This window comes from Thunnus maccoyii, chromosome 11 (assembly GCF_910596095.1).
Source record: "Thunnus maccoyii chromosome 11, fThuMac1.1, whole genome shotgun sequence".
NCBI classification, from domain to species: domain Eukaryota; kingdom Metazoa; phylum Chordata; class Actinopteri; order Scombriformes; family Scombridae; genus Thunnus; species Thunnus maccoyii.
In genome coordinates, this window is record NC_056543.1 from 18,682,525 (window position 1) to 18,914,847 (window position 232,323).

Consider the following 232,323-nt stretch of genomic DNA (forward strand, 5'->3'; position numbering starts at 1 on the left):
TTTTACCCCCTAGTGGTTTAGAGGAGGAATACAAGCTGAGCTGCTTTTAATGCACATTATGGAAAATGTGTTTTGAGTGTTTCAATGCTGATTGCTGTAATAGAGTAAAAACACCCACAAATAACTGGAAGCATCTTAAGCAAGTTTTTTTGTTTTTTTTTTCTTTGAGAGAGATACAAGTGACTTCATTTACAGCTAAACATTATGAATTGTATTGCAGCAGAGCAAAAACCAGTGTTCCTCCTACGTTCTTGTATGTGCAGATATTCATATGTGCGGATGTCAAGCACGGCTGTTACGGTGGGATATGTTGTTGTGTTGTTGTGGAGTGGGTGCACCACTGGGCCTGTCTGTTCTGGTGTGCTGGTTTCCTGCTGCTCAGCATTTCCCAGGGCCTCAGGGGGACACAGAGGGGTGCATCTGACTGGGCCATGCAAAGCTGAGCTAGTCACTCCTATCGTCCCACAACAGATACATCCCTTTAGCATCCTTCTGTCTCTTCATTGTCAGCCCACTCCTCAGCATGTCAGCAGCAGACATTTCGACGAGCCTGATGTTTGTCTCCCCCGTTAACAGCATCAGATCCGGAGACTGCAGAGCAGGTGCACATGTTGCCACAAGGGCAAAATGGACATTTCTGCACTCTCCTTTCTCAGCAAAGCTCTGTGCTGACATAACAATTTACCACCCACTAGCACATACTATGTTTGGATCACTCTTTAACATTTACAAGACCATGCAGTGATTTATTGGTGCTGTGATAATTCTCTGTTCAAGGATGCAAGGTATGCTCAACATGTAAAAGATTGAGAATAACAATGCTAACATACTACATTTGTAGAATTGGCTTTTTTTAACATTCATGCATGTGCACACACAACAAACAAGATATAAAGTTTGTTTTAAGCAAATTCTATATAAAAGTAGATGAATTCAAGCAAAAATGTCATCTGATATATCTGAATGATGTGAAGACTTCTTAGTAGTTCAAAGTGTTTCCAAGGATTTTACTAAACATTAAACAAATCAGATTCTCCAGCCCATCCAGGTGAAATCATTGTGTCATATTTAAGGATATGTGATATGATATGATTTATTTATGGATTGCTGACATTGACATTAACAACAGCAGCACAATAAACTGTCTAAACAGTAGGGGAAGGATAAAGAACTATTTAAAATGGCATATAAACATTAAAAGTAAAGAAGTTAGAAATTAAGGAAACAACATTCAAAACCTAAATATATTATATACATTACTATACATTAGTACATATACATGATTTGTGCATTGTGTAAATAGCTGGTCAAATATATGTGTGCAGATAGTGAGTCTAGTCAAGCAACTTATTGAGGAAGTATTGTGAGTCATACGAAATTTGGATAGGTAGACAAAATATACAGTACATACATAAATATACAGATTTATGTTTATATTATGTATACTACATACACTGAAGATATCTATCCTAACATCAGTATGAAGAATACCAAACATGTAATTTAGTTTATTTTCAAGGCAAAAGCAAAAACAGTAATAAATACATGGATGAAAAAGAAATATCATGAAAGAGGCTTTTGCGTAATTACATTCAGGCTCATATGAGCAGCCTGTGGTGACTGTCTTCTCTCTGTGCTCTGTGCAAAGCAGCACATTGTTTGTGATGAGCATGAATTCTGCCCTCTGCCCTCTCCGGTGGCCTCTGCCCCCCCTGAAAGTTCACAGGAGGGTCAGAGAGTCCTTGTGCCTTCACAGACACTGTGTTGATGGAAACTCCAACCCCCGCCCCTTCTCTCTCTCCACCCCCCCTTTAAGTATGTCTGTCTGTCTCAGTCAGACACAAATACACACACAAACCAAACAAACAAAACCTCGTCATGAGGTTCAGAAAATATTTCACGTCATTTGTTTATTTCAGGAAATATTAAGTCAAAACATGAAAAACACATACTTAGCCTGTATTCTAACAGCTTAAATTAATTAAAACAAAGGATCCGATGAAGTGATTTATATTACAAACTGTCACATGAAGAGATAACATTTAAAAATGAGGTCTGTTGTGGGTGTACACGGTGATCAACGTGTCTGCCTATAGTGAGTGTCACGGTGAGGCTTTCAGGACCTCAGCTGGCGGGGCAGATTCATGCATTTTACGATGCTCTGTGGCTTCAGGCACGACCAATGGCAATGAGGTTGATGCTCATCACATGAGATATCACATGCTGCTAGGCAGAACATCTACCATGTCCTGTATGTAAGATATGCTGCTGTAACATGGAGATCATTTTCATTTGGGGGAGCCATTAATACTGAAGATCTCACAGTCCCACTGATTTCAGTATGTAAATTATCTCATGCGAGCCCAGAACATGGCAGAGTGCTCTGGGTTTGCTGCGATAGTTTGTTTAGGGATCAGATTAGGCCCCGTGTCATTTCATGGTGGAGATGATAATAATGGCTGCAACTGCCGGGATGACTGTTGACATCATTACTCATGTGTCCTGCCACACGCATCAATCTTCACATGTTGTACAGACGCTCCTGAGGTGAATGAATTTTTCACTTTGGAGTTCAGAGCGGGGTCACACAGACACATAGCCTCACATATGAGAGGAGCACAGCAGGTAAACCAAAGGACTTCTACCACTCATTTTTCTTTTCTTTCTCGTTTTTCTCTACAGTATCACATTACTTGGCTTTGTTTAATTCTTCCACTCGGCAGACTGATATCATTACTGTACATGTTTTTGAGGAACGCTTCAGATCCAAAATGTATGATGTATGATGCTATCAAGTTCAATGACGTGCTAGGCAGCAGATGTAGCATATTTAAGGGTAATATGCGTAAAAATTGTTAGCTGGCTTGAAGTTTTGGTACACTTCAACACAACATTTTACACAAAGATGCTCATGATTGCATGGCTATATCTTTCATAAGAGCACAGAGGTGCATCGTTAACCATGGTGGTATTAGTAGTAATACAATCTGTAACCCTGCAGCATTAATACCATCCTCTACCCATCACTGGGCTTTACAAGATAAGCAGACGTAATCCCCCACTGACAGATCAGGCCTCCACATAGCAGCAGATCAGTTTGTAAGATCTTTTCTTTCCCTTTGGGATCTCAAGAATCTGTGAGGACAATACAGATGTAGATGTGATGGTCTATCATGTTTTAACAGAGGTGTATTCCACTGACAGGTACAGTAAAGGTGTAAGAAAGGCAGGATTTACCCTCCTAAACTGTGTGCTGTCATCTTTACAAAGTATGTTCAGGGGGTGTGAAAGGGATCATTAGTTGTGAAGCAGCGGAAGCAGCCACGTTGTCAGCTACCTGCTATTTACTTCCCCTCATTACTGTACGCTGGCTGGCGCTGGTGGGAGTGTCAACATCATTAACATGACTGTCATTAGTCCTGTCCCACACTGCATGGAGAAGTTAGTCCTGGGGAGAAAAATGAAGCGTCTTTCACCACCCTGCACCTCTCTGCTGCTGCAGCTAGTGCGCTGTTGAACACCTCTGTTCAGCTGGACTTGATAGAGAATATTCTGCCTGAGAAGAAGGAACAGGAGCTCTGTACTGTGAATTGAAATAGCTCACTGAGAGATGCATCGACAACACAGCCTACAGGTTAGAAAAATGTAGAATTTAGAATAACATAAAGAGACATAATTATACAGTACAATACAATGTAACTGGAGAGATGAGTGTGATACACTTTGCTGAGTAGAATATTGAATACATGAAATGATAGCACCAATATTTTCTTTATATTCACAGTTGCTGCAAATGTGCAACTGTAAAAAACAAAAAAATATCCTCATTTTTCCCAAAGTTGGCGAGAATGACAGTAAAATTTGCTGATTTAGGAGCTGGAACTCATGCATAGACTATTATCATATGAATGAATATGATACATTTATCTTTAATCACTAATTCTGCCAACATTTTTTAAAAACTGGATCTCTGTTGTTGTATTTACCCGCCGCAGCATCTCAGTTTTGAATTGTCACCTACAGCAGGATTAAAACAAACAGGCTCTCTCACACCTTGTCATCTGTCTGACTTGGCTGGATGTTATTGTAGCCAACTTCAAGGCCTCAGCAGCAGCTGCAATCACTTATAGCAGTCTGCCTCAGTGCGCAGCCCCTCCGTGCCCCCAACTAGTTTCCCATCAGCCTTGAGGGGGTTAGAGCTCCTCACACTCAGTTTCAACCCTCCTGCTCTCTATCTTGCCTCGCTGAGACCTCCTCGACCTCTGCAGAGGTGACTGGAGAAGTCGAACAACCGAGAGCAAAGCAGTGCAGAACATGTCCTCATGCAAACTGATTCTGAGTGGATCCACATACTATGTTTCCACATGCCTTTTGTATGGGGCTCGAGTTCAGAGTGGGCCGGGCTTTCAGAGGCACAGTGCTGTCCAATGGCAGCGCCGGGATCGTTGTGTGGCTCATCTGATTTACGATACATCATTAAGTCAGCGCATTCCTTTTCCCTGTCGCCCAGGTGGCTGTGGGGCCTGAGGCCCAGACTCACAGGAGCAGAGCCGGGCTCACTGTGAAGCACAGCACAAGCAAGGGGAGCAGCACATAACCCAGCGACTGCAGACCAGTGAATCCAGCCACTACAGCCATGCCACATCCTCCACGACAGGAAGCACTTAATACATCTCAGCACCCTCTGTGTCTATGAAGGATACATGTTGTTTTATTTATAGGTCCGCAATTCTGTTTTCATTCAGTTTCAACTGTGCAATGTCTGAGACCAAGATTAAGAACTAAAAAGCAAGAGGGTGCACTGACCTATGGCCTGTGCAACAGCAGGATCTGTAACAAACAGCAGTGATATATAGATTTAAATAAACAGAGATTATTCCTGCCTGAAAATGGTGAAGGTCTCATTGAGGAAAATGCATTGGCTTGTCCCTGTAACAAAAAATCATTTCATTGAGGATTTATGAATTATATATTACATGTTATAATTACTAATTTACACCCTAGTGAATGAATGATCTGCCAAATATACTTTCTTCATCTCCAATATCTCAGCAGTCACAAAAACCAAGGGTGGCGGGAGTCATGAGAGATTTTTGGAGCTGCTTTGCCCTCTAGTGGTAAGGCTCTGTGTCAGAGTCCACACAGACCGGAAACCCCCGCCTCCAGTACAGCAAGCACCAGGCAGCCAGTGCGTGAGCCTCCAGTTAAATTCTTTGAACATGTAATAAGATGACTTGTCAATCTGCACAGGATTTCACCTCATCAGCTTTGTAATTTTCAGCAGACTGACAGTAAAAGAAATTAGCTGTTAGAGATCAACACTTTGTGAAACTTTACAAGCAGACTTTAATATTTACAAGGCTACTAAAAACCCTGGCAGTGCCTTGCAGCTCTGACCTATGCATTAGTGACATAGTGCGGTTTATGTTGAGGAAAGAGGCAGCTTACAGACACTGAGATGTACAACTTGTTTTATCAGTTTTATGGTTTGTTATATATAGTAACTTCAGTCTGTAAGTGAAGAAGAAACTCAGCGCCAGGCTGTCTGACATCAACTAAATCTTGATCACACAACTCCTATTTGGTGGTGAGATGTTTTTCACACAGCATGTGTTTAATTTAATTTCACAGGTTTTTTTCTGTGTTTGTGTGCGTAAGAGAGAGAGACATTTTATTCACTATCAACTATGAGTTCATTCAGGAGGGAAAAACGTTGTGGTTGTTCCAGCTCTTGGCTGCAGCACTGGGAAATAGAAACAGTGTGGTGATGAGGTACTTCCTGCGTGTATGTGTGTATGTGTATGTGTGTGTGGAGCCCCACAGAAATTGTCGTTGGTGTTGGTGAAAAGCTCCTCGGCCCCCTTGCTGACTGTGGTAACGCGAGACAGACGGTGTGCCATTTGCTGGGCCTGACTCAGATGTCTTGACCTGGCCAACTGGACAGGCCTGACTTTCAGCTCTGGCTTATCTCTCTGGCACAGCATTGGTCACTTCACACCCTGCCCCTTCATCAGCAACATTTGCATGGGATCACTGAGACTGAGGCAGTTAAGTCTGCAGTATTTTGTAATGATGTGGGTGGAATATAAACCTTTGGCACAGTGGACAGTAACTAATTACATTTACTCACGAAATGTGCTTAAGTATAATTCTGAGGTACTTAATGTTGTGCTTTTTACTCCACATTTACCAGTGACCTGCTAATGCTGTGTACATGTTTTTGCAAAGTAATAATATTTGAAACAATATAATACATAATAATATAACACTGACAGTGACCAGTACTTTTGTTTTTGATACTTACAGTACTTTTTCTGCTCTTACTTCAGTGAAACTGTGGATGTGGGACTTTCACTTAAATACTTCTTCCTCCATTGCTTACGCAGCAACATCAGTCTTCACAAGCAAAACACATTTTTGCAGCAGAAGATTGGTCTATTCTTAACTGAATTTAATTCATAATATAAATAATAATTGATGCTCTATTGCCAAATTGATGTAATATAACATTACATAAAATTAATTATGCCCTTAATGCCATGTATACGCACATGAGCCACAGACTATCAATCCACTTTACAAGTATGCAGTGAGTAATCACTAAAACTTCAAGCCAGAAAAAGTACCTTAAAATACAGGTAGCACCTACACACAAGCACTAGCCTGTTTGCTGACACAGTATACTACACCCATCACACAAAATAAATGTTCCGCCCAATAGGAAAGCCATTTTGCAATGCATCACTTTAAGTGAGTGGACCTCTGTGCCGCAACCAGTGTCTCTTAACCTTTCTTTAATTTGTCTTGTCTTGTTATGAGCTCTCAAGAACAACACCGTCCTTTCACTGCCAGGTTGTGAGTGCTCAGCCTGCACAGAGCTGGACCACATCAGTTCAGTTTTTTTCAGTTCAGTTTTATTTATATAGCGCCAAATCAAAACAGAAGTTATCTCGGGGCACTTTTCACATAGAGCAGGTCTAGAATGTACTCTTTAATTTACAGAGACCCGACTTTCCCCCATGAGCAAGCACTTGGCGACAGCGGCAAGGAAAAACTCCTCTTTAATCAGGTTCTGGCTCAATGCTGAGAGGATGGAAATGTGAGTTGAAGTTGGATTTTGTTATCTTGCTCCCTGCTAGAGCCGATGCAGCTGTTTCCCCTCCCCTTTTGGTCTTTGAAGACGCACAGAAACACTGCATCATAACATGAATCCGACCCTCCGGCCGGTGCAGTGCTTCCTGTTGTCAGAGCGCCATCATTAGTGCGTTCAAATGAGAGGTTAATAAAGAATAAGTTATTGCAACTTTCACTGCACGCTTGATTTACTGCCACCACCTTTCTGCAACACACCAACAGCAAACACTTCATTTCAACAGAGAGCTGATAAGGGCATGTTATCTCAGTGTGAAGGAGGCGGTGACCTCCCCTCTTGCTTGTAAAAGGTTAGACGATACAGCAAGAAAATATTCGCAGCATTCTCCGGCATTACCATCCTCTGTGAGCCAAGTGTAACAATTAATAGCTTGTTTACTGTAGTGATAAAGCGTGAAAAGTGGAAATATCACAGAGAGAGCTGGGTGGTTATAATCGAGCCGGTGCTTAGAGCAGGATCACATTGCATGCTTTGGTTTCATTTCAGCATTAAAAAAAAACAAGTTCTGCATCTCAGGAGGGCAGCTTTCCACTTGTATAAGGCATCATCACTCTTATTCAACAACCTGACACATATTTTGGTGGGATTGTCACCACAAGAAGGAAGTTGTAAACCAGAGAGGCTCCCTGTACAGGAAGTCTCCTTTCATTGTGGATAATGTCACCTTGAAAACACGGAGGTCCGCAGTAGACCCAACACATAGCTTACAATAAAACAGGGAACAGTATGTACCAAGGATACTCTGTTTCTACCTATATGAGCCAGAAAACAACATGCAATTACCTGTTTATAATCAGAGAAACCGATCAAAAAGTTAAAGTAAAAAAAAAAAATCTCAATCCACCTAGTCTGGAATGGTTGCAAGCAACATGTTTCACATTGGCAAGTTTAATTTTTAGGACTTGTTTATGTTGTGTTTATTCCCTCTCATTCCCTGGACATTTTGGTAACTCCAACCCTTCATTAAGCCTTATTACGCACACCACTCACTCAACATCTGGCTTGGGGCTCCCAGAATGGCTCATTTGTCGTGCTTTTTATTGCAGTCATATAGTTGGCGCTGTAAATGCCTGTGTGGCTGTGTATTGTTTTCTGTTGTGGAGAACACACAGTATTCTCTCCAGCGACGTGAAGCGAAGATCCCCTGCAAGCTATTCAACAAGTTATGCTTGAGGGTTTATCTACAGGTTTTTTTGGGGGGTAGAAAAGCTTTTTAAACAACAGCAGGGTGACATTTTAAGAATTATAGCTTTATCAGAAAATGCAATCAGCAGTGATAGTATTTAGACTTGAGTGGAAGTGGGTTGTTCAATTTAATCCCTGGCCTGTGATTGGGTGAGTGTCAGTTGAGTAAGGGGCATGTAGTGGAGGGATTGGCAGCTCTATAACTCCCTCAGACAGGTTTGTCATCTGTGTCAATGACCCACCAGGGAGCCGGCCCTAATATCAAACCCAGTGCTGATGGATGACCACAGTTCCAGCTGTTAAGGCACTGTCACAAAAAGGTTCCTCCATAGCCTGTCACCCAGTGCGTGTGTGTGAGTGTGTGTGTGTATTTGTGAAAGTGTGTATTGTAAGTGGGATGCACAGCCATGGTCAGCCTTGGTTTTCTTAATCCGTGACCGCTGGTGAAGAGAGCTGTTGCTATCACTTTTGTCTGGCACCAAAATAGGTACATTCCAGTCAATGTTTACAAAATATTCAGTGATTAAATTTCATACTGTGAACCCTCTCTTAAAACATCTTGACAGAGCAATACTTGCGACACCTTCCTAGTGTTTTCAAGTATCTATCTTTCGTGACAGGTAGAATAGTCTGCCAGACTCGGATGACAAAACTGGAAACTCCAGCAGGGATTGTTGCATCTAATTAGGTATAATCTGTATTACTAATTAGTTCAATTTAGATAATTATGGCTGCATTCATATTTTTGTCCTAAGTGTGAGATTTGGACTGAAGCAGAGTTTGCAGCAGAAAAATCAGTACATGTGACATGAGACTTGAATTTTATTCTCAAACAGGTTTACTGAAGTACACTGTCAGAAAAATAGAACAATATATTTATTATTAATTGTTCTAGCGTAAAATTGAGCCACATTTTTAATCACATCAGTATTTGTGACATATACAGGGGATTTCAATTTGATTGTAAAGCCCAAATAAAGGCATTAATACCTCACACAGAGGGATGTAAGGTTTGAATAACTACTGAAGGTGAGACAGATTTAAGTTGAAACCCATCATGACAGCGTTACAAACCACATGTCAAGTGTTACCCACATTGGCACCACTCTCCACGCTGCCTCATTGTTTCATTGTTCTGCCTCGCTTTTTTCAGCAAATGTGGTTCATAGTGGCTCTAGTGTAAACTACAGTACATCGCAGGAAGGAAGAGGGACCTGGTGGTGGGGGGTTGGGAGCAGGATCCCAGACCATAAAACCTGGCAGCCGCCCTCCTGCATTGTTCACCACCACCATTCCAGCCCAGCTTCACTGTTTTCTCCCTGTGCTCTGTGTATCCTGTCCTTTTAGTGGCAGTAAATGTTGTTGCCGTTCATCAGACAAACATGAATCCTGACCAGGCTGCTCTTCTGCCTTTGTTCTTTTCACGAAGACTCTTGATGGCAGGAAGAAGGTTGAGCTAAAAAGCAAATTTAAAAAAAAAAAAAAGGTGATAAAGTTTGACACAGGCCTCATGTGGGTCCAATCAGACATGTATCAGGTTGCATGCAGCATGCATTACACTGCTGAAACAGTACAATAAATACATAAATACAGTTCCAGCCTTTCAGCTGTATGTTAACACATCCAAATCTCTTCTTATAGCACCACCCTGTGGCTGCACTGAGCTGCCTCCTCTACATCATTGAACGCATTTACTGCTGCAGTGTCATATCAGCAGAAAGAGGTGTTCAAAGTGTGGACATCAAAAAATACACTTCACAACTGACATATTTCAATGTATATTTTAATTCCCCTAAGACTGATGAAGATGCAATTATTTTTTTAAGCGCACATTATAAAATATGATCTCATGATGACTATTCTTTTGCAAATTCAGACTCACAGCAAACCACAAAGTGTGTCCATTAAAATGTTCATTTTTGACTTTCTATCATAAATGATTTCTCAATTCTTATGCGTGCCATGAAACATTCAACATGACCTCAGCAGAAGTGAACAACTTTTGTGGAATGCAGATGCCTCTCTCTCAGTCTATTTATGTGATTTAAGGCTGTCAAGAGAAGCCAAGCAGCAGAAGCCCAGACAGGAGGCTGGACATGACAATGAAGCTGAGCTCTGCAGAAACTGCTCCCCCTGCTGGCGGGGGCACAGAGGGATCTGAAAAACACTGAAAGGGGATGTGGTCTATCAAACTGTGCACCTCGTTCTTTACTTTCATTCAAGTGTTCTTCTGTCTTGTGGCTAGATGGTATAGACAAAATATAATCAAGAATACTTGAAACAAACAAGCATGCACAAGCACAAATATCTTGGCATGCAAGAAATAAATAAAAAGGATGTCAGATACTGGAGATAAAGTGCTTTTTATGAAATGTTTTCATCAAAATTTTTTATTTTTAGGTGTTGGTCATTTGTTTTATTCTCAAACACAATCTCAGTATCACATATGATTTCTCTACTTTCCCACAAGTTCACATGTTTACTCTCAGCTCATCTGATAACCACGCAACCACTTGTTCTCTCATCAATCCCTCTGCTTGTCTCCCTCCTCTTGGCGGCACCAGAACTGTAAACACAAGGCAGAAAACGCCTCTGTGATCCCAGCTGCAAATAGAAGCTGGAGACACGGGACATTTTCTTTTTTAAAACTGCTGTATACTCCGCACTAAATGCAGCCTTTCTCTGAGATCAGAAGGACTGATGAAGCCTGTCATAATCATTTCTATGCTACATTAACAGAAGTAACACTGCAGTTTGCCTTGGCTCGGGCGAGTGTTGCTGCATGCCCTCAAGAATCTGAAACCTCTACTCCCGCTGAAGTGAAGGGTCAATGTCTGTCTGAGTTTAAGAAGTTTCCCGTCAGGAGCACTTAGAGTTGCTTTTTTAATACTCTCTATATTTTTGTTTAGTAGAAAAAAGCAAATATTCATGCCAGATTCATAGTGATATGAATCAGATATATTTTTTTACCATAAAATCCAGTATTCACATACTAGATATGCAAAATCCTGCAAGCATATAAAATGTGAGGATGTTTATTGGTGTCTATGTTTTGTTGATTTGTTATTTCAGGATGTCTACATTTCAGAGTCTTTTATTTGTGGTTTTGGATTACAGATTCAAGAGCTCATGAGAAACGCCCCCCAGTTTCAAGGCACATGGTCTGTATTTTCAAAATCAATTTCTGTCTCACAGTTGGGTTGCAGTGCCACTGAAGTCATCAGGGTCACGCACCTCCCTCTATAGTCGTTTGCCAGCAGCTTCCAGCTGAAAAATGGAGCTTTCGGGACTGGAGGGGTATATGAACAGAGATAGCTTGACACAACCATTTGTTTGGCTCAGGTGAATACAGCCAGACAGCAACAGAGTCCCTGCTCTGCAGCAGGGCTTGCACTATGGCCAGATCCTACTGGACACTCATTCCTCAAAGATGCTCCGAAGCTCAGCTCAGACACACTGCTACTGTACTGTACTGTATGTAAAAAGACACAGATGGTCTTTCTCTATTTACTGTATGTACATTTACATGATGAGTCAAGAGTTTAGCTGAGAATGCTTGTAAGGAGCATTTCATATAGATAATATACAGTATGAAGTGTACAAATAAATATTGATGCGAAATACATGCATCATCTGTATGATTTAGTGACACTATGATAGGAGGTTTTGTTAGAGGATATATTTAATTTCTCAAATCCAAATAATCCCTGTTAACATCCACTACGACAAATGTGTAAAAAAGGAATATTCGCTCAATAAATCAAAGACTTGTTTCTTCAAGTGGTACTGCAGGTGTCCAGTGGAAGAAGTATTCAGATCCTTTACTTAACAGTGACAATACAACAATGTAAAATACTCCATTACTGTGTAAATGAATGTCCTGCATCCAGAATCTAAATAAACCAATTTGGGTCAAGTGATTCAGTATCAACACAATCCTGGTTTGACTTCATCCAGTACTCATGGAGGTTAGAAACCACATAAGACAAGGAGTTATTTTGACCCTGTTTATATGACTGTTGGGTTGTTTACCCAAAATAAAATATGTTGCGGTTGCAAACTGTTATAATGTACTCCAGCTCTTTTCTAAATTTACATTTCACTATTTGTTACTGATTGTTAATAATGGAGTAAGTGTGTCTTTTGCAGTTTTGAATGTCATGTGCACATCGTTTCGTACAACCAACAATAAAACTGTGACAGTTTTAAGGTAGAACTTGAGCTTATTGTATCTAGCTCTGCAACACTGGTTAAAAAAATATATTTAAATTTGGGTAAATAACCCAACCCATTGGTACAGATTAAAGTTAATCCAGTGCTGTGTTGGTGCTATATTGACCTAAACTGGGTCCATTTTTAACACAGTGATTTTTAAATGTGTTGGATTATTTTAACCACTTCATATAACGACGGGTTGGTTTAATCTGTAACACTGCATCATATTTAATAAACTGGCCAAATTTTGTACATAGATTTGTATCTGCACAGCAACTATAGCCGTCAAATAAATGAACAAATGAAATGAAGTACAGTATTTCCCTCTGAAATGCAGAGAAGTATGAAGTGGCAGAAAATGTTAATACTCAATTGAATTACCTCAAAATTAGACTCAAGTAAATTTGTTAATTTGCTAGTTAATTACCACCACTGCAAAAATCTGTCTTATTATACTGGAACACAATACAACCCATAAAAGCCATCAGCACATGCAGACACACCAATACAGAAACAAAGACTTTCACCTTTAACCTCAGTATACTAAAAAATATTTACTGCATTGAGTATAAATCAGTGAATTTTAGAAACAAGAATGGCCACAATAATGATAATAATCAATAGTAAGTAATAACTCTAAATCTGTGACGGTGATGTTATTCTGCTCTTTGCTGTCTGCGTCCTGAACCGTCACATAAAGAGTTTTCTAACTCTTGTGTTGACTGTCACAACTTCTCAGACTGCTGTAATATTCATGGCTGCATACTGGTATGAACAGAAACTGCCTGGCTCCCGAGTGTAATGAATTTGAATCTGTAGCTGATTCAGTATTAGTCTGGGTTACTGCTCAGCACCCGCAGGAAATGAATTGCCCTTTATTTAACATTACAAATTACAGGTGACCCACAGTGAGGAGAGCTGTGAGTTTGAGAGGTGCGACAAATAGATTTAGAGGGGGGGGGTGATCGTTCCCTCTTAGATTCCTGTTGTGCAAAATTCAAGAGATTAAATGACAGAGGATATTAGGAAATAATTTGTGATACACACGGTGATAAACATAATGCAGTTAGGAGGCAATGAATATGTCTGTTTTCGTCACAGTTAAATCAAATTACATATTAGATTGCATTACATTGATTTGTTGTATTGCAAATTGTCATCTTGACGTGCTAGCAGAAGGCTAATGAGGATATGAGGTTAGCATTGCTGCAGGGGTTGATTTGTTTGAGGTTACAATGTGCTGGTGTAAGTGCTTCAGGTCTGGACCGAGCAACACCCTCATTAGACATCCTGGACTCTGCGGTAAGGATTAAATCCTCACTTTTCAGTCAGTATCGTCTTTTGCCAACGCGGGTGCCTGCAAGTAATACCTAACCTAAATGCTGTGAAGTGAAATCTTGTTGTCAGCATGGTCATGCCGCAGTTTTGTTCACTCAGTGATTATTCAGCCAGAGCTAAACCACATCAGTGGCATGTTAAGATCATATTGCCTCAGAGATAAATCAATCAGTCCCCTCGTGGACGTATGGAGGCAAATGTGTTCAAACCACGCTTTACACCATTTCAGGCTGCCTCTCCAGCCAGTGACTTGGCCTGTTGAGTAATGAAGTGTTGGAGTTCAGTAATGAGACTGTTTACAGGGCGTGCTTGTTTCACATGAATCAAGCCCAGTGTGTGGTTAGATAAATACCAGCTTGGCCCTGCACGAAGCCAGTCAAACCTTCTCCTCTGCTCAGGAAATGGCAGCCAAATTCCTGTGGAATGAATGAAGAGGAAATCTGCGAGTGGCAGCCTACCACGAGATCTCTCTGAGAGGAGCGGGTGGAAAAGCCGTGGCCCTTCCTCTGGTGTGGACCCGGGCCAGGGCTCACTAGGTGAGACTGATGGAATAATAATACACATCCTGAGTGTTCTTTTCATTAGCAGCACGGTTTCATGTTTTTCATCATCCTGCTGAGAGAAATGGAGAGACCCTTATTTCTGAGCTGGACAAATTACCCTTTCCCCTCTGGGAGATACAGCTGCATTCAATATTGTACGTGCATGTGTGTGTGTGTGTGTGTGTGTGTTTCTGTGTCAGTGTGTTTCAGGTGGGGGTCGCGGCTGGATACAGGGATTTCCTGTGGAAATAATAATTAACCACAACATGCACACAGGGCCGGCGATAAACGCTTTGGCCCTCTCACTAAATATTGTCTTTACAAGCAGCCAGGTACCTGGATTCATCTCGTTTCCGACATGAGATTTAGATGTGAAGCAAACTTCCATTAGGATATAGGGAGAATTATTTTAAAGCCATGACCTCAATCTGTCAGTTGTGTAAACCTATCAGTCCAGGCTGTTTGAACTGAAGTGACAGCATGACCGTCCATATTTAGAACACATTATCGGTGATTCATATTAGCCCTTAACCAAAGCAATCCCTCCATTAACTCCACCTGCAAACACCTCATATCCCAGGTGACCTATTTTCTCAATTACCAATGCCATTACTCTGCACTTCCCTTCCACACCAGCCATCACCAGACGTCCAGATTAGAGGAGATTTCATAGAAACTCCTCTGACGGCTACATTAGTGTACATTTTTCTGCACTCTTATTACAGAGCCCGGAGAGGAAGAGTTACAGTGCCTCTCAAATTAAACGGGCTTGAGTGATAAATCTCTCGCGCTAATGCACACGCTTAAGAGTTTTTGACTGTAAATAAAGTCATGGGAGACATGCTGTACTTACTACACGGGGAAAGCCTCGAGGAAATGGCTTTCCCTTGAAAGAACATATGGGTGTGTATGTCTGCGGCCAATCAGAACGCAAGTTGAAAATACCTTCTTTTTTTTTTCTCCAGGAGCCCTCACCAAGGCCTCGCTGTTGTTTTTGTCCTTTTGAGCGTTTTGTAATGTAACACAACATTTGACCAATTATGACCTTACCATACTTGACTCATCACCCCTTTCATATGTCGTTTACTTTGATTTTTCCCTTAAAAATAAACAAGAAACAATCATATTTTCTCACAATAAAACAGGTAAAGCAGCCGCCCCATGAATATTTGTCAGATAGCCAGGATGACAGTTAATTCCGGGTCAATATATGGCTTTTCATCATGATCATCAAAGCGTCATCCATCTCTCTGTGCAAACACTGGTGACACCTTAATTGCCTTTGATAATACATTCATCCTGTCAAAACGAGGTGATAATCAAGTCGTTTCCACAGCAGCCATCGATGTCTGCGCTAAATCAGTGTTCATCTAAAAAGACACCTCTGAGGATCATCAGTGCACAGTTTGTCCTCATTGTTTGTTGGTGTAATATGTTTACATTGTGTGTAGCTCTCAAACTATATATCATATATACTGTGTATGGATCAACTATATGTCATTTAACACAACATATTGAACACATGCTGCTGCTTGTGTAAGTATTCAACACTAGATTTCCTGGTACTTAAGCTCAAAGATCTGCTGGCTGGCGATGTATTGACTATTTAGATTAGCTCTCACTCGAGTGGAAACCACCTTCATGCAGACCATCAAGTGCTAATTGGTTTGGAATGGAGCAAAGGTATCAAGGAACAGATTCCAGATGACACACCAGTGATGGAGACATCTTTTAAGTGAATGTAGCAGTTTGGCTCCGGCATACCGCATCATGCTTCATCTGCTCGGGACGTCTGATTACGCAAGCAGTGACTGCCAGCTGAAGCACAGGGTTTCCTCTGTAGTGTGCTCTTTCCTTTAATGAAGTGCACTGCTGCAGTTGCAGCTCCGCTCTTGGCTCTGTGTTTAAGTTATCTGCCTGTACTGTATGTGAGAAAGTATCAGAGGCGGCAAACGTCCCAATGGGATGCAGTACAGATGGAGCAATTAAAGGCAAGCCACAACAATCGTCTTTTCTGAGCCAGACATATTGGGGAATGAGCAGGAACAATGCATCCCGTTTAGAATATTTTACTGGAGTTCACAGAAAACAATCTAACTAGCCACTGGAGAGTGGAAAATGTGAGGCTGCATTAAAATAGCCCGCAAGTCTGTGTTGTTTTGGGATTTTCATGCTTTGCTGTTAAGTGCATCATGAAACTGACACCTTTATATGCAGCATGTGTCCACAAATCTGTTGACCGTGTTAAAACAAGTCATAGAATTTCATAGATTAAACTTTTTGCCCCTCAGAGGTTTCCAATACAACAAAAGCCAAAATCCTGGTTAATGAGAGGATTTATGCTCTGCACGCAACAATGGGGGGACATTCTGGTTCCCATGTCTATCGCAGACCACCTCGAAGAGCAGTCTGCACTGCCACATCACCCTCTAATAGGTCGTCTCCTCAGCTCAGGGAGAGGATAATAGCGGGGAGGGAGTTGTTAGAAATTGTATTTTCTCTCTCATCATGTGGTCTTCCTCTGGAGGTGTCGGGACACTGAGATGAGGTTGATGATATCAGGTTATAATTAATACAGAAATCACATTTCAGCCACTTTGCATCATCTCTGATTTGATTATTTGTGTGTTGATTAACATCACATAGCACCATCTTCTCTACATGAAATGTTTTAAATTGGTTATCACCCATTGAAAATAGATTCTTTCAGTTTGGTCAGGATTCAGTCTTATGTCTTTTCTAAATCATCCTTGCAAGAGTTGTCTGGTAAAAGACTTTTATAAATTATATTTTCTTGCAAATTTTTATTTATGACTTTGTTTTTGTCATAAACACACTCTCTGCCTGATAATAGCTATCACGTCCTCAATAGTGCCTCAGTAGTTACCTTTCTGATGTGTTGGGCTCGAGGCGCGTTGCTGCAGCAGGAACACAGATGGCTCACACAACAGACACTCAGCACATCATTCCATTATGGCAATTAAAAGAAGGAGACCTGGTGTGCAGAAATGGAGAGTAACCTGCTTGGCTATACAGTATGGCTGAGGGCCATTTGGTCAGCAAGTCCTCATCAAGGACTCCAAATTATAACTGAACTACCCAAGCACTCTCTCCTGTTCTGGGACTATAGTTTGATAAGCAGTGAAATTCATGCATGTGAGCATTTCACACATACTGGAGTAGTTCGCGTGCTCTTATGCACCCCATTCCCCTCATACCAATTGCTCTATGTCAGTGAATGCTGCACGCAGTTCCTGATTAAATTATAGAGACTGTTAACTGTTTCCTGTATGCATACCATCAGCAGCGGAGGAATGCACTGCACTTCAGTTGAGGTATTTGCACTTCACTTGAGTATTTTCGTTAAATGTTATTTATTACTTCTACTTTACTACATTTCAGAGGGAAATATTGTACTGTGCTCCATTTAATTTACATATTTAGTTACTCTATAGACAAATTTTACATACAAAATCTAAAATCATCTTATAAATAAAATATGATGCATTTTGTTATAGATAAAATAGTATATTAAGTAGTTGCAATAGACCTTTCCCACAGGACAATTTACCACATGTCACAGCAGGAAAAGAAGAGGTGTAAATACGAAAATGAAAGATGGCTGAATTCCATGTAGCTGCTTTGGTTTCCTGGTATTATAAATGCAGGCTCACTATCACACTGTCATGGTTTAGTGGGATACTTGAATAGAACAGAGCCATTGTTAATGTTATTAGTTACACCTGTGTTTTTCCTTCAATAATAATCAAATAATGTAATATAATAGTACCTCTGACAAGTGTTGTCCTGCTTCATAAACAGTATTTTTACTTTCAATACTTTAAGTAGGCTACATTTTGCTGATAATACTCATGTGCTTTTTTTTTCTTTAACATGCATTAACAGATTTTTTTGGTCAATTGGAGGCCGCAGTAACAAGTTGTTAACACAATAGTGACATATTATCAACTTTTAGCAAACATCTTTATAGGTCTACCTCCAGCAGGTACAAAGTAACATACAAGTATTCATTTGTGTCGAACTGATGAATATACAGTAAGTCCTATATTCAGTATTTCACTTCTTTTCTCAATTCAAAACCACTGCTCACCAGACCAGATCTCAGAGCTGTTTTGTTCTAGTTACCCTTCCGGTAAATACCACCTTCCACTACTTTGCACCTAATAAATGGGATGAATTACAAAGGACTTTGAAACTTAGATGTCTCATCCCAATGGCCAATTTTAAACTTTTAACTTTGAGTTTATTTAGTGATGTCTGTGATTGTTTCTGATGTGTCTATTGCAAAAGAGACCTTGATCTCAAATAGATTACTTGATAAAAAAAAAAAGCATATATATTCACTGTCTTTTTAGGTCTGTTTTGGTCTCCACTAACTCCTGAGGGAAATATATATATATATATATATATATATATACAATATCTATATATCTATAGCCCCTTTAGCTGCTAAATGTTCCACTATGTTCACCAGCTAATAGACAACTTTGGTGCTGGTAGGTGGCTTACTACACATTGTCATCTGACCCATTGTTAATATAAAAATATTGATTAAAGCAACTTCAAGAAGAAGGCGACATACCTCCTATCTCTTTTTGCTAGTGTTTATTGTGACAATGTATTTGTTTGTGCAGCATAATAATCAATCTGCATGATAACAAGCGAAAGACAATCAATGCTTCTCAGCTCTGGTTCAAACTGTAATGAGCAGCAGATGATAAAAAAGCCCATTTAAGATGCAGACAAAGAGCATATCTAAAAAGTTTGGGACAGTGACTCCTAGTTGCAACAGATATACAATCTGAGCTGCAATAAAGATATAGATCACGGTTTGACAGATGATTATGATGATTCTGATATTTCTCGCAGAAAATTCTACTTTTTCATTTCCTGGTAAATTGTCTCAGCTCCAGTCCTGTCCTGGTGGGCTTCCCTCTCGGTCCCGTCTTCGCTCTGTGAGTTTATTAAAGCTAACATTTGTCAGCAGGAAGATGGTTGATATGTAAAATGCAGAGCCGCTCACACCTCACACTTTAGTAATTCTGGCTGTTGGAGAAATGAGATATGAGGAATGCTCTGCTACGACACAACAGATAAGAGACATGAGTAATGTTCAGAAGATTTGGACGTTATTACTCTTTATTATATATCTTTTATTTGTACCTGAGTTGTTTTATTTTTTTAAAGAATGGTGTCACTGGAGAGAACACTGCACTCTGATATCAATTATTAAAGTGTTATTCATTAACCATTTGAGGGAAATCCTAAATGAGAAATTTATGTTAATAATATAAGATGAAGCTTTGTTTTCTCATGAAATATGCATTGACAATGCCTAAATATACTTGATAATGTATCCACATATGCATCTACTCTATTTTGGTCATAGAAATGCAATAATTTCAAAATTTAAATGAAAAGAGGGGCTTACTGGGTGTTTACTGCAGCGCTCACTGGAGTGTGAATTAATTTGCAGCATTCAGCTACAATATTAATGAACATTTATTTATCACAAATCTGCACCATTCACACTTTTGCTGTCTGCCACACAATGTAAATGCCACCAAAATGTCAATATATTCTTTATGTCACACGATTCCACAGAAATTAAATTAATCTAACATCTTCATGCACATGATGAGATGAATTCCACAGTAGTTCTTATTTCTAGATGTCAAAACCTATTATTTTCTAACGCTTTACTTGTTTAATATATAATGCAAATTTAAAATGTTCAGGCTTTAAAATGTTTCAGTGTGAAGTTGACGAGATCAGAGCATGTTATAGGTGGAGGAGTATAAAACTGCATCGTATACTAACATATGACAACATTGCAACCACATATAACATAATGTTAGTTTATTGTGGTATTAATCCTAGTGAATTATTATATATTGTGGAGTTTATCTTTTTCCCACTACTGATTTTCTTGTCAGACTAGATCTGTGATACAATAAGGTACAAAACAGTGTAGTTCACAAGCAAGGCCATTTCTCTAAATATAATTTCTGCGGGCAAGTTGAAGCGAAAGGACCATGCTGTGTGAGGAAATTGTTCTGCTAAGTGACTCTTCCCCTCACATTGCCAAGCAGCATCTCTCCATATAAATGGCCGTCCAGGCTATTTGTCAGGAACACACATCAATCTTGATGCGTATTGCCACAGAGCCAGGAGGCGAGCCGGCGTAGGTTGCTGTTACCAGTCAGAATTGTGTTGAGCTTGTCTCCTCGGGCCATTCTCGCTCTGTATGGTAGAGGCACCGAGCTGTAGCCAGCGTTCTGAAGACTGGTCACTTTCATTAGAGAAGTCATTAAAGGAATTACAGGAGCCCAGCCATAGATTTTTCTTGGATTATTGTGCTTGGTTTTAGTTCAACATATAACAACATATAAATGCAGCAGCAGTTGTTGCAAAAATGTGGGTGTTTGTTTGAGAAAAGAAGAGACAGAAAGCAATTCTTCTAATATGTGTGGATGTGTAATTATTCTTTTGCTACTGCTCTTCTTTGCATGACACGCTGATTTCCTTGTGGTCTCCCTAATTAAACAAAAAAGAAATCTGAGGTCAGAATGCTAATACCAGTGAGGAGAAGAAAGGCTGAGCAAGATTGCAATCAGTCTCCACTTAACCAGTTTCTTTTGCCTTCAGAACAGACTGATTTTGTGAAAGCAAACATTGATGAGGGTGCTTTTATTTCAGTCTGACAGTCATTCACTCCGTTCCACATTATCCTAAAGATCAGGAAGCTGTGCAGACACTTGAGGTAAACTGACAATGCTGTGACATTTTTCCTACAGCCTTCTTAATCAGTAAGCAGAGATTTCATCCAAAAACAGCCGTGCATTAAAACAATGTGGGGGCATGTTGTTTAGGCACCGGTGAGACAATGAAATACATTCCAGGAAGTGCAGCAAAGGTCTAACAGACACCAAAACACTGTACAACTGTTTTGTAATACTCACAGACAGGATTTTACAACTTTGGGAAGTTATCATGATGGCAACGATTGTATCTTTTGTCATGATATCGCAAGGTAGAAGTAATCCACCAGGAGTGTGCACTTGTATGTATGTGCACCTTGTATGTATGCAGCACCTTGCCGATTTGACATCACAGCAGCAAAATTTAGCCAGGTTCAAGTTTTCCAGGTTTTTGCCAGACAACCCAACATTGTTTTGATGTGTTGACACTCAGTGTAGCGTTTCTTCACACAGGGCTCAAGTCAGTCTGATATTCTGCACTTTTGTTATTGTCAATAAATCCCATGAAAATACCAAAATAAACAAGAAATTGCTCCGATTAGCAAGTGCTGTCTGTGTAGCCAAAGCCTCATTTGTCACAGACCGCCATTGTTGTCCAACAACTACTAAAAACAGTGAGTGACTCTGTTACACTGAGTGACATGTTCCATCATTATGATGAACAGGGGCACTGTAGTTTATTTTGAGTCAATCCCACATACAGTGTGCACAGTTCTGCTGGAGTAAATACTCACTAGAGCACTAAATGTGTATTAACCCGCAGCTGAAAATAGTCCCCAACAAATGCGCTATATACTCCAGGCACATTTGTGCGAAGCTACAGTGCCCAGCTGTTTAAGGAAATGACCTTTTTCTTTTCATAAAGGACATTTTATATTTGTGGCTCACTTTTAAAGATTTATGTCCTCAGTAGGAAACAATGGGCTACAGGGCAGGGAAGTTAGAAAGTATTGAGAGGCAGACTCATGTGTTGTTGGTTTTGATCTTTTTATGGGAGAACAAATATATAGAATGACACTTATCTTATCCTTTAAGATTACAGTTCATTTTTAGGGGTAGGTGATACCACAAAATTTAGTTTTGATATAACAATACTGATACCGATACCAATAATGATGCAGATACTAATACTTCTTCTTATTAAATGCTACCAATATATTATCATGTCGAGGACAGCCATGTGTCAGGATTTATAAGTTGCATCATTAATAGACTATTTCTTAATGCACTTTCATCATCACCAAATGATTTTCCAAACATTAAGCATTTATCTTTACTTTTCTCTAATTACTAAATCACATGTGGGCTAAAACACAGGACAGTTTTTTATGGTAAATAACAACAATGTTTATTGTGCAAATTCTCTGAAATAACAATCAATCACTACATGCATGAACACACAAGCAGCAGAGAAGCAAAGAATGCATGCACTGAGGGGAGCGTTTATATGCCCAGAGTGTAATCTGATGTGATATTAATACACAGATATCCTGAAAAGCATTACCACAGCTTGTAGTGTTGACACCACTGTAGATGAAGTGAGTTTATTTTCATTTTAGTTTTGAACATCAAATGCCTACTCTGGCATCATTTTTTATGTCTGCCAGCATTATTTGTACAAGTCTGCAGGTCTAAACAGCTTGCATACACTAAGTGAAATGGAATAAGATAATATGGAGATTTATTGTTTATATAGACAATTAGGAGATGGACAGACTTGTTGTTGAGGGTCAGAAAACAAATTATTTCACTTTGCCTTTTGAGAGAGATCATCTGAAGTTTTGTTTTTTCCAAAGAGAATGTGATAAAATGTATTAAGTTTCTCTGCAACTACTCCTCTCCACTGAGATGAGTCACCAGACACATGTTTTTGAGGAATACCTCCAACATACCTACCAACAAAGAACTTCATGGGTGAGTATAAGAATTGATTCTTAATTAATTAATTAATTAATCTTAATCCTCGAGAATTGACAGATGTACGATGTAAAATGAGAGTAAAAATGTCTCACTTTAGCCCAGACTCACTTTCTATTAGTAAACTGATCCACCCTCAAAAAGCTGTAATATATACTGAGAAATTCCTTCATGTTTTGAGTCATGCTTTAACAATTGGAGTGATACCAAAATGCCATTTGAAATATAGTTTACATATTGAATTTTCCTATTTTGGCTCTTCAGTTTTAATAAGGACTTTTGAAATGAAGAAACATTTCAAACATCTTTTTTCAGTGTTTCCAAGCTTTTGTTGTCTGATAATAATCAGTTATCATAAAAGTGACATATCTATATGTGGATTTCTGCCGGGTTTCCCCCTACACTCATTTTTCATGCTTATATTGTCATGACCTGGAAGAGTGTGTATTCAGGGGGATGTTTCTGATCTCGTGTCCTGAGCTGTGGAATAATGTAAGAGCACTGGTGTGTTGCTGCCTCGGCTGGGGGAGCGTGTTGCCATAAAATATTAATGACTTGGAAGCCCAGCCACATGACAAGATGAATGTAATTGGCCCTCGCAGCTCTATCTGTGCATGTTAATGAGATGGGATGGTATTTAAATCAGTCGCGCCCCAGACACTGTGGCAGTCTAGAAAACCACAAACAAAGACGCAGCGAGAGAGAGAGCACGGATGCAGTGAGAAAGATACAGAAAATGTCAGTTATAATTCAGCTTTGAGGAGCCTCTGCAAGAATCCCTTTCTGTTATTACCTTTTTTTTTTTTTTGGTTTGGTGCCTTTGAATGACGTTTGATTGAATTAATGGAAACTGATGCTGTGGTAAATTTGTTTTTCAGAAGATTTGGAGGGCTAATAGTCAGGCGATGCAGAGAATTGAGAGAAGCTGTGGGCAAAAGCCAGATATAAAGCTGAAGTAAAGGTGTGCACCTGCATAGCACCTGTCCTGCCAAGATGCTGGGGTCAAGCCCCGCCTGTCACCAGTCATCTGGAACAAAGCTGTAGTCTCTAAAACAAAATGTGACCACCTCAGGAGAAAACACGGAGCTGAGGTAACTGCAAACAACAGCTTGAGTCTGTTCTCCCAAGGGGCCAGACTCAGGGAAAAGTAGCAGGTAGCAATAATATAACCTAAATCTTAAAGGGAACGAAGGCCAGCTTGTGTTCAGCTGTGAAGCCTGGTGTAAGTGTGTACAAGAGACTGTGTGTGTGTGTGTGTGTGTTTAAAGCCCCTCAGATTTCTGGAGAACTGAATGAATTAAAAAGAAATGTCAGCAGATGGGATACTGTGTCATTTTACTTTCATTATTCTGACAGCTTTTACCTTTCATGTGACAGCGCTGTGGTCATCCTCACTGGCACCTCATAAAACCGCAGTCATGTCCCTCCGCTGCGGTCATGTGACACTAGCTGGATGAAGGTGTGATGCATCAAAGCCCTGGTGTCGAGGACAAAAATCTTGGCATGCTGTGTTTGTATCTGTGTGTGTGTGTGTATGTGTGTGTGTGTGTGTGTTTTTGTGCAGACTGGGAGAGACCTGACGCCTAAGGGTGGGGGAAGTGTAGGCAGGAGGACAGATGGTCTCCCTCATGGTGGCTGAAATAAAAGAGGGAATTAGAGGACTCCAAGGTGTACACTCTGACGGCAATTACAGCAAATAGATTGGAAGTGGACCTCCAGGCACCCAGGGAGGCTGCTCCACGGGGGAGAGCTCCACCTCACCGCATCTGGTTTGTACACCCCCAAACAAGTCGAGAGAAAACCACACACCCTGCCTGCCTGCTTTAGTTAGCTCAGACAAACCTTACTGACCATTAGCATACTATTGTATATCAGAGTTAAGTGTCAGAACATAAAAGAAACTGAAAATAAACTTCATGTGCGCTGTAGACTTTGAAATGGATTTCTATATTACCATTTTTCTTGGTTTGGGTATGTGGCTGAAGGATTTGCAAAACCAATTTCAGACATCCCTGGGAGCTGTTTTGGTTAGTTATTCTGCTGCCTGCAGGAGTTTGAAAACAGTCAATTATTTTTGTCTTGCTTGCTTCCGCCCATTGATTCTCAAACGATTTTCACTGCCCCTCCAAGTAAGGATATGCAGCAATTGAATTAAATAAGCCAACCCAATCAATATAAAATACGTAACACATCCGTGGTTCTCTTTCATAGCCCGTGGAAACTGAGAATTCATTGCAGATGAAAATGCGAACAAACTGAAAGATACTTTTATAGATCTATGAAAGCTGTTATGAAGTTTATTGATAGCCATCAAATATTTTGAATATAAAATATTTAATGCATTACTTCTGGCAATATTTGTGCTCAGAATCTCAAGCAGAATTTGGGTTGCAGTCTGCTTTTCCGAAGGCATTTAGAACAGTAGGGATCAGCAGATTCCATTAGCCTTGCCCCGTGGCTGAATGAGTGAAATACCATTTAGAGAATAAGCGTCTCTAACCCCAAAACCTTGTGTTCCCATCAATGCATAAATGATAGAGATGCAGTCTAATGAAACAAAAGGCTCCCTGCCAAAGTCGGCCATAAAAATAACATTTGGGTGAGAGAAACCTTAAGCTTATCCATTAACCTCAGAAAAGTGTCTTTACTGTTACTCCCACACGGTACGCTCTGCAGTGCCAACGCCACTGAAATCCACACAAGGCAAACAGTAATAAAAACTTAAGTGATTCAGCTGCATCACTTTATACTTCGGTGACTCATTTTTGCAATTCAAGCTGACGATCCAGTGGTCAAACTGGTACCATAAACAGCTAAAATCAACATTCAAAGTATTATTTTTTATGGAAAATCTCATGGTGATTATAAATTTCATGGACAGCTGACAGACATTATAACAAATGTGCATCATCACAAATGCTTTGACAGTGTCTTCCTTGTTCTAGCACAGAGTGAGGTTGTGCACCATTATCTTTTTTGTGTATTCCCGCCAAGATTTACACAGCAGGGCTTAAGACAAAATGAGAAATCAGGTCGGTATTGTATACAATGTAAATAAGGGCGACTTTTGCCCTATGAGTTATGGCCTCCAGAACTGGCTGCTTTCCCTTGTTGCATAAATTCATGAACAGTAAATCACTGGCTTCTGAAAAAGCTAAAACCAAAAGGAAAAAGAGACCAATCCATAAAAGATAATTAGGCAGCGAACATATATGTAACCAATCAAAATATTTATCTGAGTTTGGTTATTTTTACCCACATTAAAAGTATGTGCAGAGGGAAAAATCTCACCACAACAAATACAAAATCCTTGCTTGCAAAAAAACCAAACGTTTTCATTGATACTTAATGTGCATGGAAATGAATAGAAGCACATATTTAACAGGTGACGCATGTAAAGATAACTGTTTTGAGCTCAGTGCTCTTCTTCAGGCAGCGCTGAATGTAAGAGGACCCTAGAAATGAGAGTGAAGAAGGAGGAAAAAAATGAAAAATGTGAGCTTACTGGAAGTGAAAAGAATCTATTTGCAGACTAAAACACCAGAGAAAACTGATACAAATACAATGAGCTTTGTATTGAATCATCAGGACCATATGAGAGAAAACACAGAGCAAGATAGTAACAGAGACTCACAAAAAGCATGAATGATCATATTACTTTGGGGGGCATTGTACTCAGAACCTGGCTGTAAGTTTGACCCTCTTCATGGCCCAGATTTTTAATTCTGTGACCAGGAGTCTGAGCTCCCTCCAGGAAATGTTCAGCAAGTTAAAAATCCCTCCTGTTGACGGTGCTCTTGTGTTCAGTAATGCAGGTAAGAGGAACCAGTGGCTTACTCACATGTAATTTAGGACAAGTATGGGGCACATAAATTCGGCATGTGGCGGGTAGTCTCAGCAACAAGTCTCAGTGTTAGGTAAAATGGTGTTTGAGGATGACAGTGGGCCTCTTTCTGAAAACATTTTATCTGTCCCAGTTGAGATCATGTCAACTTATTTCTCTCCTTTTCTCTTTCTTCACAGGGCCCCTCCTTTCACCTTCAGTGCACCCTGAGGAAAATACCGCAGATCCGTATGTTGGATGCATGTGTGCTTATGGCAACACTCTTAATGTGCCTCTAAACCATCAGTATAAATGTTCACTTTTTAATGCAAAGAGCCAATAGTTTTTACTTTAGAAGACTATACTGACAAATAAAATGGTTGCAAATTTGAGTAATCCTGGGACTATTTGCAGCTTCTTAACATGCAGAGAAGGAAAACATCTGAACTTCACTATGACTCCTGTGTTTGTGTTGGAATGGGAAGTCTGAGAATTATAGCAGGAAAGTCTGCTGAACCCTGCTTACAACATATGTAGTCATAAATCACGGACAGTATTTCTCCAAACACATGCGAATTTGATCTGTGTGGAAATAAAATTAAAATTCAGTACAATGAAAACATACAAAACTGCAAAATCAGGAAACCATTGACTGAATGCACTTTTGCAATTCTATATTGTCATTTTTTTGTTTTTGTAGACACTGCATGAGTCAAAAGTATTGAAAAATAAACGTAACCCAACCATGCAAATGGAAAATAGTGATTCACCAATAGCTCTGATTTTCTAAAGAGAGAACTGAGAGCTATTAATATGAATATGAATTAAGGTTTGTAACAAAAGAATATCAGTGCAAGTAAATTCAACACTGATGTTAAACCTACAGTTAAAGGACTTAGTCTAATTAGTTTATCGTATGTGCATCACTCCACTCTGTCAGAATACTCGTTGTGTTGTTGTTGTTCGTGTTTTCATGTGTTCACATTTCACCTTTTTTCCTCTCCTAGAGGTTTTTCTATTTTTTTTTTGGGTGTGCAGGTCGACTCGGATCCCACTGCCGCTGCGGACAAGCAGCAGCTGCAGGAAACTTCCCGCCTGGCACAGCAAACCTGTTCTGGTAATTAACATTCTGAAACAAAAACATGCTTTTTGCGATGACCCAAACAACCTCATCTATTTCATTTTCATGCTGTTTCATAAACGAAATGAAACTTCGTTTATGAAACAGCTTTGTCCCAGCTCCAGCCAATTCCAACATGTTGAGCTGAATGGTACTATTTCAGTTTTATTAAGCTCAAAAAGGCAAAGCAAAGGATTTCATGCCTACACTATACAGTATAGACTGGAGGCAACTATTGCTATATCATACCATGTGATTAAGGAACAAACAAACACAAAATACAACAAACTAATAACTAAATGTAGCTCCAATGTCCATACATTTGCACTTATGTTAGATGTAATCATCATAAAACATTTAATCAAATGAAAATAAATCTTATCAGATATTTGAAGTCTTTAAAGTACTATTCAATATCCTCTGTGAATGATTTTAATAGAGTGAGTCATATTTCAGGTGGCCTGCTTTTCAGATTGTATCACTGCTCAACATTTGTCACCTGTCAAATTATTTTCCCCCTGCATGTCATGTTCATTTGTCAAAACAGCGTTGTTCAAAGTCGCCTACTGCTTCACGTCCAACTAAATCAGATTTGAGGAGGGATTTTTATTTGGATGTCATATTTATGGTAATGTTAGGATAATAAAATTGTGCAGATTTCTAAATGCCATTTATCTGAGTCGTAATGTATTTAAGCAAATATCAGGACTAATGACTGGACCATAAAGTGAGAATGAGCAGTTGAATTTTTCAGAGGGAACATATTTCATCGGTCCCTACAATACATACGGTAATTTTGCAGAAACAGCTGCTGCAGAAATCATCCTTTGCTACATATGAATCACTCACCAGAAAGAAACAATTGCAGTCCTGTTCAATATGAAGGCAAATGCAAAAAAAAAAAAAAAAAAACTCATTACATTTAAAACTATTTTACCTGACCATTTAACCTCTTCACATTAATGAGAGCTGGACTTGGCCGGAGTCCAGACCACCAGAGGCAGGGCTGTTCCCAAGGTAGATACTTACTGCTGCCTCTTACCAGGTTTTTAACACGATAATATTTCTGCAGTGTCTGATCAATGCCAGAGAAAACCATTTCTTATCATTCTTTCAGCTACTTAGAGGCACATCTGAATTACATTGGTGTATCCGATGCACATTTATTCTTCCCTCCTGACAGTTTTATGGAACTCATTATCCGCTTTGTGGCCATGGCTGTGAATGGAGAACCTGTGGGGGTTTTATGTGTAGCCAGTAGCTCCTCCACTGACCACATTTAATGTCCTCTCAGAAACAAAAAGACTGGCGGGTCAGGGGAAGGGGCGGGGGGGAGTATCCATACCCCTCTGACAACAGCAGCAAGCTCTGGTCACACACAGAGTGCCAGTGTTGGATCTGTTGATGTGAGGGTGAGGGAGCAGACCGAGAGCCAGACCGGAGTTTTATTTACCTCAGGTGCAACGGCTCATTATAATGGTGTTAATGAGGAGCAGATGTAGCTGAGTGAAGGAGGAGGGGCGCGGGCGGCCAGAGGAGCGAGGTGTGGCCTGTCCAGGGCAAGCCTACATGGAGGTCCTGTCCTGGGATTCCCAAATCCCCCTCTCTCTGCAACCAATGCACACGTTCTTCATGTGTTAATATCGACTCAGCAAGTGCTATTAGCAAACACAGAAATCTGCTCACCACAGTGATTTAGTGAACCCCTCTCAACCTTGGCTTAGCTGAAAGGTTATTGAGATATTACTGGAGTCATCAATGATTTAGACCTGTGAGGAAGCTTCTTGTTTAAGTTATTTCAATGAGGTCTTTTGGGCTTTTGTGGTAAAAGCTGGTTAGTCTTTACACACAGGAGAAGTCTGGTGGTATATATTTTTTGTTGTTGTCAGCAAATCCCAAGAAAAGACCAAACCAACAATAAATGTATCCTACTAAGTGTTGCCTGTGTATCCAAAGCCAGGTATAGCTTGTTTCTCTGTGTCAAAGAGCTCTGTTGTTGTCCAAAAAAACACATCAATGAGCCACACCAATAAGGCCTCCAAATTAAAGGACCAGTGTGTAGGATTTAGTGACATCTAGTGGTGAGGTTGCAGATTGCAACTAACTGAATACCCCTCCCCTTTCAAGTGTGTAGGAGAACCTACGGTGGCTGTGAATTTTGCAAAAAACGCAAAAGGCCCTCTCTAGAGCCAGTGTTTGGTTTGCCTGTTCTGGGCTACTGTAGAAACATGGTGGTGCAACATGGCGGCCTCTGTAGAAGAGGACCCACTCCCTATGTAGATATAAAGGGCTCATTCTAAGGTTACAAAAACACAACAATTCTTATTTTCAGGTGATTATACATTAATTAAAAGATATGTATTATATTCCATTTCTGCTAAGTCTGTTCTGCTAGATGCCACTAAATTCTACACACTGCACTTAAAAGGTGAAATCAGTCGTTGGTCCATGCACTCCAGAATCTGATCTGACACCCAAAGCTGTTACAAATCACTTTTGAAGGATAAATAAGTTATGATGTGACAACAATATAGTAAAAGTCTGGTTAGGTTTAGGCACAAAAACAACGTGGTTAGGTTTAGGGAAAGATCATAGTCCAGGTTAAAATAAGTACTTTGTTAAGGTTTGGGAAACATTGTAATTTTAGTTAAAATTTCTCCTTCCTTAAAGTTAGTTCATCATCATGCAATAATAACCACATGGTTAAGGTTAGGGGACGATTATGGTCATGGTCTTTAAAAAAGTGTTGACTTGTGGTTGGAAATGAGAAATGAACAGTGATCTCTTGTGTTAAAGACCAATGTTTTGTTGACTCATCCTTAGACCCCGTCCTCTTTGTTATGTGGACTTTGCTGCTATATAATAATGTCACCTTATCTCCTCTTATGCTCCCCTCATAATTCTACTATGGCCGCTAGGGAGCCTCTGTCACTTGAACATAAACATATGTTGTTTTGCACACTTGCATTAACAACTGATCCTGTTGTCTTTCTTAGGAGGACAGTCTCAGCCACACTGTTGCACTGGGTGACATGTTTTGTTTTTTATTTTATTTAGTAGAGCAGTGGTTCCCCACAGCCCATTCCAACCCCTTCATCAACACCTACATTTATACTCCAAATGTGTTCATTTGAATTAATTTCAAACTGGATGTTACTTAACTATTGATCATATAAAAGTGGATATAATAGTGGATGCTACAATATTCTCATACAATTGAACTGTCAATGTTTATTTCAGTTTTGTCAAGTTTGTATTCGTACTACAACCACATGAGGAGGCAAAAGCTGGACGTTCCAACCATTTATCCATTACTTTTAGTGATCTATTTTAACAGTTTATCCATTACTTTTAGTGATCAATTTTTACAGTTTATCCATTACTTTTAGTGATCAATTTTAACAGTTTATCCAGTACTTTTAGTGATCTATTTTAACAGTTTATCCATTACTTTTAGCGAACTATTTCATTTCCTCTGCTCACTTGCTATGTATGTATGTAGTTTTCACGCACTCTTAATTGAAATAACACCTAAATTAATTTTTATAGCTGACTTAATATGTGGATGTATTTTTTAATCAAATCATTAATTAAATTTTTTTCAAATTAGTTGAGCTACTCTACAATCTCTACACGTACTCCCTGGCAAAAGCAGAAGTTCCCCATGGGGTACAAGTACCTCTGGCTGGGAATCACTGTACCAGAGCACCAAATGTGTATTAATCCGCAGATGAAAATAATCCCCAACTAATGAACTATTCACTCATGATTGATTAATATCTGTTACATCTGCTGCCACAGTGCCCCACTGTTTTAGGAAATTATTTAGCCTTATTTTTTTTTAATATTATTACTATTACTATACAGTACCTGTCTTTAAATATTTCCATCTTCAGCAAGAACCAATAAGCTTGAGTGCCACAGACAGAGTGGGGAAGTTGAAAAGTATTGCAAGACAGTTGGTTTTGGTCTTTAAATAAATCTTTGGTCCTTTAGACAAATCTTTTGCATATTTATTTAAATGTTTGGCCTGTGTATCACCTAATACCTACAATTATATTAAATTGGTTAAAAGATATAAGGGAAGGACAGCAACCTGCAATACTTAAAGAATAAAAAAAACAATATTTCTACAGATGACAACAACTTTAATATAGAGAGAAATTCCAAAACTTATTTTTCAGCACCTAAAAGTATAAATTATTGATATTATGAAGGCTGTTTAGCTGTCTCCCGCCTCCCCTGAATCCCTCAGCAGAGAGAAAAGCCTCTTTTCACTGCTGACAATGGGATGGCTTCAGCTTTGAGTTTGCCATTGTAACTTCTTCACTGACTGATCCCTGGCAGTAATGATCTCCATGAGACCTCTGTGCGTGCCAATGGTGGGCCATAACCGTCTTTATTCACCATGAAACCTCCACTGGGAGCATCTCCCGGTCCCCAGGACAACAATGCTGGCAGCCAAGCCCACAGCCGGCCGGCCCGTCTTTTACGTTTTTATGGGCTTGGCCTTCCTCCTGCTATTGAGGCAAATGTAGGCCATCAAACAAAACAATTTATGACCCAGTCTAAATTTGACCTTGGGCCTCCTGAAATGCCATAGCTCACAAAAAATGTAGAAATCTACAAATGAAAACATGTATATGTGTGAAGACAAACTTTTTCAGTGTAATTGGCATTACATGACGCCTTTTCAGTCAGACTTGTTCCGAGTTGCTGCACATGATGGGTCCTGCTCCACACGCTCATATCTGATGGGGAGTTTTAGGATCAAAGCCTCCACATTAGAGCTAAAAGCGCTGTCCTTCATGCCTGAAGCAGGGAGTGACTGTATTTTTACTACCTGACCTCAAATTTTTCCCTGCTATTAGTGCTTTTTTTGTTGTTGTTTTTTTGTCACTGACGCAACACAGTGACCCGGTTGACTTTTGCCTTCTGGTTTGTGAGCAGAGCTGCAGGGAATTCCTTATTTACTGCAGGGGTGTGCCTTGCCTTGTCTTCATTCAGCAGCACATGTTAGATTTCTGTCTCTCGCCCCACTTCAAAGCTTCAGTTGTTTATAGCTCATCCTTTCTAGAAAGTGGAAAACCCCAAGTTGCAGATTTTTCAGATTTTATGTTCTCTTTACCACTTTCCAATTGTTTGGTTTGGTTTAAAACGCACACGTAAGATACTTTTCCAAATACTCACAAAAAAGAAAGACACAAAATCAAACTAACACAAAATGTGGACATGAAACTAAAACACAAAATGAAACAAAACAACAAACAGCATATGGCACAAACTCTTATGCATGAAATTGAGGAAAGACACTCTGTAAAAACACTGAAACTTAAAGTAACTTGACCTGCCCCAAATCACGAACACAACAAAGACTGCTGTGCCTCTGCAACACTACAGACTTGAGTGAAAGCTACATTTAAATATAGTATTAATCTTTACAATATATATGTATTTTTTGTTTAATTTAATGCCTAAACATCCAGTCATTTGGTTAAATAATATTTTGCATGCTTGTAAATCTGCAGCCACGTAAATTAGAGTATATTATTGCGAGGAAACATCCCCTTTCCTCTGAATATGTGTACACATGTTTGCTGGAGTCTTGCATTTGATGTAGAGAGTGACCAAGAAGCATGAATGATACAAGATGAAAGAAGGGCTCTCCATCTCTGTATGCTATATGGATTCTTCTCACGCATTTCCCTCTGAGACAAGGGGTTCAGTAATCTGTATCCTTTAGTGAGAGAACCCCATGGAGATGCATTAAAGAGATAAATTGGTATCATCCCCAGTGTGACAGACTCCTCATCTGTCTCTGCTCGCCTCCATTGATCACAATTTATTTTATTTGTGTTGTTTCATTATTAGGCGGAAGAAAAGCATTGCATTAATAAAGCCCTGATTATAAAGTTAAACAGATATGCTATACTGTTACACAGGAAGCTGGGGGTTAAAGTACGAGGCTCTGGCACGCCTGCCCTTGTATCTCCTTACACAATAAACTGAGATCACAGGCGGCACTGATCATTCACTGTGGATCTAATTCATTTCTTAACGATTATCAGGCTCTCCTGGACTGGACACACTTCTCTAAATAGATCATTAAAATCTTGCATTTCCCAGTAGTCTCGTCATATCCGTTTGACAAAGCACTGAGATGAACTCTGTGCCAGTAATTTCATTGATACACCTTCACAAGAAAGCCTTGCTCAGGCTTGTTGTTGTTGTTTTTATGCATTTGTTTGTTCAAGATAACTCAATAGACAATCATATGATGTATATGGTCATAGTGACTGTGCATTTTGTGCTTTTTTTTCATCAATTTAGAGGCAGAAAAGTTCTTTAATGTCAACATATATCGATATCTCAAATTATAATTATTATAAACTTACTGTTATCTTGTGACTGACTGCCAGGTTCAGTTAAAGTTAATACAATTTACTTTAACTTCTAGCAAAGTGAGTTGAGCAAGCAATTGAACAACTGTGTATATTTCTGTTAACATTTCATATAAATTAATGTTTAAATGATTTGAAATAGCATTATATGCGATACCTGACTCAGATGTCAATCAGATTCGAAAGCTCTAAACTGTGTTATTTTTTTTATTCCAAATCCAATAATCTCAGTTTGGTACAATGTGTGTTAAGATCAGCTGAATGTTTTTTTCAGAGAGGTGAAAACCTTAGTTTAGTGATATTGTGGTATATTCTCTGTGATATGCTTTATTCAATATGTGTCTATCCTCCTTTGAGTCAGGAAAAAAAAAAAAGTAATATCTCAAAAATACTATGTCATAGATTGGTTGTGACAAACTTTTATGTAAGGGACATGTAATCTAAAAGAAACAAGTTATGTAGATCACAATGTAAAAAAATGCAAGCAAAAGAGAAGATTATATTTCCATGTAAGAGACTGTGGGGTTGTAAAGTTTTCTTACAACTATTAAAAGCAGTTACAGACAGAAAGTGTTTACTGAATATTAAGTTACATTAAATCATTCTGTTGATCCCGACATATTATATATAGGTGAGGTTTCACTGCTCTACCACAAAGCACATTATTTTGCTTTTTGTTAATCTATCTGTTGTGTTTAGTGCTACTATGTGAATCACTACTCTTACTAGAGGACTGTGAAGCAACCACATGATTCAAACAAAATATGTAATGATATATTTCTCCCTAAAATGAGATGTCAGGTTCGCCAAGTTGTGCCAAGACTCCCCAAATGAAATCTAACAGTATTTTGTTAACTGTATCATTGGATCATTGCTTTGATAAATAGGTTGATGAATATTTTTGAACAATAACAAAGCATGTATTCGTTAACAATCTTGCAAAATTACTACAGTTAAAATAACTGCAATAAAGGTTTTCTTTTCTTGGTTGTCTTCTGTTAATTCCTGGCTCTGGTCGGAACGAGGAGGCGGCCAGCAACAACACTGTGGTGAAGGGTTGGGCCTTGTGCTGTGTGCCCCAACTGTATGTCATGAGGTGATGTGGTAATGTGCTGACAGCGCGATATTTCAACACCATTTTAGAGTGACCTGACTTAATATTTTTCCTTACGGGTCCCTGCGATTCACCACAAACACACTCAAACACACAGCGGCCTGGATTTGCACTTATTTCTACTCAGTTTGAGGGCTGAACTGGGATCACGGACCAGGTTGCAGGTAACTTTGACTTTGAAACAACTTGATCTGAAATCCTCTCAACTGTCTGTGTTAAAGCTCCTCAGTGAATGTTTGTAAGTTTTTTAATAAAATAAACACGGAGACAAATGTAGATCAGCATTCTCACTCTGACATACTTGGAATCTTGTTCTGACAACTTTTGACAATTTATTGAGCCAAATTCCTCTTTGTCAATTTTTCATTACACAACATGGAAAATCTTACTGGTTTATTGGCTTTAGATGCCCTGTTTCATAAATGCTTACAGTGTGAATTTGTAGTGAAGAGCTTATATGGAAAAGTTTCAGGGTGAAAAGACATTAATGCTGTGCTGCACAGGTCTAATGGTCCCCACTATGAAAATAACCCTGATTGGAAGTCATTTATATTCCTTTTAACTGCACATCACAAAAGTTATGAAAAGCCTTCATACCTTCTCAAGTTACGTCAAACAAGACAAGGTCAAAATCTTGTATATGGCTGGACTGTGTATGAAACGCTAGAGGGCTATGAATTTCACCGAGGCAACTGATGAAGTTACACTCAGTCACTCAGTCAGTCAGTCAGTCAGAGGCAGACTTTCATGTTTATAGGGCTGGCCCTGCTGTTGCGGTCCAGCCAAAAAAGTAAATAGGCCTCATTTGAACCAAATAAAAAAGCTTGTGAAATAATGGTAACATGCCCAGTGAGATTTTGCCCCTCCTGTGAATGTGTGGCAGCCTCGGTTTGACAGAACTGGAATGGGGCGCTCTGGATGCCCACATGTCATGTGCTACACACTCTCCTACAGCAGGAGCTCCTGTTAAGGTTATTTTTACTCGTTTCCACCTGGAGGTGTTACAGACTTGCTCTGGCGTGCACATTCTTTTCCCTGAGCACAATCAGGTGTGAAAGCAAGTGATCTTCGTTCACTGCAATTAAGATTCTGCCTTCATCTTCTCCTGGTACACAATTACTGCTCTGCTGCTGTTTGCTCTAATTGCTCTTTCTGCAGGGATTGGTGGGAAGCCAGTGATTGTGATGGGTAGGGGATTATCTCCTTTCCTCTACTCTGGCCCCTTAAAAAAAATCATTTGTAAACTCCCCGGTGTAATTACTGAGCCTCATGATTAATTGTCTATTGAAATTAGTGCGGGTCTAGCTTTCATTTTTACTGCAACGAATATTAATTAATGTTAACTCTGAACCGCTTTCCTTTTTTCACCCTTTTCTAAAGCATATCTTTTGAATATTCATTGTGGTCTTGAGAAATGGGCACCAGCCAGTTCCTTGAGTCAGATTGACACTCAGCTATCACGAAAAATATACATATCTGGAATTAAAAGATGTGTTTTAGGCCATAAATAATATTTACAGGAGGTCGACAGGTGAAGAAAGCAAGATCCTATTTAAATCACGTCTCATCTGTTAGTCGAGACGTGTCAGGCAATATGCAAAGCAGTGTCTCAGCTTTTGTTTTCCTTTGGAGAGGGAATAATAGTCACATTTAATTCAGTTTGTATTTATTTAACCCTTGTGGAAAATGACAAGTTGAATAAGTGCCATGTAATCACATTCAGCATATTGTCATACCATAATGTATAGAACACAATGTCACCTTGAATAAAGCATCCACCAGAAGAATACATTTGGGTAATAATATGGAAATTTACACTAAGGTCTGAATCAGATTAACATTAGAATATCTTCATATTCTATCAAGTAGAAAACGTTTTCATTGGCTTGGACCCCAACATGGAGCCCAACATCCACAAACTCCCAGTTTACACTTGTAAAATGCATTTATATGTATATTTAACACCAATCAGCATATGCACATTGACATTTATGGTCAAATGCAGGTTAGTATCATATGATGTTTGATTGCATAATTGGGGAGCACTAAACTGATTCTTGAACATATGTTTTCTCTCAATGTCACACATTTGAAAGGAAATTAAATGTATGTATAAATATAATTTATACAGCACTTTTCAAAAACAAAGTTATAAAGTTTACAGTAAAATGAGGAATGAAAAAGTAAATGAAAAACATATAATAAAATAATTAAAAAATATAGATAAAATTGTGATTATGGTGATTCTGAAAGCTCTGACATATAAACTCCTTAAATTATTCAATATATGTTTTGTTTTTTGTTTTCTATCAAGAGAAACACAAAGTTCAATTGTTAGAAAACTATTTGAAAATTACAAAAAATCTGTGAAAAAAAACAAACAAAAAAAAACAGGATTGATAAACTATCAAGCATCATATTTTGAGGGATCACAAATTGCTCTGCCTTCCTTAAACAAAAGCTTTTTTTCAATGTAAATGTGCAAACTGCATTCTTTGTGTTCTTATTGGACAAGGTTAGGGATATGACTAATGTATTCAAAGCCTGATATAGCTTATTCCTCATAGCTCCATTGTCTTCCAAAAACTATTAAAAACATGTCAGTGAGCCACACCGATGCATTAGGAGACATATTCCTTCATTACAATGAATATGGGCACTGCAGTTTATTTCAAATCAATACATCACACTATGTTCTGGAGCTGCAAATACTCACTAGAACAGCAAATGTGTATTAATCCGCAGTTGAAAATAGTCCCTGACAAACATACAATTTACTCCTGTTTGAGTAATGTTTGTTAAAAACCACAATGCCCGAGCTGTTTTGTAAAATAACTTAGCCTTTTTTTAAAAATTAAACTATATATCTGTGACCCATTTTTGAAGATTTACATCTCCAGTTGTAATGAATAGGTGTAGGGTGACACAGACATATAGGGAAGTCAGAGAGTACAGAAAGAACACATTGCTGGACTTGGTCTTTTTGTTGGATTTGTTTTCAGTAAGAAAAATTGAGAATAACCAGTTCAATCCTTGAATTAGACTGATTAAATAAACATTTAAAAGCATTTTACCACTTTAAAACACATAAAACATAACATTAAACCTTTAGTCTTTTTTTCTATTCACTCACTCTCTCCTGTTACAGTCCCTGTGCCCTCTTTGTCTCTGTGTGTGCACTAAGAAATCCAGTTGACCTTCATCTTGCCTTACTCAATCCACATTCAGATAAAGGGATCATACCTGGCAGATCAAACTAATGTCTTCACCCCTCAGCGTCTCTGAACGGCCACTGAATAAAATCACAGCTGCTGCGAAATGGCTGTGACATAACTTGATCCACGTGGTGACGGCGCACACCACCGCTTGTACCCTGTAATATATCAGTGCCAGGAAACAGTGGACGTGGAGACACACTGATTGAATCAGGGGCCATGGAGGCTCTGGGGAGAGTTCATCTATACCAAACCAGCAGGCTCCTTCCATCTCAGACAGCAAACACACAAGAATCCCTCTAACTGTATCTGCTGTAACAATGTTTCAGGACTTTGAGGTCATTCATTCAACTTCTACCTGACTAAGCACACAAAAGAGAAAGTACAACAATATTTTAAAGTCATCAAATGTTGCATTGAATGCAAAACCAAACCCCAGCAAACCTGTAATTCATGGTGAAACGACAGAACAACCAATTAGGTTTAAGTGTTTTCTGTAACTACCTCGTGTCCAAAATTTGTGGCCATAATTTTAAATGAACCCTATAAAAGTTGTTTTGATAATCACAGGCTTGGCTTAAAGCAGTACAAACATTACTGCTCATCTCATTGGTTTGAAATACAAATTTGATTTAGAAGATAGGAGCCTACAATTTATTTCCTGTGAGCATAAACAATAAAGTATTTATGGCCATCACTCTGCGCTTCTTTTATTATGTCTTTATGAGTCACCAACTGTCTTACATCCCACTGTAATGAGACATCTTATGTTTCTTCGAGGATAAATGACCAATACCTTTGACAAATGACTGTAAAATTGCTTTTAAGAGAGAGATAATAGAAATCAGATTTTCACATATGATAGGTTATGTTATGGGGTTTGGCATTTTAAATAGGAAGATTACAATATTATCCAATAATAGTGTATCATTTGAACATTGACAAAGGTATTTTATTTTGGATTTAGGTGCCCATTTGTCAACGAAACTGCTTTAAATCTTTGTTTTATCTTTAAAAGTCAATAATAGTTTGGTCAGTTCGCATCAGTATGTCAGTATTCTCTATACCGTCATATTGATGGTATCTTATGTCTTTTTTCCCCACAAAATGCAATGAACACAAGAATGCATATGAATGCAAATTATGCATATCACATCGTTCCTTTGTTAGGATCAGTTAATATGGCTACGGTTATCCTGAATGCAGGACAAGGTTTCATATCTATAAAGTTAAATTACTATAAAGGTAATAACTTTTTTTCTGTAATGACCATATTTGCATGTTTATACAGTGAGAGAAGAGGTGAAAATGTTATTCTTGAGATAACATAAGTGGGTGAAGTATTTGTGGTAATAATAACAATCAGGAGTCATTTTTAGTGGTAAATGTTTCTTTGCTCGCAAAAAGACTACTGGACTTAGACAAATTGAATATTTGGGATGAAGTGAGAAATAACACGACTCAACAATGTTTTTACTGGATCGATCACTTCTTGTATTTTTGATGTATGATTTATGAACAGACAGGAATGAGTGAGTTATTGCCGTGTTTGTGTGGAGAACTGTCCTGACAGCAACTTAAAGAAATGAAATATGCCACTGGATGCTGCATATATCACGTCTTATATCATTTGTAGCCAATCAAACGCATGCATGAATTACTGCTACAGTATACTCAGTTCATTTGACTTGTTGGATTTGCTATATACAAAAACAGCAACAAAAACAGGAGAAAAGTCAGTGTGCTTGTTGAACAAATCTCCACAGTCTAAACCCTGATGGCATTATTATTGCACTGAACCTGCGAGGAAGCCAAAACTAGTAACCACACAGTCAAAAACTATGAACTAAAAACATTGTGATTTGTGGAACTACTCTCCAAGAGCTGGCATAATGATGTTTTAAATAATAGCTCGTCATTCTCTTTGTTTTGATTTTGAGTGATAGCACAAAGCTGTTACATTTGTTGTAGAATTTCTGTTTTATTTTATTGGCCAATTGGAGATTTCATGCTATGTGCAGTAAAATGCATTTTTCTGAAAATATAATAAGTTATTAAACTGCTCACTAATATGCTAATTCAGTCAATTAAACTGTCTTGGGTTCTGCAGGAATAATAAAGCAAACTGATTTAAAAGTGCTCTACTTACTGCTGATATTACTGCTGATAGTGACTGTACATCAGTCATGTTTCTGTGCTTGTGTCTTCTGGCACAGAACAAGGACAAGAGACTTATTTTCCTCACTAGTGTTCGAGTTTACCCCTCCCAAAAAGAAAGCCAGGCCCATCCTATCTCCTGCACCGCTGTGACCCCGATCCTCTCCGGAGTTGCACTGCTCCAAAGTAGCCTGTGTTGCCATAGTTACCTCCTCCTGGCTACTTTGTAAGGTCACCCGCTATGGTGAGCCCTTCCCTCAGAGAACAGGCATAACTAATGTCCTGCAGGTTCAGGTTTGATGTAAATAGTCTCAGTTGACAGCCTACTGTACAAATACTCAATTACGTTTGCTTAAAGGAAATGATTTGTTGTAACAGCGAGCACTCAACTTGTGTGACATCAGCGTTGCCTGGGCAACGACAGCTGATTGCACAGGCTGGGATTAGGTATTGATCAGAGGAGGGGGCCCGGCGCCAGTGGGGGACTGGAAGCGATCCGCCACTACGATTTACAGAGGATGGGGGTGGGGGTGAACCTGCACACTTCGCCCCAGCTCAGAGAGCTGAAAAGCCCTCAGGAACCAATTTACACACCGCTACAGTGCAATATCTGCAGCAGTCAATAATGGAAATCTGATGCCCCCTCTGCCATCTATGTGACCGCTCCTCTCCCTCTCGTTAGAGCACCTTGAAAGTTCTAGGCCAATCCATAGACACAATAGATTTCCAATGGTGTAGGGATATTTTGACTTTGGTATTCTCCGTGTAATTACACCTCTAAGTAAGGTTGCAGCCTTAAAACAGGATCTGAGCCTTTGTTTAATTCAATCATCATCTCATCACATTCATCCATCTCCTTACATTATTTTAAACTCTTTCAGTATTTTAGTGTCAAGCAGTGTTTATCGCTCCTGCTGACATATGTATGATTTAAAATGCTCCTAAAATAGCATCTTCGCTTAATGAATTAAGAGCCTTCAGTGTATGTCAGTATCAGTCTTACATCACTGCATACTTTTACTTTACAGACTTTATGTCCGTGCTTGCACTGGGCAGGTTTGAAATAAAGGCGATTAGAGAATCAGCTTTGGCTTGCAGGCACTGCTTTGGAAATAATGACAAGGCGGAGTTGTTAAGTAATGAAAAAAAGAGTAGTGATGTCACATTTAGAGTCTTGCTTGAGCTGTAAATTTTCAATAATTTCTAAGCATATTTTTGACACATTAGCATCACATTTATTTTCATAATGGAAGTACTGGCTGCGAGGTAAGTTCAATTCAATTCAGACTTTTTGTTGAAATAGTGGGTACTAGGTGTGAAATCATGAGTAGTCAGAATGTATGGCTGAGGTACGGTTTGTGTGGTGTTCTTCTCATATTCATGCGGGTTTCCTCTGTGGTTTCCTCTAACAGAAGAAGACATGTATGTTAGGTATTGGGAGGCAAGGCACTGACCTCAAACTCAAAACAGACAAGCACTGCATGGAGGCAGCTTTGTTATCATGTCTATAGGATAGATGATGTGTGAAACTAGAACTTTTGTAAAGGACATCAAACATCTACAGTATCTGTCAGGCAAACTTTCCTCCCATAAGGGATATATTTGTAACCACAAAAATCTGTCACACACACAATGAATCGCAAACACACTATTGAGAACTTGATTGTGGTTTAACAAAATGTTTCTTTTAGCTGAGCTGATGCTGAGTCCAGCTGTTGGACTGTTGCCTGTTCCTACTGCCGGTGCTTTATGCAAACCAGTATATGAATCTTTGCTGGATGTAGTCACTGAAAGGTAATGCACCACTGCCTTCGTGGAGCCAATCACATACTTGACAGGAAAAACTCCCTCTCCTGGCAGTGTTCTGTAGTGCAATCCACAGTGTGAAGTAACACCCCCTGACATCTGAGGATGTTTAACCCTGCAGGGCTCATTGTAGCCAAATTTCCTCCATCTTCATAGTGAGACGTCTGTGCTACAAAAGATGGAGCTGTCTCCTGTACATTGCACAGACCTGGGAGATGTCAGCCACTTGTCTCATCACAGGAATCATTCATAGAATACATTTGCCATAATGTGATATATGCATATTAAAGTAAAGCCTCAAAGGCAACAGACGCTGCCTCTTTAATAGAATCCAGCTATCATCCACAGTAAATTCCAAGACCTCGATGTAATGGAAAAACTGCCTGTCTGATCTTCCCAAAGCTCTCGTGTAGAATCTGCGAGGCTGCTGGCTTGCTGCCGTTGTCGGGTTATGAACTGGGCTGCGGTCACAGAGGTGTTATGGGTCCCTCTCTGATATCAGGCTGATGTCACCAAATACACATGTTGCTGTAAAATGATGGCACCATCATCAGCAAAGCACTGACAGCTTCATAAAGTTTGATTTAATCAGACAGGGGAAACTGAACCATTATATGACATAATCTACAACTTTGTGATGATATATCTCAAAGGTGATGAACGATGACTGATTAGAATTCATCCCTTTGTGTGAAATCCTTGAGAATCTAATCTAGAAAGCAGCATGAAACAAAGAATCTTTATAACATAACCACCTGCTGGTGTGTACGTGTGTGAGTCTGCCTGCCTGCAGGTATCTATTAATTTTCTTTTGTTTTGTGTAGTATTATTACACATTGGCTGGCGCTGCAAGTTTAATATGTTGTGCATCTTTTTTTTGTCTCATTCCTTATAGTGGGTTCAATGTCATCTCTTTGTTGTCTCAAAATGCAATCAATGAAGGTCTTCCTACCCCATCCACTGAAAGTCAAACCCAACCTATCTGGGGCCACTCTGAGCTGTTCTGTCAAATCTAAGAATCAAGCCCATATTTCTTGGAGTCATGTTGTGCTAGTCCTCACTCCAGTTTGTGTGTGCTCTCACACCTAATATACAAAGGATCTATTGAAATATGCATGAGGCCCATGATGCCTGCACTAAAAATACACTCAAATAGGGAATACATTGACAGCTCTGTTATTGAGCTCTCCTTGAGCTTCCTCTGTCACAGCAGCCAGGGATCGCTCTCAAGACTCATGTATTATCAAAAGCACGCAACACCCCTCTCTCTCTGACACACACACACACGCACAATCTATCTTTGCCCTCACTCTCTCAGTATCACTTTTTTTTGTTCTATCACTCTCTTTTTCTATTTGCCTGGCAGTCACATGTAAATGCACACTCAAAAGCGAGTTCAAAAACTGTTTTTCTTCAAATTCCACTCTTCAAAATCATAAGCCAGGTGCACCAGCTGTTTTTTAAGTTAATACTAAGCTTAAAACATGGAGATTTACACACCACTAACTTAAAAAGGGTTGCACCACACAAACTAGTTCTTACATAGAGATTAGTTGTTACTAGATGTTTACACATACTAACTGACAGCTGTTCAGCTAACTGAACCAGCTGAAAAACTAATATTAGCTTGCCAATATGATCTGTTTAGACTGAGGAGTAAAAGAGGAAATAAGGAATATGGTCGACATATCTGACTGGATACATGATCGATCATAATGATGTAAACTTTTGTGAATTCAACAAAAATAACACAATACATCTGAAATTAGAAAATATTAAGCCAATAACGTTAGCCTAAATGACCAAATAAGGTCCCACCCTGTCTCCAAGGAATTCAAGTTATATACTACAAAATTATTTTCCCATTTACATTGCATTAAAAAACATAATCATATAATATCACATAATAATATGTTTACAGGCAACATTTTGAGCTACATTTATATACCAAACTCAAGTTGGAGGGAGTTGGTTGGGTTGGACACGCAGCGTACTAAATGCAGAACATTGCCACGTTGCATCTTGGCTCTCGTGTGTGGTTCAGTTTAGACAACGTTATCATTTTGGTTGGGGTTAGTGAAAGATCATGGTTTTGGTTAAAGGTTCATGAACACGTTGTGCTTCAAGTTACTGCAGACTCATGCAAAAATCATCCCTCTCAATCATCACTTATAGACCACTAGAAGTGTGTGGGTGTATTTATCTACAGACACCCTGCCCTCTGCCTGTATTTTCTTATTTTCTTGTCATTTTGCTGTGTTCGGGACATTTCTTGGCGTCAACCTTTGGGCAGTGGGTGTGTAGCCCCGAGCCAATAACAGCACGCAGGTTGTGAGGTCGAGACTCTATGAAAACTTAGTGACCAGGTCACATCGCTGTGTTTTTTTATGTACTTCAGTGTTTCCCCTAAATGCTTTTGCCACTGTTGAAATGGGATGTTTGCTTCTCCTTCTCTCTCCTCTGCTCTCTGTGTCTGTTTGAGTGAGAGCAGGGCTGAGCTACACACACAGAGAGCAGAGAGGCCACAGCGGACAGAACGAAGCTCTGCATTCACACTAAATCCAGCAATGAGGTGTGTGGAGCTGTGTGCATGGTTATTTGTGCTTTAGAACGTAAGCGCTGTGAAACAATCAGAAAATAACGTTCTATTTCTCTGATTCACCGCTTTGCTCTCGCTCCCTCTCTTCATTAACGCCCACCGCTCGCCCATCGCTGCTCTCTCTCTCTCACTCTGGTGTTGTTGAGCCGGGGAGGAGGGGCCAACTTTGAATGTTGTGTTTACCAACAGCGACCGACAAATCCTACATAGTATGCCTTTAACCAAGACCACGATCTTTGCCTAACTTTAACCTAGTGCTGCTTGTGCCTCAATATAACCATAAAAAAGTTCAATAATGCTGTAGTCAGCTGATATTGAGCTGCAAGATCAGATCAGAGGGAAAAAAAGAGAAGAAATACATTGTCACTGAACATTTTACTCCTATGTAACATAATTCGGGCGGCATGACTTTTCCCTCAAAACATATATGCTGTTGCAGTTGAGTAGGCTATAAACGTAATTCCCAGGAGACAGGGTTGTAAAATCAATTAGGTTAGCTTAATTGACTATTTCCCTCTCACTCTAAACTACATGGATACTACTAACTAACACATATATTTTTCCATGTAGCATTTAAACAAAACAGATTCATATCTACATTTACAAGTACTGTCTGGTTCAATACTGTAGCTATATCTCTTGACTGCCTAAAACTGTTATTTTTTTAAGTTAAACTACAGCTCATGGTGCTACAGTGATTTTGACAGATGTTTCCATGGCAACTGATTAACAAATTACTAAAGCCTTTAGTAGCTAAGCCATGTTTTAATTTATAATGGTGCAGTCCACTTTGATAAATCACTAGTTTGAAAACAGGTAGTACCAAGAACTTAGGACAGACTATAAATACAACCTTGGCAATGGATTTACGAATAGCTGGTGCAACTCAATCCTGAGGCTTTCTGACTCTCTGAAACACACCCCAAAGGCACCAAATGTAAAGAGCAGTTAAACCAACCATCTTCAAAGTAATTTCAACAATTATTCCTTTAATACAGTCAAGGCCTCTTTTTTACGACCATAGATGATCAAGAGGGCAGAGTTTTATGCCACATTAGCTGCTGTCTACCATAAAGAACGATGGAGGGGATAGAAACTGGCCACCAACATACATGAGAAGAGCCTTTTTATTTGACATAATATGACATAAAAGCAAGTTTCATGTCCCACAAACCCCTTTGTGTTATCAGTTCTGTTAAAACATTCTGTGAAAACATATATAATCACTGTAAAGATAAGATTTACTAGTCCTTAGGGAAATTGATGTGCAACAGTTGCAAGATATAGTATGAGGTAGAGAAAGAAAAAAAACTAAACTGTACTGTTATCTTGTCCACTTTGACAGAAGTGGCTGTGCTTTACAGTTTGGGCTAACGGGACAAACTGTTAGGCACCAGTACCAGCTACACCTCTGTAATTGGGCAGATTTTAGAGAGGTGCTATGAAATACACCCCTGCAACTTTAATAAGTTCCAGAGTCCAGGGCTCCAGGTTGCTGCTCCCAAGGTGCTGGTCTGAGTTAGCTAACATTTATCACATAAACATCTAACACCACTCCTGCTAAAGCAGACAAATGCTTTCCTGCTCTGCAATCCCTTCTGTAGCCATCAGAATCAGGGCAACAAACCCAGCTTTAATAGTTATCTATGGAGTCCCTCTCATGCAATGAACATCCACATTTATTTCTCTGCTTTCTCCCGATGAGGGTAAGTGGATCAATTAGTGAAGACTACAAGTTCAGCATCTTTACACGTAGTATCAATTGTTAAGTTGAGCAACAGCAGGTCCCCAGATTATCTCAGATCTGTACCTCCCCTCTCCCATCCCTCCTTCTCTCCCTCCTCCAGATCCAAAGCTAGCCTCATTACAAATGATCCTCTGATACACACAACCTTGGCACACACCTTCGTGCTAATGGCCCACAGATTGATTTTTAATTAGTAACACTTTTGGATGGTTGCCAACTCAAATGGACTTTTATGAAAAACTAATCACCTTTTAGCTTTAAGTGTTAAAAGGTGTAAGTGGATGGTTTGAAGCTGTAGCACTGTTCAGATATTCACAATAAAAACTATCAAAACCTAATGAGCTAACAAGCTTATGAAGTATATTGGTGGCATGATTTCTTCAAGGAGAACCAGCATTTATCACTACAGAGAGCCCAAAAATGACCTCAACAGTTCTTAAAGTTCTGTGCAGAGAAGACGGCAGTGGAGCAGCCAATACGATGAAAAGTGGGTCAGGTCAGATATTGTCTCAGGGTTGCTGAAAATTTTGGGCCAATGAAATGTCAGTCCACATTAAACAAGCAGGTCAGATGAGACCAAAACTGTGTGCCCAGTGAGTTCATCTGGCATGAGTTCATTATCAAAGTGTACCCAGCTTTGATAAACTGGGCCAGTATTTATGATGGTAAAAAGAGACATGAACAACATCTGAAACATTTTAGACCCAGATGTGTGCTCTCTGATCACCGGGTCAAGTCCATGAAGTCTGTTGCAGAGGAATATCCATCCGTCATGATCCTGTAAAATTTGTATCATCTTTTCAGCATTCATTTTCAGCATAATTATTCTGGTGTTTACATATTATTATTCTTTATCACTTTTATCATTTTATTAATATGATTACTTCTGCAAATTCCACTTAATATTTTTTCAACTAAATTCACTTCATGTTCTTACAGTAAATCTTTGGAATCTGCACTATTTTTACAAAATGGGATTATCAATAGACAGTCCACCAATGTGTTGTGACACAACTTCCTCTCTGAGCCACATTCTTCAGATAGATACATATATAGATATAGATATAGATATATATAGATATAGGTATAGGTATAGGTATAGATATTAGAAGAATCCCTCCTCTATTGTTCCTCTTGAGGTTTCTCCCTTTTTTTTGCCATTGGATGTTTTTTATGCAGTTTTTCCTTATCTGAATCGAGGGTCTAAGGATACAGGGTGTCATATGTTGTACAGATTGTAAATCACATAATAATCACATTTTCAATTTGTGGGCTATATTTGGCATGTCAATGTATTGCATCTTTTCCTCAGCATAAATTCAGCTGTGAAAGTATATGTTGTCATTAAAAACTTGTTCGTTTGAATAATTAGAGGCACAACAGACACATTTCCTACAGCTCATGTTTTGCTGTTTTTGGCAAGAAATGGCAAACATTCTGTCGGATGTGAATGTATAAAAGATGTGGAGATGAAAAGGACCAGCCTGATTTCAAGGCACGCATGTTTGAAGCATGTTCTATACAGTAACAGAAAGGACTTTGTCAGGACATGGGCAACACATGTCTGCTTTTGTAACTCTGCAGGGAAATAATCTGCAACATCTTAAAAAGCTATAATGATAATACATTATCGGTTTTAGATTTAATTATTTTTTTAATCAAATCTGTCAGTGTATACGACAACTGAGTCCACTGAGTTTCCTGCGTAAAACGCCCAGTTTTCACTGCATATGGCATGGCATGCATGCACATATGTTTGCGTTGTGTGTTTTATTTGCCTGTGTTTGTGTTTACCTTGCTCTGGGGAGTGTTCACATTTTCCTGGGTGTTCAGGGCTATCACACATTCCCTGCAGCTCACACACACACACACACACGCACACTAAAACATCTGACCTAACAATCCACTCAACAGTAATTTATCGGTGCGATCCATCATTATCATGTTTTATTATGGCCACCATTGGAGATATAATTCACAAATAGGCACACACTGTAGAGATGACAGTGAGGGAGAGGGATGTCCTTTACCTTCGTCCTCTGCCAGTAGCCTTCAGGAGTCTCTGCGGCCCTGTGTGCAAGAGACCCAACCCTTGAATGGGCAGGGAAGCAGGGGGATCTGGGGAGCGGGAGCCTGCCCTGTTAGCCCGCTGCATTGTGGGCCAGCAGGACTCCCATTAAGTGCCAGACAGAGAGAGAGAGAGAGAGAAAGAGAGAGAACAGCAGAGCGGTGTTTGTGCCATGTCACATGACCACTTTTGTATTCGGTAGCCATAACTCACTGCCTGTGCGCGGGGATTGATCCCAGGCTGGACACTCCCTGGAGGAGCCCTGGCACTCAGTGGAGTTTGATCCCTCAGATTAATGCAATAGGGATTCCTGGTCCACTCCTTTGTCTCTAGCCAAACACTTAATGTCCCCTGAATTTGTATCCAGCAAAGGTTGAGTCCCATGTTTATTTGGGTAATGAATTGCTATAATTAATGCACCTATTGATTCCCCCTCAGTGTCTCCTACAAAGGCCAGTCCGATTTCTAATTTAAAGGGAGTGGGAGTGTTAGCAAGAGGATGAGGAAAGGGAAGGAGAGCCCAGTATAGGCAAAACAATTGCACTATGTGCTCGCAAAATGAGAATGTAATTGTTCAATGAATCACATTTGAATACATTCAATTAAATCTTTCAAGTTGAGGGCGTTTGGTCTGTGTCTGTGTGTGTGCTGTTATATCATTTCGGCTTCCCCCCTGGTGTTGTAATAAATATGTAAATCCTTGGAGGGCATCTGAGAGGCGATGAGGACGTCTGCCAAGTGGCATCTCTGAGCTCTGGTGTCACGCTAATAACCACAATGCAATTTTCTCCCACAAACAGGCGAGAGTACATTAGCATATAATCCCCTGGAATTATGACTGTAATAATCTCCATCACTGCGCACTCTCAGAGGAATTCTGGATGTGCACTTACAAAACTGTGACTGAATGTGGAGGAATCTTTTGGAGCAAAGCAACCCTTCAAGGACAGGAGCAAATGTAATCCAGTAATCGCACTATGATAAAAAAAAAAAAATCTAATATTTGTTTCAATCAGGATCATGTGTGTGTGTGGTATGTGTCTCCTCTTTGATCCGAGACCCTTGCAGGGCTTCTTTAAATGCTGTTTATGTCCTTCCCCTTGCCGTGAGGCTGTGTGGCTGTGCCCTGTGTAAACACCTGGTCACCACAGAACAATGAACAGCCAGCTGCTCCATCTATTATTGTTTGTTGAGGTTCACCTCAAGAATTGCATTTGCCCCCCTGTGAGTAATTACAAGAAAATGAGCCTTTGACCTTTGATGTATATAGGGGGAAAAAAGTTAAGTGTAATATTGTCAATATGTGTGTATTGATCACACCTGTAATTACTACTAAATACCTTGACGGTGCAGAGGTGGGTGGCTTTACTGTGTGAAGGATGAAGCACAGACAACAGATAGCATTACACTAATCATGAGATAGTCCATTAGACTTCTTCTTGCTTACCATTAAGTGTAATATTTGAATTGGTTTGATATTCAAGGGGTGCACCAGTTGTGTGAGTAACAACAATGTAACAGAGCTGGTTATTCAACTCATTAATAATACACTTTAACTAAATCATAGCCAGCAGTTCAGTCTATTGCTCAGTTTTCACCATTCTAACAACAATGATGATGAATAATGATTCATTCTATCCTCCTGGATTTTCTAAGAACCTATGGCATGCCTTATTAAAGACAAAATAGGTAGAAGACTAATTAAGCACACCAAATAGGAATGACGACATGCCCGACTGCCAGACCCAAGTAAGGACTTGAAAAATGGCTCCTCTGCAATTTCAATTAATCAGTTGTATTTTGCTTAATTTTGTTTGACGTTGGCAGAGGAAACGTCCTCTGGGAGTATCTGTCCTTTGACCACTAATGCTTTAGTAATTCTTCCATCAGTAGGACCCATGATTGAAACAATCAAGTGTGTGTGTGTGTCTCTCTCTATATATGTGTGCTTATGTGTGTGCGCACGCATTCATTTGGGCCACTGTTCCCTACATGTATGACTGTATTTTACTCTACATACAGTGAATATATGCACCTGCACATATATCATTCATTCATCTTTCATTCATTCTTTCATTTATGGCACTTTTTTCGCCCTCTGTAGACGAGTATGCAGGTTGATTGCAAAGCCCACACAACTAAGAGTGGAACCTGATTAACCTTACAGTGACTCCAGAAGCATGTGACCACTGTTGCTTCCCCTCCTCTCCAACCCGTAGCCCAGGAAGGAGATGTTGAACTTAACCTCTGCTACAGTGATGAATTAACAATAGAACAATTCAATGCCCTAGTAATTACCAAACACTTTGGACACAGCAACATTTTTCAGCTCCGCCACACAGGTTTGTCGGTATTGGTGGCTTTCACCTGGAATCCTGGGGCTCTTTGCTCTTCCTAACTTTGTTTTCTCTGACGCAGATTAGATCTGCCACCCCATTACAGATTCATTTTCCTAATTTTTCATGTCTGCGCCGCGCCCCATCTGCACAGGGCTGATAATTGTGGGGACCAGCCCTGGTGATTAACATCAGCAGAATTAATTACGCCCGCCATTAAGGCTCCAGGTTGCACACAATGATCAAGAGAAATTAACTTTCTCCCAGGCCCCTAAATCATCTCACCTTCAAGTGGAGTGATGGCAAAGAGACAGGCCCGGAGTCCCGGACCCCGCTCGGCACCTTCTTAACCAAACATGAGGTGCGCATCCCGCACCCGCACTGCTTCCCACCAAGGAGATTACAGCAGTGGCTGATGGGTATCAATTACGCTACCTTATGTGGTGGGATGAGCGAGAGGTGTCCAGGGTCTGGTGACTAATGGACCTGGGCTGGAGCCACCCTGCAGCTGGAGACCAGGGAGCTGACTGTTTCTCTGACCAGGGAGCACCAGCCAGATGCTGAGGGGCTCAGTTCACCTGCCTGACACACACAGGTATATATCTGTTCACCACATTTGACTGTGAACTCTGGAGTAGGGTGGCCATGTGATTGTACATGTAGGTTAGCCAAAAACTGCAGGATAAAGACTTAATCATGCAGTCAGACTGCTGGAGTATAATTATCTGTTTGGTTTCCTGTCAGGTATCAAAGTTAATCTCAAGAAAACTGGAAGACAATATAAGAACACAAAAGAATGCCATGTTTTATACCTTTTTAAGATGTTATGATTTGGTTGTTTTATAGCTTATACAGTACGTGAGCATCCAGAGATGAGTGTGACTCCTCCGAGAGAGAGAGTGATGTGTTTGTAAGCTATGCTAATGAAGGCCCCATGCCCCCGCAGCAGGGAGAACAGTGGTAATGTCAGGAGAAGATAAGCAAATTACGTCTGTATCATATTGACTTGTCAAGGTTAAGCAGTGTGAGCAGGGGGAGGAGTAAGAGGCGAAAACTCTCCATCCTTCTCACTCCCTCTTTCCTTGACTACAGAAAGAGATACATGAGCGGCAGGAGAAAGAGGGTGAACAAGTGAGCAAGAAGAGACAGAGAGGTGGCTTTTGCTTTGAAGCAAACCGTGCTTCAACCTCAAAAACACAGAGTCCTGTTGAGATAGCAATCACACAGAGCGGACAACAGACACACGTTTGTACGGGGAGGGTTTGGCTCTCTGCTCTCGTTTAGACTGATTTGATTTAGCTCCACATGATCTAATTAAGCTCAGACCCAAACCTCTTTGGAGTTTCAGCAGCCATATTGTGAAAGTCAGGCTTTGAGAAATGGCCATGAGCAATTAAACCTGTGTATGTGTGTTTTTATGAACACACATCACTGTGATAGAATAATGACTGTCAATGGATATATGGTAATAAAAACTGACATTCGTTATGCATAAGGGGCCATATAAATTTTAATGACAGCAAATGCAATGTGTAGTAAAAATAATAACCAAAACAGTAACAATAATGGTTTTGCCAAGTGAACTTGTGCAAAAAAAAGTGAAAAACACAGTGAAAAAAATCCACCACCACTGCCTGAGGTTTATCCCATGGTGATTGTCACAGTGCTTCCCTTTTCCTCTAATTAGCTTTAGCAGTTTTGCTTGAATTCAGCGTATAATCCCCTGGATGAAGTGCAGTCAGCATCTTTCCTTTTCCTAAAAGCACGAGAGGTGCAGTATCATCAACTCTATCTTCACTCCAACACTGCCTCTGGATGATTTAATAAGGTTAAAAGACTAGTCAGCAATTACCCCCCGCTCAGCGGAGTAAAACTCTGAAACACAATAGCATTACAGCTGTAGACAAATGCCAGACTCCACATCCACAAAGAAAGTGGCTATCTCTGCCTTTTTTTTACGATCTGGGAGAATGGAGTTTCTTTAGTTACAAATATACGGACGGTTCTGTTAACAAGCTATCTCACTTTAGATTTTCTGAGTGTGTTTGTGTATCTATCCCAGAGCCTTGTAATGGTCAGGCTGAGACAGTCCAGAGAGTGTCATAGAGTGACATTTATTGCCTTTTCTGTGGGGAAACAGGTAAGCAGAGCACACCATCTACAAAGTAGTCCCCTTTGACACCAGCACTCTACAAATCAGCGCTGAAGGGCAGGCCAGAACGGGGGCACTGACACAGAGGTCCTTTAGAGTTCCAGCGTGACCCAGGAATGTAGGCAGCTGGGGCAGAACAACCAGACGTCTGGGATTTGTCTGGCACCATACCTGATTTTCACTAACCCCAATATGAGACAAACTCCCTTCAACTCAAAAGGGGGGAAGTGTTTGGTCAGTGCCTGTCATAACTCCATACTAGCTTTCCAAGTGATAAAAGTTTCTAACTCCTCTCCACTGCAACAAGTTTGAAAACTGCTCGTGGGGGGTACCAGCTCTATTGAAATTAGTCCTCCTAGTTGCACTTATTAGATAATACTTCCTGTATTAGTGGGGCAGCAGTGATAGCAGGCAGATTTACAGCTCTCTGCGGCAGGCAGCTTGCTGTAACTAGGGCCGTGTTAACTCTGCTCATTAAACAGAGGATGTCATCACTCCACGCCACCGCTGCATGTTATATGTCACACATATCCTCCATAGGCCAGCCTCTGTCCACCTCCGTCCACAACATCCTCTAAATCTGTCATTGCCACCTGGACCAGGGTCCCGCATTTGAGTACACCACCCCTTTGCAGCTTCACACATGCATGTGGTGGTCACATGTGGAGGAAGATACACAGGTGTTTGTGTGTGTGTGTGTGTGTGTGTGTGTGTGTGTGTGTGTGTGTGTGCGTGTGCGTGTGCGTGTGTGTGTGTGTGTGTGTGTGTGTGTGTGTGTGTGGCAAACATAGAGCATTACACACCCGCTACACCCCCTCCGCTCATTGTGTGTATGTGTGGACGGATGTGTGGGACAGCGGTCGCTCCATCCACATGGGGTGAGGTGTAGGCGCGACGCTCATTACAGACCCAACTCTGTACGCAGGCCAGATAAGCAGAACAGGACAAGATAAGGAAGCGCTGCTGGCTACAGCAAAGTGCATCCAGATATTCTGATGCCTCCACCAGATCTAGTCTCTGTCTAAACATTTGCTTAGTTGTTCACCCATGAAAGCACTATTTTAATAAACTTTTCCCATCTGCTGCATGTTAATCAGCGTAGGGGAAAAACTACTTGAAGGCTGCTTTTTGCTGTAAGAATAAAAAAGATACAGAAAAATCTACTTAAGACATTTTTGAGAGGCCGGTTACTTTCCATATCAACACTTATATCACAGAGATGTATTATTATGCTCCGTTTTATCAGTAATGTCAGTGAAGAATATTTCTACTGTAGAAAATACAGTCAATTCCTTATATGCATTAGTTAAATACACACCAAAGTAATATTGAGAAGGAGCACTCTACAATTTTTTGGTCTCCACGCTATCAATATTTGCTTAAGAAGAGAGAAAGGAGGAAAATGGAAATGGACTTTCAACTTCATGCTTAAGGCTCCCTCCAAAGTTGTGTCTTAGCATTGCATGTGATTTATTTTTTTAAAGCCTGCACATGCCTTCACATGAATCGCAATTTGCATCAAACCTCAAATATTTTCTGAAATAAAAAGGGTCAAATATATAGAAATTACAGCTACTTATATTTGCATTTAATTTGTTTAAAACGCTCAAATTAAATCTGTGTGAAGATTATTTCAGCAAATACAGGTATTGTTAAACTATTTGCTTAATTTGTAATTGTATTGCATTTCATATATTTGGGATTATTCTGTTGTTGCTTTTTAAAGTAGTTTTCCATCAAATTGTTCATTTAATTATTTTGCATTGTAAATTGCATATTAGTAACAGTTTGAAAAGTTTTCTGACATACTTTTCTTATCTATATACCTTGATTAAATTATTACTTATCAGACTTGTTTATTATGGGCACTGTATAGATCTCTATAAAGTCTAAAAATGTATTGAAATGTATTGATAGCAATAATTTCTCTAACTGGATAAAAGACCATTGAGGATTTGCCTGGGTCCACTTGCAAAATGACCCATGCCAGCACTGGCTATTATACTACATTAGTCATTGACTCCTGGGACCATGCAGGCCCTTATGGTTATTCTTCTTTAACAGAGTATCATCTAATTCAAAACATTACGGAAATGTGTTTATCTGACTGCCTGTGCACATAGCAGTGCTTCAGCATTTGTGTGTGTATGCCTATTTTAAGGTTTTGTGTGTGTGTGTGTGCATTCATGTGTTTATAAATCCATGCATGGGTTTTATGTGTGTGTATACATGTCTCTAAACTGATATTGGCTCGCCAGGTGTGAAGGTCATAATTCAGCTGCTTCACAGTGATGCAGATAGTGTTTACTGTATCCAAGTGGTGCCATTAGACATCATGTCTGCAGAAATTTAGCTGTTGCCTCTCATCCAATAGTTTGCTCCTCTCATCATCAACAGTACAATCATTCTCAGTGATAGTAAAGCACAGGGGAGGGAAGAGGAGCCGGCCCTCCAAGATGGATGTGTGTTATTGTTTGTGGGATGACAGTGTGTTTCAATCAGGTCCTCTGTGCTCTAATCCCAGGTAGAGCCTCTTGAAGTGCTGAGTCAGTTACTGCTTCATCGATCCATCACAGTGGGTTAGTAGTGGGCAGGTGTACTCCCTGGCTCCCAGGAGACCGAGGAAACACCTGCCCTGCACTGCTCGGGACTTCATCATCCCGCCATCCCTTTGTCTCGTTCTGCTGGGAGCTCAACGTTGGGCCACAGAAAACTGTGAAAGCAGCATTTTTGTGGTCATTTGTTGGGCGTACACAAAAATTAGGGGAAGGGAGAGACAGTTTTCCCTTGCCTCCCACACCTGCCCCCTCTCTTATTTCTCACCCAGTAAGACGGGACATGCACTGAACGGACCTCACACAACTGCACAGATCACTATAAGCTCACAGCATTTAAAGAGAGAGCAGGCACGCAGGGTAGTGCAGAAATGCAGCCCCCAAATCTTCATTTTATTAGACTGTGTTATCAAAATGAATATTCTTTTATGATAGCTATAGAGGAGGATGACTCTGGAAGTACATTGAGAAAAAGCATGGTGGTTATTATTACATTTGAGAGCAGTGCGCCAGCGAGGGGTGAGAGTCTCTGTTTCTCCTGCTGCAGGCAGTCAATTAGTGCCAGAGGGAAACACAGCACTCCTCTGTTGCTCTGTGCTGAGGAGCTGTAAATAAAGGTTTTTATTACACCACACTATCTGTGTCTCTTCTTTGGACATCAATAGGCTGATGCATTGGACTGTTCCTTCGCATAATCACTCCTTCTCTCTCTATTTCCCACTAAAAGCAAGAAGGAAGGTCACGGTCACTGGTTTAATAAAGCAAATAGTCACATTCTTGGATTGATTGGTATTTTTCGTACTGACTTTCATCAACTTTCACACAAATGCCTTGACTCCTATCAATGCATTATTCATTTGGAAAAGGATTGACAACTAAACAACCTAATACACTTTATTGCTCCCAGAGAGTATTTGGAGAAAACCTGTAATCATCTATCTATATACAAGAAGAAGGAGAAAAATACTCCAAGCCCATGTTTGACCTGTAGCTCATTTAAAAAGGCTTTGTCATGGCCTGTCTGACAGTATCAATGCACAGTGTGAAGGGCACCATGTATCAGCCTAAAAGCCTCAATCAATATTAAAATGCAAACTAGGTGCATATTGCAAGTGTTCATAGATGTGTTAAAACTCTATCTGAGTCTCTTAAAGGAGTTCAAACTAAATATATAATTGAGTAAAGGTGAGGGGGGATAAGATTAAACCATCATTCCTGCAGAAAAAGTTATGTATTTCTCATTTATATAAATTGTTGAAATACTAAATTTAAAAAAAATGTGTAAAATGAAACAATAAAGAAAAACGATACAATTCTACAACTAACATTAGCTTATATTTAGACCTTGTAGTAATTTTTTTAATTCTCATATTTGCATGTTAACACATTGGATTTTACATAATACATACTTGAAAATAGAAGCGATTTTTGCTATTTAGAAGACTTAAAGACAGTTTTTAAAAAAAGCATTTTTGTAAAACATTTTGTTCAAGGTTTTAAATATAACGTGTTTATATAGTAATAACTAATTAGTATGAATCCATTATCATGCTAAGATGTTTAGGGGTTTGAACAACATGTGTTTATTAGGCTCTACAGTCTGTAAACAACAGAGTGCTGACTAGTTCAAAATGTCACTGACTGAAAATGATCTTATTTTATTTTCTACTTTATAATATTATACTACTCAGATTCTAGGGGTAGTATTTGTTTGGGGTTTTTTTGCAATATTTAATATTTTGTGACTTTTTTCTGTAAAACCTGTGGTTCTCAGGAGAAGAAAGAAAAGCACACAGTACTTTCTTTGTTATGTTTAAGTCTAAAATCACATCAAAGCCTTGTGATGCCTCTAATTCAGTGATATGTCCTCTTTTAGCAGCAAATGTACAGAGCAAGAACCAACATGCAAGGCCACAGTAACCAACTTTAGCTCCTGTAAATTGAATGTTGATTCTATTTATATTTGGTGTGATTTACACCCAGTTTCCTCCATGTAAGTGAACAGGAAACAGATGCTAGGAATTGTTCTTTCCCCAAATTCCTCAGAGAGAAATTCTAGTCAACACCGATGTGTGAGATTGGCTTTGTACTTGCATGCGAAAAGGTGGTAGACAGTGACTAAATTGACTCCCTGGTTTCCCTGTTCTGAATCTCCATTTCCTCAGAGTTTCCACTTGCGTACGTCCGTCTGCCCAAACCCAGGTTATGGCAGGCAGGCTTCCCAAATGGAGTCATGGAGCCAAGTCTATGCTTTCTCAGGACAAGGTCAACCTTAACACCCCAGGCACCACAGAGTTTGTGAGGAGCATTAAGTTCATAAAAATATTTCAGTGACACATGATAAGACAAAGTAAACACATTAAAAAAAAACAGTTGCAATATAACCCAATACCTCTTGCAAGTACTGCAAATATTACATTTTGTACATGAAAAGTTAGAGAGTAATTCAGTTAACTTAATTTTTGCCACAGCCTCTCTAATAAAGTCTACTTTTGCTATCAAGCAGCCATTAGGCCATTAATAAAAATGTGTTCCCCATAATTACATTAATCATGGAGACAAATAGAAACAAATATGATTAAAGATTTGAGATGATTGCAGATAATCAAGTAGCCAGACATGTGACACAAGGGGAAAATAATAATTTAGTATCAAGGAATATTATTTGACATTTACAAGGTGATGTGATTTGAAAATAAAAAGGCTCATCTTTTCATGGACCATGGTGCCATCTAGAGGACGCTGAACACAAAAGGAGATTCAGTTATATTCCTAATGTAGTGTATGATTTGCTTTGTGCAAATTACAAGGCCTTTGTTTAAGCATATGTAGGTTCATTTTTACTGGGTTAATGTTTTTTGTTGTTTTTTTTTATATTAGTCAGTGTGAAGTAGGGCTTTTAGTGGAAAGGAAACCCAGCAGGCTTAGCGGTTCTTGACACTGGCACTTTAAAGCATTTTAATATGGTGCCACCTACTGTTGGATCATTTCCTCTGTGGCTATACTCTAGTAAACACAGTCAGAGCAGCTGTGTTATTAGTATAATCCAATTAAAGTGATACATAGGTCAAAAGACTAAACAATTTGATTTGTGTGTGTTGTTTCTCTGCACTGTATTGTCACCCATCCCACCAGATAAGAATGAAGGGGGAAAGGTTATATGCATGTCATCCCTCACCTCACAGGTGATTTGCAGCCACTTGCTCCTCCCTCACAAAGATTTACTGTACATGAAATTTTTGCTGACATGGTGCTCTTCCACCGCTGCTTCTCAGATATATGGCAAACCATAATTTGGAGGTGTAAAATGGGTATAAAACCTGTATTAATTATTTAATCGTGGCTCTAAGTGCTGCCTTTTAGTCGACGCAAGGATGTCATCCCCATCTATTTCAGGGGATTGTTATATCAGTCATTTGTCACAGAAAAAAAATATATATAATCAAGACAGAGATTGTAAAGTTGTGTGGTAAATCAGAGCAAATCAAGACTTTTTTATGAGCATCATTAAAGGTTCATTTTTATTCATTTTTTACTCTATTAGATGTAAATGAATCGCTAATTACATTTAAATCTCAGTTTTCTAGCAATAGACCAAGTTGTAGATCTACTGGCATAAGTATCTGAGATAAGAACCCAAATTTTCAGTGATAAAACAGAAGCTGATGCTCGGTTTACAAATAAAAACCTCTGGTGTCTTAAAATGCCATATGAAAGGACAAAACAGCCAGAAAAGCACACAGAAAAGAGAGTCCCTGGCAGAGAGCAGTGTGTGGGTCCTGTGATATATGTTTGTGTCAGAGGGCTGTTAGGTACAAAGACTGAGGGGTGTGATCAACAACCAAACAAACATGTTGTCCTGAGGTTGGGGCGAGGAGATGTACACAGAGCATCCATCAAACTACATCTGTGAGAGGCTGATACTGTATGGTTTACTCTCACCGCTACTCTCAAATTTCAAAGGTGGGCTTTCAATTATTAGATTGTTTATCGCAGTTTCATCATTGTGATGATTGGTGTTGGTTCACTGTGGGCTCTTTGGCATGTAATAATGGCCAGTATGTAACTCAAAGTTAAGTACAACTTCAACTATGCAGACAAATATCATACCTACTTACTTATAGTGTTTGATCACCTTGATGAATATCACAGGCCAAAACATACACATAATGATAAAGTTGTTCTCAGTACCTCAAGCATTGTTGGAGTTTTCATCTAAAACCATACAGTTCTTCAAATGACGAGTGGTGGACATAATATGATTTCAATCTTGGTTTGATGAGGCAATCAAACACATATACTTGCTCTTTTTAATCCTGGAGATGCATCAGATACAACAGACAGTGGTGCAAGAATAATTCAGATCTTTAAGTAAAAATAGCAATAACAAAGATCCTGTATTGAAAATGATTCTTAAGTTAAAGTACAAAATATGGTGAAAGTATCAAACGTAGAAGTATTCCTTATGCAGGAAAAATGGCCCCTGTTAGTGTTACATTATTGTTCACTGTATTATGTTATTGGTTTATTATTACTGTTACATTAATGTGTGTGCAGAATTTTAATGTTGCATCGGCTTAAGAGAGATAACTAGTTTATATACTGTTGGATAGTTAAAACTATAGCAAGACATTGCATTCATTATATATTTTACATGTAACATATTAATCTCCAATATCACTACTAACTAGCTGCTAGATAAATATAGTGGAGTAAAAAGTATCAATATCTAATCTGAAATGTAGACAAGTAGAAGTATAAAATAGCATGAAATTGAAGTAAGTATAAGTATCTCAAACATCTACTATTGTACAGTACTTGAGTAAATGTACTTATTACATTCCACCACTGACATTTGGTAATAGCTTTCAGGTTTTGATCATTAGTGTATAAAAATAGATTATAGTACTTTGCATCAGAGCATTATGTATTTTATCTTTTCATTCAAGTTTCTTGTGTGTGTGCAACATTGAGGCAAACACCAGCTGCCTGGAGTTAAATTTACTTCATAATATTTCAGAAATTATCTGAAAATGATGATTACACTGTAAAATACAAGTAATAAGTAACAAAGCTACATTATCATTGCTGTCAGAGAGCAGTTTCAGTTCGTGATACATGCAAGCGGAGAAATAAAACAGATTCAAGTGAGTTTTTATTGCATGGCTATTAATATAACCAACACTTGTTTGTATTCTTGCTCTTGCACCAATACAGACATAGAGAAAAGTTTAAAACAAGCATGACACTTGGACAATCTCCCAACCATCTGTTCTACTTCAACAGCAGTGGCTCAAGCAGCCTTCAAATGCTAAATGTAATATTAGTCTTGCAGAACAGGCGTCCACTGCAAATACAGATGAAATATAGCCCTTCATTGTCTGCAATACTGTCACCATCCTCAAATGGCCCAACAAGGTTCAAAGAGGAAGGCAGTTTTCACATGTTCACACATGGCAGGACATCAAAAATAAACAATAAAACAATAAAACAAACAATAAAAAGGGATCTTGATATTAGTGCTTTCAATAATGTCCCTTGACAAAAGGAGTATATGCTCTGAAGTAGAAATAATGTTACCAATTCTTTGCATCCATTAAATGTTTAATTAAGGAAAAAATGTGAAATTCAGAGGAATAATAATACACCTGATTTGGCTATGATTGCCTATTTGTGCATATTTTAAAAGATAAGAGGAATAAAACAATTTCTGCTGAACTATTTCCTCGTCTTGTAAGCCTATTAAGGTATCTATTATCTCTAAGCAAATACAGTAACTGCTGTGGAATAAAAGGAGCAAAACACTGACTGTCTCATTTTGAACTATAGACCGATCATAAATACTAATCATTAATACTGTCAAAAAAACATTACCCTTTTTATTGGGGCTGTATTTTCCTCACACACTACAATAAAGTTAATGACAGACATTGTCTAAACCATAAAACAGTCATATATTTGGAGATGCTGGTCAGCTTCAACAAGGCTCAGTAGCATCTGGCTCATAGATCACACTCGCCTAATCAAGTAGCTTTGTCAGAGAGATCTAACTTGAGCTGAAAACACAGATGTATGTCATGTTTCCACAATTGCAGATGTAAGCTATTTGAATATGAGTCTTGTAATATTTTAAACGCCATGCTCTGAGTCAATTTGATCTGAGATATTGCTACTTAATCATAACATCACACTACTTTACATATACTGCAATAAATAGTCCTGCAGCGAATACAGACTCATGTGACAGTGATTTGGTTTGTCGAGACTCTGATGTATTTATTCCACTCCATGGTCGCTTTTTGAGGCCATAAAAGTTTGTAGTGTTGTTAAACAAAATCCTGTTGAGTCTCTTTCAGTCAGTGTTGCTGAGGGAGGGCTCGTTATGACAGCTGGTCTTCTGCGACAGTGCAGTTTTGCTGTGTTTGGCATGTATCATTAAGATTTTTGAGTCTTTCCCCCCACAAAATATACGATTTTGCAATGACTGCGACTGATGTACCAGCAATTTATTACTATCTGGCCTAAGCAGAAGCCAGGACCGGCATTTTACTAAACTTAAAATGCACTTTGTGAGTAGGTTTAACTATCCGTGAAAGCAAGGCTGGAAAAGTGGGTAACTGCCCCAGACTCACTCTATGTCAGTTGGTTTTGGTCATTTCAGTAATGGCAGATTTGTTAGGAAACTTTCAACAGTAAAGTATAATATCAACTAAAGTGAGTCCTGCATTATTAGGTCATGTTGAGAAAATGTCTTAAAGATGGCTCCTGTATCAAAGTGTAGTTTTAGGGGCTTTATTATTTTTTGTTTGTATTGTGCTTACCTGCATGATGTATGTTCCTATATAAAGTTAGATATAATCAAATTGCCACAAGCCACTGTATGTATGTATTCCAGCACAGGAAGACATGTTGCATTGAATTTGATGGGAACTTGAGGTGCAGCCCTCCAGCAAGGACACTTACTTAAAGATTTGACAGTTTTGTAATCATATATCCTTCTAGTTGTTGCATTGAAATAAATGAGTTTAAACGTATAAGTGCTTTGAACTTTTTTTTTTTGAGTTATTATAAAGATGAGGCCTTACTTTTAGGCTTTAACCAGCTGACTCATCTCTACCTGTCAAAAATCAGATATGCAGGTTTTACAGCCTATTCTACTCATATACATGTTTTATCATTTTACTTAATGTTTGAATTAGGCCATTGTTATGTGTCTCAAACATCCAGGCTGTTTCTAGCTGATAAACAATCTTTAAGTTACAAAAATAGACCTCTGAAAAGTACACAGGTGTCTTAAGAAAAGATCAAAACTGACCATCAAGTTGAATCCACATTGAGCTTCAGCAAATTGTGGGGCTACTTCATTACTATGAAGTAGCACAAGTGTTTGTATTTTATGACTACACCTTTTGTATAGTTTCTACTCCGAAGCAAACATCACTACAGTAGATTTTTTTATTAAATGTCCCGCTCATTGTTAAAGGTGTGGACTGAGATCTTGTTTTTTTTTTTTTACTTTATTTACAAAATGAAACTTACAACAGGTTTACCACTCCAACAACAGTAACAAGACAATGTATACTTGAGGTAATGCTCAGATCAGAATACATCAATGAAGAAATAAAAAGAAAAAGCAAAAATAAACAACATTTTTTTAAAAATCAAATCCATTACATAAAGCTCTAGTTTTCACAGCTTTAGAGTTTGTGCAGTATTTCAGTGTCCAGGTAGGATTTTAAGTAGGACATGAAGAGGTTGGGTTTATGTATTGCAAATTTGCTGGCGACATTAGCAACATGTATGTGGAATGTTGCTAATAATAAAATAAAATAAATTCAATTTAGAGTTTGATTTGAGTATCTAATTTTCTGTTTAAAAAAAGGTTAAGGTCATACCAGAAAATTCTGACTAAAGGTAAAGAAAAGATGAGTTGTGTCATCTGTGTGGTGACAGAAGAAAGAAAGAGCGTCAACATTTATTTTACAGTAACTAAGTTAACTGGATAACACCTGTGCAATATTTTCATACACCTCTCACACTTTAATTGAAAGAAAAAAATCCTAGGTAATAATAATGTTTTATTTTTTTTCCCAGTCTACACGAATATACAGATTATTCAAAACAAATACAGAAGCAGGTTTACTTATTGTGTCCCTCTGGATTATTTTCCTTATACATTTATTACCAGTTTTTATATTCAAAAAAGGATCCGAATCCCCAATGTATAATTCTGGTGAAGTAATTTGATGAATTATATCACTGATTGCAGAAAACAGCAGAATTTTAATAGCTGACAGAATAGCATCAAAGTCAATAGCAAATTCTCTACAGTACACAGGAATGTTATATTCTGAAAAAAATAATTTTAAGTAAACGTATGACCCAACTGACAGAGAAATAATTATCAATTATCAACTGATTTCTTAAAAAAAACACACAAAAAACAATGATTTACATACCCTGAATATTCTAAATGTAGCATTCATGAGGGGGGAAAATATGTTTATGTGGACTGATATCCAACCAAATCATTGAGGGGCTGGATGAGGTCATTAGGATTCATTTTTCTGCCTTTGGGTGTACGTCTTTAACCAGTAGATGGCGCAAATTATCTTTTTTTTTTTGTCTTCTCCATAATAAGAAGCCAGGCGTCAAAAGGGACTAACATGATGTTACATTTTTTAAGAGAAAACAACCTTTCTATATTCATAGACTTTGGTTTGGTCATTTTTTTTTACAGAAACTGTAGTGTCTAGCTTGTGTTTTGATGAGTATAAACCAGAATGGACTGACGACCATGGATGTATTAGAATATTATACATCATAGAATGTATATAAAGATGTGCTAGATTGAATCATGGATCCATGGATTGGATCAGCCGAAGGGACGATTTGAGAAACTCTCGCGAGATTAACCATTCTGCCTTAACCTAACCCTAACTCTAAATTTATAGAAGCAACCCTTAGCTCAACCCTAATCAGCCAGAGTCTACACAATAAGGCCGGACATATCCATGGATGTATGGACATACCCCCTCAGCCGTCCCGCCCATAGATATATCTATTGTCCCGCCGCCAGACGGAGGTTTGAGAGCGGGTGTCACAGCTGTCAATCATGACGTCATACCCCTTTTTATATCGTCAAATAACTAATTAAAAACAAACTTATCAGAAAAAATGAGCACTTGAAAAAAACAGCAGCGTGATAAGAACTACCTAAAATGACAAAAAAAACATCTTTGGGAAAAATTTATTTGACGTGTACTTTGATTTTTTAGTTTGGCTCAGGTCCCATCCACTAACACGGAGGGGGCGGGATTTATGACCTATGCTGCAGTCAGCCACCAGGGGGCGACGGAGATATTTTGACTTCACTTTTTTAGCTGTTATGTCGTCCATCTTTAAATGTATACTTTTTTTTCTTTATTGTACACATGTTCATATACAAAGGTACAAACATATATATATATGTATATGTATATGTATATGTATATATATATGGTAGAAAACCAAAAACAAACAAAAAGATTACATTTTATATCTTTATACAGTCTGTTATGCATCCCTGCTGACGTCAGACTGAAGGAGGCACGACTGTCTTGTTGTCACGTGATCCTCTCCGATCTGCGCTCGTGGACATCTGCAAAATGGAGGTGAGGTTGTCTGAAATGTTGCGAATAAAAACACGGCTGTGTGTTAAATGCATTAAAGTCACAGTTGCTCTGTAACATATACGTGACTCTGGCGGAGATTTTCACGGCGTAGTGTTGTAATTCGCTGCTTCTCTGTGAAGATTAAAAGCTGTTCTCGTTAGCTAGCGCAGCAGCAAAGCTAATGGTGGTCTCCATTATTGGGGTATAACGTCACTGTTTCAGCTGACTGTCAAATTCAACATTGTTGTTGGATTTCTGCAACCCTCATTACTAGCCACAGCAGCTGGATTAACTGTATCTTTTGGTTGATAGCACAGTGTCAACCTACGACATCCCCTGAAATGAACTACAAGCTGTCTGCCAATGCTAGCTAGGCCGCTCAGGCAAACTAGGCCTATTGTAAAGTTAACCTGTTTTTATGAATGACAGGCCTCAGCCTGGCGATTTTCCAGTACCAGATGTCATAATTTAGAAGCACTGGGTTAATTTATCAGCCTAATGTTGCTTGATGAGATAGTTTATTGTTAGCTTGGTCTGCCACCACAACAGGAGTGAAGGTAACGTTACGCCCTGGCATTAAGATCATTTAATATGTTGAAGTTGCAGATATTTACATGTATTTGCAGATTTTTTTCAAGTGCAGGATCACAGTAGCGTTATGTGACAATGCTGTCATGTTTCTACAGTAATTAACGGTAGTGTCATTCACAGCTACGATGTGTGTTTTCTTGTGTTGCATAGGACCGTGAGGCCAAAGAACCCGAGCAGCTTAGGAAGCTGTTTATTGGGGGTTTGAGCTTTGAAACCACAGAGGAGAGTTTGCGAGCCCATTTTGAGCAATGGGGAACACTCACGGACTGTGTAGTATGTATTTTATATAATAATAATAGTAGAAGAATTAATAACAGTAACTTACAAATATGGCTAAACTGCTGTCACTACTATTGTGTTTGACTTTGTTGTGTCTAGGTGATGAGGGACCCCAACAGCAAGCGATCAAGAGGGTTTGGCTTTGTAACATACTCCTCTGTAAGGGAGGTTGATGACGCCATGAAAGCAAGGCCTCATAAAGTCGATGGGCGGGTTGTTGAACCGAAGAGGGCCGTGTCCAGAGAGGTAAATAAACCCTGACCTGAAGGCAGATGTCATAGAAAGGTTACGGTTTGGTATGTGTTGGTCTGTGCTCATTGACACTCTTATTTCAGGACTCCAATAAACCAGGTGCCCATCTGACGGTGAAGAAGATCTTTGTCGGTGGTATCAAGGAGGACACTGAGGAGTACCATATCCGAGAGCATTTTGAGAAATACGGAAAGATTGAATGCATTGACATCATGGAGGAACGCTCCACCGGGAAGAAGAGAGGATTCTGCTTTGTCTCGTTCGATGATCATGACACTGTAGATAAAATTGTTGGTATGTGGTTGTTTAGATTTCAGAGTTAGTTAGACATTAAGGAAACATCAGGGAATGTTATGAATCTCTATTGTTTTTCCTTTTTTTCCTCTTACAGCCCAGAAATACCACACAATCAACTTCCACAACTGTGAGGTCAGGAAAGCTCTCTCAAAACAGGAAATGAGTTCCATGTCCAATAACAGGGGTAAGCACACCATCACATGGAGAATAAAATAATAATTACTATTATTGCACATTCTGTATGCAACTGACAATTCACCCTCCTTTATATCAGGCAGGAGTGGAGGATCTGGAAACTTCATGGGCAGAGGTGGTAATTTTGGAGGTGGTGGCAACTTTGGCCGTGGTGAGTAGCATTTGCATAACAAATGAAAGTGTCATTGACCTTATCCACACTAAAGCAGGTACATTTGATAGTTATATTTACGTCATAAGGGGTTGGCAGAACAAGTTTTGCCTCCACACTGAAATACCAAATGAAGTAAAATGCTTTTATCTCTTTGTTTTTGTTTTGATTTTTTTTTACTAAATGGTGGTCATAACCATCTTGTAAAACCGGTTACTCAGTCTTTGCCTGGACAGGGTGAGGCTCTGTGGGTGTTTGGTGATCTGCCATATTGGCACACAAAAGAAGTGGAAACAAAGTCACTGATGCCAGAAATGTGTTGTCTTAGCATTGCTGCTATGCGGAATTATTTTGTTATATTTTTGAAATGTTGACCATCATATGTCAGTTATCTCAAAACGCTCTGTTGTCTTATTCAACCTACCAAGCAAGAACAGCATTTTCAGATTTTATCCACCAGAACATGTTTTTTGTTGAAAACATCACCTTAGTGTTGATAACAAGACCAGAGCAGAGATTGTTTTTCAGATGAGCCTGCATTAATGTGGATACGGTCTCAGCTGTGACAAGGCTGCAAGATTACACAAATTGGTCACATTTTTTATGTTAAGCTATGTTTATGCTAATGTATTTTAATCCTCTTGGTTTCCTAGGTGGCTATGGTGGAGGACGAGGTGGTTATGGTGATGATTTTGACAATGGTGAGCAGTTGTAAAGCAAGGATATTAAATGCATTACATGACCATGACAGTAGTCATGGTCATGTAATGCATTTAATATCCTTGCTTGCTTATGTAACAACTGTGTTGTGTTTAAGAAAATATTTTGCAACAGTGTTATGTTAGTGCCACTCCACTGTAATTAATGAGGTCCTGTTGTATGTTTGCATTTTTTTTACTGTTATAGGTCCAGGAGGAAATTATGGTGGAGGACCAGGTTATGGAGGAGGCCGAGGGGGCTATGGAGGTGGTGGTGGTGGCCCAGGGTATGGAAACCAGGGTGGTGGATTTGGTGGCAGCTGTGATGGAGGTTACGGGAGTAATGACGGAGGTAAATGTGTTACTTTCTCCAGAAATTAAATACTAGGCTCCTGAAATTAAGCCTTGCCTTAAAATTGTCACTTATATCTTTAGGATATGGAGGGGGTGGAAATTACAATGACTTTGGAAACTATGGTGGACAGCAGTCCAACTATGGGCCCATGAAAGGGAACAACTTTGGTGGCAGAAACTCAGGTGGACCCTACGGTGGTGAGTTTTACCCTCCAACTCCATGTATTTAAAGATCCGACTTCAAAATGGCACATAACGAATGACAGAACATCTCCTGAGGAGCAACAAACATACATTGTTTGTTTGTATTTTCTGAACCGTAGGTGGCTATGGCTCTGGCGGCGGCGGCGGTGGTGGTTATGGCTCACGGCGATATTAATTATTTCATGTTTTGGTAAGTTGCATTCAGTTTCACACCACTCTCGTAGCACAGTACAGAGTGAGCCAATGAGTGCAGAATAACAATTTGTTCTATCCTGTATCCATTCAACAGGCTTCAGTTCTTAGCAGGAGAGGCGAGGAGGTGAGCAAAGGAATTGTCAGGAAAGCTGCAGGTTACTTTGAGGCAGTCATCTGAAAGCATTAGAGGAACACACAAGTCAGACATTACTGCAGCTAAATCGGAGAAGTTTATGGAAGAAGGACTGTATACACAAGACATGAGTGCAGATGATACCCTTCCCTGATTGTGATAGATGTTTCCCTGCTAAGCAATTTTTCCCTTTTGTGCGTCTGAAGTGTGTGTATTGTGCCTATGGTATCAGGGGTAAAGAGTAAATTGTTCTTTTTTATCTGAAGTCAGTTCTTAATATCTTTATTTTCCTTTTTTTACATGAGTTAGTCAATTATTTTTTTGTATTTTAACCTGGTTTTGTCAATTAGCATAGTTATATCAGGCCCTCAGATGAGCTAGAATTACACATTTTTTCTTTCTGAAGTTATTATGATTGCTCAATTGCAAGTGTCAAGTGTATTTTGATTTTGTATGTGAAGCACAGTAATGTAAATCCTTCGTAGTACCAGTGTTAACAAATATAAGCAGTCTGGATTTAGAATCAAGGGAATCCCTCACTCTTCTTGTTCCCAGTGAACCGAATTCTAGATTGTCCAAATATTTTGATTAGTAGAAAAAGAACGAATAAAATTGTGTAGTAAAGTACCATGAGGTTCAGTGCGTCATTGGTTCAGAAAAAGATTAAATGAGTGTCAATTTATCTGTTGCCTGCTCATTGTGACTGTGAAGTTTAGCAAATCAGCCTGCCCAGTACTTTTTTTGGGAGTATTAATATGTATGTGGGTGAATATAGTACAGTGTTCATATACTGTATGTATTTACTTGTACCAGGGTCAATGACAAGGGAGATTTGGGTAGTCCTAGGGCAAGGGCCCATACATCACCTATGCCAGTGTTGAGCGAGTAGGATTATAACAGCCGCAAGCACCTGCAGTTGGGCCCTCAGCATCGCTAGTGTGGAAGATTGCAGATGACTGTCAGACAGGACGTCTTCAGCCCCAGCACAGTGGACCAGTCAGCATTTTGAGAGAGAAGGGAGAAGGCAGCATCGAGCACAACGCCCATGGAGGAAGCTTGCAGTGTCGTGCCTGGTAGTGAGCGTCTATCTCTCTTTCAAGGCTAGCTAAACCCTCCAGCAGCCGGTGCTAGCGAAGAAAGACTAGTTCCTGGACACATTGGAGATCCTGTTGAGTCAGAGATACTGCAGTTTACCCGCAAAATGCTAGATTTCAGACATTAACGAGAAAAGGGAGTGAGTATTTCACAAAAGCTGACTTAAAGAAGATGGGAGCAGGTAAGAGTAACCACTTTGCTTGATTTGCAGATGTGGAAAGAGGCATTCTCTTCTTGCTGAAAATCTGTAAAGACCTGATAACATGGAAGGTTCTGGATGGGTAAGACTTTTTTCAAAATATTATATAAGGCTGCTCATATTGTAATCTAACAGTGCACTAGGTGGTTATTACATGGTGCAGGGGTCTTTTTTAAGGTAAACCGAGCAGGATGACATCCAGTGTTGCCCCACTTTGACCAGAATCAGCCTGTGAGCTACCATGAAGGCAAAAAATGTATTGTTTTTATCATGTTTTATTTATTTATCTTCAATATCACTCCTTTAATATTGATGAAACAAGCTTGGGGAAACAACGAGGTTACCATACTTCCAAGAAAAGAACAATATGGAAGAATGCCAAACTACCATTAAGTCATGCAGTATTAAAATACATGGAGATCAGAAAGTCATTGTTGGATCTATATGAATTAGCATAATGATGTAAAAACCTCATGGTAGGGGACTTTAAACCCTGAAGGAACTTGGTCATTGCTACAAAGGCTAGTCATAATAGTGAAAATAGTGTTTGTCATTTATAAAAAGCTTTGACCAGCCTGGGTTTTTTTTTAAAGCAACATGAAACAAGGTCAGATCCTCTGTGCAAATCACAGGGGCAAAATATGTAAAATAATGTAATAATAATGCATATGGCAAACACTGCCTCAGCAGAGAGGAACAGTGGTCACAAGTTTAAACCAACAAACTGGGACAGAACAGACGCATTATACTGATGGTTCACAGACTAGTAATTCATATGCAGTCTAATGTGAGTTTGTATAGGAGACTAGTTTGCATAGTCAAAAAACCTTTCCACGAACTGCTATTTGTTCTACCCTCTGAGTTCAAACTAAGTTCAGATGTCTAGGGAGATTTTGTTGGTTTTTCCAAAAAACAGGAACTTGTGACCTATTGCTACAGTACTTTTTGTAAATTGTTACTGTATTTGAGCATGTGCAGACGGAGAAATCATTTCAATTTAACGTCTTTTATACTTAAATTTACATTTTGGATCATTGTTAAGACATATCATGCTTCATTAATGGTAGGGATACAACCCACAAGATGCTACAAGCCTAATTTTATGCATTTGAATTGACCTGTCCATTTAAGAGTCGACACAGGTCAAGTCAACACAGTCTGAAATCAGACAAAACATTGCCTGAAAATGTTTCCCTATCAGTTGCAGGATAGTATTTTTAAAGAGGAATGTAGAATGACCAGCTTCTTTACACTACAGCTTGGCTATAATAAAACACCAGTGTGAATGAACTACATTGGCTGATGAGAAGAGTATGTAAATGTTAAGTGTGACTTGTATTCTTAAATAAAAATATGTTCCATGAACTGAGTGTTTCATTTCTGAACAGCAGTTGAAAACATCGACCACCAAACGTTCTTCTTTCTTTTGCAGTACAACTCTTCTGAATGTCAAAGCATCATCTTTTGTTTTACTGCATTACTTAATCCACAGATGTCCTTGAGTTTGTCGTCAGTTTAGTTTGCTACACAGACCCTCTGAAGTTTGGGCTTGGCGATCAAAGGTGGTGTTTGTGTGTGAAAGTGCATGTGGAGCAAATACTGATTGTGTAGGGCTTTACCTTTGAATATGTTTGCCCAGTGGACCATTGTGAAGTTGTCATGCATGGTTCGCACTGAGCATACTCTGCCACAGGTCAACAATTGTGCTCTTTGTTGTGTAACCTAATGAATGCATTGGGTGTGATTTCTTTTGCGACACGAGTTTTACAGTATTAAAAGATTTAGGTTACTGTACAAACAACCTTGCCCTAATAACAACAAGCAGGTTGGGAAACTGGATTAAACCGATAACGCTTTTGTTTCAGTACAAGATTCCATTTATTTTCTGTTTTGTAAGGCCTATAATAGAGCCTTCAAGTCAAGAACTGACTTGAACATGTGGTAAGTTATGTAATCGCTCCTTAGACTATATATCCATCTGGCATCAATCTGTTACAAGCTGTGGCTAGAGCTGTGGTACACTTCACAATGTTCTCTCTTCAGAAAATAGGAGGCCATATAGCTATAGGAATAGTTTATTGAAAACCACAGAAGTCAAGATTTAAAAAAGGAACCTGGGCAGCAAATCATAAGGTAAAGTTATAAAACATGAGTAACAATGATTGAAACAATCATTAGCATACAGAAACATGATATATACAATATATATATTTATATATACATCAACATTTTTATCAATCTGAAAAGCAAGTCATTTATTTACAATTGGTTATAGAATCTGTGAAGGTTTCAGAGTACAAAAGAAGTAAAATATCAAAAATATTACAACATTCAGAGGAATAAGCCAAAACTATACAATAGTTCTGCCGAGCTACTACTGCTTAAAGCGAGCGACTACAAAGTTATTGCATAGTATTACTATGATAATGCAGTACCTTATTACAAAGGAGAAATGTGGTTGTCTTCGCTCTTGAAAGTCTTTTTAACGCGAGGAACAAGGAAGACGCTGCCATCAGTTGACTGCTGGAGGGAGTAGTCAGATGGGGAGTAGGTATTCCCCTTCTCATCTCTCAACATGCTAAAGACTTCCAGGTACAAGCTGTTGAGCTGCTTCTTCATTTCCTTAAGGTTTTTGATGTTCTGGCTTTTCTCGCTCAGCAGACGCTCCTTTTCATCTTTCAGTGAGTCAAGGTCGCCCTCGAGCCCCACAATGTTCTCCATCTTGCGTTTGCGGCAGTTCTGGGCAGCTACCTTATTCTTGCCGCGGCGGCGTATGTCTCGGACCAGGGCCAGCTGGGCCTCACTCAGTTGGTGCTTTGACATCATCTCATTGAAGTCATCAACAGGCAGATTAATAATCATGTCAACAGTGAACGGGATTTTGAGGGCCTTAGCCCTCTGCTCGTCTCTGGAGAGACGCATGTCAGAGCGTTTCTTATGCTTGTCTTTGGTGAAGGGGGAGTTGTTGTGGCCATTCTCCACTGCTGGCTCCGTCTTTTGTTGTTTGGGTTTCTTGTCCTGCTGTTGTGGCTGACCTATTACTGCAGATACAGGAACTCCTGACTGAAGATCATCAGGTTGGAAATTTAATGAGAACATCTCTGAGTAGTCAGATTCTGCACTCCCGGGGTTGTGGTCCATCTCCTCCATGTCTGAATCACTGTAACCAAAGGACCCATCTCCGTATACAGATTTCCCAGGCGAACTAGCATTTGGACTTGTGTTTGTAGAGATTCCTGAATCTGAGTCTGGCAATTCTGCCTTCAGATTTTGTTTGCCTCTGTCAAATGCATCTCCAGGTGAGAGGCTGTAAAGGTCCACTGGTATGAAGAGCGGCTTGTTTGGGATATCAGACATGATGCTACTTTCATTCCCTTCAAGGCCAGGCTGACCACTGCTTTCTTCCAGTATGGTGTTGGGGTAAAATACATCACAGAAACCTTCTGCACTGAAGTTAGTATTTAACTGAGGATCTTTTTCCTTAATCTGGCCAAGATTGTCCGCCGGGGCCATGCTGGGAACAGAGCCATCAAATGTATTCATAAATTCTGCAGGACAGACATTTAAATTGTTTGTCTCCCCTTCTGTGACAGTGGACATGGGGTAATAAGTATAGCTTGGATTCTGTACTTCAGGGTTGTTTGGAAGAGGATAGGTTGTAGTTTCCAGTGTGTCCTCCATTTGCATGTTTAAGCATTGCTTGAAAAAAAAAAAAGATAAAGAATTAGTTAAATATATACAATCAACGCAGCTATTACAGTGCACGTATCACATTTTGTTTTGTGTCAAATACAAAGATTTAACATGCTTAAATCTTTTATTTTTTATTGCATGACGTGGTATGTTTTGCCATGCAGTTGGTCATACTGACAAATTCCTGTACATAGTGCTAGGTGTCCCAAAAGGAGGTGGATTCACTGATTTAAAAGCATAGGTACCCTATGTGAATTTCTAAGACTGGAAACTAGAAATTACGAGGACAGTTCTCCCAGCTTGCTGTTGCAGTGAGGTGGACCAATTGTTATCTCCACAACACAGAAGCAGCAAATTTCTAACAAAATTCTACAGAGCCCCATTTCTACAATGTGTCTTGTCAACAACTGGAACAACTCTGAAGCTGTATGGTTAGGACTGTAGTCCAGTCTATTCTGAAACAAGGCAATGAATGTTACACTGCCCCACCCATCAGCAAATGCAAATAGCTGCTTTGAAACAAAACTGATAAGGCAGCTACTGACAATCACGCACATCTTCACGTTCCTGACAAAAAGCAAAGGTTTTAAGACTGCCACACCCTCACTGAACATGAACATGTTTTACTAATCATACAAACTGCATCACACCATAAAACCTCCTGTCCTAATGCTCTAAAAAGTCTCAACACAGAAACCTTATGTAATCACAGTGGAATGAGCCCTGTGCACCTGCGTCCCTCTATATGAGACCCATAGGGCAAACAAAAAGTGTCTGTCCTCCACTGCCGGGGCTCCTGCCGTTGATTCATTCTTTGGGTATTTGTTCCACAACACAAACCACCATGCCACTGAGGCACTAGAATCCATGTATACCATACCTGCAGCTCTGGGAGGGACAAAAGCTCCATCCAGGCCTGCTCCAAATCTGGGGACATCCTCTGTTGTGGTGGTGGTGGTGATAGTGGACCTGGGGAAAGAGTGACCGGTGGCAGAGCTGGCTGCTCAGGGGATATCATGATAGTGCTGCTGCTGCTAGGTGATGGAACAGCAGTCGTGTCCAGGCAAACTGAGGTGTTCTATGAGACAAACACATGAATATAGATGTTACAATTATAAGGTTACAATTATAACTAAAAAGTCCTGTTCAAGGCTGACAGCTATAATGTCGCATTTTAGATAATCATTAGATGTTCTTACCTCAGTTTCCTCTACAGGAAATGTTTCTGCCAGCAGCTGCAAACATTCATCAAATGACATGGTATCACCATTCTCTTCTGTGAAGCTGACATTCTGCAAGAGAGGGTGAGATACCTACTATTAAATTTACCACCTAGCATCCTTAGTAGCACACCATCTTTTAAAAACAGCACATGATTTTATATTTATAGAGCTCAGGTCTCCATAGAGTAGTTTCTAAAGCACAATACAGCGATGCAAAACTACAGACCCACCTGTGTGTCTGTAATTACACAAGATGAGGTGGTTACCTAGCTACAACAGAGCTGCAGCCTATCAAAGGAGGTGGGAGTGGTCCAGTCCTGACATGAGTAATGATGGCTATGTGCAGGTACCTGTGTAACCTCTAGAGGTGAGACTGTCGACTGCAGTGGGGCGCTGGGTGGCGGGCGGGGTATGTACTCTCCTGTCTCCTCATCTAGCTGTAGCTGTGCCAGCAGGGCCTTCTCTTGCTCCCGGAGCAGATGCAGCCGCTTCTCTTCCTCCAGCTCCCGCTGCCTCTGGAGCTCATGCTCTTTCTGACGATGGTTGTAGTCGAACACCTCACGCCTGGCACCGAGATCGATGTCCTGCTTCCACAGGATGTCAATCAGTTCCATGTCCTAGAAAAGAACGACAGATCAGTTTAGAGAGTTGTGAGCCGTGGCCATGCTGTCCTGCAGTGAGAATGTGATCAGCATTGGAGCAAAGAAGAGTGTCCCTGCTGTGAAGCATGGCTGCCGCACCTGCCACACCCTGTCCCTCAGTATCTGTTCACTGACAACAACAACACTGGCAAGTGTGTCAACTAGGAGAAGCCTCATGAATAATGGATACACTTCTCTATTTCCCCTGTTGCCACCACACACCAGCAGACACGTATCCTCTCTTGATTCTCTTTCCAAGGGAAGTGGTCAGTACCCATCCGATTAAACTGAGGTGTGAATTCATTTGTCACAACCAGACTCACATATAGGGCACACTTTAAGTCAAGTTTTTGCATTAAGTGACTTTATGTTACAGGTTAAAATTATCTGTTTGTTCTCTACAAGAAGTAAAGTTAAATCCCAAAAATTCATGTTGTATTTTGCAGTATTTATAAAATCAGGATTCTAAGAAATGTCTGCAGTTTAAAAAATGTAATATCACAATGCTTAGAGAACATATGATAAATATACAAGATGACAACAGTAATGTTCCTAAAAAGGTGGTAGTGTAACCAAATAAAATTAGGAAGGTGAGGCTGTAGATTTGTTTCTAGATGGAATTCCAGACCTTGTTTCCTTGTTTTCTTCCTTGGTACATCTCAGAATAAAACTATTTATAGCTGACCTCAACATATTCTGCCTCAAAACTGCACAAAAGATTTTGCCCCACATTTAGTATTTACACATGAAGCTGTTGTTGACAGTACAGAATGTTAGACACATGGGTACTAACAACTATGGGGCATATTTTAATTCTATTTCCTGTAGATTTCCCCTCACAGGCCTTTTTCAAACAAGAATGTGTTAAGATAAACTCTGCTGCTCTCTTCCTTGGGTCTCTTACCAGAACATATTTACAGAAGTAAACCATTTCACAAGGCCCTGGGATGTTGCATAAACCGAAGATACTGGTTCACAAGAAAATTTCTGCGCATGTGACTTGTTTGTTCCTCAGATTCGGGTATAAACATAACTTATGGGCTAGGCTTCAAACTGCTTGCTGTCGGTCATATGGCTCAAACAGACATAGCCCGGAGGAAGCCAAAAAGGAAGAAAAAAAAAGCAGAACAATACACAATAAAGAGGATGTGAAAATGTGACGAGAAAATATGGTATAAAAATGTTGTCTGCCTTTTAATTATTATTATTCAGTACAATGGGTTGTGTAGTAAATCTTCATAAACTTACAATAGCCCACAAGTATCTATATATATCTACATTTTAAGACATTGTTGACACAGTTCCTGACTACAGCTGTGGCACAGCAAAATAAGAACCCACTATAACCCTCTTTTACACAGTGTTGCATCAGAGGCATGGCCGCCGAAGGATTACACATTACTAAAGCTGCCAGCCATAAATCACACTCACCGGCTGAGAGGTGAACACACAACCAGACATTATGGCTGCTGCAGGAATGAGGAAGTTCCCTAAAATGTCTGAACAGACTTCTTGAGGTCATCCATGTTTTGCACACTTAAAAAACCACACTCCTGTCTGTTGACCGCAACTTATAAGCTCATCAGACAAGTCATATGAGTCACTTTAAAAAAAACAATCTCACGTCTAAAAAAGGTCTGTCGTGAACCCTTTAGCTGTCACTGATTAACGATCATGTTATATAATGATATAGAACCAAAGTAGTCTAACAAATCTTGGCTCGTGTTCTGTATCTGCACCAAATTTGATTGTGTAAACGTGGGCGTGTAAGATCAGGTTATCGGTATGGTATCAGTTACGTGGCTGTCACAAGACTTGGATTGGCACCAGAACAAGGAAACTAACTCATAAAATTACTCCGATTTCCCACACCTCTCTGCCAAACAATGAGCCGTAAGACAAACCGAACAACATGCCTTAAGTTTAAAGTATGAGCAGAAAACACATGTTTAAAAAAAAAAATACGGGCATACTTTGAAACAGGACAAACTAATAGCTAATGCTTCCTCTGGCTATCAAAGCAGGTGATAGTGGAGAGAACTGAGATGTGTGTGTGTGCTCTTTCACTATGGGTTGTTCATTTACTTCTCTTCAGCACTCTTCAACACAAAGGGCCTCAAAAAGGGGACCTGACTCCTGGAGTTTATCACAAGCCAGTGGACATCCACCCTTGACCGAGGATGATGAAACACAGTCGCACATGTTCCAAAACAGCCCTTTTTCTGTCCTTACTTACTTCCACCTACCTTTGACTGTGACAAGTTAAACTAAAGGCCACAAAAATTATACTTAAAAATAATTCATGTTCAACATCTTGTTCAATGTGTATGAACAATTGGGAAAACAAGTCTAGACTGAGCTTGTGTGTGTACGTTTTGTTTTTGTTTTTTGTTTTGTTTTTTTGTTGTGGTTTTTTTTTTTTTTTACAAAATACACTAAAAGACAAACAGCAAAGGCTGAGGCAACAGTATAGCCTTTACAGAAATCATTCACAGCGGTTCAAGCTGTTGCCTTTATCAGATATGGGATCACATGCTTGGAGGAAGGGGGTGGAGGGGGGAGGAGGGAGACACACTTACGGGAAAAAGAACCCAAAAGAAGACAGCCCATGGTTTTCTGTTTGCCCAACTTGTCAGGGCAAAGGCAACAATGTCATTTTGTTTAAAATATCACCACAAACAGCAATATTTCTACCTGGTTTTTATATAAGACTTATTTAACTTCCTGCCGAGAAAAAAAAACGTCACAACTCGATGACTTGCAGAACTGAAAGCGGTACAGAGGGCAACCTTAATATATCTAACTAATGAAAGAGAAGTCTTCTCTATACTGACGCTACATTATAACGTCTTAACTACGCCATAAGCTGATTTGTCACTGTGTTTAGATGAATTGATCCGGGACAAACATTTAAAAAGTTGCCCTGAACTATAAACACGTCTCTTCCTCTCCGTTAGATCACATAAAGGGAATTGAGGGGCACTGCCAGCCTGTCAATTGATCTCTTCTGTAGTGATCACCCAATAAAAATGTGTTATTTAGCCTACCTGTTGACGGGAATGCATCACCTCCATTTCCATCATCATGGAGATCTGCCTTGCCGTAAAGAAACGCCTTATGTAGGCCTAAATATATATGTGTGTGTGTATGTGAGTGTATTATTCCTCAATTGGCAGGTTGAAATGGCGAGATGAAGTCCGGTAGCGATAGTCCGACGCGGTGGCTGAATTTGAGGGAAATATTGCTTCCTCTAATCTAATGATCGTTACGGAAATGATGGCCCTGCCCACCGCTGCGGCACCGGGATCGTCCCCCTCACCGGCCTATGAGGCGATAGATACGGGCTGTGCATGCGTGTGGCGCCCGCTAGGCTGAGCAGAGCAGCGAGGAGATATCACACTACCAAATAAAAACATTAAATAATATGTATATGTACATTTTGAGCTCTGAAAGTCGTAAAGATTGCCGCTCACGTGATTATAAATAAATAGCCCTATATAAAAATATCTTAGCACGTGCCACTGTGTCTAACCATTAAAGACACTAAAATCTTCTTGGTCTGAATTTCTGAACATCATTTTTTTTACATTTTGAGATCCCTGTAAGCTCATTTTTATGTAATTATGAAACAAGAAACCACATCTACCATTTTAATTGTAACTCCGTCACCAGAAAAGTTTTGGTTGTTTCATAGCGCCCCCTGCTGGTCACACAGCTCGGTGTGGACGTGGAGGCCCTGGGGCCCCAATGTCCCGTTGTGATGTGGAAACACTATAGACAGACCCACTGCAACTGGCAGACCACCACAAAACTGTTATAGGGGCCAGATATGCTTTAGTGCATATTGTATATTCATCTTAATTGTCCTAAAATTGATACATTGACAATAAAGATTTTGTTGGATTAGAAAATGAAAAAGTAGTGTAACCTATGAAGTTATTGTAAACTTACTAATGAGTTGAGTGGACAGCAGTGGTGGAAAGTAATTATGTACACTTACTCAAATACAGTTTGGATTGAACAGTTTTTCTCCACTATACAATTATTTTACTTTGATACATAAATATGCAAATCTGTACACAAGCAAAACATATGTCCAGTTACATATGACCAAAGTACATTTACTTGAGTACTGTATTTCACTAGAGTAAAATGTTGAGGTACTTGTACTAACATATGTCCATTTTCTGCTACTTAATACTTCTACTTCACTACATTTCAGAGGGAAATATTGTACTTTTCACTTTATTTAATGGCTGTAGTTACCAGTTACTTTACATATTAAGATTTTGTATACAAAACATGTGATAAGTAATAAATAAGATACAATGTATTTGTTTGATTAAACTATCCCTACAGTATATAAAGTAGGTACAATTAGCTCTTTCTTAACAGCTACAACATTTAAATGCTGCTTTAACATTAATTCATATGTAATAATATTACAATAACATTTCACATAATTATATAGTTTAAGGGGCTAATAAGGAGGCTATTTTTTTTACTTATTTTAAGCATGTTTTACTGATACAACTTTTGTACTTTAGGTTCTGAAAGCAGAATTTTCACTTGTAATGGAGTTTGTATCATTAAAGTGTGGTATTACCATTTTTACTTAAGTATTAGGTCTGAATATGTCTTCCACTACTGGTGCTTTAGATTTAACAACCCAACAGTAAATGCAGTTAAAACTGGTTCAACATTGATGCATTAAATTGCTACTTAAATGTCAATGTATCAATAGTAATAATCCAATAATATAGACTACTATAATACCTACCACTCTGAAAGAAGGCGTTCTCCATACTGAGTACTTTTACTTTAAGTCAATGGCGGAAAGTACATTTATTCAAGTACTGTACTTTATACAATTTTAAGTACTTCTACTTTACTTGAGTATTTCCAATTTACAGTACTTTAACTTCTGCTCCTTTCAGGTGGGAATATTGCACTTTACTCCATTTATTTAACAGGTAGGCTGTGTACTCCACTACATTTACTTACTTACTTACTTTCACTACATTTCAACTATAATTACTATTTACTTTGTTTTACCTACAAAACATATGATCAACTTATAAAATAGGATGCATTATTTAAGATTAAAAGCCATGTATACACATACAGGTGTTTTCAGTTATGTGGCAGATTAGACCTGCTCAGGTTTGAATTATACAAAGCTCTGCTGGGATGAGTTTACTAGTAAAAATAATAAAGTTGTAACTTTTCCTGCAACAAAACTAACTGGAGAGCTCCTGAAATCCTGAAAAAAAGAATATTTTTCATCTTGATAATAACTTGTGCACATGAAATACTATCTTGTGCCAATAAGATTAAATCTTTTAGGACCTTGAGGGCTCCCTAAGTGTATGTAACTCTCTGAAAGGGGCCATTATGTATTGTGAATACTTTTAGTTTGGATATTTTAAGTATTTTTTTTCTAGTAATACTAGTATTTTTACAATGTGGTATTGCTACTTTTACTAGGTAAAGGATTTGAATAGACTATTTTTATCTACTGCTTTTAATTTTCTGATAATAGGCCTCCTCTTTTATATTACCCAAGTAAACATTTGAATGAAGGATTTGTACTTAATAATTAGGAGAGTATTTCGCTTTACTTTTACTTGTGAAATATCTGAGTTCTTAAACCTCTGGTGGACGGACGTGTTGTATTTCAGTTTAATATGCCATTAACTGCGAAATTTAAACTTAAAATGAACTCGCAATCCAAGACTACTCCTGTTTTTAAAAAAGTTGTTAAGGTTTATTAAATCCACACAGCTAATTAAACGTAGGCCATACTGACACCTCAGCGTAAATAAGAAGTCGGATCGCGATGTAAAGTAGCTTTCAAAATATGTCAAGGTAATAAGACAGGCTCCTGGCTCTAGCACCTATCTGCAAAGAACCTCACACTGAAGTGCAGCCCACTGTGCCACTGCGTGAAATTACACTAAAAAGCCCAATTTTTTCCCTCCTCGAGCGCGTTCATGAGCACGCGTTCACGTTTGGCAGCTCCACGTCGACATTCTTCCAGCTGCATATAGTGAACTGCACAGGACTGGGGGAAGAAAAGGTAAAAGCGGCTGTAGCCACCTTACGATTAGAGCGCTGCAAGTCCGCAGACGGACATCAACCGCAGTGAAAACAGGCGTTTGCACTGCGAATCTATCCGTGGCCTGCAATGTCCTCAGATCGCTTTTCTGCTTTTGCATTTTATGATCTAGACTATTTGCCCCTCGTGTTGGATTGCAGCTGGTGCCTTGCGTCTACCTATATCAGGTACAGTATGACTTGCAGGACTTTCTCATATAACTTCTAATCATTTTCAAGGTAATGATTGAAACATGGCATGATTTGTTTTGTTTAATTATGTTGCACCTCTAAAGTTCCTGTCACTTGAATGCTGTTGAACTGGTAAGTGTACTAACTACCTTTAAACTGGAGTAACATAATACCCTTGGAGCTCAGCTGGCCTTCTGCACTCCTCATTGCTATCATATTTATCTACATTGTTTGGGGAAAAGGTCATCCTCCAGGGGCCTGCTGAATTCGGGAAAAAGTTGTCAAAGCTCAACAGGTAGAATCAATGACACAGTGGCACAGGAGTGAAATAATCTTAATACAGTTTGAAGTACCACCAAAACTGGAAACTTCAAAAAATATCAGCTGATATAGAGACTGGTTAATAGGTTAACTTTTCAACCAAACAGATGGTCAAGCTTTAAGAGGTAAGTAAATACATATATGGATCATTTTTGGGTATGAATTAAAGGGTCAACTACTGTACATGCACAACTAGTAATATTTAATCATTTAATCATTTGGGTAAAGAACTGACAATGTGAAAGAAGACTCCATCTGGTTTGCTCTACCTGTGTGACTCTATAGGGAGGACCCACCACACAGCAAGGCTTTAGGCCCAGTCCTTAAAGCGTTCAGCTCGTAACTTTCTTGTGCTCTAGTCTCATATAAGTCACACTAGCTTCATTCTAAAGGTGAAATCTGCTGTCATTAAATTAAATGTTTTGTGTTAAGGCAATATAAGAGACAATAAAAAAAGATAATTCATTCTCTTGGTTTTTGTCCCTTGCTACAGGTTAAAGGAGCACCCAGTCGTGAGGTGGATAAGGCTCTGCACAAGGACAAACCTATGAGGTGGCACTGTGGCTTTCCAAATAAAGTTCTGTGATACACTCAGACTCTAATTGTTTGCAGTCAGTGCATTACAGAACTTTGTTTTGGGAGTTAATACTTTGACCATGTGGGAAATAAATCCTCAAGCATCTGGATATTTTAGTTTATTGCACGGTGCAATATTTCTGTTGACTAATGACTGTTTACTCAAATAAAGTTCCTCTCTGTTTTAAGCATTTGTTGCAGCCTCTGTCCTTTTTTTTGATAACTTAAACATGATTTAAACATGGTATCATGATCTCAGTACAGTTGCTGGTGATTTATATACTTTAACTTTGCGTTAAATCATTACTTAGACTAGAGCACTGCTGTGTGCCATATGGAAACAGTAGTCAAGCTGGTCAGGTGACTCAGTGGAGGTGAGGTAGAAAGGTAAACAGTGAAGTCACATTCAAGTTATTCTCAGCTTTTAAACCCACGTTACATATCCAACACATAAGCTGCTTTGATTGTCACAGTGAGTTACATAATGCATTTTAAAAATGTGGTGCATAATACAATTTTTGAAATTATTGGCCTAAAACTATAGCTTTATCATCACAGGTTTAAGTTAAACCATCCAGTTTCAAATATTCAGTCAAATATTACAATATATGAAGGCAACTTGGTAGAAAATGTGCAAAATTAAAACTTGCTATGAAAATATGTTTAATCAGCTGTATTTTTACACTTTTCTTTCCATATGGTCCACTGTTTTTACACTATTCTCTCCCAAATCAAACATTTGTTCATTTGCATTTGCTTAATTTCATCATTTCATCATTTTAGTATTTGACTTGACAAGCAGTTTATGAATGTATCATTTGTAATCAACATTTCACTTCAATAGTCTTTTAAACTATCCAAATCTATTTTTTTTTAGCACGTGACGTCTTGTCCTCTTGAATGGTAAGTCATGTAATCATAGAAGAAGTCGGGCTGGATTCCTTTTGTCATTTCCTCACAACTAGTTTATGCAAATGGACGGTAAATGCCAGCTTCAACAGTCTATGGAGCATATGTAACCAGTCCTATACAGCAAGGCATGCTGGGAAATACGTATAATGGTGCCTTCAGGTGCTCCTTGTAATCTCTTATTCCAGAATGTAAAGAGCATGTCGGTGTAACTATGTTTAGCCTAATTCTCTGGTTAAAAGTGAGACAAAGAGAGAATAAAAACATACAATAAAAACATTTTTGTACTGGGGATCAATGCATTATTATGAGCCTTATAATGATAACAGGTGGAAGTGTAATTCCCTCATATTTGCCCTGACCTAAAACCATGTGCACCACACCTAAACTTACATATATCTGAACTAGGGTGGCAAATAAGGATACTTTTTTTTATTTTTATTTTTTTATACCGATTAATCTGCCAATAAGAGTTTGTTTTCATTGATTGTTTTGTCCAACCTAAAGTCCAAAACCTAAACATATTCAGTTTACTCACCTCACCTGTTGTTTCTGGTATTTCTTATGCACTTGTCTACTTCCTGTCATTTCTTACTTTAATAATAATAATAATAATAATAATAATAATAAAACATCTGTCTAGCGCTCTTTCTCTGTATTACTTGAGAAAATGTACCATGGCTCTTTTGAGTCACTGTCCTCTAATGCTCCTCTTGCCTCACTTGAAAGTCCCTTTAGATAAAAGTGACTGCCAAATGACAAAATGTAATATAAATGTACTATCATGTAAGACAATAAAAAGCAGAAAATGCTCAAAACTGAGAGGCTAGAACAGGCAAATATTTTGCAACAAGTATTTGATTAACAAATGTGTTTTTGGGTCATGACTGATCCAAAAAGAGGCAAATGCCTGCCTGGGAAAATGGAAATTTTCTGTTGCCATGCTTGGGAGTTAGAGAAGTAGCATATGATGGAAAAGAAAATTTAATGTATTCAGTTAACAAATTTGTTAATCACATACAGTTAATTCTGTCAGTCACCTAATTGATTAATTATTTCGCACCTAATAAACATTTAACATACCACAAAGTAACTTAGATTTACTAAATGACATTGTGTTATAATTTTTTTCATAATCCTCTCTATAATCCCCTAACTCCTGCAGAAGTTTCAGCCTCACCTCATGTCTCTCTCTCCTGTGTGGATGATGTCCTGTCTCTTTCTCTCCTGTTTGCATGTGTAGTCTGTCCTCCTCCCAAGTCGCCATGGCAATGGTGGTCGCATGGCTCAGGTTCTATTCCATTTGGCGGCATCTGGAAGCTGCTCAGCGTCCTCTTGATCACATTCTTCATATTATAAATCCATTATAATTTTGTAATCCTGTTTGTCCATGCTGTATTTCTGTAAATTGTGTTCTATTCTGTACACACATCTATTGCATGTCTGTCTGTTCTGGGAGAGGGATCAAGTCAAGTCAAGTCAAGTCAATTTTATTTGTATAGCCTGAATCACAAATTTGCCTCAGGGGGCTTTACAATCTGTACAGCAATACAACATCCTCTATCCATAGATGGTCAATTCAAATAAGGACAAACTCTAAAAAAAACCTTTAACGGGGGAAACCTCAGGAAGAGCAATAGAGGAAGGATCCCCCTCCCAGGATGGACAGATGTGCAGTAGATGTTGTGTGTACATAATAGAACGAGAAAGACAAATTACATAAATACAGCATGGAACAGGATAACAAAATTATAAAGGATTTATAATAAATATGAAGAACCCCTCCTATGTTACTCTTCCTGAGGTTTCTTCCATTTTTTCCCGTTAAAGTTTTTTTTTTAGGGAGTTTTTCCTTAATCAAATCAAGGGTCTAAGGACAGAGGATGTGGTATTGCTGAACAGATTGTAAAACCCCCTGAGGCAAATTTGTTATCTGTGATATTTAGCTGTACATATAAAACTGACTCGACTTGAGTTGACTATAATGTATCATATACTATTTCTCCAACTCCCAAACGTGGCAACAGAAAATTTCCATTCTCCCAGACAGGGCATTTACCCCCCCTTTTTTTTTTGGTTCAGTCATGTGGACAGATTGTGATATTTTCGACGGGCTCTGAACGCAGCACACTTTCCCTGCGCTGACCTCTGACAGCCGCTCATGGATCCATCCGCTCCCTCCCTTCACAAACACGGAAGCAGCATGGCGTCCAACAGCAGCGGCGGCGGCAGCTCCGACAGGCTAAGGGTTGCACAGCAAAGACTGAGGATAATTGCCGGACATTTACAGACACCGGTGGATGGAGAACCGGCCGTCCTAGCCGCGGAGTGCAAAGCCCAGGGAAGCAAGGCAGATGTGTCCAACGTTACTGAGGAGAAGACGGTGCCGAGGAGGAGGTACAAGGCTGTGATGGAGCGGTGGACGAGCGGTGGACGAGGGTCCATCCTCTGTGGTTTTAGCTAGTTATTAAGTCAAACATCAGCGGGTTACCAGCTAAACAAGAACCAGCGGGGTGACAGACAATGACTGACTGTATTTCACCCTTTTTCCAAGCCTTAATAACTTAGCGAGACATGAGGAAAGCGGGTCTTCTTTTTTTTTTAGTTTAGCCTGCTAGCTAGCCATTCATTCGCAACGGAGTGGGTGCGGTTAGGTTCACACATTCAAAAGTTTAACGTTGGTTTAGTCGACTTTCTTAAAGTTAGTCAGCTGCAGCTATCTCTGTGACTTTTTGATAGATAATCTAATTTGTTATATCATAATTGTCAGTGTTAAATGAGGTTGTTAAAGCTCAACATGAGTGCTAACGTTATGGCTAATCTTCTGGCATTTTCTGCTGCCTCAGATGAAGTCCGTTAGATCAACACTTTAAATGCAACTTGTCGAATATCATTGCAGCTGATATTGCAATAAACAGTCATTATGTGCTGTTTGATTAACCAACTTTGACTTTCAATAACAGTACGTGAGCTATATGGTTTATTTCAGTTGATATTATTAAAGTAAACATGCTAACATATGTTTTGAAGGCGAATAATTGAGATTTAGTCCTTGAAGGGATTTGAAGATATGGGGCGACTCAGAAAAGCATGTAGTTTGTAACAAGTGACGGGGGAGACAGTGAAACTTCTGTCTCCTCTGCTGATCTGATTGGCCGGGACAAGTGGTGGTCTGACTTTCAACCTATTGTGTAGCCCGGTTCCTCTTGAGGAAACACCACCAAGCTGTACTGACATCTAGTGTCAGCCCCAGATAACAGCTGGGGCTGTTGTGTAAATGAGCAAAAGAGTTAAAAGGGTGGTTTCACAATTTTTTAAGACCGTCTTAAAACAACAATCAGGTGCAGAAATGAACATTGAAACGGGTTTTTCTTGCTGTAATCATTCCTGCTGCTCATACTGACATGAGAAGATCCCTACATAATGCACTTAATGTGTAAGTGATGACGGATGAAATCCACAGTTCTCCCTCTGTGCAAAAATGTCTTTAAAAGTTTATCATAAGCTAATATGAAGCTTCAGCCGTCCAAATGAGTCATATCAAGTTGATGTCTTTCAATGTTACAGTCTTTTTAGTGCCAAAGTCCCTCTTTTTGTTACTATACTTCCACTGCAGCTCAACAGGGAAAAACAAATGATTGTAAATGCGGCTTGATATGACTAACTCAGACTGTTGAAGCCTCACAAAAGCTTCAGATAAGCTTTTATTTTGTGCACAAAATGACTGTGTGGACACATTGTGGGTTTTGAAAGCACATTTAATAGCCAATATGAACAGGAGGAATGATTACAGCAAGAAAAAAACCTCTTTCAGCAGTCATATGACATTGAAATTTGTTAACCAGTCCTTTACGGAATTTGGCCATGTGAAACCTGTCATGTTGTGTTCTTGTCAATATGATATTGTGATAATATTGTAAAATGTTATGTCTTGCAGCCATGGCCTTTTCACCAAATATTTTGCTGAGCTTCAGTCTGAGCATTCCCAGTTTTCTGTGTACGCAGTTTGATAAGTAAACAGTCAGAAGGTTTCATATCACATAGTACATGGGACATCAGAAAAAGGCAAAGTATAAACTGGTAAATATATAATGTCTCTCTAACAGGAACCCATTTGGCACTTCCTCTTGTTTATTAGTACTTAACCACATACCGTCCCGTAATAATAAAATGGCAAATAGTTCCGGTTTGTTTAGAGAAGTACCAAGAGATTTCCTCAGTTCAGCCTTTGTACCATTTCACAGACATCCACTCTTCTGCCTTTCTTGTGTGGTCAGTTAAGTGGTTTCAGGCAAAAATCCTGATTTGCCGGTTGAGTGGGATCTCGGCTCCAGATTTATCAACAATTCAGTGAAACACTCAGACACCGATGCATTGTTAAAGGGATATGTTTTCATTTGGATGAGCAGTGCCTTATATATACTTAACTAGCAGTTTATTGAGTACACTTAGCCAAAATAATGCATAAACAAAACTAGATTTTAATTTTTTTAATGGTGATAATGTTCAGTTTTTGTTGAAATTGTTTTAGAAAGGTGTTGATGCAACTGCACAGACATTTTGGAGGATGTAGTTTGTGGTGCTGTTGAGTTGTTTTTCATTATATTGAGAGGCGCAATCAGCTGTGTTCATCTACACATCTATTTTAAGATGTCTGCAACACCTCCTCTGCTATCAGTAAACAGCTTAAATGTGTCTTCACTTATCTCTCATTTACCTCATCATGGATCATAGTCTCTGGCTATGATTGACATTATCCACAGCTTTTATCTGTAGTTGTTTCTGTAGTATTAAGCATTAAATGCACACTCAAGCAGCAAACTGTATAAAAATATTTGGTAGTGCAGTTTTTTTTTTTTCTTTTATTTGATATTGATAGGATATATTTCAGTTGAGTATTTAAAGCTGCTGCAACATTACTCCCACATTGATTTTTTTTATTCAACTTTAACTTTCAAAATTAACTTTTATTTTTCTTAAGGGGAAATTTGTGTTGCAGCTAACAAGACGGGTAAAACACAGAATACACACAGACTACATCACACAGGCTAATGTACATAAAATGTAAAAAACATGAACAAAAAATAGATGAAACACGTGTACATCAAGTGGCAATATAAAACCTGGAGTGTGTTTAGCCATCACAATTTAATCCAACTATCAATTAGAGAGATGCACACAGATGTGAAAGAGCATCTCTGACTCAGCCTATCAAAACGAATTCATAAGGATCTACTCTTGCTTCTTCAGACAAAAGACTAAAGTGTCTGTTACTAACAACAGTCTGTACTCACTGACAACACTTGGCCTTTTTTGTTGATACATATTTAGTCAGCAGCCATGACAGCAGCACATCAATGGTGTCAAGGATTAATATCACGAAGGACTCAGTGTCACTCTCTTTTTCTGCTCTCACTCTGGATTTATAGGAAGCCCCATTTGACAGGTATTAATCTTAATTATGGCTTTTACCTCACCGTGTTAGCGTCCCATCCTGAGTGACTCATGAGTTATAGTTGCAGAGCTCCCTTCCTAGCATTGTCTTTGGTTGTGAAGACAGTGATTATAGTGGAATAGCCCTCAACAGTAATAGCATAGTAGCATTTGTTTGAGAAATTCCACATACTCTTTGCATAGTAAGCACAGCCATTTTGGGGGAACCAATTTAGAGGCCTCTTGGCTACGTTCCAGTGTGGCTGATGTTTCTACAGCAAAGGACAGAAAGTATGACTGGTTCTTGTTTGCTGTTAAAGTAGATATCTGCTTTTTTTTTTTTACCTAAAGCTTATTAGCTCAGCCGCCACATTCAATGCTGACATTATTAAGCATATTGTGTATCAGCCATGATGTGACGGATCTAAATAATAAGGTTTTTTGACAACGTAATAAAAATCAGATTCTTAAATTTTGGGGTAAAATAGATCACTGCTATGAGATCGATACTGTGGAGTTCAGGCATCGGTATTGGGAGAGAAAGTTGCATCCTTAGTTTTCCAAATGTCTCTCGAACTGATGGTTTTGACCTAATCACAAAAACTGAGCAGTGCTGAATTTACTTCTGGATAAGATACCCTACAGGGTGCCATAAATGTAAAACATTTTAACATGTTGGAAGGGATACGTCTAACAGCAAAGGGTGTGTCTGTTGGTTTTGGCTATCATCCTTTGACGATGGATATGTTGTGTGAAAGTTTTCTTTTCTGCTTCTGCATTTCCATGTCAACTAGCTGTGTGTTTGCATGCCTGTGTGCTGAGCGTTATGTGGTTGTATGCAACCAGATAATACTGTCGACTGCAGCCTCCCCTACTGTATATTTGCCAACTGATAGCCAACCCCACCTCAGATGACTGAAAAGGTTGTGCATAACTGAATAAAATAAGAAAACTGTGACACTTTCCCCAGCAAACTGCCGTGTGCCTGGGTGTTCAAATGTCAACATGAAGAATCAGATCACCAGGAAGGAATTTTCTTTCTCTCTTTGTCTTGGTGAAATTGTTTATGCCAAGCCGTTATCATGCATCAAGTTTATATCATCATTATCACGGTGACAAATTAAGAATATAACAGGTTACCTCCCCTAGGAATCAAATTAATATGTTGCTTTTTTCTCTGAATATATATTTAATGTCACATCTTAACTTTAGTGTAAGGATTATGAGTTGTTAACTTAACCTCTGCCAATATTTGTTTTTCCAAAGGCAGGAGATTATGAAATGGAACGGCTGGGGATACAGCGATTCAAAATTCCTTTTCAACAAGAAAGGTCAAGCAGAATTTACCGGCAAAAGGTACAGTATAATATCACATCAGTTCCTTGGTGTACAGTTTGTGCTTATCTGTTGATAATTTATTTATGAGACCAATCAGTACTAGATCTCATTTGCAGATCTTATTTTAGTACAGCCATTGTGTCTCGGTCCAGCATTCATACTCTCCGTGTGACTGGAGGCTGGAGTTATGCATTGATCATTTTCTCAGCCCATACTGTGAACCCAGCTTTTGAAATCATTTGCTGCCTCCTTCCTACACTCACAGCAATGTGGTGCTACTGCCACCTAGTGGTAGGCATTTGAACTGTTAAATGTCATCTGAGAAGGTCACTGGTTGTGATTTTCAGCGTGCCTCAAACTCTGTTGCTCATTAACAGAAGCCTCTCTCCAATTTGCTCAAAAATGGAAGATATTATGTCAGTAATTATTGATGTGTCTCTGAGGAGTTATTCATTTGACTGTCGGAGACGAGAGATTCAGTTTGAATGTCTGTGTGTTCACACACAAAGCCTGTTGTCCTCAACCTGACTGCACCTGGCTTCAGTTTACACTGGCACCAGAGATGATAGCTCTTTTATATTTATGTCCTCTGCTCCACATTTTATCTCTGTTTCACATGACAAGAGCAGAGATAGAGATGGGCCTTGTTTTTGTAATAACAAGCAGCCTTGCCTGTCAGATTGCAAACGCAGAGAATTGGCACAACGTACTTTGAGCAATGAGTTGAGCTGAACAGGACGTTGTGCAGCAAATGGTCTCCTCTTGTGCAAGCAGTTGCCACAGCTCTGTGGCCCTCTCCACTGAAAAGCTACCTGGGCGGCGTACAGTGACTGAGGCTTGGGCGCGGTTGAATGAATGTCAGAGACGGTGCTCTCCTCCTCCGCGCTCACTGTAACAGAGGCTTTTTTATTATAGAGTGTGTTTCATGGTTTCTTGGACAAAGGCAGACCACAGATGGGCTGGCCCAGGCTGTGCCAGCAGCTCAATTATGCAAGGGATGGTGAGAGCGATCACACGGTCAGCACTGTCACTGCTGCTCTGCTTCCCAAATAACCTCATTGGAGTCAAACCTCACACTCTATTCTTATTAGACACAGATCTGATTTTCCAAATGAATAAGCCCAGTCAAGCATTTAGATCTTTTCAATTGAGGGTTTTGACTTGCACTACTGGAAATCACTAATACATGAGGCATAGTTGATTTTTTTTTTTTTTTTAAATTGGTTATTCAGACTGTCTGTCTCTCCTTTTTACACAATTCAGGTATAGATTAAGTGGTATGATCATCCCTGGTCTTAAAGATTGGTTTGAAAGCACGTTTGGAGCCAGTCTGCAGCACAAAACTCCGGCAACAGTGAGTGCAATTCATGTTTATTTGTTGTGTCTTTTAGTGAATGGCAAAATTACAGCACTCAGTCACAGCTGCCACAACCAACTAACTACAATGGTTTGTTTTGTTTCAGCCCATTCTGAATAGCAGCGCTGTAAAGCCTCCCACTCTTAACGAGGCCTTCGTGGACGATCTGAAATCCACAAGTATTCCCTTCTCTCACGATGCAGAGGACCGGGTGTTTCGTGCCCATGGTAAGGCATGCTGGGAGGGAAAAAAAAAAAAAAAAATCACCCACATTGTAACCTTTTAATGTTTGTAAACTGCAACCTGCATAACCCTGGACTTTGAATCCAGCAGTAGTGTTTTAAATTGTAATGATCTGTCATCTAATCCCTAATTCCTGTATTTTCTTCCAGGGCATTGCTTACATGAGATCTTTGCTCTGCGAGAAGGGAAATTCGGTCGTATTCCAGACATGGTGGTATGGCCAAGTGAGTTCAGAAGCTGTGTCATCTCTCTGCTTTTATTGGTCTGTTTTTCTCCTCCCACGTATCACGGCTGATATCCCCCTCTGGCGTTGGTGATTTAAAGGGTTAATCTCTGCAGAGGCAGGGATATTAATATGTATGAGTGGAAGCTTAATAAGAAGCGTCAGGGGGAGGACGGTTGACACCCAATACTCCACGGTCTGGCCCCGCACAATACTCCCATGAATTATGATTCTGAGATTGGTTTTCTGTTGTTATGGCTGGCACTATTTTATCATGCAAATGAGTGTTGACTGATGGTCGAAACTTGATTAGCAGTCTCCCAAATGGGCAGCAAATCACCAAGCAACTGTAAGCATAGTTTCATCCATACTGGCACCTAATTTTTATTTTTCCTACCATACACACAAACTCTTATTTACTAAGTATCTAATGGATATTTTAACCTGTAATTTGCATTCCTCCGTTGTCCCCCCCAAGTCAAGCCGTGTATTTTAAGTGTAGGTTAAATCTGCTGAACTGCGATCCATAGGCCGAAGCTGTGTGTTTAATTGGATAACAAAACGTACCAGAATTAAGGCATTTCTCACCGCCTCTAAAAGCACTTGAGCCCAGTAAAGCACATCCATGTAGGTGGGTATTGCCGCTCTTCCCACTCACTCACCATTCCACTGTGAATGGATGTGGGCCCTGTGATTGGCTAAAGCATGTATGTATCGATCCAGCACATCCCACCCCAGAGAGCGTAGCTTCACGCAGTCTGACCCCGCCCGAGGAAAGCCCCGGGCAAATCACAACCATCAGGCAAATCACAATGCACCCTGCCTTCCTGCTGCTCCCCCTGCCCTAATGGCTCAGGCCGTATATATTTATTTATTGTCTTCTGTACACATGTAGTGCAGTGTGCCATCCTGTATTTCCTTCGCAATGTGTCGACTCTTATTATTATGAGAAGGTTTAATTTATGAATGAAATAGAGGATGGCAAATGGAAATATTTCTACTGTGATGGCCTGTAATTTAAAAAAAAAACAATATTCTGTGTCTTTGCAGACTGCCACAATGATGTAGTGAAAATTGTGGAACTGGCGTGCAAACACAATGTTTGTTTGATACCATACGGAGGTGAGTCATGAAATAAAAGACTCTAATCAGCATCATTGGCAGCGTTGTACTGTTCAGGATGCTAGATGTGTATTTATATTTTATGTTCTTTGATGTATTATTTATTCACATCCTATGCTGGTGAATTTTTTTTAATTGGTGAACTCAAATATAATTATTGAGTCAATGTTGTTAATAAGGTCCTGCAGACAGGACGCTATGCAGAATTTCATGTCTTCTTGTGTTTGTACTGTATTTGTACTGAAACAAATAAAAAAAATATATAATCAGTCTAAGCATATGATGTAATCACAGTATCTCTAGTTCAGTTCTAGCCTGGTGTCTTTATTAATCACTACTACTCACTACTATAACTATATCATAACGGCAAAATGGCAGAAATTAATTAATCTTATAAAGTATTAATGCAATTTCTGAACAGTTTCATGAGAATAATATAATCAATAAAGATCAGTCATACATTTGTGCAACAAAAATTTCCAGTCATTTTTACAAAATGTAATCAGTTATATTCTGAGGATTAGCTATTTTCACTTTGCAAACCTACTTGCTGTGTTTTATACATTTTTTACTGCAAACATTTCAACATATTAAAGTGCCCAGCTCGTCTACATTACTTTCTGAAATAAGAGAAAGTCTGATTGATTGATACCTTACTTTGATATAATGTGGTTTTTTTTAAACTGCTGTGTTATATAATACAGCATTGCTTAATGTTGTCTTAATACAAAAAGTGATACAAGAACTTTACTAAAGTGAAATGGTTTAAACTTCCAAACTTATGATCAAAAAAGATGTAAACAAAACCTGACAAAGTATTTGATGCCAACTTTAATTACTTGACAGATTTTGATACTTGGTGCAAGGGACAAATTTTAGTCAGTATTTAATTTGTGTTGTTCTGTAAGGACCCAGCCCTGGATTCATGCAGAGTTTATACAGGTGCAAGAAGCAACAGTTTGAGGGATGGACATGATAGGCAGCTGTGTGTGTGTTAAAACATGACACCAGGAAACTGTCCAGTATATTCACGTGGTCCATTTGGAGGCTTTCATATCGTTCAGATATTTTTAAGATTATAACTCCTCTTGTTTTTTCCACCAGGAGGGACTAGTGTCTCTAGTGCCCTAGAGTGCCCCCCGGAGGAAACTCGCTCCATTGTCTCTCTGGATACCTCACAGATGGTATGTAAACACCTCTGTCTGTACTCATAAGAGCTGATCTTCACTAATTAATGGCAAGAGAACCTGAAACCAAATCAAATGCAGGCTGATAGACTTTCATCAATTTTCGCACTGTGATACTTCAAATGTCGAGTTTCTATTGAGACTGCATGTCTGTGGTCATTGTATGCTGTATTTAGTAGTGATGTACTGGCTTACATTAACTTTAAAAGTGTTTTTTTTTCTTTAGGTACATGGAGGTAGATTTACTATTAAATATGCTATTTAATATAATGTAATGCAACACAGCACCATGACAGACTGCTGCCTCAAAAATGATGATTCATCAGTCTGACACTGTCTGAACACAAATTAAACATTTGTCTTTCTCAAAGTTAGTGTTTATTGTAGGGCTACTGTAATGGCTTGCATTATATTTTGTCTGTTTTATGATGTATTATGATTGTAAATTGAATACTTAATTTTAGAGTGTTGGTCAGACTAAACAACTAAACTTAAAACATCATTTTGGGCTCTGGGAAACTCTTTCAACAAAACAATTATTCAGAATGGCAATTGATAATAAAGTTAATCATTAGTTGCAGCCTTAATTTGAACAAATATATACGTTGTGTCCAGTTTGGACACAAATATGATACTTTGGCATCAGCCATGACTCTTAATGAAATAACAGAGCTCTCACCATGAACATGATAATGTTTCATTTGATAGAATATAAAATAGTGAATATCATCACCAGCACACTATAGCCCTTTGATCCAGGCCCACATGAAGATGATATATAAGCCGTCTGGATGCTGCTAGTCCTGGAGTTTGGTGCCAGACACCAGTGGCCAGTGTTCTGTGTCAGGGGTCAGAGGTGAGGTGGCTCCAATGGAAGCACATGAAAGAAGCAGTATGGTAGGAACATAAACTTTTATCACCTCTGGTGAATAATTGATGGCAGGTGTGAAATGACCTCCTGCAGGTAGGGGTAGGCACGTGCCCAGCAGCCCAGATAAGAGGTATATATTTGGAATTAGATGTTAAATTGAGTTTAACCTTGAGGACACTGACTCTTGTCTCCGTTCCCTTGCCTCTCTGTACACATTTATCTCAGACATGTGACAGTCAGGCTATAAGGACATACTAGTGTAAAACTTGCAGTATTGTAAGCAAACTGCCAAGGGACTTTCTCCACGGACTGCTGATGAGAGCAGTTTATGCCTGAGCCTGAGATATTTTAAGTCAACAGAACAGATGCAGGCAGGTTTGGAGTATAGATGGCACACACAAGAATGTTTTTTCAAAGATCTTATAAGCTGCATTGATTGGATGACAAACTGAAACATTATTACAGATTATAGATTTTCCTGGCATAAAGCATTCACACAGATTGTTTATGACCTCCTCAGTCATGCTGTTGTTTGTCATTCATCTGCAGAACCGCATCCTCTGGATTGACGAGAAAAATTTGACTGCCCATGTGGAAGCTGGCATCGTCGGTCAGGAGTTGGAGAGATTGGTAAGTACTGCTCATCCATCCATATTCATCAACCGAAAGAGCTTACATGAATGTGAAATGTTGTGCCAACAATCAAGCTGTGTGACCACTCACATGCAGGTTGTCCATGCCCAGTCACCTTGGGTACTCTTTGCTCAGAAGGTCTGACGGTGCTTAGGGAGGAGTTTGAGACAGGAGCAGAGTGCTGAAGGGGAGAGATTAGAGAGTGAGGTTGTGGTCCTGAGCAGATGGCATCATCAAGCTAATTCAGAAAAATGGAGAAGGAGCAGGCGTTTGATGTAGAGGAATGCGTGTGTAGCATCTAAAGCAGACTCCACCTCTGCATTTAGACTGGGCCATTTTGATGGAGCAGATGGGTCTGCATTATAAACTGCCTTCCAGGGGAATGCTGTGATAAAACAAGGCCTGACGTTACCCCATCTTGTGATGAGTGCCTCTGGTGGGGGTTGTTGTTGTACTTTAAGGTCCTTATTATTATTATTATTACTATTACTTTTCAATGTTCTGCCTTAAGATGCAGTCTTTTAGGGGTTGAGCTTCCTTGAGGAGAATGTGTGTGTTCCTGATGATGATTCCCCTCAAAACCTGACGGATGGTGCATCTTTTTGTGTGACACTCCAAAATAATCCCAAAAGTACATTGTCACATTGTTATGTGGCAAGAAACTTACAATTCACTCGCAGTACTCTGTGGTTTGGGTGGGGTTGTGGAAGCTGGATATACAGCAATCACGACTGTCTGAGACCGAGTCTATGTAATTTACAGATTCACATAAATGTGTGGAAATATCTGTATTTGTTAATTTACCTGTACGAATAAAAATGCTTAAACACGGCACTAGTGTTCAGCCATTATTTTTGCACATAACAGTCAAACAGTGGAGTTTGGCACTGCCCAAATAATGTACTGATCTCTCTTTTTAGCGCTTTCACGCTCCTTCCACTTGGTTTATTTTAGACTGTTGTAAAAATCTATGATGCCATAAAACCTGAGTTTTAGCTTTGCAGCATAACGAGAGCAGTCAAATTCTGCAGCAGACCCGCAATTATTTTTTTCCCTTTGCGTGCTGATTCTTTTTTCTTGCTATTAAAACATTCTTGTGGGTTTACAAAGTCATTGTTTCCCAAACATTTTTGCAGCAACAAATGCATTTCGTTGTTTTTTTCTCTTTTTTTCACAGCTTAATGAGAGCGGCTACTGTACGGGGCATGAGCCCGACTCCATGGAGTTTAGCTCCCTCGGGGGCTGGGTAGCAACCAGAGCATCGGGCATGAAGAAGAACATCTACGGCAATATTGAAGACCTGGTGGGTCACGTGCTCTCTTCTTTACTTTCCTGTTTATGTTTGTTTCAAACCAGCCATGACAGTCAGGACAAACAAGTTACTGCACAGTCATTAGGAAGGAAATTATTTGCTAAACTTTGGTGGACTTTGCCCTCACCTCCAAAATGCAGCGGCTACAGAATTGTTTATGAAATATGTTCACGTGGGGCATGGAGATATCCCAAATATATCTATTTTTTGCCAATAGGATTTTAATACTGGTTACAGTTTGTAAATGTTTGACAGTAAAGTTTGTTACTATTTATATGTTTGTTTCTCAATCCAGTCATTTGTGATGTTTCTGATTTAATAGGTTGTCCACATTAAGATGGTGACTCCACGAGGTGTGATTGAAAAGAGCTGTCAGGGCCCTCGCATGTCGACAGGGCCAGACGTTCACCACTTCATCTTGGGCTCAGAGGGTTAGCTAACTTTCTCATGTGATTTCACTTCACCGAGGCATGTGGGCACATGTGCAACTGTGTCATGTGTCATGTGTTAATGTGGGTTTTGTGTGCATGTCTTTAAGTCTTTGTGATAAAACAGCAACATCGGGACAGTTCTCATGCTCTGAGCCTCTTACACATTAACCAGCTTTGGTGGAAAAGTGATCTGGAGGGGTGTTAGTTAGGAACCAGCCCTCCCCACCCCATCTGCGGTGCCCTGTCCTTGTGAATGCCCACAGAGAATACTGCCATATGCCAGGTTCCCCCTACATAATGAGGAGGTTCAGAGACTCTTGGCGTCACTGTGTTAAACAGCTGTGGATACAAACTTTATATTCGCCCTACAAAGCTCAGCAATCTGCTCCCTGACTGAGCTGGGATCACTGCAGAAATCTCTATTTGTTCTCATTAGAACTGATTTTAATACCAAGAAAAGACCAGTATATAAGATCAAACTCAAAACGTATTCCAAAATATAGTTACAAGTGACAAATTGTAGACAACTATTGAAAATGTTTCAACATTATGAAAGTATTATTACTAGTTAATATGATTATTAACAATTGTCAGCCAGAGTGATTTATGTGTTTCATTCATGCCTAACTGCTTTTTTTAAAAGAAACTTGATATTTATTTATAAATTACCATAATACATTTTCATACACTTAAGCCTTTAAAAGTTGCATCATGACTGTGCAGTTTGACTCTGAGTTATACACTATAAACCATACTCTTCCTAGACCTGTTTAAACTGGTCACAATCAGGCTTCATATTTTGGCAGACACTTTCCATGTTTGACATATTTTATGTTAAGTCAGCATGATTTATATTCTGTCTGTATGAACACTTGTGAGTTATATAGAGTTTATGTAGTTTTCCTTAACCGAACCTCTCCAAAAGGCAAATGTGTAGAGCAGTGACAGGTGAATAATTTACATGCATCGGGGTTTTTGTCAACATTTCTACTGATGTAAAATTGATGGACTTCTCAAGTTTTTAGATCCCTTTAATTATAAAGTCCCCATCAGTCCATCTGGGCATTGTACTATAGTAGAATTCAGGAGGGATCAAATACAACAGGTCATTTAAACAACAACAAAAATGGAGCCTTATCGGCTTGTAAATTTGGCTCAATTTAATATGTCGCTAAGAGCTGAAACTGTTATTCAATCAGCAGAAAATGAATCAGTAAATATTTTGATAATAGATTAAGCATTTAAGTCATTTTTTTCCAACAAGATGCCAAACATTCTCTAGTTTCAGCATCTCAATTAAGAGGTTTTGCTGCTTTTCTTTCTCTTATGTGAGAGTAAACCAAGAATATGTGGGTTTGGGACTGTCGATTGGACAAAACAAGCTGTTTTGAAAACAATTTCCTAAAGCCCTTCAACTTGACGTGTAATTTTTCACTATTTTCTGACATTTTACAGACCAAATGAGAACAGATTCATCCACATAGGAATCAATAATAAAAATAATAGTTAATCATTTTTAGCAGCCCTACGTGTTTGCTTACTGTGGTCTTAAAATATGCAGTATGCTATATGATGTCTTAATATTTGACCAGATGTACAGTTCATTTAATAAAAGGGATACAGTTAAAAAAGTGTGCAGAAGGAGATGGGACAAGACCACACGTCTATGGGAGTGCAAGTACTTCTGGGAGGCCTAACGCTGGAACTAAGAGGTCACAACACCGCTTGGTCCCATTAAAATTATCTACCTCCTCACCCCCAGAAACCTCATCCTGCAGTCTGACAGTAGGCCACAACAACAACAAAGCACCACACCAAAACCCCTCAACTACGCTCTGCATGTTAAGTGGAACGCATCCATTTTATTAAAATTACTGTGAAACCTCAAGCTTCTCATTCACCGCACAACTACCGGGTCTCTCTATCTCTCTGACCTTGAAGTCGCCTGCATGCAAAGTATTTCCCCCCCCCCCCCCCCCCCCCCCCGTCCCTGCTCCAGCCAGTGTAAAGAATGATTGGAATAATCAATGATAATCCCTTTCTCTTTGAAACTCTTCCTAACCATTGAGGCTGTAATGTAGGTGTGTGAAGCCAACCAGTCCTAATATAATGCACAGAGTCAGTTCTTTGATTTTAAAGTGGTGGCTTCACAAGGCTCAGGGATGTGATTGTCCACTCAAGTTTTATGTTAAAAGCAGAAGTCAAATAGTCCCTCTCCCCAAATACCAATCCTGTTAGATGAGGCTGGTTTAGTAAAGACCGTCACAGTAAAAATGGCTTAAACTGCACTCTAGCATTTCATTGCATTGCGTTCATCCTCATGAGTGTTTTTCTGACCTTGCTGCTCTTACCTCCCTTTTTTTCTCACTCGCTCACCTTCTGTTTCTTGCCTAAGCACTCTAGCTCCACCCTCTCTCTCTCTCTCTCTCTCTCTGTTTCTCTCTCCCTCTCTCTCTCTCTCTCCCCAACTCCTCCCTGCTCCCTCTCTCAGTGGCTCCTCCTGCCTAAGGTCAGCTGGGAGGAGCCTGAGGGTCTTTCTTGGCTGAGGTGTATAATGGAGTCGCTTGTTTTTCACTGGGCCACTGGGGAGCGGCATGTGACATGTAGTGTCACTTTAGAGGGCTCATTAACGACTATAACATGCTGAGGAAACCTGCTAATGGAACCAGCAATGTTCAGGAGAGATGCATCTCTAAATGGACACCGGCTGTAGTAATACAGAACTGTTGAGTCTGTTAAATGTCAGAAAATAGTGAAAAATACCCATTACAATTTATGAGAATCCACTGTGACTTCTTGTTAAACATACCAAAATAGATAGATATTCATTAAAAAAGGAGCAAAATCCTCACATTTGAGAGGCTGAAACCAGCATCAATATTGTGCTGATAAATGACTTAAACAATAAATAGATGATTAAAATGAGCAAAAAAGAATCAGCAAATTGTTCCAGCACCCCACAAAATGACTGTAATGCAGTATTAACATACATAGAGTGTAATATGAGATCACAGTTGGAGGAGCACACATAAACACACCCCAATAACAGCTGAAGATGGGAGTTGGTTTATACAGGAAGCAGTTGTGAAAATGTGAAAACACTACGGGATAAAATGCAACAAAATCAATAATAGTGATGAGATACCATAATCAATAGTTATACTAAAGTTATTATATAAATAAATTAGTGTAGTAACAAGAAAAGTGGATTCACAAAAATATAGACTCACAAATTTGTTACGTCGTCTCTCACGCCACCAGTGAAACAACAACACAGGAAGCACAACTTAGTAATTAATCTACTGTAGTAACAATATGCACCAAATCATAACAGTAGAAGTTAAAAGAGTAAAATATTTAAAACATTTACTCAGGATGTTGTATTAGCAACACATAAGTTCTCAGAGTATAATTTTAGTGTGAACATTTGTGTGGTCACAGACAAAATGGTAGCTGTAACTATGTCAGTTACACTGTAGCAGCAGCGGTTGCTACTAGCAACAAGACATTTAACTGAACCTAACTGCTGGTGTCCACAACACAGAGTGAAATATTTGAGATAAAATATGCTTAAATTGTCATTTCCTTGTTATCTTTGATGTTCTTTTCTATATACATCCACACAATGGTTTAGATATGTGATTTTTAGTAGAAACAATCATTATAGTTTGGGTTGGATATTCTATTTAGTGCTCATTAGGATGAAAGAAGAATTGTTTGTTTTTTCTCACCGTGTACTTTGTATCATTTACTGTCAGCCCATACAAAGTCAAAGTCAGCCTCATTTCCATGTGGCTCTCATGTCCTCCTGTCTTTTCCAGTACGTTACAGATTACTTGATCAACTACTTAACGAAAATTACATTTATTTTTCATCCAAATGTTTGTGGAATTCAGTCATTATATGCACAGTTTATTACTATGTAAAACATTTAAGGGTGTATTTTGTGGTGGTTGTGTTGCATTAGACTGCATGGTTTATCCAACTCATGTACGGAAAGTTTTTTTTTTTTTTTTTTACAGCATTATGCAATCTAGTTTAACAACACCACGAACTACAGCCTCATTATTCAGGTTTCAGGGTGGCCTAAGGGTTAAGACACAACTTCTTTTGCATTTTATCCTCTTCTCTATCACCCCATTCCTGTCTGCCTCTCAACTATATATTCTCAATTATAGGCAAACATGTCTCCCAGAAATAAAAAAACCTTGTAAAATGTAATGTTGAATTGAATTAACAGCAATCTAAAATCATAAGTTTCACAAAGGTAGAATTTATTACAGGGTTTTATATGCTGATTGTATCAAATTGTGCAGCAGTTTCTAATTTTCTGGTCACACTTCGCAAGTTTTCCATTTTTATTTTTATACATTTCATCGTGGCTTTTAAACTTTTAAGTGAACTGCCTCGTACAGACTTGTCTGTCCAACGTCACAAAATGAGCAGATACTGTTACAGCATGTGAAACTGTGGAAGATGATTGTCAACGCAATATCTTGGTTTAGAGACTTAAGGGATTACTAACAATATTCCCCAGTTTACCATGAACTTGGATGTTTGTATCAAAGCAGTTCTTTTACTATCAATCCCAGACATCTTTGCTGTGTGAGGGAGAGTAGATACTCTGGTTTTCAGACATGCAATGTGACTCCTTCAGCAGCAGCTAATGATCGACAGTTTTCAAGGTCACGAGGTCAGCCAGAGGTTTAGGTGTATCTGTATATGTGGTGCTGCTGTTGGCCTCGCTGCCTTTGATAGAGACTTGCTTTACTTCCTCATGCTCTCAGCTGATAAATCTTAGTTGTCCCCCAGTGTGTGGTAGAAAACCAGATCCACTCGGTGAAATGTGAGACAAAGGTCAACCAAAGGACCCTTGGGACATGTACCAGAACCTTGTAAAATGGTCTTAACTTCCACTCTATAAGGGGGTTAGGTCATATAAATTGTGGGAACTGACTTCCGTCTTCTTTTTCTCACTCAAAATCTCACTGTGATTTTCCACAGGAACCCTGGGTGTAGTTACTGAAGTAACGATGAAGATTCGGCCAATCCCAGAATATCAGAAATATGGCTCGGTGGTATTCCCTAATTTTGAGCAGGGAGTTGCCTGTCTTCGAGAAGTTGCCAAACAGGTAACATGATAATCTCTCCTGGAACATGGCTGGAAACTTTCTGTGTGTGTTTGAGGTGTAAGTTTTGCCCAAACTGCAACACATGCATCTAGGTTTTCACTTACTTGTGTAAAACTGATCTGCGACAAAAAAGCAGCCAAGTGTTGTATTTTTATCTTCGACTCGTTAAAACCTAACCAGCCTAAGCTAAGCTATCCCCAGTAGTAAAAATTCAACACTTTCTCTAGCTGTTACACAGTAAAACACATAATTAGACATCTATGTTGAGACTTTTTACTGATACGATACCGCAAAAAGTTTTTAGTTTGTATTAACAGCATCTTAAGTTACTCACCTGTCATTTTGGCTTTTACTCTCAAACACCTATAATGCTACTACAGCGCAAGTAAAAACTGAAGCGTTCCAGTTGTAACCTTTTTTTGTAACCTATTCTCAGTTTGCATCACAACATACGAGGAGACCAGTTAACCAGATTGAGAAGTTACAGCGATTGGCTGGTTGTCATTTGGCTGTGAGCTGTAATCTTTTCTGTGCAAGTGCAACTTGTAACAGAAGACAAGAAGTGGCGCATATGTCAGTCAATCTCAGCACAAGATCTTTGACGTTAGCTTTGTTTTGTCAGGGCCTGAATAGTAAGAATTCAAAACGGCTCAAATGGGTTTGCATGTTATCTTGTGATCGCTTTCCTTCAGTTTCCTCTCACCGACATGCAGGTCTGATGAATTGGAGACTCTAAAATCTAAACGTAGAAAACAAGTCAAGTCAAAGTCGAGGTCAAGCTGAGCCTTTGTCATAAGTGTCAGATCTCGAACGCCATTTGCCTCCAACATGCATCAAGCAACAAGAATGACTTAGTAAAGTCTGTAGACTGTATATTCAGGATGTCAAACAAGAAACCAAAAGCTTTGAAGCTAAAGCTCCAACTGTTGCTCTCAATGTTGACACCAATAAATATAATCTGACAGCTTTATTTTAGCCGAATCATTAACAGACTGATATGGACCTTCCTTTTTTTTTTCTTTTCCTCATTTTTTTTGTTTGTTTTCTTTTTACAGAGGTGTGCTCCGGCATCTATACGACTCATGGATAATGAACAGTTTAAATTTGGTAAGTTTTGTTTGATCATTCACAGTAAAGCCCAGCCTACACTTAGAGTATCACATCTTACTGCTCTTAAATGAGAACATCACTCTCATTAGGGGCCTATGAGTGCTTTGTGGTACCCTTCCCTCCACAAGTAGGACTTTATGTGACTTGGTTTTAATCTTCAGGAAGTTTTTTTTGTTTCTAGGCCCAGATGTAAACTTTGGCTTTGATTAAAGCTTTGCAGCATGTGGCACTTGGCATCCTTTTAACCAGCAACATAATAGTACTCGTATTTGTTTTGAGCTGAAATTTGTTTCTCGTACTGTATCCAGTGTTTGTGTTTCTGTTTCATTGATGTACTGTATACCTCTGAGAAAAGAACAATGAATGGCAATAGTACAGCATGCAACGATTTGATTTTGCCTTCTACAACACAGAATTGTTAAATTGATTATTATTTCAGCAGCAGAATAGTTGCACAAACACACACTCACACAACCAAAAGAACTGAAGCAAGATGAAAAATGACCACGGCCAAAATGAAGTAGTTGTTACATTGAAGTTTTATGATGTTGTTTCTTAGGGTCTAGTGGAATGCATCTGGCATTACCACAGATCTCTATAAAGTTCCCCACTCTCCAGGGATCTCATTATCTCCTCTATATTTCCACTTTTCACAGAGTAGGCACTTCTTAGCATTAAGTAGGGAAGATGAAGCGACCAGGTTTTTCACTAATAACTAAAACTCGTGGTTCTATGATACCTTCTTGGGCTTATTAGTGGCTTGTCCTCACTTTTAATCATGTTGGATGTTGAGTAAGGAGAGTTGATGTATTCACAGGTCCCTTTCAGATTGGGACTACAAGTACAATTTAGTACTCCCTGTCTTGACACACAAGATGAAAAATGAGAATGTTGTAGTCAGTAGCACAATGTGTTTTGATATGTAAAAAAAATAGGACCAAACCACAGAGAGGGGAGTTAACAGTAAAATTATGCCCAGTGTAGGTGTAATTTTCTCTCTCTGGATGTTGAGTATTTAATTAACGAGTATGATGGCTGCGACAGACCTAAAGACCTGCAATCACCTTTTGGAATGGAAACAATTAGGACACTAAGTGATGAAGAGACTTGAGCATGGTGGGGGGGGGGGGGGGAATAAATGAACTGTTAAGTCTCGCTGTGATTGATAACCATCCCATTGGCCCCAGCCCCTCATTTTCGCTTGTCCACAGGCGCTTTTGTGCGTCCGATCAGGAATAAATCAAAAAGTGTGGGTGAGGAAGACGGATATCGCTGTGTCAACCCCACTTCCCTTCGGAAACCCTCTGATTTATAGTCGCTGTCGCTGGCAGCCACTGGCCAGTTGTAAAGTTATTCAAATGTTACCATTTATTTTTCCTCCTTTGTTTGAAACCCCCAAATAAATCTGACTCGCTTGCCCTCTCAGAATACTGGAGGATGCAAGAAGAAGCAGCGTATGACTAATGTGTGAAAAAAAAAAAAAAAAATCTCAGTTTTTTCAGGTCTACTTCTGTGCAAACAGATGGTGGTGACTTTTAACTGGTGTTTTCACAGGTCATGCCCTGAAGCCTCAAGTATCTTCACTTTTCACATCCTTTTTGGACGGGTTGAAGACATTTTACATCACCAAGGTAAAAAATAATTACAAGTGAACGTCACCGGTTGCTTGCTGCGAGTGTTTTCCATGAAAAATGAACGCACCTCTTTAATCCTCAGTTCAAAGGGTTCGACCCCAACCACTTGTGTGTGGCTACCCTGCTGTTTGAAGGAAATCGCGAGAAGGTCCTGCAGCACGAGAAGCAAGTTTATGACATTGCTGCAAAATTTGGGTAAGTAGTTGTTATCTCTCCAATCAGTTAAAGATCTGCAGCCATGTAAAGCACAGAAATAACAAAGCACCATTTGGTGGGACGTTAAGTGTGATGGGGAGCTGCTTAAGGCCCTGATGTCACTTTATTTAATCAGCCATTATGTAGTAGCTGGGAAAAGAGATAAAGAAGCACTGTTACCCACTCCAGACTTGGTCTTCCGCTCAGTAGTTTGTCTTGGCGTGGATTGATGGATCACCTGTGGACATCCTCCTGTCAGGCCAGCTTTTATGTAAAAGTAAGTGTGGTGGGGGCGGTGATAGTAGGGGCACAGCTCCCCTCATGGCAGCACAGGGCGAGAGGACACAGCCTGGGACTGCTTCGCTGTTGTGATTGATCATGAAACGGATCAATGAGGACTTTGGTAGAAATCAGTTACCTGTCAGCCAGAGAGGGATGCCCTCTCTATCCTCAGCCTGTTCTTAAACCCTTTACAGCACCTTCATAGATAGGTTTATCCTCATATAAATTAACCTTTGTGCCGGTCCACCTGGTTATTATAATCAAGATTTATTGTTTATTGGTAATCCTGAGGGGGATGTGAAGTCATACGTTTCAACACGTTCCAATGAAGTGTTCACTGCCTTAAACTTTAAATTAACAGGTAGCAGTCAACTGTAGTTATCTAACAAGAGAGTTTTACACATGTGAATGCAGATGTTTTCTATTCCCTTTATACTCGGCGCTTATTATTTTTGGTTCTATTTTTGAAAAACTGGAAAGTTGTTTTCAACGTACCACTTTTTTCTGGTATATAATTAGCAGCTCATTTGCATGTTTCCCCATTTTTCTTTAATTTCTCATTACCAGAATGTTTTCCAAGCTTTGACTACGTGGTCAGCACCTTCCAGCAAGAAACAAAACAATTTTTGGGTGCATGAAGACAAAAAAATCCAGATGATAATCAGTTTAAATCTGTGCTTTTAAAAAGATCTGTGCATTCTTTTCTTACAATTGTGTCAAAACCGAAAAAAGTAAGCCATATATCTCCCATATATCTCTCCTGTGCATAAAATTTAAATTAAAAAGTTTGCATTTTAATAAAACAAATTTACCAAAAAAACAGCTTAAATAAGAAATTATGATGTATATACATGTATAAACTCTATTTTCAATATAAATCCAGTGAGAAACTAGCAGCTCATTACAGCACCAGTCTAACTATATCAGGCATCCTCACTCACCACTGTCAGTGATTTTTTTTTTTTTTTTTTTTTTTTTTTGTGGTTGATGCTTATTGATTATTTATTACTGTTAGAGGTACTCTTTGGCCCAGCGCCACATTTGCAGGTAGCTGGAGTGCTGCTCTGGTAATAGCCAGCAATAAAATCTTGAGAAACTTGTCAGTTACATGCAGCATCCTCTGCTTTATTGCATTATTTCAAATAAATCGTGATCCCCCATCACATCAAGTGCCAGTGATGGATTAGTGTGGTTCTACAAGGAATATTTTCTTCTGGTGTTGGGAAACAGGAAGAAGGGTGAAAATCGATGTAGTGATTTTCTAATGAGCTTGGCCTGATTAGTTTGGGTGGTAGATGAAAATTTGATTACACACCGCAGGTGATGGATGTGTGGCTGACCTGTGGCGATGCACAGAGCACAGCTTCATTGATCTGTACATTGTTGGATTGACAGACTCCCAGGCAGCTGTTGTGAGGAGGAGCGGGCGAGCCAACAAAGCTAAAAGAAAGAGCTGTTAAATATTAACCCTGTTATCTGCTTCCAGGGGCCTGGCAGCTGGAGAGGACAATGGGCAGAGGGGCTACATGTTGACCTTTGTCATCGCTTACCTCCGGGTGGGTCACTCCTCTGGCTTTTTTTCTGGCTGAGCTGAAGGGCGGGTGGGGTTGGCAGGGAGGACGCAGTCTGACAGGACCTCTGACAGCAGATAGGATAGTGAGCAACACAAAAAGCCTGCAGAATGTGACCCCTTGAGGTCTTTGATTTGATCAGGTCACATTTGTTGCCAAGGTGTCTAACACTGAAGAGTGTGGAGACACTTTGACAACAAGAGAACATGAAAAAAGCACAGTGATTGCGGTCAGGATGACAATGGAAAGTCGTCCTCGGTCAGTCCTGTCAGAGGCCTTTCTGATTATCACAGAAACATAGAATCAGTGCGCCTGCGTGCACTTAAGTAATTCTCTGCTTTCTTAAAACGCTGACTTCTAAACATCATGTAAACAAGAAATTTTCTTTCTATAATGTAGGATTTCTCCTGGAGAAAGCCAATTTAGTAGCCACATACACGATTAACCAGGTTTCTAATTGATCATTTCACATACTGATTCATCCTCTCTTCTTTTGTTCAAAGGTTTTTTTTAATGGAATTTCACTGAGGAATATAACAAATAAACTTTTGACAGGAGTTATATTTTGCTAGTTGGATCAAACCCAGGCACCCGACTGACATAAAACACACGCACATACAACTTATACCCATACATGTAAACACATACTAACCTGTGATTTACAAAGAGGGTTGAACATGAGAAATGACGCTTATTCACGTGCAAAATAATTTAAATCAAAGTCCAACAAACACTGAAACTCACACAAAGTAGCCTCTGGAAGTCTAGTAAGCCAGTTTCAACAGAAAAACTGTGATGTTGGTCAGAAAACTGAAGGAAGCAGTATTTTCTGTCACTAATACACATAAAATAAGTAAGCCTTGATAAGGTTGGAGGTGGAAGGGAAATGAGATTATTGACCTGCTGCATGTAACCACGTTACCACGGTGCATGTAAACATGTCCGGTTAGTTGCGTAAAGTATCTTGGTTTTATGTGTGCTTGTAAACGTACTGACTAATCATTCACTTGCCTTCTGATGTTAATATTCTGTTCTGAGCAGGACTTGGGGATGGACTACTACGTGATAGGGGAGTCCTTTGAAACCTCTGTGCCTTGGGACAGGTAAATACACACATGTAACCACAACGTTCGCATTTTGATCTCAGCAGTATGTCATTCACCATGTCTTTCTTCCCCTTGTTTACTGTCATCTCTCTACTGTTATAAACACAGCCAAGACCTGAAGGCTTTTCTCTGTTAATTTAAACAGTGTTTAGTGGTAAACATTTTTCTTTATTCACCTCCCACACATTCAGGCCTAAAAGAGTCTTCTGTCTTCCTCATGCTCCTGTTTCCCCTCCTTGCTTTTATTTCTCTTTGCCTCTGTCTTTGACATTCACCTTCATGCCTGCCTTCTCCCTCCCCATTAACCGTCTCTGCGTTGGCGGAAGCTTGCCTCCTCAGCCTACAAATGCACCATTACTGACACACACAAACACACACACACACACACGAGAGACCTATCTGTATGTTCAGTGTGGGAAAACACAATATGAGCCACAGATTCATCTCACATCCACTTGTGGTGTTTTCTGTATTTTCCTACATGTTCTCATCATCGTTTTTTCCTCAAACACACACACACACACACACAACATTGTGTAACATGCCTGACGGGAGAGACCAAGAGATCAGGCACTGAGGCGAGCATATGTGCTTGGCTCATTACCCATCCTCCTCCCCATCCTCCACATTCCACACACGGCTGCACATGCTCAGGACTGGCGGCCATTTCCACACCAGTGGGAACCTCTAACACAATGGTCTTCATCTTAAAGTCTCCCCTCCTCTTCCTCTTTCTCGGTCTTTTGCCTATTTCTGAATTTGAACAATTTTGCATAAGAAATGAATGCAGTTTAAAGCAGGTTCCCTACACATAGATATGAGTATTATGTTTTAAATACATAAAAGTCCAGTCTGACTGCTTCTTCAGAGCATTTCATGAACAAGACATTGCAGTTCTGTTTCATCTGCTTCAGTTTTTTCAAATTTTGCCATTTACTTCTATCTCCAGGGTGTTGGACATCTGCCGGAACGTAAAGGCGCGCATCATTGGAGATTGTAAAGAGAGAGGAGTTCAGTTTCCTCCATTATCCACATGCAGGTAATGCTCGCAAACGACAGCACAGGTGTAATATAAATGTGTTGATACATCTATACTATACGGAATACTTTCCAACTTCGCTACCCTGTCTGCGGTATTCAGCCTCAAGCCCATTCACTCCTACTGAAGACTTAAAACTCTGCGTGAGTCACACATATACAGTATAATTTTAAAAGCAGCTAAATAACTTCTTAAAACGTTACTCAAACTGGAGTAAATGGAGTACGTTGGATTGACTCAGAATAAACCGCAGTGCCACATGTCACACATGATGTGGCCCACTGATGTGTTTTTCATAGTTTTTGGACAACAGTGGAGGTTTGTGGCACAGAAGAATAAGCTATATCAGGCTTTGGCTACACAGATAATACTTTTTATGGGATTTTTTGACATAAAGAAATGTAAAAAATATCACTGGATTTATCCTTTAAATGCCGTCTTAATACCATCAACTGTACACAATCTTTGCCAAATTGAAATTGTCTACAATTGGCAAAACTATGGAACTTTCTGATCAAAGAATGAACAGGATTATAGACTGAAATGTTTAGTCAGAAGTTTTGATGTTTTATACACTTCTACTAACCCGGACCCCTGATAAGTTAGCCAGAGCCTGACAGACAGACGGCGAGCCGGTTGAGGAGCACCAGGCTGCTGCTCACCGATTGCGGACAGATTAGGCCTCAGCCTGATTATGCTACAGCCATTCATTTCCCGGCTGCAGTCTGTCACATGATTGATTTGTCCATTTAACCTCTAGAACAGTCAGTGTGCCAGGTGATGGGCCATGTCAAATGAACAAGGGCTCTGCACCCTGCTCCTCCACAGGGAGCGAGGCCAGAGAGAGACTTTGCAAACTGGAGAAGGACTATTTATTCTTAAAAAAAAAGGTTTTTTTTTTTACACGTTTTTGATGGGAGAATGCCTGGATTCAAGTTGCATTTTATTTAGAAGCAGCCACATTAGCAATAATGATATTTTGTTCAGGGTAAAATAACAAACGGATCAATTTTCTGTTCCACATTAAAGTGTCAGTTGAGTCATCCTGTTACGATTCGGTAAAAGCATTTAATGGCCATTTAATGTGTGTTAATGTCACGTTATTAAAGGTGCCTCCACGCTGCCTCCCCATTCTGGAAACCCTGAATGGAAATAAGGAGGGGTTGACAGGGAAAAGTAAAACCTCCCACTTTACTTTGCCTCCCAATTACAAAGGAGAAAATGCACTTATTGTATGAAAATGTAGCACTTTGCTCTTTGGATTCTTATAAATTAGATTACAGAGGGACAGTCGAAGGAGAAACATTAAAGAGTCCTCTCTGCCTGTTTAAACATGTGTCTTGCTTTTGCAGGGTGACTCAGACGTACGATGCAGGCGCCTGCGTCTACTTCTACTTTGCCTTCAACTACAGGGGACTCAGTGATCCAGTACACGTGTATGAACAAGTCGAGGTATGTTCACTTTTATTTTTATCAACATCATGGCATGGTCCAGTCCTCACAAAGATCATAATTACATCTGATGTGATGACATGTTTCATATCCAGCACCTCAGAGAGTGAATGTTAGTCTGAGTGTGGTTTTGTTTTTTTTTTATTTCCCAGCATGGAGCTAGAGAAGAGATCCTTGCCAATGGAGGGAGCTTGTCACATCACCATGGAGGTACTACAACCTGAGAAATTCATACTAAAATATGGGCACACTGAACTGGATGAAAGTCTTATAACATGAGCATTTATATTTGCACCTTCTCCCTAAATTGCAATTTGTGAAAGGAGGTTGTCGGGAGTCGTGATGACAGCATGGCGAGCTTTTCCTGCGTGCTCTTCCATGCTAGCGAGCAGGCGTTCGGTCGTGCTTTCGATGTGCATTCGGTCTGAGGTCTTTCACAGCTTCCTTCATGTTTCCAAAATATGTTCCTGCAGCTCAGACGAATGGCTCTGACTCGACTATTTGTTCATTTCAGCAGTGACCAAATGAAACGTGAGCAAAGGAGGGCGGTGAAACAACTTCCTGGGTCCCATCAGGGCTAACCGAAATGGCTGCCTTATCTATATTGCCATCCGCCTCGCTGTTTTCATACATCACTTCAGGCTATTCATCACGCCTGTCAAAAACAGTATGCAGTGAATCAGCTGCGATATTAAATCACAATTTTTCCTGAAGGCGGGGACGGGTTCAAAATTAAAAGATTGCTAATAAAAAGGAGGCAGCGGGCCAGGGTAAATGATGCCGCCGTTATCGCCGGCTGTATACTGACCTCCAAACGGTGGCCCGGCCACCCCGAGCAGCCGGGGGAGGTGACAGAGGGGGGGGTGAGAGGAGGGGATATTGATGCAGCTCCTGCGTGCGAGGCCCACTCTGTAATTGTGATTAATAACAGTGGGGCTCGCTATCTGGGCGCAGACAGGCCAGTTTGTCTGCCCACAATCAGTGCTTGACAAATGGAGCTAGTTTCACTGGGTTTTGTGTATCAAACAAAACAGATGTAGTCAAGGATGGTGAGGTGGGAGGGCAGCGGAGGAAATATACATTTTTGTGGCCCTGTATTTACAGCAGGTCAGCGTTGTGCTGAGTGGGCGTAGGTAAGGGAATCTGGGCGTGTAGAGTGTCTCTGCAGGACAAAATACTCAGCTAACGACAACATGTTTAGACAAAAACGGTGACTTAAAAAAAATAAGTCAGATTTATCGAGCAAAAGCTCTGTTTGTTTGATCGTTTGCCGGTTCTGAAAGCCAGAACATTGGGAGAAATGTCCTCTTTAACTAGGTCACCAGTGTTGCAGCAGTGAAGAGTTGTTGAGCATCCATCACCGCAAGAGTCGTCCATCTATCAGCCCTGCGCCGCAGCCTCTCAACCAATGCTGTGGCTCGGCTGTATCACAGGAGCGCAGGGCCACTACCTTAGCCTGTCTTTCATGTCCTGCCCCTCCATTTGTCAGAGGGGCCCGGAGAGAGTGAAAGCAGCGCGTCAAGGGGTCAGTCTCCTCTGTATGAGGGGCCACACCGGGGTGCCCTGCATCCTCACCTGACCTTGTGGCTTAGCAGAGCTCCAATCTCACAAACTCTGCACCAGCACACAGGTCAGTGCACGCAGGAGATCAAATAATGACCTGATTTAGTGAAGTTCTCTCGCAATTCGCCCAGTGCTGCACCAGGCTTTTCTATGCAAGAGAAATATGACACTTGAAAAAAACCTGTCATTTCTGAAATAACTACCTGCACTTCTTTGCATGTCTCAGCTGCGCAGACCAAGCCTGGAGAGATTGATTGCAATAGCAAGCAAAAAAGAGAGAATATGACAAGATAGATGTGTAAATTATCACTGTGATGGAGGCAATGATGCAGTCCCAGCACCTTCTGTTTTCTCTCTCTTTTCCTGGGAGGAGGGAGGGATGGAGGTGGGACAAGGAGGGAAGGAGCGAGGAGAGGGAGGAGGTGGTAGAGACCAGGGGACTTTTTTAGTTATTGGGTAGCAGCTGATTGGTCCCTCTGTCACCATCTGGAGGTGCGTGTGGTATCAGAGTCCCTGGTGACCCCGCTGTCTGCCCTGTTTTGTTAGGAGACAGGCCCCACTAGCCTCATGGCTGATCCCCATCTGGGTTCCCCGGCTGGACTCTGATAACACGGCGCCCCCTTCCCTCAACATGCCCTATTAACACGAGGGCTCCTCCCCTGCTCGTGATGGAAAGAGGAGGCATGTGTGCAGAGGGGAAGGGAAGGCGTGTAAACACTCCCATCATACACCTTAGTGTTTCCAGGCCTCCATATCTAATCTCGGGTATTTCTACTGCAGGTTTTGAGTGTTTACTCAGCGAGCAGCACCTGTTCCAGGCTGCTCTATTCTCAAATCTATCTTTGTGAGTTTTGGAATGTAGATGTTGTATTTCTCTAAAGTTGGCACGCTCCAAAAGTTTACACACAGAGATTAAGGTTAATTTCTATGCTGCTCCTTCACTCTGAGACTGACTTTTATGTCATCATTGCATTTTTAAATTCTTTTTTGGTTCTTTCTTAATGAGCCAACATGAAGTCCTTTGATTATGGCCCCCTGACTTGATTTAACCACCTCCCATCTACTGATAAAGACCAGTTATTGTTTTTTTTAAACAGATTTTCACTTAAAATGTTCAAACATCCGGATACTGTAAGCATGATCTTGTGACCTACTGGTCATAGGTGAATATTGTGTAATCGCAACATCCTCAGTTCAATTCTGGCTGGGGACCACAACTATTATTTTCACTATCAATTAACTTAGTAATTCTTTTTTTTCAATAGACATCCAAAAATAGTGGAAAAATGCCCATCACAACATTTTCAGATGACTTATTTTGTCTGACAAACAGTCTGAAAGCCAAATATGTTCAGTTAATGATATATAACGGAGAGAAGCAGGAAATCCTCACATTTTAGAAGCTGGAACCTGAGAGTGTTTGGCATTTTTACTTGAAATTTGATGAATCAATTATCAAAATTGTTGCAGATGAATTTTCTGTCATTTGACTAATCGATTCATTGTTTCAGCCCTACAACAGACCTTTGTTTCATGTCAGCCCTCTCGCCCTCTCCTCACTTTTGTCATCCTATCAAAGACAGGCAAAATGCTAATAGTTACATTAATAAAAACATTGAGATGCTGCATTTACATATATGCAGATGATGTGGGCTTCCTTTTTATGCCTGTGTTAGATCGTACCAGTAGAGAGATGATAAAATCCTGCTGGATTCAAACTGGGGACGTCGCAGTTCATTGTTGGTGTCTCAGCCACAAAAGTGTCGTCATACTGTTTGTGCCTGTTTTTACACTTGGTCATAAAATTCTCCTTTATTAGTTTGTAGGAAATTAAAGTTTCTTTTTTAATTGAAGTTTCCCAACAAGACTTTGGTTTTCCAGTGAGGTTTCCCAGTCCTCTGTGCAGACTCCACAGACACCAGACCTCTCGCTGGCTCCAGACTCTCCACTAAGAACCTGTCGGGTACAGACGCTATGGAGTATGTCGGACTGGACAGCTGGTGAAGCAATGGGCACCCTCACTAGGCTTCATGCCACAGCCGCACTCACTCCTTGGGTTGTGGTGGGAGGGGGAGGAGAAGGGAGGGTGAGGAGCGGCTGAAAGCCAAAGTCCTGCTGACAGAGGAGCATTGTGTAGCACTCCACGGTCCTCTCTGGCACCCCGTCGGCGCTCGGGCCAGTGTCAGAGGGCGCAGAAGAGCGTTCAGGACAAGCAAGCAAAACACTCTTGCAGGTTAGCCGGAGGAGCGCGCTCATGTGCACAATGAGCAGACAGAAGCACACACTGAAACACACAGCACCCCGGTGTCTCGGGAGGGAGGGAATTGGAGGGGCGTGGCGGCTCGCAGGGTGAGAGAGAAAAGAGTGAGGGAGCCGGGGACGGCCCGCTACAGCCGCCAGCCGGCCCCTCCTCTGGGAACACACAGAGCCTAATGAGTTTGATAGTCTGCTGAGCTCCATAAATCATGCCATGCAAAACATTTCTCCTCTCTGAATAAAAGCATTTATCACCCTCTGTTTATTCACTCACTCTCACAAGATTGATTGGCTCACAGCAGCCTGCTGAGCAATCAGCCGTGCCGATTCCTCTATTTTCCCCCCTCGGTCTTCTTCCTTGAGTTTATTTATTTATTTATTTATTCTCTCTCTCTCTCTCTCTCCCCCCCCCTCTCTCTCTCTCTCTCTCTCTCTCTCTCTCTCTCTCTCTCTCTCTCTCTCTCTCTCTCTCTCTCTCTCTCTCTCTCTCTCTCTCTCTCTCTCTCTCTCTCTCTCTCTCTCTCTCTCCTCTTGTCATTCAGTGGGGAAACTTCGGAAGGAGTGGATGAGAGAGACCATCTCCAATGTCGGCATTGGGATGCTCAAGTCTGTGAAGGACTACGTGGACCCTAATAACATCTTCGGCAACAGGAACCTCCTCTAATCCCCCGCTCTCGTCCATCTTTATCTCACCTTTTTCTAAAAAAAAAAAGAAAAAAAAAGAAGGCATCTTGGATTAATAGATACTAAATGTGAATTTAAATATGGACAGAGATCTTGTCTTTTTCATCAAATTCATCATTCGGTGCCATTTACTGATACACCCAAACCTTTTTCTTTTTACATGATATTGCACTTAATATGCTGTAACAATCATGTTGAAGCTCATCGTTGCTGTTGTGTCCTGGCCTCTGCTTGTTGTTGGAGCTGAGAATACAGACTTTGTACAGTCAGAGTTTACCTACAAAAAAAAAAAAATGGCCAAGATGCAACCGGACATGATGCAACATAAACTTGATTTTGTCATATTTGCTTACGTTTAACTGTTTTTCTAAATATCCTTGCCAACACAGTTAATTCATTTATTTGTTTTTACTTTTCCTCTTGTGTGTGTATGTGTGTGTGTGCGTGTGTGTGTGTGTTTGTGTATGTGTGTGTGTGTGTGTGTGGCACTTCTTTAGTGGTCATTTCTAGATGAATGCGCTTTCTAAAGCTCTGTGCCTTTCTAAAGCTTTGTCTGCCTTTTCCTACACTTCTCCACACTCCGCTGGTGTACACCAAGTCCCTTTGTGACATGTGTCCTGTGTGTCTGTCTCCACTTCAGTGTTTTCATGCCTTTTCATCATACTGACCTATTGCCATAAGAGACTTTTTTCTGGACTGTATGTATGTGTGCGTGCCTCCACTGACGAACTTCAAGCCCCACCAAATTTTAACAAAAACAAAACACTAGAGTAAATTATGATTACAAAAGGACATATTCCTTGTGTGTTTAGATTTTGTACTGAGAGCGTTTACCTTGCATGGTTTGTTACTGAGAAATGGAAAAAAGCCATTCGATCACGCCTGCTTCAATGTGACCACGTCTGCAAACGCCTCTGGATCCCGGTGCTTTTGTCGTACCAAAGACTCAACACATCCAAACATGCAAACATACTGTGCCCATATGTTTGACCACCACCTTCACACATATTTAGTAACTCATGCACAGCTAAACTGCATTTTTTAAATCAGCATATGCAAAGATAACCCTAAATGTAGTTATTTATGATTGTTACATGTGCTAAAACCTTTTCTTATTTTCAAGACACTGTATTAATCCTTTTTTTTCTCCATTTACTGTAATCGTCACCCAGAAATTCCTTAGCTTCTCGATTAGTTTCCCTTGTTTGTGCATTTATTGTAATTTGATACCATACTGTTAACCATTGGTTTTGAAGGAAGGTTTAGCTTTAAGAGAGCTGTATTAACACTGAACTTGCCTTTTTCCCCCCCTACACATTGTCTTGGATCTCTACATACTTCTAATTCTTAATAATTCCCCAAATAAAAGGACTCATTTGGGACCTGCCATCTGATATTGAATGGTTTCATATTTTACCCTTGTGTCAAAAAGAGCTTTTTGAATGTTATGGATGTGCCCTTTTGTTATTTTCCACTTCTCTACACAACATAGTAACATCCAAGTACATTTTGTCAACGCTGTTTGTGCAATAAATTCAACTAAAACATCCCAGTTGATGATTATTTTTTTTTTCTTTTAGCACACACAACCTCATTCACTCCTGCGCAGAAGAGAGCAGAAATCCCTCCCTCTCTCATCTACGCGTGTCATTTCCAATTCAGCTTTTCAGTAGAAGCCCTTATTTATATTGTCAGACAGCGCTAAAAGGGTCAACAAGAGCCTGAGAGCAGAGCTTTTTGTTTTGTTTTGTCTTGTCTCGCGCTTCCTCTTCCTGCGCCCCACACTGAGCTTGAGGTAATCCAGCTCAGAGGAGTTTTAACAGAGCTGGTCTTCTTGCTTCTTGACAGGTTTTTCTTTCTCTACATAGAGGCTCATTTGGGAGTCCTCTTCACCCACACAGCCGCCCACACACTGCTTTGCTGACGTCATGGCCACCTATCAACAGCAGCAGAGCTCAGCCTTAGACTATGATATACACTGCAGCTATCACACTCCTCACACTGTACTTTAATAGCTGAGATTGTGTGAATGGAGATTAAAGTGGACGTGAAGGTTTTAAGCTCCAACATCACTCTAATTGTCCAGTATTGATCAAAGATTTTACAATTTTCCTGTTTTTGTCTTTCTAATCTATGATTTCTAATATTTAATGTCTTTCATGCAATTTCTTCTTTCCATGATTCCAAACTCATCTTAATGAAATGTGCTTATACCTGCAGTGTCTCATTGATGATACATTTTGCATGTGAGGATACATTCGTCCACATGAGGTCAGCACTGTACCGAGGGAAACGAGAGGCAAAATGGATCACCACTGTGCACTTCCATGTCAGATTAAACCAGAGGACATATAGCAGCATATTTTTATTTAAAGTCTGAACAGAAACATCGCACATTTGCCTTTTCATGCCTTAGGTTTCTTTCAGTTTAGCTCGCCATAAATAAATCCAAACAAAGTGAGGGGAGTGGGGTGGATGGGGGCAGGAAAGAAGAAACACAAGAAGCACATTACATTGCAAAAAAGACAAAAGTAGAAGTTGGCCACATTCGGAGCCCTGATAGAAAAATAGAACAGCGATATTCATAGTCCACGTAACATGATGCAATAGAATTTAAGTCATGCATTTCGATGAGATAACGTGTTTACTGGTGGAGTTTAAAATACGAGGTATTCGTTGGCTCACGTGTTTGCTACATCCTTAGCAAGTGGTTGAATTTAATACTGCATAAAACATGCAATTTCAAAGTTTTCTGATTGACTTCAATTCAGCTCTTCAACTAAAATACAGTAAAGTAGTACACAGATCCATGCCTCACAATGTGCACAGTCACAGTTTAAACTCCAATTAACAAAGCTACAACACAATTCATAAGGCATACCCTCCCAAAAAAAAAAAAATACTTATAATAATATGAAAATAATAGCTTGTGACTACATGGGCACTTCAGTAGTAAGAGTGTCAGTTTCTCCTTGACCTTATAAAAGCTGTCATACAGTAAGTAGCATTTGTGAGCTTTGAGAAAAGGCCAAATATTTGATTCAATGTCATTTATAGAGGAGTTTCTATTTAATGTTTAACAGTTTTATGTCTAGAGTTAAATCAGTAGAGGAAATGGCTTCTTCTGCAGAAATTAATGTGATATCAGAATAATTTCATCAAGGCACATTGTGTGTGTGTGTGTGTGTTTGTGACAAGTGAGACCCTGCATTTAGAAAAGTGGGCAAAATAGATTTCCGTATGTAGGCTATTATAATGTCAATGCTTCTGTGGCTTAACATGGGGTCAAGATGTAACTTCAGTCATTGGTGTTACAAATGATTTCAAAAAAATACGTCATGGTTCAACATGGATTTCCGTACGATCTAAAAGAATGAGGAGGCCATGCATTTTTCATTAGGATCTTAAAACAAGGCACAGGAGGGGAGGGAGAGCAGCACTCAATTTGCATTGCAAGCACTGTCAAAGGTCCTGCTGTCCCTGCACCACTTTATCCTTCAGAAACTCTACAGCCACGTTACAATCCAGACCTTACAGTTTTTAAACAGCACTTGTACATAACAGTTTTTAAACTCAACAGCTTATGTACAGATTTACAAAAAAATATCTGTTACCCCGGACAAAATGCGAGGTACCGAGAGCAAAAATGAACCATAAACATTGCTCTCCAATATTCTCCATGCCTTACTGTGCAGAAAATCTGTGCGATGCCCATGAATAGTTAGTGTTAGCTCACTGGTTGACGTGTTGACACAGTGGTTTGAGTTTCCTTTTCTGACATGGTGTCATCAGCTGATTTGTAGCTGCTCCGACAAGCTCGCCAAACACAGCTCTGTCAGCCTTCAGCACTGGAAAACTGAAGGGGGAGCAGAAAAACCTCTACGATAGCGCCGCACTCAAGTCTAAAGCTCATCTCTAGTAGCAAAAGCGAAGAGGAGCAGAGAGCCCAAGAACCTCTGCATGCACTGCACTGCCTATGTTGCAGGCTGCATTTAAGAGGAAATAAAGCCTAAGAGATGGCAGCATAAGTTAACTAACAGGCTTAGACATTGTGCCCTCAGCATCGCCGCTACAACAAGGTGTGCTGCCTGTTTTGGCCACAGCGCAGCCACTGGTTTCTGAGCCGCTGTCGCCACTGCAGGGGCTCGCTGGAGCTGAAACACTCTGGCCTCGTTGTCTCTTGTTGTTCAGCTCTTCCCATTTGGCCCTGTTCGCTTTGATCATGTCAAGCATCGGCTGAAGTTTAGGATTCAACTTGACCAGAGTCTGGAGAGAGAAAGACGGGGGGGGAGAGAGAGAGAGGTGAGAATGTAAAAATACACATGAGATATAAAAGAAAAAAAAACACCCATCAGCATGAGGAGCAGTAGCCTCAGTTTGAACCTCTCATGTATTAGTGTTGCATTTGAGTCTCAGAGATGCGTTCGATTTTTTTTAAGTCCTCCTCCACTCAAAAGTGTGTTTTTCGTTTTGTTCCTTCAGTTGGATGTTTGAACTTCACTGTGCAGACTGATGTATGTGCAGAATTTGACACTGAAAGGCTGTTTTCACATTTATCTGTTTAAAGTGGAAAGTTTTTCTGTGCTCACTTAAAATCTAAGTTTTAAGTGGCGGGCCTACGAGCATGTTTTGTGACATCACAACTAGTTTGGAAGCCAGTCCTGGTCCAATATTCAACATTCACAACTGTGATGTGGAAACTTGAAGCCTCCAGTGCACAAACACTGAGAATGGACTCAACAGTGAAGTAGGAGACATCTTGTGCCCAGCTGTTCAACTTGTGAAATGAAACTTATTTGCATATTAATAGATTCTGGATTTTTTAATGAGGAAGAAGGAGTAAATATCATTTTATGGATTTAACGAGATAATTGAGCTTTTTTTGTGGAAAAACCATGTCAGACACACATTATTATTAAAAGTAGAGTATCTTATATACATCTTAAAACATGTCTGGAGGGGACTGCTATTCTCAATCTGAACACATTTTAAGAATCCTCAAAGACTTTTCTAAACATTATGATGAAAAAATATTCTGTCTTCAGCGCTATAAAAAAGATTTTTAACCCATTTCCCAAATTTGTGTTTCCTAATCCAAATGATAGCCAGATGTTGCTCAGTTTGTACAATGTGAGCCAGAGTTTTATTATCTTTTATATTGATATTCATTGATGTTCCTTTACAGAACTATATATTTTTATACAAAATAACTTGTTTTTTGCTTGTCTTAATAATAGCAAGGACATCATGTCATTTCTGGCTACATATTATAGCTGCAACAATTAGTCAATTAATCGATTTGTCGATGGTCAGAAAATTAATCAGCAAGTATTTTGATAATCAGTTAATTGTCTCAATCGTTTTTAAAGCAAAAATACCAAATATCTGATGGTTCCAGCTACTGAAATGTGAAGGTTTGCTGGTTTTTTATAGAGTATGATAGTTAACATTTCATAGTTTAAACGCTTAATCGACAAATCGAGAAAATAATTGCCAGACTAAATCGATAATGAAAATAATCGTAGGTAATACAGTCACAACTTGAGAGATAATTTAAAAATCTTTTTAACTGTGCAGCCGACTGAATGTTTCTTCACTCAGATGATTAGAAGAGTCTTAGAGGATAAGTGTTGTTAAATGACTTTCTAGGTTTTCTAAAGACTGTCAAGTGTTTTATTTTGTTTGTTTGTTTGTTTGTTTGTTTGTTTTTGAAAATCAGATGCTTAGCTCTGTGACTTTTAATGTAACAGTGATACATGAGAGGCTCAAACTGGGGCTAGAAAAGCAGCACGTTATTCATCAAATGCAACGCAGGCAAAACAAATGAAACAATGCAGAGAAGAATAACAGCAACATACAGTCACTTAATGAAATGGCTGCTCTTTAAAGATTAGCAGCACATGTATGACTGAGATTAGTTGCCTTTGTCATTTTTCTGTGTTGAACTGTAAGTGGCAGTGTAGTCAAAGCTGCCGCCCATCCACCGTTTAATAAATCACCTGCGAGACAAGGGGATTTTGTTCCCTCTGTTCTGTTAACATTGTCTGTAGCTCTAAGGGAAGTCTGTGTAATTAGTTCTTGTTTCATTAACCCATTTCATATGGAAATATAACATGTGGGCATGTGTCCCACTCGCAAAACAATGAAAACTTTCTTCTATTCACACATACTGTATATAAGCATCGAATGGGTAGCCGATGTGAAAATGAATGAAATAAACAGGTATGTAAATCCTGCACACACCTACACTAGGGATTGTGTATTGTATGCATGCTGTTGTTGCACTTCTGGGGAACCTTTAAATGCAGACAGTTTATATTCAGAAGCTTTATTCACTAATTCATATGAACATTTAAAACGCTGGTGATGCTGCTTTACTGTACAATATGGTGAAATCCAGACATCAAGACTTTTCTTTTTTAATCAAAAAATTGCAGGAGCTCATAATATATTCTTAAAGGGGTGGTAAAAACTGTGTGTGGCTCAATAATTCATCATGTTGTAAGTGGTGGAATGTGTGTGGTTCACCTGTGATTCCTCATCACATCACAGCACAACATGGATTTCTGTTTCCATGATTTGAGAGCGAACCGATGCCCCTTTCTAGACAGAACTGCTTCAATTATGTATCTACTTTAGTGTTTTTTGCTCATGTGTGTTTCGGTATGTGCGTTGTGTGTTGTATTGTGAGTGCAAAGTGCTGAACGAGTGTGTGTTGATTCATCCGTCGTCACACGTGGGACGGCGTGATGCGGCCTACATAGAGCTGTCATTTTAACTACAAGGAACTACAAGCGCGCTGATCATCTCAGTCTTTATGGATTTGTCTAGTCTGCGGGTTAGAAGAAGAGGATTTTCTAAAGGAGAACAAGAAGAGTATACATCCACCTTGGGACATTGTCATTAATCCACTGAGGTAGACTCAGAGGAAGGAGAAGAAGGAGAAGAGAGACTGTCATATGGTGGGATATAAAGAAAAAACAAAAAAAACGGAAGGTTATATAATGGGGGGATTAATATTCCACAAAGTAGCGAGCCACCACCAGGAGAAGGAGATCAGCGAGATCAAGAACGAGATCTCTTCCGCCCACGGATAAAAAACCCTGCTGCCTGTGAACTTCCTCTGTTCTCCCCCCTTTGCAAGTTTAACTGGCAGCAGCATGATTGTGAGCTCCATATCTGCATTCTCCAAACATCAGCCTTTACATGAGGCGGCGTGGAGGCAAACCTCCCACGCAGACAACACGCCGCTTTGATGCTTTTTTATCTACACTACACACAGACAATAACTATGCTCTGCTCTAACTTCTGACACTAATCTTGTAATAATTCAATAAGCGTGATGGGGGGGATCTGTTGTTTGTTTTCTACTCGTGATGTGTTTAATATGACAGTAAGAAGGTTTAACTGTCCAAATGCAAGAGAGAAACAGCCGCCGCTGTAAGCAATGAATGAACTATTCTCGACTCCTTTCGCAGTTCCTCGTCTGTCTGACTTGTTTGCTTTCATAAATTTTCCTTCAACACGCCTCATCGTTTAACGGACCTGATCTCCTCAGTAACTCAGCCTTATTCTTTCTCCCACACAGCCGCTGCTGCTAGCGGTGGGAGTAGCAGGCGAGTCTCTTGACGTCATTCAGAAACACACACACACACACGCATTACTATACTGGCAAGGACACACAGCACAGATTTCCATTCATTCACTGAAAGATAACCACTACCTCTCACTCTGACCTTATAATTTGCTCGAATCTGAACCATAAAAATAGAGCTTCTCTCTTTCTGTGTAAGCCAAAAATAAGAAGAAGAAGAAAAATTGGGCAGCCAAGAGTCAGTTCTCGCTCATTTCATTATTGTGCAGCGAAGCCCAAAGAACACTGTCTTACTGGAGGGATTTAACCCGACGAACATTGCAGCTCTCCTCACACACTCGGCTACCTCTGAGCTTTCTCGCAGTCAGAGAATGCACGTTCATTCTGCTGTTCTCAAAAGAACAGGATGCAACCTTGAAGCTCGTTCAAAGCTTTCAATAAAAAAAAGAAAAGAAAAAGAAGCTTTTCTTCTTCGCTGAGGATACTGTGGCTGAAAAGAAAGTTGAATAGTTGTTGGTGACAATTTCATTGCTGGCGTCAGTGAGGACAATAGCTGAGGAAGGACAGTGTCTACTGGTGTCAGGGGCAGACGTTACTCAGACTTTAGGTAAGGTAGATAACTGCCTGGGTCCCCAAAGTAAAAGGGCCCCAAACAGCTGTGGATTCATTATGACGCTTAGATATGAAAAGTATTGAATTATCTTACTTTTCTGACTCATTATACCCCAAAATTACTTACAAAAGACCCCAAAGCAACTTCTACTTCAGACGAAAACATTGTACACCTACATTTACCTGACATATAAATGTTACTGGTTACGTTGCAGATTCAGATTTTACTCACAAAATATAACAATTAAATTCATTAAATTATGATGTATTATTATTGATTAAACTATCCGGCATTATATGAGCTCCACCTTTAACACAAGTCAAGTAAATTTAAGTACATTGTGCTAATAATGCCTCTCTTTCACTCTTCACTTACTGTATTTTTACTGTGCAGTATTAATAGTTTTACTTTTAGAAGTACTTCTCCTACCACTGCCAATACCAACATTCCCACTGGTGAAAATAAAGGAAGACAGAGTTTGCCTGGGGCCTCCAAACCACTAAATCCGCCCCTGACTGATGTCAGCCACGGCTGCGTGACGAGCGCAGAACACTGAAGCTTCAGGAGAAGTGAGCGTTACCTCGTACAGCGGTGCACAAATTCCATCAATCCACTCTAGCTGAAGTCCTGGCAACTCGTCCTTCCTGTTCCGATCGAAGATGGCCTGAAACACAAAAGTCACAATGAGCCTCTTGATTCCTCTATTGTCAGTTTACATTTCCGCTCACACTAGAAAAACAAAAGAGAAGCGTTGTTATTGGGCTTATTATGAGGCTACAAGTCAACTAGGCGGCTGTTACTGCTGCTTTGGTCAAAGGAAATTCTCCCCCAGCACTTAAGACAACTTACTTTATTTCACATTTTCTATTCTACCTCATTCTTCTGCAGCTTGAGCCTAAGAGGCTCCACAGAGGCTGTGCTTCAGAGATAGTTACTGGGCTACGACTTAGAAGTTAATATTTAATTTCCCACACACCCACACACAAAGTGGTAAAGGTTTGATACAAGCGGCAGACCTGAGGCTACTGCCATAGTTATTTCAGAGGGAAGGCAATGTGGCCCAGCTTGATTAGTCAACAGCCATTAACTGCACATGGAAAGCTGCTGGTTCTTCCCTTTATGAACTAACAACACAGTTCAGCCTTCAAAGCTCTTCAATCAAACAGACAGGAGTCTTCTGTTGTGCCTCCAGGACGGTATTAATACAATCTGAATGAAGACAAGCATCTTCATCATCAATTAAGTTTGCCTGCAATTAATATAATGTTATTTTTACACCTTTTATGAGGAAGATAAACATTCACTTGCTTTGAATGCAGTGCAGCGGGAGCATTTTTTAAGAATGATTGTTACACGGTCCATAGTTTGTTCTTGGCACAGCAGTGGAGCGGTCAAGCTGACAATTCACTTTTCTCACACTACGAGACACAAGCATTCACGTTTCCTACCCAGTCGGTATGTTTGGAACTGTGGAAAGAAAAATATATCTTCGCCGTCATCAGCTCGTGGAGGTCGTCAGGGTGAAACAAACTGCAAAAAAGCACAAAAGCAGAGATGGTCCGGTGTACTCACAGAGGGCGTGAGCTTCAGCTCTGATCTCTCTCTGTCGCCCTGCTCGAAGAACTCGCTAGTCACCAACTCTGCAACCTGGACCCAGAGGAAGATGAATGGTTTACAGGCGTTCTCTATTTGCTTATTTCATATATGTAAGAGAGTTTTCCCTGTACGTCTCACCTTGCGTGATATTTCCCATGGTTTAGTGACAGCACCAAGATCACACGCTGTCATCATCATAGATCTGAGAACAGATCAGACAGATTTATTTTATGTAGTATTTATAAGATTGCAGACCTTACACAATGAAATCTTTATTAATTTAATTTAAGCAGACAAAGACACAGTTGTTTCTGTGTGCAGAGCATTACCTGCACATGTCTCTATGAGCCTTCACATTCCAGTTGTACTCTCCTTTGCTGACAAGCTCAAAGAAAGTGTTTCTGTTCCTAAAGGGAAACAAGACATCTAAATATGCATGTGCAAATTACATACAATCCACAAGGGGGCAGTATTACCTAAAACAAGCCTACAAACTTACTGACAACAGTGTACAGAGACACAGGCTGTGGATTAGTCATTACTGTTTGGACCGCTCAGTCTCAGGACATTTAACAGTCTAATAATGTTCGTGTTTAGCAGAACATACTCAAAGTAAAGTGTGAGGTCTGTGGCCAGAATGGACTGTTTCAGCAGCTGCATGAGGTCACTATACTCTGTGGACGAGAGGTTGGAGAAGATATTGTGACCCTGTGGAGACACATACAGAGATAACATGATAAAAACATTTGAAACATGTGTCTAATCACATGAAGAGCCTGAAAGAAAAGGCTACAGTCCCTTGATAAATAATTGAATATGTTGACCCATTTACAGTATTTACTGTAACAAAAGGTCCATATCACCTTTTATCATGAAATAATAAGGGCTTGAACATTTCTTTAGGCTGCTGCAGGCAAATATTGGCTTACCACAGATAACTGGATGAGGAACATATGGCATAATATTGTTGGACAATAGAAACACAGCTGCAAAAATGTTGGTGTGGAATCTGTTAAGAATATAAATTCATTCATTATTCAATCTTACAATATTCGGTCTCTGGTATATATCTTTGCCACAATTCTTTGATAAACACATTTCAAGGATCCTTGCTAAGTGTACTTTCAGATTATTTTGATTAGATTTTCATTCCATAATATCAGCCTCGATTAATCCAGCATCATCAGCTCACTATATACAGAAAGTTTAGACAGGAAGTGCCTCCACCCAGTTTAGTTACATAGCACTCTGTCCCTGTATATCAAAATAACTATTTGTGTCAACAGGGGATGTATAACAGAGATAAAGAAAGCAATTTTCCTTGCTGAATGTTGTTAAAGGGCTTTGTATGTATACAATGTAAATTATAGCCTGGTTTTAGACCTCTGAGTGGCTGCTAAAATCTGTGATTTTTTTCAAATAATGGGATGAACAAAAAGAGCAAATTAGTCAGATTATCAGGCTATTCAAAAAATATATGATCCATTCTAAAAAAAATTAGTTGTGAGTACTGCTTCTGTTTGATCTTTATGTTGTGATGAATTCACACAGGTCTGTGTAACAGCACATCACATTTGGAGTTATTCCTCTGGTGAGAGGAATAACTCCAAATGTGATGTGCTGTTACTCCACAGCTTGATATGAGATCAAGCTGTGGAGATCAACTCGTTCCTGTTGCTTTGGTGAAAGGCAACTTTGCAGTTGGTTCAGTAAGATTAGCCGTTACAAGAGGAGCGACTGTAGTTTTAGTTTACAAGCCTTTGTCAATGCAAACATTTTGACTTGTCACTGTAAGAAAAGCACAGGTGTTACTAATAACATTAATGATGGTTCATTCTCTTCACGTAGCCCGACACTGATATCGATATTTGGGAATTTAAAAAAATCTGATTACAATGAAGTCTTTTTCTAAAAAAAAAAAATATATATAATACATACCAATCTTGATACAGATCCCTTATATTTATTTATTTTTATTGTGACCCAGATACAGTCCATACTGAGCAGGAGATTTTACTGTTGAAAAATCAACTGGTCTGTGCTCTCTGCTGGACAAACTATGTAATGCAGACACTGTTTCTAAATTCACTCAAACATAATTTGGCATTTCTGTACTGCAATGTCTTGTTACTTATTGGCCATCATATACACATACATTGATATACCTGCAATGAGTTTGTATTGGCTGATACAGTGTCTGGGTTGAGTAGTCCGTCTAGCTCTATAATATAATACACTATATTCACACAACAGAAGGAAAAAAAGTAGGGTTCATGTACACTAATTTCTGCTTACAATTTTGCAATGTGTCACGTTTAATAGATGTGAAAAATACAGACATGCAACACTACAGCTGTCAGTGATTCAGAAGTGTATGAAATCTCAATTTACTGCTCACTACTGCTCAGAGACAGCTTCTATCCGCAAGCCATCAGACTGCTGAACTCTGGGACTTTGTGAACTTACATAACACACACACACACACACACACACACACACACACACACAATGTCTCTCTCTCTCTCTCTCTCTCTCTCTCTCTCCTACACACTTACGCACCCCCCACCAAACACACACACTCTCTTCCCCACTACAAAATATTTATATTTTTATCAGACATCACCCATCACTTAGCGCACTGTATGCGCTGTACACGATTTATCTATTTATCACTTATGTGCAATACAGCACTTCTGCACCAATGTGCAATATAACGTACATATATCTGTACATTTCTCCCTCATTTTATTATATTTCTCTCTCATTTTATTATATACTCTAATTGGAAGTAGAGCTCAAAGAAGTCACATTTCACTGCCTTCAATTTTACCATCTACTGTGTTGCATGTGACAATAAAACCTCTTGAATCTCTTAAACTAAGGAGTAAATTACTGAGTGTCTATTAGAAGAGGGAGAAGAGAATGAGCGAGCAAGGAAGTGATTTCGCTTTCCCTGCTGTGACATATCAAAAGTCTTTCTTGAAAAAGGCTTTTTTTTTTTGCACAATTAAAGCATAATGGTTAAAAACATGCAATAATCAAACTGAATGGTTATGTGCATTGGAGGAGGGAAGGCAGCAGCTCCCCAGCAGCTCTTAATAACTAAGCAATGTCTCTCACTCTATCATTAAAACAGGCCTCTCTCCGTCATGTATTATACATTCATTCACCACTTAGGCACCCTCCTCTAGTGGATGGTTTGAATGGATGGAGGGTCTGTCTGTGGACAAAGTGGAAGATGTGGAGGTGATAACAGAAAAGGATCGAGATGAGAGGATGTTAATGACCAGCAGGAATTAACCAAGATCTTTAAAACTAGATTTTCCTTTTAAAATTAAAGAATAGAAGTCTTAAGATTGTCTCAGCACGCCTGTGACTCCCGTCGTCAGCTCATGTGTTCCCATGAAATACTGAACTATGTAACAGCAAAGACATTTGTAAAGGACTTCTCTCATTCTGTTACAACTGGAGCGGATGTAGAGGGGGAGGGGGGGGGAGTAAAATAGAAAGTGAGAATGATGAGAGTAAATTGAGATACAAAGGGAGGGTGTGATGTTTAAAAGTTTACATTTTAATTAATGGTTTGTGCAGGCTGGCGGATTGAATTGTGAGCTTTCTCTTCTCCTTGAATTAGCCACACTATTCATTTATATGCTAATAGGACAGCGGTAGTTCAGCCCCAGTATCAACAGAAACCATTATGATATCCCAAGCAAACATTTGTCAGCTTACTGTGTTGTCAGCACCATGATAATGAAGCCACTGGAAACTACCCTACAAACCCTCTTCTCAGCTGCTCCCTCAGACCTTCTTTAATTACAACTTCATGCAAACCCAGTCACCTGGTAAAATGTCTCTCTCAACCAATTACCACCAAATCTATCACCTCTGTAATTACATTGATTTGAGGGCAGCATGAGCTATTTGTTTACTCGCTCACATACTATAGAAGTCGAGGCACCACATGTTTGCCTTCAGGCGCAGAAAGCACAAACTTCTTTAATATTTTTAAGGGAAAATGGGCTAATAGCATTTTTTAAAAATTAATTTAGACAGCTAGACAATTAATGAAAGAGATGTAATAGGTAAGAAACAGGAGGGAAAATTTTCATGTCTGGACAGCACACAAATAACTGAACCCAGATTTTAAAATGCTAAATACTACGACTTTAAATGCTAACATGCAGATGTTTATACCTGCTAAACACCATCCTAGCTTATCTTGTTAGCATGCTAAAATGTACTAATGAGCACTAAACACTAAGTACAGCTGAGGCTGATGGGAAAGTCATTAGTTGTGCACAAGCAGCAACCTCCGGGCCGGAAAAATGAAGCTAATGTCAAAGTGCCAAAAAACTGAAGTTCTTCAAATGGCCACTTGAGGTTGACTCCAAAAGCAAGTTAGTCCCCATAGACCCCCATGTTAAAATGCCCAACTTTACAGCACAAATTAACATGTTTACAGCCTGGTACAAAAATGGTTTTGGTCACTATAGCTAATTTCCCCATTCACGACAACTGTACGGGGGGGTTGTGAATTTTTATGTAACTCACCTGTTTAAATTTTATTAAGGCTTAAAGTTATGCATAATTAAGGGCATGGCTGCGGCGAGTGCTGTCAAAGCCAAGTCGCTACCACAGCGACAACTTTGGTTAGGTAACATAACCATGCCGTAACCCCAGATTCACAGAGGCGTAGCCGTTGCTATTTCAGTGTGTTTTCAGTTCATGAAAGTTAATTGTAACATTTTGTCCACCTAAAAATGTCTTGTTCAGCATTTGGTTGTACTAAAAGGCCCTCTAAGGAGTCTGATGTTCCATTTTTTTCCGGTAAGTACATTTTGTTTTAATGGGTTTCAGCCTGTTTTTCCCTAGCGAAAATTAGCACTAGCATTAGCAATATCACCGTTAACCATAGCCTGTAAATGCACCGTGCAAACAAAGCTAGCAGCTAGCAGCTAGCATTAGGGTCAGCTCCACCCTCTCATCCAGATATGGTCACTTCTGGCTCCAAAAATCCAAGATGACAGTCCACAAACCAATGGGTGATGTCATGGTGGCTACGTCCGTTATTTTTTACAGTCTATGGTTGTGCATGTAAACCAAAGTTTTGGACAAACTCAAATTTTGACCTGATGTTGGCGCTACAGGAAAAGTCATGGGTCACTAAAGTAAATAAGATTGATCCTGTGGGAAACATATATGTCTGTACAGAATTTCATGGGAATTCATCCAATTGTTGGCTAAAGTGATGAAACGACAAGGGCAGCAACTAATGATTATTTTCATTATCAATTGATCCATCAATTATTTTCTCAATTAATCGATTAGTTGTTTGGTCTATAAAATAGATAAAAGATGCAACCTGAAATGTCTTCTTTTGTCCCAACCAACAGTCCACAAAAATATTAAATTTTTATTATAGAGGACTAAAGAAACCAGGAAATATTCACATTTGAGAAGCTGGAATCAGATCATTTTTGATTAACAACATAGTTGGAGATTATTTTTCTGTTGATTGACTAATTGTTGCTAGAATCGACCTACCAACAGACTGATATTGCCATTCATAGAGCCGTGCTGTTAGCATGGCGTAAAATAATCTAGGTACAAGTAATGGCAAAGAAAAAATGTCTCCAAGGGGGAACATGTGTGTTAAAAACACACACTGGGTTAAGAACTTGGTTGTAAATGCTGTTTGGAATGGCCTGATATGCAATTAAATGTTTTGCACAAATATCAACATGCAGTCACAGACATTAGCAGAACATCATGGTAATTGCATTGCGGCAGATAATTGAAACATAGTGCACCTCGCTCTGCAGGATCATAACAGCATGGTTGAAGTGGTGGTGCTCCAGTGTAGCAGAGGTCCCATAAAGCAGAGCAAGGGCTGAGCCCGTCCTGACACGCACACAAAAACACACACAGGGAAAACACAATCAGTGTTCAACATGTTCTGAGAAACAAAGTCTGCTGTTGAGTCTGTTGTAATTCCCTCACCAATTCATTCTGCACTGTGTCGCCAACTTATGGCTCAATAATAAAAGAAATTGGAGAGCTATTACCTTAACTGCAGCTGAAATTCACCCATTCAACATTGAATATGATCATCGTTTAATGTAGCGGCAATAACTAAGCCTGCTGCACTGTATGTGAGGCATGTGGGCCATAGTCAGTGATATTAGAATTTATTATCTTTATTTTTATTTTACTTCAGTTTTCATTTCCACAGTAAAAAAAATGTTGAAATAATATAATGTATAAAAATAAAGTATAAAGTAGCAAGAGTATAAAATGAAAACATTTACAAATTTTATGTTTTAGTTTAGTTTCAGTTTTAGTATTACTATGACGTCAGAAAGTATTAGGACAACACTTTGGATTTGATATAAGGTAAATATGCTGACTTTTGGATGTTCACTTCTCATCAGGTGAGAAGTGTGGGATTTGTTGCCCCTTTAAGACATGGTCTCCAATTTTTAGACAATGATTATAAACATACAGATGCATTTTTGCTGCCAACAGTGAAATGTTCTTGATTGGCCAACTCAGTCATCTGACCTTAATTCAACTAAAAAATATTTTTTTACTTGCTGAAGACCAGAAACAAGGCAAACAATACCTGAAACAAGCAAGAATAAATGAAGATGAATGCTTTACAGGCCTGGCACTGCATCAGCAGAGAGGATATGGGAATCTGATCGCAAATATTACATCTGGGGACTTCTTTTAAACATATGTTTACTTGTCAAATCATTCCATATGCTCTAAAACTGGGATTAGATGTAAACAACCTGAAGTCAAAGCAGAAACTCATTGCTATAATCTCACAGTCATTGTTTCTTTTCAATTCAAACTACAGAGTTTAAAAAACAAAAACTGACGCTGTGCTAAACTTTTCTCTCCGCACTGTGAGATGGTAGCATCAAGTTTTTTTTTGCAAATTTTAAAGCAAGCATTGCTGTGTAATTCAACTAATTGTATACTCTTTTTTAATTATTTCAGTGCATTCTCAACTACAGCTATCGTACACCATCTAATGAAACCATAACACATTGCCATAGCCAATAAACTAAAGATTTCCAATTATGTAACAAATAAGATGTGTTCATTGGGAGAATCTGCCTTTTTGGCTACAAGAGCTTTATTGCCTCCTCTGTCTTTTGTCACTCTAAACTAATTTTGCACTAGCCGAGTCAACAGTTATCTAAATTCAGACCGTTTAGCTCAAAATAACAAACAAAAATGGCAACTATAATTGACAGTTGACGTAATGAGACTGGCGACATCGGCATTTCAAGAACTCCTAGTAAAAGGGTGCTCATGGGTGCCAAACAAGTCAGTGCTTTGGATAGCACCATCTCGTGGTGTACTAAAAGTTGCTAAAAAAAGACACAGCTATAAAATCATTTAAGCCTTCCAGTTTACAGTCCAGCTCATGACAATGTCTTTCTTCCACCTTGTTTCCATCTTGGTATTAGATGCAGTTTACAATAATAACACAGAACACTAACCCTAAGCAATTTAACTGCAACTTTACCTGCTCATCTTAATGTGCTCAGAGTCAGCAGTGTTTACAGTCTCTTCGTTAAACGGACTCTTATATAAGCCTTATACAACTTGCTGCTTGACTCTTGCTGATCTGGGCTGGACTACTGCAGACTGCTGCAGGTGGGAAAACATTCTCTAAACAGTGTGTGGGAAGGAGCGTGCTTATGTGTGTATGGCAGGGAAGGTATGAGAGAAAGAGAGACAGAAAGCGGGAACACTTACTTCGCCTGAAAAGCGTTGTTGGTACCCCTGTGGTCCAAGTCATGACACACACAACCTACAATGAGCGCTAATATCTCCACTTCTGTCAGAGTCTCCTGGAAGCCCGCCGTCTGATTGGCACAGAGAGGAAGAGGCCAATTAGAAAACAAACACACACACACGCACGCACTCTCTGAGCATCACAGACGCATTTCTTATTTTTTTATTTCATGATACCGTGAGGAGTGAACAGCAGCATCATCCTAAAAAAATGTATCTCCCTAAAATGCCACTGGGACTGCAGTAACGCAGACGCACGGGGAGATTTATGACTTGGATGAATGGGTTCTGGAGGCCATGTGCTGAGTGAGTCACTATAGGTCATTGTGGGGTAGCAGCAAAGATAGCACGGCCTGCAGCCCACTCATTAAAACACGTGGCAGGAGAGCAGAGGGACCCTGAACAGCTTACACACTACTATTTCATCTCCCTCTGCCAATAATCAATTCCAATGGGACATCATGCATTAATGCTGTGCTCAATTAAATTAACAACACACTGGTGTTTGTATAAGAGCTCGTATGTATATGTATGTGTAGCATGTGTATGTATATGTAAGTGCGTGCTGCCCCAAGGACATGATAAATGGTAAAGGCCTGCTGGAACTGCACAAAGTAATTTTAAACAAACATCTCTGGTTTGGTTCTGCACAGAATTGGTTGTTTGTCATAGAAAAACTGTAATTTGAATCTGAGTGATTTGGACGTAGGTCAAACAGAATGTATCATGTACTCTTGAACTTTAATAATAACTGGATTGGAATAGTATTCAATATATAGAGCATAGTGTCAGTTCAGGTAGAGCGCTGAGGTTGCAGCTGCTTCATTCATACTTCACAATCACTGGTTCATTCATCAGCTGCGTGGCTACCGGCGGACTAGTAGCGCCCAACCATATTCATGTAGGTGTACGGCACAGTATTTATAACCTGACATTTCTCACTATTATGCTGATATACTCGTGCCAACACTGTGTGCTATCACAGTGCTCTCCACAGCATCCAGGGGTGGAAAAAATATTCTTTACTTAAACCTGCATTAACTGATTTTTTTGGCCACTTGCGAGCAGCAGAAACATGTTGTGAACATGACACATCATTATCTTTTAAGTTGATATGTTGAACATTAGCATTCATTTGGAGTCATATTTCCAGCCACCTGATGAATGTAAGTCCAATGTTCAATCTCTTTTAGCTCTGTTTTTGTTCTCTATCAAGTCCTGAGGGAAATATCTGACTGTGCCTGTTTGCCATTTGGTGCTGAGCAGGTAGTATACAGTGTTTTTTTTTTTTTTCTGAAAACAGCTGCCTGCTACACCAAAAGTGACGCTATGAGAGATTCGTGGCCCTGACAGCTAAACAATGAGCTGAAACAAGGGAAGCTGCAGTGTCACTGATAATTTTCTGCAAGTTCATCACTAAGAGCGACGCGTCTCACATTACACATTGTCATTTCATACTGTGGTATTATGAATAATATAGCCACTTTAAGTAAAAGCAGCGATACAAAATGCTCCATCACATGGAAAAGTTATTTATTTGCCATAATATAATAGTAAGTTAGTTATTTAGTATTATCACCAAAGGGTCATTGTAATTGTATAATTATTGTATTCATGTTTTTTTAAATTTTTCTCAAATCAAATCTTTTTTGTTAAATATTGGAAAGTTTTACCTTTTTGTGCCTTGAATAGTTATTGTACATTATTATACAGTGATACATGTAGTGGGGTAAAAAGTGCAATATTTCTAGCTGAAATATAGTCAACTATAAAGTAGCATAAAATGGAAACACTCAAGTAAAGTTCCTCCTAAATTGTACAGTACAGAGCAGTATTGAAGTAAATGTCTCCTTACATTATAGGCCTTTGCTATTGTTGATTTAACTAATGTATGTGTTTATTAAGCGGGGTTTAATTCTCCTTGTTGCTGCTTCCCTCAAAGAGGATCCTTTTCCTGCCAAATGTTTCATGCCAAGCATAAACATTTGCTATGAATGATCAATTCCTTTGACATAAGTGTCTCTGACTGAAATTGATTTAATGATCTACAGACAGCGTGATCTTTACCGTTAGCATGGCAAACATGCACTGGCAGACGTTGAAGGCATGTCTCCAGTTGTGGTAGAGGACCATCCGGTAATTTTTTCTGACAGTCAGCAGCCATCTGCACAGTGTCTGGAGGGGAACACAGAAGAGTAGATGAGCACATGGGTCAGCAGTCATTATGAGGATACATGGGGATTTGGCTACCAAAGGAACTGTGTTCTGGGTAAACTCCATCAAGTATTCAAAGAGAAGAGGATAAGAAAAGTCAGTGGTCTCACCTCATAGTCAATCTTGAATTTTGGTACCATTCCCAACTCCATAAACATTCTCAGAGCGGCCGTTATCATGGCATCAACGTCCAGAGAAAAATCGTCAAAGGAGAGCTTATCAATGCCCAGCTCGCACACTAGGGGAATGTTAGCAGCCTGTTTCATCGTGGCGGGGAGAGAACATGGAGGGGGGGAAAAAGAATATGAGCTCAGAGAGCAGAGGAGGATGGAGAGGTCAGAGGATGCTGTGCCATTTTCAGATGATACATGGAAATATGGAGACATGCTAATTAAGACTCTGAGGACTCATTCAGAGGGTTAAGATTAATGAGGGAGCTTAACCAAAGGATTTCACTGTTGTTTACTTTCAGAGCTCAGTGACAAACGTAGTTGTGCGGTGGTAATAATCAACATTTTTCATCGTTATTCAAACAAAAACAAAAACATACATGATCCAATTAACCACATTCATACTGAAGTATTCATGTCTTCTATCCTCAGTGTGGTCTAATGAGCACAATGGCAATCGGAGCAGATATATCCTTCCTGCCTCTAGACAGCATTTATAATACGACCATTTAATGCCGTGTAACCTGCATCTCTTACAAATCTGTGTTATAGTTTCAGTACAATGAGTGTTTCTCTTTTCTCATCCTCTCTCTCCTCTCTAACAGCCACCAATGTTTCTCTCACAAATGTTTGCCTGTCAGGTCAGCAGGTCCTCTCTTTTAATTCACAGCTCCGGGTTACGAAATGTCAGCCGGGGTTTGTTTGCCGCTGCCATTTGCACTCCGGTGGAATCCCAGTCAAGTGCACGCCATACGGCTCCATATGTAGAGCAGTTATAAAAGAAGGGGGAAAGGCAGGAAGCAGAGCGCAGCAGCAGCGCTGGATGAGGGGGCTGAGAGATCACACAGGCACACTGGAAAGCGGGGTTCCTACTTCGCAGTAATGGCCACAGGGGAAAATCCTGCACATGAAAGTGCCAGAAAATAGGTCATATCTATACTTCAGAAATGTCATGCCAATTAAAAATGTAGATATTTTCATTTTTTCATCTTTATAAATAATGCATAGAGAATGATTGTCTATTGATTGGAGTAATCCATTTCAAATACCACAATTAGTTTATTTTCACTGGGGAATACTCACATATTAATGCTTGTGCGCTACTGCAGTTCTTTAGAAGGAACTGGAAAATGAAGTCTAGAAGACAGGCTGCCAATAATCCCCCTCTGTTGCTATAGATTTTTTTTCTTTCCCATTAAAGTTAATGAGAGATTGTTATTTAATTAGAAAAAGATATCTTAATTAAAAGGCCCGTGAGCAAAGTAAATGCTTTCTGAACTAAATATCTGAGATTTTATCATCCTGTTAACAATAGTTTTGGCCATCATCTGTTGCCTTGGATCTTATTTTTGTTAATGGTAGGGGTATAGAAGAATCATAATTAATGTTGTTATTTTCTTTAATATGTCTTAATTGAACTGAATATAAAGCCTAGACATTAAGGAACACATCTACATTAGTAGGAATGAAATTATATTATGGCATGGCATTATCTGCACCATCAGAGCAAACCTGATAATCATAAGTTATAATCCAAACCGAGTATGGAGACACTTCAATATATCGGACAGACTATCTTCATCAGGAAAACTCCAGATCAAAAAACACTCATATGGGTCTGTTTGGAAGGCAGTAATGGATGACCCATTTTTTTCATTTAGTAAAGGCTAAATGAAAAAAATGCAATATTCCAGGTAACTAGGGGTAAAAAAAAAAAATCTTCACATCATCCATCACTCAGCGAGATAAATACATTAGAACAGAGTTACTCAGCTGAAATTAGTTTTTTCGCTAAATGGGTTCTTTGATTAAAATGCGCTGTAATAGAGTCAAAATATGTTGCTATGAGCTTGGTCTGGTCAAGGTCTGTAGGTTTATTTTAAAGGATGAAGCTGGTGTTTTACTGTCAGAAGAGACCAAAACCAACAATGCATTAGTCCATATCTGAAACCTTTCTAAATGTCCTACACTTTCTGAAGCACTCAACCTCGAGCCCATTCATTCCTACTGAAGGCACAAGTCTTCAAAAACAGGTCACAAATATCATCATCATCATCGTGTTCATTTTGATGAAGGAACATGTGATGTGGCATGACATGGTGTGGCTTAATGATGTGTTTTTGGACAACAATGGAAGTCTATGGCGCAGAGGAATAAGCTCTAATCAGGTTTTGGTTACACAGACAATACATGTTAGTGGGATCAATTCATGGCTGGTTTTGGTCTTTTCATGGCATTTGTTCACAGTGTGAAAAATATAGAGTATCATCAGACTTACTGTCTTCTGTGAGACAAAGGACGAACATGCAAAGTCTAAGCTTTGTGAGTTTAATATCTAAGTAGAGCTCAGAGGTAAAAACTGAGTCCCCCAACTACTGTTACTACTGAGAGAAACAGATGGGTTTGTGCTGAGAAAAATGTAATGATGACAATAGTAAATACCAGTTACCTTGAATTTGTCTACTTCAGTCTTGGAGCAAGTGGCATGGTAAGACAGAACCTGTAAAATAATGACATCTGTGTCGCTCAAGGTATTTTTCAAATCATTAAAACACAGCAAGACTCTAGCAGAAGCACGACTGTGGCTACGGCTGAAAACACTGCACTCTGGTATCACCGCATTTCAGCGGAGAGCGTCTTCCAGATGAGGAAGTTAACGCTCGCCTACAGAACAGTCTACAAGAGCAGCTATGTCAGCCCTGATTCCATCGCCATGTTCCCTTCATTTCCTGAGAGAAATACCTCGCACAGACCTGCAGTTGCTTATTTGATCATAAACGCTCATGTTTATTCAATGCTGCCAGAAGCAATGCATCTACATATTAGTTCATTCTCTGCCTCTCCCTTAAATGCTCAATCTCTCTGTTCTATACTTCCTATTTTGAAACCGAGTGGTACTAACTACGATAATGCACCTGAAAGCTCCCTATTGTAATCTAAGGACATACTGTAAAGGCTGAGTAGTGCTGAATGGCTACATACTGCAGGGCAGATGAGGGATTGCTTTTCACTGCCTCTCATTAATTTTCAATAAAACCTTTGTGAGAAGGTTATCTACAAAGAGAAATCAGCACTTTTTTCATGCGTATGTTCTTGTGGAAATATGAGACTAAAAAAGGGAGCCAAACACGAAGACCCCTGAGAGAGACTAAGTCAGAAGAGGTTTTATATTAGCCATGCGGCAGCCTGTGAGTTCTGGGTAAATGTTTCAGCGTAGAGCATATGTTGATTGGAAAAAAAAAAAGTTTGATACCATTATAGCTAATGGAATAGGGGGCAAAACATCATCTGAGGGACGCTAACATAAACACAATGAGCATACGGGCATAACAAAAGGAAAGTGAAGTAGAAAGCAGAAGCAGTTAAGACTCTAAAGGCAGCTTTACAGTTTGCATAATCATGTTTCGTAAATTTAAGTGGATATAAATATTTGTTGTTCAAAACAGGGCAGCAATTTCATATCTTTATTTTCAAAATATCATATGAGACAAGAAATTAAATGGGATGTTCTTACATCCAAAGCCACAGACTGCTTGGCCCAGGACTTCTTCACCTGGTCGTACATGATGGTGTTGTTGATCCCCAGTCCACAAAAAATCACAAACGCCTATGAAATGAATCAAACGAAGAAATGCTCAACTGCAATAGTCTCCAATACGCTCACAGGTTACTGTAAGTAGAAAAGATATAAAAGCAAGAGCAATACCTCAAAGAGACGCTGGTCTGCATCATCAAATGGTTTCCCATCGAGCCTGTTCAGCACTTGGGCGACACCTGTTGCACACAGTTCATTATCCGTCCAATAGAACTTAACAGAAATGCTTGAAGTTTGATATTGGTAAGGCTCTAAGGCTCATATTATCTGTCTCAATGACTGAAATGCATTATTAATGTAAATTAAACAGAGACACTACATACTAAAACACAAATAGCTGTTTATTGAGAAATTCTACAATGCTGATATCTGTTATCTTACTATATTTTTCAAAAACTTAAAACGGTTTGCAGTCGAGGTCTGAGGCCATGGTTCTCTGCTGGAAAATGATGGACTGCTCCCTCTGGGTTGGGAGTGCTGCCCCATGTGAAGGAGTTCAAGTATTTCGGGGTCTTGTTCATGACCGACGTTAAGATAGAACATCGAGTTTAAAGGCTTAGCGGTGCAGCAACAGCAGTAATGCAGGCGTCATACCCGACTGTTGTAGTCACCACACCTATGGTCCTCAACTATAGTGATGATCTTTGTGCAGTGACCGAAAGAATGCGATCTCAGATACAAGCGGCTGAAATGAGTCTCCTCCGTAGGGTGTCTGAGCTTAGAGTGAGGGGCTCAGACATTCGGAGGGAGCTTGAAATAGAGACGCTGCTCCTTTGCGTAGAAAGGAGCCAGCTGAGGTGGTTCAGGCATCCCATTAGGAAACCTCCTGGGCACCTTCCTTCGGCAGTGTTCAAGGCATGTCCAGCTGATAGGAGACCCAGAACACGCTGGAGGGATTATGTATCTCATTTGGGCCAGGAAGCCTAGAGGACTTTACTAAGGAGAAGAACATCTGGGTTACCTGCCTCAGTCTATTGCCACTACAACCAAGCAGCATCTACTAAATACCATCTTGGAGGTGGTGAAAACTTATCCACACAATTATTTTGTATTTTATCTTTGTAATATAATATACCACATCGGTCATTACTGGTCATTAAACATCCATTCATCTATACCTGTGTAATCCAGCTATGTACACCCTGGACATTAACAATCTAAAACAAAAGGATAACTTAGATTTTGTCCTGAATCTGTCCTGAATATAATCAGAATACTAGTCTGACACTCAAGCAGGTGAGACATCTGAATCCTGACCCCAAACACTACAAGAAGGCCTGCGACAAATGTCTGTGGTGATCTGCCCTGACTGAACATGATCTTGAAAATCAGTTGTCACAACCAAACTGTGGTTATAATCATGCTTTAATAGTGTGTTCCTGGCCTGAGGCTGTTCAGTTAAATTATTTATTTACATATCTGGAACTTAAGTTACCTGGATGTTACCCGTGATGTAATGGATTCATAATATAAGAATGTGGTCTTAAAGAGGTGGCCTGGTTTCAGACCTCTAAATTAGATTTTCAGTGATTCAAATAGAATCAAACACGAAATGGCATTTCAGTCTAACAGGCTAGTAAGACCAACACATCTTTCAGGCAACTCACATTAAATTTGAAAAATGAATCATCCAAAAAAAACACCTGGTAGTGGCAGCTACCTTTATTAAGGTGAATTTCACAGCATATTTCTACAGGAAGTGCTAATATTGATTTCACTCACATTTGATATTTGACATTAAACCTCATTATTGTTGATATAGCCACAACAGTATTTCTTTTGGTTCTGTTTTGATGCTGCTGGCTGTAACACTGGCAGATGACACAAGGACATCTGTTTTCTAACTGAATGTATCCTTGACTTGAGAATTTCATCTCCTGCTGCTTTGTTTGTATAATGGTTTTTCACTCCAGATCCTCAGGTGCCGCCCACGCACAGAGCATTTTTTTTTTCTCCCATCACTCTTTCTGTTCTTCTTCCTCTTCCTTCTCCCCTCCTTGACAAATGCAGGTATATCTATGCAAAAAACTAGAGTATACACAGAAATCACACATACACAGGTCTAAACTAACCATCTGCAGCATATACGCTGATCACTTTGCACTCAAATAAAACTAATGACTTCCTGCGTCAGATCTCAGTGGACTGAGTGGAGCTGCTATCATTGCTTCTCCCTGCAATATCCAGCACCAAAACCAGACAAGAGATCAATGATTTATCAGAGTGTCAGTGTGGTGTTGGCCTGCGGCCGTTCACAAACACAAAGCACACAGCCAGAAGACGGGAACTCCACCTCCAAGTGTGGAGTGATGGTGCAGCATGGATCTAATCACACACGCCGCTTCAGCCTCAACCTCAACCTCTTCCTCTCCACAATCAAAAATTATTAATTCATTTTTTATATAGATATGTCAAGTAAGTTCAAGAGAAAATGAAGCTCTGTTTGTAAACTTACCAATGATTTGGTGGTTGCTGTTCCATATAGGAACACAAAGCACAGAGCGGATGTGGAAGTCCGAGAACTGGTCTGCCTAAAAACAACGGGAGTGTGAACACATTATAAACAATGTGCATAGAGAATGTCTTTCCATACACTGTGCTCTGATTTATACAGGTGTTAGCTTAAATATTGTACCTCAAAACTTTCTGAGCCTCAACAAAAATATTTCCATAGCACGAGTATAAATTTTGATATTTACTAAACATATAAGATATGTTTGAAAAAGTCTGTAAGTACTGTGAGGGTATCAAAAAAGTATCACCTTAGCTGTTTGGAAACTAAAGTATTGTACTGGCACTGATATTGAAATATTTAAAATGACACCAGGCTCTCTGGTGTATAAATTGTATCTTCACCACTGGAGTATTAACTATGCATACATGCATCACCTCTAATGGAAGAGCAATGCTACGTTGAAATGTATGGACTGCAGGATACAGCATAAGAACCCTTTCAGAGCGGGAGTTGAGACCGCTGGCAGCCTTTCCGCCCAGCCAGGCGATAGTAGTAGTAGTGCCATGAATGAGTACAGATTTTCTATTTTTCTGCCACTGCTGTTTCAAGTTGAACACGTCAAACTTTTGCTGCTTACAGGTGGATGCAGAGCAGACGACTGTGCCGCTCGCTGTGGGTTTCTGTTTAGATCCATGTGGTAGAGCTAGACCGATAAATCGGCCAAGCTGATATTAAGCTGATATAATATTGTATATATATCGATATTGGTGTACATGTTGGCCGATAAGTAACAAGAACCCGCAGTACAGAAATGCCAAATTAGGTTTGACTTAATTTAGAAGCAGTGTCACCGTTAGATAGTTTGCCCACCAGAGAGCACTGACAAGTTGATTTTTCAGTTTTAAAATGTCCTGTTTCGTATGTATCTTGGTCAACAACAACAAAAACTGTAAGGGATCTGTATCAAGACTGAGAGCGTCTATGTTTTTAAAAATTACTATTGGCCAATATATCAGATTTTTTTCTCCCAAATATCGATATCAGTATCGGCCTCAAAATTCCAGCATCAGTCAGGTTATATGACGCGGCATCAGCACCAGCCGCTGCAGTTGGTGTGAAAGGACCTTTAAAGAGATCAATTAACAGCTGACAAAATGGCAAAATGGGTAGTTTGTTATCTCTCACCACGTGGTGATAATATAAAAGGTTTAATGCTTCCAAGGCAGTTTCACAGCCATCAATGAATCATGTGTGACCTAAGTGACTCGCATGTGACATCAAGGTGTGAACATCCCCTAGTTTAAAATGCCTGGGACTGAAGATACCTCTTCAATGAACGGTGTAACGTCTTCAACACCAAGCAGTGAGTCTAGTTTTCACCTTCTAGATATACTATAGCCTGGATGCAAGGCATCATAGGCACATTTACTGTAATACAGATTCTCCTCTAATGCTAGTTGAGATCATTTCACTCAGATAAAATAATGCTCATGTCGATTTTGGAAGGCGTGCTACTGTGTGGTTACCTCGGCATCAAAGCGAGGATCTTGATAGGCGTCACTAATGTTCACGGGGAGTCCTGTGGATGCCACCAGCTCTGCAATACTGTTGTTGATGAGCCAATCTGAGTACGACGATTTCTCCATACTGTCTTTGAAACTACAGTAGGGTCAGAAAGCAAGAGGGGAAAATGCAAAAAATCTGTTCCCTCGCCTTTTCTCAGGAGACATTGTTTCTCAGACACACTGCTTTGGGCAATAACTTTGCTTTCCTGAAAAAAAAAAATCCCTTTTTATTGCGTTTAAGTAAAAAAGGTTTTATTCTCTTTCGCACCTGAACTGCAAGCTTGCAGAAGGATATCCTTATTTCTATGGGCCCTCTTTTACGTTGACTTACATTTAATGAACTTCTCATACTGTATATATCAGTAAGCTTCTCCTGCAGCTCATGAAGTAATGAAAAGTTAATTGTGTGATTGTCTTCCTCAATGCCAAACGCCCCCACACTCTGGCACAGAAACACCTGCATCGCTGCTTAGACTTCCCATTCACATTTATTGCAGTAGGATGTCACTGACTTTTTAACCTTCAAACACAACAAGGTAAATGTTCAGTGTGGCTCATTTTGTCTCTAAAGATTAGTACAAAGGTGGAGAGACACTGATGTCAGATCTTTTGACTCCCTTTGATCTAGTGAGACAGCTGTGTGTGGATGTGAAAACCAACAGTGCAGCAGGGAATAAACCTCACGGTTGTGATGTCAAGGTGCCTTATCTTCTTTTTTTCTTTCTAGCTCGCTTTCTCTCTTCATTCTGTCTGTCTCTTGTCTGTCATTTAGCTGCCACAGACACACCAGCAGAACTGTACACTAGCTCAACATTATCCTCCCCATGGGGGCGGCTGGGGATTCTGAGGCACATTAGAAATCCTACAGTACGCTCGCCTTTTGACACCAAATTTATTCACTTAATTACACACATAAATCTCGCACAGCTGCCCTTGTTATTCAGATATGAACATTTAGGAAGACTCGTGTCATCACAGAGATGATGTACTTTTGTCATCTCAGCTTGATTTGAAATGTTGTGTAGTTTCATACTTGAAATCACAAACCTGCTATTTATTTAATAAGTGACACCAGAAACAGATCAGAAGGGAGTGTGTCCAGACAGAAAGACTTAACTGGCCGGTCAAGCAGCCTGACCTTTCTTTGATTACTAATTTCTCACTTCTATTGATATTTCTTGTGTTATGACATATTTTTTAAAGTATTGTTACATTTATCACTACTGCCTTGAAGTGACCACATCAGTTATGACGAGTGCAGGACTAGGGGAAGAATTAGTCTTCCTTTCAGTGTTGGTTTTCATCCATAAACATCCCACACAGTATTAAGCCACTTTTTTTCTCCACTCAGCCATGCCTAGCAGTGGAGAGAATTCTCAAAACCCAATTAAGTAGGGCTCCTACAATATGCCTTCTATTCAGAATCAGCATATTACTCCCACGGCACTACAGAATATTTAATTTTTATACTTCCCTTATTTTTGTCTTTGATGGAAGCTTTATAGATTCAAGGCTCTCTGCAGGTGCTGTGGTGCCAAAGGCAAACAAAGGTGGAGACTATTTAGTGAAAAAGGTTACTGGTATAAAAAAAGGGAAAATGGAAAGCATGTTTTTCATCAGGCCAGATGTTACTCAGGGCTCTGTCTGTGTGTGCCTTCTAAAAGCAGAGGAAATTTGAACAGAGACAACATACATACCTGCTTTCAGTGTCTGCACTACATTTAGGGGACAGTAGCTCAAATGACTTGGTGAACTTCACCACCTGAAAGATTTGAAAGGGAGGAAATCACTAAAGCGCTTAGGAAAAAATTGCACGGAGGTACACAGTATTTATTGATAAAAACAGAAGTAGACAGAAAGAACAGACATGCACAACTGTAGCACAGAGAAAAATAGTACCGGTGACTCGATGTCCTCCAGCAATTGAACAGAGCAGCGCTCACACTTAAGCAATGTTTGGGCGCGGTGCATGATCTTCCTGACAATCTTCTCCAGGTCAGTCTGCTCTTCAAATAGGTCATTGACTACCTCCAAGAGCGCCTTAATACCAGAGACAGAAAAAGATATCACTGGCTCAACAATCTGAACCACAAGCTGCTGCAAAACCCACTTAATGTGTCAGCAGATAATACTTTAGTCCATTTAAATAAAGATGTTTTGCCTTTCTCAGCTGTTACATGATTATTAGTAATATCCTTAAACCATAAACCAACAGGATGATATAATATAAATAGTTTCCCCAATAAAAGTAAATTAGGCCCTTTATCTAAGGCAATTTAATGCACAACCACATAAAAATCATATGGTGTAAAGGGAGCTCCTCTCATTTCTCTTCTCTATTCACTGAACTGTGTTCTCATTATGTTCTCTTCCATCACAGATCAATGTGTGACATGAATTAGTGCATCTCTTAACATTCCCTGGGAGATTTAGATCATGGACCAGGCCCTATCTGGATATAGACCCATCCCCCCTCTACACATCCAGAGAAAATGTCCATGCAGGGCTGCATGCTGCTCTGTGATCCCCACTGCAGTGGCAGCAAGTGGGCTGTTGCTGATCAATACTCAGCCTCAATGTCAGCATCAGGGGGGAGGAAGTAATGCTGATCCTAGGGATGGTGTGGGGTTATTATCCCCGTTGGCCCTGTGGCCCTTACCCGACTCCTGTCATACTCCTTCCGTGAGGCGGCGAAGAGTTGGGCGTTGGAGATTGCGATACCACAGAAAGGCAGGTACATCTGCAGCACCTGTGGACATATTGAACATCTGTATTTGTAATTTGCAGACTTTTCTCATCAATGAGCATCATACAGAAAAAAGCTTTTTTTTTAATATGGTCCCTGATGTCACAAAATGACTGCTATTACTGTACACACATACAGACACTTTGAGTTGCCCCAAAAGAAAAAACTTTAAAAATATAAATTAAATTATTATAAATTTTCAGTGATGCAGCCAATTTGAAAACTGTTGTAAACTTGAAGCTATTTTAAAAAGAAGAAGGAGTGAGTGAGTAATATTTTCACACTAGAAAAACGTAGCTTTTGAATTGGAACAGAGAAGAAATAGCCATTCATTGGCATCATTACATGCTAGGACAAATAAATCTATCTAACTGACATTTTACCATTTGACTGAATAGTCTGACTTACTGTGCCTTGGGCTAATAACATAAATTCACTCATATTTTCTGCACATAAATAATGTAATTACTTAATGTAGCCTGATGATGGTTAATATGTATCCTGAAATCGAATCAACGTCGTACTAGTTTGGAATCGAACTACATTTCTTTCACCTCCTCCATCCCTCGTTGATTCATAATGCACACCAACATGCAAGCACACTCAGAAGACACAACATATGTGGCTGCATCTGCATGCTATTAAGACAGCTGTGATGTAAATACACAGGTTGAATTCTACGACTACAATTACCTCACAATGTGGCCTTATCTGAGAGACACTCAGCCCCCATAACGTGGAATCAATAGAATTTAGGTTGTGTGCCTCCTTGCTCTGCCTCTTTGTTTAGCTATCTATCTTTAGCATCTGGCTGCTGTGTAAACAATACGATCAGTACAACAAACCCACTAATATTTACCAGCCTTCAGTCTAACCTGAGGGTTGGGACACAACAACAATACATGAATGGGAAGTCACTCAGCTGTGGCTGCTGATACAACGACATCTCTTTCCTTTTAGGAAAGATAATGTATCAATTACTCATCAGCAACAAATGAACACGTGAAGAGCGGGATCCTACAGCACAGTGTTGATAACTATGAAGCTTGTATCTATAACCTACTCCATAAAAATGTTCTTAGGTAGTCCGCAGGTTGCAGGTTCACCACCTTGGATACAGTTGGATATGCAGGGAATTAATAGACTAATAAAGGCTATTTAAGTCTCTTTATATCTGCTTTGGTAGAAAATAAATATATATATTCAAAATATATTAAACTTTCAGTATAACACATTTGAAGCTATATATGTATATTTGAAATAACTTATCGACCAGGGGCCGTATTCACAAACATACTCTCAGAGAGCTCCTAACTCAACCTAAAAATTTCTAGCAAGGACTCTTAGCTGAGAGTAAATTGTCAGAGTAACTCTGAGCAAAGAAAGGACAGGAACTTTTACCACGGGGAAGAAGGTGTGATGACTTCATTGCTTGGTATAACACATTTTTGATCAAAAAAACAAAAACAAAAGGAAAGAAAAATAGTGATAACAGGCACAGAACGGAGAGTGAAATCAATAGATCTAATCATAGAATTTAGTCTCATGGTGTAATTATAAATACTATTTTATGTAATGAACATCTCTGCTGAATAAATTGTGAGCCATCCTTTAAAAGTAGCCTATGAAATGTTGAACACAGGCCTACTTGTCCTGTAGCCTATTCACATGCTGATAGTTGTTTATTTTTTACATTAATTTACCATACTGGTAATTTTAGTACTTAATCTATTTTATATTAATAGACAAGAAGTTTCTGTGTTTTCTGGCCAGTGTATAAAGTAGCAGCGTTAGTTGGCATGTAAATCTTTTTTTTTCCAGCTGCCAGCAAATTCAAAATTTTTCCAGTTGCCAAATATCTTAGTGTTGTGATCACTTTCATTTCTGGCGTAATAGTGTTTAAGAAACTTATGTGCTTAAGAAACTCTTATGCCTCTAAAGGTCCTCCTCCCTACAGTTTTTCACCTTGGGAGCTCTCTTAAGGGCTTTGTGAATAACCTTTATCTTTACCAGGATCTAGTCTTAACTGTGAGGGGAAAGTCTTAGAAAACATCATAATTGTAAGAATGTTCTTAGAATTACATCTCTTTGTACTTGTAGGAAACTTTATGAATATGCCCCCTGGTCTTGTGAAGCTCGAAACTTAAAAATCACCTTTTTAAAATCACTTTTACCTAAAACTTTTACTGTATCTTAACCTCACCTACAGTATTAGTTGTCATATTATTTGCTATCAATTTTATTCGTTTTTAAATCTCTCTTTGATTAGTCTCTTTTTTAATACTCTCTGTTACATATTTAATGTTCCTATTTCTTGCATCTTCATGTTTTATGAAACACATTGTATTGCATCTTAATGTATGAAATGTGATATATAATATATAATTTTATATTATTATTATCATGTACGCTTTGTCACTATGCTGGTATGTGTGTTTGACTGGTTATATGGTGTTAGTGTTGTGTTGTCTGTTGTATGTCGAAGGATCACAGTGGAGATAAGTTCTTGCCCTGTGAAAATTGAAATAAGTCGTTTTTTTATATTCTATGATTATAAATACTGATGTGCAGTGCAGTGCTACAGTATTGTACTTATAGTAGTGTTTTTTAATCATCAAATAAATTCAATTAATCAACACCATCAAAAACTGGATTCTTCTGCTCTGGCATGTCATACTGATGTGCATATCATGACACTGTTTAGTATCACACTAAGCACAAATTAAATCACTAAATTAATAACACTTAAAATCATAATGTGAATTAAATATTTACTCTGTCACACTAATGAGCACATTAACTTTATGCACTTCACTCAGTCATTATACACAATCATAAGTGCCTTATGCAGTTGTTTTCAAGACATGGAAAACAGATGATGCTGAGCAATAAGCTTATACGTAATGCTATTTCAGCTGTCCTGTGGAATTCTCTAATAATGATCTTCCAGAAAGGCAGTGGCCATCAATAGCCCCAGCAGGAGCAGATTCATTAGCAAGCAGGACTTTGGGGATCTGGCTATGGATCTGGAACTAACAGGCAAACCCAAGAAAAGCGCTGCTCTCTCTAATTACATTCTGTCAGGCAGGCCATTATACAAGGTTGCATTACAAACAAGACGTTTTTGCCTTGAGACCTGTGGACTGACCAGTAAAGAGTGGTTTAATAACAAAACTAACTGGCCAAGTCCTTAGGGACAGTCAGTTCTTCTACCCTCAATGATGTCCTGTTTCACAAATGGAATATTATATTTAATTTATCCTTTATTTAGCCAGGAAGGTCCCATTGAGATACAAGATCTCTTCTTCTAGGGAGTCCTGGTCAAGCATAAGCAGTTTCACAACAATTTAACATGATAGAACACATGCAAAACTTAAAAGCTGAACAAGAGAAAGAGTAAAAGAAGAGGAACATGCAGGCCATACCATCGATTACCATAATAGAGGCAAAGCCAAGGAAAATTACAAAGCCATGTCTTTGTTTCTCCACTTATACCACGTGGATGTCAGCTACTAGTTGATTATAAATAACTGTGTTCACTTTGCATATGTGGCATAGTGAAGCCTTTATTGTTTTCGGGAATAAAAATTAAGCCTTCAGTTGTCTCTGATCTCATATGGGACTCCCTAGCTGGTATCAGCAAAGCACATAGCAATTTTGCAAATACACTTAGCAATGATAGCTTCTTTTTTTTTTAAGTGATATCAAATATTTATGCAACCAGAATCTACACCTCAACAAATTTTACAAAATATGTAATTGTTATTTATTTAGAACATGAATATTTACATGAATAGTGATATGACTGATATATAATAAGACACTTCACATATCAAGTTAACATTATTGATCCTGTTTCCTCCCTTTTAAGTATGTATTTAATCTACAAATTAAATAAATACAATACAAATTAAATTTCATACAACCAGCTTTAGCATTTGAAATAAACTGAATTGACTGGCTGTAATTTGGGCACTAACAAAACACATCTAATAAACACTTTACCACATCAGGTGTGCTACTCAATAGCTGTCATACATAAATTATGAAATTGTCCTACACATCGCAGGTACATGGAAAAAAGCCATGAGCAAAGAGAGGTCACAACAACTGAGCTGCAGTTGTTGCATCGGTGCAGTAACATCGAGACAGATTGAGTCTTTGTAAACACTTACTGCTCCTCAGACGAATCTTCCTGTGGCCATTAAGATTGCTTTAAACTTAATTCTTTTGGATATGCGAACCTTTCAAACTACAATGACTCTACTGAGGGTTTTTGTAAGCAAGTTCACATAAAACCTAAAAACAAATATTTCCTTTCTTTCAAAAGACAAACTGCAAGCGGTGATACGGGAGCATGGCAACAAAGATTGTGCTTGTTTTGTGACAATAATTTACAGCTGTTCTGTCTTTATATTCAGTATATTCTAAATATTCTAAATAGGTACAGATGTGACAACTGCAGATATTGACTTATAAACAATACCACAATGTAATAAAGCCTCACAGGGCAGCATTCAAAGCTAACAAAAACACCAGTAATTTAAAATATAGATTAAAAATATAACATGAAAAACTGTTTGTATTAATTACTTAAGCAACATTAAACTCATTAAGAATATAATGTAGTTTATGTTGACAATGAATTGTCTCTTATCTTTCCCAAACAGTAAGGTGGATTCAGTCATTGAATTTATGCAATTTAAGAGCATCAGTGGCGGCCCATTAACGTCAATGTACTGCCACCACATTCAGCAGTGATACAAGATTGTTTCACATGTTAATTTCTTGTCTGAGAAAAATTGTAATCAATTAGCATCAATAATTACGAATTATGTAATGAATGAATTTACTAATTAGCAGTAGAGAGTATCATCATGCTTACTGTGATAGTCATGGGCTTATTTGCATGTTAAAGACCTGGAATTGTTTTTCGAAATAAAGCTTGAAAAAAAAAAAAAAACAACCTGGAATTTTAATCAATGATATTAATCCTGTGTAAAATATAACCAAGGCAGAGATTGCTCTTCAAATTTAACAATGAGTAAGTTAGAGGTAGTGATATATATTCTTTGCACACTCACACAGTTCCTAATTATGTATCAGATCTGCCTACAGTGTAAAATATAATATAAATATATAAATTTTCTGATTCTCCACCTGATAAACTCTTAATCTCCTCTATTGGACCTGGAAGAACTACAACTAACAGTTAAAGATGCATAGTTAAAAGTTACATTACTATAATTGCAAAACTTTCTTTTTACTTTAGTCAGTATTGATTAGACATTCCCTCCAGATCACACAGATTTTGGGGATTACTGCAGCAAAACATGACTAAAAAGGCCACAGTTTCCCCCCAAAACAAAAACAACTAAAATACAGTAGGTGATGATTCTTGTGTTATTTTACAATAAATAGTGGAAATATTTACAAATTGCAAGTGAATTAAGAAATAATAATGATTAGGATTTCTTAGACATTTCTGTCGGTTACTGCTAGCTTGTGAAGTTAGCTAACCAGGAAGTTAAATGTGTTTCTGTCTTAAATTTACTACAAGGAACTTCTAACTGGTTATGAAACAGTCTCATGATGCCTCAGTATGACCTACATAAGCAGACGAGACCATTAGAAGTTGGCTGTTTCCATATAGTTATTCTAAATGCCTGCCACTGAAAATAAGACAAAACGATTTACAGCACGCAGACCAGAAGAGCCTGTGTTTATTTTACATGTAGCATTGTAGCATTGAGGGAGTACAAAGACATTACTAGGACGAGGGGAGGACATTTCTCTCTGTTTGACAATGTTAAAAGTAAAGTTAGACTTGTTATTGGCTCCCTGACTCATCTGACTACAAAAGAAGGAGTCTCTCTGTCTTTATGTATGTCTGTTGCAAGCGAGGTGAGAGTACGAGCGAGAGAGAGAGCAGCGGTGGTCAAGCAAGCTAGAGAGTGAATGAAGAGAGCGAGTGATTCTTTTCTGATTGTTTCACAGCGGTTATGTTCTAAAGTACAAATAAACACGCCCACACCACCACACAACCCTGCAGGAAGGTGCCGCATTGGTGCTATAAGGATGGCAATGCCAGTCTCACGTTCAGTCGGTCAGTCCACCACTTAGGTCCAGGCTAATATATTTTAACAATTATTTCCTTACTATTAAGCTAGATCAAAGTTTTCACTTATTCGGTAAAATATCTCAATATTTATTAAATGGATTGCTGAAAAATTCTGTATATATTCATGATTCCCAGACAATGGATCCTAATCCCTTGACTTTCCTCTTGCACCATAATGAGGTTGACATTTGTGGTTATGCGTGAAATATCTTAACAACTATGGATGGGTTGACATAAACGCATATTCATGCCATGTTCCTCCCAGGATGAATTATAATCACTTTGGTGATCCCTGTTCATCTAGTGCCATCATCAGGTCAAAATTTCAAGTTGTCCAATACTTAAATTTATGACCAAATACCTGCAAAACTAATGACATTCCCATCAGCCTCAGCTGTACTTTGTGTTTAATGAAAATTAGCAAGTGTTAGCATGTTAACAAGCTAAATTATAACAGTGAACATGGTAAACATTTTTCCTGCTACACATCAGGGTGTTAGCATTGTCATTTTGAGCATGTTAGCACTTAGTTTACTTTGTCTCTTGCGTTTTTCAAAGAGGGATAACTTAGACCACATCAGCCTGAACTAAATTGTAAAGAATTATGAGGGGCCTCACTCTGAGGTAATTTGGTTCTTGAAGACCAGGGGGATTTTGGGCAGTATCATGCTTTATTTTTAACATGTGAAGGTTGACTATCTTTTTGTTCAAAATTGGTGAAAAAAAAAGGTTTTTAATTTTTTTCAATTTTTTCTGCCAAAATATTTTGAAAGTCAGTGTGTCTTCCTGAAAAAGGACAGAGTGCTTGTCAGACTAGTGAGTACACCTGAAGGCCACAGCAAACTGTAAATCAAGATCCTCCATTGCAAAAAAAAAGAAAAACATCTGCAGAAGATTTACTCTGATTTTCTCAGAATCAATTTCTCACATTTCATCATATCAAAGTCAGTCTAAAATGAATGCAATCAACAATACTGTACACAAATGGGTACAATGATGTCTTTCTCAAACCAGATTATTGAGGCTCACACGAGCTTGTGTCCCAGACCAGATCCAACATCTGCCCTCATATTACAAATGTTGTTGCCATTGTTTGTTTTTTTTCAATTTCCTCTTGATTAAAGTGGATTTTAGTGCTGTTACATAAAATACTTCTCAAGGAACCAGTTTGATATGATGCTCTGTATAAACTTGATTTGATCTGATATCCTTCAAGAATGTATTAAAAACATCTGGCTCAAAGCAGAAATTGTGTTTTCTCTTCTTTTGCTGTATATTTACATTGTGAAATCGTGTGTAAGTGCTTATTACAGTATTGCTTCAAGTCAATTTGAGTTTGGCAGCCAGAGGGAACACAGCGGTGATTGTCGATGCTATTTGACAATCGACCCACACAGATGTTAAACTACATTGGCAGATTGGCAGAACTTACATGAGGGGAAGTTGTATCTTATTAAGAAAAAATGTATGAAAATGTCAACCTGTGAAAAATACATTTCATGCAAAACATATTAAAAGACATGCAAAATGAAAGAAAAGCTAAATCAAGGTAATTATGCAAAATGTACATATAGCATGATGAGGGTGCCTTACACTTAAATTAAGTCAATAGCTATATTTCTCTGAAGAAGATAATGAGACAATATAATTGTACATGGGCAGAACCATTATCCAAGCTCCCTCAAGGACTTCAATCCTACAGAGTATCAAAACAACACAATTATAAGGCAGCGTGGGATTTGAAACCAGCCATATAATGTGTTAAAATATCCTATAAGGTTTCACTATGTAGAGAACTGCATTTGTTCTAATAAAGGTACACTGAAATCTCTGGCTAATGACATCTGCTATTGCCGTATCATTTAATGCTTTGAGAAGTGTGATGCATTTTCTTATTACAAGGTCTTCCATAAAAGCAGAGCTGCAGCTACAGCTGTGCTGTGCGAGGAGCTTACTGTGTTCTCTGATGCTAGCATTGCATTTCATTACTAATTCAACTGTAGCCATCCCAAGCATTAGTGTGATGCTAATGCAATGTGAAATGTACTCAACACATGGACAATGTGCTCAACACATTGGAAAGAAAAAAGGAATTCATAATATGCATCTATTATGAACAATAGATAGAATCTAGAGATGTAGTTTTGACAGTAGAACTTCAATTGAGGAAAAAAACACACTATAAATATAAAAGTACAGCCATTTGTTGCAGTAAAACCCATCTCTGATAGAAGAACGCTAGTTGTGCTTTCATATTTCATTTTTTTGTACCCCTCTATTCAACCAAGTATGCTGATGGACAACACACATGCTCCTTGTGCCTCTTTGATAATTATGATAATCATTCATAAGTATGATAAGCCCCCCCACCCCCCCATATTTGTATTACAGCAGTCATCAACATAATGCTTCAGTCGTCTTGGATCATATGTCTGATCAAAAAGAGTATATCTGTGGACAAATTATAGCAGATTGTCTCAATTCCCTGTTACAAAAGTATGCACTGCAACCTAACTACTTGTATTTTTTTCTGATCACACTCACAAAGTTACTTCACACCTGGAACCACACAGTACCCGTCTAATCTGTTGGCCATTGAGCAGCTCCACTAGAGGAGTTGAGGAGAACCTCAAACTCCACCACACCTCCTATTTTCCTGGTGTTAACTCCTAGTCAACCATTTAAAATCACATAAAAGGTGAACACTGGCTGTCCCGCTCAACGTGCAAATGAAGTGATAACCAATAAGATTCTGAGAATAAAGTTGTTCTTGGTGATGCCTTTGGATGATTTGATGGTGCTGAGAGACAAGCTAGCTAGAAACTGAGCACTGAGACTCATGACAAATATGCTACACATCAGACAAGTGAGCGGGGTGAATTATTTAAATAATAAATATTGTTTACATTCTGTTTGGACTCAGGAACAGAGAAAGAACAAACGTTGCCTGCTGTTTATCAGACAACATATATGCAGTTACTGCCGCTTGTGAAATATTCTATTTGAAAAAAGAGGATGCAATATGAAAAGACAGATGTGACAGCATAGACACAAGCTCCATCCATACTCTGAGGACAATATGTGATGTGGATTACATTCAAGATAGGAGAGCTTATCTGGTTTGATGATGAATTTGGTCTAACTTAAAGTGATTTCTGTATTTTAAGCTCTTTTCAGTTTTGTCACAGCAAAATATAATTACACTCACACAACTCAAAGGTTTGATTTAAATATAAAATGCACAGATCATGAAGCATAAACCTAAAAAATACTTTTCTGGACATCAATATTACTTACATGAAAAAGTGTAAAGACACTATACTGCTCTGTTAGAAGTGAAGTCACATATATAATATAATTCATATTCATTTGAAATGTGCTTTTTAGGTTACTGTGAGAATATAAAATGTAGTAATTCATTTAACTGTTTAACTACTGTGTTACAGAAAGGAAATCAAATATTATAAAGTGAGAACGAGTAAGAAACAGACAAATTTTGACACATATTAGAGACTGCCATAAATCAGTCATAATAACAAAAAAACAAGGTTTAGAGCTAGTGGTACCGAACAATTAAAGACAATAAATTACTTAACAATTATTGAATTGCTCAAAACTCAGAGGACAGAACAGTTAGCTTGGTTCCAGACGTCCAGAAGTAATGTGTAAAGATTAAAAATAACAATTATCAGAGCATCAGGTCACAGAAAGGTCTCCACAACTGAAGATTCGATACTTGGAATGAATGGACTGATCCTTAAGATGTTTCATGCCTGCAGGTCACGATGCAAATCAAAACATATGAAAGGGACAAAATATGAGAAAATGCCCCTTTTACTTTAATCCATCTTGCTTTTAATATCTCTGCTGTTGCAAACTCATGAATATTGCAACATTGACAGCAATGAAAAATGACATCACTACAACCCTGCTATGCGTGTGTACAACGAACACCACAAAACCATATTTGCCCAAAAAAAAACTGAGTAACATCCCTGAAATGTCACGCATGAATCATGAAGCCTGTAAGCATTTACTTCAGGCCTACTTGTTCCTCTGCACTATCCTCCATTGTGCTGCAAAAATATCAAGACTAATAAAGAGTAAAGCCACGCTAGCAGCTCTGTAAGGCTGTACTTAAGCAATGCTGTGCCTATGTTCTTATGTCAGCATGACAATGTTAACATGTTTACATGTTAGTTTCGTGTTAGAACGCTAACGTTTGCTAATTAAAATTTTGACCTGATGGCGGTGCTAGAGGAAAAGTCAGGGTATTACATATTACAGTTAATACATGTCATCCAGTGGGAAAAAATTATGTTTGTACCAAATTTCATTGCCAAAAATGTCAACAAACAAAAGTCAGGGGATGACTAAACTTATTCAGATACATCGTTAAGGAACCATGAATGTCTGCACCACATTTTGTGCCAGTCAATAAAGGAAAAGGTATAGATATTTCACTGGATAATTGAGACTTTGCACATAAACAAAAAACGGTGGCGCTTGAGGAGAAGTCATGTCATTATTAAGAAAGGAGCATGAATGTCTGTACAAAATTCCTTTGCTCTATAGACCAGAGGGATGGACTGACCACCAAACACCGCCAGCACAAGCAACCTGCCACAAGTATGGTTAAAAAGTGTGACAAAACTACCATATTGCCATACCTTATTACCATATTTCCTACCAACTATATGGTAATGTGGTTATGTGTTACTTTGTGATAAAAACATACAATGGTTTAATATAATCCTTATCTATATCCTTTGCTTTGCAATCCTATCAAACACAACACTAGTATGTAAGCATAATAAGTAAACACAAAGAACATTAAACTAACAGGATAAAGAATTGCTAAATTACCAGTGTGACTTACAGTCCCTTTACACATAGCTGTTCTATTTATACACACATGAGGAGTGGCTGTACTAACACTGCCCCACATATTATTTTTATCTGTTTTGTGCTTGATCAGGTTGATTGATTCAGACTTCAAAACTCTTTGGAGGCTTTTAGTGAAGATCTACCTTTTGCAGAAAACAAGCATTTGTTACACAAAGACTGAGAGAATAATAACTAGTTGTGAGACAGAATGACATGATATTAGAATTGAACAAAGAAAAGGAAACTTTATCATCCTTTTCTATTCTGCACATAGGCAGCAGGATACACACTGTACTATGGTAGCATGTAATCGTCACCCATCATTTGTACTCACAACTACAATAATGAAATTACCTTTTCGTCATCTTCAGTGAAGAGTTCGCCACTTGAAGTCTTGTTGATGGCCTGAGCGACACCAATGATCTCTCCATCGCTGTTGCGAATGGGCATGCACAAGAGTGACTTGGTTTTGTATCCTGTCAGCTTGTCAATTTCATCACTGAACCGACGATCCTGCAATCCACAGATACAGTACAAAATAAAGACACAATGTAAGCACTTGCTGCAAAAAGGCAGTTTTTCCCTTCTTACTTTCAGATGACAGTGCAGTAAAGTGTATAACTCATCAGGACTCCATGCCTTGGACACACAAAAAACAAAAGGTCTACAACAAACCGTATACATATACAGCAGCACAGTCTCAGGTGTGCTTTATTAATTTGAGCCCTGAACCTGGACAAACTGACTTGAAGAGGTGCTCAGAAAATGCTGTGTTTAGACAGCAAAGCAATTTAACTCATTTATACTGCAAATGTTTGATTGACCAAGAAGAAGTCTTCCTTGCTTTGACTTTTCTTGAAAAGAGGGTGATGGAAACATCAAATAGTTTAGTGTCTCTTGTGCTTAAATGTAATATTGTCTAATTTTCTCAAAAACCAAGTGTGAGTTTTCCCTTTATTGCCTTATTCTTATTGCTAAGTGATGATTTGTCTGACACAAGCTTTGTCTAGATGGCTGTTAGTGTTGGTTTCAAGGCTTTTATTTCAGTTACACAGTCTGATTGATGATCAATTAACTGTGACAGATCTAATGACACACTGTAAGAAAATGATCTGTCTCCCTGGCTGAATCTCTCTCTCTCTCTCTTTCTGTGAGTCATGCAGAAGCACACAGGCATGCATGCACCAAGATGAGGCACCTGATAAGCGTCAGGGATGTTCACTGTCTCTCCGTGTTCAGCCACATATCCAATGATCCCTTTCCCCCACGGCACTTGAACTTCATCTGAATTCATTGAGGGCAAAACTGTGGTACCTGCGTGCACGTCAAAGAATTTGGACACTAGTGTCTTCTTGTTGCCTGTGCCCTCCACTAAAAACAAGGAGCACCGGTCTGCATCCACCATAATACAAACAAACACAAGGATTTTATAGCTGAGGCTCGTTAGATCCAAGTCGTTGGATATGTCTTTTACAAGCTCCAGGAAAAACTCTCTTTCGTTATGTTCTTTGAGGTAATATTTGAAATCCACGGCGGTGGACGGGTACTGGGGGATGTTGACTCTGGACTCCAGCAGTGCGCTCAGTATGTGCGCAGTGGTCGGAGGCAGAGAGCTCGCTTTCCTCAGCAGAGCTCTCCTCCTCATGCTCGTCAGCGGCTCCTGGGCCCTGGAGCTGACATGCTCGTCGTATGTCCTGTTGACATTTATGGCCTTTGATCTGGCGAAAGTTTTACGCAGCTCCTTCTGCGATGCTCTCCTTTGCAGACCATCACATTTGCTCGCCCAGCTGTCCTTGCACGCGTTGCTCTTCTCCTCTCTCGGCTCGGCGGGAGCTGCAGCCGCCGGACTTTTACTCGCCTGGTGATTCTTGAGCCATTTCTCCACCATGCTATAATTCCCCTTTCTGTTCAGGTAGTCCTCGAATAACTCGGGGTGCGAGTCCAGAAAACTTTCCACGTCAGAGAACACCATATTTGGCACTGCCATGTCTGTTCTTCAGATGGTCCTCAGTGAACCAAATCCATGAAGTCGCACAGAGAAATATCATCTATGATGCTTTACTGAGGGTTAAAGTAGAGAATCACTTATACCACAACTTCCAAGATGCATATTACGCTGGAAACACCCCAAAAGCTCTGGCTACATTTCCAGTTTCCACTCTGTGGGGAGTGGGATATACACTCTCTTTGCGCACCAGTATATTCCTCCACAGCATCTCCACACCGGTGACTTGATTTAAGAACATTTAAGGAGATCTAAGCAAAGCAGCGTGGACGCAAATTCCGGTTCGCGTAGACTATCACAAGAACTGGAAACCTCACAGAGAGCCACTACCGAGCATCACCGTCGTATGGGTCTTCTTGTGTGCAAATGATGCTGGCTGTGGTTGGCTCGATCCCGCTGACGCTCGCGTCGTCACACTGACAAGAGCTCAGGGTTTGTTTCAGCAGTCAGCCCTCTGGACATTTGAACCGTTTGCCCTCTTTAGAGAGCTCCAAGTATGATGATGATGATGATGATGATTGTGATGATGATTATGATGATGATAACTCGGGTACATTCACCTATCATCATCATCATAGCATGCATAATATAATATGCACGCGGTAAACTATACAAACATAAAAGATGTTGTTAATGCTTACAGTGGTGGCTGTTTGCCCGCTGATGCTCGTTACTTTCAGCAATAATTAAGTGCTACTCTAGATTTATAAGGCGAGGGCTACAATGCTACTTTAAAGCAAAAGACCCCCAGGTGGGTTAATTATAATTTAATGAAAATGATGCTTCAGTAGAGTCATGTGGAATGGATTCATATGCATTCCCTTTCAGTGCTTTGGTTATGATACTGCTGACTGACAAGAGCAATCAAAGTGAAATAGTGTCGCTTAAGAAAAATGTTGATACAGTACATTAGATACTGGAACTCGACTGGACAATAAATATATTTCATAACCTCAAAACCTTGGCAAATGTGGAATCTGCAGTGGCCTATATCATTTATTTATGTAACATCGACGGTTTTTGGCAGAAGGAGGATGTCAGAAAATCAAATTCCTTTATGTACTATCTTATTAGTTCATCTAGATGCAGATGCTTCATTTTGAACGCTAGAGGGAGATATACTCCACATGTTGAAATAAAAATGAATGTTTACAGCACAACACTAATGGTTGATATGGTCTGACTTGCCATCTCCTATCATGGACACCCCTAATTTTAAAATTAAATTCAATCCAATAATAATTTTCTCTCCTCATGTTGCTTCATTTGATTTCCTTTCTGAGGAGGCCAACATTATGGAAAATACTACTTCAACATGACATTTTGAACAAAAAAACACTTTTAAAAAGAGGCCTGACTACAAGTTTGGAATGCCTTTGTATGCAGGACAATAAAGAAAACCAAAACCATGACACTTTTAACCCTTTAATATATGAACATGCAATAATCCAAACACATTCAGTAACTACCGGCCAGTCAAGACAATCGTTTCATATGCAGAGTTTCTCCATCTTTCACTGAAGTCACACAACCTTTTACAAAAAAACATGCAACAGGTGTGGAGCACATATCAGCTTCCAAACTCAAATACACTCTTGAAAGCTACAAACTGCAAGGCACCTCATTTAGGGCAAGAAACTACTCTCTTCTTGAAATGATCCAAACATTTGCCGCATAACACACATCACAGCAGCACAAACCCACACATGCAGTATTCCAATGTTGAGGTTTCATACGTGTATTGCAAAATGCAAGGGACAAACCAAACCACTTTGCATATATCAAATCCCTTGATGAGATAAATCTTAGACTTGTAAACCTTCTGGCAAACATCAGGATGTTTAAGACTACGTATATCACTCCAATGTCATTCACAAATGTATCATATTAGCTTTAACTGTCCAAACAAGAACATAATTATAGCCTGATATGATCATCCACATCATGTATTAATCCACTTTTCTATAAAGAAACTTTATACTGAACAATTATTCACTTTTAGATACATATCAAGTCAAACAGATTTTTAAAAATTGTGTATAGTGTCAGTTTTATTCAACTTGAAATTTCAAAAATGACATAAGTAGAGACCAATAGAGTATCAACTCAGAGGCAGAAAAGGCATATTCATTATTGGAATAGACAATTATGAACACAACTTGATTTTTAATCACAAACCTACAGAGAGAAAAAAAAAACAACTGGATGACAGTTATTTAGCAAACAAAACACAGATTTCAGTCCCTACATTCTGAACACACAGTATATGGTTTAATAATTTATGTAAGAAAAAGAACCTGTTAAAACCAGGGGGATATCATTCATTCCACCGAAGAGAAGGATCATGCCAGAAACAGGACAGCTGTGACAAACGTGGCAAGTAATCGAGCCAGCGCCACTTAGATTGCCTGCACTTCTGCCTGAGTTTGGATAAAAATGAAGATCCCTGGCCTCTTGAGCAGTTTGTCAAGACACAAAATTGGCAAATGTAGAGTTCTTTATGAAGTTGCAGACTTAAGATATGCTATAAGGTCAGCGCGCTCGCCCTTCTTCTTGATGCCAGCGAAGATCATCTTTGTTCCTGGAATGTATTTCTTGGGGTTTTCCAGATAAACATTCAGGGTGTCGTCATCCCAGATAATGCCTAGAATTAAAGTAAGCAAACATAAATAAGAATAATGTTTTAATCAAAATAGCATGATTTATATGTATAATACTGTTAATATACATATCCAGTATTTACCTTTGCTTTTGTTGGCATCAGTATAGGAGTAGCCCTCTGCCTGGCCTGTTTTGCGTCCAAACAGACCCCAGAGATTGGGCCCCACCTTATGTTTTCCACCCTCCTCCACAGTATGACACTGGGCACACTTCTGGACGAATGCCTTCTTTCCTTTGTTAATGTCCACAGGCATGGCTTCTGTGGAAAAAATACACAAACACACACATACTCAGGACATTTGGATTTCATTGCTTTATTTTTAGCTTTTACTTGTTTCCAATACTTACTAATTTATTGTCACTCTTATGGTTAAATAACATGATATTTGACTCGACTGCTGCCCTTTAAAAAAGTTCATAAATGTAAAACCTCACTCAGCCGCAAGGGGGGAGTCCAGAGGTTGCGCAACCAATGTAGGCCCGCCATTGTTACAAAACCGGCTTAGGTAACTTTCGTTTAGTTTGGTTTAGTTTAGTTTAGATAATATAACACAAGCGGTGCCTACATGCGTTTAATACTTCTGTGATATGAACAATCCAGCAAAAAACAAGTGGTGACATACGGCTGCTTAAACAGGCCCGATGTCAAATAACGTCAGATAATAACATCTGGCAAAAACTGTATTTGCGATACATGAATCCATATTTGTGCTGTAAAACACTGACTATCAGATTAATACAAGAGGTAATATAAACGGAAAGGAAAAAACCGGGAAATCTCCGGAAACAGGGCAGTTAAATTAGACCACGTTGCATATGAAGGAACCGGCACAGCCGAAACTACGTCGAATAAACAGATACGTTAAAAACAACCAACAGAAACGTTTGATATTCAGATAATTAACCTCTTACCTTTACTTAAATGTAGTCAGTCAAACCAACTATGTGAAACTTATCCGTTAACTCCTCGGCTTTTGTCGTCTTGCCGGCTTCACTCACTACTGATTCACAAAACGTGCTTCCTTCCCGTCAAGTTACTCCACCTCTCACGTCATCGGTCAGCTGACCTGTTTCATCATGCTCGTTACGTCAGACGGCTGGTGAATGCTGTACCAAATACTGCAATTTCGCAATGTAATGTAAAACTTCTAATGGTTGAAATATAAAGTACTCACATAAAGTACCAATACCTCAATGAAAGAATACTCCATTACAAGTAAAAGAACTGCATTATAAATTTTATTGAAGTAAAAGTACACAAGTATTGTCAGCAAAATGAACTTCAAGTATCAAAAGTAAAAGTACACATTTTGCAAAACGACCCAGTTTAGAGTGTCATATGTATAGATAATATTTGAATATTAAAACTGATTTATTGATGTGTATATGTAAGCAGCATTTTAATGTTGTCAAGGTAGAGCTAATTTTAACACAATACTGTTGAAGAGTCTAATTTATAACAATATGTAGCCTATAAAACAAACTGATTATATGTTGACAATATTGAATACTGAAAAGTAACTAGTAACTATAGCTGTGAAATAAATGTAGTGGAGTATAAAGTACAATATTTCCCTCTGGAGTGTATATGTGGAGGTATAAAGTAGCATAAAATGGAAATACTCAAGTAAAGTACAAGTACCTCAAAATTGAACTTAAGTGCCGTTCTTAAGTAAATGTATTTAAGTTACTTTCCACCACTGAAAACTTCCAAATCTCTCAGAGTAACTTTTTCTATCCGATACAATTACTACCAACAAAAAAAATATGAAAATTTGAATTTCACCAAATTCCTCCAATGGAAAGAAGAATCCATGAAAATGGGGTTAGGTTTTCTAAACAAGAAGTCCAGTTTTCATCTTCCAACCCCCAGTTTCAGGATGTGATCACTATACAGTAGCTTATAACACAATCCCAGTAATTGTCTCTGACATATATTTATATAACATATTTTATTCTGTTATCAGACAACAGTGTTTTCACAAAATGATCATATACATATGATTTGATTCAAGTTACAGTGTGGGATTAATCTCTACTGTTGTCAGATGATAATTACATCATCTTCAAGGTCATGCAAAGCAGCGAACAGCAAAGTGTGTGTTATGTCATACTGCTGGACTGTAGAAAAGGTATTGTTACATGCTAATGTATATAGACTTGCGATTCATTGGTTCTCTTTTGTCTTCCCACACATTTTCACCAATCTCTGCCCATACAGGATTCACAGTTTCCCCGTTGTTCTACAATAGAAAGCCTTAAAATGAAACTTTATATCATGTCAAGAGCTACTCTCGTAATAACAAGTTGTGAGACAGGGGAGAATTCAGGTCTAGTACGCCAGCCATGAAAACTGATACACAGCCATTTTTGAGACGGACACAGACAGATGAGAAGACTTCATGGTCACCCTTGCCCATAAACTGCCTCTCAAGTTACTTTTACCCATAAACTATAATGAACACCAATCCAACACCTGTTTAATTGAACGACTATTCAAGCATTCAAGGAAACAGTGACTGAATGCCTTAATACTGATCTGCCTGCTTTTCCATATTCAATAGAACAGGGTAAATGTGTAAAATGCTCTCATTGATATAACTGATTTCACCTTGTCTCACCTCTTAACATCACCTGAGTGCAGGACTAGTTGCTCGGCTGCTTCTGTACGGCCACTTGACCTATGACCTATGGTTGACAGATAAAATAGTCTGATCACACTAATGCATCAGTTTGTCAACTGCCCACGTCCTCCACTCTTTACACTACACCTGTCCAAAACACTGCTGCTAACTTAGCTAAATTGGTAGTTCAGATTAAAAAAAATATCTTTAAAAGCACAGTGGTTGTATGTTTTATCAGCTTTTTTGGTTTGTACATTCAGATATTGAAGGAATGTATTGCTTGATATGGATAGTCAGCTCTGAAAGTTTGGCTTTTTGCTTTTAAATATATGAATATAAAATTTGGTCAAAATAGTAAAGAAATGAATCAATTAGAACTGCGAGCAGAGATTCCTGTCATATTCAATGAATCCAAACAATACATTTTTCCAAAGTAATGTAAAATGAGGGCAGATATGATCAGCAACACATTGTAACAGTTTACTCCACAGTTGTTTTGTATGCAGACAAGACCAAAATAAATGTACCAGCATTTCTCTTGGGTTTCTGCAAATAATGATTAGTTGGATAAAATCTGTGAGGCATTTTAAAAGATATCTCTTTGACTAGTTAGTCAAAAATAAAAAAACAACTCTTTCCCAACAAATATCTCCAGCAAATGTGGACCAATATGATAAGGAAGAGGATTTATTTATAATACCATGTTGAAAGACATCTAGTTCAATGGTTCTCAAAGTCGGGTCCAGGGACCCCCAGGGATCCTTGAGGGGGTTCCAGGGGGTCGCCAGCAAAAAGGGGAATAATTTATTTTCACTATAATTCCGTCCATAAATAACACAATGACAGAATGTGTGACTATTTTGGTCATGGGTTTCATACGCTTTCTGTAATAAAACGTGTAAAAGCAAAAATCTCATCAGATGGGGGATCCTGGGACAAAATCTTATCAAATGAAGTTTGAGAACCACTGTGCAAATCCAACATAGCTTGTAACCCTTGATGACACACAGACACCAGCATTAATGTTATAGCTGGCTTGCAACAGTTTTAATCCAACAGCAATCTCACCTTTCAGCTCACAGATCATTGTTGTTGTTTTCTGTCGCTTGGTTGTCATTCTCTTTCTTCACATCTGATTTATTAAGCACTTTGTGATTTTGCATACATAGTATCCCGCCACCCTGCTTTTCTTCTTGGACTCCCTCCATTAGTCTTTCTGTAAAGACAAAGCAGGTTCCTGGGAGTTTCTGTCTGTTTTCTGGGTTAAATGGACAGAATGTACTGAATCGTAAAATTCAAGCACATTATTCATTTACCAATTATACAACAATTTCTTTGTTAGCATGCTACAATTAGCTAAAGGTCCAATAAGTCTTTTGGTAGAATGCAATATAAAGACCATCAAGGGGATATCTCAGCAAATGAGCTCCCCATGAAAAAACACCCTGTAGAGGAAAAGCAACATGGATATCCCATTAAAGTCCAATTTCACCTGATGAATGTGAGTCCAATTTGCGCTCAACCTTAAGCTCTGGTTTGGTCCATCAACTCTGGAGAAAATTACCTGGGTCTTCAGATGCTTGACTTTTCCTTTTATGTGAACCACTCACATTGCTGGAAAAGTATTAGGTCCTTCTATAAAAGTAGCAATACTACAGTGTAAATACTCCATTACAAGTAAAAGTCCTGAACATTTTACTGGAGTAAATATACAGTATTATCAGCAGAATGTAAGTAAAGGCCCTGAACATCCACACGGGTGTTTTAAATTACTCTGGCTGATTTGGTGGAGATGTCACATAACTCTATGTACAGTCTATACATGTCCACAGTGTTGAGAAGAGAGATCTAATCAGGCAACATATGTGAAAACAGTGTGGGTGGACTATATGTATGTATAAAGTATCAACAGTTAAGGTATTCAGAATGTCTTTATACATAGTGTTTATGACTAAAATATCACAATATTGGAATATATTGTCAATGAATAAATGTAAGCAGCATTCTTATGCTATAATTGGTCAACATTAAGCTTATTTTAACTTCTTTATAAACGGTTGGGTTATTTAATTTGTAACAATACATTATTTTATTATCTTATCATGTTTTGAAAGGTTTTTTTAATCTGTAAAGTAACCATCAGCTGTTCGATAAATGCACTGGAAAAGTACACAACTTCACTCTGAAATGTGATGGATTAGAAGAATAAAGTAACATAAGTTAACACTCCTGTAAAGTACCTCAAAACTCTTGAGTAAATGCATTTAGTTATAGTCATTCATATATAATCATTCTTTGGTTCTCGGTTGTTTAAGCACTGTAAATGTTATTTACTCTCATCTTGTCTGACCTGTGGTGGAAGTACTCACAGGACAGGTTCACAGTTTTTCAAGTCTGTCTTTAATCAACAGTCAGGGGCCCAACTGAACACTGAAACAGGTTTTTCTTGTTGTAATTATCCCTCCTGTTTATACTGATCATTAGAAGATCCTTTGGTAATGCACTTACAATGTAAGTGATGGAAGATGAAATCCACAAACCTCCTTCTGTGCAAAAATGCATTTAAAGGTTTATCTGAAGCTAATATGAAGCTTCAGCCATTAGCCATTGAAAATAGTTAAATCAAGTAGATATCTTTCAACATTACAGTCTTTTTAGTGCCAAAGTCTTTTTGTTACTATACTTCCACCTCGACTCAACAGGGAAATACTGTCTGAGGAAAAGAGGGAATTTGATGCTAAAAAGATTGTAAATGTAGCAGATATCCACTTGATATGACTAACTCAGACTGCTGAAGCCTCATATAAGCTTCAGATAAACTTTTAAATGCATTTTTTCACAAAATGACCATGTGGACACACTGTGGATTTTGGTCCCCATCACTCACATTGAAAGTACATTTGAAGGGGATCTTTTAATAGCCAGAACGAACAGGAGGTATGATTACAGAGAGGAAAACCTATTTCAGTGACCATATGGACACCTGACTGTTTTTTACGACAGACTTGAAAAACTGTGAACCTGTCCTTTACTTAAGTAAAAGCAGTAAAGTAGTTTCAGCAAAAGTGGGACATTTAAGCATTGCTTTATTTTAGTATTTGACCGGATAGAGGTTTTTTTAAATCCTTAATTCTTGCTGCAACACTACTTGTTAATGAACAATCATTTCTGTTGCTATGACATCATTTTTTGAGGGATGTGGCTGAAAGTAAAACACAGACTGTTTGGCCTTAAAAAACATAAGGGATTTATTTAAATATTAAGTCCCAGCTAGATCAGATTTGATATTATATTTATTTGATATTTATTAAAGCTACTATGACTCTGATCTCAGTTCATAATAAGCAGGCACAAGATTGTCTTCTGATCTGTCTTTTGCACTGTCCCACTTTTGCTGAAGGTGTTCAATATAACTGGGACAGTGTTTTCACATAAAGTGGGACACTTTTCTAAGCATGTTTCATGCAGTATTCCTGCAATATTATATATATCAGTTTAATAATGTTTGAAAGTTTGATGAGGCTCAGGATTTTAAGGCTGTTGTACTGTAAAGCAGAAGTTGCGGCTTCAAGTCATATCAAGAATATCAACATTTTTAATCAATGATTTTAAAAATCTACATCGATATAACCGTTTCTTCTATTTATTTAGCCTACTACAACATATTGTGAGCTCTAGATAAATCAACATTAGCCTATAGTTCTTATAGTATATATCACCTTTACAAAAAAAGGCCCCGACACCCATTCATTCAGGAAAAGGTGACGAGAGACAGAAATACAAATTAACAAGAAGAGAAAATAAGGCAGGGAAGCTTGATTAATGCAAAACTAATCAGAAAGCGAAATAAAGAGAACAAGTGAAGCTGGGCTGATCAGATAAACCAGTGGACTGAGGAAAGAATGACAGGAGCCATGGATGAATGTAAGGAGTTACTTGAGTCAAAACAGCAACTGAAGTTAAGACAGTTAGAGCGTAGAATTAATTGATTTTCTAAGAGTTAATACATTGTTTTGCCTTTAAAAGACATTGTAGACCAGTGTCCCACTTTCGCAGACAAGCTGTCCTGCTAAACCTGAAAAACCCACATGGGGAAAAAGAGGATCTTGTTGGGTTTGAGTCTATAACTTTTAAACAATAATCAATTCCCTTCAAAACTTTACATCAGTATGTTAAGAAGGGTTGTACCATTTAACAAAAATGTGACTGATCCAAATGAATATCTAGGCTATTATAGTAGTGGTAGTAGTGTCTTGGCACATTTACAAAAAAGTGGCCCACATTTGCTGAACCCACCCTAACACTATAACGACAAAATGCTGAGTAAAGTCCTGCATTCAAAATTATACTCAAGTATAAGTACAGTATTGGCAGCAAAATGTACTTAAAGTATAATAAGTAAATATGCTGAATGGCCCTTTTCACTTTCAGAGTGCCATATTTTTATATGCTGTATACTGGAAAATTATTATTATAGCATTTTGTCAAATCTGGTCAAGGTGGAGCTAACAGATTTATAGATCTGAGTTGTTTAATCGATAACTATGCATATACTTTATAAACTAATACTTTTTTAAAGGGAAATCTAAACTTCAAACTGACTGTATAGCCATATATAGTCAGGATTGTGGTGGAGTAGAAAGTATGAAGTGACATAAACTGCTAAAGCTGACAGGATGATGCCCATTAGCTATATGGATGTGAGAGCCGTTGCCAGGCAACCAACAATGTAGGAACTGCTATAATAAGTGAAACAAAAGAGTAAAATAGGCTAAGAGAGGCTAATGGGTGATTATTTATAGTGCTTTTAGACAGTACAGGAAGCATTCACATTGCATTGATCAATTTTCACTATTTTATTTAGCTAAACTAGTACCATGTACCTCCAGTGGACCCATTATTGACGCTAGAGCTCCGTCCATTACTCCATTACTGAGTCCATCAGTGGAGCTATGATACTGCATAATATTTTCAGCTAGACCTAATCTTCTCGAGGTTAAAATATCCGGATGAACGTCTACTCCGAGTCCGAGGTATGTGTGGACTCCATGGCCGTGTTTTGTGAACCTCCGGTGCCCGCCAGTGTTTGGATCCATCCCGGCGATTTGTTCCCGCTCAGAGCCGATCTTGCTGCAGGGAGGAGCGAGCGGAGTGCAGTTGAGCTGAGCGGAGCATCACAACCAGCCGCATTCAAGGAAACAGCCAAACACAGCACTTTTTTTTCTTTTCTTTGTGACTTTCCCCACAATGCTGTTTTCGTACAACAACACCTATCTTTAATAAGAAGAAACAGATATATTCGACGTGGACGCCCTTATGGAAGCCGCTTGTCTTTGAAAAGCTGGGAGTCTCTGCCCAGGCAAAAAGAGGAGACCCGCTCAATTGTTTCCTGCGCCAAGAACTGTAAAGACATGGTCATTACACCGCATCTGTGGTAAGGCAATAAGCTTTTTCTCTCTATCCTCCAAAGGCAACCTGAATGCCAGTCTTGCTTATATGGAGGAAGCTACCGTGTCATAACAATGCTGTGTTGAATCAGCCGCTGCTCAGAGCATCCTTTTGTATTAGCATCCTGAGTGAATCACCGAGGACCAGTCAGACATGACCACCTAGCCGCCGCTGACTTAGCTAGCTGCTGCTAGTCTGACCCAGGGAAGAGGTGACCCTCCGACCATGTATCCAAACATGAATGTCCCCCAACACCCGCAGGGACATTATTATGGACTCGGGCAACAAAAACATGGATGCAGTTAAGAGGAGTAATAACCCAACCAGGGCGGTCAGCTCTGTTAACTGACACTGGTGATGAAGACGTAATGCGTCACTGACATTTTCACCTTTTTTTTTTCTTTAACTGAGCTTCATGGTTTCTCTTAACGTCCCATTAGATGCCTTTCTCACCTTTATATCAGTGTTACTGATGCACATAATCTCCACTCATCATCCTTTATATTCCACTGATCCTGTGGTCACTGTTGAGATGGCAACTAATTGAAAGTTTGCCAACTTCTGTCATTTACAGGATTTGCTCCACTATATCACTGTTTTTTTCCCCTCTCAACTGAAGGTCAGCCAGTGACTTTGCAGTTGTTTTAAAAACAGCCTCAAATCACATAAATTAAAGAAGAGCAGAGGGGACTGGAAAGCTCAATGCGTTTGTAGTTTGTCACTGGCATGCTTTCTTGAATAGATATTGCTTTGATCAGCAGTGATGATTGATTTTCCAATATATTTCTTAGCCCCAGCCTGAATAACCCTCCCGCTGAAGGTGTCCCTGTCCCATTTAGATGAAATCTTTGCACAGCTTATCCTATGATAGAGGGAGGAGAGGGGATCATAATATTAGATTTAGATTGTCTTTTTTCGCCACAATCGAATAATTACTGCTTCTAACTCCTTTAGCTATCACAAAATTAAAGCAGGAGCCAGACTGATATGTGGTTTTTAGGCCTATGACTCATCTGTAGCAGTCCCTGTCCTTTGCTTTGATGATTGGTTGCTAATAATCACAAGCATGTCACGTGCCCATGCTCATTTGTGCCCATGTGATCATTTTTTTCATTCATTTCCTATGTCTTAAGGAAGTAAAGTGCTTCGTGTCATTCAGACTTCACCGGTGCCATCATGATACCATTTCCCAAATGAAACTAAACATTTAAAATGCATCAGTGTTCTTGTAACACAAAAAAACTGTAGGACTTTGTGAGATACAGCATGTAAGAATAGTATAAAGTTACAAAATGTGCCCTAAGAAAAGCCATCGAGACCGAGGATTCAGTGCCACTTTTCAGTCCTTGACAGTTTCCAATACTTCACTTCCCAATATGGGCCCAGGTCAGTCAGTCCCAGAAAGTATTGCAGCGTGATCCCCAGCTCTACCTAGATGATGTAATGTGTGTATTGCAGGATAAACTGGCTCTGTCCAGTTACTGTTGTTAAAAGAAAAAGAAGAAGAAAAAAAAAGACAGGCCTTACTTTTAAGAGATGTGCTGTTCACTGCCTCCAGATGTCACGTAAGATCAACATCCATTTAGGCTGTTATTGTACACCTGGGTCAATAGTCGAAACACTGCTCTGCTGATCGATATGCATTATTAGCCCGTTGTAAATTCAGACAATAGTTCTCCTCAAAGACCCTGTAATGTAATCTTGGGACATGAAGTCTGCTTTTGTTGGCCCACTTTAATTATGCAACAGAGAAGTGAGATCAGCAAACTTGTAGAGTGCTGGTTGATAGTGTGATATCGTGGGTGTTTTTAGATGTGGTGACACAAACATGAAGGTGTTTCCGCCGCTGGTAAGTTACCGTCACACTTTATTGTTAGTAACATGTGTGTCTTTGTGTTTAATGTGTACTAACAGCAGTAGACATCCAAATATACAGCAGAAAGTGATCAGTTTTTTGGTTTTTGTTTCTTTTCTCAAGTTTATTTTCTTGATCTCTGTCAGATCTCACAGAACGTGGCATATCTAGATATTACTGCAGTCTTCTGAACCACTCTCTCCTTTGCTCTTCTCGGCTTGACCCACGACACCACAGATGATAGTCACTGCTTTACTGTATTTGTGATACTCAAATGATCCCTGAAGGAAAAATTTGACATTTTCACGCGTCACCCTCCACTAAGGTTGCAGCACATTTTCAGCCAGGGAAAAAACCCTGGAGCCTGCAGGAATTTAGCATCTTATTCAAAGACGTTTCAGCAAAGCAGATTGTTGTTATTGTAGGTTTTATTCGGTTTTAGTCTTTTAATGTAAGAGGAAATGAAAGTATTCAACAATGGGATTCTTATGATCACAGCTACTGTTTTTGTTGGACTATGAAAAATACACAGCAAACCCAATTTGAAAGAAGTAGATTTCTCAAAAATGGACATTACATAACATTGGATCATTGGCTTTGGTGCATAAATGACACAACTATTATGAACTATTGAACCATTAACGTTGAGCCCACTCTTTATTACAATGTATTAACGTACAATGAGTGAAATAAGATTCCTGATTAAATACCAACATTATATAGCATCCAATACTACAAAGAATTTACCATCACCTGTTTGTCATAGTGTCATAGTAATCTATGAATTGGGCATACATTGTAAAAATGCTGCTACTGTGGACAACAGTATTGTCTAAATGAAGACTTTGTCCCATGTTTATACCAAATTATTAGAGTTGTTTACCCAGAGTCCAATTTAATGAACCCTGTAGTTTTGCACGTGGCTTTAAATTATGCAAGAAATTAATTGCATAGTATGTAATCAGTTGATGGCACTGGTTAGAGGTTGAATCATTTTCTCTCCAAAACATCTCTGACAGTTTTCATTATTACTTTTGATTCAGGAAAATCACCTCCCTTAAATTCTGTTGTTTGTCTGGAGCATGAAACGTGACAGACGAACATGTTTTATGTGTGTGATTGAGCTGATTGTGCATCAGGAAAAGGAAGTGAAAGGTTTTTCTTTTGCTTATCTGGACTTTTAGAGCCACACAACAGTGAACTTTAAACAGCTTTGAGAAAATTATGCAGAGTATTGACTAATTTCCACAAGGAATTCACTGTAGCGTGTAAGGCTGCAACTAGGCTAACGATTATTTTAATTATTGATTAATCTGCTCATTCTTTTCTCGATTGATCTAATTATCATTTTGCCTATAAAATGTCAGAAAAAATTGTAAAACGCCCATTACAATATACAACATTTGACTTCTTCAAATGTTTTAGTTTTACTCAATCAACAGCTCAAAACCCAAAGATATTGAGTTTACTAACAAGTATGACGAAGAAAAGCATCAAATCATCACATTTGAGAAGCTGGAACCAGCAAATGTTTTCAAATTCTATTATCAAATTAGTTGCTGATTATTTTCATTACAGATTAATCAGCAGATTATTTTTTTTGATTAATCAATTAATCTTCTTTAAAATGTTAAAATAGTGAAAAAATGCCATTTACAATTTCTCGAAGCTCATATTCCAGTCCAAAACCTAATTATATTAAATTGTCATGTCATGTCAATATGTATCATGTGATCAGGTGAATCCAAGATGGCAGCATGTCAGTCCACGTCACTGTTAAGTGTTTATCTGTTTTTGCAACAAGTCTTGTAACATTCAAATTGAATTAAAGCAAAGTATTTACATAGTACATTTGCAAACTTTATTTTATGAAAATTATAAGGATATCTCTTTTTCTGGACCATCTAATTTGGGTATAATCTGATCCAGTCCTCTGAATCTACCTCTCCAATGCTCCTGGGTCTCGAAAACTGCGCCTCTCAGTCTCCACCTGCCCTCGCCATCGCATCTCCTCCTCCCCTTTCCCCATCTCCACTCCTCTGCCTGCGGCCTGCTGTGCACTCGAACACACACACACATATTCTCTGGACAGAGACAATAGCGTTGTCTGTGTGAGACTTACGAGCAAGTGATCGTTCCTGGGTGAGTACATCTAACAATGTGTTTTGCCCGCTGGACGTTGCTCTTGGATGCACTTGCTCTATGACTGTTGTACAATCCATGCAAACCCCGAAGCGGTTGGCACAGGACATGAACTCATCATGGAACTTACCCAAATACTTACCCCGCCTTCAAAGCCTTCTGGCTTTACATAACTACTTAGCGTTCAATGAGAGATCTCGTTCGGATTTAATGTACGAAGTGTTGAAGAAATTGTCATGTAATATTGCTAAACAGATGGTTGTTTTACTATTACTTATATCTGGTAACGTGCAGCCTAACCCTGGCCCTCAGTTGCAGTGTATTCAGATGCCATCTGATTTTAAATCTCTGTCTGGTCTAAATATTGTTCATCTGAATGTGTGCAGGATATGATTAGAAAATGTGTTAATATGTGGACATTAATTTAATAACCGAAACTTGGCTGACAGAATCAGTTCTTGATAAAGATATTGACATAGATGGATACAATGTTTATCTTGGTGACAGACCAAAGAAAGGTGTTGGTGTTGCTATTTATGTGAAATCAAAATTTCATGTCAGGGTAGTTCTGTTTACATCAATCTGCAAGCAATTGGTATTTCTGGCACTGAATGTGGAAGTTGATAAAGGCCTCTGTATAACTGTCGTTGGGTGTTATAGGCCTTAAATGATGTGTTGCAGTCTTTGATTCACCTTTTATCCAGACTAAATCATAGAAAAATTGTTTTAGCCTGTGATCTTAACTGGGATTGGCTTCAGCTAGTATCTGACGATTTTAAATCTTTTTGTGTTAACTATGATTAACCCAGCTGATTAATTCACCCACTTGTCCAAATCTTAAATGCCCTGAGAAGTCCGTCTTAATTGAGTTGATTCTGACTAATGTTCCTCATATATTTTCAGCTGTTAGTGTTTTTTGCAGTGACCAAAGTGACCATTGTGTTGTTGGCTCTGTATTAGGTCCACTTTTATTCACTGGTTATATAAATAATCAGGGTCAAAACGTGTCAGATACTAATTTTCATTTTTATGCTGATGACACTGTTATATACTGCTCAGCATCAACTCTTGTTATAGGCCATTAAATACTTGCAAAATGCTTTTAATGTTGTCCAAAATACCCGTCTCCAGCTGAAAGTCCTTCTTAATGCAGATAAACTTATGTTGTTTACCAACTCTAGGAATAGGCCACCATCTCTGTGGTGGCCACTCTTGAGGGAAGTGGTTATATATAGAGGTTAACTTATAAATACCTAGGTATTTTGATTGATGACTGCCTCACAAATATGCCACATGTGCAGTACCTATTGAAAAAGCTGAGGCTAAGACTAGATAGAACTATGGTGATCTTTTATATATGCATACCTCTGCTCAGTGTCTTCATATGGTTGACACAGCTTACCATGCTTCTTCGAGGTTCATTACCAATTGTAAAGCTCTGACTCACCACTGTGACTTATACTCTCAGGTAGATTGGCCTGCTCTGGCCACCTGTAGGCTTTTACGTTGGTACACCTTTATATATAGGGCAATTTTTGGTCTGCTCCCACACCACCCATGTGTTTTTATCATGCAGAAATGTTCTGGACAGTACTCTTTGCATTCTTAGGACTTTTTTTATGCTCTCTGTCCCAAAGTGGGAAATTGGAAAAAGGGCATTTGTGTATTCTACACCCTTGGCATGAAATGACTTGAGACTCAACAAATTAAACTTGTTTAACACTTTTAAATCCAAAATGAAATAATTATGTTGTGTTTTCTGTCTGTAACTATGTGTTTTTATTTATGCTGCTGCCTGTCTTGGCCAAGTCTTCCTTGAAAAAGAGACTCTTAATATTGATGCAACTCTCCTGGTTAAATAAAGATTAAATAAAAATAATGTATGACAAATGAAAGCAGCAAATCCTCATATTTGAGAAGCTGGAACTAGAGAATATTTGGCATTTTTTCTTGAAAAAGATCATCAAAATAATTATTTTATATATGAAATGTTTACAGTACATTATTTCTTTGTAACAGGATGGTATCACAGAGCTTAATACACTGGTAGAGTACTTGTAGTATGCTCTATTCACACTACAACACACACATCACCATCATTAAGCAGCCACACACTTGTGGAGACAGTAGTGGTTGATTGGTTTGTGCCTGTTGTTCATGGTATTGTCCTTGAGGTCTTGACCGGGCGTTTAGGGAGTGTCTATGCAGCATTCACATGGCAGGGCTTGCCTTGTCCTCCTGCTTAGAGGACAGTAATCATGGTGACTGGATTTAGAAGATTAAGCTCATGACTAATCATACCCCAACAAGGTAACTGGCTTCGTATGGAGCAACACTGCTGTCCATCTAAACAGGAGTCAAACAGACAGCTCCATACAGCTTCTGTGTAAATTGAACAACCTTTATATCCTTGTGGACTGAAAGTTTACAATGGCTGGTCAAAACGTCTCTTGCTTACATCAGCTAGCATTTACGCAAAGACATATGGGCAAGCAACGTAGTCAGTAAACAGTGAAAGTGCTATGGTTTTTTGTCTGGTCATTGGTGGAATTATATGTTCTACAATCATTTTTAAAACAGTGAAGTGAGTTTTCATTTTCATTTTTATTCATGTCACTTTTACTTACAGCAAATCTACACCTGTTTTGGCATCTTTCCAGTGCTGTTCATTCGGGGTGTAACAGTACACAAAGTTCACGGTTCTGTGTGTATCTTGGTTTTGGGATCACAGGCCTGTTTTCGGTACAGCAGGGGGAAAAAAAAGAAAAGTAGAAAATAACAGTTTGGTCTCTTATTTAGTTTTGCTGCAGTGGAAAAGGAAAACAACACCTTGCAAGAAACTTTCTGTTTCTGAGTCAGGACACCTGCTAACAGCTGTTTTAGGCTGATTTAAGGTCTAACTGTTGGAAGGAATTGAAACTAGCTCCACCTCCAACAGCTACAACAGTAACATGCTGCTTACACACTGATGCTTCAGTGTTAATAATCTAATGATGTCATATGTAATAATATATCAGTCAGAGAGACCAAACTGCTACTTTTACTTGAATACTCCTCACTTCTGTTTCCTTATTAGGTCAAGGAGGGTGGTTCTATTAAATAGGCTAAGTGGAATACACTATATGTGAATGGACTTAGCACTTTGTCTTACAGTGGCTTAGATCCTGGTTGGCTTAAGACAAGGCAGGGATGATGACGTTGTTATAGGATCTGAATTATAGATTATAGTGTGTGTGTATTTTGCACAGTTGCATGTAAGAGTGCATAATGCTGAAGTGTGCAGAGCTGCTCAGTGGACTCAGGGAGTTTCCCTGACACACAGGAGAGCCTAACATACACATCCTGTAGTTAAAACCACAGGGTGCTCCAGAGTTTTGTACAATATGAACATAAACTCTGTGGTGCAACATATTACTGCCTGCACTGGTGTGTTGATAATCTTGCCATTTTCTATGTCTACTCCTCGTAGATTTTGTCACAGTAAAGTTGAACTAGGGCTGTGACGATATGGATTTTTTCTCACCATGATAAAAAAGCAAAGTATCCCCACGGTTTGGCGGTTTACTGCCAATGCCCCGCCCCTCCCGAAAGGAAAGTCTTTTTTTATTGGACTTTACAGTCCAAAATTAATTTTAATAGATAAAAGGGGCTCACTTGCTGCGCTTCTGCTTCCTTCGGCACCCCTTGGCAATCATGCTGGTGGAGCGATGTCGAGGTCTTGCGGCGTGGTGCCTGGAGCAAGCCGAGGCAACGCAGATTCTCCAGAGTATCTGGTTGTGTGTGGCATTTAAAAAAAATTGTGGTGATGATAGTAATGGAGATGAAAGTTGGAGCGTGAAAATTACTCATCTGGTGCATAAGCTGAAAAAGTTTTCTAGCTTCCAGGTTTGCTGCCGCATCATGCAGCCCACTGAATATGTGCAGAAGCGTTTTTCACGCTGGCCCCACCTGTGAGTTCCTGCTCAACACATAGGCTTTACATTGGAATTATGTCATAAACTTTAAAATCACTTTTCTAGGCTCTGGGAAAATAGAAAACCTTCATAATTGACCTTGTTTGCAGTTGGAGGTGTCCTGTCGACAGTTAAACAGGTATCTCTTTTTATAATGGTGGTCTATGGGGAAAATGCTTAGTGGATTTTCTCCTCTGCACTACCACGAATGGCCACTGGGAAAATTGGCTGCAAGACCCAGTGGAGGCGCTGTATCCAGCTTTCTTAATACATCCATGGGTATGATAATTAATATTGTCTGTGAATTTGGTTACCATAATTAGGGTTGCACCAAACGATTAATCTGGTGATTAAAACATACACAACGTCAGAAAATGGCCAGCAAAATAGAAAAAATCCCAAGGTGATGTCATCAAGTCACATCAAAACCCATTTTTAACAGTCCACATCCCATATGTATTCAGATATTAAGCATACTTTCAGCTGCTCTTTAAATCTGGTATTTTCTTGGTTTTAAAGGCTCCATCACTATGTGATACAATCTCCTGATTTTATTTGTCTTATTAGTTTTAACTTAATGATAACGATGCCTTGTCGTTTTTGTTTACTGTATCCACATCACTAATATCTGTATCTTTATAAAACTGCATCTTCTGAATATTACCCCAAAAAAGTCACATTATCAACATAGAGGTATTTGATCAAAAATATTGAAACATTGTACTCTGTCAGTATCACCCAGCCCTTCAGGAAGTCCTGTGACTAAAATCAACATGGTTCGCTTATCTGCTTATCTGTTTGTTTTCTGCAATCGCTGTATGTGTTACCAGTGCTGAGACCTCCCGAGAGCTCAGACAATTACACAGCAACACTGTAGGCAGTATTATGGGTGTCAGCGTGAAGCAACACAGTGCCCCGACTAATGATGAAAACAAGCACTCCCTGTTGCTATCTGAACATAAGGTTAATCAGACATTTTAAATCTAGTAGCTAGTGTGAGCTGGTATAACCAAGACACAGTTCAAGTAGAGCTATAGATACTTTCTTGTATTGATTTGGAATCCTAACCTAATTACTATCATTATTATAAAGGTAATTAGATGTTTAAAGATTTATGTTACAAACACAGTCCTGTGGGATGATGTCACTCTTCTGCAGTGGAGGCACTGACTCTTGTCTTAAATTGACATGCCGATCATGTCAATTTAAGACAACATTACCTGATTGTAAACAAGGTTCAATGCTTGATGTACAGAGATATACTGTGTGCTATTCCACTGAAGTGTGTGACAAACAGTTGGAGCAACTGCAAGCTCAAGTCAATATAGGTTCAATTAGGATTGGAGAACATTTGGTGAAGTGCATTCCAGCGTGTTGAATAATCCTGAGTGGCACCGATCTCATAGCAAACATAATGAAAGGCTTATTCAGTAATGCACATGTAATGAGAAGAATCTTAAAAACTCATGCTTCAAAGAATAGCTCCTGGCATCTCGATTGAGCAGATGTGAGTGGGATTAACATATTGAAATTTATGGAGAATCATTCTGAGAGCCTAGGAGAGGCCCGGACGCTCGTTTCTACAAGGAATAAACTACACTAAGTGTCGTTAGATCAATGCTAGTGTGGCTTTCTGCCTGGTATCGATACACAACAGCACTGATAGAATGAGGAAGGCAACGTAGATGTGATCATGTAACTTCCTGATTGTGTTTCAGATGAACAGTGAGCAGTGAGCGTGAGGAAGTGTCAGAGGATGCTCCTGATCTGCGGGGCCCAGTGCTGAGGGAGGTCCACGGAGCCAACCGGTGCCCACCATGTCTCACCACCAACACTACCAGCGAGGCCCCCATGGCCGCACCATGAGCTCCGAGGAGAGGAGCTCCACACCAGTCAACAAGACCTCCACACCGGTTCACAAGAGCGCCTCCTCCTCTTCCTCCTCCCAGCGCGACAGCCGGCAGGTAATTTTCAGAGCACAGGAGGCATCCATCAGGGATCAGTATTAAGAGGTAGCAGCAGTCTGAATAAATGTAACTCTAGAGAAAAAGGTAATATCAGGGTGGAGTGAATGTCATTTCAATTTGCTGCAGTCTTCTGTCAGAGACAGTTTCTGCAACAGAAAAACAGATAAAAGGGAACTGCATCTGCCAGGAAAATAGTAAATAAAGACATATTCATTCAGCAGTTTTATAGAGTGTGTAACGAAGACAGTGAAAACTATTATTATGTGATGAACTACTCAGTTTTCAGAAAATTAGCTGCCGACATCTAGCCTCACCATCTATAGTACAAGTGGAGTAACCCCTCTGCAAACTGTGTGCATGTGTCATGTGTACAGTTTCAGTGTATTCCTTGTAGGGTTGTCTTCTTCCATTTAAAGCCCCTGAAAACATGGTTTCCAATTTTCTCTGTAACATTAAATATCGGTGACTAGATAAGCAACAATTAAGTTCAAGTTTAGAAAAAACATTCTGAGTTAGTATTTACAAAGAGTTAAACTCAGCTAATCCGCTACATCCGGACCGTGTGGGTGGATCTGATTTGATTGACAGCGGCCTGGCAACATAAGCAACCAACCCCACAACTGTCATCCGATTATTATTCAAATGTTGCTATAAACTTTTTCCAACTGAGCCCCCACCCACTATCTCCTCTGAAAATGACTAATACTTTATTCTCTTTAAAAAAAAAAATCTGATTGCTGACTAATCAACTAAGAGAGAGCAGCCTTAATTTCCTGGTTAGTAAATGAAAATCGTGCCGAGGCATGGTAAACAATGAGATACAGTCTGATTTCACAGCTCACAGGGCAAGTGCTTAAATTTAACCCCTGCAGTAAGCCAATGAAGCCCCCGGCTGTCCTTAGCTCACTGAGCTGCTGTGTCACTGTGGCCGTGCAGAAACAGGACACCGCAACTTGAATCTCTGACATCACAGCTTTTCCGTCGGCACTGGCTGATGAATATTTCATGAGGGACAGACAGAGGCTTGGTGCTCCAGTGAACATGTGGTACAGCTCTGGTATGCTGTGTGGGAACCCAGCTTGTGTCCGTGGGAGATGGCTCCCAGGGAGAAGAGGGAGTTGGTTTTGAGAAATGCGGCCTGTTTGAAACGCAGATCTGCTGCTTGATGAGACAGACGGTTAACCCCTCACACGCTTCTGTTCATTGTTCCTTTCTTTAATGTCGCCCACTTGCTTTTGATAACAAGACTTTCACAGGTGAAAGGGTTCAGCATTTCATTTCTGTCTAATTTAAAAGCCAGCTTCATCTCAAACCAAGGTTATCTATTAACTCTCCTTTTCTTATTCATCTCTTTTAATGTGTTTAATGAAGTCAGGTACCAGGCGAAGAAGCAGCCACTAAGATAGCGACAAATTAAGTCTTTGTCCAGTAGATTTGCTTAATTTTGTACAGCTGCTCGATCAAGACCTCAAGATAGACAGTGGCATATTAAAAGAATCAGCAGAACATTGGGAATTTAATTGGAAATTAGTTCTTGATTGTTCCTAAACGATGCAGTGAAGTACCTGTGAGTGATCCAGACACTTGATGTATCAACAAGAGAGGCAGGTGTATCGTTCAAAAACATAGTTCGACTAACGTTTCCTCTACTGTTTTGTTAAACTGTCTCTGTTTTATGTCACAGCCATTATAAATATTTATAAGGAGAGAGCGCCCTGGTAGCTGAATACGCCACATAACTGTAACATCCCCGGCTCGACTCCGGCTTGGGACCCCTGTTGCATGTCATATCCCTCCCTCTCTCTCTCTCCCCTTTTTTCCTGTCTGCTTCTCCACCATCAACTCTCCATTGAAGGAAAAAAAACACTGACTGTTAACCTATTTAAACTTCAGTTATTATCCTTCCATTTTGGTAAAAGATGGAGGTGCCCAAGACGAACGTTGAGGTGGGGCTAATTGTCATACCACTCAAAAGGTTTATAAATAGTTTCTCAGCAATGAACAATTAGCGTTAATATCTGAGATGAATCTGTAGACTTGTAATTTATTGTGTTTGCTGGAGATGTCTAATGTTGCTAGTCATAAATTATTTAGATTAACATTATTTATTTAAACTCAATCAGCAACTTAATTTTTTAAAATATATTTTATGCCTTCATTAGACAGGGACAGTAGAGAGAGATGAGTGGAAACAAGGGGAGAGAGACACAGAGTATGACCTGATTCAACAAAGGAATCAAACCGCGGACATCGCGGTAATGTGGCGGGGCACGTCCATCAGCAACTTAAGTTTATTGAGAATACATATAATGTTAACAAAAGCTATCCATCAGCTAAACTAGCGCTATTTAGCTCAAACAGAAACACGTATTTAAGTTCCCCTGACACAGGTAATGTTTAGGTTGCTGTGTACAGATTTCTGAACAGAAAACAAAGTAGCTTCTAATGAATAAGAAAAAATCAAAAGTCAAAATCAAAACTGGAGACTTTCCTTCCAAGAAAAACAACAGCATCAGTTGTTTCAGCAAATGCCCCAAAACTATATGTGTTTATGTTGAAGTGACAAAGCTTTCAAGCCTCTGTTTGACTCTTATTATGACAGCAGCAGCTAAGCTGGTGCTAGTTAGCTACAGCAGATACTTCTGGTGTGCTAATCCTGTTTATAAAGTTCTTGGGGTGGTGAGTAAATATGTAGCTCGGCCTCATGTGAACAATAGGATGCCCCACCCTGACTTCCAGCTTGCAGTGAGGGGTTTCTTGCTCAAGAAGGGGCAATATCTGCAGACTAAATACTACTACTACTCTAAACACACCGTCGACTGATTTGTAACGTCTCCAACATAGATTCGTATCTCTGAACTTTATTGAGATTATGCAAAACTAAGTTACGCCTGCATTTTGTTTGCGTATTAACCGGTGTGATAGCGTTTTTCTGCATCACTGTCTGCTCAATATGTTCTGTGCAGGTTGATACTTTGTCAGTGGACTGCTGTAGAGAATACACCGTACATCATCCCCTGGGACATCCTGAGGAAGCACAGTAGACATTGAGAAAAGACCTTAGCTTGCTTGGCTGGGTCTCAGTTTTTGAGGAAAAATGAGAGCATTTTGTTCGAGGAAAGCCTTAGTGAGATCAAGCCCCCATTTCCAAATCAATACTTGTCACTTTCCTCTCTGCTGACGACTACTGTTAACTCTGGAGATCCTCATGAGAGCAATTAGAGGCACCACCTGAAGTAAGCACAGACTCACTCACACTCGTAGCCTGTGGATGAAGACGTTACACATTGATCCAGGATGTCGCTGCAGTCATCCATTTCTCTCTTGCTGCTGCATTTCCTGGTCAGATAAGATGTTTGTGGCCCACAGATAGTAGGATGAATACATAGAATCACTCGCTACGTTCATGGGAAATGAGTAAGGTTTTCTTCGATAGCAGCTGGCTACTTAAATGACGCTGTAAGATCAGATTGTGGCTGTTTTAAAAATGATCATGCATTTTTTGAATTAAAAAAAAAACAGACCAACTCAGAAAGGAGGAGAGGATCTTGACAGAGAACAAAAATAAACTGGGAAGTAAAATGTGTAAAAAAAAAAAAACCACACACAGAGGTGGTTCTAATCTTACTCAGGTTTGGCACAGCCTGTGCGAGAAGTGCCAGTCTTTCCATGATTATTTCTGGTCTCAATTGAAGTTTTGCCATGATCTTCTCCACAAGATAAACCGTCATAACCCCTTTTTCTCTATTGCTGAATATGTGGAGGTTTTGGCTTATTGTTTGATATATTATCAGGAAAGATAAAAAGTGACAGATTTCTACTAAAGTGACACTACTTACTAGTCCAGAACATAGACTGAACAGAAGCTTTGGAACAACCTGCTGAGGAGGTTTAGATTTGCAGAATGAATCATTTCTTAAAATTCACTTTTGCTTTTTAAGATTTTTTTAATTACACATTTTTGTGTAGCAGTGTGAGTGTGTTTAAAGACTTATAAAACACATAAGAACACAGATCACAATCATTAATGGTTATTCAAATAAAGCTGGTCTGTAAATGGTCTGCTCCTTTTTAAATGCTTTTTAAAATATTCTTTAAATATTGGACCTTGAGCTAAGATTTTGTCAAACCACTGTTACTGAGGTCAAGAAGTAACACATACTCAATTCTTGTCATATGCAACACTTTGGTTGGTTTGATTTTTACTGAATCAATCAGCCACCAGCTTCTGTTTTCTGTCACATGTGGACTGTAGGTCTGTAGTTAAATCTGTAGTGTTTGCACTGTGCTCATACTCAATCTCTCAGGGTGTTAGCTTCTTATCCGTGTGGCAGCGCCATCATCCCACTCTGAGCTTTACTGCTGAGCCAGCAAAACACTGCAGTGAAATCCATCCTCACAACAAGCCCTCTGTGGTTTTTAGGCGCTGAAATAATATTGTTCAGTGGTGATTGTGGAAGACAATGTTACAGTTTTTCTAGGACTAAGGTTTCATAACACAGTATATTCTTACACAGTGAAAAGACAACAAGAGGCCACATACTGCATGTTGCATCTTCAAATATTTAGTATTTGGTATTTTGGAGAGAACACACAGTTACATAATTATAAGACTAGGCTGATAGTTTTTGAATGATCAGATAAACCCATACAGTAATAAATTTTAAAAAAGATTCTTATCTCTCAACATTGACTCACCATACACTCTCATATAGCCTCAGACAACCCCACATGTAACCTTTTAAATTAGTACACTCCAACCATATCCCACTTCGATAGACAGTTGAGTCATTTATATGAAACAGCACAAATAATTAGTGATTTGTTGTCAGTTGAAAAGGCGTCGTGGGCACTTAAAAGGTTGTATGTTTTATGTTTGTGGCATGGTAAACTGAAAACCTGAGCTGCTTAGATTTCATCCTCACATATATAAACTTTAGACTATGGAGTCTGTGCCATCTATTGAAGTAGTTGCAATAGTTTTTATTTTATATTTTATCTCGAGATAATAAGTTAATTATCTTGGGATAACAGGAATATTTACCTTGAATAAACAGGAGGTAGTTTTCTCTAGAAAAAGGAATGAATAAACTCATCTCAAGAAAATGACTATTTGATTTTCTTGAGATGACCTTTAATTTTTGAGATTTAACAACATTAACGAGATAAGAATAGTCGCCATCTTCTCTAAACTGTGACCGAATGTTTTTCATTTGAATTATAAACTTTATGGCCTTCATTTAGTTTATTTTTGGGTAATAAATGCTTATGTAAGCCTCCATCGATTTAGAACTCCCATGAAAGATTTTGTCTGTTTTCATATTTAATTGCTTTTAGAGCTGCAACAAGTAGTCGATTGACAGAAAATTAATCAGCAACTATTCTGATAACTGTTTTATCATTTTAGTCATATGTTTAGTAGAAGAAGAAGATGATTTATTTCTTTTCTCTGTTTGACATGATTGCACACTGAATATCTTTGGATTGTGGACTGCTGGTCGGACAAAACAAGACGTTGAAGACGTAACCTTGAGCTGCAGGTTATTATGATGGACATTTTCAACTGTTATTTGACATTTTACAGGTTAAACGATTAATCGAGAAAATAGATTCATAGATAATGAAAATAATCATTAGTTGCAGCTCTAATGGCTTTTTATATTTTATTACATCACTATATTTTATTACAGTGTGAATACACTGAGGGACACACTGAATAACTTGAAATAATTAAAGATAGAGAATGTTTAGATTTTAATTTAGATTTTAGTCGTGTTGTTCTGTGCAGCGCAACCTCTTACAGATCATGAAACTGTTAAGAGTTATATCAGTCAGTCCTATTTCTGCAGTCTGCAGCAGTAGACACTTTTACTCCTCATGTAAATCAGTGTCTATGGGAGAAGTGGATGTGTAAGAGAAACTTGTCATCAGAAGTTGGCTCTTGTACTGATATTTATAGTGCTGATTTAGCCTAAGGTGTCCCCGAGGAGTGTTTGTCCTCTCTCTTGCTCAGTGAGACCTTAACTGTAATAGTTTGATTCATTGCAGCAATAAAAGCTCTACAGTGTCTGAGTGTCACTGCAGGTGGTGGATCCTGTAAGACTTGACTTATGAAACTGACACAGGTAGACTTTTTCATAGATTTAGTTGATGATCAGGATTATGCAAGTCCTTTCACCGTTCACTGTCTTTTTCTTTGACTCTGATAGGATGAGTCTTTTTTTTTCTAGGCAGACCTTGAAACGAGTGCAGAAAATGTTATTCGGATTTTTAAAAAAAAAACAAAATCAATGGAAAGTCACTCAGTATCAAAGAACAAGCTCAGCGAACAAACCTTTTTAAATCTTGACATTGAAAAGCAGACGGCTTACTGAATCTGCCACAAGATCCTTCATTAAAGGGCTAAACGTACCAAGAGGGACCAGCTCATTCAGCTTTAAATGATTCTGCAGCGAGATCAATGAATGTTAGCTGAGTGCAGAAAATCACTTTGGTTTAATTCAGTTCTGTTTTCAGGTTCAAATAACAAAAGCAAACTCTCTGACTGTAGAAGTAATTTTACATATACACTGGTAGGTGGCATATGCTCGGCTGTTCTTTGAAGGAATCTGTTGATTTCTAGCGCTGGATGCTTCAGATCTTAAATGCCCAGGAAAGTGCATTGAATATTTGCAGCACAAGCTATTCTTTATTTAGTGAAGTATCTATTTATCAATTTAGATCCAGTTTGTTATATTAAAGATAACACAGAGCGAATTTGTCAGGAAAGGGTTTCTTTTAGGCTGCTGCTTGTTATTGCCAGTTAGGGAGGGTGCTTGTCATGTCTAAGGCAGTTAAGTTTTAAATAAAGAAGCACTGATGTATTGATCATTTCACCGGCGTTATGGCAACATTATACAGTCGAGCTGTTCAAGTGATAATGACCAAATGGCTTTGAGTATGAGGAAACCACTTCCTTTTATGATATGATTGCTTTGAATGGGAAGATACATTTTGCTAATGAAGTTGCGCTACTCCACTTCCCCAGTTGCATGCAAGGCCACTGAGAGCAGGGGGGTGCAGTCGGTGAAGATACATGACCTCATTACAGGACAGATCTGTCCGCCTGGTCATTAGATTAAACAAGCTGTTGTCTCCTTTTGTTAAATGTCCTGAGAACCAAGGTCGGGTGTCGTCGTCACACGCACTCAGAAGTGCTGTCTGGAAGGTTGTAACTTACATGTTGCAGTGAAGAGCCGCAGGCCAATATTTGGTTTGGCAGAGAAGCTCGTGCTTGTAATGTTGTGGTTTTGCCTTAAAGGATCTGCCATATGTAATTAAAAATCGGACCCTCTTCTGCAGCATTGTTTTTAATCGCATTTCATTTTATTTATGTTGTGCTTTTTTCTTTATTTTTCGCTCGATCTGATCTGTTTGTTATCGTGTCTCACCAAGTCTGGCTCGAGGAGAAGTCTTAATCTGAAATGTCACGAGAGATATCGTCGAAATCAGCTATTTCTGCAAGTAATCTGTTAATACATTTGAAAAATCCATAAAATTTTGTTTCCAGTTTTGTCCTTCAGATAATCCTGCAGATAAATACAATCTTCAAATGTGAATCATAGCAGGAACGTGGTGCTAATTAAGGACAGAAGCATGTGAAAGAGATGTGACTCTCATTCTCCACCAACAACTCGTTACTTATCATCCATTCTGCATAAAAAAAAACCCAATGTCAATCAACTTGTCAACTTATAAGACTAAAAATGTGTTGAAGTGAAAGTATTAACGTAGAACACACACAAAATGGGTCAGGTCAGGACAGTATGGCAGGACAGTGATGATCCTTTCCTGCTATGAGACATTTAACCATTCAAGCTGTGATCCCGTGATTCCCGATGACCCCCGCCCCTCCAGTTGGACGACGGTGTGATGTCTTACCTGTCCCCGCCTGACCCTGCTATCCCTCTACTCCAGAGGCGTCCTTTTGATTTACAGACCCGCTAGAGGCAGGAAGAGCAAAGTCAGGAGAAAGCTAATGGAGTGGAAATGCTGAGAGAGCGAGAGGAATTTTAATGGGGCAGTATTTCTGTAAATGTGTAGTACACAGGAAAAGAATAAAGAAGAGTCAAGTGTTTTTCTGTTGTTTACCTGTCTGTCAGATAACGGACATGACAGGAGCACCCTTTTTTTTTTTTTTTTTATTACAGCAAGTGCATCCCCTGTTTTCTTCTTATTCTGGCAGAGTGAGTGGATTAGTTCTGACACAGCGTTATATTTTTATTCCTCTCTAGGAGGCAGACAGCTGGGAAATCATCGAGGGGCTGAAAATCGGTCAGAGCAACGTCCAGAGGCCAGATAAACATGAGGGTTTCATGTTGAAGAAGCGGAAATGGCCCCTGAAAGGCTGGCATAAGGTAGGCACGATAGCTTTTGTTGCTGGAAAAACACTTTAACACTGCCGCTGCTAGAATGTTAAACAGTCTGCTGTTTGGTAAGGCGCTGTTGCTTAAAAGAAGTTCCCCTTTTCATGCACCTTGTTTTACCCTCTCTGGGCCTCTTTCTGAAGTACGCTGGATATTTCCTTTGAAGTCACTGCCCTCAGCATCAGATTAACTGTTGTTTCCTCAAAACACTTGAACGCCAGTTGAAACCAGTCCCTGACGTTCGTATATTTAAACTCACAACACCACAGAGCACAGAGTGTTAACATCACACAGCTAATGTTGAGAGAATAAACTGTGGACAACTTTGCATTTGTATTGAATCTACAGTATAAACAGCTCCAAACACACAATAACGATTTCAGATGTGATCTATATTCAATGTGTGCCCTCGCTCTTATTTAACCAACACTTTTTTTTTGTCTTTTTTTGTGTGCATATTTTCTCCGCAGCGTTTTTTTGTTCTGGACAATGGTATCCTGAAGTACTCCAAGTCCCCCATTGATGTAAGTAACCCTGACTTAAACCCACAGGCAGAAACAGGGCAGTCTGGCCTGACATCAGCTTGGCTTGGCAATGAGTCAGCAGAAACGTCTGCAACGAGGGTCACAATGTTCGAAGTGTTTCATCACGCCATGTCACTTTGCCGGAAAACTAAGATTAAACTGACAAAATGAAAGTTTGATGCACTTACAGATGACTGCGAAGAAACCAAAGAATCAACACAGTTTGGATCATTTGAACTTACTTTATGAACCACAATTCAGTCCTCAGACCTTCAAGTATATAAATGATTATCAATACAAGTGATGTTGAAGAGCTCTAAATAATATTTGTCTAATACATTGTCTATTCATTTGTTTATTATTATTTATTTCAGTAGTTGATGAGTAGATTAATTGCCTGTTTAGTTCAATCAAACATATTCAATTTAATTATATGGTTGGAATATTTCTACATTTTTCTTATTGTCAACAAATCTTGTGCAGATCAGGCTTTGGACAAAATAACACAATGAAATTTGATATCATAAGACAACAAAAAGCAGCGAATCCCAACAGTTGAGAACCTGAATCAAAGAATGATTGGTATATTATATTAAATATTTGCTGATTAATAATCTGTATATTGACTAATTGATTAATCTGCTAACCATTTCAGCTCTAGCTGTTTAGCTTTACCTGATGAGGGTCTGAGGACTGAAACGTTGAAGTTGGTGCAAGTGATGATGATTCTTTGGTTTCCTCAGATTTGATGGTGTGAAAAACTCTTGACGTGCACAAAATATACAAATAATGTGACTAACTGTAAACTGAGGAAATCCGTATCCGTCACTTGCATCAGATCCAGAAAGGCAAACTGCATGGCAGCATCGATGTCGGCCTGTCGGTCATGTCCATCAAAAAGAGAGCCCGTCGCATCGACCTGGACACTGAGGAGCATATCTATCACCTGAAGGTAACACTGAGGGGAAGAGTCAATATTGTCATTTCAGTACCGACAAACAGGAGGTCAGCTGACGAAAGATGAGCTCTATGTCCTCTTCCTCTTTAGGTCAAATCCCAAGACATCTTTGATGCCTGGGTGTCCAAGTTGCGTCATCACCGGCTTTACAGGCAGAACGAGATTGTACGATCTCCCCGGGAGGCCACCATGCGGACGTTTCCTCCACCAGCTGCCATAGAGTCCCCCCAACCTGCCCCCAGTGTGGGACATGAAGCCAAGGTGAGCCCCCCCCCCCAAATACCCATGAAACCACCTACTGTATAGTGCTTTTTAGTGCTCACAAGTTGTTAGAAAATCCGGATTAATTTAAGAAAAGCTTTTCCAACTGACTTCTGCCTAAAATGGAAACTGATTTGCACTATTTTACTTGTTGGCATCATTAGTATAAAGACACTGTACTTGGACCTGGACCTTTCTAAACAGAGAAGTTAGAGCATGTTTCATACTTCTGCTGGCTTAAATGTAGTCTTGTTCTCTCTCTGCTCTGAGCTTAGAGCAGTAACTTATTCAAGAAGGGGAATGACGGTCTGCCTTGTTGTGTTTTTATTGGAAACTGGGTTTGTGCACAAAAATATCACCCCCAAACAAGGAAGTAAAAGTCCCTGAACATTCACGGTAATGACAGGCAGGCATCTATTTACGTTGTTGTTTTCACTGTGTGATCTGTCCGCTGTATTACGTGGCTGATTGCTAGACTTAATGGCTGTGAATGTGTAGACATATATCCGTCTAATGCAGTAGTGCTGGCAGGTAATTGTACCCAGATCATTAAGATAACATAAAGTGTTGTTTGTCTAGACTGTTTCCAGTTTAGTGTGAACCCCTAGTCTTTCACAGTGACTACATTTACACGCATTAAATATTCTGCTTTTCACCCTTATTCCGAAAAAGACAATATTCCCACTAAGCTGTTTACATGGCTAATGAAAATAAATATTCCCGTGTACATGCAGAGAGTTTTCAGGGTTTCCCTCTGCTCCAGTGGGAATGAAAATCACAAGATCTCCGCAGGCAGTGAAGTAAAACAGCGAGGTGAAAAACATTAGTGAGCTGTGATATTGATATCATTGATATTATAAATTTATAGTTACAGGCACATCCAGTACCTAGGTTGTACCACGATGTGTGTACTACACTGCTTAGTGTTTTTGGTGCATCACACCGAGTAGTCACCGTCAGTCCATGGCTGCATGTCAGGATAATAACCAATCCCCTTCATCCCTGTTGTGGAGAAGGCACGCTCTGTTTTTCCTCTTCTCTGTCTGCCCTCTTGCTCCAGCATTTTGCCTGCGCAGGGGTAAACAGGCAATAGGGCTATGTGTTGCAAACTGCAGTAAAAACCCCAATTGAGACGCATATTCTGAATAATCTGTATACATGTCCAAAGAATGATCCTAAAACCCGAATAATATCAGGATATCCCATATGTCTCAATCGGAAAAGGCTGCATTTGGAGTAAGGCCTAATTCGGAATATCCAAACAGAATATGTTGTTTACATGACCCATATCAAATTCGGAATATTGTCATATTCGGAATAACAGTGGGATATTGTCTATATGATTGTGTCTGAAGTGTGTGTAAATGTGAAGTTGCAGCCAGTGCAGGTTCTCCTGGGAGTGTGGCTCCGTGTGGATTCTCTGGATTCAGAGCAGCTGCTTCAGCCTGATGAGCTCTCCTAGCAGAACAGCTTAAATGAAAGACTCAAATCCAAGAGTCAGAATTAACTGCCACATCAAAGACTTAGAGAGGAAGACATTCAAAGTCTCCTGCACAAGCTTAAGAATGCTTCAGCACGGCAGCTGCACATAATTCGAGCTGCAGATATTCAAACACCTCATTCTTGACGTCATTTTATTTAACCTGTTCTGTTCCATAAGCACATTTTGTACTATTATTCCTATTATTTCAAAGTTATCAAAGACCAAATTATTTTCCCGCAATGCACATTCATGCAGTTACAGAGTTACAGAGAACAACCAGTCTGTTGGCTGCTGAACAGCTTCACTGCAGTGGCTGCAGATGGGTCAAGTGACTTGGTCAAGGGCACAGAAAATTCATTAGGAATTATTTAAATACCTGTTGGCAGAAAATGAATCTACAACAGCTCTTATTAAGGCATTTATCAATCAAAAATCTGACATCCCCACCAACTCCAGCTTCTCAAATATAAGGATGTGCTCATTTTCTCAGGTTTATATAATTGCAAATTGAGTATATTTGGACTTTGGGTTCCTCAGACGATAAAAAGAAATTTGAAAACGTCAACCTGGGATATGGGAAATTAGGATGGACATTTTTCTCTTTCCAACATTTTATAGAACAGAAGTTCTCAAACTTTTCCTGCCCAACCTTTTAGCCTGTTGAATAAAAGGAGCCAATTTTAAAGATCCCCTCCAGACATGTTTAAAGATGTATATTACTCAATTTTGAATAATAATTTGTGTCTAATATAGTTTTTCCATTATTATCTCGTAAAATTCCAGATTGTAGGAATATGAGAATATTATTCATACTATATAATTCAACTACTGGACACAAGATGTCCTCTACTTGACTGTAAAGTCCATTCTCAGTGTTTGTGCACTGGAGGCTTCAAGTTTCCGCATCACACTTGTATAAGTTGAATACTCGACCATGATTGGCTCCAAACTAGTTGTGATGTCACAAATCATGCTGGTAGGTACACGCCTTAAACTGAGGTTTAAGGTGAGCACAGAGACTTTCCCCCTTCAGCGGATGAATGTGAAAACAGTCTTCTAGTGTCAAACTCTGCACATACATCATTCTGCACAGTGAAGCTCAAACATTTAAGTAAAGTAACAATAAACTAAACACATTTTTGAGTGGAAGGGGACTTTAATGTTATTGAAATAACAATATCTGTAACTTGGCATTCATGTTTTACGCATGTTACTGTGGTGTTACTGTTAAATTAAAACTGACAGTGACCCAAGCATGACGTCATCATATTTTTGATTTGAGTGATGTAATTTCTCAATGAGCATCCCTTGTTTTTCTTTTCTCCTCTGTCAAAAATATGTCCATCCTAACATGTACATGCTATGTTGCTGTCCAAAAAAAACCAAACATCTTGATAATCTACATTCTGATAGCTTGTTTCAATCTGATGTCTGTTTATTGTTCCCAATTATTCAGCTGCTTCACATTCTTCCTTTGGTTATGTGCGCTAACGCTGTCTATTCTCGTATCACCCTACAGCAGGCCAAGCCAAGCAGCTTGCCGTGGCAGCCGGTGGTCCCTAGTAACAGCAGCAACAGCAGCCTGCCCGCCTCCTACAGTAACGGCCAGAGCAAGGTGGTTGCTTGGCTGCAGGAATCAGAGGAGATGGACAAGTGCGCAGAGGGTGAGGGCAATTTTCCTCCATATGCCTGGAACAAATCTGATTTCACAAAGAAGTGGATTAAATCACACCTCAGACCTTATCATACGTCTTTTGAACCATGAGAGAGGCGGATTGATGACCATTTCATGACACATACTGTGACACCGAATGTGTTCATGCGTGCGTGTGTGGGTGTCAATTTTATTTTTCAGAGCTTGCGCGATGCCAGTCCAACCTGACCGAGCTGAGCCGGTTATTGCAGAGTCTGGAGATTCTACAAAGGACGCAGTCTGCGCCCAACTTCACAGATATGCAGGTTAAACACACACACACACACACACACACGCTGTACAGAGAGTAGGGGAAGCAAATCAGTTAGTGTTTCATTTAGAGGTTTCTTTCTGCAGTGCATTGTGGGCTCTGTGTGTGTGTGTGGAGGTGCTCAGTAGCTGGTATTACTCAGGTAATGATAGAGGTTTGTCAGTCTAAGTAAGGTGCAGTCTTTTAAAACCTCAGCATTCACCCTCATTAGGATTCAGCGATGCTTACAGAACATCTGCCTGCTTCTCTAACTGATCAGTATCTATTAAATTTCATTTTTTATACTGAGCTGACCTGCATTTTTTTTTAACACCACACACTGCATTTTGCCTCTGAATTTTGTTTGCAACTCATTTGTGAGGCGTTTCATCTATTTTTTTGTCACGTCACTGTGATCAATTTTGTGTGTTGACTTTTGCTTTATGTATTTGTGATGTGTTTGTCTTATTAACCACACCTTTGCATATTCTGATCCACGTGTGCCAACGTAGACCAATTGTGTAGAATTGTCAAAGAAAGAAAAGCGCTTGAACAGAAGATGGCGAACAAAAAGTGTCGGCAAAGATGCGAAATTCCAGCTTCAGGTACATCTCTTCAGATTTCTACAACAAAAACTCACACAGACAGGATTTTTTTTGTGTAAATAATTTTGTAGCAACTCTCAGTGATTCAGAATCTTCTATGAGCTTGTATGTGTAGTTCAAGTGTTCTTGAGCAAGACTGAAATGTAAAATGTAATCCGACTGCTTTCTCACCTCTTTTAAGAGAGGAGGTTTTCACATCACACATACAAAGCTGGGACAAAATGTTTTTTGTTCTTTTTTTTGTTGTTGTTGTTCCTTAATTAGTCTCCACCTCAACTGACACTTGTGAGTGTGTTGTGGCCTCAGTATTTTTTTCCATCTTTGTTAATTTACACTTATTTTGCTGAACACATTAATCTGTGCTACCTGAAAAGATTTGAAATGTGCTTTCATACACTTTCATATACTTGATGGTTTTCTTTAAATCAACCACCATGTTGAAGGGAGTTTTTAAACACTTTTCTTTAATAAACAGATAAGTTATATAATGTAAAACTTCCTCAATATTCTAACTTCGGGGTCACTAGAGGCAACAAGTCAAAGACAACTGGATTTGCTGTTTGGTGATACATTTTTGTAAGGTTGATACATTTCCAATGAAATGTCACATAACTAACCTAAAGTGAATGGTACCATTACAATGTACAGCTGGTTCTGGCTGTCAGACACACAACACCAAACGTTACTGTGCCTCTAAGGTGATTGACAGTGGTTCTCTGCGGTTGTGATCTCTCTCCAGGTCCCTCTCTCTGCCAGCATGTCCCCCATCCGCCTCCACTCATCCAACCCCAACCTGTGTGCCGAGCTGGTGGACTTTCAGCCCTCTGCCTCACGGCTGGCAGACAGCGTAGAGTGCGCCAGTGATTACATTAAACTGCAGGAGGAATTCTGCACCATTGCCCAGAAAGGTAAGCAGGCAGCATGCATGGCTACAGGCTTCAGGGGGTTATTAGGCAAGAGAAATCTTAAAGAATTATTCCAGTTTGTTGTAACTTGGATTTTATTTCTTTCTTATTTTGTCCGGCAAACAAAATAATTGCTGTGATTGCAAAATGGGGTGACGTTGCTAAAACAAAGTCTGAAGTAAACAGCGAAATTATTCCTCAAACTTTTTGTAAACATCCTTAGTTTATATACTAGTCCCTATAAAAATAAAACAACCATGACAATTTAGCAACTGACTTCTTGAACTTTTTGACTGAAGTTTTCTTGCGTAATAAGGAATTATTAGCACCATCATGAATTAACTCAGTTTTAGTTTTACCTCCAAATAAAATGGTTCAAATAATCTGGCCTCACTTCATATTATCTTGTTTCTATCTTCCTGGACCATATTGTTGCAGTTACATGTAGAAAACTCAGTTTTATACCTTGTGGTGTAAATGTGTTTGAATTATGATGATGATTATGTTGTATGAAGTTGTTATAATTGAATGTCAAGATTCACCTGCTACGATATCTCATTACAGAAATTGATTAAACATTCATGTTAACGATATCTGTATTCATATTTTGCACGTTAATACAAATCACTAAGACTAAATCAGTGCACCATCGGTCCAGCTGAAGATAACTGGACTTTAACATTTTAATATAAAGCAACAAGAAATGCACAAACTGTTTAGAGAAAATGAGGAATAGATGAGAGAATCTCACACTGTGTTTTGAACATAACCATTTCCGTTCGTAGATGGAGCCAAAGCTACTGAGAAAAACTGTGATTGTGCAGTGGGGAAGGATAATTATTTCCTTTTGTCATGTCTCTTTGCAGTCCACTCTCTGCTGAAGTCGGCCTTCAACACAGTGGCTATAGAGAAAGAAAAGATCAAACAGATTCTGTGTGACCAGGAACAGTCAGACCAGTCAACCCAGATCAACTCTCTCAGGAAGTCTCTGTCACAGGTAATGAGCTGTCCTCAACCATTACCCATGATGCCTCTTTCTCTCTAGCCTTAGAGTTATTTAATCTGAACTGTTTGTCAGAATTTTACCACTTAATATTCTAAGTGAGTATGATGCTGTCTTAAAATATAGTTATCAGGAGTGATCAGAACATTACTGGAGAGATTACCGCTATAATTTGAACGACGTGTCTTTTAAACTCACACACATTTTGTAGTTGTCATGTTATACGACATGCTCATGATGACGGGCCGTCAGATGAAACGCACAAGCTACAGTTTATTCCGAGCAGTCACAGTAATCACAATTAAAAAAGATGATGTGTGGAGATGAGAGCGGAGGCAAGTGAGTCGTGAAAGTCCAATCATTTTTTTCCCGTATTAATTGGTGAGAGAGAGAAATGTGCCATGCAGTTCATTAACTCTGCTCCTTAGGGCTGTCTCTCTACCCCGGTGATTTAATTGGACTGTTCCTCTGCTAACAGTTGACATCGATTTGGTGAAATGTTTCTGCTGCTTTATCTCCGCTTTGTTCTTAATTGGATGTTTGTGTGACGATTTTGTCACAGGCTGGAGGTCAAGGTTTTATGGAAAAGCTCTGTGGGAAGATGATAGTCAGCAGTCATAGTTGTTATGGCTACAGCTGATGATGTAACTGATCCTTGAAGGAAGTTACTTAATTTTGTCTTTTTGACATTTTATTTCACATGTATATACATAAAGCATACTATAATCAATCAATTGACAATAGATTACATGGTTTCTTCTATATGAAAGTGTTCAGAGACACAGACACAGAGAATTATCACCTGACTCTGCAGATCCCCTCAGCTCTTGGCAGCGTTTTAATGTCTTTCAGCTCATTGTTTTTGGTTTAAGGCTTTGCAATTTTACCGTTTTGGTTCTATCTCTTCGCTCTCACCGCGTTGTTTCCAGCTGTTGCATGCAGCTGGTTTCAGAAAAAGCTCTGAAAAACCCACATTATGCTCCCTGCCCAGCACCAAACAGCAGACAGTTAACGACTAGCTTGTGAACATAGTGGAGCATTTAGCAGCTAAAGAGCCAAATATTTCCCTCAGGGCTTAAAAGGAGAGTGAACATTTGACTAAGATTCACCAGGTGGCCAGATATAACTCCAAATAACTTCATATCAATGCTAATTTTGCTCATTATCTGCTGAATGTGTGAATAGGTAACTGTTTGCTAAGAAGTTCTTCACATCAAAATATAATAGTGTGTGTGACTGTTGCATTTACTTTACTTGCTTTCCAGACTACTTAAAAATGTCCCCCAGATCTTGAGCTTTTCACGAGAGTCAGTTCTATCATAGTGAGGAAGTCATTTCGTCCAGCTGCTTTTTAAAATCAGGCAGGCAAACAGATTTCCAATTCTTCAAAATATGTCTTTTGACAGTTACCATCTCAAAAATAAGTTTGTCTGTACATTAAAAGATAGAACAAACTTTCATCTTTTGAATTACCTGAGTTACAGTTAAACGACCTACTGTGTGAAGATAGTAACAGATTATTTTAGGTGGAATTTGGGAAATAAATTAGATTTTTTTCATCATTCAGGCCCTGTCCCAAAACTCAGAACTTCGAACCCGACTCAACCGCATCCACTCTGAATCAGTCCTGACAGAACAAGTTGTCAGTGTGAACATCATCTCCACGCCTGATGAGGTAAGTTATTGTGGTCAGTCTATCACTAACAGGGCTAATTTCTGACTGCTATATTGATAAAACAGCGGACTCCAAGGCTGCCTAGGTAGTTGTAGTGTTTGCTTCCTGCATTTGTCAATTGCATTATTGATTCCTGTCCTTATAGATTGATGGTTTTTCCAGTACGCGCTGGCAGGTGAGCTTAAAGGATCATTATTCTATGCAGAACCTGACATCAAGGTTAATGGAAGAAATAACTAATTAGAAATGGATGGGAGCTCGCCCTCTGGCAAGGATACACCTGCTGCAAAATGAAATCTGTGTTGTCTTCTGATACTGTTTGTTTTTGCTCAGACACATTATGGTTCTTAAACCTGTCGTCATAGCAAGGAACAGTAAAGGTCTCATGCATTTGCATGTGTTTGCCCGCAGGCTGTGGAACAGATGGGGATCCCTCTGACTCAGCAGGCCTCTAATGAGAGCCGACTCTCCATGTCGGAGTCTGTCTCCGAGTTCTTTGATGCCCAGGAAGTGCTTCTGTCAGCCAGCTCGTCAGAGAATGAGGTATAACGGGGAACAGTGGCTGTTGAGTTTTACAGAAATGATGTCAGTTTGGATCATGAGGAATTAGGAAGTGGATCGAGGGAGGGAGTTAAATGTCACTGTGGTGTAGCTGGAATTAGTCAGCAATTAAAGGGTAATTCTGGTATTTTTTAACTTGGATTATTAATTATATTAATTAGAAGTGTCTGACAACAAAAGTAAACACAGGAACTAGCCACATTATAGCTGAAAAACACCAGAATTACCCTTTAATAATGCATGCATGAGAAGTTAAGATAGCATATAATGAAAAAGTCAAACAAAGGCACACAGGAGCACACTTTCAATCTGCCCTGAGGCCTAAACCCTCATTTTGATTCAGTTGTGTCCTAGAATTATAACACTCTTCTTCTGTCTGTATCTCAGGATTTGTAGCTTCTAGCTTTGTTTAAAAAGGCAGTTTAGTCCATCACTGGAAACAATCATTTCTGCCTTCTCCGTCTTTTAACTCCTGTGAACAGCCAGCTTCAAATATATGCAGTCTCTGAGGAGCCATTAAGGATTGTAGCTCCCCAGGCATCCATTGAGCCGTGTTGAAGGATTACTCACCAAGGAAATTCATCAAACCCCATCCTGTAGCTGGAAAGGCAGCCTCATTCACACCCACAGTTGGCCAAACTCCTCGCCAGCAGCAGGCCACTGTAATAGAGGCTATTAGAGCGAGTGGCCACACTATGCTCCTCTTTGGCAGCGTCAATGGCCTCATTGTGTTTGCTATATATAAAGCATGAAAATGCTGCAGTGTCTCATCTTATGATTACTGCAGTAGGACAGATAGCCGGCGACTGCTGCAGTTTGTTAGCCACTGGCAAACTGCAGTAAGTGTGTGTGCATGTGTGTGGCTAAAGCCGTCTGCTGTTCAATCACAGTCGTGTGTGTTGTACTCTACTGCACTGACTCACTCTGCTCTGTACCTGTTCCCCTCACAGGGCTCAGACGATGAGTCATATGTCAGTGATGTGAGCGATAACATTTCGGAGGACAACGCCAGTGTGACTGATAACGTCTCCAGACAAAGTAGGTCCAATTCTGCACCGTGACTAATGTACACGAAGCATCTGCAGGTTTCTGTTAGAAAAGGGGCAAAATTCATGTAGGAGGGTATCCCACTCAGTGGATTAACCGTGCTTCTTCTTCTTCAGCATCCACACACACACACACACACACACATCCACACTGGTACGGTGCTGTCAAGCCCATTTATCAGTATGGCTGAGGCAGTTGACTTTGCAGGGCTGCTCTGTGCCAAGGGCTTCTCTCTGGCTTTATGAAAGCTATCAGTATGAGGAAGGAAGAGATCTCCCTCCTCCATCTCTGTCACATACCACACAGAGTTAGATAATATCTCATCATGATGAAAATCCTTACTGTATGTTCCTGTACACGTCTGAGGAGTCTGGAAAAGTACTGGAGCTGGTTTTAGTATTTAGGGATTGCATATCAAGTCAATATAGTAATGAAAAAAAGAAGAAAGTCCCATTTTTTTATGTAGACCAACAGTCATTTCAGTGTATTTGATGTTGTGAAAGAATGACCCACTGCAACAAGTTCGTGCAAAGCCTCTATCAACTAATATGCAAACCAACAAATGAAAGAACAAATTCAGTCAGGAAGTGCCAGTCTTCAAAGAAGCAGGAAAGGTAAAGTGTTAAAATGTGAACAACCTGGATGGTAGAATAAGGCAGGCCAGACTTCAAGGAGCACAATCACATCATACCTGCTTCTCAAGGGGAAAAGGTCTTTGTAGTGAGGGAATAAAGGTGTCAGAGCGCTTCAACCAAAATGCTTGTTGAGTGGTGGAACAGCGTCTGAAACCTCCTAACCCTGCACCCGACTATTTCTTACTTTTGTTACTTTTTGTTACTCTCCGAAACTGACAATCTGACACTCACGCCCACTTCACACAGTGATTGTACAGGCGTGCGGAGGTGAGAATTAAGCAGGGTCTGAGCTTCTCCCTTAAGCTCTCTTTTTTTTTATTTTTCACACAATTATTTCTGTCATGTTTTTGTGTGCCTTCAAGAAAATACTGTCTAAAAGTGTGCACACAAACGATTATCTTGTCTCACTCCTCTCTATGACGGCACTCTATTTGAGCTATAAACACTTTTGCCTTCAGAAGTGGTCGTTGGTTATTTTCAAGCATGCTTACTTCTTTAAGGCTGTCTTAATCAGGATCATCTCTTAAATCTTTTCTTAAAAACATACTTTCTATCAGATTGCTTATCCTGATTTTACTTGAATGGCATCTTTATTTATTTTATTTTACATGACTGTAATTGGTTTCTTATTCTGGTCCAGTTAATGTCTTTTATACCCTAAAAGTTTCCCATCTTATTAGATTTTATTTGATTTTATAATTGGTTGTTTTTGATTCGCTGCCTACTGCTGCTCTGTAATACAGTATATATACTATAATTAAAGATTTGTATTATTATTACATTTTTCCCAGAAAGACCATGTTTCCAAGATCCACAGTGACTAGTACAAATCATTTTGTACCACGTATGGGCAGTTATGAAGTGTACTCTCTTCCCAGTGGCCAACGGAGACTTTGCTGGTGGTGCCTTCCGTAACGGGCGGCGTACCTGCCTGCCGGCACCCTGTCCTGACACCAGCAACATCAACCTCTGGAACATCTTACGAAACAACATCGGCAAGGACCTGTCGAAAGTGTCCATGCCCGTGGAGCTCAACGAGCCTCTCAACACCCTGCAGCGTATGTGCGAAGAGCTGGAGTACAGCGAGCTGCTGGACAAGGCTGCTGAGACCGAGGATCCCTTTGAACGCATGGTAAAGAACCCGTCAGTCACAGGTGTTAGATCTGGAGAACATAATGACCCCTTGACTGCTCTTCATGAAGCACGTTTGCTTCTGTGGACTAGATGTCGAGAGTGGAATCTGCAGCTGAGGATTTTCAAGTTGAATCTTAACATCTTAAGTTCCTGCTGTATATTTTTTTTTTGTGTTTTCCACACTTGTGTTTGTTGATGTGTGAGGTGACATTGCCGGTCACAAGCCAACGTAAACAGTCTCTCACTCAGAGGCGTAACTGCGAGGTGGCTGTACGCTCCAGCGCAGCCGTCGACCTTGCATCCTCCTATTTTTATCCGTCTTCTGTCATTTTTGATAGTGCCCGACGCATACTAATGTTCAGCTTATGTGACAAAGCCTGTTAATATGAGCAACGCTAATCCTCTTGTTTATGTCGGCTGTGTTGTTCTGACTCTCTGACAGGTTCTCGTTGCTGCTTTTGCCATCTCAGGCTACTCATCCACTTACTACAGAGCAGGAAGTAAGCCATTCAACCCGCTACTCGGAGAGACGTATGAATGTATTCGAGAAGACAAGGGCTTCTGTTTTTTCTCTGAGCAGGTACATTTGAGCACAGCTTATGTTGTTTCTTGCAATGATTTTTAATGATATTTAATGCATTTTATACAGCAGTATTTTCTTGTGTATGCAGCCATTTTCTCAGTATTTGTCAGAGATGATCGTAAGCTCTTTTACAGCTTATTTATCAAGATGGACAACACTGGAATAAAACATCAAAGCTCACTCTTGACCTTGAAAACAGCAGCTGACAAAACAATCTCACCATAAGCTCCATCTTTTTTGAAGCTTTCAGTCCTATGATCTTTATCAACAGATGGAGTTTGCTCAGGTGTCATGGAAATTGTAAATGTTCCATTTTTTCTGAGATCTTTTAAGCACTTCTAGTCCATTTTGGCTTAAAAATCGAGCTTCATAGTTCATTCCTGACCTTTGCAAACTGCTGTATTTGATTATGCAATATTTGTCTGGTTCATGAAGGAATAACTGCAGTATTGTTTTTGGTTGAACTGAATGACAAATACAAATGAGTGAGTTTATATACTGTATTTCTCTTTCTTACTCACACAAATCATGTCACACACACACACATTTGCATTTTCATTGTACGTCTCTTAAGACCCCTTTACACTGAAGTTTTGGGCTGTCTGAGACAAAAGTCGACAAACGTGAGAGAAGTGTGGTGAAATCTATGGTCGTCAATCCAAAATGGTGGTCCTAGATCACACTGTGAGACATGTTTATAAACATGTCTGTGAGACATGTTTAGACATGTCAGAAATTTAAGACCTAATTCTCACAATGTGACTGCTGCTACGACCCACGTCTACAAACCGACCAATCAGAATACAACATGAAGTGAAACAGAATACACTGGCTGCTGTGACGTTTTGTAGTTCGGGGAGAAAACACATTCTTGTTTTCCTTAATACGAAGAGAACCAGCAGCACACATGGCACGCAAAAACCAAAATGATGGAGGTGAAACGATAAAGAACTTTGTGACTTTGCTGAATTTTCAAAACATCAGAGCAGCACAGATGGATGATGCGAACTGATGACGCACCTCTGTTTTCATATACTCTTTTCTACTTACATCATAGCGCCATAGATTCACCATACATTCATAATGTGACATGCAGTTAACTTACACGATTGTTGTTGTTGCACAGTCTAAAAGGGCCTTAAGTCACATTTCACTGAACTTTTCAAGACTGCACTCTGAATAACTTTGGTGTACAGTAAACTAGGGCTGCAACTAAAGACCATTTTAATGATTGATGAGTATGCTAATTATTTTTAGAATTAACTGAGTAACTGTTTTGTCTAAAAAATGTGAGAAAAAAGTGAAAAATGCCCTTTACATTTGCCTGGAGATGAAGGAGCACGATTTTCAATCACTTGTTTTGTCTGATCAACAGTTTAAAATCTTAAAATATTTTGTTTATGATCATATAAGACAGAAAAAGCAGAAAATATTCACATCAAGAGGAACCAGCTGTATTTGTAAAATGACTGTAAAATGATAAAGGTAATAGGTGCTAATAAATTTTCTATTGACCAACTAATCCACTAATAGTTTCAGCTGTGCAGTGAACTCACTCTTTTGTTGCATGTCTTGTAGTCCGTCACGTTCTCTGTTTGGAGACTGAAAAACATCTATATGATGTGTAACCTCGGCAACAACAGCTGTCAGACTGGTTTTTTTTTTTGATCTTCTCTCCAAGGTGAGCCACCACCCTCCCATCTCCGCCTGCCACTGTGAGTCCAAGAACTTCACCTTCTGGCAAGGTAGGTTACACACCTAATTAGTGAGGGATTTTCCACATGGGAACTCTCAGTGGAGGAGCCAAACACATCTCAATTAGCCTCTTTATTATCCAGATGAAATTTAATAGATTAAAAAGTAGATTTCATAACATTTGAGAAGAAATACAAAAATGAGAAGGTTCAGTGCATTGTTCTTGATTTGTGATGTTTTTCAGATGTAAGATGGAAAAATAAATTCTGGGGAAAATCAATGGAGATTTTACCACTCGGCACCGTGAATCTTATGATTCCCAGGTAACTTTCTTCTAGCTGCTTAATGTCTTGAATCAAAGGTTTCATCTCAGCAGTATCTTATTTGTCAAGTGTCAGTATCCCATACATGAATCTAATATTTACTCAATGTGTTACTGAAATTTCAGTCAGTGGATTGCTTTTTATCAGTGATAAAATATATATATATAAAAAAGAGAAATATCTGCATGTATAATTATATATTAGTAGTGTTTCTATCATTACTGACCCATTCAAAGTTTGACTAAGAAGAAATTGTGAAACCTTGAGATTTCTCCTCTCTTAATAGAGGACTAAGGTCTTGCCTGGTCCCTCATCTTGAATACAAATGTGTGATCTGTGCTCATGTGGGCCGGAGGAATCTATAACAAGTTCTAGCCTGCGGATAATGCCTTTGATGGGGAGGTTCGGGGAGGGGCATTACAATTTTTACCACACAAAATGTTGAAAATCTGGGGCTGTTGAATAAAACAGGATCAAGGTTTTTTTTCTGTTAATCAATTTGTAATCTCCTACCTACTTTGAACAGAACAAATGTCACATTTGACAGAATAATTGTATAGTTGTACATTTCTAAAGACTTCCAGGACAGTTATCATCAGGGTTTATGCTGTTAATGTGTCTTTCCAGGTTTGGAGATCTCTATGAATGGAACAAAGTCACCACCTGTGTGCACAACATCCTGAGTGGACGCCGGTGGATCGAACACTACGGGGAGATCACTATCAGAAACATGAAGAGCAGCAGCTGCCTCTGCAAACTTACGTTTGTCAAGGTAAAACACACTGTCAGCAGGAATCAGTGATACCTGTTGGTTAGGACTGATTTACCATAAACGCACAAAGCATCGTTGTACAGCTGTGATTCACTGTTTTTTTTCTTTTAGGGAAACTACTGGAGTTCTAATGTGAACGAGGTCCAAGGATTTGTGATGGATCAGGAAGGGAAAGTGATCCACAGGCTTTTTGGAAAATGGCATGAGGGCCTTTACTGTGGCGTCCCGCCTTCTGCCAAATGTATCTGGAGGCCAGGTAGGCGTCAGTTCCTCATCCTCACTTCACATCAGACTTTTAACTGGTGTAAGTTAGAGAAGACATTGGTGATGATGGGAAGTGCATGGCTCATGTATGATATGCATAGATGAAACGTAGAGAACTACATCAGGGAAGACAGATATTTTTGACAATAGATTTTGCTTCCCGACACGTCAGTAAATGGCGTTGAGGATGTTAACATTAAACAATAGTGATCTTTAAATTCTAATATTTTTGTTCATGTTCTTTCCTCGTTAGGCTCCATGCCCACAGACTATGAGCTGTACTACGGCTTCACCAGATTCGCCATTGAACTGAATGACCTTTGCCCCGAGCTGAAAGACGTCCTGCCGCGCACAGATGCCCGATTCAGGCCCGATCAAAGGTACAGCATCACATCCCCACCTACAATCATGAGACCAGCTGACACAGTACATTGCCACCATAGGCTGAGAAAAAAGTGACTGGATTGCAACATCAGTTAATCTGCTGGCGGTTTTGTTTTTGTGAAGATTGAGACGTTCTGCCTAATAAAAGTTATTATTTCAGTTCATCATTCACTTGTTTGCCGCTCTTTGTTGGACCACCTGACTGAACTGTATGTGTTTACTGAGAGGTGTCATTTCGTTCACACAGGCATCTGGAAGAAGGGAACTTGGAGATGGCATCCTCAGATAAGCAGCGGATCGAGGACCTGCAGAGAACCAGGAGGAAGTGTAACGAGGAGAACAACATCAAACAGGAGCCGCGCTTCTTCAAGTAAGCACAGAGACCACGAGCCAAGATGCATTAAACTAGACTGAAACTCTGTGTGTGTGTACGCACAAAGAGAGATATGTACATTATTATCTTCTGATTTATAAAACCACGTGTACATGTTGTCCTGGTTCATATGTGGGTCTGGCATTTGCATGCTTTCTGTCATTTTGTTAATACATCTTGCCACAGACAAGATAACATCAGCCAGTTCATGCCTTCATTTCTATGTGAATGACAAGGACATTTTTCCTGGTTACTCGCAGGTTTATCAGTTACAACCGTCACTTCTCCATCTTCTCTTCCAGGAAAGTGGTTGATGGCAATCACAGGGAGAGATGGGTCTCCAACAACACGTACTGGGAGCTCCGCAAAAACCCCGGCTTCATCAATATGGAACCTACAATGAGCCTGTGGTAGCACACGGATTTCTATGTACATCATGTAGTCATCGCAGACACGAAGGCGGTTACCTATGCACAACAAGGTGTTAAAGAGAAACATGTTAACTATAAAAACATCCGTGTGCATGGATACGAACGACTGCAGAGCTGAAGGGTGGCCCGATGCCCAGCGACCCCCGTTGCCACATGGTCATCCGTCCATGGAAACGACTTCTAGGATCACCTTCATTGTGCTTGTCGAAGCCGGGTTGTCAGGGCAACAATCGCACCACTCATACGTAGACCTTTCCTCAGCTCCTTTGACTTCCAAGTATGTCCTTGCCTTAAAAAGACACCCATACAAGTCACGTGATTTAGCGCTTTTTTTTAGTTGGAGCCGTCTGATTTCTGACAGCCGTCGGGGTTAGACTAATCTAAGAAGTAGACATTTTGATTACCTACGATACCGTGCATGTTTAGAGAGCAGCTTTCACTGGCATTAAGCCGTATTTACTATATCATCAATGTTGTAGAAAAAAAGAGGTATTTTTATAAAATATCTTGGACTCAGAATTTAGTGAAAGAGTATTATGTGAATTGGCAGATTTTATTTATTTTTGCCTTTTAATACTGTTGAATCTTTGTGATAGCAGTACTCTCTCTTGGGAAACAACTCGTTTAAAATTCATCTTGACTGCCGTAGATAAAGTATGAGGGTGAATTTTTAAGGACGAGCTCTTAAAGTCGAACAAGGAGCCCCACCCTACAGGCCTTCACACCCCTTATAGATACTTTTTCTTTTAAAGCTGTCAACACAGATCCACCAGACACCGCCACAGAGTTCAGTTCCTCGTCACGGTGGGATTCTGTGTCTCAGAGTAAATACTTCACCCCGTGACTCTGGGGCCAAGACCTCCACTGCCCCACGGTCTTATTTTAGGCATTGTAACATGAAACCAGCTCCTCTGAATCACATGGTTACATAAATACATGCATAGACTCCCCTCCCATATATAGCGGGCAAACATTCAGTATGTCCTCCTGCGTGAACGTGATACAGAGATCTGGTCTCAGTTAAATAACAAGACTCTGAAAAACATCTGACACATCTTTAAGTCTAAGAATAGAGAGTGTAAAGATTGACCCCATCAAGACCCCTGACACTATTTTGTGATTTGGGGTTATTTAAACAGCAAAACAGGAGAGAAACAGTCACATATTTCCAGTAGGAGGCCAAACACTCATCTACATCCAGCCACATGACTAAAGAGCTACAACAATCATTATTTGACTAATTAACAAATCAGTTTTCTGTCAAAATTAATGCCAAAATTGCCATCACAGTTTACCAAATCCCAAAGTGATCAAATCTTCATCCTTAGACTGACTAGCAACTAAAAATTTAAACTTATAGTGATATGAGACAAAAAAAAGTTGCAACTTTTGTCATTTATGAAAATATTACCAGCAAATGTTTGACATTTTTCTTGATAAATGACTTCCATTATTTAATCAATCAAAACAGGACCATATTTTCTTTTAATTAATTAATCAGTTAATTATATCCATGGCTGCTACATATATTCAGTCCATCATGAAACAGCGGAGCCACCTGCAGATCGCTCTGTGAAAATGCAGTTTCTGGAAGAGAATCTGTTCTTTTTTATTCTGAATGTTTTTAGATGTTTAAGCCAAACTTTTTAAAATGGGTCTGATTCCCAAGAGAGTTTACTGCTACGATGCTTCTGCAAAGCACCAGTTACTTATTTGAAGTTTGTATATTTATTGCAAAGCAGATTAGCTTTAATGTTTTAACCAGTGTCCCCCCCCCCCCCTTTTTGTGTTACAGAGTTAAGAAAATATAACACAGGGGGGCCTTTGATTGAAATCAACCCCCAACACGAGTAGTCACACATTATCCAAGCGTATGAGGGCACATTTAATTTAATTCCCCTCGTTCAGGACTGCAGAGTGAGGACACTGAAGGAGGAAAAAAAAAAAAAAAAAAGAGTGAATATAAATATGTAGAACTATGTGAGGCAAATCCATCTTGTGTGCACTGTTCACATGGTACTGTAGATTAAAACCAAAAAAGGTAGTACTGCTTTGCATCCATATCCCTTGGTTGTTGTTGTTTTTTTTTTAAAATATATAAACGTGCTTATCATTTTTTCTCCCCCCCCCCCATCACAAACTCAATGCTACAACTTATCAGCGTCAGTCTCACTTGCTGTGCCTTAATGCATTTATTAATGCCTCACAAACACACTACTGATGAGAATCCACATGCCAAGAAGAAGGTATGCCATTCATTCAAGTACAACTCTGCACATTCTCCAGTCTCCACCTGCCTGCAGACGATAACTGATACAGAGAAATGTTTTCAAGGGAGACGTCTTTGACACTTGGATAAGTGGGGGAAAAATTGGTTTATCAGACTGTAAAAAGCTCGCAGGGTTAAAAGATGTTCTGCACCGCTCCGCTACTCCTGACATGTAACCGATATGTTTTTGGTGATCACTGTAAATACAGCACATTTAAGAAGATGGGTCACTAAAAGCAAAAAAAATCCTTTTTTCCTCCTCCATCTGTGGACAATTTTAAACAAAACAGCAGTTGCGTGTGTGTGTGTGTGGAGGAGAGGGGCACTTTGCTGCTCGTGTGTGGAATCAGAAATGAAAAAGAAAAAAAAAAAAAATCATGCTTTGTTCCATCACCATGTAGGATAAATACTGTAGACCATCATGACCCCAACAAAGAGTTCATCCATTCTTCTACCTGCATGTCTAGACAACATAGCCTGCCAATGAATGTTGCAGATGCCTTACAAAAAAAGGTTTTGTTTTCTCAATTGGACTCATGTCTTATCTTTTTTGGGTTTTTTTTTTTTTGTTTTGTTTTGGACTGACATGTATTATTAAGCACTGTGTCAGCTCAGTTTCTTTCCCATCTATTTCCTAATGGGTACCTTCTAAAGTGCAATTTTAACAAAGTACATATCTTTCCATGAACACTGTACACTGCTGCTACATAGTGCTTGTTCTAATAAAACTGTAAAACGCAGCTGACAATGTGTGTGATTTTATATAGAAGACAAGGCCACAAAAGAGAATTTGTGTTGTTCAAATGACTTCAGATTTTACTGTAAATAGGACTACGGTTATTTTCACTATCAATCAGTGGTTGTTTAAGTGAAAATAATTTAAAATGTCCTCCCAGAGTCCAAGATATCATCATCAAATGTCTTGTTTTGTTCAACAAACAGTCTGAATCCAAAGAATATTCAATTTGCAATGATATAAAACAGAAAAGCAGGAAATTTAGGAGCTTTTTGGGCATTTTTTTGCTTGACAAATGATGAGGAAAGGTTGCCAATCGACAAGTTGTTTCAGCTATAATGGTAAATACTCCCAAATCACAGATCCTTTTAACACCCTATCGTGCGATCGACATGTGCTTTCTCGTGTCTTCCTTATTAAACCACACAAATCAAGAGTGAATGGAGCAGCGCAAAGTTCCTGATGTAATTGCCTTTGTACCAACACAGCAGGACGTGCTGCCTCGTAAATTGATGGCTGTCAAGTGGTCAGCTCCCTCGAGAGACGTTTCCATTACGCAGCAACAGCTCCTGGAGGCACAACAGTCGATTCAGGCAGCTCAGTATCAGCTACTGTACGAGCATTAACAGAAAACGACACTCATTAACATTTAGTGTTTGGGTTTATTTTCAGACTCATACACATGTTGCTGCTGCTGCTGTTATTCTCCACCAGGGTTCAGTTCATAAAGCAGATACCAGTCAGTTAATATTAAATATAATCACAGATTTTAGTTGTATGTACTATGAGGCACACTGCAAACAATAACAACAGACCAGCAGATTGGGAATATGTGTCTGTAGCAAAGTAACGTCATTTTACACTTTGACAGTTAACCTGATAAAGATTGTAGATTGTGTACACACAGATGGAAAAGAAAAAAAAAAAATTCTATCTTGCTGTAAACCAAATTGCAGACTATACTTTCAAATTTAACAAGGTCAAAATAATCTCTCATCTTCGATTCACTTTTACACATCAAGTTTTAAAACATTTTCAGGCAACTTTTATTAATTTAAAGTTTAACAGAAAGGCAGGTGTCTGAGGTAAATTAAAAGTTAAAGAACTTCAACGAACATCTCAATATGTAGCTGGAGAGACAAAACTGTGGAATAAAAACTTAAATCAAGTCAAAGTAGACTGAAAGCATCTGCATCCTAAAAAAAATATATATATATTTTCACACGCAACACAGTTATTTGTGGACAAATAAAGCACTGACAGCTCAAACTACGCACGTAAAAAGGAGTGCTTCATATTACTTATTGTTCTTCATTTACACATGTACATTTGTTTAAATATGCTGGACATCATAAAGTCCTAACAACTTCATGACAAAATTTCATTTCCATTTAATTTTTAATACTGAGTATGTTTGTCTCCTCACAAACACTGTTGTATCTTCACTTACTGTGGAACATGATCTGCTTTGATATACATTAATATAAAAATATACCTTGACCTCATATCGTCCGCAGGCAGGAAGACTAGTGGGAAGAACAATCTATAGCCTCATCCTGACTCGACATCAGCTGGTTTACGTGACAACGTGGGCAATGGTTGACTGTGGTGGTTTTACTTGATGGAAGCCATGATCTTGATATACTGAAGGGCGCTGTGTGCTGCGTCGTTGTGCGCGTTGCTACAGGAGATGCCTGTGCCGTGGCACACGGTGACGGGGGTGGTGGACAGTTCCGCCAAGCACTGATACTGGCCGTTCACCGTCAGCTCACCTGCAAAACACAGATACACACTTACTGTGACACAACCAGCAACAATGAACACACAACATCAAACTATCCTTTATATAACAGGAACAGCAGCCAACCAATAGAGTCTCTAACCTTTCTCATACAATAAAAACAAATAAAAACAATGTGATGACTGTACACTCTTGCTACTTTTATTCTTCTTTGCACCTGGGTTCATTAACCTCTTAACCCTCCTGTTGTCTTCCCGTTGATCATGCAACTTTTGTCCTCCCGTGTCAAAATTGACCCGGGAGGACAAAAGTTCACAGATGATATCAATTTTAATAAAACACCCAAAATTAAATGAAAGTAGTGATCATTACTTTTACTTGCAAAGTGTGTGGTATGGAACCATCCATGTGATTTTCAGGCAATTAGATGAAAGAAATCCATATTTCTGATATGAAAACATTTGAAAACGGGTCAAATTTGACCCGAGGACAACAGGAGGGTTAAACTCTACAAGGATGCCAGCGTCCTCGGCCAACATTACTGCCTTTCAGAGGCTGTAATAGGCTCAGAAGATTCTGGTATCATATAAAACTAGAAGACCTAAGGCATCCATTAGTACCAACTGTGTCATGATAGCTTGCCGGGAAGGGGGCTAAATAATGCTCCAAAGTTAGGCTAAATTTTGGCGAGGGGAAAAACCGGCATGGCCATTTTCAGAGGGGTCTCCTGACATCTCATCTCAATATATCTGAATGAAAATGGGGTCTATGGGTACCCACGAGTCTCCCTTTTACATACATGCCCACTTTATGCTAATCCCATGTAGTTCTTTGCATGCAGTATAAATGTGTTATTTTCACCTATCCTAAAAATTGTGTATATTAATATTTCTGCATACTGGGGTCCCTAAACAGTCTTGGAATAAATAAATAAATAGGGTATGACTGGAAAGCTGAGACTCTTGTGGATTCAATGAGCCCAACTGTTTTCATGTGTGATGATGTTAGAATATAGATTTTTTTATTTAGAGCATTTATAGGTGATCTTTTGTTTTGTTGAACAAATCTATCTACTGGTATTTTGTTTAAGTGTTTTTAATCATGCCTTGGCGCTGCAATGGATCCATAATCAGTATTGGTGTTGCATTTATCAGGCATTTTTCTTTAAAACTGTTAATTAAGGGCACCATTGTGGGTTAGGAGTGAAAATGCAGATTTTTGTTGCACCTCTCTTTCCCCTGGTTCATGTCATCTCTCCACTGTCGCTATAAAATAAAGGCAGAAAGAAATAACTGGGAAAAAAGTGCAGTCAATCCTCATGAGCAATTGCAGTTTCCTCAAAATGTCACTGGAATGAGTAACGATGTCCCACTTGGTGAATATAATTTCTCTCTCTAGTGTCTCCTTTGGAGGGGCAAAGACGCAAAGAGAAAATGGGAGTGAGGGAAGTGAGGAGGCACGTTAGCTGACTGGAAAAGCACCATGTTTCTTTAGCAACCAAGAAACGCTTTGTTCTTACCGATGTCAAAGTACGTGACCTCAAAGCCTTGCTCCTTGGACAGCTCCAACATCATCTGAATGTAATCTGTGTTGGGAATGCTCAGCGGGTTTCTTCTCAATAAAGAAATCTTCTCTGCTGTTGAGTTCCTTAAGTTCTCAAATCGGACACTTGGTGTGGGAGCCTGAAAAATGTAACACAACTCAAAAAATTTGGCACAAACGATCGATTTTTAAGCCAGAAACATAGCAGCTGCCTCCTGTGGTCACTTCGCAAGGGCGAATAACATTTGACATACCCATGTGATTTCAGAGCAGCCTGACAGACTTTGAAGCTTTGCCACCATTTTCTCTGCAGCTGCCTTTTTCGCTGATTTTTTTGAATTTCCTACAGCTGTTGAAACATAAATCATAGATTAATAACAAGGTGAACAACAAAAAAAACTTGCAGTTTCTTGCAAAGTCTCAAAAACATCCATACCCTTCTCTGACAGGGACTCCAATCTACAAGTAACAGTGAATTCTCTCTTGTGTGGTGGACCAGCCTCCATTAAAACTGTGTATTCAGGAAGACGCCATCCTCTCTGCAACGCTAGTTCCTAGCATGGAAGGCAAAAAATGATAAAAAAACAGCATTATAATACTATTAGTATATTTTTGTGCATACTACTGTGAGCAGGACGTCCTTCCTATCAAACACACTGAATTACAGCCAAGTGGAGACATTTTTTAATATCTGGAGGTAAATATTAAGCTTCCTCTTGCTATGGTTTAGTGTTTTTTACAAAATATCATTTAGTAGACAGAGACACTTGTTTATACAGTGTAGAATCACATGTACATAGAAGGACACAAGTACAAAGAAACAGCACAGCTATGACTCACATACCTGCAGAATCCCTACTGAGTTGGGATGGTTGTTTGTTTCTGCCGCTACACCATTACTCTCAGACTTCACAGGAACATTCCTGTTGGGATTACATCAAAGCGGTTACCACAGCTGCAACACATCAGCATTCACTACAGGCTGGCAGTGGAGCCGTCTGACATGTGTGTACTGCAACTCTGGATTGCTAAGGCTGCAGCTGATGATTATTTTTCATTATCAGTTAATAGGCAGATTACTATGTTGATAATTTGATGAGTCGCATGGTCTATAAAATGTCAGAAAATTGTGAAAAGTTGCTATCATAGTTTCCTGAAAACCAAGTTGACGTATTCAAATTGCTTGAATTGTCCAACCAAAAGTCTAAAAGTCAGATATATTCAGTTTACTATCATAGAAGATTAAGAAATCTGACAAATTTCTCAAACAGGTTTGAGACGCTGGAATCAGTGAATATGGCATTTTTTCTTTAAAAAAAAATACCTAAATGAATATTAAATGACTGCTGATTAATTTTATGTCCAGACTGTTTCTACTCACACTGTTCCAACGTCTATCTGCAGAATATTCAGGGCAGCTTCTGCAGCCACGTGTTTGGCTGCCTTTTTACTGGGACCTTGACCTGAAACAAAATACAGTAAGCCACACACACACCAGATTATATAATATATTACAGAAATTAATTTACAGCCAGATGAAATGCACCTTAATCTCAAGCCACTGCGAGCCAAAATTTAAGATTTTTGTTCTAAATTTAAAAAGCAACTGTGCTTTAATGAATTATTCCAGAAAGTAAAGATTAACCCTGAGGGCTACTGAAAAGGACATTTTGGAAAAACATGAAGAAAAATCTGTCTGAAAATGAAGTGTATCCAAAGCCTTTCCTAGAGCGTATTGTTGTTAGATGTCAGATGTAGAGACTGGATTATTTTCTCATCACCTCAACACTAACGGCTTTACGAATGCTTCTTCTCTGGACCTGCACTGTTCTACGCCTGAAGTGAGATACCTTGGTTAAAAAACACAAGCCATATATGGGATATATTTAAGAGTATATTGCAACAACACACAAGTGACAAATAAGAAGATGCAGGCTGGAGTCTCTCTGAATGAGGAGTGTGTGATAATTAACTCAAATAAAAGGCTTTATCTAGTGTCAGGCAGCTATCAACACAGCAGGGTTGTAACTCACCTGTGCAGCTAACGTCTCCAACTCTCACGCTGAAGACGAAGCTCGGTTGGTGAGCTTCTCCTTCCGCCTTCTCCATCACATACACGGGGAGGTTGCCGGTTTTGGTGCCGTACTCGTGCAGGACTTGTATCGGCGTCTTCCCTGGGCTGGCCCTCTGCGCTTCATCTGTATTCACGCTGTGTGTATTAAAAACAAACACTACCGTAAAAACTGCACTGTTGCAATAAAATGATTGTAATATACATCTGAGCAACAAACCAGGATAGTTAATGAGCCAGAAATAATGACTCCAGCAGGGAGAATTAAGCGGAACATTTTGTCAACACTTTTAATATTTACATGCCATATAATTAACTTTTTCAACAGATACTGGCAGCTTATTATGATCCACTAAAATGACTATTTCAGCTATGGATGGAATATCATTAGACTATTAGTAGCATTGCTGTTTACTATTAAGCTTTTTTTCATAGTAAATTAAAAGATACTGATGACTGATGAACAATAAGTTCTTTGGATAAAACCTCGACAGAACAGCAGCCAACTGATCAGCTGTGACATGTGATGACACACTAGAAAAGGTTTTTCAGTGGCCAGAAGAAGAGAAACCTGTGTAAAATATAACGCAACTTAATAAATCAACCCATTACTACACTGAGACATGTAAATGGATTTGAAAATGTCCACCTTCATGTAAATTGAGGCAGACATAACTTTATAAACATATTTTAATTTAATGCAGTCCATTACAACCTCACCAAAAACTACAGCCTGGGAAATAACCAGAGCTGAGTTCATTACTTTCTGACAGCTTCAACAAATCAAACCTTACGATCCATAAAGGTTTATAATATTTATTGCAGGACTGGTGTACTGGATTACACTGCAGAGCTTTCTTTTCACTGGACTCAGTGTAACACATCTAGGCTTAAGGCTCTTGTACATCGTCTATTTTGATTTACTAAAGTAAAGTCTCAACTGTCTCACTGTCAAATTGACCTTTGTGCACATATTTTGAATTTACTTGTGAGATGTTTCCACAATTTATAATGACCTAATGTTAAAAACAGGGATGAAACAGGAAGTCTTTAAGCATAATAAAACACTGAAGTCTGTACATACCACAGCAGCAAGCACTGTGTCTGAATCTTTGGTCTGTGAAACTAATTTTCATCTGGATAGATCAGATGTTTGAGGGTATTATGACCACGATTTCATTTTATTAGACTGCATATGAAATGCGAGCCTCGCTTAAGTGACCACAGAAATGACCCTGGATAAAATCTTGATTTCACAAAGCGGTTTTGAGTCCCAGAACCATTCTGCGCATTCTTGCTGAGCGCACTGAAGCTGATGTTAACTGAGGTCTGTGGCTTCGCTGCAGGGTATATAACTGGACTGAACCTACAATTAGTTTTTACTTCATTGATCCAGGGAATTATCACTGAAAGTAAAGGTCTTGTTGCAGAAACACTCTGCTCACACTCATGTGCTGCAAACATTCACACTAAAGGCTGGCCAGTACGACCACAGAGCAGCTCCACTGGAGCATTTCATGAAGGATTTTACCCACACAGACCTATCGACAAGGCTGCTTCCTCAAACTTCAGACACCACATCTGCAACTGAATGACGGCCTCAACTTAAGTAATTATGAAATAAATGTCAAGTGGTGAATCAACGCCGTTTTTTGTTTTGTTTTTTTACATTAAATAGCACATTATTGAGAAAGCAGAATTAACAACAGTTACAAAAAACAGGACATCAAAGCAAATAAATGTTTAAAAGAAAGATAAGAAAGTAAAAAAACAAATGTTACTATGATGCTCAAGGGTTGAAGTCATATTAGAGAGTTTTTCACATATAGATACAATTTTGTTGGTACTGCAATTCATGCTACCTTAGACTACTCAATTAGAAAAGGAGAAATAACATTAAAAGCATTGGGTAAAGCAATAAAGGGGTAAAGCAACAATTACAATAACATTAACGCTGCTTGCTAAAGAAATACGGCCGACTAGCTGTTATTACATTTATGGTCATTTACATTCAGCTTTATTGCTTTACCCAATCAACAATTCAACAATTTTAGGGAATTGTTGGAGGAAAAACTACATATGAAACTACGTCTCAACCGACTTTTTCCCCCTTTGGTTGTTATGATGCCAATTAAGTCATATCTAAGGCAGAAATTCTCCAATGACATGATAGAAACACTACTATGAATCACCGGCCAAATACTTTTCTCCATCCAGTCCTTGTTGTACAATGATTTGTTTTTAACTGTAATAATCTATTATTCCATAAAGGTGTATTATATGAGCTGAAATTATGACTGTAAAAGAGTTTCCAATATAAAATGACCTGCTGGTAAAAAAGGGATCATTTAATTGGGAGTCTTTGAATGGTAAAATCACATTTAAGTAAAAATTCTACACCTCCCAACTCCTTGAATATTACTCTAGGCATATTGTACCAAAGGTTATTTTTCAGAAAAGATTTTAACCAATTGATTTTCAAGGTTAAATTAATAAAATCAATAGCCTGTATGCCTCCATCTTCAAATTCTTTAGTTGTCTCTGCTTTCTTTACATGGTGGATTTTCCTTTTCCAAATATAATCATAATTAACCTGATTGATTTTTTAATAGCTCTATTTGGAATAGCAATTGAATATGTCAGGTAGATGCACCTTGAGATGCTTTCCATTTTATAACCAAGAGACACAGTGTCCAGAATACTATGAAGACTCGGGGCGTTTGAAATTGGGTGCTATGACTTCATCAGTTTCTGTAGGGAAACCCTAAATACAATCACTGCAAGAGAGAGAGAACACTTCCCCACTCAAACCTTCCTTGCATGAATTGAGGTTAAGAAATAATATTGATTGAATTGTGCTTAAGAAATCGTATTGATTCACAGTGGCATTTTTAACATCTACATTTTTCGAAGGTTACTGGTTACTTGTTGAGAAAAAAATGTAGCTTGTATTCAATAACATTCTTGACATATTCATTTAATGTGGCGTGTTCACCTAACTGCCCACTAGATAGCAGTATTAAAGCACAAATGACAACCTGTTGAATTTTAAGGAGGTTGGGGGGAAGAAAGAACTTTTATGAAGAGACTGCTGATTAGGAATCAGTTTCCCTGTTTGAAACACCAAATTTATGTTTAGAAAGAAACAACCACAATTGTTCAAAAAGTTTGTGGAGGCCATTCTTTGCTCTCCTCAGCAACCAGAGTTCAAAATTACCTGCAAAAATTGATCCACGTCGCAAATTGACTGTCCCAAATACTAAATCATCGTTGTGTATGCCGCAGCCCAAACGTACCCACTAGCAAGAGCCCGTATGACAACAATGTATAGTTCAACGCAGTCCCTATATGTCAAAAAGGGGAAGGTATGATGACACCAACCAATAATACGGAAGCCGTAATGGTCCAAACGCCTCAACACGTTCAAAATGGACGTGTTAACAGGATATTTTCTGTCGTTAAGATGTACAAATTTGACATATTAATGCGGACTAGACGTTTTGGTCCAATCTGTGTTCCATAAAATATTTTCAACTCACGCAAATACCGAATTGCCCGAATTTAGCATATTAGCATCGCGTTATTCCCGTCATTCGCATCGCCCAGCGTGAACAGACGCGTCTTTGCATTGACTTTGTAAATAATCCCGCCGCGCGAAAAATTCACTTCGCATTTGGTGTGAACACATCATCACAGTGATAGGGACACGTGCAGTTTTCAACTCACGGTATCCCAGACAGGCAAGACAGAAACATTTTTAATGCTCTAAAAGCATAATTTTTGTATCAAATGTCATTGAATATATTAGATAATATAGTTGTTATTTCAAAACTCTTACATGTAGTTATTCTCCATGAATATCTTATATTATGTAATATGGGCATCCAGTTAATTTCAATTAGCCTAATAGCCCTTACAGGCAAATAACCACGTGACATTAATTAGCTAGCAAAACTTAAGTGAGATAAGTCAAAACTAAGAATAAGACACATAACTAATAGTATAATGTTTAAATGTTTAATGCAAATGTAAACGAACTTAATTGGAATAATTAAAGTGATTGAAATGTTAATTGAAATATTAATTCATAAATCACGAAAGGTAATATATTCATTAACATTAATTATATATGAATAATATAATACAATAATGAATAATAATTCATTAACGATGGAGCAACAAACATCAGATGTATGTAAAATAAAGAAATGTCTCAGTTTGGTGTTTGAGTGTGTGTGAAAACTAAATATTTAACGATGTACAAAACTATTTGGATAAACTATGTAGTTTCTTCTTTTCTCAGGCACAGTGAGTGACAGCCTCGTCTTCCTCACACAATTAGGCCACACTTGTAGCACAGCCATTCCCCATCTGGAGCATCTCTGCAGTCGACACAGACGAGGTGATGCCGCAGCTCACAGGATTTGCGCTGCACCCAGTCATCCACCTCTGCCTCAGACCCTGGTGCTGTGATGTTCGTGCACACTGCATGGTGGTCGCTGTTTTCAGCAAGAGGATTTCTCTCTCTTTCTCTTCTCTTTTCTTTCTATCCTGGCCCTTTTTCCTTCTCACTCTCTTTCCTGCTCTTCCTTCCTCTTTTTCTTCATCTCATCCATTTTCCTTCTCCGCAGCATCCAGGTTTTGCAGGATGACACTATATTCATCACTGGTGACGACCCTTGTTTGCTTGTCCGCATGAGAGGTCTTTCTTCAGGTGCATGTTTCACAAAATGGTCCAGCCATTTTAGAAAGAGCTCTGTGTTCATGTGTCCCTTCTATGAATAGTCGTACAGGCTGTCTGTTGGACCATCCAGAGCATACATCACACTGGGAATGCAGCGAGGATAGATGATGAAGGTCAGAATCCTGGTCCCTGCTGCACTGACGCAGCAGGGCAGAGTTATGTGCTCCCTGGTGGTCGTCTGCTGGCGGTAAACAATGCCTCTTTCCCTTCTGGCACAAAACCTTCTCCTTGGACTTGAGCTTTTCACCAAAACCTGTTTCATCACAGTTCCATACAAGCGAGGCTTATTGTGGAGACTGTGCATATTAACAATATTTCCCAGAAGTTTGAAGAAGGTCTCCAAACCCTCTGCTGTTGCCCCATAGACCCAGGCCTGATCTAGGGAGTCTAGTGTACTGCTGGTGAGCTCAGGGTGGCAGCCTTTGAAATGGGCCTGCCAGTTGTCGCTGAGGCCCTTCTGCACATTCACAAGTGTTTCAATGTTGCTGAAACAGCTTTTGATGATGTCCAAAGCCAGACATTTTATGATGTAAGAGGAAATCCATCATCTGCCATCCACACAATGTAGTCCACCATGCGTCCTTCTCTTCAAGGGTGATTGCTCTATGTGGATGAGGACCACAATCATGTTTCCCTGCCTTGTGGTTAGCCAAGGTGGATTTAGGTACCCATTTGATCGTCGAGACTTTCCTCACATTTTCCCCTGATTTTACGCTCTGCACTGTCAGAAGAAGTGTTTCCCTGCTGTAAGCCTTTTCTCTTGTCCCTGACATTCTTCCCTAACAAAAGAAAACATGTTCCCAGAGTTACAAGTTATTTATTGTTTTCATCATTGTAACATTACATTGATATTGTTTGTATTATTTTTTATAACAGCGGAGAGAAAAGACACCCAGGACACCCAGGAAGGGAGAAAAATGCTGAATCCTAACTCCTAGTCCACCAGGGAGGACCTCCCAGAACTGGATAAGAGGCTGCCTGTACTTAAGGAGCAGAAAAATATAATAAAACTAGAAATATCACCTTGCGATTGTATGCCTCCGACAACCAGTCAAGTTGCAGTTTACATCCATGTCTGTCCAGACTCATATAACATTTATAGTGAAGACTTTGAAGGAATTTAATAAAAAGGTATCAAGTGCATTTTCCTTGTATGTTCACATACTTGGCCAATAAAAGTGATTCTGATAGACCACAAAGTTGTAGCCACAACAGTAGACAAAGCTTCAAATATGGATGTTACTGCAAAGAAGCTACAAATACTAAAACGTGGATACTTCAAACACATCTTCAACCTGGCAGCACAGATGATTTATACAACCACCACAGTTTCAAGGTGGACACCCAAGATTAATGTCACTAATTCACTATCCGACCAAATGTGAAATATGGTCACAATCTCCCCTTCAGTTCCTGAGTAATGGCCAGAAAAGTCAAGTGTTTGGAACACTGTGATGTCTGAAATACCGTCAAAGATGCTCTAAACCGTCTCCGATACCGTGAGACCATTGCACAATATTTGGTGACCCATCAGATTTTGTGACCTGCAGTGTATGAAGAAGTACTGAGATCCTTTGCTTAAATAAAAGTATCAATACCACAATGTAAAAACACTTGATTACAAGTAAAAATCCTGCATTTAAAATCATAATTAAGTAAAGAAGTATTACCAGCTAAATTTACTCAAGTAAAAGTAGGATTTTAAATGCAAGGTTTTTAACTTACAATTAAATATTTCAGAATTGTAGTATTGATACTTTTACTTAAGGATCTGAGTACTTCTTCAAACACTGCAGGTAACAAAATACGGTGTAACACCGGCCAAAGCTAAGTAGGTTAACGTTAGCTCACATTAGCATGTAACGCTAACGTCATAGTTTGCAGTTAAAAATTAACTTTCTGTGACGTTCACATCATGTTGTTGATATTTCTTTGGTTAAATACAAGCGACATAACTCAACTTCTTTGCTAGAAAAGTATCACATTTGGACGTATTAGCTGTAAGTGCAATAAAAATAGGCTAACGTTTTAAAAAAAAAAAAAAAAAAAAGCTCATTAACGCTGCTTACTAAAGAAAAACAGCCTGTTATTAACATTTTTCTTACAGTTTCATTTTTCTAGAACTGTCATTCACATTCAATAAAGTTGAGACGTTTTACAGCACCGATTTTAACCTAATGGCTGCATTTTAACAGTTAGAAGAAACACGGTCAGCCTGTCATTGTTTACGGTTAGCAAATATATCTTTAATCACACTGTAATCAATATAGTAAATCAACTAACCTCGTGTCGGCGGAGGTTTGCCCTGATGTAGCCTGATATCCCTCCTGAGACATGTTTGCTCTTTTCTGTCGTTTGCACGCCGACTGAAGACTCTACTGCTGGTAAATGAAAGAAAAACCAAAACACCACTTTAAGGTATTTTCCTGAGCATCTAGTATTGTTATTGAGAGGAATATAAAGTGCCCTAAAGATGCTAACAAATCTTCATCATGAGCCTGACCGGGGAAATAATCGAAGATAACATCATATCAACATCCAGGTCAGCAGCGGGTCAACTACAGCCAGTGTCTGGAGAAAGTGTCTACTGCCACCTACTGATGATGGTTGACTGGGTGACTGAGGGCTGCATTTTACTGCAACTGCCGCATATTAAAGACATTTAACTCCTAAATGACCTTCAGAGATAGATTACTCAGATTTCCAATACTACTAACCAGAATTTTTTTTAAAGTACTTATATAAATTAAAGTCCCTCTCCACTCAAAATGTGTTTGTCTTCTTCTTGTTTCTTCACTTGGATGTTTGAGTCTCACTGTGCAGAATGATGTATGTGCAGAGTTTGACACCAGAAGGTTGTTTTCAAAGTCATCTGCTGGGAGGGAGTAGATGTCATTTTAAGACTTTTCATTAGATAACTGAACTTTTTTTTATTGTGGAAAAACCATATCGGACACAAATTATTATTCAAAGTAGAGTATTTATATACATCTTAAAACATGTCTGAAGAGGATCTTTAAGTATTTAATGCAAAGGCAGATACTTGGAATAAGCCAAATCTTAGAAATGACATTCAAAGGCAATTGAGGTAGGCAGGTATGAAGGTGTTTGTGAAGAGCAGTGTTTATGTGTTTGTTTTGTAATGTTGAGAATTAATTAACTTTGTTTAATTGCCCAATTAGAATAAATAAACTATTTGAAAAGAACAATTAAACAATCCTGATTTGGTTGTCTGTAGAGTTGGCTTTTTAATTTTAATATTTCTATTTATCTTGTTTTACTTTGTGCATTATGATTTGTGATCATCTTGGTTGTTGTTGCTGTCTGCTGTCTTGTAGGCCCATGCAAATGTGGTGCAGAATCAATCAATCATCAATTAATCAATATGATTAGAGGTATTTAGATTGTGAGATCAGAAACACAGCAGCAGTGATACAGCTTCCTGGTGACACTTTATATTTAAAAGAGGGGCTTCAACTAACAATTGTTTTGCTTATCAATTAAACTGTTGATTATTTTTGTGATTGACTTAATCGATTAGTAAATAAAATGAAATGTATGAAAAATGCCCGTCAACAGTCAGAGGTGACACCTTCACATTGTTTGTCATGTCTTAACAACACTTGAATCAAATGAATGAATCATCAGTTATCAAAACTGCTCAAGATTTATTGTCTATTGATCAAGTCATCCATTAATCACTAGCACTAATTAAAAGATCCAAATGTTTTATTCTCATGCAAATTTGTGGCATTATGGTCAGTTCAGCGTGCGCATGCAGAACGACTGCACTGAAGATTCAACAAGTTATGAATGAATAAAATTCAAATTTTCATAACAGTGCTTTGTAAGAGTTTATTGTTATCACTGCTTGTGTGACAACCACACAGTATGTATACAGTCATTAAATACATTAAATGACATTTAAGTAACAATAATGAAATCACATTTGGGGAATATACCACTACTGTGCTGGTGATACCAGGAATCTAATAGTTCTGATATAGTAGGATTCTGGGGATCAGAAAGACCACTTTGTTCCTGAGCGTGAAGGCTGGTTGAGGCATCTGCTTTTTTTCACCGGTGATATCAGTCCTCTGGCTAACGTCTGCATTCACTTTTGTCAGGACAAACACAATGTCGAACTCCCCGGGAAAAATAAAACACATTGTGTGAGATGGTGAACTAAAAAGCTACTAATAATACTTATAATTGATTATTCTCTGATCCAAATTATCATATGTAACTTAAGTAATTAAACTTATAGGTGGAAAAGTGGAAAAAGTAAAATTAAGCAAAATTTAGTGAAACTAAGAAATAGTCAGACACCTCATTGTTTGTGTTTGTAACAGTGGAGGCTGGTCCATAGAGGCAGAGGAGATTGTTCCTCCTCTATTTTTTTGATAGGCAAGAGGGAGATTAAAATATAAAAAAGAATATTTGGTTGAAATAAACCATTACCAAATCTCAGTATTATTTATAAAAAAAATTCTCTCTTTGGAAGCAGCGTGTGTGAAGTGGTGGTGGGGAGCAGTGGAGGGGGAGTGGGGGACAGAGGAGGACAGGTGCCTGCCATGGATGTATAATAAGAGCTGGATAGGGCGCTGCTGCTCAGCCTTGCAGCCAATTTTTACCCAGTGGCCACTCGCGGTATTGGAGCGAAAAATCCCCCTCCGGCCCAAAAAGGATTTTCCCTATGGACCACCATTGTAAAATAGACTGTAAAACTGTTGACAGGACCCCTCGAACTGCAAACAGCGTCAGTTATGACTCTTTCTGTAATGAACTTTTGATCTATGAAGCCTTTGTGTTTGTAAAACTTCCCTCGAGCCGAGAAAAGCGATTTCAAAATCCGTGATATCATCATAATGTAAAATCTATTGGCCGAGCAGGAGATATTACTGCGCACATTCAGTGGGCTAAACAACGCGGAAACAAACCCAGAAGCTAGAAACTTTTGGGGCGTATGCACCAGGCGAACAATTTCTAGGTGAATAGGGTCTAAAGTGAACTCTCAACTAACGACTGTAACAGGAGTTGGGACGGATTGCTAAGGTGAGAGAGGAGTGTTGGTGACAACGATACATGGTTAAAACTTTGCGGAAAAACAATCAGAGCAATTTGACGTTTGACACGTTTGTCAGTAGGAGGACGCAAGCAGGGAGAGCTTACTAGAATGGGGAAACCAAATGATGAAGAAAGCAGTGACGGGTCGGCACAACTATGTTGTGAAGGAACCAGAGTGGGGAGATTCTGACATAGTTGAAAGAGATGACAGTATGGAGGTAAGTCAGGGTAGTGAGAGAATGAGAGAGAAAAGAGGGAGTGAGTTTGCTGGTAACAGCTCAAAGAAAATCAAGGGTAGTGGAGGTTTTGATGGAGGAAGGGAGGAGAGAACTCAGGAAGGCCTGGAGTTTAAAATTATACTGAGATTTGGCGAAGAGAAGGGAATCTCCTCAATGAGTCCGGCAAAATTAACAACCGTATTGAGGAACCAGGTTGGTGATATACATATGGCTAAGGTTTTGAAAGATGGAAACCTGTTGATTATTTGCAGGAATGAAGAACAGAGAGATCGGGCTGGAAGGATGAAAGAAGTAGGGCGGTTTAAAGTGGCAAGTATAAGTCTAAGTCTAAGTATAAGTGGAGTAAAGGAGTGATTTGGGGGGTGCCAGTTGGAGTCACAATGGAGGAAATTTAATCACACTTAAAAGGAGGAACCCTGAAAGGTGCTCGGCGGTTGCAGATAACTCGAGAGGGAGTGAGGAAAGACAGTGAACATGTTGTACTAGAATTTGAGGACGAAGTGCTCCCAAAGAGAGTGACTCTAGGCTTCTTGAGCTATACTGTAAGAGAATACGTGCCAAAGCCAATGAGGTGTTACAACTGTCAAAGGTTCAGCCAAGACATGCAAAGGCAGAAGATGTGCCAGATGTGATGAACAACCAAAGTGCTGTAACTGTGGTGGCAATCACAGTGTGTCTTATGGGGGATGTGAAGTGGTGAAAAGGGAAAGAGAAATACAGCAGGTAAGAGTTCAGAATAAGATTACATATGCAGGGGCTGTGAAGATGGTGAGTCAGAGAGGAGGAAATATTGAGAGAAACAGAACAGATACAGGGACCATAAAAGAAGCAGATCAGGAAAGTGAGGGAAAAGTAAAGGTTGATTTAAGAAAGTTAGTCACATTCATAGCAGGGGTAGTAAATGCTACAATGGAAGTTAGATCCAAAACGGAGAGAATACAAATAATTGTGAAGGCAGCAGCTCATCATCTAGATATCAGTGGACTGACTTGGGAAGAGGTAAGAAACGATCTCAGTACTCAAGCAAGTCAGGAGCAGTCATGGGTTGGATAGCACTAATCATGGTCATTTAGAGGGGTAAGTATAGGAAATGAGCAAGAATATGTAACTGTAGAGATATGGACAAGTGAGGGTAAGTTTGTCATTATTAATTATTATAATCCTTGTAAAAGGCTAGATTTGAGTAGATTAATACAAATTGAAAGGATAGATGGTGATAGAGTGTTGGTATGTGGGGATTTTAATGCTCACAGTACATTATGGGGAGGAACACGAACAGATGCAAATGGTGAGGTAATTGAGGAACTATTAGAAGAGAAAAGAATGGTTTGCTTAAATGATGGGAGAGGGACTAGATTAGATGTGCACACAGGGAACACTTAGATTTAACTTTAGTCATGAGGGAGTTAGCGGGAATATGTGAGTGGGAAGTGTCTGAAGAATCATCAATAGGTAGTGATCATTTTCCAGTCTGGTGTAGGATATTGCTACAAAAAAATAAGGAAGATAGGGAAATATCAGGGAAGTGGGTATTTAGTAGTGCAAACTGGGAAATGTTTAATTATATATGTGAGAGAGAAATGGATAAAATAGACTTAAATGGAGATATTGAGGAGATTGATAAAAAGGTGGAAATAACATTACTAGAAGCTGCTAAACAGTCCATTTCTAAAAGTAAAAGAAGAATGAAGAGGAAAGCAGTTCCCTGGTGGACAGATGAATGTAGTAAAATAGTGAAAGAGAGGAATAGAGCTCTCAGGTTATTAAGAAGAACTCATAATGTACAGAATTTAATCAGATATAAACAAGAGCAAGCAAGGGTCAGGAAAATTATACGTAAAGCAAAAAGACAAAGCTGGCAGACTTTTTGCAATAAAATAGGAAGATCAACACCTGTGGGAGAGGTTTGGGGCATGATTAGGAGCATGAGAGGAGTCAGAAGGGAATGGCAGTATCCAGTACTGAAGATGGGGGAAGAAACAGCAGTATCTGATGAAGAGAAAGCAGAGATGTTAGCAAAGGCATTTACTCAAATCCATAGTTCTGATAATTTGACTGAAAAGGGTAAGAGAGGAAGGGAAATGACTAGTTTGGCTCATCCTGGAAGTCTTGAGAGAAGGGAAAATACTAACAGTGCAATGGATGCTCCATTTACATTGGAAGAAAGGAAGAGGGCAATAATAAAGTCTGGACTAACATCTCCTGGGAAGGATGAAATCTGTTATGTTAAAACATTTAGGAGTTTCAGCATCTAGGAAACTGCTAGCTCTCTATAATAAAGTATGGGAAGTGGGAAAATTACCAACAGGTTCAAAAGAGGCAGTGATTATTCCTATCAGGAAACCAGGGAAGGACCCATCAAATCCAATGAACTATAGACCGATAGCACTCACGTCACATGTAGGTAAGATAATGGAAAGAATGATTACAGAAAGATTAGGATTTTTTATGGAAAGCAGAGGAATTCTTTCACCTCATCAGAGTGGATTTAGGAGGGGTAGAGGAACTATGGACCCTGTTATATGTCTGGAAACAAAGATTAAGAAACCACAAGTTAATGAAGAATCTGTAGTGGCAGTTTTTTTTTACTTAGAAAAGGCATATGATATGGTTTGGAAGTAGGGGTTAATGAACAAATTAATTATGATGGGAATAGTGGGAAGAGCATATAATTGGATTAAAGACTTTTTATTTGATAGATTTATTCAAGTCAGAATTGGGACAGCCTTAACAGGAAGATATATGGTAGATAACGGTACCCCTCAGGGCAGTGTTATTAGCCCTAACTCTTTTCCATCATGATAAATGATGTATTTTCTCAAGTTCAGGATGATATTGGATGATCATTGTTTGCTGATGATGGAGCTTTGTGGAAAAGAGGAAAGAATATTGATCATATTATAAATAAAATGCAACTGGCAATTAACATAGTAGAAAAATGGTCATACTCTTGGGGGTTTAAGTTTTCAGTTGAAATAACCAAAACATTAATGTTCACTAAAAAGAGAGGTGTTGACACACAGATAAAGATATACGGACAAAGAATAGAGCAAGTGAAAGTCTTTAGATTTTTGGGTGTGTGGTTTGATGAAAAGTTAACATGGAATGAACATATCCAAGTGTAAAAAGATACTGAATGTGATGAGATGTTTAACAGGATCAGAATGGGGAGCAAGCAGATCTGCAGTTAAAAATATCTATGTCGCGCTGATTAGAGCAGTATTAGATTATGGATATATTGCCTACGGTTCAGCAGCAAAAACATCATTAAAGAAGTTGGAAGTGGTGCAAGCTCAAGCGTTAAGACTGTGTTGTGGTGCTTTAAAAATGACTCCTGTGTCCGCTCTTCAGGTTGAGATGGGTGAATTGCCGCTGCACATCAGACACAAACAGTTAATGATGAACTACTGGACAAATCTTCAAGGGTACTCTGAAGATCACAATCCAACAAAAAAAGTACTTCTACCTTGCTGGGAGAGAGAAAGGGCCAAAAGGGAATGTTTTGCGTGGAGCAGTGAGACAATTGCTAAAGATATGTCGTTAAATCAGAAAAGATATATCCCTACAGTGCCATTATCAGTAACACCACCCTGGTTGTTCCCATCAGTGTCAATTGATTTCTATATTCTGGAAAAAGTGCAGGTACATAAAGATTTTGGAAATATTGCAGTTTTTGTTGAAGATAGGTTACAAACATTATATCAAACATTCATACCAGTACACACAGATGGATCCAAGAATCCTAACACAGGGAGCACAGACTTTGCTTTGAGTATACCAACCTTAAAAGTTTCTGTGAAAAGAAGAACGTCAGATCATTTGTCAGTTTATACAGTCGAGATGATAGCAATTGCAACAGCATTACAAGGGATAGAGGAGTTGCAAATTAAAAAGGTTATTCTTTGTACAGATTCATGTTCTGCATTAATGTCATTACAGTCATATACATCTCACAGTAGGCAGGATATAGTTAATGAGATACATGAAATACATGATAACATTTATGTGGGTACCAGCACACAGAGGGATTAAGGGCAATGAAATGGTGGATGCATTAGCAAAACAGGCACTGAAGCATGAGGAGATCATGGAAATTTCACTCAGTAAATCGGAAGCAAAAGGAATAATCAAAAGAAATATCATTAAAGATTGGCAGCACAGATGGGATACAACAAATACAGGACGACACCTCTATGCAGTACAGAGAGAAGTGGGCCCAGCGAGATCAGCTAAAAGAAGCACCAAAGAGGAGAACATATTAACAAGGCTGAGGGTAGGACACTCCAGACTAAATAAAACACTGCATTTAATAAACAAACATCCCTCAGGATTATGTGACCTATGTCAAATAGAGGAGTCAGTGGAACATGTCATTTTGCACTGCAATAAGTATTCTCGAGAGCGAGAAGTATTAAAGAGAGAAATCAGGAAGATTGGAGGGGAAGTTTGAAAAGTATATTTACAATTGGGTTAGGGAGTTTATTCCACTACTTGAAAGAAAATGGATTGATCAACAGAATTTAGTATTCAGGACATCTTCCTTTTGGGTTTTTTTTTGTTGTTTTTGTTTTTTGTGTGTGTGTGTGTGTGTGTGTGTGTGTGTGTGTGTGTGTGTGTGTGTGTGTGTGGCCCCAGAGCTGGCTGTAATTATAAATTTAGCTACGACTGCAGCTACATAAACAAACTGATGGTTTAGGGTGCCTTGTTTGGTTTTTACCCCGCTGTGTCTTTGCGGCACTGCAGGTTGTTATATTTGGATGGAGTGCATGTATGAGTGTGTATGGGCATCTATGTAATCGGGGGCTTTGAACTTACTTTTCAAAGTGGGGGGCGGTGAAGGTGTGTGTATATATGTGTGTGTCTCTGAGAGAGGGAGAGAAAGGAATAATGTGACCTGCAGCCCATATAAATTACATTTCTAGCTGCGCGCACACACACACACACACACTAATTGGACCCTTGGACATCCATATCAATACAAACACACCATTTTCAGATGAATAAATTTGCTACAATGTCCTGCAAAATTTGATAATGCCTGACATAGCCCCTAGTGCAGATTTTTAGCTCCACTGCTGGTCAGACTCTGAGAGCAGAAAAATCATCAGGATGTTTGTTTGTTCATACTGGCTGTAATGAATTCTGCAGCCTGTAGGGGACACTAACATCACCTTGCATTGTTACTGTTGTTATTCTTCATCATGTTGTGATGCTGCTGTACTGTTATTAACCCTGCAGATGTCTGTCTGGTCTTGGATGCTGCTGGTGTTCCTGCTGCCTGCTACAGGCAGTTTGGATGTTGAGAACTGGCTGACTCCTATTGTAAAAATCATCAGGACAGAGTGAGTGGACTAACACTAACACATTCTGACTGTATTTATCTTATTTAAAATAAGAAACAGAAATCCAAGGCTCAGTTCACCTTAAAACAATTATCTTTTGGCAGGTACAACATAAGCGATCAGTTTTGTGTGGCTGTAAACATCCCAGTAGACCAGAACCCAAACCAACTGCTCGACGTCCTCCAAAACGATCGATATGAAAAGGTTGAAAAAGTCATGAATGATACTGATGATCTGTACATCGGCACCAGGGTGGTTGCAGTTAAACCTCATGTTGAAGATGCAGAAGTCCATGTTCTGCCCAACATGGATGGCTTGTACATCGGCACCAGGGCGGTTACAGCTAAACCTCATGTTGAACATGCAGAAGTCCGTGTTCTGCACAACATGGATGGCTTGTATAACCAAAGTCAAGATAACTTCCTGGTCTTCTACACATACCTCTCCCCATGTGCACTACAATGTGCAAATCTACGTAACAACAGAAATATCCTTAACGACATTAGGGACATCACTCGCCGATCATATTGGGGAGAACGACACGCCCTTGTGTTTGGGCAACCGTGCACTGTTTTAAGAAAACGTGAAATTACCAGGGAGCAGTTGGAAAAATCCTTTATAAATCTGAAAGAAAAAGGTTTCACAAACATATTCCGTTGTTACTTTCGAAATGTCTATCAGTGCCACAGCTGTTTCTCAGATCAAGATCAAGGTGTATCTGAGGTCTGTCTTGAGGGAGCCAGGTCACAGCATGGAGGAAGTGCAGGCAGCAGTCAGGATGTGAGTGCAGGAGGAAAGCGAGGCTCCGCTGAAGGCACAAGCAGCAGTGCTGCTGCAAAGAGACAAAAAGGTCCAAAGTGACCACAGCATGTGTGTTGTAAAAACAAAGACTTACAAAAATCATGTAATGTGTACTCTCGACTGAATCTTTATCTGAATAAAGCTCAGCTTCAGCATCCAACCTGCTGTCTGTGTTTTACTGCAAACCTTCATCTGAAAAATTAGCTTCATACATGACTAAATGGTTTTGGCAGATATGTTCGTCTGTGTCAGGTCTGAATTAGACACATAAACTTTATATAGTTAGCATCATTACTTTGTATGCTTTTCTAAACTCCACCCCAATTCTTTGATTAATTAATTCACAACATCATAACATCGATGAACATTCTGATGATCAATTATTGAAACTGTGTGATACAATCAAACTCTTTGATCAGGCTTCAGACACATTTTGGCCAATAGATTTTACACCAACTTTCATCATCTGTGTTTATCTTAAAAGTATGTTCAATATATGCTCAAAATGAACCACAGTTACTCTGAAGTATTTTTATATTTAATACGGCTGCACCATGATTCAATATTAAACTTGTGTATTGTGATGTATTGTGTCATATGAAGTTTTCATTTTATAAACTTCTGCTGCACAAATGAATGATTAAAAACAAAAACGTTTGTTACTCAAAGTTTTGATTTACACATTTAAAATGTTCTGTCAGATGTCACAGTGAAGCAGTCCAAGCAGCACTTTCTTCCCTCTGGACTACCACAAGGATATATGCCCCTTCTCTTCTCCATATAAACCTCCTCCCTCAGTCCAATTATGAGCTCACATGTTTTTTGTTGCCACTACTCTGCTGGTGACTCTTAGTTCTGTTCTGTTAACTGTTTTACTGTAGACTAGTGCAGTGCCGGTTCAAAATGTACCTGTTCGGAACCCGATGATTTCTCAATACATAGAGAGAGTTATGCCCGTCCCCTAAATGTCTCTCATGCAGACTATCGGTAGACGGTATAGTTTATTGACGCTCATTTAACACCTCACACGCAGAATATCTGAGCTGAAGTTGATCGGATGAACTGTAGTGCCCGTTCAAAACGTGCCTGAGAAATCCTGCACTATGTCTTGAACATACATACAATGTTCCCGTGTGTGAGGAACAAGAATAGTTTAACTCTCTAAACTTTTTCAATTCATTCTCTATGGTAGTTCTTATCACTACGGATGTAGTCCCACCTCCGACCACAACGTGGTACTGCCCTTATTTCCGTTCGTTGACTCCTCAGGCAGAAGAAGAAGCAAATTAACATTATTTATGAGGTATTTTTATATATTTCTCGAGAACCTCACATCCAAACAACTTCAGACATCCACACTGCACTTCCTCGTTTCCCCAGCAATCCACCCACCAGGTATGAAGTAGATCGGATGAATGGTTCTGGAGATATGCGA

At 39.2% G+C, this 232,323-nt stretch overlaps 8 protein-coding genes and 1 long non-coding RNA gene across 13 annotated transcripts; 5 read left to right on the top strand and 4 right to left on the bottom strand.

Annotated features, from left to right (window-relative positions):
• Positions 1–65,775: 65,775 nt before the first annotated feature.
• Positions 65,776–69,854, top strand: hnrnpa3 (heterogeneous nuclear ribonucleoprotein A3). Its single transcript, XM_042426186.1, has 11 exons — positions 65,776–65,878; positions 66,620–66,742; positions 66,848–66,994; positions 67,084–67,294; positions 67,392–67,481; positions 67,572–67,643; positions 68,297–68,344; positions 68,550–68,693; positions 68,777–68,893; positions 69,019–69,089; positions 69,189–69,854. Exons 1-10 carry the CDS (start codon positions 65,873–65,875, stop codon positions 69,072–69,074), a joined length of 1,014 nt encoding a protein of 337 aa, XP_042282120.1. The 5' UTR covers positions 65,776–65,872; the 3' UTR covers positions 69,075–69,089; positions 69,189–69,854.
• Positions 69,855–72,580: 2,726 nt separating this feature from the next.
• On the bottom strand, positions 72,581–79,393 carry nfe2l2a (nuclear factor, erythroid 2-like 2a). Its single transcript, XM_042426184.1, has 5 exons — positions 79,126–79,393; positions 75,788–76,054; positions 75,414–75,506; positions 75,095–75,292; positions 72,581–74,220 (listed from the first exon to the last, which is right to left on the bottom strand). The coding sequence occupies exons 1-5, from the start codon at positions 79,162–79,164 to the stop codon at positions 72,961–72,963; spliced, it is 1,857 nt and encodes a 618-aa protein (XP_042282118.1). The 5' UTR covers positions 79,165–79,393; the 3' UTR covers positions 72,581–72,960.
• Positions 79,394–81,951: 2,558 nt separating this feature from the next.
• Positions 81,952–83,429, top strand: LOC121906940. Its single transcript, XR_006098770.1, has 3 exons — positions 81,952–82,157; positions 82,309–82,363; positions 83,181–83,429. It is a non-coding gene; the product is annotated as an uncharacterized LOC121906940 (long non-coding RNA).
• Positions 83,430–86,318: 2,889 nt separating this feature from the next.
• Positions 86,319–117,895, top strand: agps (alkylglycerone phosphate synthase). Its single transcript, XM_042426023.1, has 20 exons — positions 86,319–86,569; positions 90,872–90,961; positions 92,207–92,297; positions 92,407–92,527; positions 92,693–92,767; positions 93,817–93,888; positions 94,993–95,072; positions 96,496–96,576; positions 97,757–97,882; positions 98,214–98,322; positions 103,327–103,454; positions 104,510–104,561; positions 106,119–106,195; positions 106,281–106,393; positions 108,162–108,231; positions 109,288–109,349; positions 110,302–110,391; positions 111,744–111,843; positions 111,996–112,053; positions 116,205–117,895. The coding sequence occupies exons 1-20, from the start codon at positions 86,334–86,336 to the stop codon at positions 116,324–116,326; spliced, it is 1,953 nt and encodes a 650-aa protein (XP_042281957.1). The 5' UTR covers positions 86,319–86,333; the 3' UTR covers positions 116,327–117,895.
• Positions 117,896–118,696: 801 nt separating this feature from the next.
• On the bottom strand, positions 118,697–160,434 carry pde11a (phosphodiesterase 11a). Of its 3 annotated transcripts, none has more exons than XM_042427308.1 (20): positions 160,364–160,434; positions 158,072–158,230; positions 146,623–146,712; positions 145,863–146,003; positions 145,661–145,725; positions 143,925–144,057; positions 142,399–142,474; positions 140,055–140,122; positions 139,863–139,955; positions 138,798–138,848; positions 136,289–136,435; positions 136,032–136,139; positions 133,926–134,035; positions 131,963–132,053; positions 126,757–126,857; positions 126,479–126,556; positions 126,288–126,351; positions 126,126–126,200; positions 125,134–125,217; positions 118,697–120,612 (listed from the first exon to the last, which is right to left on the bottom strand). In XM_042427308.1, exons 2-20 carry the CDS (start codon positions 158,165–158,167, stop codon positions 120,376–120,378), a joined length of 1,908 nt encoding a protein of 635 aa, XP_042283242.1. In that variant the 5' UTR covers positions 158,168–158,230; positions 160,364–160,434; the 3' UTR covers positions 118,697–120,375. The 3 variants fall into 3 exon arrangements, with proteins under 3 accessions (XP_042283242.1, XP_042283240.1, XP_042283241.1); XM_042427306.1 differs by lacking the exon at positions 160,364–160,434 and adding an exon at positions 158,916–160,179; XM_042427307.1 differs by lacking the exon at positions 160,364–160,434 and adding an exon at positions 159,913–160,178.
• A 1,321-nt stretch (positions 160,435–161,755) lies between these two features.
• On the bottom strand, positions 161,756–163,439 carry LOC121907062 (cytochrome c-like). Its single transcript, XM_042426396.1, has 3 exons — positions 163,296–163,439; positions 162,466–162,642; positions 161,756–162,366 (listed from the first exon to the last, which is right to left on the bottom strand). The coding sequence occupies exons 2-3, from the start codon at positions 162,635–162,637 to the stop codon at positions 162,221–162,223; spliced, it is 318 nt and encodes a 105-aa protein (XP_042282330.1). The 5' UTR covers positions 162,638–162,642; positions 163,296–163,439; the 3' UTR covers positions 161,756–162,220.
• A 6,730-nt stretch (positions 163,440–170,169) lies between these two features.
• Positions 170,170–208,292, top strand: osbpl6 (oxysterol binding protein-like 6). 2 transcript variants are annotated; one of them, XM_042425683.1, is made up of 23 exons: positions 170,170–170,441; positions 180,124–180,369; positions 188,646–188,768; positions 189,248–189,301; positions 190,140–190,253; positions 190,350–190,520; positions 193,523–193,667; positions 193,859–193,962; positions 194,459–194,551; positions 195,291–195,459; positions 196,323–196,453; positions 198,027–198,134; positions 198,546–198,677; positions 199,646–199,733; positions 201,256–201,509; positions 201,954–202,091; positions 203,776–203,839; positions 204,034–204,112; positions 204,740–204,884; positions 204,996–205,140; positions 205,402–205,528; positions 205,780–205,902; positions 206,208–208,292. In XM_042425683.1, the coding sequence occupies exons 2-23, from the start codon at positions 180,223–180,225 to the stop codon at positions 206,317–206,319; spliced, it is 2,766 nt and encodes a 921-aa protein (XP_042281617.1). In that variant the 5' UTR covers positions 170,170–170,441; positions 180,124–180,222; the 3' UTR covers positions 206,320–208,292. The 2 variants fall into 2 exon arrangements, with proteins under 2 accessions (XP_042281617.1, XP_042281618.1); XM_042425684.1 differs by lacking the exon at positions 194,459–194,551.
• A 1,691-nt stretch (positions 208,293–209,983) lies between these two features.
• prkra (protein kinase, interferon-inducible double stranded RNA dependent activator) lies at positions 209,984–221,979 on the bottom strand. Of its 2 annotated transcripts, XM_042425686.1 has the most exons (9): positions 221,723–221,979; positions 217,913–220,218; positions 214,658–214,833; positions 214,006–214,087; positions 213,469–213,547; positions 213,061–213,178; positions 212,879–212,973; positions 212,602–212,764; positions 209,984–211,113 (listed from the first exon to the last, which is right to left on the bottom strand). In XM_042425686.1, exons 3-9 carry the CDS (start codon positions 214,731–214,733, stop codon positions 210,956–210,958), a joined length of 771 nt encoding a protein of 256 aa, XP_042281620.1. In that variant the 5' UTR covers positions 214,734–214,833; positions 217,913–220,218; positions 221,723–221,979; the 3' UTR covers positions 209,984–210,955. The 2 variants fall into 2 exon arrangements, with proteins under 2 accessions (XP_042281620.1, XP_042281619.1); XM_042425685.1 differs by lacking the exon at positions 217,913–220,218.
• A 2,167-nt stretch (positions 221,980–224,146) lies between these two features.
• LOC121906467 lies at positions 224,147–230,948 on the top strand. Its single transcript, XM_042425327.1, has 4 exons — positions 224,147–224,494; positions 224,584–224,724; positions 229,984–230,087; positions 230,192–230,948. The coding sequence occupies exons 2-4, from the start codon at positions 224,629–224,631 to the stop codon at positions 230,946–230,948; spliced, it is 957 nt and encodes a 318-aa protein (XP_042281261.1). The 5' UTR covers positions 224,147–224,494; positions 224,584–224,628.
• Positions 230,949–232,323: the final 1,375 nt, after the last annotated feature.

Coding starts and splice junctions, on each gene's coding strand:
- hnrnpa3 (XM_042426186.1), top strand. Junction 67,295..67,391: donor CACTGTAGATAAAATTGTTG/GTATGTGGTTGT, acceptor TTCCTCTTACAG/CCCAGAAATACCACACAATC. Junction 67,644..68,296: donor TGGTGGCAACTTTGGCCGTG/GTGAGTAGCATT, acceptor TTGGTTTCCTAG/GTGGCTATGGTGGAGGACGA.
- nfe2l2a (XM_042426184.1), bottom strand. CDS start 79,164: ATGATGATGGAAATGGAGGTGATGCATTCCCGTCAACAG. Junction 76,055..79,125: donor TGATGCATTCCCGTCAACAG/GTAGGCTAAATA, acceptor GTTCTTTTCTAG/GACATGGAACTGATTGACAT. Junction 74,221..75,094: donor TGTCCCTCCCAGAGCTGCAG/GTATGGTATACA, acceptor TTTTTTTTCAAG/CAATGCTTAAACATGCAAAT.
- agps (XM_042426023.1), top strand. CDS start 86,334: ATGGATCCATCCGCTCCCTCCCTTCACAAACACGGAAGCAGCATGGCG. Junction 109,350..110,301: donor ACCTCTGTGCCTTGGGACAG/GTAAATACACAC, acceptor TTCTATCTCCAG/GGTGTTGGACATCTGCCGGA. Junction 112,054..116,204: donor CTTGTCACATCACCATGGAG/GTACTACAACCT, acceptor CTTGTCATTCAG/TGGGGAAACTTCGGAAGGAG.
- pde11a (XM_042427306.1), bottom strand. CDS start 159,704: ATGGCAGTGCCAAATATGGTGTTCTCTGACGTGGAAAGTTTTCTGGAC. Junction 158,231..158,915: donor ACATCCCTGACGCTTATCAG/GTGCCTCATCTT, acceptor TGTGGATTGCAG/GATCGTCGGTTCAGTGATGA. Junction 136,436..138,797: donor CTGAAGTAGACAAATTCAAG/GTAACTGGTATT, acceptor ACGATGAAACAG/GCTGCTAACATTCCCCTAGT.
- LOC121907062 (XM_042426396.1), bottom strand. CDS start 162,637: ATGCCTGTGGACATTAACAAAGGAAAGAAGGCATTCGTCCAGAAGTGT. Junction 162,367..162,465: donor TGATGCCAACAAAAGCAAAG/GTAAATACTGGA, acceptor CTTTAATTCTAG/GCATTATCTGGGATGACGAC.
- osbpl6 (XM_042425683.1), top strand. CDS start 180,223: ATGTCTCACCACCAACACTACCAGCGAGGCCCCCATGGCCGCACCATG. Junction 188,769..189,247: donor CCCTGAAAGGCTGGCATAAG/GTAGGCACGATA, acceptor TTTTCTCCGCAG/CGTTTTTTTGTTCTGGACAA. Junction 190,254..190,349: donor AGCATATCTATCACCTGAAG/GTAACACTGAGG, acceptor CTTCCTCTTTAG/GTCAAATCCCAAGACATCTT.
- prkra (XM_042425685.1), bottom strand. CDS start 221,775: ATGTCTCAGGAGGGATATCAGGCTACATCAGGGCAAACCTCCGCCGAC. Junction 214,834..221,722: donor CAAACCTCCGCCGACACGAG/GTTAGTTGATTT, acceptor TAATACACACAG/CGTGAATACAGATGAAGCGC. Junction 213,548..214,005: donor CAGATAGACGTTGGAACAGT/GTGAGTAGAAAC, acceptor TAATCCCAACAG/GAATGTTCCTGTGAAGTCTG.
- LOC121906467 (XM_042425327.1), top strand. CDS start 224,629: ATGATGAAGAAAGCAGTGACGGGTCGGCACAACTATGTTGTGAAGGAA. Junction 224,725..229,983: donor AAAGAGATGACAGTATGGAG/GTAAGTCAGGGT, acceptor TTAACCCTGCAG/ATGTCTGTCTGGTCTTGGAT. Junction 230,088..230,191: donor GTAAAAATCATCAGGACAGA/GTGAGTGGACTA, acceptor ATCTTTTGGCAG/GTACAACATAAGCGATCAGT.